At 39.4% G+C, this 203,821-nt stretch overlaps 20 protein-coding genes across 38 annotated transcripts; 9 read left to right on the top strand and 11 right to left on the bottom strand.

Annotated features, from left to right (window-relative positions):
* Positions 1-878: 878 nt before the first annotated feature.
* LOC101171359 (putative zinc finger protein 705E) lies at positions 879-2,497 on the top strand. The gene is made up of 2 exons (XM_004078209.4): positions 879-1,153; positions 1,244-2,497. The coding sequence occupies exons 1-2, from the start codon at positions 991-993 to the stop codon at positions 1,900-1,902; spliced, it is 822 nt and encodes a 273-aa protein (XP_004078257.1). The 5' UTR covers positions 879-990; the 3' UTR covers positions 1,903-2,497.
* Positions 2,498-7,966: 5,469 nt separating this feature from the next.
* atn1 (atrophin 1) lies at positions 7,967-19,398 on the bottom strand. 4 transcript variants are annotated; one of them, XR_002292082.2, is made up of 10 exons: positions 19,168-19,398; positions 17,531-17,664; positions 17,154-17,255; positions 16,675-16,794; positions 13,741-16,526; positions 13,427-13,643; positions 11,366-12,833; positions 10,388-10,568; positions 10,092-10,269; positions 7,967-8,713 (listed from the first exon to the last, which is right to left on the bottom strand). XR_002292082.2 is itself a non-coding variant. In XM_011485447.3 (10 exons), exons 2-10 carry the CDS (start codon positions 17,555-17,557, stop codon positions 8,680-8,682), a joined length of 5,100 nt encoding a protein of 1,699 aa, XP_011483749.1. In that variant the 5' UTR covers positions 17,558-17,664; positions 19,168-19,397; the 3' UTR covers positions 7,967-8,679. The 4 variants fall into 4 exon arrangements, 3 of the variants coding, with proteins under 3 accessions (XP_011483749.1, XP_011483750.1, XP_020566247.1); XM_011485447.3 differs by having other exon boundaries at positions 10,388-10,555; positions 19,168-19,397; XM_011485448.3 differs by having other exon boundaries at positions 10,412-10,555; positions 19,168-19,397.
* A 1,891-nt stretch (positions 19,399-21,289) lies between these two features.
* On the bottom strand, positions 21,290-26,546 carry eno2 (enolase 2). The gene is made up of 13 exons (XM_004077982.3): positions 26,410-26,546; positions 25,894-25,979; positions 25,698-25,793; positions 25,555-25,613; positions 25,409-25,478; positions 25,175-25,308; positions 24,877-25,099; positions 24,600-24,797; positions 24,364-24,440; positions 22,872-22,996; positions 22,680-22,788; positions 21,863-21,921; positions 21,290-21,716 (listed from the first exon to the last, which is right to left on the bottom strand). Exons 1-13 carry the CDS (start codon positions 26,529-26,531, stop codon positions 21,647-21,649), a joined length of 1,428 nt encoding a protein of 475 aa, XP_004078030.2. The 5' UTR covers positions 26,532-26,546; the 3' UTR covers positions 21,290-21,646.
* Positions 26,547-27,540: 994 nt separating this feature from the next.
* On the bottom strand, positions 27,541-36,710 carry mlf2 (myeloid leukemia factor 2). Of its 2 annotated transcripts, XM_020710627.1 has the most exons (9): positions 36,395-36,710; positions 35,297-35,405; positions 35,150-35,185; positions 34,750-34,803; positions 33,344-33,472; positions 32,949-33,108; positions 32,616-32,831; positions 32,281-32,295; positions 29,701-29,850 (listed from the first exon to the last, which is right to left on the bottom strand). In XM_020710627.1, the coding sequence occupies exons 1-7, from the start codon at positions 36,436-36,438 to the stop codon at positions 32,620-32,622; spliced, it is 744 nt and encodes a 247-aa protein (XP_020566286.1). In that variant the 5' UTR covers positions 36,439-36,710; the 3' UTR covers positions 29,701-29,850; positions 32,281-32,295; positions 32,616-32,619. The 2 variants fall into 2 exon arrangements, with proteins under 2 accessions (XP_004078029.1, XP_020566286.1); XM_004077981.3 differs by lacking the exons at positions 29,701-29,850; positions 32,281-32,295 and adding an exon at positions 27,541-27,964.
* A 1,240-nt stretch (positions 36,711-37,950) lies between these two features.
* On the top strand, positions 37,951-42,224 carry LOC101174454 (cell division control protein 42 homolog). Of its 2 annotated transcripts, none has more exons than XM_004077978.4 (6): positions 37,951-38,053; positions 39,459-39,563; positions 39,682-39,754; positions 39,834-39,943; positions 41,091-41,288; positions 41,424-42,224. In XM_004077978.4, the coding sequence occupies exons 2-6, from the start codon at positions 39,459-39,461 to the stop codon at positions 41,511-41,513; spliced, it is 576 nt and encodes a 191-aa protein (XP_004078026.1). In that variant the 5' UTR covers positions 37,951-38,053; the 3' UTR covers positions 41,514-42,224. The 2 variants fall into 2 exon arrangements, with proteins under 2 accessions (XP_004078026.1, XP_004078027.1); XM_004077979.4 differs by having other exon boundaries at positions 37,970-38,087.
* On the bottom strand, positions 41,734-48,278 carry wnt4b (wingless-type MMTV integration site family member 4b). 5 transcript variants are annotated; one of them, XM_020709860.2, is made up of 9 exons: positions 47,186-48,272; positions 46,697-46,948; positions 46,223-46,376; positions 46,046-46,130; positions 45,833-45,964; positions 45,024-45,166; positions 44,798-44,938; positions 44,545-44,707; positions 41,734-44,463 (listed from the first exon to the last, which is right to left on the bottom strand). In XM_020709860.2, the coding sequence occupies exons 2-9, from the start codon at positions 46,783-46,785 to the stop codon at positions 44,294-44,296; spliced, it is 1,077 nt and encodes a 358-aa protein (XP_020565519.1). In that variant the 5' UTR covers positions 46,786-46,948; positions 47,186-48,272; the 3' UTR covers positions 41,734-44,293.
* Positions 48,279-52,395: 4,117 nt separating this feature from the next.
* chd4 (chromodomain helicase DNA binding protein 4) lies at positions 52,396-72,757 on the top strand. Of its 6 annotated transcripts, none has more exons than XM_023964430.1 (40): positions 52,396-52,644; positions 52,902-53,103; positions 53,560-53,684; positions 55,508-55,753; positions 55,858-55,973; positions 56,069-56,168; positions 56,250-56,463; positions 56,581-56,702; positions 56,793-56,916; positions 57,070-57,242; positions 57,678-57,923; positions 58,137-58,340; positions 58,461-58,672; positions 58,858-58,989; positions 59,070-59,169; positions 59,259-59,450; positions 59,717-59,917; positions 60,044-60,181; positions 60,309-60,430; positions 60,525-60,698; positions 60,786-60,927; positions 61,013-61,262; positions 61,348-61,472; positions 62,187-62,279; positions 62,368-62,509; positions 62,696-62,865; positions 62,987-63,176; positions 64,189-64,275; positions 65,079-65,170; positions 65,296-65,429; positions 65,502-65,646; positions 65,750-65,906; positions 66,414-66,499; positions 66,607-66,835; positions 68,513-68,569; positions 68,701-68,865; positions 68,963-69,071; positions 69,455-69,587; positions 69,671-69,781; positions 71,628-72,757. In XM_023964430.1, the coding sequence occupies exons 2-40, from the start codon at positions 53,040-53,042 to the stop codon at positions 71,661-71,663; spliced, it is 5,658 nt and encodes a 1,885-aa protein (XP_023820198.1). In that variant the 5' UTR covers positions 52,396-52,644; positions 52,902-53,039; the 3' UTR covers positions 71,664-72,757. The 6 variants fall into 6 exon arrangements, with proteins under 6 accessions (XP_023820198.1, XP_023820197.1, XP_023820196.1 ...); XM_023964429.1 differs by having other exon boundaries at positions 52,398-52,644; positions 62,990-63,164; positions 69,671-69,866; XM_023964428.1 differs by having other exon boundaries at positions 52,398-52,644; positions 62,987-63,164; positions 69,671-69,866.
* A 4,361-nt stretch (positions 72,758-77,118) lies between these two features.
* On the top strand, positions 77,119-91,799 carry ptpn6 (protein tyrosine phosphatase, non-receptor type 6). The gene is made up of 16 exons (XM_023964450.1): positions 77,119-77,636; positions 77,949-78,020; positions 78,970-79,092; positions 80,059-80,253; positions 83,613-83,796; positions 84,535-84,651; positions 84,925-85,053; positions 85,157-85,253; positions 85,364-85,443; positions 85,539-85,685; positions 86,676-86,807; positions 86,895-87,049; positions 88,456-88,523; positions 88,624-88,775; positions 89,084-89,148; positions 91,395-91,799. Exons 2-16 carry the CDS (start codon positions 78,013-78,015, stop codon positions 91,489-91,491), a joined length of 1,749 nt encoding a protein of 582 aa, XP_023820218.1. The 5' UTR covers positions 77,119-77,636; positions 77,949-78,012; the 3' UTR covers positions 91,492-91,799.
* A 972-nt stretch (positions 91,800-92,771) lies between these two features.
* Positions 92,772-95,099, top strand: LOC101173969 (retinol-binding protein 1). The gene is made up of 4 exons (XM_004077976.4): positions 92,772-93,193; positions 93,514-93,698; positions 93,983-94,084; positions 94,726-95,099. The coding sequence occupies exons 1-4, from the start codon at positions 93,118-93,120 to the stop codon at positions 94,777-94,779; spliced, it is 417 nt and encodes a 138-aa protein (XP_004078024.1). The 5' UTR covers positions 92,772-93,117; the 3' UTR covers positions 94,780-95,099.
* Positions 95,100-95,956: 857 nt separating this feature from the next.
* Positions 95,957-105,926, bottom strand: LOC105355953 (tumor necrosis factor receptor superfamily member 5). 3 transcript variants are annotated; one of them, XM_011485444.3, is made up of 8 exons: positions 105,276-105,922; positions 105,033-105,158; positions 104,549-104,695; positions 104,372-104,465; positions 103,826-103,902; positions 102,127-102,234; positions 99,699-99,830; positions 95,957-97,062 (listed from the first exon to the last, which is right to left on the bottom strand). In XM_011485444.3, the coding sequence occupies exons 1-8, from the start codon at positions 105,337-105,339 to the stop codon at positions 96,908-96,910; spliced, it is 903 nt and encodes a 300-aa protein (XP_011483746.1). In that variant the 5' UTR covers positions 105,340-105,922; the 3' UTR covers positions 95,957-96,907. The 3 variants fall into 3 exon arrangements, with proteins under 3 accessions (XP_011483746.1, XP_020566283.1, XP_020566284.1); XM_020710624.2 differs by having other exon boundaries at positions 99,699-99,827; XM_020710625.2 differs by lacking the exon at positions 99,699-99,830 and having other exon boundaries at positions 105,276-105,926.
* Positions 105,927-106,054: 128 nt separating this feature from the next.
* LOC101173495 lies at positions 106,055-121,299 on the top strand. Its single transcript, XM_004077975.4, has 24 exons — positions 106,055-106,146; positions 107,314-107,512; positions 107,612-107,792; positions 108,830-108,955; positions 109,157-109,350; positions 109,953-110,103; positions 110,184-110,299; positions 110,381-110,462; positions 110,850-110,984; positions 111,073-111,147; positions 111,234-112,001; positions 114,479-114,539; positions 114,849-115,065; positions 115,447-115,630; positions 115,712-115,846; positions 115,956-116,161; positions 116,236-116,383; positions 116,455-116,573; positions 116,659-116,737; positions 116,845-116,979; positions 117,880-117,954; positions 118,548-118,753; positions 120,451-120,665; positions 120,762-121,299. Exons 1-24 carry the CDS (start codon positions 106,133-106,135, stop codon positions 121,126-121,128), a joined length of 4,188 nt encoding a protein of 1,395 aa, XP_004078023.2. The 5' UTR covers positions 106,055-106,132; the 3' UTR covers positions 121,129-121,299.
* A 1,525-nt stretch (positions 121,300-122,824) lies between these two features.
* On the top strand, positions 122,825-128,136 carry tapbpl (TAP binding protein like). Of its 2 annotated transcripts, none has more exons than XM_023964464.1 (8): positions 122,825-122,843; positions 123,857-124,069; positions 124,150-124,419; positions 124,510-124,713; positions 125,505-125,672; positions 125,758-125,855; positions 126,619-126,844; positions 127,122-128,136. In XM_023964464.1, the coding sequence occupies exons 2-8, from the start codon at positions 123,922-123,924 to the stop codon at positions 127,187-127,189; spliced, it is 1,182 nt and encodes a 393-aa protein (XP_023820232.1). In that variant the 5' UTR covers positions 122,825-122,843; positions 123,857-123,921; the 3' UTR covers positions 127,190-128,136. The 2 variants fall into 2 exon arrangements, with proteins under 2 accessions (XP_023820232.1, XP_023820231.1); XM_023964463.1 differs by lacking the exon at positions 122,825-122,843 and adding an exon at positions 122,850-123,119.
* A 2,077-nt stretch (positions 128,137-130,213) lies between these two features.
* Positions 130,214-134,574, bottom strand: LOC101173249 (vesicle-associated membrane protein 2). The gene is made up of 5 exons (XM_004077974.4): positions 133,859-134,574; positions 132,936-133,071; positions 132,660-132,818; positions 132,320-132,371; positions 130,214-131,997 (listed from the first exon to the last, which is right to left on the bottom strand). Coding segments are annotated over exons 1-5 (366 nt in total). The 5' UTR covers positions 133,861-134,574; the 3' UTR covers positions 130,214-131,980.
* A 2,126-nt stretch (positions 134,575-136,700) lies between these two features.
* mrpl51 (mitochondrial ribosomal protein L51) lies at positions 136,701-138,505 on the bottom strand. The gene is made up of 4 exons (XM_004077973.3): positions 138,344-138,505; positions 138,058-138,163; positions 137,538-137,645; positions 136,701-137,219 (listed from the first exon to the last, which is right to left on the bottom strand). Exons 2-4 carry the CDS (start codon positions 138,146-138,148, stop codon positions 137,023-137,025), a joined length of 396 nt encoding a protein of 131 aa, XP_004078021.1. The 5' UTR covers positions 138,149-138,163; positions 138,344-138,505; the 3' UTR covers positions 136,701-137,022.
* A 4,137-nt stretch (positions 138,506-142,642) lies between these two features.
* Positions 142,643-146,016, top strand: lag3 (lymphocyte activating 3). The gene is made up of 8 exons (XM_004078204.4): positions 142,643-143,618; positions 143,715-143,835; positions 143,927-144,147; positions 144,274-144,525; positions 144,607-144,897; positions 144,979-145,215; positions 145,331-145,452; positions 145,682-146,016. The coding sequence occupies exons 1-8, from the start codon at positions 143,570-143,572 to the stop codon at positions 145,805-145,807; spliced, it is 1,419 nt and encodes a 472-aa protein (XP_004078252.2). The 5' UTR covers positions 142,643-143,569; the 3' UTR covers positions 145,808-146,016.
* On the bottom strand, positions 145,795-164,549 carry plekhg6 (pleckstrin homology and RhoGEF domain containing G6). The gene is made up of 15 exons (XM_011485441.3): positions 162,525-164,549; positions 157,046-157,244; positions 155,941-156,066; positions 155,559-155,693; positions 155,130-155,225; positions 154,992-155,042; positions 154,605-154,754; positions 154,076-154,186; positions 152,456-152,605; positions 152,238-152,372; positions 151,801-151,920; positions 151,554-151,686; positions 151,355-151,470; positions 148,737-150,160; positions 145,795-146,605 (listed from the first exon to the last, which is right to left on the bottom strand). Exons 1-15 carry the CDS (start codon positions 162,542-162,544, stop codon positions 146,419-146,421), a joined length of 3,153 nt encoding a protein of 1,050 aa, XP_011483743.1. The 5' UTR covers positions 162,545-164,549; the 3' UTR covers positions 145,795-146,418.
* A 304-nt stretch (positions 164,550-164,853) lies between these two features.
* On the bottom strand, positions 164,854-173,340 carry tnfrsf1a (TNF receptor superfamily member 1A). The gene is made up of 10 exons (XM_011485440.3): positions 173,170-173,340; positions 171,683-171,784; positions 171,471-171,570; positions 170,715-170,840; positions 170,471-170,626; positions 170,297-170,375; positions 169,631-169,677; positions 166,377-166,540; positions 166,180-166,297; positions 164,854-166,092 (listed from the first exon to the last, which is right to left on the bottom strand). The coding sequence occupies exons 2-10, from the start codon at positions 171,749-171,751 to the stop codon at positions 165,794-165,796; spliced, it is 1,158 nt and encodes a 385-aa protein (XP_011483742.1). The 5' UTR covers positions 171,752-171,784; positions 173,170-173,340; the 3' UTR covers positions 164,854-165,793.
* Positions 173,341-179,166: 5,826 nt separating this feature from the next.
* Positions 179,167-186,168, top strand: ltbr (lymphotoxin beta receptor). The gene is made up of 8 exons (XM_011485579.2): positions 179,167-179,597; positions 179,947-180,088; positions 180,173-180,301; positions 182,309-182,455; positions 183,140-183,319; positions 184,748-184,801; positions 184,891-184,995; positions 185,428-186,168. The coding sequence occupies exons 2-8, from the start codon at positions 179,947-179,949 to the stop codon at positions 185,550-185,552; spliced, it is 882 nt and encodes a 293-aa protein (XP_011483881.1). The 5' UTR covers positions 179,167-179,597; the 3' UTR covers positions 185,553-186,168.
* On the bottom strand, positions 186,065-190,944 carry LOC101169637 (tumor necrosis factor receptor superfamily member 4). Of its 2 annotated transcripts, none has more exons than XM_020710621.1 (11): positions 190,826-190,944; positions 190,499-190,568; positions 190,373-190,418; positions 189,982-190,092; positions 189,732-189,860; positions 189,021-189,099; positions 188,820-188,872; positions 187,157-187,267; positions 186,924-186,946; positions 186,765-186,840; positions 186,065-186,598 (listed from the first exon to the last, which is right to left on the bottom strand). In XM_020710621.1, exons 1-11 carry the CDS (start codon positions 190,927-190,929, stop codon positions 186,318-186,320), a joined length of 1,083 nt encoding a protein of 360 aa, XP_020566280.1. In that variant the 5' UTR covers positions 190,930-190,944; the 3' UTR covers positions 186,065-186,317. The 2 variants fall into 2 exon arrangements, with proteins under 2 accessions (XP_020566280.1, XP_011483741.1); XM_011485439.2 differs by lacking the exon at positions 190,826-190,944 and adding an exon at positions 190,709-190,815.
* A 205-nt stretch (positions 190,945-191,149) lies between these two features.
* Positions 191,150-202,098, bottom strand: iffo1 (intermediate filament family orphan 1). The gene is made up of 9 exons (XM_011485438.2): positions 200,724-202,098; positions 198,860-198,920; positions 198,031-198,126; positions 197,750-197,905; positions 197,467-197,651; positions 197,235-197,361; positions 195,442-195,531; positions 194,973-195,103; positions 191,150-194,062 (listed from the first exon to the last, which is right to left on the bottom strand). The coding sequence occupies exons 1-9, from the start codon at positions 201,686-201,688 to the stop codon at positions 193,966-193,968; spliced, it is 1,908 nt and encodes a 635-aa protein (XP_011483740.1). The 5' UTR covers positions 201,689-202,098; the 3' UTR covers positions 191,150-193,965.
* Positions 202,099-203,821: the final 1,723 nt, after the last annotated feature.

Genomic DNA, 203,821 nt, shown 5'->3' with positions numbered 1-203,821 from the left:
CTAGCCATAGGGAGGAATTCTTGATATCAGCCACTTCAGTTATGGTCCGGTGGTACATCCCATGCAGGGGTTTGTCCTCCCATGAGGATCTGTCCTACAGCACTGTATCCTCTGCTCTCCATTGCCTGAGACATTCACTGAGCACACTGTCAGTTGGGGCCTTGAGCTTGATGTACTCATGCATCTTGGATGTTTCATCCTGGATAGTGGCTTCTACGCTCACAAGTCCTCGGCCTCCTTCCTTGCGGCTAGCATACAGTCTCAGGGTGCTGGATTTGGGATGGAACCCTCCATGCATGGTGAGGAGCTTTCGTGTCTTATCATCCGTGGTCTGTATCTCTTCCTTTGGCCATCTTATTATTCCTGCAGGGTATCTGATAACTGGCAGTGCGTAGCTGTTTATTGCCCGGGTCTTAATTTTGCCATTGAGCTGGCTTCTCAGGACTTGCCTTACTCGTTGGAGATATTTAGCTGTTGCAGCTTTCCTTGTTGCCTGCTCCAGGTTGCCATTTGCCTGCGGAATTCCAAGGTACTTGTAACTGTCCTCAATGTCTGCTATTGTTCCTTCTGGGAGTGAGACCCCTCCTGTGTGGACTACCTTGCCTCTATTTGTCACCATCCGGTTGCATTTCTCGAGCCCGAATGACATCCCAATGTTAGTACTGTAGATCCTGGTGGTGTGGATCAGGGAGTCAATGTCACGCTCGCTAAATTAGGGAAACATCGCTGATACAAGTCAAAGATTCATTCATTTAACTTATACTAAATTGTCTTAAGTATTCTATTTTATTTTTTATTGTACTGTGACTTCTGCATTTGATGTCTTGCATTTCCCCTCCGGTCCCCTAGAGGGCGGGAGTCGTATTCTCACCGTCTTGACTCGTCCCTTTCAGTCTTCTGTTTACAAGCCAAGCGTGACGTTTACGGACCCGCAAAATACGTCTTCAGCCGCCGCTAACACGTTCTGGAATCGTGGCTAAGCGTCCAAAAATGCAATCCCTGAGAGAATTTCTCAACGACAAACTGACTGCAGTCGCGGAGGAGATTTACGAAGCGGTTGAAAAAACTATAATCGAATACAAAGAGGAGATTTTCCGCTCGAAAGAACTAGAAATCACTCACCTCAGGATGCAACTGAAGCTTCTCACGTCAGGTTAGTATGATGGAGAGACTACCGGTGATTAAAGTAGCTTTATTTTCGAGGATTTTAATGGTATAAACGAGAATCTATTGTCTTATCCAGACCCAGGCTGTACCACCGACATGTGTCTCGAGGACCATCTACTGCAGCCCCCCAGACCAGACCACCCTCCTCCCCCTGCTGCTGAGGAATACCATCAATCATCCCCTGCAGAGGCTGCTCCCCAGCACCAGTATTGTGAGGAAGATGGAGACAGCAGCGTGGAGCAGGAGCATCCAGAATCCTCGCAAATCAAGGCAGAACCTCAGAAGACCCCTAAACATTTCTGGATCGATCAGGACGGGGAGCCTCTGGAGGCATTAGAGTCAGACATCAAGCTAATCTCCTCTCCCTCTGGTTTAAAGCCAAGTCTGCAGGAGCAAGCCCTGCACGTTCACCCGTTTCTCAACATCTCTGATGGTGAGGAGAGCAAAGGCAAACCCTACAGCTGCCCCGTTTGTAAAAAGCGCTTCAGCAACTGCTCCCACCTGTCAGCTCACATCAGGACCCACACAGGCGAGAGACCATACAGGTGTGAAATATGTAGGAAGAGGTTCATCACCACAAGCGCTCTGAACAGACACCAGACTATTCACACGGAGGGAAAACAGTTCATCTGTACATACTGCGGCAAGTCATTCAAATGGATGGAGTCTCTGGGCAGGCATATAAGGAGCGCACACAAGGGGGATAACACGGCTGTATTAAACACTGCAGACTAGAGTTCAAATACAATAGTAATTATATGATAATGGACGGTTACACTACACACCAAACAATGAGTCATGAAAATGATTGTAAAGCATGAATAGGCCCTCTGTAAGAGATCATCAATTGTTGTGGCAAAAAACATTAACCAATGAAATCTTATTTTAAATCAGCATTTACTCTTAAAGAATAAATCATTCAATTCATAAAACCCAAGAATTTATGATTATATTTTTAGGCTGTAAACGTCTCATTGTCATCCTGTAGGTGGCAGTAGCACATTTTCATGAAATGATTATCACTTTTTAGCAGTTTCAGAGTTGATTAAAAATAGTATCAAACTAACTTTTGGGACCTCCATACATTCCAAAAACACACACAGTGCAAAGGTGGAAAGCCCTATTGGGACTTTTTGAAAACAAATTCAAGCAAATTAATCATCAACAAACTGCATGTTTGAGCTCACATTAAACTTTAAAATAAAAATGTTGACCTACATTGATGTTTGTAATTTAAAATATCAAAGTTTCTGTCAATTGTGTAGATTGTGAAGAAACCACAAAAGATATTTGCAGAAAAATGAATTGTTATTAAAAATACTTTGCTAAATGTTCTTGTTTTTTGTCCTTACCTGACAACAAAATAAATTGAATTCCTAATATCTCTGAGTGAAAATGGCAAGTTTTTTGACAGACTGAAAAAATAAATATATTATAGTATAATGAAATTCATGTAATTTTTGGGGGGCTCACTCAAAAGCTTTTCAAAGAATTTCTTTTCACTTTCTGACTGCAAGCTGTTTTTCGTTTACTTCTTGTTGTTGCGGACTTGACCTGTGTTGTGTTTAAAACCGATTTGTAAATACATTTTAAGATGTATAACTTTGAAATCACACTTTTAAAATCATTCTTACATATGTGTCCCGTTGTCCGAAATTTCTTTTGGGATGTTTTGCAAAATTATGATTTGCTTTAAAATAATAAAATAAAAATTCTAATTTCGTTTTGATAGATGTATTCTGGTCAATTTCAGGGTTAAGAAAAAGTTTTTTAGGGTTCCCCATCTTTCCTCTCTGTTAAATAGAGTTTCTGCTCTTTAAACAGGATTCAGGCATGACCTATGCTGAGCCATTTTAAATGCATTTATATATATGTATATATATTTTTATTTCTACTTCGCATTATCTTCAGTGTTCTGCTACTGCTCATTTTTTTGTTGAAGCACTAGTATTTTCTAAAGCCAGCTCCTTCTGCAGAACCTGATGTTTTCATTGGAGATCCAAAGTACTCTGTGTGTCGTTGAAGTAGACTGTTCTTTAGAAAGCTTCTGCATTCAACCATCATGAAAAACACTTTTTCTCTTTTATATCATCCAACTACAGACGTTTAAAATCTCAGCCTTAGTCCCATCAGATGTCACACATTTGGAAGTGTGAAATTTATTCTCTCCGTTTGACCCATCCTCTGGAGGAGCAGTGAGCCGCAGCCACAGCTGCACACAGGAATCATCCAACCCCTTTATGGTGAGTGTGAAGCAGGTGGGCGCTGAGTTTAGAATTTTTTCATATGACCTGACTGTGGATTTGAACCCACAACCCCCCGATCATAGGGGAACATGCTTTGCCGCTTATGTGTGATCACTTGAAATTTATATTTATTGATGTTTATTTTTTAAAACCAAATCATTTTAATCACATTTTTTGTGACCATAGCATTGAATCAATATCAGAGAAGGTAGTTTGTACATATATGAAGGTGATCATAGACATGTGGCTTTTTTGGTAAAAAGCCTAGATTAGCTACTATGAGGGATTAATTAAAATCTTTGCAACAAAGAGGTGGGTGGGCAACATGCTGTTTGTCCTGGCTGATGATGCATCAGAGATGTCCAAAATTGCTATAAAATTGGCCAAATGTCTCTCTTTTCCAATCAGAACATTTAAGCAATTTTTGGAAAAATCGTTACATTTTTTTTAACTTTATTATGGCGTTTAGTGTATGTTTTGCTCAACTTTTATTGGCCACCAGTATTTTTTGTCAGAACTCACTTTAGGATCAGATGCAAAGGAAACTTAGAAAGGGAAGAACCTAAGAGGAAGAGGATGAAGCTCAGAATTTGATATCAAATGCTCACCCATGTTTGACCACTTCATTGTCTTGTGACCTTTGCATGTTGCTCTGTCTAACACTTGTCAGTAGGTTTTATTCTCAAGCATAATGCTGATTTTAAATTAATAGGTAAGTTATTTTAATTATCTCATTTGAAATAGCAAGATTTGGCAACAAATTAGTGGTTTATTTAACATATAGATGTGATGACAGGTAGAGGTTATGAAATATGTTCTACATTTAATAAAGTTGGCTGCAGCACCGTATCATGGCTGATGATGAATCCACATCCATCCATCCATCCATCCATCCATCCATCCATCCATCCATCCATCCATCCATCCATCCATCCATCCATCCATCCATCCATCCATCCATCCATCCATCCATCCATCCATCCATCCATCCATCCAACCATCCATATTCTCTCCTGTCACAGTTTAAACAAAAATGCCCAGCCTTACCTCTCTCCGACCACTTGCCTGTGGGACCCCCGGTGATTTCCAGGCCAGCTGAAAGACATAGTTTCTCCTGCATGTCCTGGGTCTTTTCCAGGGCCTCAACCCATGGGACATGCCCGGAACACCTCCCTAGGGAGGCGTCCAGGAGGCATCTGGACGCTACACCCGAGCCACCCCAACTGGCTCCTCTCGATGTGGAGGATGTAGAGAAGCTCTCTTCAGGTGGCCTCGCTCACCCCGTAAAATCTTGTCAACACAAAGCAACTGCAATCTGCAATACTGATGTAGCCCATGGTATTATCAGAGATCAACACCTCAGAGGTCAAAGTTTGTCCAAAAGTGAAATCAGGACTTTTCTACAAAGTCCATTTATTGGAAATCTCTCCCTCCAGATTCCACTCATATTTTTTTTACAGATACCTTCAGACTTATCATGTTTTTTGATGTATTTCTTTGGGGAATTTTAATACTTTTTTGATCGTGTGAGCAATAATTTGAACCATCTTGATTTGTTCCTAGTTGCACAACATTTGGAAAACAAAAGAACCAAAGAACATACATCTGTCTGGTCTAGGTGCTGCACGCTGGGGCTCTGCTTTTTCCGTTTTCTCTCCACTGCTTAGCACTGACTGCTCCTGTTGACTCGAGTTAATGTCTCAATCCATTTCTTCTCGCTGAAACGAAACACAAACACAGCGAGTCGGGCCTCTGTCGGCCACTAATCGGGGAAGATTCATAGACAAGGACATCAGTCTGGAGTTGTGATGGAACAGACTCTGAGAAAAGTGTGGTGTTTACATGAATTCTGCCAACATTCTTAACAATTTAAGCAACCATAAATATCCCTGAAAAAACAGTGAAAGCTTGCAGGGCTTTATGGTGCTTTGAAATCCACTGCGAACACCAACTTGTTAGCTTTAAGATGACTGGTATATTAAACCCACATGGCAAACTCCGGTTGTGACTGCAGACAGGCAGTGTTCTCTTTGATTGCATTTTCTGTAATAGAGTTCCTTACGAATGCTCTGCAATGCGTGCAGATGATCCACTGGGATGATCTTCTCCATGCTGCAGAGAGCAAGAGGTCAAAGCAGATTGATTGTCTGGGTGGAAAAAAGAAAAGCAGCAGACGCTTGTCTCAGACAGCAGTTGCTGTTCACTTTCAGTGTGTCTGTTGCCTCTGCAGGCTGTGACAGCGCTGCTGGAGATGAGTGAGATAAAGGGGGGATTTCCTGGAGTCCACAGTTTGCTGAACATTGGAAAAATCTGTTCTTTTTTAATGGTTTTGTCTTTTTTTGCAACTCTGCACTCTAACTTGTATATAAAATGCACAGACTGGACTTACAAATCATAACAGTTCACTTTTAATATTCCTCAGCTCTGAACCTTCTATTTAACCATTAGGAACAACAAAAACATTTGTTTTGTTTACTAAAAAGTTAACAGAAAAGCAACATCAAATAATAATTGATAAATATAGAAAAAATTCGTTTCAGAATTGAAATAAATGCATTTGTTCTTTTCTCAAGGATGTTCAAAAAGCAAACCATACAGTGGGATTTGAATAACAGGAAATATCATAACTTGTATTCTCTTTAAAGGCTTTGTTTTGCTTTGGCTTCATTACAACCTTAGTTTCTAGTAAGACTCTAATCATTATATAATCAAAGATGGATGTTCAGCTGTGGATTTGTTTGTTTAATCTTCCAAAATTAATATCACATGGCAGGTCGAAGCCATTTGGAAATGATTCTTGTGTTATTCTTTAAAGCCTGCTGAGGCCTTTGGGGCATTTAGTTAATAGCAAAAGCAATCAATTTGCCAAACCGCAGAGAGGCAGTCTAGTTTTGAAAAGCGCTGGGACACGGTTTCAAATGTAAATTAACAACAGGAAACAATTACTTTCAAATCACTATTACCCAATCAAACAAGAAGAAATAAAGAGGCAAAACAAATCTGGTCAGAAGGTTTAAGTTTAGAAATTTTTTATCATTCCTAGAGGGAAATTTCAAATCTCAAAACAGAAATAGCTTTAAATCACATTTTTCTTATTATAGTGATGTTAAAGTCTTTCAAAAAACATATGAAGTCCCACAAATAGAAATGTAAATCCATGTTAAAATGTTTGTAGTGATCCACAACAGCAAAAATAATTTATTTCACTTTTACTGTAATCTCCATGGACAGGAATCAGCTTTGCGGTGCAGTTAGATGCCTGTGACTGAAGCTCCTACACACATCAAACTGTAGCTTTTGCACAGGATGTAGAGCATTTTTATTAGCAGGATTGACAGAGCCTTTGTTATCAGCCTGTGCTTTTATTTGGATGTCTGGCTTGGACGGCAGTGAAAATTGCACTCAGCACCACTGTCTTGTAAATAATCCCTAAAACCTTTTCTTTTTTCCAATTTAATTCTTTCTTGGAGGGGAGCTTTGGGGGACGTCGGGTTACACGATGATGATGGCAACGGTGGGATAACCACCACGTGCTCCACTTCTCCTCTTTATTCAATAGGCTCCTCAGAGGTAGAATCTCAATCAATCGTGTCCCAGTTAGAAACAAAGGACTAGAACTGCAAAATCACCACAGCAAAGAAACTATAGGAATGACATCAGCAATGTTAAAATAGACAAAACTTTAAAAAAAAGGATTATTCTTTAAAAGAAAAGGGATGTTAGTTATTTCTGGTCTTCCTAAAATCTATAATTGTCTTTTTTTTATCTTGTCCACACTTGATAAACTTAATTACATATACACAATTCATTCTTCAGGTATATTTATTCAAAAAAAAAATCCTTCTTATTTTAGCAAGAGACTGTGAAGGAGGGGGATTTGTCTCTAGATTTCTTCATACATCCTGATGGGATGTCACCAGAGGGGAAAATGTGAAATGTGTCCTGTTGAAGGTTCTTTACGTAGTGCTGACACACTTTTTCAAGGTGACTTTTAACGACACAAAACCTCCAACTCATGCAGGAAGTCGTGTAGCGCAGTAGACAGACTTGTTGTTGCACCGGAGGGCTGCAGGTTTTTTAAAGCGCAAAAAGCAGCAGTAATGTGTCGTTTGTTCAGCCAGAGCTGTGGGCCACCAGTGAGGGAACACCAAGGCTGTGATCACTGATCCAAGTAAAGGAGATTCCTCCAGCCAGACATGATGAAAACTCACCCTCAGCTTTCACCAGCATCTGTAAAACACACTTTAAGCTCCTCCTCCTTTTCATTATTTGATTTCTCTCTATATTTTCTCATTTTTACGTTGCAGCAAATGTTGCTGTCCCTACGGCTGTACACTGGAACAACGCTGCTCCCCTGTTTCTCACTCATCCCATGTGTCTCCTATTAGCTACACTCAAAAAAAAAAAGAAAAAAAAGGGAGGGACATGCTGGTGGAGAAAAAGAGAAAGGAAGGAGGGAGAGGAATCTGATATGCTTCGTGCATGAGAAGACATGCAAAACAGGGCAAACGCTCTGAATGTACATGAGGGGTCTGCAAGTGAAAAACTCGAAATTACCAAAAAAGAGATTATAATTTATTTTCAGATTTTTTTTTTTTGCCCTCATTTGCATCTTGTTACACAAGGAAAATTGAAAATCAAACATAAAAACCAACTGCCATACCATGAAAATGTAAAAAAATAATACAAATAATATGTGTTGTATATATAATTATTCATTATCAACAAACAACAATAATCTTAATAACAATACTATTAATCATAAACATAACAAAACACTAAAATGCTGATCCCATGCATATAGAGCAGCCCTCAGATACAAATGAGGGGGAAATGACTAAAAACAGAACCAAAAGTTCCACCAGTTTAGAATAAGCGCGTAAAGCTACATGCAACGACATAAAAGACTCATGTACACAGTCTTCTGGCATCAAGTATTTTACACGTACTGTATGTCACCATCGTTGCCTCCAGCTAATATTCTGTACAGAGCAAAAAACAGAAAACAAAAAAGAGGACCGAAGAACAAAATGCAGGAAAAGCGCTGGAGGCTGGGGTCGTTAGGAGGGACTCTGTGCAACATTTTCACCCCCTCCTTCTTCCGCCAACAATCCTTCAAAATCCTCTTGTTTTCGTCAGTAAATTCCATGTCCAGCTCTTGTAAATAAGTCTTTGTTTCCTCATTGTTTTTCAGGGCTTTCATTGTAGTATTTATCCACTTTTCACTGTTTTTTCTTTCCATGCTGCTTTCTGCTGTGCCCCTCCCTCACAAGGTCTTGTCACTCTCCTTCTTCAGGTGACTGAAAGGTCAAAAGACAAATCACACCGGTCTGTGAGCAAAAGCTGAGGTTTGGTTTCATTTCAGGCAAGTGCATTTTGCTGTCAACATTAATATCCTGCATGCATGCTGCAACAGACTGATATTTGCCTCTCTGTAAATCAGAAAACTGTTTTTTTGGTTGCTTGGGGTATTAACTTGTAATGTCCCAAGAGCAAACCAGCTAACAAATGTAATACAAAGAGATTTCTACAACCCGATAAATTCAAAGGATCAGGTCAAGTTTAGGCCTTTTTTTGTTTCCTTTAATGAGCATCTGTGCTTTGTGAAGCTTTTTGACAAATCTAGTAACCCGGATTAGTCCAGCAAGTGGTTAAATTGAAAATTTAGCTTCAGGTCTAAAGTCAGCTTAAGATCTGAGATTTGACAGAAAGGTTAAAGGGGATCAGTGGGATTGTGGAAAATGAGAATCTTAGTAAAATTACAATAAAAAAATAATTTTGTTAAAATTATTCTCTGTTAAATAAATAATCTTCTCCAGAACAGTGCATTCTTTGTTAGCAAAATATTTTTTTCCTCCAAAGGAATAGGAAGCAGATGTCTGAGAATACCTTTTTATTTTTGTTTAAAGATCCACTCCAATGAAAAGCAGGTTTTTGATGTTTTTACCATTTTCTTGTGGCATTTTCTCATGATGGAGGACATATGTAAAGAAACTTTAGCTTAAAATTGCATTTTTGAGTATTTCTTTTTCAAATCGTTTGGAATCAGGAACAGATGAAATTTTGAAATTTGAAAAAGCTTGTAGCAGTGACGTAGAAGCTACTACGGTAAGCCACAAGTTCCCTGCTCTGCTCCATTCTCATACATCCTCTTGTAGAAAACTAGTTCCATGTCCGTCTTCATTTTCCTCATTCAAGCTGGTATCTGCCTCAAAAGTGTACAGCTGGAAAGCTTCAATACTGCTCATCATTTTTGTTGCACCAGTAATGTTAAGTTGGGGTTGTGAGCGGTTGTAAGCTAACGGGAAAATGCATAAACAGATGCACGATAGGAAGGGGGCAAGTTTTCTCCGTGCCAACAGTCCCGCCCACAACTCAGAGGCAAACTTCTAATGAACAACTGCCACTCTGCAGAAACTATGTCCTTGGAAACGATACAGGTTGTTTGATTTTGGATTAAAAAAAGCACAATGCATTTAAATTTACAATAGATCAAAAGATGATTGGGTTGGGACTTTAAATACCACTTAAAACATTATTTAAAATGTTACTCCACGAACCACATGATTATTTAATTTTTTTTAAGAATCACTGTTACCACACCAGTAAATATGTTTTGCAACCAGATACATGCAGCTGAGACACAAAAGAGGTTGATTAAAAATGTTGACTTTGTACCTGTAATACTCGTCCTGGGTGAGGGAGTGGTGGTGATGGTGGATCCACTGTTGTTCCAGGGCCAGTCTCTGGATCTGCAGCTCTGCGCTCTGGGCCTGCTGCATGGCCTGGAGCTGATGGGCTGCCGACATGGGACCGGTGAGGGAGGATGGCTGTGGCAGTTCACGGAAAGGAGCACCTAATAGGAAGCGGAGGGAAAGGAGGGACATTAAGGTCAGTCATCCCCGTCTAGAGTCAAAAATGTGTCTTGATATATTTTTAGCACTGTTGTTTAGAGAAGAAAACTGAACGAGTACATGGACGAGGAGCCTTCTCCTCACCGAACAGCTGTTGGCGGAGCACATCGCTGTCAGTGAGGGGGTGAGCCAGGATGGGGGTGCCGATTGTGGCTCCTGGGTAAGGGAGGCGTGCCAAAGGAGACCCTGACGCCAACGGGTCCATTAGGGGGTGAACCCCGCCCGCCGCTGGATGCCAATGATGTAATTGGAAATACAGGAGAAATTTAATAGGGGTCAAAGCAGAAAACGTACAACATTGAAAATATTATCTGACTTGTGCTATGAGTAAAAATATGCATTATGCACAGAAAATAGATTTTAGAAAAGATTTTTCTGATTTAGATCTTTAAAAAAGCAGTGTTTTCTCAGGTTAAATATGATCACAAAACTTACATGTGTAGAAAAGGTTTGTCAAATGCTAACTAAACATTTATAATGTTGTCTAAAAACAACCAAAAGAAATCTGCTTGTATGTAAAGTTTCTTTTGATAGCCATGCTCCTTTCCTGATGTATTCCATCCTATCCATGCACAAAAATATATTTGTGAAAAAAAAACAAAAATTGTCACAAAAATGTTGCTCGATAGCGAGCCTAAATGCAACATTTTCCAACAATTTTGCAGTCATTTTGATCAATATTTGATATTGAATTTAACAGCCCTGCATGCTTTGCAACATGGTGCATATAACTGAACTGCAAAAGTCTGCCAATGCCTGTGGGCCAACATTCAAATTGCTGTTTGGATATCTGCAGTCAGCGTTTTTCCAATTATTTAAACTATAAGAGTGGAAAACATAAAGTAGACTGGACACAAAACTATAAATCAAACCATCTTGGAGCTGTTTTAGCTGCAATTAAGACATCAAGAAGGTACCATTAGATAAGATTCAGCCAAAAATATCTACCTATTTAATTAAAACAATATTTTTATTGATTTTTAAGCAACACATGTTCAAAAACAATCTGATATCAGGATTCTTAGTAGAATTAAGTACCTGTGTCTTGCTGGTGCAGATGAAGATGTGAGTGGATGTGTGAATGCTGGTGATGATGGGGTGTCACGTTTAACATCTGAAGACGACCAAGATTCTCTCCTCCTCCTCCTCCTCCACCGCCTCCCCCACCTCCTCCACTCGCTCCCCCTCCTCCGCCCCCACTGCTTCCTCCCCTTTCACGCTCCCTCTCCCCAAAGGTCGGTAAAGCTGCTCGGTCTCGTTCCTTTTCCCTTTCTCTTTCTCCACTCCTGTCACGCTCAAAGGAAGCAGGGGAGCGGGTGGGAGTGGGGTAGTTCTCGGGAGGAGCAGGGGGTGCAGACGCTGGTGGCAGATGGGAGGAGGAAAAAGATGAATGGGGGACTGGGTGATGAAGTGAGGCAGCACTAGATGTTGGTGGAGCAGGCTGAGGTGGAGCGGATGGAGGAGCAGCAGTGGATGGTGGCACTTGAGGTGCAGCAGGCGGAGCAGATAAAGGGTGGGAGGTAAGAGATGGTGGAAGTAGAGATGCAGGAGGTGGATTTGGCTGAGGTGCAGGAGGGTTGGGAGGCCGAGTTACTGGTGCCAGGGTTGGGTTTTGGAGGTGTGGAGGTCCAGGGGGAGCTGGAGGGGGAGTACCATAGAGTGACACCTCATTGGCTCCTGCCGGACCACCGCCAATAAGCAAGGAGTGAGCTTGTGCATGGGCATTTGCATGAGCATGAGAATGTGAGTGAGCAAGAGCAATGGCTGCAGGATCAGGTATGGATCCAGGTGGGTAAACCCGCTCATCACTCTTAAATTCAAATCCAGGCTTCATGCGATCTCGATGAGAAGCCACTGAGTGGGGGAAACCAACTCCTCCTAATCCTGGACCTCCAATCCCACCAGGTACCGGACCTCCTGCCATTCCGGGATGGCCACCAATGCCTGGACCATTTTCTAGACTACCACCATACAAAAACCCCAAAATAGCTGCTGCTGTAGCTGCATCAGTAGGGAGGTGGTGTGGATGGGCAAAAGCATGGTTCTGAAACTGAGGGAGGAAAAATGAGGGGTGGACATGGGGGTGCCCATGATGAACCTGAGGGTGGTGTGCTTGGGCACGACTTGCAGCCCCAAGTGGAGACATAGCATGTGGACGAGCATATTCGCTTAGAGTTCTTAATGCTGGTGTGTCGGGACCCAAATAAGGACCTCCTAAACCTATTCCCAGGCCTCCCTGGGGACCTCCGACTACAGCTGATGCACCACCCATGGATGGTAAAAGCAGAGAATGGGGTATTGAGTGAGACAGAGATGGATGGAGATGGTGTGTCGGAGGAAGGTGAGCATGTGGATGTGAAGGATGATGCTGGGGATGAGGAGGGTGGGGGACAGGGTTGCTGGATGATGCAGAAGAAGAAGGGTCAAGAATGATAGAGGATGAGGAAGGGAAAAAAAGTGTGGAGCCCTGGCGAGCCCCTCCAGCAGCACTGATGTCCTTCTGGTGCTATAGTACAAACAGAAGAAAGACAATTTGCAATAACCCACTTAAAAACTGTCCTGTGATGCTACGTACACACTGGGCAAGTGTGTTCACAATGGCTTGTCGCTATCTGATACTAGCGCATGTACCTACAGTTGGAAGAGGCTTGGTGCAAAATGTGGAAGTGGTGCAATTCTCGCGAATCATTGTCTCGTGTTCTGAAAGACTTGGTGTCATATGATTTCAGCCAGGTGCAAATATTAATTTATTCTCCATAATCAATTTTCTAACAGTTATTACTTCTGGTATTAAAAAGGACACAAAAAATAAGTCACTACCAAATCAGAATCCCTGACCAGTCAAAGTTCAACTGATTTAACTTTTACAGCATGTTCAATTTTGAAAGTATAGCTTGAAAACTGACTTAAAAGCTTGAGTAGTGACGCATGAAGACAAGAGTTTGAAACATGCATATAAGTGTATTTACATTAAATTTGCATTGGTAGTGGTCGCTCAAACGTGCGTGGCCAAGCCTGGTGTGAACGTAGCATTATATTGGTCATCTGTCTCCACATTAAAACCACAAAATCTGACATGGTACATAAAAATGTGCACACCTGCAGATGACGATCCAGTTCCCTCTCACGTTCACGTTCTCTTTCTCGTTCTCTTTCTTTTTCTCTTAAATCTCTGGCTCGCTGCTCCACCTCTCTTCGGGCTCTTTCAATCATCTCATTCCGTTTCTTCCACAGTTTGGATCCATCTAGTGGAACAAAGACAACATCGCTGCGTGCACAGGAGTTCCCGCTGCCACGATCTAGGACCTTGTGAAACCTAGAGTCAGAAGATACAGAATTAACAACGATTGGAAGCCTTGGGTAAGGATTCACTGACAATCTTAGTGAGGATGCCAACCTCGTTTTGACATTACCGTGCTGACTGACTGGCGTGGATGGGAATGTCCACAGGTTTTGGTTCTGGTGAGGGGCTTCTCAACACTGGTGGTGGGCTTTCATTCTCTTCCCTTTCTTCTATTGGTTCTTCTTTAATGACAGGTGTTGGAGGTGGTCCTGAATCTGAATTCCCATCTCCACTTGGGAGGCCAGAGCTCGTAGCAGGTGCTGAAATGCTGTTATTGTTGGTAGAGTTACCTTGAGGTGGAGGGCCCTTTGAGATATTTTGAGGTGAGAGTGACTGAGAGTTGGTATTACTGCTACTGGGTGTGCTACTGTTGCTACCACTGTTTGCCATGTGACTAGCATTGTTCCCATTAGAGTGATATGTTCCACTGAACTGAGGACGGCTGTTTAAAGTGCCGTGGAAAGGGGAAGGACGGCAACCAGGTGAACAGCTGGTGGGTGCAGCCGGCCCCTGAAGTTGCGCGTTGGAAGCGGATGAGGGGCCAGAGGGAAAAGATGAAAAAGGTCCTATCTGATTAGTTGATGGACTTGGCAAGGGTGATAGGGGTTTCGGAGGGGTCTGGGTAGAGGATTGATAGTGTTGGGGGCGGACACCGGCAGCCATACCTACTGGGGAAGGCTGAGTATGTGAGTTTTGAGGTGAGGGTAGAGAAGCCAGAGATGGTTGATGGGGGTATGGCCCATGGTGAGTGCTGGAGGACGAAGGAGAGAGTGCAGAAGGCTGATTTGAGCCTCCACGGCTTTGGTACATAGTTGAATCTCGCAGGTTTGGGTCCCTCTCCCTGTCTTTTGGCCCAGACTGGTAATGAGGGTAAGGTGGGTGAGGATACTGGGCTCCTCCGGGCCCTGAATACTCTCGACCCACATTTGGAGTTAACCCTGGGGAGCTTAAGTACTCTCGGTTTGTGCCAGCAGGAGGAGGCACACCAGCAGGAAAGTCTTTTGCTCCAGAAGGAGGATACTCTCTGTGAAAGTGATCTCCACCAGAGGATGGAGTTTGTGCCTGGTCTAGAGGGGGAGGAAAGTCTCTATTTGATGAGTTTGAAGGATGAGAGTTATGGTGCGAGGGAAGGGATGTTTGGGAAGGGTGATTTAGATTGTTTTGAGGAGAGACAGGTGGGTCACGATTCAGCATGGGGGCTACTGGTAACCCAGCGGTTGAGCTTGGGGGATTTCCTTGTGATATGGAATTGCTAGGGTTGCTGTTGCTAACTTCTCTTGTTTGGCCTGGAAACTCACCCCATCTGCTGCCATCTTTATCTCTGGGATGCCCCCCTGCAGCTCCACCAGGGCCAAAATCTCTGTTTTGGTTTTGTGGATTAAATTCCTTTCCTGTTTCACGTTCTCTTTCTCTGTCACGATCCCTGTCTCGGAAAGCTTGACCAAAGTCTCTCCTTTCTGGACCAATGTTAGGTCCATCTCTCCCAGATCCTTGGTACTCACGACTCTGACTCAGGACCCCAAACTCCCTATTCTGGATGCTGTTGGGCCCACCCATTGCACCACAAGTACTATTAATATTACTGCTGCTATTGTTGTTGCTGTTTCCAGTGGGAGCAGGGTACTCCCTACTGATCTCTCTCCCACCACACTCCCCTCTCACTCCCCTCTCTCTCTCTCCTGCAGCCCCTCTATCTCTATCGCCTCCCCCTCCAGTGTACCTAGGAAGGTACTCCCTGTGGGGGTGGGGGTGAGAATGGGGGAGGTAAGAGGGGTGGGAGGAGGAATGGCGAGAGGATGGAGGGTTGTAAACGGAGGGAAGTTGTTGCTGTTGAACAGGAGGCTGGTGTGAGTGATGGTTGCCAGGGTAACGAGTGTAACCCCAGCTGACCTGGCAACCAGTTGCTGTGCCCCCCTGCCAGCTGGTGGAGCTGTAGTGGTGAGAATGGCTGGAGGGCTGTATCTGAGGCTGAGACTGAGGCTGGGGGGCAGTCTGTGGCAGCAGAGAAGGAGGCGTGGATTGAGTTTTCTCCAGGAGTTTGTCTGCCTTCTCTGTTTTGTCTCTCTCCGTCTTAACCTCAGCAGGCAAGTTTTGTCCTCCGAGCTCTAATGGTTTTAGGGCAGGTGGAGGAGGAAGTGGAGTTGGTAAAGAATTGGAAATGTTGGGGCTACTGTGGGAAAGCTCTCCTCCAGAGAGAGTTGTCTTGGTGACGCACTGTGAGCTGGCTTTGGGAGTCATTCGGTTACCACTTAAGGCTCCTTCAACACCCGTTAGGGTGCCATACTCAACTTTACACATCAGTTTGGAGTCCAGGGAGAAATATGACTTCCTCCCACTATTGCTGTCATTTGACGAATCTCCTGCTCCGCGGAGAGAAGGAGTCAAACCAGACGAAGAGCAGGGAGTGGAGGGGGGCTTCAAAGACGGGCAGTCCTCTGCGCCTTCCACGTCTCGCTTCTCTCCATCTCCACAGGATTCCTCCGCCTTCCCTTCACGGACAGTTCTCCTATCTTCTCCTGTGACTTTCCTTGCCCCCCCTTCTTTAGTCTTCTCTCGTTCTCCATGCTTTGGTGAGTCTGGGCCATCAGAATCAGAGTCTAGACTTCCCAGAGGGGAGGCTGAAAGGCTTGGAGATGAGGAACGATTGTCTTGGTCTATATCCCGCCCACTGCTCAGACTACTACTACTATTGGCAAGGCTCCCCACAACTGAACTTCTGCTGCCCTGGGACTGGCCGTCTTCGTTGTCACTCTCACGAGATTGGCTGACAACAGTGGTTGGAGGTGGAACCGTGGAAGGAGTCGAGCTTTCAGTTGAGTGTGTTGATGTTGGAGGGTTTGGGGTACAAGCTGAGTCCTAAAGGAAATTGAGGACAAAATGAAAACTGAGAATATTCACTTTCTGCTTGATTGTTAAGGAGAGACAACAGCTTGAGCCTCAAAGATCTAAAACACCATCTTATAGATGGTGTGCATATAATGTACTGATGGAGAGTTAGACAAACCTGAACTTTCTGTCTTTTTGGAGGAGATACAAGTTCCTCCCCCTCACTCTCTGATGAATCATGCCCTTGTGATCTGCGACTGAAGCGATTTCCAGCCAATTCCTCACCAGAGCCTCGTTGCTAAAACAACACAAGAGCTTTAATTCGGCAGTGATGGTTCTGCATCCTTAATAAGACTATATCTGTTTTTAGGACAGACCCACACTTGCACACGTACACAATATCGGTGTCAAACATGACACATCAAAGACTTGAATTAACAAAGATGTGCAATACAAAGTCGACCTGTTCCTACACTGTAAAGGTATGTCTGTGGAAATCATACAAATGAGTCATAAAGAAGCAGCTCACAACAGACATCACAGAGGTCAAACGCAGAGACAGTCCTTTGTTCTTCCTCGTTTTTGTCTGAATGCACAAATGTAAAATTAGTTCAAAACAAGAAGAGACACGGCACATAAAAGGAGGCATATTTTTACCGTCTGCCTGTCGTTGCGTTCAGGACGAGTGGGGCTGGGGTGCGGCCGTCTGCCCCTTCTCTCCTCACTTGCCCCCCTCCTTCTGCCACTACGCATGGGCATCTGCAAAGCAAAGTCCAGTTAAAGAGGAGCACAAGACAGGTGGTGGAAAGTTGGGAAGGTTTGGATGGAGAAAAGAGAAGTATGCAGATACATTTTTTAAATATGTTGTCTTTGTGAATAATCATAACATGAATGATTGGAGCATAAACAACAATATATTTTAAAAGGTATATGAGAGGAAGACACAGTATTAAACACAAATATTAAACATTTTATCTCGTATTAGAGCAAATAATATTTAGTATTTTGGTCAAAATGGCTATTGAGAAAAATACCGATTCTTTGTGCGTCCTTGTTTTCATTATGTCTTCTTTATAACGTCCATTTTAGAACACGAGCCCTTGCAAAGGTAGAACTGGTTCCATTTGTTATTGATTGGGCTGTGTTGCACCGTGAGACCTAGCAAAACCTGTGAAGAAGCACAAGCAAAAGAAGGCGTGATCCATGTTGTTTTTTTTTACATCGCACAAATAACTTGCAGGGAATGTGAAGAAGGATGCAGCAATGATCATCATTCTTACTCTTTTACAAGAGCCAAATTGTGGAATTTCTGACATTTTGAAAACATGTGAGTGCACAACCGCAAAAGCACAGCAAGAGCATTTAAATTCCCCGCATGCTCTGCACTCTATCTCCACAACTGCTCTTCACTCTGCTCAAAACAGTCCCCTCTCTGCCCTCTGCTTTCACCACAGCCGCTCAGACCCAGAAATGCGAGAGGTTAACCCACTCTTGTTGACAGAATGCACTAGTTGGAGGAGAATACTCATGAAGCTGATGCTTTTTCAATCTCAGGCTGCACAAGAGCGAGACCCCCAAACCCCCCACCCCCAGTAAACATCAAGACTATGTGGGGCCACACCCCCTCTGCTTTCAGCTCCTCTGCAACAGCCCTCAGCCACTTGTGGTTAACCCTCATGACCTGGTTATGACCAGAAGAACCACAAGCCTATTTATTCAAACATGCCATTAGGGATGCACACAATGTCAAGATCATGTCATTTGGTGCTTGGTGTGGAACAATTGTCATTCCACATCAATAGGATTTGCTTCTTATATTGTGAATGATGTCAAACAGATAACTATAAATATAGATATTTTCTTTTAAGAAATCAAGCTACATTTTATAGTAGCTTCCCAACACATGGGGATGAGCATTAATTAGTGCACACTGCAGTGAAAGATGCAGACATTTTTCTCAAAATCCAAACACACAATGCAAAAAATATATATACATGCAGTGCATTTACAAGCTATTGACGGCATTCTGCGTACTCTACACAATGAATCTCAGTTACAGGTGGCAGCAGTGGCCTGTCTGTGGTCCTCCTGCAGGTCTCTGTTCACGGTCAGTTTACAAAGACCAACAGAAAATCATTTCCTCTGCAAACTCGTGCAAGCATCCAGCACACGCATCGTCAACAAATCGGCCCTGCATGTGATGCAAAGCAGCAGCATGCAGTTGCTCTGCTTACATCACCAGTGAGCGCACACTGCAACGACTCTTTCTTCTTTCTCCCAGCGAATGTTATTGATACGCAAGCAGAGAGCGGCCGAATCTGCCCTCAGAAAACCTCCCAAAGCCCACCGTGTTGGAGCTGCACATACGTGTGGATGCCTGCGTCGAGCCGCTTCCGAGCGCCGCACATGTTAAAATAAAAGGACCATTCTTCGGAATGGCGAATCCCTTTGCATTTCGTACCGGCTCCCTGTCCCCTTTCCCCTCGCTGGAATGTGGGCGCGCGTCGTGCACTCTTCAGCGTTAATTCACCGGGACATAATTTAGCCGTAACGCAGCGTGACGATGAGCGCACAAAGGGGGTTCAGGAAAATGGAAGGAAGAGCGCAAACGTGGCCATCAGGAGCAGCTCCAAACGCAGGAGTTTAAAGCATCCATTTTCCTCCTCCTTACCTATGGTATCCAGCGATGCGTTCTTCTCCCATTCTCACTCACTCCGCTTTTTCTTCCCTCTCCCTGTTTTGTCGTTTTAGGTTGCACGCTGACGCGCACGCCTCACAGCCCGGGCGTCTGTCAGCGCAGGCTGGCTCATGTTGCAGAGCGCACCGATCATAACAATAAGAAAGAAAGCTCTGGTTATTCGTTGCAGGGGAAAACAGGGGTGCCAACTGAAGACTGTACAAATTGATACATACCCTCGCCTCTTCCCCCACCCCCTTTTACCCCCCCCCCCCACCCCTCTCCCTCTTTTTTTTTTTCTTATTTTGCCCCCCTTCTTACACCACTACCTACTCCCCCCCCCCTTCTTTCCTCCAAGACTGCTTGCACTTATTTATACCCCTCTTCGGTCTTACAGTCACAATATTTTTGCAGAGGGGTGAGACAGAGAGAGGGACGGGTGAGGAAAAGCGAGAGTGGTGAAGGCGTGATTTGCATAAGGAGAGAGGGGGTGGCTGGAGAAAGAGGAGGAGGAGGAGGAAGAGAGTGAGATCCAAAACTCTGAGGAAGGAGGGGACCAAAAGGGAGGGTCTCTCTTGACTACTCCCCCCGCCCCCCCTCACCCCCCAGAGTCACCTTTACTGTATGGAGAGACTAACACCTGTCTCCGCGTGAAGGGGGGCCAATCAGTGTCCTCCCTCTGAATCCATCATTTTTATAGGATTTATTTTATTGACACCATCATTGACAAGTGATGGTTCAGGATATTTAACCATCAAACGCTGATTCTGTGTCTCAGGTTTCTCCGCATCTGCCCATCAGCTCCCTGTCTGTCTGTGTGTCTGTCTGTCTGGGAGAAGCTTGCAGCGGTGTGTCCAGTCAAGCGGCTCCGCAGACCTCCTCCTCCTCTCCCTTCCTCCTCGCTCCTGTCGTTCCCTCCCTCTCTTTGCCCCCTTCACGCAGCCCCCTGTCCCGTCACCTATTGTGTGGTAACCATAACAACCCCGGCGAACACTGCGCAGTGCGCCTGCGTCACCCCGAGCCTCCTTTTATCATCATCAGCAGCAGCCGGCTTGAAGCTACAGAGGATGAGCCTGTCCTGCGAGCGCCCCCTGCTGTTCTCAGGTGTAATTTTTCTTCTTCTTCACGGAAGTAGTAGAAGTAGTGGTGCTTGGTTTAAAAAAAAAAACAATATTAATAAAGGTGCCCCCCCCCCAGTTTTTCCAGCGAGTTATCTATTTATTGCTTTTCAAACTTGGTTGAATATAAACCTATTTACAGAACATGACATGCATCCAAAAATGACCACTACAACATTTAAAGACAAAATAATTAAAGCACGGTGCATGTGCATAAGAAATTATAAGTTATAAGTTAACAAATGGTAAACAGGAAATATTAAGAAAAAAATTAGCCTACTCATCAAATAGGGAAGTTTACAGTTTAACTATTTGGTAGGCCTACGCTTTGGGAAGATGAATACTTTTGAGGGTGCCATAAAATTGATGAAAGTCAGCAATAAAAACTTCTTTGCATTTATGTCAATAAAATTTGGTGTGAAAAGGCTTAAAATTAACAGTATTTTCTATGCTAAGCAAGTTACCCATACCCAGTTACGCACAGCTCAATTTGTGCAAATTAAAGTTATATCAGAAAAAAATGCATTTGGGAATATAAAAATAATGTATTAAAATGAATATTTTCTGAAAATATATTTAGCTTTTCATTTGTATTCTTAGTCATGTTCTTTTTTTTGTTTTCCCTCTGTTAGTCAAACCAGGTTTAGGTTGCCAGTTATTCACTGCTGACTAATTAGAGTTAATTACTCTCAGTGTATTTTAGTGCTTTGTTACCTTTTAGCTTCTCCACGGGTTTTGTCATGTTCAAGTTTATTTATTAAATGTGTTTTAAAAAATGTGTTCCATCATCCATCCATCCATCCATCCATCCATCCATACATACATCACTCTTTTGGGGTTATGGGGTCGCTGGAGCCTATCCCATCTGTGGAGTACCCACCGTAAAAGTCACCAGTTCGTCATAGAGCTGGGGAATCTCATAATTGCTAAAGTTGCATGTAAAGCAGTCGATGATTCAGAGAAAAAACTGCTTGTATTTTAATAATCAATACAGCTCATAACAGCATATATTCCTTTTTATTGAGTTAACATCTGACAAAACACTCGAACATACATACACACACATTTTTGGATCAGGCTGCAGAGTAGCAGGAAGGCAAAACAACAGCAAAAACATTTCAAACACTTCCACAACAATCTGAAAACAGACTAAAGGCTCAGAGGAGGGAGAAGTGTGATTTCACTTGATCAATATAATATTGCTACGGTATCTGCACACTGTGTTTTTATTATTGTAGGTCACACTTAAGGTGTTTTTAGATTTTCCAAGACTGGTGAGTGATCACAAACCATGCTAAGTGAAAGCTTCATTGCATGTGCGCTCTCCTCTGCACCCCTGCATGGGACGCTGGCGCTCAAAGGGCACTAGGGTTGCGAAAGTTGTGTCCGGCATAACGGGCCTGGTCACCCAGCTCTTCCTCAATCCTAAGAGGAGGACGTGGTTAGAAGTCAAGTAAAAATTTTAAAAAAAGCAAAGTGATAACAAATCAGAAAAGTGTTAACATTTAAAAAGTGAGCTCAGATTGGTAGTTGTGTCAGAAAAAAAAACATAAGGAGCAAAAACAGCGTACCTCATAAGCTGATTGTATTTGGCAAGACGTTCAGATCGACATGGAGCTCCAGTCTTGATCTGAGAACATTATAATTCATTAATTCATTTAACTGCCCTTTTATCATGTTTACATTTATACAAAACAAAAAATGCTTTGTGTGAAAAATGACTTGTCAGTCTATAAATTCAAGTAGAGCAACAATCCTTTAAAACAAAACATGCTTTATGCAGACATTATCTTTTTGAGGCTGTATATATAGGTTCTTCTCCTTGTAATAAAAGGGTTTATGCATGAAAACATTAGGGATGCCACAATTCTCGGTTTGAAAACCGAACCGTTACACCATTGAACCCAATTGTGGGGAAAGCGTATTGTTGCATCCATACTGCATACCTGTTGGTTTATACTGAACGTGTCAAACACGTGTTGTGTTAAATTTAAGAAGGAGTTGTTATTTAAAGCTTTATAACATTACATCAGGCCATAGGCTGCCTAAAAGGTTTTTCTTCATTGTTACTTGCTTATCAGCAAATTAAAAAGCAATTTATAAATCAAACCGAAATAAAACCGTGACTCATATGTCGAGGTTCGATCCGAATGGTGAAGAAAGTGTACCGCAGCATCCCTACGTGATACTAATTGTCTTAATTTGCAGTAAACATAAAAATTAATGTTTGATTTGCTTTAGCTTTCTTTAAAAAATAAAAAACTGGATCACAATGTTTTATAAGGCTACTATGTCTCTCATATTTGTGTCTACTGAGCTCCCTTTTGTTGTGCGGAACATGCTATAACTAACTGCACACTGACGTATCGACTGGATGGTGTGCGTTACCTGTCCAGTGCAAAGGCCGACCACCAGGTCAGCTATAAAAGTGTCCTCTGTTTCTCCCGAGCGGTGGCTCACCATCACGCCCCAGCCGTTCTCTTGGGCCAGCTTACACCTGCCAAAGGCCCAACATGCATTTCTGAACAGCAGGGACCTCGTGTGAGACTAAGGCTGTTGTTTCAGCCTGAAATGACATACGCTTTGATGGCCTCAGTGACGGTTCCAATCTGGTTGACTTTGAGGAGCAGACAGTTGCAGGCCTTTTCCTCCACGGCGCGTTGTATTCTGCGAGGGTTAGTGACCGTCAAGTCATCTCCAACCACCTGCACAGCACAAAATCTCTGACAGCTTTAGGCTTTTGGGGATGCAGACACCTGAAAAGGAGGAACGTTTGAATTTTCTCTGTGATTTTTACAAAAACCTTTACAGAAAAAAGATAATGTTTGTGTTGTAAGGTGTTAGTTGTCTTTTATCTCTAGAAATAGCATTTGTGAATATGATGATCAACTATACATGCTACTGCATGTATACTGTGCACAATAAAATAATAATACCTCAGTGATTACAGGGGTTATCATGAATTTTATTCAGGAAGTGTGCAGTCTTCCTAAATTCAGCTCTAAAACACTGGACCCCCCCCCCCCCTAGTAATAAGGAAAACATTTTTAAAATGTACCAAAAAAATTAAATAAGCCAAAAATCTGCAAATGGGGTAATAAATTGGTCTTACCAAGAATTTTCATTTTAGGAAAATAATTTCAGTCGCTAAGACATTTTCTTACTGTGCGACGGAATAAAAATTAAAAACTTTCCTAATAAAATTACAGTTTTTTCATGCAAGACAGATGAGACAATTTTTTCTTGAAACACAGTCTTTTTTTAAACATTTTTAAGATTTTGTTTTTGCAATGATAAAAAGCAAAATTATGAGGGGAAAAGGGAAAACTGTATTCCAGAGTAACAATTTGGATTGAATTGCACTTCTTCAGGTGTATTTTACAGATAACTACAAAGCTTAAAAAGCAAAATAAATTGACCACAATTTATGCTCAATAAAACAGAGGTGGTATCAATGAAAGACTCACTCCGATGAAAATTGTGTTTTTGGTGTTTGTGGCATTTATCTCATGATGGAAGACATTTATTAGGAAAATTAAGCTTAAAATTGGATTTCTGAGTGTTTCTTTATCTAAATTGTTGTTAATTAGGAACAGACATAAAAATGCAGTTTGAAAAAAGCTGTAGCAGTGATGTGTCACTGTGCGCACGCCACAAGCTGTCTGCTCAACTCCATTCTGATCCATCCATCCATGTACGTCTTTGTTTTACTTTTCTGAGCTGGCATCAAAACTGTAAGGCTGGATAGCTCCATTATTGCTCGTCATTTTTGTTACGTTATGTTGGGGCTGTAAGCTAGCGGGAGAGTGTGTAAACAGATGGATGATGGGGGTAGGCTTACTCCGCGCCAATGGTCATGCCTACAACTAAAAGGTGAATTTCCAATTAACTACAGCAGCTCTGCAGAAACTATGTCCTAGACAAAGACAATTTTTTTCTTTTTTGGCTAAAAATGGCATAATCATAATTAAAAGACCACTGGAAACGATTTTATAATGGATCAAAAGGTGATTGGATTAGGACTTTAATGCCCCGGGTGCTGCAGAAAACTTACGTGACTGTTTAATCTCACCTGGATGCCCACTGAAGCTGTAAACTGTGACCAAGCAGGCCAGTCATCCTGGTCAAAGGGATCTTCAATAGACACCACTGAAAGAAAAAGACAGGTACAGTCATTTTGTTGAAAACTGCTGTAATTATCCCAAATCTGTCTGACATGGAGTGAAGAGAGTCTGTCTAGTTTCTGGAAGCAACTCAGAAATTTGCAGAAATCAAAAATCACAAATGCTGATAAATCACAGTGCACACCTGGGTAGTTGTTAATGAAGCCCTGGTAGATACCGGCCAGCTCGTCTGCGCTGATGTTGCGTGCAGCATTGGGTGGGGACTTGAAGTCCAGGTCATACTTGCCCTCACTAAAAAACTCTGAGGCGGCGACGTCCATCCCAATCACCACTTTGTCAGTGAAGCCTGCTTTCTCTATGGCAGTCTTTATCAGCTCCAGGGCTGACAGGAAAGAACAGGAGACATGACACAACATGGAGGAGATGAAGGGGAAACGTTTTCAAGCGATCGCAGTAGTTACCTTCACTGTTTTCCTGTATATTAGGTGCAAACCCTCCTTCATCCCCCACATTTGTAGCATCCTGACCGTACTTTTCCTTGATGACATTTCTTAGGGTCTGGTAGAGCTCTGCCCCCACACGCAGGGCATCCCGGAAGGACTCTGCACCCACCGGGAGCACCATGAACTCCTGCATTGCCAGTCTGTTACCAGCATGAGACCCTCCGTTGATCACATTAAAAGCCTGAAAAGGGTGGATAGAGGGATTTGAGTTTTGCGGCCTCTGATTAGCTCTTATAGAAGATCAACTAAATCTGACCGGAACTGGGAGGACCAGCTCTCCGTTTCCAGCCAGATCGGCGATGTGGCGATAAAGGGGCACCCCTTTCTCTGCTGCACCAGCTTTGCATATGGCAAGAGATACTCCCAGAATAGAGTTGGCTCCAAATTTGGCTGGAAGGCAAAGGAGAGAATGCTGATCAACACTGGGAAAGGCTTACAAGAGGTCAGAATTTAACACGTTTTGCAGTCCACAAATGAAACAGAGGCTTACATTTATTGTCAGTGCCATCCATTTCAATCATCAGGTTGTCTAGTTTTTCCTGCTCCAGCACACTGATTCCCTGAGAGAAGAAAAAAGTCACCCAAACAGGAAACAAGATTTTCTTTCAGAAGCCACATTTTGCTGTATCTACTTACAGACTGGGTGAGGGCAGGGCCAAGGCTGTCATTAATGTGAGAAACAGCCTTGGTCACACCTTTAGACACAGAAAACAAGTTAGTGTGGATTTTTTTGGACTAAAAAAGAAAACAGGTGTAGAGGCATTATGTAAAAAGCACACCTTTGCCTTTGTAGCGAGTTTTGTCTCCATCTCGGAGCTCCAGAGCCTCATAGATGCCGGTTGAGGCACCGCTGGGCACAGCTGCCCTGAACAGACCTAGATTAGAGATGGAATATTGTTTTTATGTATATATTTTTCATTACTGTATCAATTAGTGATGCATATTAAGTTCTACATTCATTTGAAAAAAAAACACCTTTTTCTGTGTGGAGATCTACTTCCACGGTCGGGTTTCCCCTGGAGTCAAGGATCTCTCGAGCAAAAATATTAACTATGGACATCCTGCAAAAAATGACAGATCATCAGCTCAACTTAGTGGTTGTACACAAAAATCAAAAATTGATTCAGTCTTTTTCTGATTTTGCAGCTAATGGTCACACCAAGAGGCCTGCGTGTCGCTTTAGTCGCACTATGATTACAGTGACGCAGCCTTCTGGGTGGAAAACTGCAAAAGAGGCTTCCTGTGAAGAAGCCCTGCATCACTCGATCACCCAACTCAAAGATATAGACGATCACATAGAAATCATTTCAAAAACCTCTACCGTCAACCTGTTACACGCTACAAGCCAATTTCTGGGCTGCTTCAGTCAAATAATGGTTCAGTGAAAAGATGGAGAATGTGAGGAGACACCTAGCATGCAACGACGAGAAAGGGTGAGGAGGCACGACTGGGGGAGGGATGAAGAAAGAGATCAATCTTTTTTAACGTTACCTGCAGTTTGTTTGAAGCCTAGTGGAAAGAAGGAGCGCACAGGGATGTATGAGGAAGAGACGGAAGAGAAGGAGGTGGGAGAAACGTATGACAAGAAGGGGGAGGGGGAGCGTGTGAGTCATTGGAAGGAGAGAGCTGGGGAGGGGAAAGGAGGACGGAGTAGCAGGAGAAACATGGATTTTTGTGTTGATGCAAGGAAAATAATTTGGTTTGGATTGACCTTTAAGATTGATTTTGTCATACCGATACAAGCCAATTTATCCATCAACCACACATGACATTCAGGAATGATGTAGAGAACGGGTCTTTGATACCAAACCGAGGTTTAATCCCCTCCAAATGTGATTTTAGTGGTGATGGCAGGAGGGGGGAAAAAAACACCACAGAGACGCAAACAGGGTACGGATATTTGCCAAGCCAGCACTAAATGAGTGGCCTTGTCTGTGAAGATCTACTGATGTGGATTAAAGGAAACAAGACAGGTGACATGAGCAGAAGCTGCTGGAAGGGAGGGCTGTTAAAAATAGTCATGGAAGGGATTAAAGCTACAGAGCATTTTACAAGATGCAGGAATAGAGCTCTGTTTAATAGACAAAAAATAGAAGAAAAAAAAGGAATTTGTCACCGTTTACAAATGCCCATTTTTTAGGGTAAGTGCATATGAAAAAACATTACTTGTGCATCAGTTCAGATAACTGCAGATTTGAGCATTAAGCCAAAAAATACAAATGTTTATAAAAGTATTTTTATTAACTTTAATCACTTAGATTAAAAACCTCTTAAAGAAGTCCCAGCCACAACCACTTAAAACTTACAGATAGACCCACTTAAAAAAAAAAAGGTGTTTTCAACATTTTGTGGCAGTTTTTTGATGACGGACATGTATGAAAAAAATGTAGCTGAAAAAAGAAAATCACATTTCTTTACTCAAATTGCTGTGAAAGTGTTTTTGTCACGCAGAAAATATGCTGGGCGGGTCTCATGCTCTCTGCAACGGGAGGGGAAGGGGGGCGGGGTTTCCTTGCACCAACCTACTTCTTCAATGTAAGAAAGTAAGACACTTTAAAATTAGGTAGTTGGGGAAAAAGAAAATATTAACATCATTGAACCCAAAAGAACACAAAGACACAATTTATAATTATCTAACAATGTTTAATGAACTTTTATTTAGATAGATCAATTAGTTTAACAGTATACAATTCAATTCACCGACACACTAGTGTCCTCACAGACATTAAACAGACTGTACAGTAGAAGGTACTGTATACTGCAACGTTGAAGTGCAGCAGGCAAAAAGAAAAAAAAAAACAAGTCAAATTTGAATGCATGTATATATAGTTCCCTCTTTGTGTAAAAACAGCAAAGAGGTTGAAATGTAGCTGTGAAGTGTGTGTTTGGTTGTGTGAGTGAGTGAATTATATTTTCGACAGTCCAGTCATATCAAACAATAGAAGGGGCAGATGGCAATTCCATCTTCAGAATGGTTCACAGCATTGGGGATGGGGGGATCCATTTTTGTGACTCCTCCATCTGCTCACCTTGTCCAGTTTGGCATCTGTAAAATGATCAGAACGGTGACACCAGATTACACGCAGGTTCGCTCTTAACCTGTACACAAAGCTGTTTTTGTAAACAAGTAAACATCCCGTTTGGTCAAAAATGGAGCATATCTGCTCATCTAAATTTCACAAAAAAAAGGTGAAAGTTCTTGAACATTAATGCAGATGACTAAAATCCCATTTAGGTTTGACATTTTATTCAAACAGTAAAGTAAAAACGATTGAAGCAACAAATAAGACAGTCTGATTTTATATAAAATACTTAGATGTTACTGTTTCACATCTTAATAAAGAAATAAAGAAAGCATAAAGAAAGCAAAACATGTGCCAGTTCAGGTCTGAGTCCACCATAACTGGATGTATGATAATGCAACTTCTGTAATATTTTTCCCTTGGTGCTGACTTTGTTTTTGATCAAATCCACAGTGACATTTTGACTGCGTTTTATCTTCAATAACAAAAACAAAAAAAAGGTCAATATTGGAAATCCTTATGGCCAATATGTGAACATTTTCTCATATTTTGGAAATGAGCAAAAATCCAATACCATGCATCCCTGATACAGAACCATGGTGACGGGTTTGGCTGCAGCGTGCAGACCGAGGGTTGGCTCAACGTGGGCGGGGTTAAACACGTTCCTCACCCTGTACCCCCCTTCTCCCACTGTATTTCTTCTTCGTCACCACAATAGCCATTTTTTCTTCGCATTTTATAAGTTTCCACGTGCAATATTGCCACCTACTGCACTCTTCCTATCCTGAGATGATTAAATTAAGGCTCGCCGTGTACATTATTTTATTTCAGTAAAAGACAAGCTATTCTAATCTTAAGATACAAACAGCCCTACTTATTTTTGGCTACAGGAAAGGCAGACTGAACAAAAATGTGATGCGACTCCCATCTCATACAGATATATTGCAAATTTTGCGCTAGACGACAAAATGCAATTTGCCTCTTTTTTTCGCCTCTGTAGTCAATGAGCAGGATGTCATTCATGTTATAAACAAACACTGGAGACGATCACAGCTGCAGGCAAACACAAGCAACATTAGGATGAACTAAATGGACGGTTGTTGATACGACGGGTATAATGACCGATCGATTGGCTCTTTAAACCAAACGGCTTCTTCCTGGGAACAGTTTTTTTTTTCTTCCTGCCCTTAATTCTGTCTTACTTGACAATTGGTCCATACGTTAACAGCACATGAATAAAATCGAGCGCCAGAAGACTAGAAAAGACAGCATCAACAGTAAAACGTACAGAAATGAGTGACACTGGAAGCAAAATCCGGTATCACTTCACTTTAATTGATAATGCTAAAAGAGAATTCAGCCTCTGCTAGAAAACAATTCCATCTAGAACTGGTTCCACACAGACTGAAGAAACCAGATCAGCTTCACAAAGATGAGACACTTAGTATAATTCAGTATGTCTCAAATAGTGGGGCGCGATGCGATGCCAGGGGGTGGGGGGCTCGCAGTAGTGGCCGTTTTAGGCACAGGTAATACGGGCAATTGTCCGGGGAGGCGGTGGTGACAGCGGTTCAGTGCTTGGAAAAAAATCTGCAACACTGCTGGTTTCCTATCATCTGTTCTATCAGTGTTCGTAACAGCCTGAAACCTGTGAGTTGCTGTCCCTGCAGCTGCGCGCTCCCGTCTCAAGGGGAGGGAGGGGTAAAACATTTTCTTTTTCCTAGGGGGGGCCTGGCAAAAAATAATTGAGAAGCACTGGTATAATTGAATGTGAACCTTTATTGCAACGAAAAATCACACAGTGGGGCCTCGGCCTGCACACTGCAACCAGGGGCTTCTCCGCCTTTTACCTCAAAGTTGTACTAAACTGTTTCCAGAGACACCCAGGAGTTTAATGATGCCGTTTACTATGGAGTCCTATGCTGTTCATAATTAAATAAATAAATATTAAATTCAATAAATAAATATGACCCCATGCAAATACACAATCAACCAATAAATCTCTCATAAATATATAAAAAGATCATGAAATTGTGAAAAACCAGCACACTGATTTTAAATTAGCAATTGTATTATTCAATATATTTCATTTTGCTTTAAAAACATGTTCATTATTTTAAAACAGCATTTTAAAATATTCATTTTTAATCATGTTGAATTTTACTATAATTCTGTCTTTTTTCAGAAGCTCATATTTCAAAATCGAATATTTTCCAAAGTAGCTTTGTTTTTATTTCATGTTGCTGTTTTGCACAATGGCTGATTTATTTCATGAAGAGCTTTTTCAGCAGAATGGATCTTTCTGTCAATCAGTGAAAGTGGGCGGGATCTAAACACTCATTGGCTGATCCATGGAAATCGACTCATATTCCTCGATACCCGCTCAGCGGTGTGCCAGTCAGAGATGACATATTTCAGCGATATCCGCGAGGCTTTGCTGACATTAGAGGATCAAATAGAGAAACTATCTGTCTGCTGCAGAAGATGCAAACATCCACAACTCTGTTTTTGTAGTTTGAGGGTTTGTGTGGACCAAACCACAAAGGAGCTCCGGTCGTCAACATCTTTCACACTCCTCATTCTTACGCCATTCACTCACAGCTCACATCGTGACATATGTCGGCTCGCAGGAGGATCGACAGAGTGAGACCAAGCAGCTGTGCAAAGCGGGACAAGCCTGCTCAGGCCTCCTGAACCTTATGATATTTTTCTATTTTCAATGAGACAATGATTATAATCAGGTCCTCTGGTTTTATTTTCCCTCTCAAGAAAAATGTTGAACCTTTCCTGCGATGACGTTTCTGACATCTTAACACTCTCCATGTACATTGTGCATCCATGCATTGTTACTGAGATAAGCACAAGCAACCGCTCCATGTGGCTATAAAGGCCCGTACACACCGGGACGAATATTCGCCAGGCGTTATTCGCCAGCGTTTTTCGCCACGTTTTTTGTGTTCACACCCAGGCGATTTTCGCTGACGATGAGTGGAGTGAACATGCAATTTCATTCCCTGACATTAGATGGCGCTTAATGTAAAACAGAAATACTCCTGTACACAAGGTGGCGCTGCGCAACTTTACGCTTCTTAAACTCGCTTTTCACTCAGAAGAAGAGAGCAAGTATTTACGCGCTTGTCAGAATCAAACAAAGAAAACATGAATATTTCAAGCACCAGTAGCTCCAACTGGTGCTTGGTTCAGGGATATTTTAGAATGTCCGTCATTATTGCTTCGCGGTTGTGTAGACGCTACTTGGCGTCTATCTTCTTTACTGGTATGTGTGAAGAACAAGACACGTGAGCAAAAGCGCCATTCTCATTGGTCGAGTAGATTTCGACGCGACGCGTCGAAAAAAAAAAACGAACCCGAGGCGTTTTTTTTTTTGACGCTTTAACGCCTGGCGTTTTTTGGCGTCGGTGTGCACACTCTCGTTGGTGCCCTTTGTTTAGTCACGAGGCGTTAAACGTCGGCGAAAATCGCCGGCGAAATTCGTCCCGGTGTGAACAGGCCTTAAGGCTCAAAATATTAGCTTGTTGCCCCTCCCACACACGGCACGTTGCGTTCATGGAAACTCCAGTTCATAGAAGCTTAGTGGAACTCCAACAACCACTCAGCCTAACTTAGACCACTACTATACGTTCATGAGAAGATGAAAATTGCCAAACCGACCACAAAACCAACTGAATTATGCACACTCGCCCAAAGCCACTTTTATCCGCAAATTTAGAACCAAAACTGCCCAATTTCTTGTAACACTGTGGATGTGTTGAGGTGCATACTCCCCCTAGTGTCGAGGAGTGTGCATTGCGCCGTCACGTTTGCTGAAGCATCTTCGATCGATGTAGACAGGGGAGTTAGGGTGCTGCTGCTCATGTCTGGGTAAAGGAATAGCCAATCACAAAATTGTCTCCGCCTTGTCTAGTTTGATTGACAGACAGACCCATTCTCCTGAAAAAGCTCTTCATGAAATAAATCAGCCATTGTGAAAAACAGCAACATTAAATAAAAATAAAAGCTACTTTGGAAAATATTGATTTTGAAATCCGAGGTTCTGAAAAAAGACGTAAAATTATAATATATTCCACATGATTAAAATGAATATTTTTAAAATGCTGTTTTAAAATAATGAACATGTTTTTAAAGCAAAATGAAATATATTGAATAATACAATGGCTAATTTAAAATCAGTGTGCAGGTTTTTCACAATTTCATGATCTTTTTATATATTTATGAGAGATTTATTGGTTGATTGTGTATTTGCATGACGTCATATTTATTTATTGAATTAAATATTTATTTATTTAATTATGAACAGTATAGGACTCCATAGTTTACTTGCTGTTTCCTACAACTGAAAAAAGGAAACATAAAATACTGAAAGGTAATAAAAGCCTGATTTATTTCCCTTGTTACTGTGGAGAATTTGAGATTTGTTATGAAAAAGGAAACTAATTATGAAGAAGAAACTTTGATTCTAATGTCACAATTTAATTACATTTAATTGTGTGGTTATTTAAAATGGCAAAAACCAAAAACGCACTTGAATCAAGAAAAAGATACTTTATGCATTAATCTAAAAAAATGTAAAAACTTAAAAAGGATTTTTAGTGTGTGTGTCTACAATAAAAACACTTCCCATAGAGACAACTCAAAGTGCTACGTTCAACTTACCATCTCACCAGTCATAGCGGGGTCGGGTTTGGGGCTGGCGGTGTCTGGGGGACTCATGTCGATGACCTGGGGGGGACGTTGAACTGGGAGGCGCAGTAAGAGCCAGCTGCTGTCCTCCTGCACGCCGATCTTGACCATAGTCAATTGCACGTGCACCTGGAGAGGCGTATCGTCCTGTCCCCCTCCTCCATTCCACATCAAAAGCTTCAGCCTCACCTAGCAAGATTGAAGCACAGATATTTTTGGTGATTAGATGACATCATGGGCATCTTAAATGCGAATTTTTTATATCCAAAAACATGATGAGACTGTGAGACTTGGAGATCAACTTACTCTCATCAAGGTTAATAAAGTCTTGCCGTTCCTCGCGGTCTCCAGTGCGGCGATTTCGCGAACGCTCTACTATGTGTGCACGTTCCCCAATGTGGTGACCGATGGCGAGGCGCTCGAGGCCGCTCTCACTGTCCCTCACTGACTGCATGGTTTCACGGATCTGAGGGTCAGATCAACGGACACGTTTAATGTTTTTACAGATAAACAATACTTCAGTATAAACCTCTAATAGTAAGATTATACGCAACATATTTACTGCTGTTACACCTATAAATATATTCATGTGCAAATAGAGAAGAAAAGCCAATCATGTTATTATTTACAACACTATCTGTGGCCAACTCCTCATTTCATCTAAAATGTTAACACTCCAACAGCTGTAAACGCATCATTACCCCTCCAGGGCCAGTTCTGGTTTCACTGGTTTGCTGATAAACTTTAGGAGCTCCTGCGTCTAAAGACGAATAAGAAATCACTGTCGAAGAGGAAAATGTCTGGCAGTTTGGTGAGCCAGACATCCTTTCCTGGAAGAAAACAAAATAAATAAATACAAGGTGAGACTGAATCCTATTTATTAGGGGTGTAGGAGAAAAAAAAGAATAGAAAAAATAAATCGATTGGGCAATACATTGCGATATTCATTTGACAATAGTTGTATGGATTTAAATGCTGTCAGGACGATATTTAATTTTTATGAGCAATCTTTGGCGTCTGGACTTTTGTTTTCTACTTAAACATCCGACCACTAGCTGGCAGCACCGCCAGCAGGATGAGCCTCTTTGAGCAGCTCTACACCGCACAAAACAACTACAAGATCTCAGCAAGATGCAGCTAGTTTTGTTGTTACGAGACATGCACTCCATAGTTTTTACTTGCTATAGGTACTGAACAGAAAATCTGTGCCATGTTGCTGCCAATATCATACAATATTGTGGATTGCGGTGCTTTGTAGCTCAGATAAGAACGAGTGAAGAAGTGCAGCTGCACAGCAGCTCATGCATGGAGCACCAGCCAAAATGCTATCGGCAAAGCGGGCCGAGGTTCTGCGGAACCTCACAGCAATAGATTTTAGTTCAGCGACCCGATGGATCAGAGTGATGTGTACCACGCTCTGATAAGCGGTGAAATACATGTTTACTTCTCATACTTCGTGTGAGAAAACAGAACTGCAGCTCCAGTGCAGACTGTAATGTAAATAAAGCATCTTAGCCACATTAAAGCAACTTTCCTTCAACCTGTCATGCTGCCTCATCACACTTAATGTTTCTGGAAAAAATTGGTGTTTGGTTTTTTTTCTCATTTAGTTTTGAAGCACCATTCAGGCTCCTGAACCGTTTAAAAGTTCTGGAGAAGCTACATTAAGAAATATTTTGAATAAACAGCAGTTTATTTCCTCAATCATACTTTTAGAACCCTGTTGGGTTAAGGCACAGTCTTTCTATTTTTTTTTCTTACACTGAAAAATATTTGTTGTAAAAAGCAGACAATGTTGACTGTTCCCTTTAAGAACAAATATATTTTAAGTTACCAAAATAAAAGCACTATGAATTTGCTTGGGTAAAAGCACCTTGTAAATGAGATACAATTGCAGTGCTTAACATTGTGATAATTAAATGAAGTCACACTTAAAAAAAAAAAAGGAAAGAAAATGTGTTCCGGTACAATACTGCGATATGTATCGTATTGTAGGGCGTGTATCTGGATATGTATCATATCGCCAGATTCTTACCGAACGCCCCTACTATTTATATACTATACTCTTTTTATTTATTTTATTGGACGTGGTTCAAAAACGACTTACCATGTTTCCCATCATTTCTCCCATCATGCCAAACATATCCATGAATCCTCCTCCCTGCAAACAGTAAGACATTGGCTGATGTTGAGATCTGCTTTAATCCAGCACTCCTACCTCTTCCTCTTATTAATACGAATATAACAGAACCTGAAAATACCAGGTGGAAATGGGATGTTTTATGTTGCTCTATTTAAAAACAATGACATCTTTTCTCAAAGGGAAAAATGTCTTCAAATGGCCCCATTATATCCAGAAAAACAAATAAACAAAAGAGAAATTTTGAAATCAACTTTAAACTATAGCAGAGAAGAAAAAGGCTCTAATGTTTTGACAAGAGTTGCCTTATCTGTTTTTAGACAAAAAAAATTGTCCACTGATGGATTTACTGAAGTTCAAAACTCACCATTCCCATCATGCCAAAGGGAGCCAGAGGGCCAGCCTAAAACAAAAACAATAAAACTAGCAGTTTAAGCAGATCATACTAATCAAAAGAATATAATAGGTAGACGTAAAAATATATTCTAAATTTATCCGCAAGGCGGTCTGTCACCTGTCTGCGTGCCACACGGTGTGGGTGCATCTGGGGAACCAGAGCAAACGGGTCCATGGCAAATGGGGTCATCATACTCAGCTGCTGCCTGTGAGCTGCAAAGGGATCCCTGCAAAATAAAAGGTGAATTATAAGTCTAAAATATATCATTTAAGTCTAAATAAGGGAAACACTTGTGTCATTGTTCTCAAATCAATTCACCAGTCTTTTTTTTATTTTATTTTTAATACAAGCATAAAGCTAAAATTTGTGTTGGTAAATGAAAACAACACCTGCAAAATTTTGTGACTACTTTTGAGTGAAGGGGGTAGTGTGAGAAGTATGACAAAAAAAAAAAAAGCCAAAAACAAAACACCTACACGTTTTATTAAGCAGTCCAACAGCTCCTTCAAAGAAGGATTGTTATATGCCAACCAAAAAGTTCCTCTAGATAATAATAATAATAAATTTGATAATGCTATAACTATCATTTGGATTATTTTCCATATAATTTCCACAGAAAATATTATTACAAAATAAATTAAAGGATCTCAGAGTAATTTGAAGTTCATACGATTTATTTTATAGTATTCAAATACATTTATTAACCTTTTTCATCCTGCATTTTATGTCAACCAAACATTACATTACCTAAGCTAATAAATTATGTTTATTTTTCAGAAACCCTTAAAAGCTTTTAATTTGTAAATGTTAGCGAAGTCTAACACGCGCGAGGGTTTTTGTTGGCAAATTCCATTAGCCTGCATTTTCCATTGAACGAAGGGGACCGTTCTAAATATGCGGAAACTGAAATGTCTGGAAAATTCGAGAAAAGTGTGAACAATATTAAATGAAATAAGCTTAACGGCAGAGATTTGTGTCGCTTCAGATAGATGAATACGTTACTATTCTTTCAAGAGATAAAAGTGACAGTTTTTTCTTTCTTGTTATTGTGTTTCCAATATGGTGGACCTCTGCAGGCCCCCTGCACAGCTGGCTAGAACGGCGAAAAGTCGCTACTTCAAGGCACGGGGACATTCATAATGAGCATTTTAAGACACAACTTCCAAAACAGACAAATAAAAAGGGTGACACAGCGTGATAAAAGTCGGTACTCACATCATGAAGAGCTCGTCATCCCCGTCATTTAAGAAGCGAAACATGCTAGGTGATTTAACTCAGCTGGCTGAACCAAGCCAGCGGCCAAGGTAAAAACTCGTTAATTTACAGAAACCGACTCACGCTCAAGTCACAACGGAAAACAGGATCTTCCACTAGATCTCTGGCAAAAACCAGACAGCTGAAACTACAGCAAATCACAAGAACTTATGGATGAGAGTCTCTGCACAGTACATTCCAGAAACCTGGAGCAAACATTAGAACGGAAGCCAGTCCGCTGACAAAGGGGAAGCAACGCTGCTGTCAAGGAAGCGTCAATCCTCACTTTCAACTTCCTGTCTTTCTGTTTTTCAAAATAAAGTATTTTGCAATGACAATATAAAATACTATGTAAAAATACTTGTACTTGTAACATTGTTAAAATATGTAGTGATTTAACTGAATTTGAAATATGATGTGTATTTTTTTTTAAAGTTTCCAAGAAGAGTTGCATTGACGGGTGATATTTGTTTAAGGACAAATGATTAATTGTTCAAAAACTGAATGCAAGTAAAAGTAGCTTTATCTCAAAAGTTTTACCGTTAACTAAACAAAAAAGACGTTTAACGTGATCTTTCAAATATTTACTAGACCAAATGTAAAATTCTGACTGTCAAAAAAAGTCAAATAAAAAAACAAAAAAGAACAACAGTACCGAGTAATAAACTGAGGACATGTTTAATCATCAAAAATCTATGGCATTGCGAAAATAAACAACATTTAAAAAAAATATGAAATCTGACATCTACACATCCTTAAAGAAATTTTGAAAATAAATTTAAAAAAGTGAAAATCACCCTTTTATGTTCTTTTTCATCCTTTAGAATTATGTTCAAAATATTGGGTTTCAACTGAAATGCCAATATTTTGAGTATGCATGGACCAATTCCATTTACAATTCAAACATTTATTTTTAATGGTTTAAAATATAAGTAATTTTTGGATTAAACAAAATCTTATTTACGTCTTCATGCATTATGCCTGCTGTTTTATAAGCATTGCAAGCAGCAGATGTGTGATCTGTAAAATGATATTTCAAAACCTTATCTTCATCCACTAAGCACTTTGAAGTTTGGTTTAGGCAATTTGGAGCATATAGTGAGCTTGCAGTAAACGCTAAATATAAATATCACTTCCTGGCAAAAATCTCTGTCCTGGATGATCCAGATAATGACCTTTTTATGCAATTATCTGCCAACACAGCCATTGTGCTGCTATTACTTCACGTAGTAGCACATTTAAAGAAAAATAACATGTTACAACAAAACTATTTCTAATACTTAAAAAAGCTACTTAACAAAAAAAGAAAAAGTAAATGTCCAAATCTTAATTGAAAAATATTTTCTTTTAAATGAAAGAGCTTTTTTTTAAATACAGAATTTTTTACTGCACCACATCTTTTACCGATGCTCAAGTAGATAACATAACAATAAACAGCTCTTAAACAGCTCAGACAAAACCTTATTGAGATTTTAGTTGTTACTCCAGTAGGAGGCAGTATATCAGCTGGCTCCAGTGGTTTCTCTTCCTCATGTGCTCATGTGATGTGCGCATGCGCCAGGAATATATTACCCTTCAAACCCGGATGTAACCAACGCCTAACCTGTCGGAAGAAAAACGGTGGGTTGATGAAGTAAAAACAATTCTTATCAAGGTATTTTTTACTTAATTTAACTGTTGTAACTCATAATTAGCAGTTTCATATGAAGATAATGTTTTCGTAATGACGAGACTCGTTTTTGTTAAAGAAATGCCTAAGGTGTTACGTTTCCTTTTCTGTGTTGGGCAGTTAGTTAATTTCAATTTAGTTAATTTTACCTGTGTTAAGTTCTTAAAATAGTGATAATTTCGAGTTTTGAACCAGCCTATACTTAACTATTTCGTTTTTGTTTTGTTTCATATGAGTTCCGTATAGTTTACTCTATTATAGGTTTAACTTTAAGTTAAGATGAAAATTACGATAATAACGTCACTAACTCTGTATTTCTATGAAATCACCTTCAACTCGAACTTTTCGTGGTAAAATAACCTTTACATTCTCTGTCTTTCGGTACTATTATGTAGCAGGCTTCAAAAAAGGATTATTCGATGAAGTACAGCTTAGTTTAGCGGAAGTGTTGGCAGCATCCGCTTTTAAATTTCATTTGGGTAAAGGGCCCTCTTTTAACTTCTTTCTAAAGCGTCTTCGGTATGTTTGCTATGCGGAAGCCTTTGGCTGACATTAGTAATATTTTCTCTGCGCATGTAACAACAAGTATTTTGCTGTCCTCGCTGGAGTTTTTTCTTTCTGTTTGTCTCCACAGTAGTGAAATCTTACAGATTTAACTTAAGGAAATCCAGTAAACACTTTTTATGTAGTAAAAATTCCCATATAAAAAGTAATTATAACGTTATTAGTAAATTTAAACGGTTAAATGTTTATTAGAACATGAGTATTAGGTAGCTAACCATTTATTTAAAGTATATTTATTTGGTTGTGATGGTGTTTTATGTTAAAAAAATCAACACTAAATGCATGTACTTAAATAGTATTCTGGCTATGAATATGTATTAAAAGTCCATTGAATATGCATTAAAAAAAAGTATAATATCTGATATTTATTTAACTTTCAGTTAGTTTTTGACTTGTGATTTATTAAGATTAGCAAATGATTAAAAATATAAGTTTATTCATGATTATTTATGCTTTACAAACAAATTGTGCAAATGTAAGATGTCAAGTGGATTAGGGTTAGTTGCAGTTTTTGATCATATATTTTCACCAAATAATTGCCAGAAATGAATGCACAGCAAGTGATGACTATCATCTGTCCCTCATAACTCATGTTTGGTTTCTTGCAAATGTTTTCCAGTTTTCTTATATGTTTTCATTTGCTGTTATGCTAAGTCAAGTTTGACATTTTTAAGCTAAGATTAGTCCCGGGTATTTTTGTGTTACTTTCCGTCCCACTTTCAGACTGGCTGTCTGTGCAATGCATTGTTTCCACTGACGTGTTCTCCTGTTTGTTTGTGTTTTTCTTAATAGATGCAGACTATAAAATGCGTAGTGGTAGGAGACGGTGCAGTAGGAAAGACATGCTTACTGATCTCCTACACCACCAACAAGTTCCCCTCAGAATATGTGCCAACAGTAAGAGGAATTCATTAAAACTGATTTGTTGTGTAAAATCATTTTTTCTATTTGGTATTGCGAAAATGCAGGACAATTCTTGAAAATTTGCCTTCTGAATTGCATTTTATTCTCTAAGGTTTTTGACAATTATGCAGTGACAGTGATGATTGGGGGAGAGCCATACACACTTGGCCTCTTTGACACAGCAGGTTTGTGGATTTGAAGGTCTTTTGTCCCAAGTATAGAGCTTTGTAACTAAATGTTAAACTTCCTGGTTGTGATTTTCAGGTCAGGAGGATTATGACAGGCTGCGTCCTCTCAGTTACCCCCAAACAGACGTCTTCCTTGTATGTTTCTCTGTCGTCTCCCCGTCATCATTTGAAAATGTCAAAGAGAAGGTCAGTTTTTAAAAGATCACTGAAACTTACAAGGGAATAACATCAGAGCTGCATTTACATGTGTAATAACCAATAAATTGATCTCCTACTAAAATCAATTTTAAACTTGCTAAATTTACATATTTTGTAAGTAATTTATATTTTGAAACTTCTGAAACTGTGTTGGTAAGCCATTGATAACAGATAAAAAGTTATGAACCGGATATTGATCTTTTTTGTCAATTATAGACCACCTGGCCTACTTAAACTTAGAATATTATTTGAAAGCTCTTATATTGGCACATAATTCTACGGGTTTGTGTGATTAAAGTCAAGCTTTTAAAATGTCCTCATCACATCCGAGCTGTGTGTAATGCAGATATGCAGAGTGACTTCAGAATACAGGCACTTTGGTGAGATTTTCATTACAGGTTGGGGTCCGGATTGCATCACTGCATTTAATAAAAGATAATATGTCTTTCTATCACACCCTCCTGAAATTCTAAATCCATGTAGAGAACAACTAACACCAAATGGCTCCGTTTTGACCGTTGCTTGTTTCCATTTATTTCCCTATTCAACTTTTTTTATTCGGATTGACAATAACTTGATAAGCACCTGTTTAATTTTCATTTTTAAATTCTTTAAGCTCCACTTTTTCAGTAAGCACTTGACCCCAACTAGATTCAGTTCAGTTTAAATCATTCTTTTACTTTGCACAAATTTGAAACTCTATGACTAAAAACACTGATACACTAAAAGAATGGTCTTTTATTCTTGTTTAAATTGTTTGGATTTCAGAAACAAATCTAGATGTGTAATTATGCAAAGAAGGCACGAAGTGATGCTGCTTGTAGAGGCTGATATGGCCTTCAGAGCGCAAACATGTAAATGTGTACCTAACTGTTCTTTTGTGTCATTACTTTTTATATTGCTTTATTTTGGAACTATTCTGGCTTTTAATTAACCTTTCTGACATTAGATTATAATAGAAGTTAGTTATTGTAAAATAAATGATTATTACCATTTCTAAAAAATAAAATTACTCTGGAGAATTGTTTTTAAGAGCTAATTAGTTTTTATTTTATTTAATATAGGATTTGTTGCATACAAATGATCTTAAAGGACAAACAAAACACAAAAAACATCAGTTGTCATTTATCCACAGTGGGTCCCTGAGATTTCACATCACTGCCCAAGCACACCTTTCCTTTTGGTGGGGACCCAAGTAGATCTTCGGGAAGACAGCAACACTATTGAGAAGCTGGCAAAAAACAAACAGCGGCCCCTCCACCCGGAGAGTGGTGATAAGTTGGCCCGTGAGCTCAGGGCTGTCAAATATGTGGAATGCTCTGCTCTCACACAGGTAAGGGGCAAATTTCAACCACACTTTGAGGACTTTCTTGATTTATTACAAAACAAAACAAAAACGTCATTTGCTTTTTAATCTGCCATGCTTCATTTTTTACTTCTTCTATTCCTTGCCCTTATTTTCCACCAGCGAGGACTTAAGAATGTCTTTGATGAGGCCATACTGGCAGCTCTGGAACCTCCTGAAACCAAAACGAAGAAGAAGTGTCGTCTTCTATAGAGAAAAGCCAACACTGGGAAATATTCTAATGGGTGGGATAGTTTGCCACAAAGGCCACATGGCTGTTTTCAGGGGAAGCAAGAAAGGACAAAACCAAACTAGGCTGGAGATGCCAATGATTCATTTTAGTAGTGTCTGTTTAAATTGTGCCTTCAAATAAAAAGGAAAGAAAATCCAAAGGTGCAAATATTCCACCATGCAGTAAGTGCCACAGATCTCCTTTTTTTTTTTTTGAAAGCTTTTAGAAATATATGTTCTTGAGTGGTACTCTATTTGCTTTTTTAGCCCTCTGTTTATTAAATAATGAATGCATAATAGATGTAATATCACTCCAAACAAATATGACTGTTTGCCATGGCTACTGTCCACCAACTCCCTTTGACGTTTACAAAGGCTTGGTGTGTTTCGCCAGTTTGACTTCCATCAGGTGATTTATTCATTTTTTGTTCTATTTTTTTATATGTATTATACAAATTAAGTAATGTGTTTTGGGGAAATTTTAGAATTTAAAATGTTTTTATTTTGAAACTTGAATTTTTACTTAATCGAGATCAATCTTTTTTGTTGTTTTTCAGAGAAAAGCAATAAATAAAATATAGATTTTTGGTATCTTTGATTTATTCTTAATCAGGATAAAGATTTTTACCTTTTCTAGGGAAATTCTGGGCGTTTGTAATCACAGGAATTTTTAATAAATTGGTTTTCCAAAAATAATGTAGTTTTGTTTTTTTAAGAACGTATCTAAGGAGGGGGAAAAATTGAGTACATTTTTCAGTCATGAAGTTTAACGCTTCTTACTGCTTCTTGTCTTGTTTCTCTCAACTTACTTATGAGCATCAACTTCAGTGTTGACTGTAACACGTATGAAAAAGGCTTTTCTAGTAATGATGCACAATCTCAGACAGAACAGACATCTAACTGAAAGAAACCCCATCACAGTTTATAATTTTGAGGTCTTTGCTTTAGGAGTAAGACTGAGTCTGAGATGTGTCTCTGCTGAAGGTGTTTTTACAGGAACATCTCAATTTTATAACAATGTGTGCAAGATTGGCCACTGAGCAGTTGTATGAGATAGATAGAATAGAAGAATTAGTTTGGAAAATAACATCCATCCAATCTCTAAACCTGCTTTATCCCTTTTGGAGTCACTGGGCTGCTGGAGCCTATCCCAGCTTGTGTTTGGGTGAAGGGAGGGACGCACCTTAAGCAGGATTCCAGTCTGTCGCTGGGCCGCTCAGTCGCATGCATACCGAGAATCATCAACTAACCTATGAAGCTTGTTTTTGGACTTTGAGGGGAAGCTGGAGAAGGCCCAGGCATGCATGAGAAGAACATGCAAACTCTAGACAGAAAGGTCCCAGCTGGGATTAGAACTAGTGCCTTCTTACTGTCGGGAAAGAGTGCCAACCACTACACCACCGTGTAGGCCCAAAGTAAACGTCTTACACTATTTTACCATTATGATACAGATCTTTTTGGTTTTTGAATATAAAAGGCAAGCTGCACATGGATATTGCTGAATTTTATTTTTAAGTGGAAAAATTAGGAAAATGTTTGTTTTTTAGCTTTGAGAAAGTTTCTGTTTAACAGTTCAGTTTATCAGGCTACAGTTCTCACCATGTAGACAACCACAAGTGTGACTTGGCTTTTGTATATGATGTGTTTACACAACAAGCTTCCTTGCAAGATTACATTGCACTTGTGCAACAAAAATGGAACAGGCTGTAGTCGTGTCAGGCTTGTTTTTGGCATCAAAGCATTCATCAGAAACAGGTTTCATGTCATTTTCAAAGCTCTGCACTTCATGTGCTACACAGATTTGGTCCAGTGACTGCACACAACAGCTCTTTTGTTGTTTCTTATCGTTTGTGCCACACATTTGTCGTGGTTTAGAGTGATTGTATGGGATGGAATCTGCTAGCTAGAGATACATGGCTGTAAATGCTTTCAGGGCTGTATTTCATGTTTGTACCCTGCACGTTGACTATGCTTAACTCATGAGGAGAATGGCAGCAACTTTTGTATCATGAAAATGGTTAATATTCAAGTTGCAAGGTGGGTTTTGCTAAGGAGGGCATAAACAATTTGCCTCCTTGAACTGCTCCCACAACTCCTTTAAGGTACTCAAACAATAAACTGAACAACAGGTGGGCATACTGTTGTGTCTAGCCGCTATGAGCATTTAAGTTCAGAAAAGAAATCAAACAAATGCTGGCATTATGTATAAACTACTAATTTATTAGATTTCTTGAACAGATCTAAAAGCACTGATTTCATTTAGGAGCAAATAGAAGAATTTGTAAAGCGAGCGAAGGTCAAAACACAACTGATGTAAGTCAACGTTTTCTTGATGCCGAAGGCTGAATTGAAGCAGACTCTGATATATGAATAAATAAACCAGAATCGAAAAGAAGACATAAATAGAAAAAGACCTGCTAGCCTAATACATACTCACAAAAGAGAGGGGTTTTCAAAATAAAGGCTAGCTGTTAGTTGTTGTTAGGTTCAGCTTTCAAAGCCTTGTCAGGTGATTGACTGTGCAGTGTGTTCATGCACTGAGCCTGTTGAAGCAGTCTGAAGTGAAACTTTATATTAGAAGCAGACAATTGGTAGTGCTGATTTTTGTTTTTTTATTTTTGGCCTGATTTTGGAGCTTTTATCAATACTCTAACCAAAGCATGGAAGTCAGTCACACTGACACCGCTTTCTTGTCTTTGTTAAGTTGATCCGTTCCGTGGTCAGTGATTTTCTGCCTTTTTCAGTCTGGGCTTTCAGTTATCCTACACCCTGCAGGTGTGGATGGTGACTGTATTCTTGCACTGCTGGCAACGAACTGAGCAGCACCAGGAGAACTTGCAGGAGCAGCGCTGCACCACCTCAGCTCGGCCCGCTTTGTACCCTGGCCCGCAGCAAACCAGCTCACAGCCGTCTGGAGCCAACCGAGAAGTCCCTGGAAATGTTAAAATAATGTGTCAAGTTTAAAATTCTTGAATACGTACTAAAAAGTCTTGTTAATTAATAGTTTACCGACCGTTACATCTCCGACCAGCAGTTCCAGGTATGCCATTGTCAGGGTCAAGATGGCAGAAATCTGGAGACGGTGAAAGATACACGAGATCTCTAGCAGCTGGGGGTTTGACATAGGGGTCACGAGGGAGCAGAGCCGGTCTGGATCCAATACGCGTTAAGCGAACCTAGATGGACAATGGTGTCAAAATAATCATCTCAAGGCTCCTCTGTGTTCCCAATGAAGCAAGATAAAAACGAACCGAAGGCTCTCATACCTCTGTAGCTCCATCAAAACGTTCCTTGAGCACTATTCCGACCCGTCTAAATGGAGGCATGACTTTCCAGCAGGTTCTCAGCTCACATGAGCCAGAAACACCATGACACTTACACTCCACCTGCATGTTGTGAAGGATGGCCTGAGGATGACATAGTTGCAAATAACACATAACGCAATTGTAACGGCTATTTGAAATGGTAAAAATGATGGTTTTTGTTGGCAACCTTTCGACCGGCCTCATTATTGTGAAGGTTCATGAGCGGGCGCCCTGCGGACAGCCCTTTGCCTCGCTCTGGTTCATCCACAAATGTTTGGGAGAAAGCCACACCATAGGACAGGTTGTCACTACACCCTGACCACTGAAAACCTGAAATGAGACAGAAATGACCTGCATCAGTGAGTCAAACAAATGTATGGTTTGTTTGAATTTGATGATAATTCTGATAATATGATTATAATTTTGTTAGCAGCAGCTACGTAAGCAGTTACACCTAAAAAACAGGGATACTTGTTTTTGGACTTTGAGCTGTCCACATCGACAATTCCAACGTTGAGTGCCCTAAAAATTTTACCAAAGTCTGCAAAAAAAAACAGTTTGCATTGATGCTCACTAGGTTGGCAAATATAGACTACAATGCATTGACTTTGAACAATTTATGTGAAAAAAATGCATTTTCACATTTATTTTTCATTTATTTGGAAGTTTTCATAATCAGAACATAGTGGATTTATGAATAGCCTTTGTAGGATGTTCATATTTATTAGGTTTTGTTATATTTTCTGTTAAAAAAAAAGCTATGAGAATGTGGCTGAATTAGTTTGAAAATCTACTTCATCGTTATTTAGCAGTTAGGGAGTAGGGAGGGAATTTGGACACAGCCATAGTTTGTGTGTCCTGTTCTTCACATCCTAAAAACCTTTTCTAGGACAAAATGTGTGTGTTTGTGATTTTACCACCACCAGTCAGCAGATGGCTCTGAAAAATGCAATACAATAACTTGATGACTTATTGTGGAGCAGAAACCAAGCTCACCTTCTGGACTGACGCCCCTGACCTTCCGGTCACAGCCACATCTCTCCAGCTCCCCACGGGTGCATGCTCGGGTCACCGCCACTGCAACGGCTGCGGAGGATAAAGCATGCACAAAGGCTGCCTCACGAGTGCCTGAAAAACAAGATGCAGGTCCTCTTATTTTCAGTGTTTCATCCCGTTTTTCTGTGACATCATGACTACTGTGAGTGGTACCTTGGTTCATGACTCTGCCAAAAACGTTGATCCCTCGTGGGGTGGTGGAACAATTCCATCTGCGATTTCTGAACTGGTGCTGACACTGAGTTGGATGTAAACGATAGAAGCATTGCAGTTTTCCAGTAAAGTTTTTTATCTCATAAACACCCAGGGGTTCCTGCTCAGTCATCATACCTCTTCTATAACCATCTCTGCTGCCTTGCGGACAGACTCCATGACCTCCCCCCGTGCTCTGCACACTCCCACCTGTCCTGGGGTAAGGCCCCTCAGCCGTCCACACGGGGCAGCACCCGACACAGGCCTGGAGCGAGGCAGCCTCCCTAGGGAGCTGGGACACAGAAAATGGTGAGTGTGGAAAAGAGAAAATGTAGAATTAAGGAGATGAGGAGGAGGAGGACACAAAAAAGTCGAGGAGATAACAACTGCAAGGAACCTAAGGCTGGATGGAAACAAGGAGACGACCGAGTAAAGACGACAGTGAGGGAACAGTGAAGGCAGTGAAAGAGAGACGACAAAAGGTCACCACGAGTGAGACAAAGAAAGAGAAGGGAACAACTGAAAGAGATTTAGAGACATGTCACCATCTTTTAAAAGTTATAGCATGACAAACAAACTCTCTTTCTCTTCTTCCACGAACACTAGACTTACAGCCAGTTGGTTGCCATGGTGGAGTGGGTTGCCCATAGCAACAGGAGGAGGAGTGGTGCCGTGAGATTGACAGGGGAGACAGTTGGCATCAGACTGTCGGTCTGTCTCTCCGTCTCCGTGCGTCAGGCTGGGTCGTTGGGCAGCACGCTGTGTGTCTCCACAGTCCAAGCAATTTGTCCTCCCCTCTGGCTTCTTCTCTTCACGTGTGGCTTTATGGTTGTGGTCCAGAATCAGGGGGTGATCCCCACATTTCTGTTGAAGCGTTGACACTTTGTCAAAGTTGCATTTGTTGTAATTTTTTTGGAAAAATAAAAAAGAAACGTTTCTCATATATGATCTCCTCTTAATACTACTGTAACTTTTTGCAGTGTACATCGCATGACAGAACTACCAAGAGGCAAAAAGCATATCAAACAGCTGGTAGGAAAAAAGTTAAATACATGTAATATTTCAATAGTTCATTGCTATACGAGAAATGTTGATCCTTACCACATCATACCTCTGTGATGGCCAGGTATTCCAAAATAAATCAAAATATCTGGCAGCAAAGTTGTACCAGTATCCTCAGCTCTGTTACTGACAGCAAAAGCATAATTACTGTAGTATGTTACAAATGGCAAGAAAAACCCATCCTTCAAACATGCAAATAAGTCCACACGTCCGATTGAATGGAAAAACACTCAAATGTATTCCTAAAAGCGGGAAAGTTCAAACCCAGAAGTGCTAACTAAAGTTGTCTTCTTTTCAAAAATGGGAAGCATTGTGTCATTTCTTTTCCATCTCCAACATGTGTTTATTCCAGGTGGAAACGGGAATGTGTGAAAGAAGTCGGATGAGAATGATGGGTTTTAAAGGAAGTAGAGAGTGAGGGTGGGAGAGGGAGGACAGGGATGATGCAGGGTGTGGAGTGATGTTGACGCAGGAGGGAGGAGGAGGAAGGGGAGGCTTCCCTGGTGAAGGATCAAAGCAGTGGGAATTAAAACCATGAGTATTTTCTTTATCGTATTTTGCTGACACGAGACCTGAAACCTAAGGGAAGTAAGTTTGTGCAACCGACCGCACAAAAGTGCACAACTTTCTCCTTAAATGCAAATGTAAAAGTTGTTGTGTATCTTTTTTCCAAACTTTGTAGATGAATTCGAAATATGACTGGTGGTCAGTCACCTATAGATAATCCCTGTACGTTTTGGTTCCACTTATATGCGTGAGAAAAGTGTTACACCTAATGTTTAATTTTCCCAAACTTTGTTGCACATTTTACGAGTTACCCCCTCCTCTTCCTCCATGTCCCACGCATTTGCCTCCTGGTTCTCCCTCTCTCCCACTCCCTATATTGTCTTAGAAGAAGGGGTGACATTTAGACAAGGGGAAGAAAAGACACAGCCGACAAATATTGGAACTGAGGCAAATAAATCACAAGGTAGAGAAGAGGGAGGGCCCAGGGAGAGTGCAGCGGGACTGTACACTAGTGGTCGGAAAAGTAGTAAAGAATAATTTGCTGCACATAAATTTCAAAATTCTGCAATGCTGTCCATGTTTCATGTTGGCATCTGGAATTCTGCAACACAGAAATGTTTACTTTGACTGCAAATATGTCATCTTTTTTTAAGAAAATGATTCTTAATCTAAAAGGATTTACTGTTTTGTGGAAAAAAGCAACTTTCTTTTTCAGGTGTTTTTTTTATTTTTTTGCACTTCTTGATTACATTTTAGGATGTATGCAGCATTAAGGTAAATTACTACTTCTTTTTTCTATTGATCACATTTCATTTAAATATAGGAAATTAAAAGTCATCTTCTTTTCTCTGTCAGATTCTTAACAAAACAGCAAGGGGGCATATTAAAGATATTCTCTTTTGCAGTTTTTTTTTGACACATTAGGTGGAAATAACTAAAGATTTATTGAAGCAGATATAATTGAATTATTGGCAACCCTGTGGAATAATACGCCTTTGTGTAGTTTAAATAGTAAATCCTGTAGATGTCCTTTAGCACAATGATCTTTTATCTTTATGTGTGTTTTAATTTGCATAATGTTAGTTTAATTAGAAAACCTATTAAAGGTGTAACAATTCATTTTTACCAACAATTTGATGTCATAATTTGCAGTTGACTATGCGATTCATAGCAGATATTGGTTCATTTTAAATGATCTGACTCAATTCGATTCACTGACCTAAAGTGGATCCATCAGCCAAAAATTCAACCAGTGGGACTCAGAGATAAATAACTGGGACTGAACAGAACAGGTGAAATTTTTCCAGATTCCTCGTATTTCTTGTAAGATTATCACGTGTAAATTAAATATGTGTACAAACAAACAAGTAAACAAGAATGAATGGCAAATCCATTCACATTTTAGTTTCACACTGTTGTTTTTCCACATTGCAAATATCCAAAGAGAACATTTTGGATTATTTGCAGAATTCAAAGTGTTTCCACACATTGGACTGTAATGAGGGTTTGATCCGTTTTTGTTGCCATCACATATGAGCTGTCCGTGTGATGCACTTGGTCATTTTTACGTTATAGGAACCTATAACCTAACCTACCATGACTGAATCCAAATGGTATTTTCCAGTATTGATGTAAACAATGTAGTTCATTTTGAAACGATTCAGTTATGGTAAAAGTCGATTTGATTTGATTAACAACTTGTCTCAGACAGATCGATTATTACACCCCTAAAACATATATAAAATTAATACATTGTAAACATGTTTCGAGTGTTTGCAGAATCCACAGATATACTTATTCTTCAAGTAAAAAGTTTAAAAATTTTAAACTACAAGTAAAGAAAATTTGTTTTTTTTGGAGGAATACATTTATCATTAATGAGAAATTTTATTTCAAGGGTCATTAAACTTCCGTCACACCTGGGGCAGCCCAATTACCACTCTTGAAGTCATTTGTAGAACCAGTCAGTGAGCAAATAAAAGTAAACTTTTGCAAACTCTGCCAAGTTCTTGTCCAGGATTCTGGGGCCACACTGCCTGAACCCTTTGACACCAGGCTCGTGGTCATACATCTGTCAACACTCCACTGTCTGAATCTACAAAGACATGTTTCTCTGGGCCTACTCCCTTTGTTTTTTTTTTTAGTTTTCCATGTGTCGTATTCCTCTTTTGTGTCCCCAGTTTTTCCAAGTGACGTCCCCCGCTGTCTCCCACAGCAACACCATGGTGATGTTCTGGCCAGTGTCGCATTCGGCGCCTCTGTTATGCTCGTAAATAACTTGCCTTCTTTTTTATATGTATATTTCTTTATCTTTTCTCTGTTCATAGCCATTTTTACAGTACTTCAGGGGTCCAGCACTGATTGGCTGCTTGTTAAAGGTGACATGAATTCCATGTGTTACATTGGGAAGGAACAGGTGAGGCAACTCCAGAATGGTCCTCCTTCATTCATTGATGCTTACAGTAGAATGGACAATTGCCCTCCCCCCCCCCGGAATGCTTAGAGGACAATGCTGGACTTCATGACTTCATAGTCAAACATGTGGGCCCACCCCTACCATTGCTCCTACTTCCTCCGCTTTGCTTCCTCTCTGCACCTGAAGGCTACCTGCCTCAGCAGTTTGACTGCAGATTTGATCATCACATCAAGCACGGACAAGATCGCCGCGCACGAGCACGCTCGCACTGCTCAGCCATCTCTGCCAACAAAAGGGGCTGTGTGCGAGTGTGTGCGGAGCATGTGCATGAATATTATGGGATGGCAGGCAGTGGTGTTGTCAGGCAGGGAAATGGGGGTGGCAGAGTGGGCGGCGATCTTGAGCGTACATGGGGGAGGGGGCAAAGGGAATGGATGACCCATGAATGTTATGGAAATATGGTGCTAGTTGAGGTGCTGCCTGCGGAAGGTGCAGAGAAAGCCATGCATGGAGGGAGCAGATAGTGCGAAAGAGGTGTTGGCAACACGTGACACCAGGATATGTGCACAAGCTTGCAAGCAAAGGGCATTAAAGCTGTAGCAACAGACTATAGTCAGACATTTGTTTTCAGCTTGTATGCTCATTTATTAGGACATTAGAGGCTTTTCAAATGTGGTAAAAGGTCTTGACCTCTGTGTTTCCAGCTTTCATATTTGTAAAAAAAACTAATAATATCTCATGACTAATTACCAAACCAGGGGAAACATGATTTTCTGACAGGTCGTAAAGCCCTGACCTTCAAAATAAGAGGTTGGTCCTTCCATAACTGCAGTTTTCAGCAATGGATTAAATGTGAACTAAGATCTTATGACATAAGAGATCTGATGATATTGATATAATAGAGGAAAACCCCAGTTCACATGCAACAGATGACTCTACAGAAGTCTTCTTTGTCTGTTGGTCGCATTGGTAACACATACAACAACAAAACATAACTGAAAGTGTGCCCAGTCAGCAGGAGCAGACTCATGATTTGACCATTTTTCCTATACGCAAGGGTTTGTCGAATGATCTTGCCAGATCCCAACAATATCGATGCAAAAGAAGCAGACAATATGCTATATATATATGTTCGTTTTGCGGTTGATAATCAATTAAATTCTTGTAAACATGTAAAAATTAAACACCAAAGCAGATAGCAAGTTGAATCATAAAGTAATCTTATTTCACGCCATGTGGCTGTTTTGTCATCCCTTCAAAAACAGGACATTTAGGAGCAGATCTGTGTATGAATGCATTTTAAATCTTTCACCCAACAGTAGACTGAAGTCCAGGGATACCTGTTATCATTCCTGCACCTACTGGGCAGAGAAAAGAGGTGACACGTTTGCAGATGTAAGACAGATATTTCAAACTAGCTGTTATAATAGAGACGTGAGGCCTTGGGGTACTTCAGGAATCCAAAATTGGGTGAAAAACTTTTCGCACTGGGCTTTAAAAAATGTTTTGGGGGTTCAACAGGTTCAGATGATTCAAATCAGATGTCAGACGACTAATTTGTGTTTGAATTTTTTGTGACTTTACTATTCCTAAACTGAAAAACTCAGACCAAATATTTGGATAACTCATGGTAATGTCATTTGTGATTTGTGTGAGCGTTTGGGATTGTTCTGATCCAAATGACACCGTTCTGCACTTTCTTCTTGCTCACCTGTTGGCCTTCAGTGTAACAGAAGGAGTCTTTGTAGTGAGCGAGGCAGACGGAGAGCAGTCCTCTGAGGCTGTGATAACACTGCTGTGACAGGAGGGCCGGCCTACTTTAGGGTCCTGTTACGCCGCCCTGCTCAGCAGGCCTCTTTGACCTCCACAGAGCAGTGCTGGCATGTCGTTTTACCTGTGTGAGGAGGAACACGCAGATTTCTGCCTGGATGGCATGGTGGTGCCCACACGCAGGTGGATGGGGGGTATGGCATGAACTGGACCCGGTCTCTCCCTTCTCTTTTTAGGTGTTGCATATTATGGGATGCATGCTGTCACTGGTATAGTATTATGGTCTGTCGGAGGGCAGGGAGGGGGGTGTCACCATGACAACAGCAGGGTTGCTAAGGGGAATGGGACTACTAGTGGAAAGGGGAAGGAGTGTGCATGCTATGAGTCTGCTGCATGCATGTCGAGCACTGGTAGTGTACGTGCGCGCGCGCGCGTGGTGGAGGGGGTGGGGGAAGGCTGAGTATTATGGTCTGTCCGTTGCGAGGTAACTATGCAGAGTCCTGTGTGAGTGTGGGAGGGGGGGCGGAATATTATGGGATGTCTGCCCCCTTTGTGTGTTTGTGAGGATGTTAGCTAAGATCTGGCTATAAGGCTTAGGGGAGAGAGGAGAGGGGGACCGAGCCGCGTGGTTTGGGTCATTTTTGTGTACCCCCCCCCCTCCAATAAATAATTAGAAATATCCGCCTATGGCTTCACTGACGAGCAGTCGGTGGCATCTCAAGCAGAGAACAGCCTGATTGTGATCAACTCCTGTGCGCAGAGAGAGCACACCTCGAACCGGGACTGCACTGTGACTGACTCTACAGTAAGTTTCCAACGCGAGAAGGTAGGGATTTGAACTTTTTCCTCTTACGCGCCGCTTTTGATCAAACACTGTGACTTTACTGTACATGTGTACAGTGTGTCGCACTTTGTTCACTCCCATGTAGGGATAGAAATGCAGGTATTAGAATTAAACTTGTTTGAATAGACAGGTGTACAGTTAGATGTTGCGCTGACAGCAATTAATTCAACATCTAAGCCGTTCTATTTATTTATTTATCTCTCTCCCCCCACCCCCAGCGCCCACTGCCCCCTCCCTTCCTGGACACCCCCGGTCCATTCTCCACGTCATTTTTCCCTCCTCCCTCGCCGACCGAGGAGCAAGGTTTACGAGGGATTAATTCGACCAGCAAGACACACATTTGAACGCCGGGAAAAATGTCGTGCAGCGAAGAGGACAGGGAAGACTTTGGACTCGATGATGAGAATTCACTTCTGCACGGTAGGCTTGAGAGGTTTTTTATTTATTTATTTCCCTCCCTCAAGAAGGTCCATCTCTCTGTAACTTGAGCTCGCCTCCAACCCAATGCTAACACTTAGCCGAGGCTAACCAGGAGTAGTCCGTCCACTCGCCATGACAGATTAGTTTGCTAACTTGGCGAGCAAGTGTCCATCCCCGCGCGTTTTATTTATTTATTTTGGTTTTAATCCATTCTCCCTCCATGGACCAGCCTCCTCGCAGGTGTGGGCGTGAACTGTCAAAGTTTTAAACGGCATAATAAGACGGGCAAGTTTTAACCTGTGCTGCTGTGTGCGCGCATGCGCGTGCACGGACATTTGCCAGCCGTGCCGGTGCGCGCGCGCGCGGTCCCCTGTTGTTTTTCCTCCCGCGCGGCCTGCAGCAGCAGCAGCAGCGGTGGCTGCCTGACCCTCACTAACGCATGTGTGGCTCCGGCAGATGAGGATGAGCCGGAAGATGCTGTGTCTGACGTAGAGGAGGTACCCAAGTCCAAGAAGAAGAAGAAAGCCAAGAAGAGCAGCCGAGAGAGTAGGAGCAGCAAGAGACAAAGACCCGTCCGAGAGGTCAGACTGGAATTTTCTTTTAAAATACTTTATCAGCTCCTGATGCATAGTTTCTAATTTCTAACATAGCCAGAAGGATTACATTTAAATGCAAAATGTCTGTTTTTTCTTCAAATTTGACTATTCAAATTGCATTTAACCCAAGATTTGTTTACATTCCTTCAGAATTTTTACTCATATGTTCTATTTTAACCATCTCCTTTTGCTTAGTAGTTGCTAAAATCCTTCTCTGTAGAGCCAGTTTCATGCTATTAATGCATCATTTACCACTCATGTCCCTTTATGAAGAGACAAGACCTAATTAATCTCTGAAATTCCCTTGTTCTAGAGAAATTTAAGTAATGCAGAAAAGGTGCATCAAACGTGCAAAAGACAATTTCAATTTTACACATTTGCAATATTTGGTTTGGTTTAGTTTATTTCAAACATTATAAAAACAACAACAGTTAAATCATCACACTTACTGAAATAGTCAGTCATTCAAGAGTCTCCGTAGAACTATGACAAGAAACCCACAATTTAAGTATATAGCATATATTATAATATTTGTTATTTTAACCACCTAAGGTAGTGCATTAATATAAGTTAAACTTATACATCATATACAGTCTGAACAGTGGGTGTCTGAGTTTGTAGATGCATACATCCTCTGCACAATGGATGTCATCTAAATCAACTTCCTGCTGTGAGTCCACTGGGCCTCCCAGGACAGACCTGGCCCTCCTCACTACTGATTTACTTAAAAATCACTAATTTACTCAAGTAAACGTATTTTACTTTCTCGTGAGAATGTTTTTTTTTTAAGTCGTTTAAACAAATTTAACAACACGTAACGTTTTATTTGCTAATTATGAAAATACAAAAGATTCCAGCTACAATCGCCAGAAAAAACCAAAGGAATTTACACAAGCGAGCGGCGGAAATTTTGAAAGTAAATGATTTTTCTTGTAAAAATTAAGAATTTCATTTAAAAAAACAACAACTCAGAATACATAACCATCGTCTGTGTAACCTGCACTGGAAGCGTGTGGTGCAAACCTGCGACATAGATTCATGGATTTAATGACCTCACTGCTCGTTTGCCATAAGGCTGCTTATAACCTGCAGCTGCAGCGCTGATGCTAACATGTCAATCACATGACAGCGACTTGATGCTTTCAGGCGTGTGGACAGCCTGCTGACCTTGAAGATGGTCGTTCGAGTCGAAATTAAGTGCAATTAAAGCAAAGTTCATATGGTTTTGATGTTGCTGGCTGATGAGTTGTTTAGAATGTAGCAGGACAAAAAACATGTGAGGAGGTAATAAAACCCTTTTGAAACTGGAGAATAAACATATTTTAATTCACAGTTTGTTTTCTAGACATGAAGACTCGCACACATGCTCATTATAATAAAGATGTATTTCAAATTAAATCTGAACGAGCAATATCACGCCACTGCATCAAATGCCTATATTGTGTAGTCAGATTATAAAGTCAAATTTGTTGTAAACATGACATTAAATGGATAACTTTTCAATAATTGCTCTTTATTTTGGATATTCTGTGTAAATTGTGTGTCCTTTATGCATGAAGCTGCTCTAATGGTCATGTCATGTAGATAATTTGCTTATTTATTTATTTTTTTTGTTGCTAAGATGTACTAAAACATGTTCTGTCATTGAGTGTCCTTTATATTTTGGGTTATAGTTTACAAAATTAACTATGAATGCCCTTTATGTGATGGTTGTACAGGGATTTTATAAACTGACTATCAAATAGAACGTGTAAAATCACCTTCATAGGAAACAATACGTCATCAGAAAATGGTTCTTTATCTTGTAGGAGTTGCCAGTCAGCTCCCCAGAGAACCTGATTGGAATTGATGTTGGAGAGGGGGATGCAGATGAGTTTGGTGTGCGGTCAGAGAGCGAAGGAAGTGATTATGCTCCTGGGAAGAAAAAAAAGAAACGCTCAAGCTCCGCCAAAGATAAGAAGAAAGGAGGCGGGCCCACGGAAAAAGGAGGTTCGAAAAGCAAACGCAAAAACCCGGAACCAGAAGACGACGACGACGATGAGGATGATTGCCAGGTGGGAGCTCATTAATGCAGATTAAATATTTTAGTTTTAGCAAGAAGCAAAAACGGACCCTTTTCCAGTTGCTATTTTTAAACTTCTCCCTCCTTGTGCTGCAGCCTAAAAGCTCCACGCAGCTGCTGGAAGCCTGGGGCATGAAAGACATTGACCATGTCTTTACTCAGGAAGACTACAACTCCCTCACCAACTACAAGGCCTTTAGCCAGTTTGTCAGGTGAAGAAAGACCTCTTGGATTTTTTCGAATTGCTTCGTCATCACAGATTTGCGCATGGATTCAATTATAACCTGCATCCTTTGTGTGCCACCAGGCCTTTAATTGCAGCAAAGAACCCAAAAATTGCTGTGTCCAAGATGATGACTTTAATGATGGCAAAGTGGCGAGAATTCAGCACAAATAACCCCCTGAAGGTATTAAAATGCTTAAATAACATTGTTCTTAACTCTAAATAATTGTAAAGGTTCTCAAATTGATGTTTTGTTCCTTTGTAGGGTTGTGCCACTGCTAATGTAGCTCTGGCAGCTGCCAACGTGGCTGCAACTGTGGAGAACATGGTGGTTTCAGGTACTGATGGGACAGAAAGCATTCCTGCGGCTCCTCCTGTTTCTACCTCTACTCCTACTGCTCCTGCTGCTCCGGCACCAGCTGCACCCGCAGCCGCACCCGCGCCTCCTCTTCGCAAAGCCAAGACTAAAGAGGGAAAAGGTACAAACGGCTGAATTTTTTAAGAGGAATGCCCAATTGTATTGTTACTTTAACTGTATGCATGCAAATTACAGTGTGCGGTTTTAAAATCTCGCTTGCATGGCTGTTACTCTGTAGGTCCAAATGCACGGAAGCGGTCCAAGCCTGCGCCCAAACCTCCTCCAAAACAGAAACCCAAAAAAGTGGCTCCTCTGAAAATCAAGCTAGGAGGCCTGAACAGCAAAAGGAAGCGCTCATCTGTAAGAAACAAGTCATGTTTATCTTTTTATTACATTTGATTTTAAAAAAGCGACTAAAGTCTATGTTTCCCTCTCTGTTTTCTCAATTAGAGCGATGAAGATGAGCCTGATAATGACAGCGACTTCGATGATGGGAATTATTCGGTGTCAGATGGCTCAAACCGCAGCAGTCGTCTGAAGAAGAAAGCAAAGAGTGCGAAGAAAAAGAAGAAAGGTACTGGGATGCTGGATGGTTGCAATACAATGAAACAAAGAACATTTCACGCCAGATTAAGAAACGGGCACCGCAATGAAGGCCAAAGTTGACAATCTAATGAATTCTTGCACTTCTGACAAATGCTGTCCTGTAAATCTCTCGTTTCTGCAGTGGAGACAGAAGATGGTGATGGATACGAGACTGACCACCAGGACTACTGCGAGGTGTGCCAGCAGGGAGGGGAGATCATTTTGTGTGACACCTGCCCTAGAGCGTATCACATGGTCTGTCTGGACCCGGACATGGAAAAGGCACCAGAGGGCAAGTGGAGCTGTCCACACTGTGTAAGTGCAGAAAAGTGCAGAAATCTTGCAGGGTTCTCTCCATTATTGTGGAATTGGGGAATGAGGAGTTTCAGACCAAACGAACTATGAAGATAATTTGAAGAAAAATACATTTTTGTTTCCGTTGAATTAAGTTCTTGTTTTTTTTCTTCCTTTGTTCTCTGTGAACACACATCTATGCACACACCCCTGTTGCTCCATTCATCCACTGTTATTCTTCACCACACGTCTGACCCCCCTCTATTGTCTACATCTTCTTGTCCCTCCACTCCTTCCTTCTGACATAAAAATACGCACACCCCACCCCCTCCCTTCACTCTTCAACCCCCCCCCCCTTTTTTTTTTTCTTCTTTCTGCATTCCTTCCCTGTCCATCTGCTCCCCCACCCACCCACCCCACATACACGCCTCCTCCCGTCTGTGATTCTGCCTCCAGGAGAAGGAGGGGATCCAGTGGGAAGCAAGGGACGATTTGTCTGATGCCGAAGGGGAGGATGATGATGACAGGAGGGATGAAGGGCTGGAGGAGGAAGACGATCACCACATCGAGTTTTGCCGTGTGTGTAAGGATGGGGGAGAGCTGCTCTGCTGTGACACCTGCCCCTCCTCCTACCACATCCACTGCCTCAATCCTCCTCTTCCTGAGATCCCCAACGGAGAATGGATCTGCCCCCGCTGCAAGGTGAGTCCCGTGCCCTGGCACATCCTCACGTGGGTGTGCACGTGGACTGCAGATTTCTTTTTATACCTGCGACATTTTTTGTCTTTATCTGTACAGTTTTAGATCAATCTTGACAGTTATGCTTGTTTTATTTTGAAAATATAACTTAACATTTTAGTGTCATGCTGCTTTTCAAAACAAAGGTCTCATGAAATTTGTGTTTATTTATAACAGTGTCCACCGATGAAAGGTAAAGTGCAGAGGGTTATAACCTGGCGCTGGGGTGACCCCCCGCCCCCCACACCTGTCCCACGGCCTCCTGACCTGCCTGCGGATGCCCCTGATCCTCATCCTCTAATGGGCCGCAGAGAGAGGGAGTTCTTTGTGAAGTGGTGTAATATGTCCTACTGGCACTGCTCCTGGGTGAAGGAGCTGCAGGTATGTTATTATTATTATTATTATTTTATTTTATTATATTATTTTTTACCCATCACCCTTTGCTTTGATATTTGTAACCAACCATCAAGTTACCTAACAGCCTCTTGCTGTTCTCTACAGTTGGAGTTGAACTGCCAGGTGATGTTCCGCAACTACCAGAGGAAGACCGACATGGATGAACCGCCCCCTGTGGACTTTGGAGGGGAGGGGGATGATGACAAAAGCACCAAAAGGAAGAACAAAGATCCTCTCTTTGTCCACATGGAGGAAGAGTTTGGTCGTTTTGGAGTTAAGTTGGAGTGGTTGATGATTCACCGTGTCCTTAACCACAGGTAAGGAACATTAGGGACTAAGCGTTTACAAAGTAAAAATAAATGGGAACTTGAGTGGGATCTTCCGATCAGATGTCGACTGCTCTACCTCAGCACCATAGCCGCCCCAATTATAGTTTGTTTCTAAAATGTTTTGCACTGAAATTGTACCAAAGAAAAATAAATAAGATATTTTTTTATGTTAGCGTTGATAAGAAGAACAACGTCCATTATCTCATCAAGTGGAGAGATCTGCCATATGACCAGTCAACCTGGGAAAGTGAAGACATGGACATTCCTGAGTATGATCCCTACAAACAGACATACTGGAATCATAGGTACGAAGAAGGTTTCATTTCACTTATCTTAAAGTATTCAAAACCTTCAAAGTAAACATTTTTCTTTCTTGTTTTGTTAGAGAGCTGATGATGGGCGAAGAGGGCAGACCTGTCAAAAAACTCAAAAAGCAAGTCAAGGTGAAAAAAGCAGAACGTCCTCCAGCAAATCCAATTGTGGATGTAAGTTTTGGAAGAAAATATTTCTTTAGTATTTAGTATTTTCATGCAGGAATATAGCATTTACAAGAGTCCGTTTTCCTCCCTACCAGCCGACCATCAAGTTTGACCGTCAGCCCGAGTATTTGGACAGTACCGGTGGAACGCTACACCCTTACCAGCTAGAAGGGTTGAATTGGCTGCGGTTTTCCTGGGCTCAGGCCACAGATACCATCCTGGCTGATGAGATGGGTTTAGGCAAAACTGTTCAGACGGCCGTTTTCCTCTACTCCTTGTATAAAGAGGTGTGCATTTGTTGTTGAGCTTTATGGGGGCCCTTAGTTAACCGTATTATTTTTTTATTCTGACGCTTTGTCCAGTCGGTCCTGCACTGTCATTCCGTACAAGTGTTGAAGGTTTGCGACATGTGACATAAACAAATTTTGTCCAACGAAGGGGAGGGGTTCAAAGAAAAGAGCCTTATCCTAAAGGCAGGACAAGACAAGTTATTTCTGTTCACTTGCGTGCTGTGCAACATATCTAACAGTGAATTGTCTTCCACCGGATGCAGGGTCATTCCAAAGGTCCCTTCCTGGTCAGCGCTCCTCTCTCCACCATCATTAACTGGGAAAGAGAGTTTGAAATGTGGGCACCTGACATGTATGTGGTTACCTATGTGGGTGACAAAGACAGCAGGGCTGTAATCAGAGAGAACGAGTTCTCCTTTGAAGGAAACGCCATCAGGGGAGGGAAAAAAGCTTCAAAGATGAAGGTAGGTCTAGCAGCTGTTTGGCAGATTGTTAAATGTGTAAATTCAGATCAGGGAACTTAAAACACAGGATCGTATGATTAAAAAATGTCTTGAAGCTGGTTTGACTGTGTTTCCAAACCTTTACAGAAAGATTCTCCAGTTAAGTTCCACGTTTTGCTGACATCCTACGAGTTGATCACTATTGACCAGGCTGTGTTGGGCTCCATTGAATGGGCTTGTCTAGTTGTGGATGAGGCTCACAGACTCAAGAACAACCAGTCGAAGGTAAATCTAAAATCACTTTTCATGATTGCAGTGCTTTGATGAAACATGCAGCAGTGAAAGTATAACATGAACTCCTTTGTGCTACTTAATGTTTTTTTTTTTTTTTTTCATTTTCTGACTGTTCTAGTTCTTCCGATTGTTAAATAACTACTCACTTCAGCACAAGCTGCTACTGACGGGAACTCCTCTTCAGAACAACCTGGAAGAGCTTTTCCACTTGCTGAACTTCTTGACCCCGGAAAGATTCAAGTCAGCGCCTCTTTATGTTTGTCACAGTGCAAAGAGTTGTTTTTCTTAAAAAGGCCACAGTGAAAATCTTACCACATTTCTTTTTGTTTTGCAGTAACTTAGAAGGTTTCTTGGAGGAATTTGCAGACATTGCTAAAGAAGACCAGATCAAGAAACTCCACGACATGCTTGGACCACATATGCTCAGGAGGCTAAAGGCCGATGTATTCAAACACATGCCTTCAAAGACGGAGTTGATTGTTCGAGTGGAGCTTAGCCCCATGCAGAAGTGAGTCCAAATGCACACCACCATAAATTTAATACGCTCTCTCTTTGTCCAATCATTATGATCCTCATCTGTCTTTTTGTTACCCAGAAAATACTACAAGTTTATTCTAACACGCAACTTTGAGGCCCTGAACACTCGAGGAGGTGGAAACCAAGTCTCTCTGCTTAACGTCGTCATGGACCTCAAAAAGTGCTGCAATCACCCCTACCTCTTTCCAGCAGCTGCCACAGTGGGCTTTTGTTTTATAGTCTTATCTTGGAGTTATTTCCATCTTGGCACTGCAGCTTCGTCATGCAGTCCCTCTCTGTTTTCAGGAAGCACCAAAACTCCCAAATGGCATGTATGAAGGCGCTGCTCTAACCAAGGCTTCAGGCAAGCTCATGCTGCTTCAGAAGATGATGAAGAAGCTGAAGGAAGGAGGCCACAGAGTCTTGGTTTTCTCCCAAATGACCAAAATGCTCGACTTGCTTGAAGACTTCCTGGAGAATGAGGGATACAAATACGAGAGGATAGATGGAGGAGTCACTGGAAACATGAGACAGGAGGCCATCGACCGCTTTAACGGTGAGCATTCATTCTCAATGTTTTTCTCATTGGACAAAAAGGCTGCTGGCTTTCCTGACGTGAAGTCTGCTTGTTCTCCCGACAGCTCCTGGTGCTCAGCAGTTTGCCTTCCTCCTGTCAACCAGAGCTGGTGGTTTAGGTATTAACCTTGCCTCTGCTGACACCGTCATCATCTATGACTCTGACTGGAACCCTCACAATGACATCCAAGTATGTCTGAGGTGGAACCTCATCGACTACGTTAGGGCTGGGCGATATGACCAAAAAAGAAAATCTCACATTTTTTTCCGCACCAAATTCTATTTCTGATTTTAATTAATTTTTTTTCCTCCCTCCTTTTCCTTTCTTTTAACAAAAAAATTACAAATGACAGAACATATTTAACAAAAACGGTTTCATTTTAACATGTCCTTTGAAAAATTGTTTCGAACAGATCGATTAAAAGTAAAAATGTTTGTAGAACAATGCAGCAGTTATGCGCTACCACTAGCTGGAGCCTCTCATGGAGAGGGACACCACACACACACGCCCTATTACCTCTGTTTCAGGTGTTGAAACAAGTTCCTCGTACTCCCACTTTTGGTAGCTGCAACCTTCAGTCACATTTTGCAGTGTGTGGTTTGATGCTCCAACTTTGAAGTCAAAACCCCCCTTTTCATACCGTGTGCGCTTGTGTGGCCCGCAGAATAAACTCCAATTTGTGGCTGTTTTTCATGTCTGCTCGTTGCAATAAACGGGCGGACTGACCTGAAAATGTACAACAGAAGCCTAATAAAGTAAATTGCTTTATTGATTTTCCCCCAAACAAATCTTCCAAAACGACAAATTCAAATTAATGGATAAAATCGGTTTATCGCCCAGCCCTAACTCCATCAGGATGTGTGTTTTTTGGGCCTGTGGTTGATCATGTTCCATGTTCTGTAGGCATTCAGCAGAGCTCACCGTATTGGACAGAACAGGAAAGTGATGATTTATCGTTTTGTTACCAAAGCTTCTGTTGAAGAAAGGATTACACAGGTCTGTCAAGGGGAACTCTCCCAACTACAATTATTACATGTTTTCAATTCTTGTAATCATCAGCTCATCTGTTTTTTCCTCATATTAGGTGGCAAAGAAGAAGATGATGCTCACTCATCTCGTAGTGAGACCCGGTCTTGGATCCAAGACAGGATCCATGTCAAAGCAGGAACTTGATGATATTCTGAAGTTTGGTACTGAAGAACTTTTCAAGGATGAGATTGGAGATGGTGAGAAAACCATAATTCTCCATGAGGCTCATCTCACAGAATTCCTTTATGATTCTGCTTTGAAGACAAATGTTCAGTCTCCACATTTATGTGAATTAAAAAAATATATAAATCCCACTGTGCTTTCAATGGAAGGTGTTTCCATTGAATCTACATTATGTTATTCTTTTCTTCTTTTGCCTTAAGGGGACAACAAAGAGGACGACAGCAGTGTGATCCACTACGATGACCAGGCAATTTCCCGTTTGCTGGACCGGAACCAGGATGCCACAGACGACACTGAGATCCAGAGCATGAACGAGTACCTCAGCTCCTTCAAGGTGGCTCAGTATGTGGTCAAAGATGAGGACGACGAGGTACATTTTCTATGCATGATGGTGTCTTACTCCTGAACAGCATTTAACCCTTTTGACAACTAATGGGCGTTTACAGAACCGTTCTTAAGAGCTATAAGTAAATTAAATGCTTTCCTTTGAGGAGGATGAGGTGGAAAGGGAAGTGATCAAGCAAGAGGAGAGTGTCGATCCGGACTACTGGGAGAAGCTGCTGCGGCATCACTATGAGCAGCAACAGGAAGACCTCGCCCGTAACCTGGGCAAAGGCAAACGAACTCGAAAACCGGTCAACTACAATGACGGTTCGCAGGAGGACCGAGGTATTAGACAGGGTACAGAACATAATGCAACCTCTTTTTGTGTGTGCGTGTGTGTTGTGTGCTGTTGGTGACTTGTGTTGATGTTGTTTTTGGTGTTAAATGTATTAGACATTGTAGCCTTGCTGTTTTAGAAGGTTAGTTTATTTTTATTTTTTAAGCTTTTATTTCTTTAAAAAATTAATTGCCAGGAAGTAATTAAGTAAGTAATTTATTTTGTAGTCATTTATAAATAAAGTGCTGATATCCAAAATTAGTTTGATATTTTGTCCATAAATAGCTGAAACAATAAGTAGTTTTTAGCTTAACCTGCTAGTGTCAATTTCATTTGTATTTATTGATTGGCAAAACTTTCCAGCTTTACAATTCAGATGTGAATTTTGACAAAACTTAGTATATATCATATATATTTATATATATACCATCAATGTTTTGGTGCTCCTACTCTTATTTCATGAAGCACACAAACAGAAGTTGAGGTAGGAAACAGCCAACATTTTACTCAAATGAATAATCACAAGCTGTTCTGCTTTTAAAGTAGGACCTTTATACAAAAGAATAAGCAGAATTTAACAAGTTTCAAGCTAATTTGTTTGTTTAATTCTCCTCCCTAATCTGCTGTACTAATCAATGGCAGGAAATAGAATATAAAACTTAAATAAATGTGCTGTTAAAAAAGCACACGGTTCCTCTATTTCGTCTGCAAATCAACAATGTGGTCCTGTTTACGTATTACTCCCCACTTTTATTATTTATTCTAAATGCAGAAATGTCAAATGCAGTCTGCAATTCCGTCTTCTGCATTTATTTCAATTAAAAAAACTAAGTTCTAAAAATGAAAAAAACAAAACAAAATATCTGTAAGGAAAGGAAATTTCAATTTAAGAAATTTTATCTGAGCTATTTTTTCAGGAAATACCTGCTAGCAAGTAGAAATTATTATTAACCAGATTGTGTAGTATGTCCATCCCAAACGGCTTTTTGTCATACTTTTAAAAAAATAAATATTATTTTTCTCTCTATTTAGACTGGCAAGAGGACCAGTCGGATAACCAGTCGGACTACTCTGTGGCCTCAGAGGAGGGTGACGAAGACTTTGATGAGCGCAGTGAAGGTGAAGCTCACTTAGCTGGCTGATTCTGCTGAATGATGTTGGTGTTGAAGTTCTTCAGGCTTCATTTAAAAAACGAATCAAAGCCTTTATGTTAAACAAAGGCTGTCCAGTTTAAGCTCATTAATAACCAGCCATCCAACCGCCCCTGCAGATGTTTGCTCAGATTCAGACGACAGCTACGATGTCCTCATCGACAACTTCAACAACAACTTACGAAACAGGACATGTCCTTGCATCGTGTGCTTAGACCGTAGAAAGGCGAGAAAAGAAAGAAAGACGAGGAAAAGAAGAAAAGGGAAAGCTCAAAGGGAAAAATGAAATCATCAGTTCCTTTCCAGCCAAAATGCTTTCAACTTGTCCTAATATAGACTGTTAAGTTTTTGTTTGTTTGTTCCAAAACAGTTGTTTATTTTTTTAAAGCGATTCTCAGTAATTAATTATTGAACCTGACATGTTAATAGTGTGCAGTAGGACATCTGTATAAATCCAGTCTTTGTATTTTTGTGACATTATGGCTCTGTTCAAATAAATATAACTCTGCAGTGCCTTGGCTTTGCACTGACTCTGAAAGCAGTACCCGTCCTAAGAAAAGGCTTAAGTAGAAGTGAGGAGAATTGTTAGAGGGACAGCTTCAGCAGGACCAGCGGTGAGCCGTAAGTGAAACATCTGCTGGACAAACACAAGCCCACGATCATTCACCATCATTCAGTTTTTAACTCTTCTCCTACAGCTCTGATGAGTTCCTGTCTCTTGGAATTGGTGGTTTGTTTTTCTGTGAGGTGACCGTGTTTTCTTCTGAACAGCCAACGCCCGCAGACCAAACCGCAAAGGGCTGAGGAACGACAGGGACAAACCTCTGCCTCCACTCCTGGCCAGGGTTGGTGGGAACATTGAGGTGAGCTTCTGCTAAAACTCCCAAACCTTTAGCCTCTGATCTCTTCTTCTCTTCCTTCACGGAGGGTTTTGGGTTTTGGTGTAAAATGTATAGAGAAATGTTTGAGATAGTTTTTCGTTGGTTAGGTTTTGGGCTTTAATGCACGGCAGAGGAAGGCGTTCCTGAACGCAGTAATGCGTTATGGGATGCCGCCCCAGGATGCGTTCACAAACCAGTGGCTGGTCAGGGACCTGCGTGGAAAATCAGAGAAAGAGTTTAAGTCAGTATCTCGAAGATTTCAGACTTTTTGAATTTAAAATAGTCTGTGACTATAAGAAAATCTTCCCTGCAGGGCCTACGTTTCTCTTTTTATGCGACACCTTTGCGAGCCAGGAGCAGACGGAGCGGAGACTTTTGCGGATGGCGTTCCTCGAGAGGGTTTGTCAAGGCAACACGTGCTTACTCGTATCGGTGTGATGTCACTCATAAGGAAAAAGGTACATTTTCCCCCTGTGGCTCCATAACTCTCCATAATGCTGTGTGTGGATGTTTTAAAATACTTCAGAAACATTGAGACGAGGACGGATGTGTTGTGAACAGGTGCAGGAGTTTGAACACGTGAACGGTCAGTGGTCCATGCCCTGGATGGCAGAGCTGGAGGAAAACAAAAGGGCTGCTGCTTTGGCTGCAGGTGAAGACCCGAAAACTCCTTCCAGTGGGACCCCTGCAGACACCCAGCCAAACACACCTATCCCAGGTAAACAGGCATTTTTCACACCTCTGATTTATCCCATACTTCACAATCTCATGCACATCTGAAGCAGAAGGAGTATTAAAAAAAGGGCTCTGGACTAATTTGTTTTAAGTTGACAATATTTATCCAATTGCGGAACCCTCTTGGATTTAGAGGGGAAACAACTTCAATTTAAAAAATATATAAAAATCTAAAGCCAGATGGATGAATCAATCCTGGATGATTGAATCAATCAGTTTTGACTTCTACACCACATTATTTTTATTAAAGGAACTTGAATTTAAGAATTAAATGTAAATTTTTGATATACTGTACTGATTTTATTCCAATGAAAGCGTTTTTGGTTAAACAAAATGACTTGACTTGCACCCTCTTGTGGATGCCTCAAGAATTCTTTTTTTTCTTCGGTAAATCCACTTGGTTTTTATTCAAAGTTGTTAAAAGGGGATGTTAGGAAAAACAACCATGCAGAGTTTAACCCCTTGTGCAACATTTGGCTTTTTTTCACAGAGGATTTGTCTAAATCGGAGGACAAAGACGACGTTAAGAGAGATGGAGAAGATTTCAAAGCTCCTAAGAAGGGAGAAGATCCAGATGTAAATGTGATTCTTTTACACATTCACATTCACAACTGTTGTTCTGAAAGCAGCCACTGCAGTAAATAGGGTCTTTACTCATTTGGCGTTGAATGCCTCTTGTGTAGATCATCGAGATCCCAGATGAGTCTGAGAAGTCTCCTGCCCTCGAAAAGAAGGAAGACTTTGCTACCAGCAAGGAAGAGAAGGAGGAAGAGGATGAAGGAAAGGAGATGGAAGCAGAAGACATGAGCTTAAAGAAAGAAGAGAGGTCCGCCACAGAAAAAGACCCTTCTGCTAAGGTTAAGATTGAAAGTTCAGAAGCAAAAATGGATTCAGAAGAGGACAAGTCTAAAGGTGAGTCAAATGAGAGCTCTACGCTTCCATTCATAAGCCTTTCAGGGTTGTTGAAGAGTATAACAACAGCATATTTTTTGCATGGATTTACTAAATTTCACAGGCAAGTAGAAAACACAAGAAATAAATTCATGTTCATTTCTTTAGTGATTATGCAGCTTTAAACATCAACCTTCAAAACAAAACAGTCTGTTTAAAAAAGATGTTTTTCTACGTTCTTACAATTAACTTTTTTTGCCATGCTATTCTTTAGCCTTTTATTGTAAACCATATCCATGTAAATGATAATAAATTACCTTTGGCAAACAAAGGAACAATTACAATTAAATATGAGTTATTTACACCAATATCCAACCCGGAAGTAAAACGCCTGGATCTCTGAGGCACCACCTTGGGCGCCACCCATTTCATGACGTAGACCTAAAGTCGGCTTCTGCAGTGTCTGCTTCTTCGCCCACAAAAACAAACAACATCCAAACTTGCGCAACAATGAATGTGCATATTGTGCGTTAAAAACGAAAGCGTTTTTGCCAAACACCACTAGCTCCGTGGAGAAAGTTGTTGTTTGTGTTAGGCTGGGGGCAGTGCTGCCAGCACAGACTCTTCCTGGAAGGGCCGGTTCCTCACTTGTCTGCGACACATATATTTTATATTTTGGATAAACGATCTGCATTTGCAATGTTGATTTCTAAAAGTTATTTTTTCCATAATAATTTAAGTAATTCATCTTTGTCATGTGCTTTATTGATACTTCAGGATTCTTAATTCTGTCTGATAAAAGCTAAAATCATGTAATAAAATGGTTACGGTATAACGGGGTGGGATTATATACGTTCGCTTCCTTCCACTCCCTTTCAAGCAATATTAGTTAATAAGTCTAAGTATCCTAAGTTTGATTCGTCATCGTATGAGTGGATAACTGATGATTGTATTGTTGTTGTGTATTATTCTTATTTGATTGCTTGAAATAAACTATTTCAAATCAAAATCAAATCAAACCATGTGAGAACCCACTCGTTTTCATGGGTTGGGAGGGGCTGGTGTTTAGAGAGCAGGTTTCCATTGGAACATTCAGAAATGCACAAACGGCTAAAAATGCAGCTTTGGGGTTTCTTTTCGTGAGGAATGAATATTATAAAACACTCAAAAGCTCAAAAAATGGATTTAGCAAAGTACAAGCCCTTTAAATATATATATTTTTAAACTTTTCCTACGCCTTTAGCTAAATATGTACCCTTGGAATTCACTTTTTATAATCTGTGTTAAGTCTGTTAACGTGTAAAGAAGCTTTTGGAAATGTAAAATATTTCCTTTTAAAGACTAAAAGTAAAGAGCATATATAAAAACACAAGTTTAGGCTTTTCTATGGAGTTATTATAAAAAATGCTGTTTTAGTTTAGGCCCTAAAGTGGATCTACTGCAGGAACGCCTCAAATCCTACTTTTAAATTTTACCTAAACTGTTTTCTTTGTAACCTTATCATGAAAACATATGACTCTATAGCAGTCAGCAGTTTGCTTGTTTTTTTTTTATGGATGTTAGGCAGAAAATTGTTCCAGATTGTCTTCTTTTATAAATATGAAATATAACATTTTGTTTCAGTAATTCTTTGTCAGGTAAAAAAAATAAGTCAGACTTGCATTAACTTCCTCACTTTTAACTCTGCTTCCCTTTTAGCCGATGAGGGTAAAGATGAGAAGATGGACACTTCTTCCACTGCAGAGGAGAAAAAAGGTTCATGCAGAGAAATGCATTAGAAAAAAACCCTTTACATATCTTATCAATACTATCAGTATTGATTAATATTGGTCACCTCTTGGGAATATTGTCATTGGTGTCTAATATTTCGTAACTTTTTCCTGCAGAACAACAAGAGGAGAAGGACGGGGGGAAAGTGGAGGAGCCTGGAAAACTGCAGAACGGAGAGAACACCAAAGACGGAGGAGCAGCTGCACTGAACATTAGTGAAGAGAAGAAAAAAGCCACAAAGCAGAGATTCATGTTCAACATAGCTGACGGGGGGTTCACAGGTGGACAAACGCTCTTCCTCTTTCACTTTCTTTTTGTCCTTTTTCATTTCCGCCTGGTTTGATCTTTTTTTTTCTTTCTGTTTTTTTTGTTCCACAGAGCTTCACTCCCTGTGGCAGAATGAAGAAAGGGCTGCAACTGTCACCAAGAAGACTTACGAAATTTGGCACCGTCGCCATGACTACTGGCTTTTGGCTGGAATCATACAGTATCCTTTGATAGAGTGCCTGAATCTAATTGGTAACTTCTTCCCCCTCAATATTTTATTAATCTTTAGCAAAGTATGACAAAACATTATTTTAACATTTGATAGACTTCAGGTCTCTCAACAGAAACCTGCAGTGATTGAAATATCAATAGACCACCTATCAAGAGGCTAAAACATCCTAACTGAATTCTAGCTGTATTGAAAAATTAAGAAGTTGAAAAACTTTCCTTTATTTTATGAATATACATGAAAATATGTCTGCAATGGATTGAATATTAATCCCTAAAACCAACTCTACAGTGTAGCTAATCTGTACAATAAATCACTTTAATGACATGCAGATTATAGAACAAGGGAGGGTTTCTTGACTTTGCATCTCACAGACATGGCTACGCTCGATGGCAGGATGTTCAGAATGATGTGCGGTTCGCCATCATTAACGAGCCCTTCAAAGGAGAGATGAGCAGAGGGAACTTCCTGGAGATCAAGAACAAGTTCCTGGCTCGGAGGTTCAAGGTAAAACTGGCACGTCCTAACGAATTTCTCGGCCGTTCTTTGTCACGACTTACTGGTCGTTTTTTTTTCTCCCCCTCCTGAAGTTATTGGAGCAGGCGCTAGTCATCGAGGAGCAGTTGCGCAGGGCGGCATACCTGAACATGACAGAGGACCCGGCCCATCCCTCCATGGCCCTCAACACTCGCTTCAGTGAGGTAGAGTGTCTCGCCGAGTCCCATCAGCACCTCAGCAAGGAGTCCATGTCTGGAAACAAGCCTGCCAATGCAGTGCTTCATAAAGGTAAAGGACAGATAAAGGCTAACATTAAAAAATCAAAAATGCATCAGTGGCGTACATGCAGACTGTGCAGGAGAGGAAATGCTCCTCAAGAAAGCTGGTGTTAGACCAAGCTGGAAAATATCTTAGGTGATGTCAGCTGCAACAAAGCAGTTGACTATTTTACTCCAAGCTCCACTTGTTGACGTTCTTTCGAGGTGTATGCAATCGATGTAATTCCAGTGGATTCAGAAGCGGGGAAAGGCAACCTTCCGCTGATATGCAACACTGTACAGCGGTGAAGGGCTTATGCACACCTGCACCGTTATGCATCACTTGATGTTAGTAATGTGTTGCATTATCGGGCAAAGCCGATGCATCAGCTGATTCACATTGATAGCGTGAACTGTCGAAGACTCATGGTTTGTCAAAAAGTGTGTGTTATTTAGATGTTGCCATTGACATCTCTAGTGTTAAAGGGTTAAAATAGTTTTTCTATGTTTAGGGATTTAAGGATTTTAGTTGTAGATCAACAATTCACACTGATTTCTCTTATAGATTTTGTAGGGATAATCGTGCTACATGAAATTTGGTGCAACCTGTGATATTTAACATTATTAAGTTGCTTCTATTTGAATTAAAAAATAAACCTTTTTATGGTTTCATTACTTAAGCATCACTTAAGATTCTGGAATGTCAACACAATCTGAAAATGTCAATAGACAGGGATCATTTCAATATATTTGAGTTACATTGCAAAATTGAGGTCTTTGCTGTAACACGGGTCTTTTGGGATGTATTGTGGGTAGAAACTAGCAACAATTTCACAAATTTTTCAATGAAGTAGATGCAAATCTGCTCCACCTATTGATAAAAGGGGAAGTTGAAAAGGGAATCTTTTACATTAAAAAAGTGGTGTCTGTGGCGACAAACCTTTTATAGAGCTTCACAAACGATGTCGTTTTTTCATGTTCTATCATTTTCATTTATTTGCTGGTACACTGCAAATTTAAGCATTTAAAATGAAAATAATAAATAATTACTTTATTTAGTTTATTAATTCATTGAAAAACAATGGAGGAATGCAGGTTCATGTGAAACGTCTTTCTGAAAAAAACTGAGTCCCACTCCAATTATCCTTTGATCTATTCTAAAAACGTTTTAGGCAAAATCTAAAAGCTGTGTTGTTTTCCATGACATAGTTTCTGCAAAGCGGCAATAGTTCATTAGTAATTCACCTCTGAGTTGTGGGCAGGACTGTTGGTGTGGAATGAGCCTGCCTTCATTTCGCTTCATCATGTTGTTTACAATCTCTACCGCTAGCTTTCAGACCCTCACAACCCCAAACTAACATTAGTGGTGTCATACGTGTCAAATGTGTCAAATAGAATAGAATGCCTTTATTGACACTGTCCACTTGGACAATGAAATTGGAGTGGTCTCAGTTTCAGTGCAAAAAGAAAATCTAACAAGGTAAAGGTAAAGATTTTCTTTGGAGTGGGTCTTTGAAGTCGTGGTGGGAAATGACAGGTGGAGGCTCCACGTAGACAGGAATTCAAACTTTTATGTACATACGGACATGACAGTGATGCACAAGTGCTGTGTATTTAGCTTTGAACTAGTTAAACAATTCTAACAGATGAAGTTAAAGGTTTTTTTTAAACTGCTGAAACAAACGTTTTACAGCAGGAAAAGTCAAGAAATGTAAATGTGTAAATATTGATTAGATTAAACTAGATTGGTATATAAAACACAATTTTGGTTTATGTGATGCTGTGTCTCCAGTTCTCAAACAGCTCGAGGAACTGCTCAGTGACATGAAGGCCGATGTCACTCGTCTCCCAGCAACCATCGCCAGGATACCTCCGGTGGCCGTGAGGCTGCAGATGTCTGAGAGGAACATCCTCAGCCGGCTGGCCAGCCGGGGTCCTGAGGTCACAGCTCAGAATCCGTCACAGACTTCCCAGCAGATGCAGGTCCCTCGTTGAAAAACCTCTCCTCTGAAAGTAGTTTCTCCCACCTCACCGTCATGTAGCAGATGTTCTCCCCTCAACCACCACCAACCACAAAGCTGGGTTAGTCTGTCTCACTCTGCGTCGTCGTCTCCCCCCCCCCCCCCCCCCCCACGCCTGGAAGAGCTTCAGCTGCTTGGCTGGACTTGACCTGTGTGTGATACTGGGAGTGAACGGAAGCATAACGTCATTCTGTGTTGCCTAGTCGAGCGCTTTTCCTTTATCTGGAAACGGATTCAAATGAGCTGCCGGCCAGACTGACAGCAGGGTCAAATGTGTGTCACATGTGAATACTTAGGCAGAGGATTGACTGGAACAGAAGCAGCACGCGGGGAGTTCACTGATGCTTTTTAGTAACTTTGGGGTCGTTTTAAGAGTACAGGGGTTTGTATCATGCTTTTTTTCCCCCGTAGGAGCTTGTGAAATGATCAGTTAGGAGTTCTTTAAGTCTATTGTTTCACGCCAGAATGCGTGTGTCGAGAGGAAGCGCTTGTTGATGTATTAAACATGACATATTGATGTGCATCTCTACTGCAGAACGGCCGCTCACAGAGACTGTTACTGTCCCTTTTGCATCAGCCCGTCTGTCTGATCTGTCATTTCTTCCTGTGTTTGTACTCCATCCATCCTGCTATCAGGTGGCTCCATCTGGGATCAGCGCATTGTGCACCCAAACTACACCTTGACATTCCTAATTTGTTTCCTGAAATCGAAACAGAATAGGTCCACAGCTTTTAGGTACATGGGACGAGTTTGAAGAATTATATCTTGAGTTTTTTTTTTTCTCATTGTCTGTTATGTTGTTTTACATTAATAATTATTATTATTATTGTTATCACTTTGTTGTTTTTATTGTTGCTGTTTGTTTTTAAGGACTGCAATAAAAGGTCAACAAGTTCTCAATCCCTTGTATTTTTATTTTAGACAGGACAGGATTTTTATGTACATGTGGGTTTCAAATAAAGAAAAAAAACTATTTTTATTTCTATTTTTGTACATTTGTAAATTCAAGCACAGCCCGGACATGTTCATCACAATTTTATAATGTTGTATGTGTAAAATATGTTCCTACATTTTACAAAATGTGGCATCCTGTGGCTGACATTTATCTAAACAAATGTTCCCTTATTTTGTTTACACAAGTCATTCAGTAAATGTTGGCAGCAGTTTAGTTAAACATGATCATAAATGGACATTACATATAGATGAAACGACAATGAGCCAATGCATGTTAATAGATAAAAGAAAAAAGATGTTAAATCTGGATTCATTTTCAGAAAACGCTGGGAAAGAAGGGGACAGGAACAGGCAGATTTTCCCCCTCAGATAGTGGGGTAATTAGGACAAAATTGAAGTAAATTACAGGGTGGGAGGATAAGCTAGGCACAAGCTTGATAACTTATCTTAAAGGAGAGGAGCTACATTCACTCCACTCTGTGAAGGAGTAAGAGCAGCAGCTGACCCATACAACAAAAATGTGTCATTTTTATTCATTTTGATTAAAGGTGAAACTTGCATGATTGATCAGAAGATTGATCCCTTTGGCTAATCTGTGTGGGTACAGGAGAGTTCACGCAATGCCTCACAAGTAAGCCTATTCTGCTCCTTTTTTTCTCCTTTACCTTATGTCAGTGACATTTATTTGTTTTAATCATTTACTTCTCAAGTATCTTAATTTTGTGTTTTCTTTGATGTTATTTCACCTTTATGAGAAGTAAAAAAAAAAGCATGAATTCACTGCTATAAGACCAGCAGGGTCCCATACCCTGCAACAGCAGCAGTAGTTCAGAAAAATGAACTTTAATGGTTTCTACCTTTTAATTTAAAACCATTTAGCACTTAGAATGGAAGAAATAAAATAAATCTGAAAATAAATGAACATTGCACAAAATGAGAAATCCGCCATCAACCGAAAAGTAAAAATGAACAAAGCAAAAATATTTTGTGCAGCCAAAAATATCTTCAGAAACAAGTTTTAGAATGGGTTAAATCTTATTTACTCCTTGTGTCAATGTTTAGATATATGAACACTACAAATAATCTGCAGAAGAAATTGTCAGGCAAAATGCATGGAAAATGTGTTTGCTATGGAGCTGTTTCTCTTTCTGTTTACAATATATAATTATGAATTCTTAATTACTTATTAGCAGTGAACTTGAATAAACTGATTCTATTTTTAGCAAACAAAATGTCTTATTTAGGTTTTTTTTCTGCAAGTTTAAGTAGTAATTAAAATTATATACATATATATACTGTTTTGTGTGAACAATGCTTCTATCTGCTTCTATGCTATCTGATAGATTAGCTTCTCATTTGTCTCGGTTAAACTGTACCATCTCATCTGTTTTTGTTTGCTGGTAATAGAAAATGTGTTTTTCTGCGTAAAACATCGTCCAATCTATAAATGGACTCCTCCCTAAATGCCACACAGCACTCTTCTTTTTTCAATTTCTTCTACTTGGTCCTCCGTTCTGTTCTTGTCCTCTTCATATAACGTCTGTACAAAATAGAATCAACGTGTCTGCTCCTCCATCCACCCCTATATGTCACTCTATTATCCTCTCTTTTTGAAAACCGTGAAGTGTTCTCTGCCTTTTCCATTCTTTTGGCAAAGTCCATTACCATCTATCCTCCTATATAACCATATCAAAGACCAAATTCCTCATCACTTACTCATCACCTCTTTCCCTCTCCAACATGTCACACGCTAGAACTAACAAAGCAGTCATTGGAAAATTTGCAACATCATAACTTGGTTTAAAAAAACCTGCAGACTTCTCCCATATGAGTTCATTTTATTATACTATTGTTTCATCAGTCAAATGTCAAAACACAAAAGAGTGTTACTACCTCGAATGACCATAGCAGTCAAATTGACTCCATGTTTTTTTTTTTTATTACGGGGGGTGCCATATTTCACTATTCACAACCTTTTTCTGATCTTTCTCCTGCTTTACTGTCTTTTGCTTTTTGTACTCTGTGAAGTTTATTTTATGAACTCATTTATTTTAGCTTTTACGTATTGTCTTGTTCTGTTTTACCTAGTTCCCCAAACACGCTTAGATGTTATAGTATAGTGTCAGTATAATCCAAATTCAATGCAAATAATGTCCAGCAGTCTAAATGACTGCCATGGTGATTCTAGTGGTGGAATTCCGGTAGACCAAGTGTAAAAGTCTGTTTCAATCGATACGCATTCCCCTCTACAGATCCACTGGATCACCTCATCCATCTCCCTCCTGAATTTCTCCTTCTCCTCCAGCTCAAATCCCACCTGAACTTGAACCTGCTCCTCATCTGTACGCTATGCTCACGTCACATCTGGGATCTTTCACACACAGGATATCTACCTTTCTTCTTTCCGTCATGTCAGCCAACTCTCTAGTTTTCCCTACATTCAAATTTCCTGCTCTACATCCTCGACTCCTGATTTTCCTTTTCTCTTTCTGCCCTCCTCCACTCTTTCTTCCACCGGCTGTGGTTCAATTTCCACCTGCGGCTTGAAGGTCAACATTATCGGTGGTAGTGGTTAACTCAGGCCATGACCAATCCGGTGTAAAAGTTCTGCTTGTAATTTGCATGACTGATTTGGCTTTGGCTTTATGTCAGTTACCCTCTTTGACACAACCGTCTGCATTTGCCCTGAGTTGGGACCGGCATACAAAAGCACTGGATCAGGCCACCTGGTGGTTGCTAAGCTAATAAAAACTAAAAACCAAGAGTCTGAGCGCTGTTGAAGGAGACGCCTGTGTGTGTCCTAAATAAGTTTAGAAACTCATTTAGAGTTATTTTGGTGTTAATTATGTTGAGAAACGCTTTCCCAGAACAGGAAGGAGAAAAACAAAGAAGACAATGCTTTCAATTGTTTTCCTAATAGCTGGTTCCGTCTGGCATTTCTTCAGTAAGCCTACATCCTCCTCTCCATAAAAAATGACCCTCGGCGTTTTAGAAAGTTTGGTGTCTATCTTCAGTCGTCAACTTTCCAGACTGCTTTGTATTATAGGGCCCATGTTTCCAAAGATAGCTGTTTGTTTTTAGCACAGCTGCTACTTAGCTTGCCAGGAACTGGCACAATTCAAATTCAGTTCTCCATCAAGCAGCTGTTTATAGCAGCATTTTAAATATGATATTCAGACTTTTAAACATCAAAAGCAACAATAACATTTAAAGTAACAACAACCATTAAACCGACTTCAAAGCTACAATCCATCCATCAGTTCTCTGAACCTGCTGAATCCCTTTCAGGGTCATAGGGTTGTTGGAGCCTATCCCTGTTACTGTTGGATAAACCCTGGAGAAGCAGCCAATTTGTTGCAGGGCTTAAAGTAACTAAATATCTAAAATCAAAATAAAGGAGTTGTTTTTCCCTGAAGAAAAAACATGCACTCAATCAATTCTATTCCTACTGATTGGTTCATTTAATAAGATCAACAAACTATAGATGTTTCTCTGTTCACCTTTTTTATGAGGCAGAAAATGCTCAAAGTATCAGTTTGCAGCGCAGTGCAAGCAAACCTGATAGCCCAAGTGAAAAGATCAAATCAGGAACCTTTTTTCCATCACTGTAGGTGTACAGCCATTCTATACGTGTGTGAAAAACGTCTGCCTTTGTCTGAGATTTGAAGCCTTAACATCTGAGAAACAAAGAGACCCCAAACCAAGTCTGACTGCAAAGCGCAAGTGAGGCAAATAATGCAAACAACAATAGCGGGCGTTAACCCCGACGACACCTGCAGGGCTGCATGTGTGTGTTTGTTGGTGCAGGGGCGGGGAGAGCTGCACCATGTACTAGAAACTACACACTTATTCACTTTTTCCTTTAATTTTTTGCTGCAAACACATAAAACCACCAAAGTCCGCTAGTCACTGAACGATTTTACACCTCATGTAGGAAACCATTATTTTCCACTTACATGCTATCTGGTTGTGAGGAATTCATGAAATAATTGCTACTGTATTTGCATTTTCATTTGTTGTGCATTTGCTTCTACGCAAATTTTTGTGTTGTTTTTAGGGATACAAAAAACTCCCCTAAAAGTCACAATATGTACTTTGTGTTTGTGGCTGCAGATAATTTACTCCGTATAAGGATAAAGCAGCAATTTTCAAGGTGCTGGATCGGCGTTCTTTAAATTAAAACAGTTGACAACAGCACATGATATATCAGCTTGCAGCAGCACACGCACACATGCAGCCTCACACATGCAGAGGGGGGAAGGTTCAAATGAGGAAGTGTTCTGTTCTGACCTTTGTGTTTCGCACACTCGTACACACCTGGAAGTAAAGAACAGAGGGCAGATTCAGCCGACAGGTGGAGGAAACTTTGCAAATACTTTCTGTTAGACAAAGAGCGGGCATATTTGTGCATTGATGAGGAGATGGAACTGCCTTTTTGGAGGGTGTTTTTCAACCATACGCCTGTTGGAATTGCCGTTGTCTCACAGCTCTGAACAGAGGAGTCATCTAAAGAAGCTCTGCAGCTGTTTTTCCAGAAGACGGAGGTGATGGAGTTGAAGCCTTCTCTGCTCTTAGATTGGCAACGTTTTTATTTTGGTCATCAATAAAAGAAAAAGAAAAAAAAAAGACACCATCTTTATCTGCTTGAGGAATTCCGGCCTGTCAGCTATTTTGGTTCCTGTCTTGCTTTCACTACTTTGTGAAAGGAGACGTAGAAAGGAAGGAAGGGGAGAGCGTATGAGCACGACGCAGAGGAGGGGAGACAGACACATACAGCGTCAACGTCTCGACCAGTGTCAGTTGTTTTCAGGAGCAGCTGAGGAGAGTAAGTGTTTACCTGCTTTTGCTGTTGAAGGGAAGACTGAGAACCGGGGTCAGCGGCGGTCCGCTGGTGGGTGGTGGCGGGGCAGGGGTGGGTATTAAGTTAATGTGTTACACCAGAGGGAGAGCAAAGGCAATTAGATTTAATTGATTCTTGATAAAAATATCTTAAGTTGAAGGTCAAGTTAGCGCTTGACATACCAAATGTGTTTGCGGTAAATGTACAATTCAAGTAGACCAAAAGTAAGGAAGCTGCAAAAACTACACAAACTTTCAACGCCAAAGTGTGTGATCTGAGTCTACACATGTGCCGCAGGAACAAGCGACTCTTCCCAAATCGCTCTTCTTCTCTTTAGTCCCAGAAAAAGTGAGGAGACGCCATGGTTCGGTGAGTCAAGCCTCTGCCGGACACATCAAACTCTGGTTTTGTTCTTTGTGTTTTGTGCAACAACTTCTCTGTTTCCATTCCTCCTTTTGTCTATTCCCTGCTGCTGGCCTGTCCTGCTCCTCTTCTGTCATGTCATTTGTGATCCCTCGTCAGCTAAACCCTGCAAGTTCAGTATAAGAGACTGGGACATAAATAAAGTGTTTAGGTTTCAGTTCTGTTGTTTCCTCAAAGCTCCACAGTGTCAGACAGATCATGTGTTCGAAAACAGTTATTAACCTTTTTTGTGCAATATGTCAGATTTTAAAAACCTGGTTATTCGTCTAGCTAATAAGGCTGTAAAGCAACATAATTTATTAAAGTACGTCAGCATTACTGACTATGCCCTAATGCACGCTTTGTTTTCCTGATGATCAACAAATTGCATGTAGGTAAAGTGAAAATAGTTTCTGAAGGTTTATGTTAAACCCTTATTGGATCAAGGATTTGGACTGTGGTTCATCACATGAAATTGTCTTTTATCTTTCTTAGGCCAGTGAAACCAAAGGCTTTAATAAAACCTTTAATTTATCACGTTAAAGTCACCCTCTGCCTTAGTATTATTTATGTTTGAGACTCTAAAACAAAAAATATAAAAATGAATATGTTGATTTTGAGGATTTTTACAAAGAATCTACTCAAGATTGTAATGAAACCTAATAATGTTTAAAAGATCATCACCTGAATTTCTTCCCTTCTTTTATTAAAAAGTACAGCTTTTCTCTCCATCTTTACACTTTCTTGCACCCCTGATCTTGTCGAGAAACTCCCATCTCTCTTTTGCGTATGCGTGCACCTGGATTTTCTTGGTCTATTTAAAGCTGTACATTTTAAATCTATGTGACACATGTATGCCTTCTACTAGGTCAATGTTGTTGTGCTTCATCTTTTCTATCTTTGTGCGTCGATCCAGGTGGTTCCACAGAGACATCACAGGCCTGCAGGCTGAGGAAATACTGAAGCTGCGAGGCATTGACGGAAGCTTTTTAGCTCGACCCAGCAAGAAAAACGTTGGAGATTTCTCCCTGTCTGTCAGGTAATGTCTGGTGTGAACAGATGCAGCACATGAGCTGCATCTGCAAAACTTCTTTCAAGTTTTGCAGCCTTTATTTGATGATAAGAAAATAAGCTGAGAGCTGCAGGCTCCCGCCAGGGCCTATATTTTGATGCGAATGATCTACGCACACATGCCAGTTTTGTTGGAGGCCTTTTCTTAAAGTGAGTAAAAGTAGCAGCAATGGAAGCGATTCTTATAATTTATAAAACTTTGCGGATTGAAAAAAAAGGTTGTTACAGAACTCCAAAAGACGTGGTTGCATCTTCTTTGAACAACAGCAGAAAATTAGTCAGATTTGCTCATTTTAGATGTCTTATCTGTAACTTCTTACAGCAAAAGATCCCTTTCCAAGCTCCACTTTGTGAAAACAGTTAGCACTTTCCAATTTTGTGTGAAAAAGTGCACAGCTCTAAATGATCTACTTACTCCCAAGGCCACTTTCTTAGAAAAAAATGCATTTTGGTTAATTCTTATCCTTTCATTTGGATTAAAAAACAATAATTCTAACAGAAAAAACATGTTTTTATGTAAAAAAAAAAAAAAAAAAAAAAAAAAAGAGTCTGAAAGCTTGATCGACAGTTTGATGAACCAAAAATGTTATTTTTGTTTGTAAAATTGTCTATTAAATCTGATTTTTTATTTATTCCGATGCTAAAGCCGCATTTTTCTAATATTTCTCCTCCTTTGGCCGCCCAAGTTGAGCTTAAAAATATGGAAAATAAATTTGTTGTTACACATGCTGCCAAAAATCTTTTAATAGGATCGATTGACTTCGATATTTGATAAGCTCGCAGCTGTAGCCAGGCTGAAAAGGACCATCACGTTTATGTCGGTTTACTGAGTATAAAAGTCCTCACCTGGTGCTTTTGTACCTGCTGCCATCACAAAGAAACCGTTAACAGTTTTCTTGGTGTGGCCTTGGTGTTTTTGTTTTTTCCTCTCCAGGGTGGGTGATCAAGTGACCCACATCCGCATCCAGAACACAGGTGACTACTATGACCTGTACGGAGGGGAGAAATTTGCCACCCTGTCTGAGCTGGTGGACTACTACACATCCGATAGTGGGACCCTGCAGGACAAGGACGGCACCCTTATCCAGCTTAAATATCCCCTAAACTGCTCGGACCCAACCACTGAGAGGTCTGTGCTTTCCTCAGTCCTTTTTTCTTTTTCATTCTTCACTTCCGCTGCAGGTTTGACGTGTCCTACTTTCATTCAACTCATTGTGAGGCCTGCGCTCACACGCACCTCAAGCTTGCGAGGTGTAAATGTGTTTGGTTAGGTGGTGAAGCCAAAAATAGTCAGCCGTGACCAGCTATGCTGCTTTTTTAAAATCCGATTGTGTCAACAAAAATCAGTTGGAGCCCAGCAGCCACTTTTTCTTTGTAATTGAGGTTTATCTGTCTCTTTTTCAGTTTGTCACATTATTCAATCTGTGGAGACTTTGTTGCCTCATTTAGAGGAGCTTTGAGGTTACAAGCAATGGCGACATTATCTGAAGTGGGAAATAGCAAAACCTTTACCCACATTCTTTATTGAAACACAACTGTTTCTTACTCCAATATTTCCATGCCCAAAAGATGCCCTCTTAATTATCTGGATGGAAGAGTTAACGTATGTCAAACGTGTAATGAAGTCCCGATGTGCAACTCATCAACACAGGCAAACTCTGGACCTGCGTCCTGCTAGAATAAACTGCCATGTTTCTTCTACAATCAGAAAAAATAAGGAGCCAAATTATTTGACATTGAGCAACATACACACATCAAGCAAAAGAGACCAATTAAGAGAGGTAAATAACTGTAAAAAAAACAAAAAAACATGCACCCTCCAAATAAATGAAAGTTAAGGATTTATAGTTAGACCAATTCAGTATAAAATTACAACTATAATATAATTTAGAATGAAACAACTGACATGTCAAAAAATACAACAAAGTCCTTTACTTCAATCAATTTCTGTGCATTTTGTCAATTTTAAATAGAACCATAAATATTACAAAAACAAGAAATCATTCTTAGTAACGAAGACTTGTTAGCATTAACGCCCTCTTAGCGTGACATTAGAAATGATTTTATAAAACTTTTTTTTTACTCTACAACCTTTTTAGTCTCATAAAATGTGACAGAAATTCTGCTTTGCTTTTTCAAGCAGAAGTTAAAAAAAAAAAACTCTTGCAGAGAAATGAAGCTAATTTTGATCCTTTATCAAATAACTTTTGGAGTGTCAGTAAGTTGACCTTCGGCCTTACTGTTGTAGTAACAGCTTATGACAGCACCTACAGCTCTTTATTTGGCTGCTTTATTATTCACTTACAGTTAAAGGCTTGCATAGTGAAATAGGTTTATGTAAGATAAGCAGTAACTCAGTCAGCCTCAGTCGGTTGTGTTTGTACTCCACAACATTACACTCTGAATACCGTATATGAAATGTGGCAAACATTGCTTTTGCATTCATGTCATACACACCCTGATTCAACGGTGATAATGGCGTACATTCATACAATTTGCAGTCTCCTTCCCTACTCAACCCAGTCTTGGAAAATCAAACTAAAAGTATTTTTTGCAATCTTTCCTCATGTTTTTTTGTAACAAACTTTGTCAAATTTTGGTATTAACGTTTAAAGACATAAAACTGCCAATTAAAACAAAATTATTACACTGGGGGCGGCCGTGGTGCAGAGCGATCAACCGCTGATCAGAAGATTGCCGGTTCACTTCATGTGTCAAAGTGCCCTTGGGCAAGACACCGCACCCCACGTTTCTCCTGGTAGTTATAGGTTAGCGCCAGTGTTCGGCAGCGGAACTGCCATCAGTGTGTGAATGTGGGTGAATGGGTCTGTGACAGCAAAGCGCTCTGGGCCTTTTAAGACGGTGGTGAAGTGTACGCCATTTACAATCCTAATCGTATTAGTAAAGCTAATAAACTGCTTTTTTCTCCAGTTCAAGATACCTCATCTTGGATGTATTATATCTAAGATGCTTTCCGTGAAAGCAGGATAAAATCCAAAACTTACAGTAAACATAAAACTAAACATTGAAAACTAAGAAACTATGCACATTTTTGTTAACTTATTCTTTGTTCTAACTCCTGATTTCCTTCTTTTGTGCTTCCATCAAAGGTTTGTTATTAAATTTAGTCGGCGGGTGTTACGCATAGGCCATGTCTTTGTGCACAACCAACAAAACTTCTGCAGGAACTGCAAATCAGATGAATGTCTTAAACTGGTTGCTGTTCATCTGAATTAGTGTGGGAACAAAATGAAACAAATATTGCAATACAGTCTTTGAGAGTTTCACGCTAATCCTCCGATGCTGACAGCCACTTTTCTCATGCATGAAGATGTCTGACTGATGGAGGTTTCCTCCTTCCTGAAGAAGGTTTCCAGTTGATTGATGTCCAACTGCAGTGATAGAATCGGTTGAAAATCTAAAGAACTTTACTTTCTGTGCCTTCGCTTAGACTGGCAGCCCATACTACCCCCCCCCCCCCATCCTTTTTCTCTCTTCTCTGCTTCTCTCTGTTTGTCAGTTGTCTAACTTCCCTTTTGTTGCTGCGGTTGGAAACTTTAAGTTTTGACACTCTTGAAAGCAATGGCCAGACCCTGCCTGTCTTCCTCTATTGCACACCCGATCATGATCTTGCTCACTTGCTATCTTCCTCATCTGACGCAAAACTCTCTGTCATCTCAGCAAAGTGTGATTAAAAGCAGCTCAGCAGGTCACTTTGTGGTGCAGTTGTTTTGATACCACTTCTCAGAGAGGACACGCTTGTTATTGCACCGCGTGCTAAAATTCGTTTTTTTTCCATAGGTGCAGGCAGGCGCAGGCTGCCCGGTTGCAGGTTCTCCTTGCTACTGTGCAGCCTTGATTAACAAATTTCTGTGAGATTTAAAAATAAAGTAAATCAAAGCTTGCAAACAACACTTGAGAGAGCAGACAGAAAAAGAAGGGAGGCTGAGGGACGGGCATCTGTGAGTGCTACTTATCGAAAAGGGGGGGCAGGCTATAAATACTTTGTCCTGTTCAGGCATGAAATCTGTCATCAGAAATTTTCCGACCGCAATGCAGGAAGTTTAGAAGAAGAAATAGAGAACTGTACCTAAAATTAAGTCACACTCAACTCAACTAAGAGTATTTCTGTTCACTCACAGACTTTTTGTAAAAAAAAAAAAAAGCAACAAAAAACTAATATATATAGGAGTATTGCATCCCTGTTCTGTGAATTTAACCAGTCTTTCTGTTTGCAGCTTTTACTCCAGTGTGAATGCAACATGCTGAAGACTTTTCTGTTTTTAACTCATCCTCAGGTCAGGTTTAGTCTTGAGGAGAAAGATATGTCAATTTACAAGTCAAAAATCGCCTGCACATAAAAACTGCCTTATTCTGATCCGTCATAGTGGAGGCCACAGCCGTCAACCTCGACAGCTCACAAAACCAGTTGAGCTCGGGCTGGGACTATGTGAAAAACTGTGGCTTAGCAGTGTGCTTGTGCCCTAGGTGGTACCACGGTCACCTGTCCGGCCCGAATGCAGAGAAGCTGCTCACTGTGCGAGATGAGCCCGGGACCTTCCTGGTCAGGGAGTCGCTGTCCAAGCCTGGAGATTTTGTGCTCTCCGCCTTGACAGATGAAATATCTAAAAGCGGGACAAAAAGGGTCTCCCACATCAAGATAATGTGTCAGGTGAGTGCTTGTCTTTACTGCTACTTGTTTTATATTTGTAAAACCACAACAAAAGGGAAAAAGTCAGAAAAGGTCTTTCCAGAATTGTGCAGTGCAACTTAAAATGAACTCTCATTTCCCCGCCTTATGCAACAACAGACTTTTCTTTTTGTTTCAACTTGCGGATATGTTCAACACTTTTTTCCCCCTGGCTACAAAGACTATATTATTTTCTTCTGACATATCTAAGTGTTTACATGCTTCCTAAGCGGTGTGAAAAAAAAACAGGGCCAGCTCGTTTCCATGATCTGCATCCTGACGTGGCAGGCGACCGTTAGGGCTTTTGCATTTTATTTTTAGCTGCGACCGACCTCACAGAAAACACCATTCAGTCTTTACTTAAAAGAGGGGCATTGTTTCTATGCACTGTTAGCATGTAAAAGCTTAATGGGGGATTAGGTGATGGGTCATAGAGGCCTTTTCATAAGCTCTCAACTGAGGTCAGGTGAAATCCTTGGCTGGTGTTTGCTGTAGCGCTAAAGGTTCAACCTCGTTAAAGGTATTAGATATACCACAGCTTCATTGTATGGCATGCATTCAAGCTTTTAACTTCTAATAATTTTTTTTTCTGTCACAATTATTTTTTGCTTGTGAGGAAATTAAAAGTTAGTATGCACTTTATGTATTTTTGGACCTAATGAAAATAATGTGCGTGTTAGAGAAAAATCAACCAACACAAGCTTTTTTTTGTGCATCCAGAATGACAGGTACACAGTGGGGGGCTCGGAAACGTTCGACACTCTGACAGATTTAGTGGACTACTACAAACGCAAAGGAATCGAGGAGGTTTCTGGAAACTGGGTTTATCTCAAGCAGGTGAACTGAACTCATTTTCCATTTAATAACAACGCTTTGTAATTTGTCACACAAAGCATAAATGACACATTCCACATCTCTACATCTAACGGTGAATTAAGAGTGTCCGTGGGCTGTGGAGGACAGAAACACGGCTCTTATGATATTTGTTAAAAGTTAAAATACGCAGCCCACAGATAGAAATTATTACTCACTTGTTTGCCTCGTTGATAATTTCGTAACTCTACTTTCATATCTGTTAAAAATATTTTCTGTTTGCCTTTTTTTCCCCAGCCGTATTACTCTACCAGGGTAAACGCAGCAGATATCGACAGCAGAGTAAGGCAGCTGGACCAGACCCCACAGGAGCAGCTGGAGGAAGAAGGCCAGAAGAGCAAGGCGGGCTTCTGGGAGGAATTTGACGTAAGAAGTGCAAAACAAGAACAAATACGTAGGGTCTGTATTTCCACCGCTACTGACCTGACTATCTGTCTAACCACGAGTTCTTCTCGGCCCTTCCTGACAGGCTCTTCAGAAGTTGGAAGCCAAAGTGAAAAAGAGCAGAGAGGAAGGCCAAAGACCAGAAAATAAGAGCAAAAACAGATACAAGAACATTCTTCCCTGTGAGCTCCTGTTTCATCCTCCTCTCTCAATAAAACTCCACATGTTTGGTGCTTATTGTGACCAATTGTTCCTACTCTCAACCCCCCCCCCCCCCCCTTTTTAACATAAGTTAACGACACGAGAGTCATCCTGCAGGACACTGATCCCAACGTTGTCGGCTCTGATTACATCAATGCCAACTATGTAAAAGTAAGTCTAAAAGTTGCTGTGGGCTCACAGAAACCCGACAGTCGACTGTTTGGTTTGTTTTAACTTGTCTTGCCCGACTCAACCCCTGTCTGCAGAACAAACTGCAGGAGTTAGGAGATCAGAAGGTTTACATCGCCACCCAGGGATGCCTAGCCACAACTGTCAATGATTTTTGGCAGATGGTATGGCAGGAGAACACGCGCGTGATCGTCATGACGACCAGAGAGGTGGAGAAAGGACGGGTCAGTAGCAGAACAATTTAAAGCCATCGTTTCATTTATGTGTTTGATGAAAATAAAAACACTTAATGTAAAAGTAGCTGGTTGTCATTCAACATCTCAAATTAAATAAATATATTTTATTTTACCAACATTTCTAATTTAACAACCCTAAACTTTATTTCTATGATGCCAGACGTAATTGTGAGTTGGCTTTGCTGCTGGAAATTCATGTATTAAATGAAAATTGCAAAAGGCTCAACTGTGTAAAGTTTGTAGAGCTGCCAACTTCTTTACTTTTCATTCTTGAAAATCCTTGAGAAAACATGTGCTGCCCTTTCACACTCACAAACTAGACAAACTAGAACATGTTTCATTTATTTATTTGTTCCTTTCATGAAAATTGATGTTCAAATGTTTACATGTTTCTCTTGCATATTGAACATTTTCATGATTGGAAGGGAGCAGAATTGAAGAACACAATTCTTATAATTATCTACTCCCTTTGTCAGATAGACTTAGCTATAGGCTTTAGGAAAAAATAAAAAACAGTGGTCCAGAAGTTTGCTTGCAAGTGAATTTTGTTACTGAAAAAAATCTACCTTAGAACATAAATTACTTACTTTAAAAAAAAGGCAAACAAAAATAGAAAGTGAGAAAATATATGCAGAAATGATTTCGTAAAAGGATGAAGGCACCAACCAGAGCTAGTTTTCTTTTAGTTTTTTTTTAGCAGAACCTTCTCCAAAACATCAGCCGCTGTATCTGTGTGAAGTTTTCCGGTGTTTGATGGGCTCAAACTGAACCATATGAAGGTGTTATTATTTTTCCCCACTTGGACCGAGTGTTTGGACTTGTCCAGGTGTGAAAGAGCCCTTAAATCCACGGTGTGAATATGATTCATTTTGTAAATTGGTTTGGATTGAAGTGCCCTGTAAAAAAGCAAAGCTGTACAGCTGATTATAATGATAATTGTAGGGTGGTTTTTTTTTAGACTTTTTTTTCCCCCCACAGAATAAATGTGTGCCGTATTGGCCGGAGCTGCATAGTTCAAAGGAGGTGGGCCCTTACATAGTGACCTGTGACACGGAGAGAGAAGCTGTTGACTACAAAGTCAGGGTTTTGGAGATTTCACCTATGGCAAAGGTGACACCCAAACGGACCGCACTCATGCTCACGTCTATTCAGGAAGCTGATTTTCCATACATACTCAGTGTATCTTCTCATTTCCAGCCACAACTGTCACGTACTATCTGGCACTATCAGTACCTCAGTTGGCCTGATCACGGAGTCCCTCAGGAGCCCGGTGGAGTCCTTAGCTTTCTGATTCAAGTCAACGGCAAGCAGGCTGAATACCCTGAAGCTGGGCCCATAATTGTTCATTGCAGGTACTTTAAAAGTTCCCCAACTAAAGGGACATCCTTTTTTTTTTTTATGCAAAATATATATCTTCTTTTTGACAAAGCATTGCTCTCATAATCCTACATGAAAAGATAATTCTAACAGGATTGAGAGTTGATCTAACGTTTTCTGGTTTAAGCTCAGCCTCGTTCTAATTAAACAAAAGGGTTTGAGTTGATGTAACGTTGATCCTGTTGGAATTTCCCTAGTGGACTTTAGGGATGCTAAAGCTGCGGTGTTGTAACGATTACATAATCCTCAGAATTCAGGAATCCCAAAGCCTAAATCTTTCCCTCACATGCACTGATTCCCACTGTGTCTGAATAAAACTGTACCGTTTTGCACATTACCAAAGTCCCTTCCGTTTCTGTAATCTTTAAAAGAGGATTAACAATAGATTGAAAATGTTTTTGTGAATCCAAAAAAAGTGCAGACAATAGAAATCCATAGGAATAAAAGGAAGCAGGTTTAAACATGGATTAAACTACAAACAAAAAAACAGCCAGGATAATTGACTACAAGAACGTTAATTGAGGAGGAAGTTTGTTCATGTAAACCCCCATCAAATCTTATATCATAATAAAAGACAGAAAAGATAATAAAGGACTAAAGGAATTGCTTTATATTCGGATTTTCGAAGCAGACAGATTCATGCAGGCGTGAAAAATAACTATAAAAACTTCCCTAAGTAACCCTTTTAATATTAATTAAGTGAATGTGCTTTTATTCCTGAAACTGCTATAATCTGGGCATAATCATTTACAACATTACAGCTGTAAACTCACAGCCGTAAACATGACGGGTTGCCTGTTATAAAAGCTCAATAGAAACAGGTTAAAGGCTCTTAATAAACTTTTGATAAAGTTCCATAACAGTTTCTTGTACACATTTAACTTCCTTGAAACTGAAATCTTTATGTCCTCTTCAACGCACGATCAAATTTCTGATCAGTTTTCCGTTTAAAACGAGCACCCCAGAAATATGCGTGCGTGCACGGTTGGTGCGACCTCACCACGATCGAGGATGGGTTTCGGTTTATTTCTGCACTTCCTGACATCTATAATTAGCCCCACGGCTTTGGCTGATCTTAGATCAAAGGGGGCTGTAATCTAGTGTGGAACTTTTTTACATTTATTAAAAAGTCATTTCAGGACAAACATAAATCTGGTACTCAAAGAAAAAAACAAACATGCAAAAAAAATTTTAAAAAACCACAGCATGGAAATCCTTAAACTAAAAGGATTAAGTTTTTCCACACGATAACTTAAAAAACTATATGCACACTGATTAAAATTGACTACGACAGAAACGGGTAGATGAACTTTGCAGCGTTTCCGATTGGATTGCAGTTTTATGGTTTCAGTGAAATGACCTCTTTTTGGAATTTGTGCAGTGCTGGAATCGGCCGGACGGGAACAATCCTGGTTATTGACATGATTATTGACACCATTGACACCCTAGGTAAACATTTTTTTATAAACAAACTGCTCAAATGTAATAAAAGTTTTTTTTTAATTTATTTTAGTGAAGCAACATTTCTATTATCACATTTTTCTTTCAGGTCTGGATTGTGATATTGACATCCCAAAGTACATACAGATGGTTCGAGAGCAGCGCTCTGGTATGGTGCAAACCGAGGCCCAGTACAAATTCATCTACCTGGCCGTATCTGAATACATACAGACCACCAAAACCAAGGACTGTGCCTACATGGTGAGGAAACAGGACTGCAAGTCCTGGACAATGACCAGGATTATGGCTTTTACTCTCAAAATTCAGTTGCATTGAAATAGGAACAAAAAACAGACCTTTGCAGGTGTTTTTCTGAACATCGAAGTTGACTAGTTTGATACTAGCAGAGTGATAAGCTATTACTGTGGTTTATGCAAGATGAACATTGACCCAGAGAGAGTGAGAGCCCAGAATTAACTACCAGGAAGACATAAGGAACAACATTTATGTGTGGAAAAAAAAAGAAAAGGTGTCACAAATATTTATGAATTTCTTTCTTTCCTCCACAGGAGACTGACACAGAGTACGGAAATTTGCAGCTCAAACACCAGCCAGCGAGCAGAAAGGTGTCAAAGTAAGTTAGCAAGCATGCCAACGAATGGGGTGTCTTTTACACGTTCACATCACCCCTCGAAATTTAACACTGCTGCCCTATTTCTGTTTAAAAAAATCATGACTTAGCTTCTTTTTTTGCCTTATGAGAGCAGTTTTTGTCATAGAGCTGAACTGCAGATGGTGTCAGGAGCAGAAAGATTGTGTTTGGACTTTGATATAATTGTTTTTTCCCTGGGTTACAGTCCAAAGAACCTATTTAACCTCAAAAAACCGATTTGGGAAAAAACGATAGAGGAGCGAAAACAGCTTTTAATAGAAACAAAGATTTTTAAGGGCTTAGATGACAGACCAATATGACAAAAGGAGGTGATAACCTGCTCTAAATATCTCAAAAGGTGAACATTAACACCTAGAATCTTGGGTTACTACAACTTTTCCTGGATCCAGAGGCAAAACTTCTGTCTCCCTTTTGTTTCTGTATTGCCAGCTTTGCAGCTATTTGAAATTTATAGAGCTAATATTATGACACCTTTGCAGCATAAAGGCGATGCTGTGTGACACATCTGTTCTGAGACTGCTCAAAATTTCACGACTGTTCCACGATTAGTAAGAGACAGTGCTGAAGGGAACTACTAAACTAGTTACTAAACTATTACTAAAATAGTGAACAACGGCATAGTACTTCTTGCTGTAGCAAACTAAGCCATTAATAACTAGTTTTGAAAAATGCTTTACTCGCTACATTTTCAGTAAGGAAATTTGATTAAAAAACGTAACAGTAGGAACACCATGAGGGATCCAAAGGTTAAAAAACGCCACAAACAGTAAATCTTTTGTTCTTTTTTGTTTGTAGTCAGTCATGTCTTTTTAATTTATTTTTTGCCTAAATTATAGGGCCAAACTTCCCTTTAGGCTTCATAGTCCCAAACACTTATCCATTTTGATGCTCAGTTGGTGTGTGTAGTCTTTTTTTCTTTTCTTTCACAGAGCCAACATCTGACTGTCCTGTTCTTGTAGGCTGACAAGTTTACTAATAATAAGCTACATTTTTTTTACTGTTTAGTCTTTTAGTCTTTATTGACTTGTATTTATTTTAACCATGATCAGCTCTCATCTAAATTTGTCACTTCAGGATTACTTTTAAAAATAACAAGTAATCTGAATTATAGTTTGCAAACATGTTGCACAACACACAGTTCACAATGCTAGCAAATGCTTTAAAGCAAAATCTGGTTAAGACTCAAAGATTTTAGATTGCAGCATCCAACAAAACACAGTGGATTTAAGCTAGTAAAGGTCAAGGATGAGTAAGTAATAAATAGCCAAAAAAAGGAGAAAAGCCTTTCTTCATTTCTGCCTTTTTAATGTTTTTGTTTCTCGACGTTTGTGAACGCTCTAAAGATCTATACGTGCTCAACAAAAACAGAGAAACTGTTTTTTTTGGGAGCAAAGTTCACCCTGGGCAGAATATTTCATGCTTCATGGGAAAATCCTTTGAAAAGACACTGAGGCTTTAGGTCAGAGGGTTATTTCTGGTCACTGTGAAAGAGGCTGTGTTGATAAACGATCAGTAGAATCTGGTTGCTAATAAAGAAATAATGCAGATTTTCAGGAATTAGGTCACATAATTAGCTTTGCAAAAGGTGGAGTTTAATCTGGCACACTCTAACTCCCCCTTCTGGCAGCGAGAACATACCAAAAAACTGCTGATGCATGCACATCCTGCACATCCTGCACACCTTTATGAAGGATAACTTTAGTTTTAGCTGTAAACACTAAGGTCATATTCGACCTACAGTTTCAAATGCTTTCATTCTGGTATTGATGTCACGGTTTTTCTCCACACGTTGATAAAAAGTGCTTTCATCCCTGGTTGTGATGCTGAACTACATGTTTTCACACCTCACTATCATATTAATCAGTCCTTGAGGAAAGCTGTGTTCAAGTGAGCCACTTCATTTGTGTGTTTTCCTTTTGGAAACATGTTAGCTGTTAAAGACAAACAACATTCCTATCATCTAATTACAAGAATGAAAGAGCAAACAGATCCTGATCAGTTCAGCCTGTTAAACACTGGAAACTGTGACCCATTTGGAGTTCAGAGTAGTTGACCGACAGTTTTGAGTACATGACTCTTGCATAGTTGGTCTATATTGTTATCACCTCATTAGCCTCCAACTAGTCTTTTAGATCTGTGTCTTAGGCCGGTAAAGACATAAATCTGAAAAAACAAATCAGTAATCAAAGTTTTCTATTTTTTTGCAGAAACAAGGAGGATGTTTATGAAAACCTGTCAAAAGCAAAGAAAGAAGGGAAAAAGGCAAAGCCTGACAAGAAAAGTGGATCGGTGAAGAAAAGATAGAAAAAAATTGGAGAGCCTTCATTGTTATATTTATGCTGTTTTTTTAAAGTACGTTTTTCAGTAAAAAATGCAAATCAACGAAATTTTAAAGATGGGAAAAAACGTTTTGACATTTTAAAATGTATTAATGTGATTGTCAAAATATAAAAAAGTGTGTGTAAACAACTTTTTACTTCTTGTGACTAACTGCGACAATCTCTTCAAATCCAATCTTAAACTTTTTCAAGCAGTTGTTTTATTTTCAATTCTTAATGTAATTTTTTTGTACTCGATAAGACTATTTAACTCCCAATAAAGCTTAAATAATACCTCTGTCATTATAGATTTATTTATTTATGTGCGACCAAGCACAAAAATCGATGGAATTCATATTGACCACATGTAACATGCGCAGCCAAAAAGCACATTGCTGCATTGCCTGGACGTATTTTAACCGTAACCATAACCCCACCTAATTACATTATAGTCACTTCCTTTTGACACATCAGTGGCCTTTGAAATCATTTGGTGTACAGAATTATTGCACAAATAAATCAATATATGCATGCTCTTAGCAAAAAGATAAAAAATAAGAGTTGATCAAACAAATTAAACTTCTAATGTACTTTACTCTATACTCTACTTACTTATAGACTATATTCAAATATACTTCTACTATACTTGAGAATAAGTTTTATAGCAAGTATGCTATAGACTACTAGAGCATGTATGTGTAGTGTTGAAAGTATACTAACTGCATACTTCATAATAAATTGGAACATTTTGAGTTTACAATATACTGTGATAAACTTCAAGTACACCTATTATTTTGTAGTACAATTAGGCAACTTTTTTGTTAATCATTAAAGCAAAGACTACCAACTGTTTTGCTTTTTATTCTCAACTCCCTTCAAAAACTAATCACAAACAGATTGTGGTTATTATTCTAGTTATTTATTGTTATTTTCCCCCAAAATGTGTTCCTTTCATCCTGTAGTAGTGTTCTGTGCAACTAAACAAACCTCGCGAGAGTTTATTTGGCTAATAACTTCAAAATAAATTTTCACAATAAACTGATTCCAGTTTGATCCTTAAAAAAAAGCATTATTCCTGTACGGTAAACTTTATCTATATTAAAAAAAGGTATTTTAAAATTTTTGTTTTAATAGAAGTTAGAGCTCCACTGCAGCTTTATCAGCTGTTAATAATGGTCATAAACTCAATAAGTCAACAGCCATTCCCCACCTACCACATGTTTTAGGGTTTCGTAGCACCGCCTCCAGCTGAAACGGATCCCCTGGGTGGAAGGATGGCTTCAGTGAAAAGGGGACTGAGCCTCCCTCTATGCTCCTGCACACATCTGCCTAAACTGTTGCAGCCTTCAGAGGAGCTCCGAGCGCGGAACCTCCTGCTGCACGACCGGCTCTCCATCGGTGGGAAATAAGACTAAGAGGCTCGCTGTACGCGCGGAGCTGTTCAGTCCAGACTTGGTCAGGAAAAAAAAAGGAAAGTTACGCAAGAGAAAGTGATATCAATCTGGGCGGAAGCTGAAACTGTGCGATTCTGGGCCTGACTGGAGGAGAGACAAAGGCAAAGAACAAGAAGTGATTCCTCCCTTTTGAAGGCTTTTGTCAAAGGAAAAAAAAAATGTCCAAGCCAAACTACTCCGGCACATTTCACATGGTGGAGCAGCAAAATATGGACGCCTACCTCGAAGCTCTAGGTAATAATATTTTATTGGTGACTTAAAAGAAAAAAAAAAGACCCCCCCCCCCCCCCCCCCCCCCCAGCAAAACTGATCTGCTCCATGACGCACAGAGCTGCTGCTTTTGACCGGATTTCACTGTTTGCCTCCATATAATAATCAATATGTTAATCTACAAAGTCTGATATGATGATGTGGGCCATCCTTATTTGCAGCAGCACATTAGAATGATGAAATCCCCAACTTGTCCTCTCTGTGACCCTGGGCGCTCAGTGGGAGTTCACTCCCAATGCAACAAGACAAAACACTGAAGAGTTTTCTCTTTTCTTTTCTGTCAGATGTTAATTTTGCTTTAAGGAAGATTGTGTGTCTGCTGAAGCCCACCAAAGAAATCACCCACGACCCGGAGACGGGAGCCATGAAGATCCGCACGCTCACCACCTTCAAGAACTTCAACATGGATTTCACCATCGGGAAAGAGTTCACTGAAGATCTGGGGCCGGTGGACGGACGCACCTGTCAGGCACGTATCTGGATTTCTTCTAAACGTTCGTGACCCCATGGATCTCCATAGATGTGAAACATAAATGCGTTTATTTGACTTTTAAATGCCCTCGACCCATTTCCTGCTGTGCTTTTTGTTTAGTAATCACAGCCAGATGGGTAAATTCCACCCATTCATGTGAGGAGTCTTCCAGTGAGAATGCAGAGCATGACTAGAATATGAAACACAATCAGTCTGTCCGACCCAGAAGGAGAGTTGTGGGGTTGAGCCCACACTGATGCAGTCTGTGTGTGCTCCTGCAGACCACAGTGAGCTGGGAAGGAGACAAGCTGGTGTGTGTGCAGCGAGGAGAGAAGGAGGGACGTGGCTGGACTCACTGGCTGGAGGGCGACAAGCTGCATTTGGTGAGGATGGGTACCTTTAGGGGAAAAAAGAACGGATCGGGGGGAAGGCGGAACAAGGAAAATAAACTTAAATAGGGAGTGCATGCAAATCCGCCTGGGTTCCAGAGTTATTCATTTCCTGTTCTGTGCACGGAGATCCTATTTATGTAAAAGTGGTTCAAGTTTAAGACCTTAAATAAAATTAAAAAAAGTCCTCACTTGGAGGTGCACCTGCCTTCCACAGTTCAACTTTTAAAGCTTCCAAACAATTGCTTGTTGTTCCCCTAATACCTTTGCAACTGGAAGGACAAAACGGCGCTTTGTTGATGCTAAACTCTGGAGAAAATTGGGAAAGAAATGCCAGCGAGGATTTGAGAAGTTACACAAAGCTGGAGGGAATGGTATGAGACTGATGAAGAAGGAGTGAGGGGGAGCTGGCCGGGGCTGAAAAGGGGGATGGGCTTTAAAAGATAAGTGGAAGTTTTTGGAAAGGAAGAGGGATTACAAGGTTAAAGGATGAAGGGGGGGGGGGTCTGTTTTGGATACAGTCACACATTCGTGCGAACTCTTACTTATTTAACTCTCATTTGATGTGCTAAACTGTCCCGTCGTCGTCCTCGTTGACACCCTTCCCCCTGCTTTTTCTCTCCTTTTCTCTGCAGGAGATGAGAGTTCAAGGCATCGTTGCCAAGCAAGTTTTCAAAAAGGCCAACTGAAGTTACTAAACAAATGCGCTGACGTGAATTATCTTTTTTGAAAGGTAGACAAAATAAAAACGGAATCTAATGCTTAGTTTTTATTCTTTGTTTTAATCAGTGCCTTGTAATTCATAGTGTTAAAAAAAGGCCAGTAGGATTTGAAAAGGTTTGTCTGTGTTGAGTGTGATAAGAGAGCAGGAGAGCAACCATGACCTTTTTGAAATGCCAAACTTGTTTATGTGCTATAAAGAAATCAAACATCTGTCAGCTCCTTCATCTGTGTCTTCAATTAGTCACATTTTACATGTAATAAAGTTTTAATAACATGTCATTACAGACCCACTCTGATGAAATTTGTGTTTTTGGTGTTTTTAACATGTTCTTGTAGAATTTTTCTGGTGATGGAGGCCATATATTAAGAAAATCAACATCGAAACTGTATTTCTGAATATATCTTTGTTTAAATTGTTTTGAATCAGGAGCAGGCAAAAAAGATCGTATTTGGTGCGTAGAAAATAGACGGGCCACAAGCTCCCTGCTTTGCTCCACTATGATCCACTTTTAGACGACTTGATCCATGTTCGTCTTTGTATTCGTCGTCCGAGCTGGCATCGTGCTCCAAACTCCAAATCTTAGGGGCGAATTTCAAATCAAGTACTGCCACTCTGCAGAAACGATGTCTTAGAAAACGTGATTTATGATTTAGGCTAAAACAGCATGATAATAATTATAAAAAGACCACAGAGAAAACTTTTAGATAGCTCAAAAGAAGATCGGACTAATACTTTCATCGGTGTCTGCAAAAATTTTAAAGTGTTATTTGGACTAAATAACATCATCGTGAAGTTGAAACATGACATCTGGACTCAAAATCTGCTTCCTTGAAACATTTCACCCCTCATCCAAGTGGGTTTATAAGTCTAAACTCTCAAAGGCCAACTGGATAAATGACAACCTTCAATGATTAAATAGCCTAGTGTTTACAACAGCAGCAATTGCTAATAAAGCAAAAATAACGGAAAAATTTTGGGATCTGTTTAGGTTATTTGTCAAAAGTGTAACTGATTTAAGAACTAAAAGGCTTGCATGTGGTGTGGAACAGGGCTTTAAATTGTGCTCAGTAAATAGATTTTGTAGTTGCATCTACATTTTAACAGTACTGAAATGAGAAGAAAAACAAACAAGAAAAATTATAGACATTTTAAAAAATTACAAACTTTATTGAATCCAAAAGGATGTGAAGTCAATTAAAACATCAAAGAAGCATCTCCTGTAGTTTCATGACTCAAAATAAAACTTTTTCCTAAACAGAGTATCTGTACTTTGTGTTTGGCATTAAGAGAAAATCTAGCATTTTAGGAACACATAGATCAAACATCAGCATTTAGGCCGGTTTGGGTATTTTGCTTAGAACATCTTAAGCCGGCAAATAAAGTCTTCCCACAATGCAATGTACAAATATAACAGTTTGCATTTATTTTCAAGATTGCCACTGGTAACAGTTCTCAGGAATCCAATTTCCAAACTACAGAAAAATGACCACATTGGCTTTGGAAATCTGTCATGTCAAATCAACAAAAACAAACAACACAGGAAAGAAATAAAACTAAACCCTCTTTGCAATGGTTGCTATTAAAAATCTATTAAAAGGTTTACGTTTGCCTGTTTTTTAAATAGTAAAACCCAGACAATTCAATGCAACTGGCAATGTTCTGTTTACAAATAAGACAAAAAATAAAAACACATTATTAAGGCCTTTTTGTAACTAACAAGTGACTTGAGATGATTGGGAGATGCAATGTTAAGGTCAATTTCCCCACTATCATCTTCATTGTTGTTTCAGCACCCAAACACCAAGTTGCTGGACAGCTCTGTCACTTGGAATGCTCTTTTCCTTTTAAACCAAACTTATTTCCTCACAGAAGCAATTCTTCACAGTTGCAGTATTTGCCAGAGACCCGCAGGTGGCAGTACACTAACATCCACTTTATACAAACTTGGTTTATTATCTCATTTATGGTGATTTCTGGTTTAAAGGATGACTTAGACCTTTAAGGGAGACACTGCTAAAAAAATAAAATCTTATCTTCAGTATAAATATCTGTTCTAGTCATAAAAAATAACAATGAACTCTTAGATTTATAGTTTATGTCCCGCACCACTCGTCCTCTTGTGGCTCAGAGTGCAACCTGACAAAACTGCTGGGGCAGTAAACTGTACTGTGACTGCAATCACATTGGAGAGATGTGATGGGGAGACTGCTGTCTTCGTCCTCCCCCTTGGAGATGGTAGGAGGGTCATCTGTGGAGAAGAAAAAAATCATCGTTCTGGGGAACATGGTCAACAATTTCTTTTATATAATCTGAGTAAAGCAGACATGGTAATAGATTTAAATTAACAACCCAACATCAACTGGAATTATAGATGATCTATCAGGAGAATCAGGACCCAACTTGCACTTCACGTAAATGTTTTTTCCTTTGTTTTCAACAAACGTCAAATAATTTAAATCTCCAGTTGCAGAAAGATCCTACAAATTCATCCACATCCAAATTTCCACTCTCTTCATCTTCAACTCTGCATTGGAGCACATCTGTGCATGCACAGCATGTCAGTAACTCTGCTTTTTTTATTCTTCTTTTTTAAATTAGTATCTGTTTTGATTCCTTTAAACAAAAGTTAATGTCAGAACCAACTGTATGTACAGATTAATTTGTTTTATTAGTCTCCTATGGTTTTACTGCAGCAAAATGAGAGTAATAAAGTAATTAAGGTTTCTGTATTTTAGTAATTGTAATTTAATTACCAAAATTGGACTGTAACTCATTATGCTACTCCGTTACTGACAAAAGTAATCAAACTACAGTAATTCATTGCTTTGTAATCCATTACCCTCAACACTACTTAAAGGTGAATAGTGATTACAGATTTCAATAGAGTCCCTAAAAGCAGCTGCTAAACAGCTTCAAGTACACGGTACTTAAAGTGGTGAAAGGTTATATTTGCCCTATTTGACCATTCATATCATATTTGATAAAGGCATTTCTGAGACCCTTATCTCATTAACACGATTCAAACATTCCTTAAAATCCCATTGCATATAACTTGGTCCATGTTTTCCACCCTGTAGTTCATCATCATTCCTTTAGAGGTAGTGGAAGGGCTTTTCCTGCTCATTGCAAAATGGGTGCTTCCATGAAATATCAAAACACTTTTGGTGGGAAAAGTTTTCTTATTTTTAAAAGCTTTATGGTGAGAATAACTCATCTATTGTTTTCATGTTTATAAATAACTACTTGCTGTATTGAAAGAATGCTAAATTAGTTGATAATTAATTTGTTTAAAACAATTATACCATGTTAAAAAGCTTAATCTAGTGTGGGTCCTTAGGCAAAATCCTTCACGCTACAGCCTAACTATGTAGCCACAAGGGGACCCAAGTCTGGGTCTCTTGTGCCGGTCCCCAGCCCGGATAAAATACAGGGTTGTGTATTTTTTTTAATTTCTCTACCAAACCACCTATGCAACTTGGTGACAGCTGATTCCCTGTGGTGACCCCTGAAGTGATATCCATCAACATTTCTGAACACGATGTCAAACTATTGAACTAACATTGTTGTGACCAAAAACATCCAATGTTTTATAATTGATACTGTCAAAATAATATGGTTTGTGGATTTCATCAACTGTTTTGAAAAACATCTTGATTCCACCCTGCGATAGGCTGGCGACCTGTCCAGGGTGTCCTCTGCCTTCGCCCATGAATGGCTGGGATAGGCTCCGGTAGCCCCGTGACCACGATAGGGATAAAAACAGGTTTAGAAGATGAAGGAATGAATGAATAATTCTCAACTCCCCCAATTTCCTGTCAATTATTTGATGTAGTGGGCTTTACAGTGTTAACCCTTGTGCTATCCTTTGACCCCACCCTTACATTGACGTGTTATTCCTACCATGCCAAAGGGGGATAAAGGTGGAGAGGATTTCATGTAATCCACGGAAACCAGTGAAGATCACAAATCATTGAAGAAAAAAGGTTCAGCGCACTGTCTAGTGGGTCTAGATGACCCAACTCCCAATGTTAAAGTGCCTAGGATAGCACAAGGGTTAAGATGTAATTATTGCACTCAAAAATGTCTGTTCCTGCTCATGGTCCACAGCCTGAACTTGATTATTTTATAAGATCAATGATCAATTTTTGCATGGTATTGACTTCGAATCAAACACAAACTACAGGTAAGAAAAGATCTAAAAAGATATTATCTTGCAGTCAAAAACATTTAGTAGTCTAAGGCCGAATCCGAGTTCTTCCGCTTTCCCAATAGCTTCTCCCTATCCCTCCAATCATAAGGGTGTTTGGAGTGGGAAAAGTGATGTTGTTATGCATTTACCCGAGCACTGGCAGCTACTAGTTCATGTGGAAGACCGGCGACAATTGATGATGTCCAGCGGGAGTGACATCCGAATTAAAATACACTATTTTTTCTATGTCTATGCCTGAATTCCTTCACTGCTTACTACATGGTGCACTATATAGTGTGTTTTCTATTTTGTAGTGCTGTCCGGATCTGCAATCCAGTAACGTAGAAATTTCACAGAAATCTCTGCGAAAAACCATTGTGCATCAATGCTCTCCAGATTTGCAAATATAGACCACAATGCTTTGCGTTTGAACAATTCCTTTCCAAATAAAAAAAGTAAATGTTTTTTTAAAATAAACCACCAACATTTTCATCATAAGAACACAGTGGATTCATAAATAGTAGTATAACACTCATATCGATTAGATTTTCCCTTAGGATGGGGATTCGGACATAGCCTATAACTCTCCGTTTGGAGAACTAAATGTAGGGGGTAGGGAGAAGCAGGGGAGGAATAGGGATTCGGCCTAAATGAGTGGAGAAAGCTGGAAAACTGGTGTGTTTGGAAATTCTTACCCGGATTTAAAATTTTTATTTTGCAGTCAATAACCGGGCAGGTTTCTTGGCAATGAGAAGGCAACTCTGGTGGAATGACAGGCGGTGGGGGATCACTCTTCAGTTTTTTAACAGGAACACTGCATCTAACTGCTGAACACAAGATTTGTTGTATTAGTAAAACACATTTGTACCTCAGCTCCAACAGCAGCCTGGAAAGAAGCATCAACGTATGGTACCAAAAGTTCTTCAGAAAGTAAGTGCTCTTTTAATGCATTGAAAAAATGGGCATATAGATTAGGATGTGACTGAACTGCATCGCAATTCCACAGCTCCTGTGGTTTTAGCCTTGTCAGAATATAAACAGAAATTGAGTCTTACTTTATAAAAAAAATACATATTTTTTATGCCTTTCAGCGGCCCGCTGTAGGGGTAGCTCATTCGCTTCCATTCAACCTCGTCCTATACATCCTCTCTGCAACCAACTTCCCTCATGTCCTCCTTCCTTGCATCCTCTGATGTCTTCATTCCTGATCCCGTTCCTCCTCATCACTCGCAAAGACAACCTCAACATCTTCAGCAAACAAATGAACGCTGTATTTTGATAGCTTTGTGTCAAGGCTGAAAGTGTAAGGGAGTTCATGCCATTATTCTGATGCAAACCCAACAATCAAACACTGAGATTCACACTTAGAGTCGGATTTTTTCCCCCCAAACAAAAAAAAGAAAGATTTATTTTTAACCTCTTCTTCGGTAAATGTTTCTGTCATCTCCTTGTACCCCTTTTTGTTGAAGCGTTTACGGGATATACCGCCCCGCTTTTCTGTTTTTGAGTTAGTGCACAATGGTGGTCTACATCCTGTGGTGCATCGTCTGGGGTGACTCATGATGCGTGCTATTTTTTCTCAATAAGAAACATGTCTACCAACATCCTGTTGAGGCTTTTCTGTGTCATGCTACTTTTCAATTCCCTCTGCAAAATGCATGTAGATTAATGTTTTATTTATCACTGACAGACATTTACATAGCACTTACGTATTATATTTATTTATTTGTGCAAAAAAACGGCGTCACTCAGAATTTTTTATTGAAAATAATGGAGTGCAAGTAAAAATAAATTTTTTTTCAGAATGTTCTGCATTAAGAAGGACAAAGTTGCACAAATTTTAGCAGTTATATTGTAAAAAATACAACTTGCAAAGATGTGTTTTAGATTCATTTTATGGCCAAATAATATTATTTTATAAACTTTAGCTACATTTGAAAAATGGAAGTTTTTGTTGAAAACAAACGAAATAGTAGACATTTGTCATTCTTCTTTTCCCGACCAATTTTTGGAACATTTAACCTTTATTCTTTTGTTTTTGTACTTGGATCAAACTTTCACCAGAATTACTATATCTGAAATCCTTATAATTCCTTTTCAGTGAGTACAAAATATTAAAAAAATTGTTAAACAGAAAAAAAGGACTCTAAATGAGAAATTCTTCAAATCCACCCTAAAAAAGTAAGGGTAACATTTCTAGCAAAGGAGCCACAAAAACAGGATTTGGCACCAAAACAGTATTAATTCATTTTTGTTATTTTCTTTACACAGTTCTTTGAGGATATTCACACACGGCACCAAACCTTGTTAGTAAGTTTCAATTTTACCACTAAGAACCGAAACACGTGATTTTCGTGACATGAAACAAATCACTTATTGATTAGATTCATCCATTTTCTAAGTCAGTTTAATCTCTTTCAGGGTTGCTGGAGCCTATCCAAGCCATTGTTGGGCGAAGAAAGGAAACACCCTGGATAGTTTGCCAGTCCATCGCAGGACTGATTAGATCTATTGTCATCAATTTTGTTTTCAAAACAAGCAAATGTTAAGGAAAATGTTGTGTTAGCTGATAAGAATATGACAGCAGTGTTCTGTGTACGTAGGCTTAGTTTCAGAGGTTAAGTTTTTGTAAAGTGCGTCATGTCCTACTGAATAACTGTGTCAAGCTGAAACTGCGCAGGATGTGTGGTTTCTCCCGGGTCTGTTTGTTGCCAGTGTTGATACTTCAGCATCACACATCTGCCTCAAATTTTGATTCAACTGCTTATATTTATGCAAAAACTACAATACCAGTTACATTATGTATTTATGTTGATAATCAGACTAACGTTGCTGAAGACATAGATGTCACCTTTTTACTTTTGTTCCAAGCTCACTGTAGGGAAGCAGTGGGAGTTTCTGTGTGTGTGAAACAAGCTTCACAAAGTGTCATGACCTTCAGCTGTATGGCTTAAAAGAGAAGAAGACCCACAGCTATGTCTCCTCATTAAGTCTATACCGCAAATTCCCATTTGCATGCTCGCTTCTACAGGGAGGTTTTTTTTAAATGATTGTTCAAAATTACATCAGAACCATTAGAAGAAAGAAGAAAACATGCCCACACAAGTGACACATCAACCAGACCTGCTCTGAATGATCTGCGTCTAGCTTTCCAGAAGATGAAAGCTGCCACGATGAGCAACGTCAGCACCAATCCCGACCACAGGCCTGCAGGCAGCATCCAAGAACAATCTGGTACACAAAGACATGAGGACCTACTGTAAATACAACAAAATTTACGCACCTTTATCAGGCAGTTCAGATAACCATCACCTATATAGAAATAATTGGAGTGACTTACCCAGAAATGTTTGTTTTTTTAGTCATCTATTCAGCTTTTTATTAGATCTCCTATGGAGGATCTAAAATTCTTACTGTTATATTTTATGATATTTCACTACATTTTTATTTGTTTAATGTGTGTTTTTTTTATTATTATTATTTATCTATTTATTTATTTCTTTTTTTTTTTTAACATCTTAACTTATTCTTTTTATATTACAGGTGTTTTAGGCTTTTAATGCATGAACTTATTTGAATTTTTTATATTTTAGCTGTTTTTATATTTTAAATTTTCTATTTATCACTTTTACATTTTAGAGGATCTACGAGTGTTTTCTCACCCTTGGTTGGGGTGTTTGTGTCTATGCTGACACCCAGGCCAACAGGAGGACAGAGCAGACGGCACCTTCTTGGTTTATCTCTTCTTAAGGTTTTTTCTTCTTGAGTCATTTCTCTTTTACTTGTGCTTGTCTTTGTGTATTTTATTATGAGGGGCTTATTTATTGATTTTTTGCATTGGTGTTTTTGCATCCTTGTTTGTTTTTATGTACAGCACCTTGAGCTGTTTTCTTAACATTAAAGGTGCTATATAAATAAATTAATTTGAATTTGAAACTGTACAGGTAAACTGTAGTGGTTCCTTTACAAACTTAGACTTTTAGACAGGACCCTCAGATTCTGAAAGGAGATTTTATTTCTGCATTATGTCTTTTGTTACCTGTATACATTCAGTTTTTTTAACTGTGCGTAGTTTGCAGCTGTTATCTCCGGTTTATCTTCAGTTATTGAGGGTCTGCTTTGAATTTAGCTTTTATTAGGACCAGGTTTACTATTCTATGTAAAAAACTTCTCTTCTACATTTGAGGCAAACCCAGAGGTCCCAAATCTGCAGTTCTGCAAAACACCACTGGAGGCTGGTTTCAGAGGAGAGCAATTGGCTGTTGACTTCCATGTCAAAATATCCACGAGGTTCAAATGAGGAAGAGCTCAAATTCTGGATTGTAGGGTGCAAATTTTCCTATAAATTGCTGCATGACACTGCATTTGTTAATTTAACTCATAAATATGTGAAATCAGACCATTTCAGTGTGATACTATCCACAGATTAGCTTAGAAAAAGAACTTTTTAAAATGTAATAATTGCAAGTATAATCATACTTGCAAGAAAACTAAGAGCTATGTTTAAAAACAACAGCCTGAAACTTAGTTTTGTACTTTATAGGAGTTTTTTTTTTTTTTTTTTACAAAAAGCACACATTGATTTGAGCCTTTTTAGCAGCGTTCTGTAGACTGAAGCTTTTCATCTTTACATCCTTACGACTTCCTCTGCCTTCCTCAGTACGAGGACCTCAGTAAGTCTACTTCATCTCAATTCTAAGAAACACCCGGGAGAAGTTGGGACTCAAGGCCCCGCAGTGACAAAAGTAGCCAAGAGTGTGGACTATTCTTTTTAAAGAACTGTATCTCAAGTGGTGGCTTGGAGTTAAAATGAAGAACCTACGAGTTCTGAGGTCTCCACAGACAGCATCCCGTTCTTTAGTTCCAGGAGTTAGAAGCTGTCTTCCAATGTCTTCACATCTGGAAGCATAAAGTTTAAAAATCAACACCCATATGAAACAGTTTTAAGTCAACACAAAACTGGTTCATGTCATTATCTTTTGATGGTTTTGGATAAGCAGTCAACAAAATATACTTTTTTTTTTAACTCAAACGCTGTGAAAAGGTGCAGGAAGCACGATTTTTAATTGATAGGAAATTACAGCCTTTAGAAGTAGAAAGTCCCCCCTCAGAGGTGATAAACAATGCAAGACATGGGAATTCCAAAAACATTCGCCCTGTGAGCCTCAGGAAACCTTTACTATATGGTGGCTACAGTTTCGATGACCTACAGTTAGAGCAGAGGGGATGATTTGATTTTACAGAGGAAGGAAAGCAAACGAAACTTGGAGCCCTTTCTGCACCTCAGCTGATGACTAATTATGTCACTCTTCACATGTAAACCTTCTTTTTCATCATAAACAAAAGTGATATCAAAACCCAGTCCTACCTGGTGTGAGCTTTGCAAGGGGAGTAGAAATCCGTCACATTGCTGTAGGTTCCCTTTTCACACATTTGGCATATTGTGTCGTTTATGCGAGTTGCTGAAAAAGTTGGAACACCATGTTCAGCTTATGCAAAAACTCCTGGATCCATGGTGTTTATTGACAACTTAGATGAAAGCTACCTAAGACTTTGACTCCTGTACCCTGACTGCATGAGGTCACTGACCGGCAGTGGTCACAATCAGGATTGCTGCAGTAGTAACCTCTCACACACACACAAACAGTGTCCCTCTCAGCTGTGCAGGCACTCTCTTCCTTCAGGTGGCTCTCTAAAAAATAAAAGACATTTTCTTTGAAGGCATATCTGAGAAGGAGCATCTGAAAGTGAATGTGGTGTTTTTGGTTACAATTAAATCAGATACCTTCTTAGCTCCGTTTGGCAATAACGAATGATTTTAATCCTTTATATTCACAGACACATTTAGAAGAAGGTAAAGTATGACGGTAAACTAACCCGGGTTATTTTCACTACTGGCTAAAAAGGGAACAAGAGGAAGTGTGTATTAAAACAAAGAAAAAATAGGACATTATCACCAATAACCGCACAGAAATGGATGGGCAGAGACTCTACTACGGTGATAAAATGACACAGTACTTATTACTTACTAGAACTGCACTTTTTGCAGGTGATACATTTAGAGACGTGATTTCTGGTGGCTGTGTAGGTTCCGTGTTTACAGACATCACACTTGGTTTTCTGCTGTTTGTCACATTCAGTTTGTACATAAGTTCCTAAAAGCACAAATAAAGATGTATTGGACTTCAGATCTTACAGATAAGCTCAAATTAAAATCAAAATTGAACATAAAAAACAGATAAAGGAAATAGATATTCATAATGTTGACTGACCTGCAAGACAGCGGTCACAGCAAATCCCGTTATTGTAGTACAAATCTTCAGTAGGACAAGACATACTTTCTCATTTGTTGCCGATTCAATTGCAGTCCATCACTTGCGTTTGAAATCTTCTTTCTAACTCTTCTGCTTATTGTTGTCCTTGCACCAAAGCTGTCGCTGTGCCTTAGAAGGAACTATTTTCTGGTGTTTGCTCACTGGTTGCTCATAAACTTAAGTCGTCACACTCCTCCTGATGTCTGATCTGGTTGTGATTCAACAATTAGTCTCCCTCCTCACTCTGTCCTACCTATTTCTTGTCTTTTTTTAAACTCTAAACGGTGGAAAGCCCCAATGACCTCCTTCAAGTGTTCTCTTTTCTTAGTCTTTGTCTCTCTCTGCGTTTCTCCTCGTTTCCTTCCTGTCTCAGCTCTTGTACCACAGAAACACAGTGCAAGTGTTTCCGAAGTTCCACGTTCAAAACCAAGATTTTTGGCACATTCATCAAGCGCTGTAGAGAAAGACTTCCTTTTCTGCCGCACCTATCCCTCTAACTTTACATCCATTGTTTCCACGAACCTCTGTTCTAGCAAAGCAACTGAATTCATAGTGAAAAGCCATTTGGCATACTTTCAAAAGTGTTTTCGCTTCGCTCCTCTTCCTGTAACCCCATTCACCCACAGGAACTCGCTCATTTCTGTAAGCACAAGACTGCAAATAAATAAAAAAAATGCTTATGGGTGCAATTTTTTTTTTGGAAAGGCAGGAAGCAGGAGCAGAAGGAGGGGGAGAATGGAAGTAAAATTTATTATAAAAAAAGAGGAAAGAGAGATGATGAGAGTTTATTTGAGGAAAGATTTGATCGGATAACAATGTTGAGATCAAGGTGGGATTCAATCTTTACATTTTAAAACACGCAAAATGCTGCACAATATTTGCATTCATTTGAGTTTTGGAGATGTAGTTCTTGAGCGTCACATTGTTGTTACATTTTTAATTGAATTGAATGTTTAAGAAATGTGTTTTTATTTAGTCCTTCAACTTAAAATGTTCATATGTATTTATGAGTTTGTGTTGCACAATCTTTTTCTATTTTTAAAGAAGAATCAATTTCCTCTGAATATTTAAAGAATCACTACCATGTGGTGTTTTTTAGATATTGAAGGATTTCTAAGTTTTTCTGACCAATCACAGCTCAATTTCTTTCCTCCTCTCAATGAGATTGTTTTCCCAAACAGAAAGTGATTAATCAGGGGAATTGCTGTGACTGATTGCTCCAATGCACATTTCTTTCGATTGTTACGAGTTTTTTGTTGAAGGATTTTTATAACTGTCCTGCATAAATACTGAGTAAATTTTGCTTAATAGTTTAGGAAGACGTTGGTCTCATTTTTCACACCCTCCAACAGCTGTAGTTCTCAACTTTTTCACATTATTTCTTGCATTTCTATTGCATTTAAAAACGTTTTTTTGCATTAGTTGACAGATTTGCACCACGGGCAGCCATGGTGCAGGCCGGCCGTGGTGCAGCAGTAGGGCGGTCAACTCATGACCGTAAGATTGCAGGTTCGATTCCCGCCTTGCACACCCATGAGTCAAAGTGTCCTTGGGCAAAACACTGAACCCCACCTTGCCTCTGGAGGGAGGTTGGCACCAGTGTTCAGCAGCGGAGCCGCCACCAGTGTGTGAATGTGTGTGTGACTGGGTGAATGGGTCTGTGACTGTAAAGCACTTTGGGCCTTGAAGAAGGTAGAAAAGCACTATATAAGCATACACCATTTGGCATTTACCATTTGCAACCTCGTTGAATTTATCGTTGTCAAAAATAAAAAAAAGTCACAGATTTTGTCATAAACCTAATGATGATGAAATCACTAAAAACACACCTATTTTAGAAATGTTAATACCATTGTCATGGGATTTTAACATGGGATCAAATGGTTACAGAAATAAAAGGGTTTTAAGTACGACTTTTTACCCTTTTCTGTTAAATGCTTTTAAAATATCTGAATTTTTGCTGCATTTGGTAATATTTCTCCATTTCTCCTCCTAGTTTTCTTCTTTTATTCCTTTGTTACTCTGCCTCCGCAATGCTGCTGGGATGGGTGGAGTCTCCAGGCTATCCCAACGGATACCCTCCTCATGAAGGTTTAAACTGGAGTAGATGTGCTCCCAAAGGTCACATTCTGTCTTTGAAGTTGATCCACCTGGATCTGGAGGACAGCCAACACTGTGAGAACGATGCCTTGAAGGTCAGATCTCTTGATTAGCGCCAATGAAGAGACTTTCCTTTTTCTTTGTTACAAGTTTGTGTGATTTCTGTTTAAAATCCTGTTCCTTGTTTGCATCAGGTTTACTCAGATGAAGACCAAATATCCATTCTCTGTGGAACCATGACATTTGAGGAACTTGAGTCCACAGTGAACCCCTTTCTCATCTCCCCCCCTGGTGGCTGCCTGAAGGTTTTGTTTCAGGCGGACTATTCAAACCCAAAGAGGCATCACGGCTTCAGAGGTTTCTACACCATCCACGGTAAGCTCAAGGAGAAATAAATGCAAATAAAATACTTAATGTACCTAAAAAGTGACAATATTTATATTTTATCACAAAACAATAAAAACTAACTGTAAAAACAAAATAACAATCAGCAGGCCATAAGCTCCCTTCTCTGCTCCTTCTGATGCATCCATTGGTAGACAAATTGATCTAATAATGTCTTTATTTTCCTTGTCTGGGCTGACATCTGCTAAAAAACTGTACAGCTGGATAGCTTTGATATTGCTTGCCGTTGTTGTTGCACCGCTAATGTTAAGTTGAGGGTGTGAGAGGCTGTGAGCTATAGAGGGAGAGGGTGCAAACAAAGGGATGATGGAAAGGGGTCAGGCTTACTCCACAAAAACGGTCCTGCCCACAACAATTTCTTTCTGATGAACTACAACTGCTCTGCAGAAACGATGTCCTGGAAAACTACACAGATATTTGGATTTTGGCTAAAACCAGCATAATCATCATTCATCATTTCAGATAGATCAAAAGATGATAGGAGTGGAACTTTAATTTACCAATGAGTCAATGGCTACCTTTCATTCTGAAAAGTCTTTTTTTTTCTTTTTTGCTAAATGAACACTGAATTTGTAATTGCTTCAAATGTACTCCTTCATACTTTAGCATGGGAGCTTAGATGTCGCATGCTTGCCAGTCACATTTTTTTAAGGAAGGTCATATTTTTAGACAGCTGTTAAAGTTGTAATAATTAGTCACATTGAATGAAAGATCAAATAAGGTAAACAAAAAAGATCTACCAGAAAACTATGTGATAATTTAGGGCTCATGACAAAGATGAAAAAAATTCCTCTTTTACAACTTAAATGGTCTGTAGTTAGCTGGAGTAAAGTACAAGATTTTTAAAATAAACAAGTTTTAGAAGCTAAATAAATACAAGCAAATGACAAGTTTGATAAACTGTCTGTATATTAATGGTGTCACGTGTGCCATAAAAACTGTCTCAATAGGTTTTTGCAGGCTAGCCGCTGTCATTGTCTTCATCTAACAGCGCTTTTTTCTTTTAGACTTTGATGAGTGTGATGATGACCTAATCAACAAATGCACCCAGTTTTGTCACAACTTTGTTGGAGGGTACCGCTGCTCCTGTCACCATGGTTACCAACTGGCTGAGGACAAACACACTTGCAATGGTAAAAACAAATCCTGCAACCACCTGACCACCTTGCGTGAGACAAATGAGGACAAACCAAGAAAGAAGAAATAGTACTAAAACAAGAAGTGAAAAACTGGAGTTTGGAGGAAGCAGAAGTAGTCAAATGGATGCAGAAAGGTTGATGTTGTAATGCTGTGTTGTTGATTTTGATGTCGGTGCACTTCTGTCTGAAACACAGTGAGCTGTTCCAAGGATCTGTCTGGGAGGAACAGAGGTGAAATATCCACTCCCTCATGGCCCGACTCATATGCGGAGAATGCCAACTGTCAGTACACCCTGTCTGTGCAGCCACACCATCAACTGGTGCTGCGCTTCTCTCATGCTTTTGATGTGGAACAAGGTCCTGACGGTCAGTGCAAAGATGCACTGAGGGTAAGATATGAATCATAATACGCACAGGCAAACCTCCTGAAAACTTTTTTCCCCCTTAACGACTCATACTTCAACTAAAAAAAGCTGAGGTTTAGATGAAGTTGTGTTGAAACTTTTGATTTAGTAAAAAAGGAACAACCCTATTTAGTACATTTTGGGTTCCTGGTCATTCTGTGCCACTCATTTTTCTTATTCATCTTAGTTTATTTTCTGATATCATAAAGTTCTAAAACACTACTTTATTGTTGTGTACAAAAAATTATTCCATAAGAAACATGTGTACATACAATTTATATAAATGACAAATTTAGGGGAGTCTTTTCAGATAGGTAATATCCTTCAGTTTGTGCACGAATTATTAATTTGTGCAAAACTTTGTTTTCATGAATATGTTTCCTAATGACAGTAATATTACCCTATACAATTTTTCTGTATTTGAGGAAATATGGCAAAAGCAACACTATCCATTCTATTTTTTTCTTTACATTTGTATTTGTAATTCTTGTTTGTTTCTTTTTATTTCAAGTTGCAAACACATAGTTATTTTTATCTTTAACTTGATTTGTAAAAAACAACAACTTTCTGTGTAATTCGTTTGACAGATTGTGACTCAAACTGAGACTTTGGGACCATTCTGTGGCAACAAACCACCTCCATCACTCATTTCCACTCACTCAAATCATGTCCAGATCTACTTCACCTCTGATGGCTCTGGAAACAACAAAGGCTTCAAGCTTCACTTTGGGACAATGGGTACCTCAGACTCACAGGAAAAAAAAAAATTATTTCTAAAGGTATTTGTCTTAAGTGATCACCTTTGTTCTGGTATGCAGAAAAAGTGTGCCACCCTGGAGTAATCGCCTACTCCAAAATGACTCCCCATAAACAAGAATACAAAAGTGGTGACACAGTGACAGTGATATGTGACACTGGCTATGTCGTGAATTCTGTGAGTACACCTTAACTTTACCATAACATTTTATAAAAACGTCATTTTTCTGTTTATTCAAATTACCTTCTGGCTAAATAGCATGGAGCCTTGGCCCTTTCAGCACAATTTGAAACCACCTGCCAAAGCGTAGGCGAATGGTATCCCAGCTACACCTGTGAACGTGAGTCTGCTTACAATATACTGTGTCATATATACTGCATATATATATATATATATATGCAGTATATATGTATATCTATCTATCTATCTATCTATCTATCTATCTATCTATCTATCTATCTATCTATCTATCTATCTATCTATCTATCTATCTATCTATCTATCTATCTATCTATCTATCTATCTATCTATCTATCTATCTATCTATCTATCTATCTATCTATCTATCTATCTATCTATCTATCTATCTATCTATCTATCTATCTATCTATCTATCTATCTATCTATCTATCTATCTATCTATCTATCTATCTATCTATCTATCTATATATATATATACCAGTATATATGTAAGTTTCTCTTCTCCCTTGCATTTTCTCATGGACAGTTGCAGACTGTGGTTTGCCGCAAATAGAAAGCAACAGCATCCTTGAGTTAATGGATTTACCTGCACAGAAAACTCAATACAATGCAGAGGTCCAGTTCAAATGCAGTTCAGATTACTACAATCTGCAAGGGCATGGTGATTATAAGTATCCTCCATTCATTCCTTTTCCATTTCAAAGTAAGTTGCAGTACATTTCATCAACTTGCTCTCCTCTGTCATTCAGATAAATACACTTGCAATGCCACTGGTCATTGGGTAACACCAGATGGCAAAGCAGACATGCCAAAATGCACTGAAGGTAAGAGACTTGTGTTTTTGCCTCTTTTCATTTTTTTGTTGTGTTTTGAGGCTTTACTGTACTAACAACTTTATGTTTTCATTTAGTGTGCGGTGTGAATTCAAATCCCATTATAGCCAGAATCTTGGGAGGTGAAAGTGCAGTTCTAGGAAACATACCATGGCAACTTCTCATCAAATATCCAAATAGAGGAGGAGCATCGCTGATAAACGATCAGTGGGCTGTCACGGCAGCCCATGTTGTGGATGGATGTGATGAAACTATGATCCAAATCTTTGGTGGACTTGTTGATGGTAAAAAGTCCGATAATACAAACATCCTAACTTGTGAGAGGATCATAATTCACCCTGGCTATGAAAAAGGGATATCCCATGACACACGAACAAACTTTGACAATGACATTGCTCTCATCAAGTTCAAATCCAGGGTGAACTTAGATCCAAACCTTCGTCCCATTTGTCTGCCAGATGCAAACAGCGTTGTGCAGGAAAACGAAGTAGGCACAGTGTCAGGTTGGGGAACTACAGAGAAAAGTCGTAAATCCCGCTCCTTAATGTATGCTCATATTTCAGCGTATCCTCTAAGCAATTGTAGAAACACACCTGACCTACCAGGAGTTGGAACCATTACTTTCACTGAAAATATGTTTTGTGCTGGAGCAGTGGGGAAGGACAGCTGTAGCGGGGACAGTGGAGGTCCTTTTATTCTGCCTATGCTGTCTTCTTCTAGAGGGCCTTATCACCTTGCTGGCATTGTGTCCTGGGGAGCCCCATGTAGAGACGGGGGAAACAAGGGCTACTACACCAAGGTGCAGAAGTACATAGATTGGATTAAAAATACCATAGAGGAGACTTAGAGAGGTGCAATGTTCCAGTGCTACTGACCACATTTACAAGGTTCAGGTCATGACTGATATATATCAAAATCCTTAATGTGAAATCAGAACAGCATGGTTCATTTCTGCATTTAACAATGGTCAATCATCTGAAGATTAAATATTACAATGATTTATTTTTCGACTGCATCATAAGCTTTGATATCATGATTCATGATGAATCAAAATATTGAAAATGACAGCATTTTGACAAGATGGGAGAAATTCAGCCTTAATGCACTTCTTTAACCAATCAAACGATATAAAACACAATCAAAGAACTGAATGTAAAATCTCCATTAAAATTGTGGAAATATGTTTGTGTTTTTTTCATGTTTTACACATCATTTTAGTCAAAAAAATATTGACTTTAAAGATGAGGTTCTCTTTGGGAGTGACAAGGATGGATAAGATCAGGAATGAATCCGTCAGAGGAACAGCTCATGTTTTGGAGACAAATGCAGGTAAGCAGATTAGCCACATTCAGAAGAGGAACGGGCATTCTGTCGACATTGAAAACAAGCAAGCAAACAAACAAACAAACAAACAAAAAAAACATTAAAAAAAAACACCACACACACACAATATTACAATAAAACCCAACCCACCCTTCACCCATCCTACTCCCCACCGTTAACACATATGACCCATGACCCCACACACAAAAAGAATGTAAGGCTTGGCTCTGCTGTGAGGAAACAGTATTTGGGAATTTCTTTATACCAGGAGCCAGCTCGACTGTAGGAACATCGCCACAGTGACTACCAGGACCGGGACAGCAACGGGGTCCACTTCACAGTCGGGAGGCTGCAATGTTAAACTGCAGCCGCCCCAGCAGGAGCGACAACCGGGCAACAACCACTGACCAAACCAGCAAGCCCTGGCAGAAAAGATCCCTACAAGAACACTGGGATTAAAATCATGAAAAGATGCTATAAATAAAGACATAAGATGTATATAAAAACATAAAATTGAGAATAAGATGAGATGCATAATAGTATAGAAAAAAATAGTATATATACATAGTATATATACATACATGTGCATATACCATTAAAACATTTAGACACCATTAAATGAATCTTAAAATCAATTCTGAAATGAGCAGGGAGCCAATCCAGCAGTAATAATGCAGCTCTGACAGATTCTGACCAGTATCTAAACCCCTACTTGATTGCACTAATGTGAATAAATGTAATCAATGATCACATGTCATTTTTAGAAACCCAACAAGTGAAGCAGTAGTTGCTCTGAACCATGGTGAGGTATAAAAAAATATCAACTGCTTCCTCTAGTGGTGAAATCATGCCAGTGGCTGAGTAGATAAGGTAAGATATACATTGTCCCTGTCCACTTGGACAGTGAAATTGAAGCAGTCACCATTTACAGTGCAAAAACAAAATCTAACAAAGTATATGTAGTGGTTGTATGTCGTAGTGTGCAAATATGCAAATTATGAAATGTCCAAATATAAAAATGTTCGTAATTATTTGCAGAGTGACGTGCAGATAAAGAGTAAGACCTCTGACTGGACTGACTGAGCGTGACGTCACCAATAGAAAATGGCTCCAATCATAGTTAATTCAGTCACCATTTTTTCATGATGTAGACGTCGCCATGTTGGAGGGCCAGCGGGCACCACAAGCTTTTATTGAGGTATCTGATCTGATCGGTCCGTTTATAACGCGAATAACTTTGACTACTGACAAAATATCATTAAAAAAAATAGGATTAACCAAAAAGTGTTAAAAAAGTAGCAGAGCAAGACTGGTTATTCTGACAAATATTATGACTTAGTAATAGTTGTTTATTTCTCAATAGAAGTCTATGGGATTTTGGCTTTTTGGAGTCAGTGGGTATTTCCTATTTGGAATACCAAGGACAGGGGTCACTCAGTCCAATTTTTTATACAGACAATGAGTGAGACACAAAAAACATGGCAAAACACACACAAGTACACTAAATCATTGCATTCATTTATATAGTTTTTGTACAAACTACCCTAACCCTGTCCTCATTCTGAACTCTTATTTTATCCCAATCTTAACACTATTGTCAAACCCTTTACCAGGTTTTTACATTTTTGCCCTTAAAAGTCCTCACATTTCTTCATAGAGTCCGTGAATATTCCAGAAGTGGAATAAATAATGACGAATGTAAAAAAAATGAAAACACACACATGGGAGCACACACATATACTCATAAAAAGTAAAGTTTGGGAACTTTTTTATTTAAAAGCAAGAAATGTGGGGATTTTTACCTGTCAGTTATATGGTTGAAAAGTAATTTTCAGCTGTTTGCTACTCTGAATTTCAAAAACAAGCAGCAACTTGACTTTGCCAAGACAAACAAAACATATTCCTGGCATTCACGCTGTGGGTTTCCAAACAGCACACAAGACAGACTTTGATACATCAATGTTTCCCCAGTATTTGAGAGAATTGCTGCTAGACTAAGCGATCACTTCCCTCTTGAAGATGTCTGTTTTCAGGACTGCGCGTACATCTTTCATCCTCTGGTATGCTTGATTGAAAATGTCCGCTGTAATTGTGCAGGGAAAACAACTTCCAGTTAAAAATTGAAGTTTAAATCAAAATTTAAATTGTTGTCACATAAGAAATCAATCACTGTCCTCCGGCAACGATAATGCGTAAAATATTCAAACTTAACTTATGTGATCTGATTTGTCTGTCTCTCCTATGACATGTTTTTGCAGAGCTTTGTGGCCTCCACAGTTGTGCTCATCTTGTTTGTTCTCCGCTGTTTGCTTTGAGCTGAGGCTCAAGGGGCCGCAGACATACTGATCAAACTTCTTGTTTTCATGCAGGTTCCTATTGTATGTGTTGGTGTGTGAGTGTCTCCCGCTGTCTGACTCAGACACTGTGATGCATGGGGAGCTCCATTCCCCCCAGTATCCTGAGCCATATCCCCCAAATGCGCTGGAGCAGTGGGACCTGACTGTGCCGGAGGGCTTCCAGATTCGGCTCACCTTCACACACTTGGACATTGAAGCTTCAGACGGCTGCTATTACGACTCACTTACAGTCAGAAAGCCATTTTTCTACAGCAACTTTAAACTGAATTTCCTCAAAAAAAGCATATCACTTATGATTTAATAACATTTTACAATAAAATGTTAGATTTTCTTGTAAAATCTCGTGATTTTTAGATAAACTTCATTTGCAAATTACCAATGAAGTTAAATCATCTGATGCTAAAGTTACACTTCATTTTCCATTTCAATAAATGGATATAGATATATAGATATGTTATTAAAACTCAACTATACTTTCGTTTTCCTCTAAAACAATATGTTCTAAAAGTTTCATATTAATTTAAAACATCCTTAAATTTGACCCATAAAGGATCAAAAAATCATTTTGCTGCACAGATTTTCCCAACAGATTTTTTTGTATGCTTTTCAGGTTCTTCATAATGGAAAATTGCTCTGGAAGTTTTGTGGCAATGAGAACTCAGGTGATGGGAATCATCCAGGCCATCAGCCCATCTTGTCTCCAGGCAACAGTCTAACCCTCATATTCCAGTCAGACGACAGCAACCCAGAGCGCCACCAAAACGTGGGCTTCTTTGCTCACTTCCAAGCCATAGGTGACTTTTTTTCTTTTGTGTCAACATTTCTGCCACCCCCGTCTCCACTTCTCTCTGACTTTGTGACCTTCCCATCATTAGACGTAGATGAATGTTCTGCACCAGAAACAGGAAATGGCCCACTCTGTTCTCAGATCTGCCTCAATACACTCGGCTCGTATCTCTGTGCTTGTCACCATGGTTATGAGCTTCGCTCAGACAAGAGCACCTGCGTTTGTGAGTCACATGCAAAAACACTGTACTGTCAATCAAAATATGGAATCGAGTTGCCATAGAACAAATCCTAATTTAACTTTTGATCTATTTTCCTTTACCCCTTTCTCAGTAACCTGCGGCGATGGAATTTTCGATGAGCCAGAGGGACACCTGTCCAGTCCGGGCTATCCAAACCTTTCACCATACTCACTGTCCTGTCAGTATGTTATTTCTGTGAAAAATGGCTTCACCGTCTCTCTGAACTTCTCTGACATTTTCCACATTGAGAGTGTTGACTCAGAGAATGGCCCACACTGTCTCCATCACTGGCTTCAGGTGATAGGAAGCCTCTCTGTTTATTTTGACAATAACCTCTATGGCAAAAATCATGCAGCGTTTTTTTCCTAAAGGTGACGCTGCCAAACAAAGAGCCTGTGAAGCTTTGTGGAAAAAAGAGCCCAGGACTGATTGACACAAACTCCAGTTCTGTCACTTTGGAGTACCACACTGATAACGAAGGGATGAGCAAGGGCTGGAGCTTAGACTACAGCACAGGAAGTGAGGGAGTACACATAAAAAATAAAACAAATGAACAGAAAATGAAGTTTGTGACACGTGTTTGCTTGCAGGGATGAAGTGCCCGATGCCCGGTAGTGTAACCAGAGGAAGGGTTACTCCGTCTATGACTGAATATTTCTACAGAGACCACATATATGTGCGCTGTGACCAAGGCTACAAGCTAATGATGGTTAGACCAAACTTTGTTCTTAGTAATGATTCTCAGTGTGTGGAATATGATGCTGGTCTGACATTTGAACACCAACTTCCGTCAGAACACTCAGGAGATCAAGACTTTCTCTACAGTTTGTCAAAGCAATGGACAGTGGCACCTCCCTCTGCCAGAATGTCACAGTATGTTCAACTTTAAGCTAAAACTGAGCTTCAGAAGCATTCTCTCAAAATCTTTCAATATCTTTGAAATAAAAAAAAAATTTTAATCCTTTTTTTCTTCCTTTTAGTAATAGATTGTGGAGACCCAGAGCCTTTGCTGAATGGAGGAGTGACTTTCCTGTCCGGCTCTCAGAATCAGTATCTGTCTCTTGTTCAGTATCACTGCAATGAACCCTTTTACTCTCTTGAGGGTGATCAAAATGGTAAGAAATTAACATTGAATTTTCCATGAACGTTCATTAACACCGATTGATTTACACTTCTGAGCATTTGAAAGAATTTAACTTTTCATTTCAAAAAGAGACCGTAGCAAAGTATTTACTGAAGTTCAGTAAGCATGGGCAACAACTTTTATACTTTATTGGAACACAAGGTTCAGTAAATAACACAACTAATTAACCCTGTGAAGTTGATAGAAAATGAATCTGTAAAATAACTTAAGATACCCTTTGATAAGATGCACAAAGGTTTTGGTAATATCAATTTTTGTGAGATGGGTTGTAGATCATTTTTGATACGTTGTGTGATTTGGTAATTTTTTTCTCACAACAATGTTAGTTTAAGATGCAAAAATATTGAGAAAAGTGTTCAGGAAAAAAGCACCTTATTTACCCAATATCCCAAATTTAATACAGACATTTGTATCATGGTGTAACTGTATTATAAAGAATCAATTATCAACAAATTTTGGATTCTTTCAATACAGCACGTAATTATTTATAAAGATGAGTTATTCTCACCATAAAGCTTTAGCAAAACTTTTACAGCCAAAAATGTTTTTGAGTTTTCATGGAAGCACCCTTTTTGAAATGAGCAGGAAAAATGCTTTTACTGTCTCTACTGGAATAATAATGCACTACAGGGTAGGTTTTAAACAATGATCAGAGTCATCTAATCTACTATTCTAAAAGAATCTGACCAGGAGATAAAAATATTTCCCATTCTAAAATAAACAAAACTGCTTCATGAAAGTCATTTTGGAACCTTCTCTTCATGTCTTGTCAGCGCGATGCACACAGTTGTTATTTTGCTACAAATGTACACATTTAAATCCACAGGAAAAGTCTCATGATGTTTTTTTCTCTGTTTGCTTTCTGCCTAAGTAACTTTTACGTGTGAAGCTGACAGACAGTGGAGGTCAAACGACCTGGCCGTCACCAAGCCGACATGTCTCCCAGGTTTGACCCGCAAATTTGTTCTACAGAGCTTTGTGTGCAGCAATGATTTAGAGTAGAAAAACATTGAGTATGAATAACATAGAATAATGTTTCTAATGGCAACCAAATGTCAGCAAGTCTACAGTTTGCAAAGTCTTGATAAATCCAAACAACAAATAGATTTCGAGGGTGGAGGGATCACACTTTGGCATGAAAGCACAGGTCCAGATGTCAAACTAAGTCAATCAAATCATCTATTACTTGCTAGGTTTGAACATCAGTGCTGGTTGTCGTGAACAGAAATGTGTTGATCTAACAATTCTGTCATGTGTTCCAAGTTTGATATGTTTAGGTGCCAGTCGCCAGGCTCTGCTGCAGTGACAAGGCTTAGACTCTTACACTTTTCATATCATTAATGAATGAGGCCCTAAACATTTACCTTATTAACAGAATTAAGTGAAGCACTCTTTGCAGCTCCCTTGCACAAGTTTTTGCAAGGGAGTTTTGAAATATTAAAAGATGGTTTTGTATTGGAAAAAGAATGATTATTAATATGGAATATTATATATGGTGTCTTCCTGTGTGTAATAAAATGACACTAATAATTTTTCCAGTGTGTGGTCAGCCAACACAAGAGATAAGGGACTTTTTGAGGATCTTTGGAGGAAAAGACGCTCCACAAAACACCATTCCCTGGCAGGTGCTGCTGACTGTAGGTTCAGGAAGAGGAGGAGGTATCATTATAGCAGACAAGTGGATCATGACAGCAGCTCATGTGTTGGCGCATAAAGGACAACAAGTTTCAAAAGATTTGGTGAAAGTAAGTAATGCCACATGTTACAGACATGAACATGATGTTGTTTTCCCTCTGTTAACAGGAGAAAATCCACCATGGTGGTCAAAACCCATGAGAGTTTGGATTGACAGAACATGCTTTGAAGTTGTACCAGCTTAGTGGCCTTGTGGTAGAGTGTCTGCTTTGGGACTGGGTTCCCATCACCAGTCATGTCATGCCATGTCATGCCAAAGACTCTTCAAAAATGGGACCCAATGCCTCTCTGCTTGATAGATCACTGTGACAACAGCCTGCCACTCCCTCAGGAGATTCCATATAGAGAACAGAATTCACATGGCCAAATGGTGGGATTTTAACGTTAAATGACCTGTACATAGGACATAGTAGTCTGAAATAAAGCAGGATGGTGGATCTTGAAGACCACCTTTCAGCCACTGGGTTTTCTCTAATTCAGAGTGACTTTTCAACTTTTTTTTTTTTTACTGCTTTTGTGTGAAAAAATTGTGTTGACACAACAGTAGAGTGTGTTATCATTACTCCCCACACTGTGGGTATTCAATGACTGAGGTGCATTTTGGGAGTGTTGTTGGATTAAGTGTTTTGATTGTCCATTAAGACTTCTTTTCTGGATTTGGTTGCTCCTTGCAAGGTAGACCAATTTGGAATTCTTGTGGTTATTTTAGATTACATATGTGGACAGTGTCTTTCCTGATTAGCAAAGATTAATTTGATAAGAAATTTTGCTAAAAATCTTGATAGCATTGGTTAGATGTACATGTGCTGCCTGGGTAGTGTCATTTACAGAAAATATTTGACTGCAGAGATTGGCAATAATCCATGACTGTCCAGGCCTGTGGACAGTCATGTGACTTAATCAGTAAATTTGTAGTAATTATTTTAGTCAGTTTTATATAATTTTCATTGCAGGTTTTTTCTAATCTAATTCTTATTAAAGACCCATTCCAATCATCTTTTGAGCCATTTTAAAAATGCTTCTAGTGTTTTTTTTTGTTTTTAATTATGATTATATCGTTTTAGGCAAAATCAAAACACCTGTCATTATCAAGTACATAGTTCCTGCAAAGTAGCAGTTCATTAGAAATTTGCCTCTGAGATGTGGAAGGCACCGTTGGTACAGAACAACCTTCTTCCCCTTCCAGCTACTGAGAGATGTCTGTTTACATGCTCTATTGCTAGCTTACAGCCCCATCACACCCCCAACCTAACATTATGGGAGCAATAAAATAGCAAGCAGAGTTAGAGCTATCCAGCTGTACAGTTTAAAGCCAGCTCAGACGAGGAAAACGAAGACGTACACGGATCTATTTGTCTGCAAGTGTATGCATCAGAATGGAGCAGAACAGGAGGCTTGTGGCGTGCCAATTGTAACTTTTATGTCACTACAAACTTTTTCAAACAGCGTTTCTTTCCCCGTCAGCTCCTTATTCACAATGTTTCAATTAAAGAAATACTTAGAAATGCAATTTTTGTCTTAATATTTCTTAATATACGTCCTCCAACATGAGAAAAAAGCCACAAGAACATGCTAAAAACACCAAAAACACATTTTTCATCAGAGTTGGTCTTTATAAAAAAAGGCACCATTTGTATTTTCCCTGTCTGCATCTGCATCTCTGCTCCCTCTTAAATCTTCCAGTTGTACATCACTACCTATTTGTAAAGTTGAAAGAATAGTTCTAATGTTTTGTTTTTTTCTTTAGATGTATGTAGGAGGCACTGAAGTGGGGGCCATGATAAACTCTCCTCTGTACGCAGAGTCCGTTCATGTCCATCCGGGTTATGACTCAGTTGATGATTTATCCTACAATAACGACATTGCTCTGATCAAACTGGGGAATCCACTCACGTTCAGAGCAGCTGTAATGCCAGTGTGTCTGCCAGCAAAGGACAGCTCATATACGACTGGAAAGATAGGGTGAGCAAACACTGACTGACAAAGTTTTAAGAACAGTGGTAAATGTGTGCTGTTTTGTTTTTATATTCATTCACCACGATTCTTCCCATTTTTCAGACTGGTATCTGGCTTTGGCCTTGTAAATGACAACGGTTCCCGGATTCTAACAAATAGGATGAAATATGTGCAGCTCCCACTGGTGGATCGTAAGAAATGCAACGATTCATTCAATTTGCTAAAGGAAAGAAAGCACAAGGTGCCACACTTGACAAACAACATGTTTTGTGCTGGAACCCCTGAGGGAGGAAAGGATGCATGCCAAGGAGATAGTGGAAGTCCCTTCACCCTGACTGAAAACAAACAGTTCTGGGTAGCTGGAATAGTCAGCTGGGGTGTGGATTGTGGGTTGGCGGGGGCATATGGAGTTTACACCAAAGTGGTTGAGTATCTGGACTGGATCAACAGGACCATGCAGGAAAACTGAAAGTTACAGTTTTGAAACAGCTCAAGTCAAAAGGAAAACAACAGAAATTGATTTAGCCTATTTACAAAAATAAAAAAACTAACTAAACACTTTGCGACTAAATGTTCAGTTGAATGTTTGCCATCGTACTACAACACCTGATCAACTTTAAATAAACTGCTTAAAAATAGAGCCTCTGTTATTTTATGTATCCAAACATTTTTACTTAAATACTAGAAGAACCAGTTTGACAATTTTTGAAATGTTAAATCTCTAAAGTAGACTAACAATTCAAATGTACATTTTTTATTTAGTACTTAACTTATCGTTTGAATGAACATACTTCCTTAAGAAACACAAATATGCACACATATACACACCACACACACACACACACACACACATGCACGTGTATTTTTATTTAAGATTAGCAGCAAGCTCTTGTACTAACTATACAGAGAAGCCAGTTAAAGTATTTATTTGACCAGTAGTCTTATATAGTGTGCTCCTGTTGCAGCTGCGCGAGGCCTTCCCAGGTTTGGATGGTTAAGGATAAGAAAAAACAGATGTGCAAATGGGAAAAAGGAAAAATCACACAAGTCTGCATGAATTTTCAAACCTTTTGTTAAAGGGAGAGCCAGCGGCATCTGCAGAAAGAAGCGCTTCGCCTCTGCTCTGATCTGCTCTGGTCTGAGTCCCCCCCCCTCACAGCTAGCAGGTTTTATAACCCGACATGTGGAAATCAAGGGATGGCATCCAATGGCTCTGTGCTCATCCTTAAAAGCAAGAAAGTTAAGAGACAAGCCGTTCCTGGTACAAATGACAGTTATTACTGCATCCTTTCGGCACAGACAAAAAACTGACGCAGGTTTCAGCGCTTACTTCACAGAATGTTCATGTCTGTAAAGAACCCAGTGAATGCATAATCCTAAAGTATAAAAATTATAATAAAATGCATTATAAGTATAAAGTATAATTAAATGTGTGATAATACAATATGTAGTCGTACTACAATGCTACACTCCCTATTTTATAGTGTGTTTGTCTCTGCAGAAAAAGTGTAATCTCACTTTTGGAAATGCTTAAGCACACAGACCCAAACTGCTGTGATGCGTATGAATGAGCATATGAGGGATTAAAGGTAAAATAATTAAAATGATTTGTCAAAACTTTTTATGGTAGGCCTATAATATGTTAGTTATAATGTAATAATAAGGTTTGAACAGAAAGGCAGTAAGAAGAAAAGAAACAAAAAGAGTTCACTGTGTGACTAAAAGTTAAACAAACTCACAGTTTACCATGACATGAACCAGAATCACAAAACACAAAAAGTTGTTTAAAATATTTTATTTCAAATAGAGTTGTGAAGATTGTGCACTCTTGCTTGGATTTTTAGTGACATTGTCTCAGGTCTTGTCATGTTTTATTTTCTGGTTTTCAGTTCCTCGTTTTTAGGTCATCTGTTTTATCACTCTTTTGCTACTTTTTAGTTTCTGCCATGTTTAAGTTTATTTAATAAATGTTAGAGTTTCTGAGACCAAGCCTCTCTTTTGTTTTACCAATAAACGTCTTTTATTCCCCAAGAAAAAAACAAAACCAAAACGTGTATTTTTGTTTTTGACCCAGCTACCAGTGACGCTTCCCTTCCTGCTCTCTCATTGGACAGTTCCCTCCGGTTGCTTTTTTGCTCGTCCCTTCTCTGAAGCTTGACGGCGCATGCGCGTGAGATGCTAAAAGTCTGTTTTTTCTAAGCATTATAACTTATAGTAACTCGTCCGATTATTAGGTTTTGTCTGTGATGAGCGCGAGAATCGTTTTTTTTAATGAATAGTTTATGAAAAAAGAAAATTAGAGAAACCAATGATGCGTCGTGAGACCTTTTCAAATCAAAAGTGAAAGTGCTGTAGTGTAGTTATTCAGTTATCGTTAATAAATGGGCAAATGACAGGTTAACTTCACTCTGATAATGATTGAAATCATTTTCTTCGGATTGTTCATTACCTGCGTGAATGGTAAGATAGTCTATGTTGGCTTTTTGTTGTAGCATCATCTCGTCACAGTGGATTTAACATAGTTAGAGTCTCCTATTTTCCTTGGGCTTGTTTTTAAAGACCCACTCCAAAAGAAAATTGTGCTTTTCACATATTATTTTTTTAGCTTTTGTTATGTACATCTTTCTGACTCAAAACTGTACTGTTGGATAAACTACTATTTCTAGCCATTTCTGTTTCACCGGTAATATTATGTTGGGTGGTGAGGGTGTGTAAGCAAGCAGGAGAGAGCACACACAAGGGGATGATGGGCAAAGAAGACAAGCTCACTCTGCACCAAGAGTCTCGCCCACATCTTAGAGTTCTAAACAACTACTGCCACTCTGCTGAAACTGTCCCAGAAAACAACATAGGTTCTTTGATTTTGCCTAAAAACGGTATAATCACAATTAAAGATGGTCGTAGTGGGCCTTTAAACCCGAAAAAGTGCTTGATGTGCACCCATTTTCTGAACCCAGCTATTGCATACCTCAATGTAAGCTCAATACAATAAATGCATGAATTGAGAAATAAAACAATATAATTTAGAGAATCAGAAGACTTTTAAGTTACATACTTGTCTCCCTTTCACTTCAAATCTTCAGATTTGATCAACTTTTCACATGAAGCCAGTTTATTAGTGGAGCTTAAATTGACCTTGACTTGTTAAAAGTGGCTGCAGGGTAAAAACAAGTGGACGTGTTCTTGCTGTATTTCAGCTGACGGAGCTGCAGATGTAGTGCTATCCTGTGCCCTGGTGGAGGAGGGGTCTGGACTCAGTGGAATGGAAGGTGGTGCCCTCTTCTCTCGGACGCCAGCCACCCTTGTCCTTCGAGATGTTGCCGTGGGCCCTGAGGAGCCTTTGGAAATGCTCTCTCCATTCGTCCCTCCTTCAGTCCCCGATCCGGAGCTCTTTCTGTTCGAGGCTTCAGGTCTGTCCTATTTTCTTCGTGCATCAACCTAAGTCTTATGCTGGACCTTGTGATGAATGTGTCTCATCCCGCTGTGACAGTGACCTCACCCGACATTCCCAACACAGACCGGTTGCTCCACGCTGATTGCAACGAGCTGGAGGTGTTGTGTGAAATAAGTCGTTACTCTTCTAAGGGGCTGCAGGACAGCTCAGATCAAACTTTTTTCATGGTGTCCATCACAGTGGAGGAGCTGGACTTCAGCATTTCACTCATCCTGGAGACTTTACCAGTGGAAAAGCATCAGTCAACGCTTATGCATAACAAACTGGGTCTACCTCTGAGTCAGTCAGGAACTCTGCTAACCAAAGGTGATATTCAGAATTTTCTGCTATCTTTCCTTTTTTTTTTTAAAGAAGCTGTAATTTTTTCCCTTTTGTCTTTGTCCATTGGTGTTCTAGCTATATTCGTGGTGTTTTCCAACACCAAGTCTTTGTCTGCCCCTCTGAGGGGAAATGTTGTCCTCGACTGTGGCTTCAAGCAGCAAGAAGTACCGTTAGCTCACCAGGTAGATGTGGAATGGCGGCTGCAGCACCGGGGAAAAGGCTGGAAAGTACTCGACTTGAAAACTACGCTGGATGATCCAGAAGGCGTCCATGCAGATGGTGGGCATTGTGAAGACTGAATGAGTTTCCTTCAGCATTTTGAGGAGCAAGCAGGAAAACCCTCGCTGGATTTTAGAGACATGGTGCTGATTTTTAGAAACCGTTTTGCTGCTTTTCATCCAGAGGAACCCTGAAAGTTTATGCTTTATTGTTACTTTTTCATATTTTCAAAAACAAGCTCTCATGTCAGAAATCAAACTGTAGAAATTTTGATGTTTACAATCCTCTTGATAAACATATTTTGGAACTTTGCGTTAAATTTTCCAACAAATATAAAATAACGCTAGAATTAAGCATGTTAAATCTACGGTCTGTTTTTGACAACATTTCCTTACATTTAAATTATATTATCATAAAATACATGTAGATCATCCAAAAAAGTTTATTTATATGTATACAATACGGTAAAAAAAAGTCTGCAAGAGTTTTAAGATTAAAGAAGATTTTATTTATTTTTGTGGTTCCCCTAAAATGAACACATGCTTGAATGCTACTTTAATTGAAAAGTTTTATTATTTATTTAATATTATTTATTAATTTATTTTGCTTTTATTTAAAATAAAATAAAAATCTTGAAGGGGTTAGAAGACAAAAAATATTATTACTTTTATGTTTTTAATCATGTTTGCTGCAACCTACAAGGATGCTCCAAAGTGCAGCGTGAGATCAATTGAATTAATTGTCTGTAGCGGCATCTAGTGGTGGAGTTGCACATTGCAACCAGCTAAAAATCGTATACAGTATTTATATCTAGAATGGACATCATCTAACTCTGGGATTTGTGTCCTCAGTGAATGTGGAGAGGAAAGATTCAAGCATGAATGCTGGGCTGGTTGTCAGAGAGGGGAACGTGTCTCTGACTCTGCCAGCTCTGAAGGTTTCTGATGAGGGGACCTACATCTGCACCGTCAGCATCGGTCACTTCCACGCACAGCAGGTCATTCAGCTCCACATCATTCGTAAGTTTCTTTTTAACACGAGTTCCTATTTCTTATGCATCCAGTTTTAATATCTTTTGTTTGTTTGTTTTTCTTTTTTTTTCAGAACCGCCACATATTTCCCTCTCAGAGGAAAAGTTGATGTTGAAAACACCCCAGACATTAAAGTGCTTCAGCAGAAATTACTATCCACTGGACGCTCAAGTCAGTACTCATTTAGTATTAAAGATTATGGAATATTTACATTTGTTTTAGAATTCTTTAATTCTTTAAGTTCAATTATAGATCTAAAAATTGACTTTAAAGGATTTTATACCTCCATGTTATTATTTGTAGAGCTGAAATTCTTTTAATGAATCGTACTAAAATCTGAGAATAGGCGTGTTCAAAAGGTCTGCCTTATCGCACGAAGCTTTCACTCAAAGCTTAATCAGACACATTTGTACATGACTTTAAGATTTAATACAGTTGTGTTAAATACATATGTACTGAGCTGACAAAGTGATGCAAAAAAAACAAGGATTTACTTTTGTTTTTGCTGTGTTAATGCAAATTTCTCCCCAGCTATGACCTGCCTTCACCCTACAGCAGCTGTGTTAGACTCCATCAACCCTCCACAAAGAAAGATCTCAAGATGGATGGAATTAAACAGATAAATAAATAAAAAGTGTTGCCTAAAAGACTTTTTTTAAATCTTAAAAATGTGTTGTGAGCATCAAAACTTAAAATGGAAACTGAAAATAGTTAACAAATGATTTGCTGCTTTCAAATATTGTTCTTGCTCAGAGAAAATTCCTGCAGTTAAATCACCACAGATGTTTAAACCCTTTAAATTTAACCTTAAAACCTTTCTGTTTGTCCAAGAATATGATCATAATTGTTTGTCTGTCCTTGAAAGAACTCCAACTTTGTCAGAGTGGCGCTTGCCATAGCGATAACAGACAGCTTCTGGTGGTCTCTCTTTCAGATGGAGTGGCTTTTTGTTTCTCCAACTGCCACAGAGCCAGAACTCTTCAAAGACCAGGGCTCCCTAACCAGCCATCGGCAGCATAGTGACGGGACTTTTTCCCTGTCGTCTCACCTCGTTGTGCCTCCCGCCGTCCCCCCAGGAACCAAGATCATCTGCAGGGTGTCTCACGTAGGACTGGATGCTCCTCTCGATGTCAGTGTGTTGGTTGAAACTCCTAAGATAGGTATGTATTTACCACAAATATGACTTTGTAGAGGCTAAAGATATGTTTTGAAATGTTTAAATCAGGTTTTTGAAGTATTTAATTTACTAAATTAGACTGTTAATCAAAGGCCACATGTTCTTATTGGTGAGAAACTTTTCATTTCTTCTGCCTTATGATTCAAAAATAAAGGACAGATTTAAGTTGAATACTTTTCGTTATGGAAAAGTGATTAACATTCACGGCACCTGTGAGTTGATGTCTGCAAATGAATAAATATACTGTATTTCTTCTACAGATTCTTACTGGTGGTTCCTGGGTTTCCTGATCGTCACCATACTTTTTTTCTACCAGGTTATGAAATAAATCATAGCACTTCTGAAATAAAACAGAGGCAAAAATTTGGTTTTACTGTGTCAGTCTTTAAGCAATTCATAGCTTTAAAAAAAATTGAGTTAAAGGTAAACAATAAATGTGTTTTATTGTATTTAATTAATTGTAATTGTTTAATATTGTTTCGTATGCTCAGTTGTACAATTTTATTGTGAATTGTTATCTTGGTAGGGTTAATCCCACCGCTGCAGTTATCGTTCTTTTAATCTCAGGGAACCTAATATTTGGAGTAAAAAAAAAGATCTTAATTTCCTGATTCATCATGAAAGTGCAACATTTTACAAACTACTTACTCACAGAGGAGAAGAGGCATTTCCAACATTCTATCAAATTACTTGACCCTCATCCTTGCATGTTTGACTTTACAAAAACTCAACAAAAAAAAAAAAAACGTTGATATTTGTAGAGAAGGTGCTTGTCATCCTTACATCCTTAAACACTTCCCTGTTAAGTCTAAAGCTATTTCTTTTTATATATATAATGATAAATTCAAGAGATTATAAACTAAACATGGCTCTGCATCCCTACATTCATGTTTTTCTGAGAGCCAACACCGTTTTCTGGTCTGTCCTCGTCTTTTTGTAGTATTAATAGGATTTCTTTATTTTGCCAATGACACTCTAAAGTGTTATTCGGGTTTTTGTTAGTTTACAGTGCAATGCTGAATGGTGAATCAGGAAATCCAATCAAGAGAGACAGGTCCGTCTTTTATTTATTGAAGAACGTTTGTGTTTATTGCTGGGATTTGATGCTTTTCTTCCTGTCAAACATTTATCTGGGCACAGTTCGTCACAAAAATGGGACAGCAGGGTAAAAGTACGTTTTGTGTGCCCAAATAAAATGCATTACATTGTGTGACACTATGACCTTGTGTGTAAACCGACACTGGATTATTAACAAATTAAAGTTTGAAGCTGTGATTATTCTTTTTATTTCAAAAAATTGTACCTGTTCATGTAAAAACCAAGCAGTAAAAATATATTTTTTTTAAAAGCAAAGATTTCAAATCATTTTTTAGGAGACAGCTTCCAGTGGCACATGTTTATTCCTGTCTCCAACCACAGACTTCTTCTTTTTTTTCATGTCTTTTATACATTTAATGTCAGATGTATCATGATTATGGCAAATCCTCTCTAGTAAGACAGGATTTGCCAGAGGTGTAAAATTACATTTTTCTAATTCTTTACCTGTCAAGCAAAGCTAAATTATCTAATTATTTTTTTTAAATTTACCCACCAGGCACAAGATCTCTATTAGATAGCTAATAGACAGCTATAGCTATTGTAGATGTCTGCTGAACATCTCAGACAACTCTATTTTGTTCTATCTACTCTATTTTTAGTCTTTGGTATGACTCGGCTTAGGAATGGAACTCACAACCTTCCAATCTCAGGGTGGACACTCTCCACAATACCACTGAACTGTTTAAGTATTTTTTTTAAACATTTACTAGATATAAAATAAACAATGCAATTTCACAGCCAGTATTATACATGATTTTGTTAACAGATGGCTGAATAGAAATCTCAAAATTTAACATTCCACAAAGAAGCAAACATCTACACTGAACTCTACCTAGGGTCTTGGAAATTTGCATCAAAACAAAAAGAACACATATAAATGCAACTTCATGTATGAACAGCCTATTCCTGCAGAAGAGCACATCTTAAATTTCAATAATCTTATGAATCAAAACCCAACTTGGGACATATACACACAAAAAACTCTTAATAACAATGCAATACTTGAGCAAGTATAGTTTGAAAAGTCACTTGTAACAAAGTGATCCCAGTTTTCGACATCATCAGATTGTTGTTTAGCATTGTGGATCTAATTCTATGCCTCTTTACAAATACTGTCTTCTATTGCATTGACAAAAAGTTGGAAATATGGCCTCTAAAGCACACAAAACAACCATTTACTGGCCTTTTAAATTATTCTTTCTTATTAAATGACCCCAACTTAACTCAAACAATTCTTGAGAAAAATGGCAGCTTGTTTATTAGGCATATGGTAGGATATAACCTCAATGCCATTGGCCGTGGGAAAGTTGTCTGCTGGAGATCAAAACAGTGATGTGCAATAGACCTCCGAGAACTGATGGATGCATAATGCATATCTATAGCTGTAAATGTCAATAAATACCTGATTTAGATATCTAGTTGGATGTGTCTGTGACCTGCGGGTAATTAGGTTACTGGCAAATGAAAAATTTAAGGGGTTAAACGTTTATACATTTTGCCATGAATTCGATTTTTAGCTGGTCTGTGATGAGTAAAATACTCAAATTTCATCAATTCTTCGTGTGAAAACAACTCATGAGTTAATGGAAATAATCTGTTGGCTCCTTTTGAGGTCACTTGCAAAAGCAAGAATTTTTTAACCACCTACAAATATTTTAAAAGAAAATAAAAGTCAGTATTTTATTTTTTTGGTTTTGAATTTAACCTTTTGCCTTTTAAGCATTTATTTGGTAATCTAATTACATTAAGGTTTAATAGTCTCTAATCTCTCAAACTCCACAAAAACAATTTGCTGTGTTTCCTTAAGAAATGTTATATCAGGTCAGTGGTAATTGTTCATGATAAAAATAACCTTTGGATGAAAAGGAAATTTCACATATTTATATACGTAATAGAAATATATTTTTGACTGATTGATACAGGCTTAGTGGGTAACACTTTCACCTTACTGTGAGTAGGCCCTGGTTCAAATCCCGGCTCTTTGATCTTTTCATGGATGTGTGGGTTTTCTCCGGGCTCGTCAACTTCCTCCAACAGTACAAAAACATACTTTTAAAGGTAAACTGGTGACCTTTAGGTTTAAGCGTGAGTGTGTCTGTCTGTCTTTGGCTCTGCAATGCACTGGTGCACGATCCAGGGCGCCCTACGCCTTTGCCCAACAGTCACTCAGTAGACTCTGGAAACCCATTGACACTGAAAAGGACTAAGCAGGTATAGAAAACGGATGATTGGATGGATAAAAATCCACTATGAATGCGGTGCACTTCATGATTTCTTTATTGACATCAGCAAAAGTGATAGACATGCATTTCTATTTTGCAAATCCAGTTGCATTTCATCGTGAATGTTCAGGTCACCAAACCCATTTATTTTTCTTAAATCAGGTTCAATTACCCAACAATATTGATACACAATATATTTCGATACTTCTGGCTTAGCTCTTCAGTTGTGCAGAAATGCACATTGACTTGATATTTTTTCTGTTTCATTAACTTTCAGAATCAGTCCAAAGAAAGAAACCAATCCTAAATTATACAGCAGCCTCCACTTCTAGACCTGAAGGAATTAGTATAAACATTTTCAGCATAAGCTGACTGATGGGTACGATGGTTCCACAAATACAATACTACATGTTATTGACAGTTCATAATAATAGTGTTTGCTTACGGTGTCTGAATATTATTTTTCTCTTACTAAAGCAAGTGGTTCTAACAAAACTTGGCAAACCTGTGAGCATGGTTGCATTATACGTTGCATATGCAGATCTGTTCGATCAGAAAGACGTTGGGATCCCACTAACTGAAGAAAAATGTACAATCGGCAGTAAGAATCAGAAATGGCAGACACAGAGATTACACAAAAGGCAAAACTACAGACACCGTTTGCCATGCAGGTTAGAAACACACACCTCCTTCAGGCCATTGTGGTTCTTCAGGCGACAGATGAGTCCGTTTTTTATTTTTTTTTGTCAGCAGGGGATGGCGAGGCCTGGCTCAGACTTTCCTAATCCTGTTCTTTTTCCCAGCAATCCTGCTGTTTCATAACCATATGGAGACGCACCAAAAAACAAACAAAAAAAAACTGTCCAAACAAGTTAGTTTGATAGGCGATGCTGCATCAGCTTATGGCTGTGACTCTGTCCACACCAGTGATGAGACTTTCCTCTCAGTCCTCTTCATGTGTTTGTGTGGAGATTGTCTGCTTTGTGTTTTTTCATCTTGTATTTTAGATCTAGCATAATGCCACCCAAAACCCCAGGCTAACATTGAGTTTATCTACAAGACTACTTCACTGATAGCTATCGATTCTAAATTAGGTTTCTTATTTATGCAGGACACTCCTACTCAATACTCCTACCACCTCTCCCTGAATCACCTCCTCCTTTCCCAGGTCCCTTTTTTGCATTTCTCCTTTCTTGTAATCTTTTTGCACAAGTTTCTCATGTGACAGGAAGTTGGACAGGAAATGGAAAAAGTTACTGGTAAAAGCTTAAGTTGATTTTGGACAATTTCTCACAAGCAAACAACATAAAGTTTAATAACTTTATCTAACATCGGTTAGTAAGCAGCAATGATTGCAGCAGTCTTGATGAAAGAGAGTCTGTTAGTTAGCAAACAAGAATAACAAAAAAATGAATGAGACAAAGCTTTGGCTTGACTGGACTGGAGACTACAAACTCTTGTTAAATCTCCCATTTTTGTATTTTCCCGTTTGTTCCCCTAAACATCCCTCTATCTCCGTCCTTCTCTTTCACTCTGCCGGATGCAGCCTTCAATAATACATGAGGAGCAGAGACAGGGGAGCACGAAAGAGACCTCATGGAGAACAGGGGAGCAAAGCAACATGAGGAAGAGAGCATCTTTGAAAACTACTGTCATGTTTGATGGAAGGCTGAGAAGATAAGGAAGAAATGGCTGAAAAAAGGGGAGGAGTGGCGCTTGGGTTAGTTCTGGTTTTTCTCCTCATCCCCCCCCCCTACATCCTCCTGAAGTTCATATCCATCTGTGGCGATGGGAGGAGCTCAGTAGAAGAAGTACACTGCAGATGGAGAAAAGAGTGGTCATTAGTGCAATGCAAAGCACATGTCATCTGTTCAGATCCAGACTTGGGTTCTTTCTTTTGGTCAAAATCTAGTGATAAGGTGTAGAACACTGAGGGTTCTGCAAAAAGCTGACAGCGCAAGAAAATGAGGCCTAATTTATTTTTGTTTTATGGAACATTCAGTGTTTAGCAGCACCAATGAAGTGACTCATTTGTGTCATGAGATTTATCACATCGTGTGAACGCGCTACCATAACTGTGGGAGGAGAGCCAGTGAACGTGTTCAGCCACTTTCAAACCAAAGGCACCTTCTACTCACAGAATATTATTCCAACCACAATGACTCCAATGATTCCCATCATGATCATCATCTGAAAAATGAAAACCACAAAAGACGGGTCACCATCTCCAAAAGATCAGAGCAAGTCTGTACAAAATAATATATTTCAGAGTTTCAGGTGAAAACTGGACTAATTGATGGGTTTTCTCTTTCTGCCCTGAAGCATCAGAGCTGCTTCCACAGCAGCTCATTACCACTTTATGTAGTTTTACATGCATTCCTCTGACTTTAAACTGGCATATGCTCAACAGAGATTACAATATAAGTGTCTCTTTGTCAGGAGTCTGTGTAATGGTCCATCACGGACTAATGTGCCCACCTTGCAGTTCTTCCACCAGTATTTATTTTTTAGCTTGGCTGCGCAGCTTTCAAACTGAGAGGCTCCGGCCTGCAGAGCGTCTGCTCTGTCATCCAGCTCTGAAAGCTTCTGGTCTCTTTCCAGAACCTTGTCCACGTTCACGCGCATGATATCCACTACCTGCAAAGGGCAATGCATTTAGTCTGATAAATAAAGGAGACAAGAATACATTGCATTTCCCATTTAACATTTTAGATGATATCTCTTTGACAAAACAGATATTTCAGTCTTGCTTACCTCCTCAACTTGGGCCTGTGTCTGTTGTAGCCTGCGGTTGCTGGACGTGTTGGGTGGGCCGGCTGGAGCTCCATCTGGGCCCGGTGCTCCTGGAGCACCTGGAGCTGCAGCTGGCGGGGCAGCATCTGGAGCAGACCTGAAAAATGGAATTGAAAATATTCTTCACAGTTCTTTTTTAATTATATTTTGCACATATATAACATATATGCTTTCCCTAGATCTTACTAAATTATGTACATGTGCATATTTTTAATGGGTCTGTTTAAAAAAACAATGTAAAATACAACAACAAAAAAAGTTAGATCTGGGTTTCTGCAATGGCTTAAAACTGTTATTATTTTTGGTAAGTAAATTTAAAAACCTCGAAAAAATGTTTGCAAAAAAGCTTCTTGAAAAGCAAAAATTTAGGAAAAAAAGAGGGGTTAAGAGATGCAATGGAGAACAAAAATGGTGTAAAAATAAATAAAAAAACTGAATAAATGAAGAACATATGATGAAGTGGAGAATAATAAAAATATACATTGATGACCACAAAAACAATGGTTGGACGGTGATAGAGATGATGTATAAAGCAAGAAGCACAGAGAACTTCTCATCCAAAAAGCATTCATCTGTTTAAGACAAAAATTTGGATTGAAAAAAAGTCCCAGGTTGGTTTAAGTGGTGACAGCAGTTACCCTCAGAATAAAGAATGAATAATTCACCAGAGCTCAGACAGAAATTTTCACTTGCGTCAGCAGAAACCATCAAGGGAATAAAAGAAATAAAAAGGAAGGGTCTAACAGTTTCACTTTGAGGAAAAAGAAATACATTCAAATAATCTAGATTAATCATGACCTGGCTGTGCTTATTAGTTAATGTATGTGTGTGTGTGTGTGGGGGGGGGGGGGGGGGGGCAGCAGGAAAGCCGCATTAATACTCACATCTTCTATGCAGCTGTTAGAACGGACTCACAGCGGCGGAGGAGGGGCGGCTGGAGAGGGGAGGGTCTGAAGTGGATGGAGGGGTAAAAAAAAAAGAAAAGACCCCAAAGATTTTTTTAAAAGATGCAAATTTGCAGGCAATTGCAGTCCAAACAAAAGGCAGAACTTTTAATCAGCAAAGAGGCTGGAGGAAGTGAGGGCGGAGGGTCTTCTTGGCGCAGTGGAGCAGATCTTTTCCAGCGAGTCTTTGAGTCATCAAAGTACCGCAGTACAGTAAACAGGTCGGGTGATAACCCACCAAAGGAAGCTAGGAGAGATGGAGGGGAAGGGGATCACTTGTAAATCCTAATCCGCTCCGGAGAAACGCGGATGCGGAGTCCCGCGCGCTGCATCCAGCTCCTCCAAGAGATGCTGAGTGTGCTGAGCTGCTCCTGGATGCTGACTGAGACGCGACGCTGATTGGCTCGCGGTGCAGTCGCCTCTTCTCAGATCTCTCCAAAAGGGAAATTAAAGAGAAAAGAAAATCCCGCAGTTTCAAATCCGAGCAGGAAAAGTACAGAGGTGACAAATGTGCAGTCTGACTTTCATCCCTCCTCTTCCTCTTTGAGTGGTTTTGCCCGCGCTAAGTGTTACGGCGCTGTGGACAACTGCAATGATGCGTCTCTCCTGCTCCCTTCTTCACTTGGACTTGTAACGACGGTGCAGTCCCCCCTCCCCTCTCCTCCTCTGCCTCCCCTCACACTTTGCAGTGCTGCAGCTCTCCGTGTCGGATGGGGCGGCGGGACGACACTGCGGTACAGTGGAAAATCTACTGTGTTGACTCCACGGTTTTCATCTCTGGACGGGATTGCCCCACTTTTTGCCCTCCTCCCGCATCACATTCCTCCCTTAACACGACTGATTCCTGTATCCTTCTCATACGCCATGATGTTTCCATTTTTATAAATGGGAGAAGTGAGGGAACTAAGCCTTGAAAATACATAAAATGCCCATAAGTGTTTAGATTGAGTAAACTGCATTTAAGCCTTATAGATCAAATTGTTTGTTTGGGCTTTAAATTAAACTGAAGCAAGTCTTTTATATTTCGTTTTTTGTGTATTTTCCTGCAACTATATAATCTAATTGTTATTATCACTTCCTGAATGAATGCAAACCATCAAGGATCTTTATAGCTATAAAAAAAATGGAGAAGTTGTCGTATATTTTTGTTTGGGAAATGTTGTGATGAAAGGGGGGCTGGTAAGCTTGGTAAGATCATTTTTTTCTTCATTGTAAGATTTTTTTTGTCAATTTAAAGAAAATCTGCCACTTATTTAAATGGTAAATGGCGTATACTTATATAGCGCTTTCTACCTTCTTATGAGGGTCCAAAGCGCTTTACAGTCACAGTATAGGGGCATTGTTTTGCATTGTACCAAATACTTTTGATTTTCATTCCTAAGTTCAAGTTTTAACTAGATATAATTAGATATTGATTTGTATTTGTTTGACAGTTTCATACAAAAGCTCATTGTTTTGGGACAGAAAAGGTTTTTATTCAATTCAATTCAATTTTATTTGTATGGCCCAATTGCACAACAACAGTCGTCTCAATGGGCTTCGTATTGTTGAACTAACTAAAGTTAGGTGGAACTCTCATTAATAGAAGCAATAATTTTTACATTTTAAAGTGGTACAAAATCTTTTTTTTTTGCCTGAAATACTTTGTTCTATGAGATTCATAAAAATTGATTCGTTTTTTTAATCCCACTCCCAATACATCAGTAAGACCCTGCAAGAGGAAATATAGGGAAACTGTATTTTGGATATATAAGAGAATATAAGTTTAATATTTGCTGGCTCCGAGACACATTGCAGATATTATATAGGTAATTAAGATTGTTTTTTTGTGAGCCAAGAACTAGACACATTTAGAAAGGCGCAATAAATTATTTATGAATTTCATTTAACTTCCATCTTGATTTTCTCTTCTCTGCTGAACCAGTCCTTCCTGCAATAAAGCAGCCAATAGCATTGTGCCATCGCCATGGTTAAAATTTAGATGATGTTCTTAAGTCCAGCCCTTCCATGCCAAACAGTAATATTCTTTGGAAGAAATTGAATATTAATTTTATTTTATTCCAGAACATAGAAGATCTTCACAAATAGTATTTTTACTACTGCATGTTTCAAACCTTTCAAATAAAAAAATGTATTTCAGTTATGAATCCTGTTCCTCTGCTCTCATGTCCTATTCAATCATCTGTCTTTTGACTGAAGAAATTGAAGTTTTTGTTTTTTTCCAGTCTTCCTCTATCCCTCTTTTGAAAGTACATGAACAGAAATACACAATTCTATCCAAATATCCCACCTTCATCCTCTTTTTGACAATTGCCATACTTTTGTTCTTAAAACATTTTACTCTGGAAAATCTATGCAAACATGTTTTTTTTGTTTAAATATTTTATTTTTTAAATTTGGATTATGAAAAGCTTCCTCTGTGCATCTTTTTCAAGAAACTATTTTATTCTTCTGCTTTTTTTTTCACAGCAGCTATTTGATTGAGATCCATTTCCACAATTTGCCAAGAACTCTCAATGTGCATTTTCAAGCTTTTCTGGTATCTGACTGCTGATGTTACATTAACATTTTTAATTATTGCTTCTATTTTGACTTCACTTAAAAAGAGCTCATGCAAACATTTAAACCTGCTGAAGCTTATCTAAAAGGCAGGATGAGAAATTAATGCTGATGTGGGACTTTTGTCCCTGGATGGAGAAATTTTAACTTTTTGGTTTTTATTCCGTTTTCCTTTTATATGAATCTTTATCCCATATGACATAAAAACACCCAAAACTCCAAATGTCTTAACATAGACCACAGTAGGCCTTTAATGTTCTAACAGAGTAAGCACCCTATTTAAATGCAAAAACACATAAACACAATAAAACATTTTGAAAGTTAAAAAAAAAAATTCCATTCCATATTTGTGATTTTCTTTCAAGATTTAATATATAGGTTTTTTTTAAAGAGGGTGAAAGGCATTTTTTAGGTTATTTTAAAACAATTAGCATGTACATAAAGACAAACATAAATCTTGCCTGAATAATGATAAATGGTACAGTACACAGAATATGAAGTCACACCCCTAAAAGCCTGCATTTGCTAAGATGTTGCGGTTCGCATCAGCGGTGTTTCCCCACGCGGTTAAATCGTTTGTAAAGAAAGCGGATCCTTTTCTCCAAGTTGTGCTTCTCCAGAGTCATCATTCTGTCTCCCACCATCTTCTTTTTTCTAATCAATCGCTGCAGTTCATTTCCTCTAAAGCCTTTGAGCCAGCAGGGGGCAGCAATGAGGTCTCTGGGATGAGCTTTAAAGTCTCCTGAAGACACATGTGCATAAACAAAAGGAAAAAAAAGTGCATTTTGACATTTAGAAAGACAAATTTAAGAAAAGATTACAGTCATAGATTGCATTAGTAGATAGTGGATCCACAATGAACAATAAGTTTAAGTGTAATACCTGAAAATGTTTTTTTTTAAATTACAGGTAACACACACAAAAAATAGATATATTAACAAAACTAAATAATAAGATAAACCAATATCCAATTAAATTTGATAAATTTCCTAATGCAAAGAAAAGGAGTTTGCAGTGTTTTTTAAATTACATGGAATTCGCTTCCATAAAGAACAATTACCCAGGATGCCAATGTTGTCATAAACTCCATACATGGTCCTCTTCTCAGTCCATCTGTCAACCTCTTTTGGTTGAGGAATAGAATGCATCCTTATCTGGCAAAATGTACCTAAAAATAAAGAAAGTTACCTCAATCAAAAACAAGTGTTTGAATATAAAGTAACATCCTCACAAGACAATTCCCACAAATTTAGACTACTGTTACAAGGTCAACTTATTAGGCAGCCACATGGGAACAATAACAGTTGATCTGGTTGAATTTAGTGAATAAAAATTAGACGTAAAAAACAGATTTAGTAATACAAGAGTCTTTTTCACATAAGCAAAGTTAACAAAAACAAATAACTTCAAACTGTAACGATGATCATGAATACTTACAAAGAAAACTACTTGGGTTGTTTATTGTCTGATTAAAAACTATGTCCTAAATTAATCTGAGATAAAGTTGTAGATAACTTTAGTTGTTACAAATAATTAGATTGACACAAACTGTAGCAGGAACCCTGAGGCGTCTGACTGACCTGTCGAGATGGTCCTGGCTGTGTGCAGCAGAGTCCCTGCAGACTGACACAAGGACCCTCCGGCTCTCAGCAAACCTCTCAAAGCCGACATGTCCGCAGCTTTCCTCTGTAAGTCAATAACCGATCATTAAGACCACAATAACGAGAACATTTGGCGTTTTATGCACTGGCTTTTCCCCAAGTCGTCTCAGCGTTAGCATCGCTAGCTGCCTTTAGCATAGCTTTACCTTAGCTTTGGCTTCACCAGACATTGAGACAAATTACGTTGTCTTCTTTAAGTCATTACCTTTTTCCACGCGTGTTAACAGTTGAGTGCGAAGTGAACCCTTTTCTAATTTTATATATATATATAAAATAATATTTGTATTGGCATGAAACTTGTGATAAAGTTTTATTGACGTTTCAACATGCCCCCTATGGCTGTCTCCATTTTTGCTATGAATCCCATAATGCAACGCGTGCAGTCCTTAGTGCGCAAGCGCAAAAAATGACTTTTTTTTCACTAAAAGCAGAAAATAGCATTCAACTGACAGAAGAAAACAATCATTCTTACCTTTTCTTTTCATGATAGCTTTATTTTTGTTATTTACAGATTAGAGGGGGAAATGACCAGATCACAACTGACTTGCTAATAAAAAGTTTATGAGAGAAAAGTGTTTAAATCTTAGGTTTAAATGAGAAGAGCCTATTAGAAAATGTTAGCAAAACTGAAAAAATACACAAGTAACGTACACTGAATTAATAACAAAACCAAAAACATTAGATGATGCATTTAAAGATTAAAAGTATTGACTTGTCTAGATGGAAGCTCCATTTTATCAAGATAATGCGACCAGCTCAGGTATCTGGGAGAATCCTTTTTGTTCTCCTATTTTCAAGGACACATGTTTGATGGTTTGAAAACTGTTTCGATTACTTTAAGTGAACTAGTTTTGGAAAATTCCTTTTTGCTTTTCATGGCAATTTCCTGCTGGGAGACCAAATTCCAGGCCCTCAGGTAGGACTTTGCTTTTTATTTTAAAGAAAGAACTCTTTAAATTGCATCTGATTTAAATTAGATTAATTTAGAAGTCACACAATGCTGAAATTATTTTTGTAGATGCTGATAATAAAGATTTGCAGGATTAATAACAAAATACAGATAAACAAAATAAAATAAACACAACAAACTGAACAATTATGTGTGGAGAAGTCGGTGTTTGAATTGTATGTGCCCACTGTGTGGGCCAAAGTGTGAACCTTTGGTTTGTTTTGACAAATTAAAATCTCCCCGTTAAAATGCTGGTTAGGCTGAAACAAAAATATTGACATTGAAATGTCTTTTTAGATGTGTTAACTGTTACAGTAAGCTATTTTGTTTGTCAAATAAACAACAATTCTGGCAAGCAAACAAGAAAAGAGCAGTAGAAATTTATTTGTTAGCATTCTTTGCTTTGATGTAGCACAAGAACAGTTGCAATGGATCATAAAGACAACCTTTAACCGTCTTTTTTTTTTTTCTATTAGTGTGCAATGCATGTAAAGGCCAGATGGCTTTTGCAGGATCATTTTTTCTGATGCCAGAGCCACCCTTAGAACTAGATTGTTCCTCAAATTTGAATATCCTACATTTTACAGGTTGCAAAACGAGCCTGAAGGATTATTTTGTATGTGTCCTCCAGCTTTTCATGCCTATTCCATTAAAGCCTACATTTTTTCGTTCTCTTTAAATGCTTTATTGCAGATTAAAAAAAAAATGTAGTGACACAAAAGCATTTTTCTTGAAAAGCAGGCAAGGTTCCTAATATGTTCATGGAAATGTCAAAAGTTTATATTTACTAGCAATACAACAATCTGCAAAAAAGAATTCCAGATATTAAACTGTTGAAGTCACAGCATTTGGGCTTTTTTTCCCTTTAAAATCTCCATAGGAACGCACAGAGACGCAAAGACATTTGCTGACAGATGCTGATACTTTCAGTCTTACTGTTGCAGAAGACATGAATGGAATATTTAATGATTTCCAAAGAAACACAAAAGCTGATCTTAGCCAATATTTCAACCTTGCTAACACATCTGCAAGTGTGTGGAAACATAGCCCAAACAAACAATATTAAACAACATGTTCCATTTGTGCTCTGCAGCAGGATATAGAAAAGGCTTGCTGTTTTACTGTAAGTGCACAGGAAGTGTGCCTATTTTACGGATTCTTTTCTTTTTAAATGCATAGACTCAGAGTGCAGATAAAAGTGGAACATTGAACTAAATGCTAAGAAAAAAAAAGTTTAGACGAGCCTTCCAGTGAGGTGACTGAATATCGCAGAAGAAGCCATTATCATCAAAAAGCAAATCCATTTCCCACAGATGCACACACTCACGTAGCTTTATTGTCAGCTGAAAGAAATGCTGACAAGGCAGATTTGAGACGTTTTTTTTTTTCTTCCATACTAGATCACCGATTCATATCCATTCCCTCTGCCAGTAAAGCTTTTGAGCCACATGCGTCATTGTTATTGTGTTCAATAGTAACATCTATTTAGCACCTCAGAGTCACAGATCAGTGCAAGAGCAGAGCAGAATGTGTCAGAAAAACAGAGGGGAAACAACTGCTCACTTTCTAAAGAAAAATTACCGATTTGACTATTTTCCAAGCTATTTTCATATTTATTAATAGAAAAACCTGCTTTAAGTCAAACTGTGTTCAACTTTTTCCATTAGAGGGGCTTTTCTCTCAGAGCAGCGTCACCTCATATTCAGATTTAACCGGGGAGGGGGGGGGGCTGTCAGCTGTAGAAAAGACCCCCATACAGTGAGTGACACATATTTACCCACTACAGAGGGTTCCTGTTTATACAGATCTCACTGACTCTTACGTGCGCATACTTTAATGTGAGGAGGAAGTTTAAGGTAGATCAAATGAAAGAAAGACAGTGTCATCACCCATGAATGTCACATGGCTGCTACCAAGAAAAAGAAAACAGGCTGTGCCCACACACTCCCACATATATTCATTTGTTTGACTTTCTGACGTCTTTCTATCCATTTATCCTTCTATCTGCATATCTTGAGCCTCTTACAGCAAGAAATCAAATTTTACCAACTCTATTTATCAAATTCACAGTTAAATAGACTTATTTTACGTGTTATAAAACAATGAATTAATACAGGGGGGTCAAACTCATTTTCACTGAGGGCCACATCAGCATAGTGGCTGTCCTCAAAAGGCCAGATAAAATGTATAAATGGGACTAAATGTAATAAAAAATAAACGTAACTACTCCTTAATGTTAAATAACTCATTATTTATTCGTTATAACTTTTTAAAGTGACAATTACAGTTTAATTTAAAACATATGTTTGCTTGTTACTTTAGCATAAATCCTTTTACATTTGATTCTGTCAGGTTAGGTTATATGGACAGTGTTTCAGTCCTAATGTATAGTTGCCCAATCTGATATTTCAAGTCTGATTCCCCCTTAGACTTACTAAGTTACATTTCACTGAGATATAATATATAGCCATAGACAATCCAAAACTGACTAAATATTAGAAAAAAACCAACAAACCCAAAATAATAATAAACAAAAAGACAAAAAATGTACATAAACAAACCTGAATGTTTTTATTAAAAGTAAAAATATAAGGATGGCCAAACACACAGACAGATGGACAAATAGATAGACATAAAAGAAAAAAACAAAAGATGAATGCAGCCTCAGCAGGGCACAAACCAGTGTCTTGATTGTGCTTGTCCCAAGCCCGGTAAATGCAGATGATGGTGTCAGGAAGACATAAAAAGTATAAGTCATATCAAATAGATAAAAAAAAGATAGATATATAGATAGATGAACTGATATGAGCATGTTTTTTTTTTAGAGGCTTAAGGGGACATGACACCCAGCACACCCAGACTTGCCCCCTGATATTCTACCTGCACCCCATAGTGGGGCTGGTTAAATCCGGGCTCTCTCTCTCTCTGATGTGAATCAATTAATGGGTATAACTAAAATTGCTTTTTTTTTCTCCAAAAAATATCAGATCAAGCAAATTAAAGCATGATTATTTACACTACTTGTACCAATGATTTATTCCCACAACACTAAAAACGTTCAGAAAAAGCAAAAGGTTAAAATGGGCACAAACACCTTTGTTGGATTTAAAATTTGAAAACACCTGCAGAGGAAGGTAGTAATTCTTGAAATCGCAGCCCATTACACAGAAAAATAAGGTGTAACTATGAACTTGATTGAATCGGAGTGAATTGTACTGAATGTCATGAAGGCCATTTCTGCCGTCATCATACATCCTTCGCTCTAAAGATCTGCATTCTTTCAAAACTGATTCATATTTCCACAGTACAAACATTTTGCAATGTTTGTATTTCACATTTGCAAACATTGCTAATTTTAAAGGAAATTTTCAAAACACAACGTCAGAAAAGGCCACATTTTTGATTATTTAGATCTAAAGAAGGCATACATTCATTTAGGTATTTTTGAAAAATGGGAAGAAAAATCTGAATAACACACAAAAAAATCTATTATTAAAGAAAAAGAAATGCATAAAAATATTTTTAAACGCTTTTTAATTTTTCACCCACACACCAAAAAATAGCGTAATAATAGCAAAAAAGCAATTAGGTTTCTAAAGAGTAGTTTAGTCTTTTTCTTTTACTAGGGATGTTTAAAATAAATCCTCTTCCATGAAATTAGATGCAACCCAAATGTTAGCCTGACTGTGTAGGCCTACTTGTCACTGTTGTCGCAGTTGAATATGAATTAACAAAAAGGAAAGAAGCGAAATGAGAATGGAGCAGATGATTCACTCTCATGAATAAACATCAGCAGCACAAGTTGCACCAGTGAGGTCAATGCTGCTTATCTCAATTGGCAACATGAACCAATGATTAGAAGAGCAGGTGCCTGGCAGTGACGCAGGCGTGACGAGGAGGTTTGGAGAAGCAGCTTTGGCATCTCAGTTTCAAAACAACAACGGAGGGTTTCCCTGAATGATGCTGAACTTGTTTGTCTACAATAAACACAGTGTGGTTTGTGGAGAGAAAGAATGTACCCTTTAGTGCTTTGTTTTACAATGAAACAAATCTGTGCTAAAAGAAAAAAAATGCTTTACTTTGAATAAATTCTTTTGTGTACTTGGGTTTGCAAAGTTGAGATTCAACCAAACTGTGGAGACATTTCAGCGACTTTGTCACACACTCAGTTTGCTTGACTTAAACGAAAAAAGGAGGAAAAGTTTGAGAGAATCCGTGGGAGGAAGTGGGACTCCCTGTTTACATCTTTGTCTTACAGTTTCCAGGCTGACAAAGTTCGACCGCATCAAAGTGTGGTTTATAGCTGAAGTCACATGACCTTCAGAGGAACAACCCGAACGGTGCGCCCACAGATTCACATAAATATAATTCACCTCCCCGACACGTGAAACGCACACGGGAGAGCAGCAGCGGCAGAGAAACGTTCGCCTCTGGTTAACGCTTTTTTATTTTGACTCCAACAAACTCAAAGAAACAAAGGAAATGTTTATGAAAGGATTCATTTTCGGGATGATGTCCTTTCTTGTGACAGGTAATTGCTTGAAAACCTATGGCAAAACTTCACTGTAAAATGTAACATTTGGTTTGAAAGTTTATCTTTAGCATCTATGATGTGTTTCTCCTGTAGGAGCTCAGTGTGAGGTAACTGAAGTTCTGACTGAAGTGGGCTCTCAGGCTGTTCTGCCGTGTAAGTGCAGCCCGTTACAGTGCAGTACATCTCTCATCATCTGGAGTAAAGACAAGGGAGGGTAAGAGCAACCATCCTTTTTTTTCCACTCCTTCCACCTTCTCTTTGCCCATCTGTAACACTCAGTTGTTGTTGTTGTTGTTGTGAAACAGTACGATCTGGAGAAAGGAAAGGAGCGGTTTGCAGTACTGGGGCTCCAGCTTTGTAGGAAAAGCGGGTGCACGTGTGCAGTGCCCGCACGCTCAGTTTGACAAAGGGAATTGCAACCTGCACATCAACACAGTGACAGAGTCCGACGGAGGTCTTTACACTTGCAAGGTGCTTTATGGAAACAAGTTTGAAGAAAACCAAGTCTGGCTCAGAGTTGTTCAAGGTAAAAACACAGACTGCTGCCTCCCTTACAATTATTCATATAAATTGTAGATAGTATTTGTTACATGACTTAATTTAGGTGTAAGTCAGTATCACTTTCCTCATCCTTGCCTGTGTTCCTTTGCAGTGTCCATATCTCCATCCGCTCCTGTGTGGGGAGACGATGTGTCCATCACTTGTCGTGTCAACCCCTGGCCTACAGAAGCTTCTGTGAGCTGGATGTTGAACAACCGTCAGTATAAGGCAAGAAACAGAATCTTCTCCAACGGGAAGCAAAGTTTTGTGAAGGAAATAGTGACAGAGAAGGTACTCGGCAACTGGACTTGTGTCATAGACATCAAGAAAGAATGGCAATTCACCACAGCTCTGTTCGTGAGAGGTGAGCAGGAAAAAACCCCACATTGATCTTCACGGGTGAAGCAAACGGATGTAGTTTTGTTACCTTTTTTCTCGTCCACAGGAATCATTAAGCCGCCCAAAGACAACACCATGGTGTACGCGGCTGTGGGGTCAGCGGTCACTCTACCCTGCGTCTTCTCCGCCGGGTTAAGTCCCAAGACGACATCCTGGGAGAAAGTGGGGGTTGGAAAACCTATTGATCTGAACATCAGCAATCGTCCATCTTTCTCCCCCTGGGATCAGTCCCTCATAATAAATGAAGTTGAGCTCAAAGATCAAGGCAAATACAGATGTGCTGGGACCATAAATGAAAAAAGACTGACTCGCACTATGCAGCTTGTCGTCGCTAAAAGTAAGTTTACCCAACTTCAGGTTAAAGAAAAAGTCCCTGAATAATTATTCATGCCACTAATAGCTTTATTTTCTTTCTCAGTTGTCCAGGCAACGAGAAAAGGCTTTGTGATGCTGACCTGCCAACTCACCGACATCAGCCAGGATATAGAATATGAGTGGGTTCCTGCAAAGTACAACCTCAACGGCCCCCTGTCAGTGGGACAGATTCAAAAGGGACAGACTTTTGTGATGGAAGAAAAGTGGGATGAAGTGACGTGCCGTTACTATGGGAACCAAGGACTTTTGGGGAATGTCACATTTCACAATCAAGTAATGAGTAAGTTTTCTTCCACACTTGTATGTACAATTCATTTATTACCAGCAGATATGTAGTAAAATGAATCTAAAATTCTGTCAAAATGTAAAAAACATAAAATAATTTATTGTTGCAGGCGCTCAGAGTAAAGAACAGTCAAAAGAGCGATCGCACAACACCGGAACCATCGTCGGGCTCAGCTTTCTGCTCCTCATCCTTCTGCTGGTTTTAGCTCAGATGTTCAAAAACTACCAAAGGGTAAATTTTTCATTTATTTAGTAATTTACTTAAAGTAAAACTTTAATAAAATCGGATATCTTCCTCATTATTTTGCCCAATTTTGAAAAAAGCTTAAAGATCATCGAAACCAAAACATACAATGAGTTTAACTGCAGGAAGAAACCCAACAACAAAAACAAAGAAATTACAGACGAGTGTGTGAAAGTTCGTTGCCTTTAATAAACATATACATCTATTTTTTTCACAGAGGAAAAGAATATTTCAGTACCCAGCGCTGGAGACAATCGTTCACACCATCTCCAACGAGCGAGAGGAGAAAGAAAGGAGGACCCAGACAAAAAAAGTCACAACACCCCAAGAGGAATTTTACTGATTTTAGTGAAATTTTGCCAAAAAATACAGTTGGGAGACAATTTTATTTTGCACAAGTTTTGTAAATATTTTAAGGGCAAATATTGCTGCAACAATTGTTTGAAGATAATAATAATTCCATTCTGCTCAGATTATGCTACTGTAAATATTCTTAATATTTGTCACTAAAGATTTGTTTAAATGTTTCATAAATAAAGTGCAATTAAAAGAGTTTTGCCTATTTCTTTTACAAACACACACACATATATATATATATATATATATATATATACAAAAGTTTATCATTTTGCTGTGTAAATATGCAGTTTAAATAAAATACTAATGTAGGAAATTGTGTACCAAAAAAACACAAGCCACACACATGTATTCATCTAGGTATATTACAACAATTTTACATATAGTACAGATGCATTGTTGCATTTTAATGTCAAACATTTCAACTCTACACCCTGAACTATTTATAAAATAAGAATGATCTAGAAATAAAGCTAATCTTTTTACCGGTTAGCTTTTTTCTTGAATATTTTCTTTTTGTTACCTTAACTTCTACATTGACATGCTAAGCTTTAAGTGGCAGCAGCGACAGCATGGCTCAGACGTGTAGACGCAGAGCTACACCTGACTACACTCTCCGTCATCTGGCTCCGAAAATTCATTGAGGGCCCATTCGGCCATGGATCTGTTGATTCCCTCCAATCTGTCGCTGCTGCGGTTTCCAGGACTCAAGTACTTCATGACCTCGTCATCGTCTACGCACCAGCCTGTCCAGTCCACATTTACACCGTCCAAAAAGACAGTACTGGAGGAAGAAGAAGTTAGAACAACAGATTAGAAACTGTATGCCAAGTCTTCTGTTATACCATCAGAATAAATTAAAATGAATGGCTTTAGGGCCAAAGCTTGAATCCTTTGGTGAGCAAACACTTGAACGAGATTAAAATTCAGCGTTTATTCAAATAAGTGGTGTCTGAGTGTTCTAGTATGCTGTTCCGATGGCAAATATGACTGTGCAACAACTAAATGAATTATTCAGAAACATATAGGGTCAAATGTAAGCAGAAAGTTAACAACACGTCAAAATAGCTTGATATTTTGTGAACTTTTAGACTCAAAATAACGGCACAAATATTTAACCAATGTAGCCAGTGACAGTCTTTAACCTTTGTGCCATCCTAGGCACTTTAACAGTTGGGTCATCTAGACCTACTAGACAGTGCGCTGAACCTTTTTTCTTCAATGATTTGTGATCTTCAGAAACACACAAAAAAACACTTTCAGTGGTAACATTAACAAAAATAGCATCTTCCAGGATAACACCTGTCCCTGGATTACATGAAATCTTTCCACCTTTATCCACCTTTGTCATGGTAGGGAGAACACGTCAATGGAAGGGTGGGGTCATCTAAGATAGCACAAGGGTTGAATTGTTTTTTATCAGTTAAAAACGTCCTTCCATGTTTTTACTTATACAACTCCAATTACAATGCACAAATTTGTGACCATTTTTAGGAAAATCCCCAAACTGTTGTTCAACCACAAATGTTACTTCTTTTAATTAAAAATTAACATAGCTCACCTACGATTTAAAGACTTTTGTACTGAAAGAGCCTGTTTCATTGTATGAAAAAAACACTCATAGTTACAGAGAATTGTGGTTAAAAATGTGAACATGAAGTTTCCATTCAAACAGGATAGTCTGTCAGATAGACTGCTCCCCTCTGGAAATTCATGTCAACACCCGCTGATAAAAACAACTTCATCACATGATTTTAACAGAATTTTAAAATTCTGATAAGAGTTTAAGTTTAAGAGCTTTCACAGAACTTGACCTACATTTTTTTGCAAACTGTGCACGCAAGGAACTACTGGGTGCTGGAACAAGTTCAGATAGCATCATGAAATCATTTAAACATTAACGAGGGCAAAACTATTAAAAACACCTCATGTTTTGTCTGAAATAAGGTTACAGAAACGGCAGATCTGTGTACCTTTGACCTTATTTAACACCATTACTTCTCAAATATTTTGAAGCCTCAAAGATTACCAACAACAAAGCAGAAAAACAACAAGTCTACTTTAGCGAACATGACAGGAAGAGAGAAGAAAAAAGTTTTCAGTTTAGACTTATTTTATCAAATTAGTGTCTGATATAGGGCTTCCTGAGAACAAAGCAGCTTAAATGACAGCAGACACTATAACTTTTCAAAAAACCAAAAATAAACCTTTGAAGCCTGAAGTATTTTTAAGCTTTTCTTGAAGATTATAGTGAATCAACTCACTGCTGGTTTGAATTTTGAAGTTTATGCTCAATAAATAAATGCATTTTTGATCCTTTTTTTGTGATTTGATCTGCTCATACCCAGACAGCCGAACAAATCTTTATGACAGCAAACATAAAGTATAGATAGACCCCTTGCAGTGATGTCACGCACACTGTTGTCCGCCATTTTGGGAGTCAAGCACACATTATTTTGATGCATCCAACAGCTAAAATCAGTGACTTTGGTGTAGAAAATTGGCATCAAACCTCATTGTGGTACACATGTGTTGCCGTTAGTTGTCACAACAGAAAAACTCCAAATTCAAACGTGTCATTTCACAGGTTTCTGCAAGATGAAGACAAAAAACTGATGGATTGCTGCAGTCAAACGGGAAGGGGAGCAACCTACAGATGCCAGCAGACTGTAATGAACATTTTGTGTCAGCTAGTGTTTTTGTGTTTTTGTTCGAGCTCAGAGTCTAGAGATTTTTGAGATTAATGAGGTCTTAGTTTTGTTTTTGAGTGATCTGTTTGGGTGTGTCTGCTTTCTCTGGTGACTTCTGTGCAGAAGTCAGAGCACTTGAGGCAAAATAAAAGCCAACTAGTAGAGAGTTGGAACATTGTGGTAGGTAATGAAGGGATCTGACAAATTGTTATTCATGGTACTTACTTGTCTTTGCAATCTTCATCCCCATCTACCAACTGCTCCCTCCATCCTTGACTCACTGCCATGGCTCTGTGTCTCCTCAGCTCCACCTCCTTGCAGTCTGGTTCTTTGTCTTTTTTGGTTCGCACGAGGGGAGGCCTGGGGCTTATGGGGCTTATGGGGCTCATTTGGTAGGAAGGAGGGTACCTCGCACTCATAAAAACTGGTTTTAAATTTCGGTCTCTTTTTATTCCACTTCTGTCTCTCTCCTTAGCTCTTTCCAAAAGGTCCTCAAGACCTGGGGGGTCTACATTGGTTCTTAAAGGAGGAGCACGATCCGCTGAGGGTGATGCACAGACATTATCGGAGCGCCCACGAATATATTCTTGAATGGGAATGTTGGGATTAGAAGAACGTCTCTGAGGTTTGGGTTTGGGATTGGGCTTTTTATTTTGGAGACCCTCAGATTCTAAAGGTGTTTGGAGATCTGGACGGGCTTTGAGGTCTGTGTTTAAAAACGGGTCTTGATTTGACTTTAAGGAGCTCACCTTGAGCACTCTGTGCGAGTCTGAACGGTCTGAACCAAAGCTGGCAGGAAGGGAATTTCTCTTGAAATTGGTGCCGGACTCAGAGTCTGAAGAGCTGTTTGAAACAGTTGGATTCTGTCCTGAAACTTGCAGGGATGTTTGGTTAGGCAGAGGTGGAATTGAGTTGGCCGGCCTCCTCTTGCGAGGCTCAGGAGACTTCAGTTGTTTGGAGAACCGACCAGGATCTAAAAACGATCCTTCAGGCTGACTTGAGTTTCTGTTGGCATCCTGAGCTGCAAGCTGCGACTTAGAATCTCTCCTTTCTAGGATTTTTCGTTCTAAATCTGACCTCAAAGACCCCCATTTTTGGAACTGCTGCTGGTAATTGAGTTGTGAAGTGCTTTCTTCATCTGTAGGGTAGTCGACGTCTGGTAGTTCATCAATCACTCTGGTGTATCGTCTCAGGGAGCTGTTTCTTATGGAATGTACAGATTTACGGAGGAGGAAATGATCCAAGTTTGGGGAAGACTCTTCTCTTTGGTTCAACATGCCAGTTGTTGTTTTTTCAGGCTCCGTCATTTTTTTTTCCTCTTTCTGCAGATTTCCCAATGAAACCTTTGCTTTCGCTTCAGTCGATTCCTGCTCCTTGAGGTTTTGCGGTCCTCCTCCAACACTCTTACTTCCCGATTTACGGATTTGGTGAAACTGCAGGGAGTTCTGAAGTAGTTGTCCAAAGGAGTTAGTCCACGCCTCTTCAGAGGGTTGATCTTGTCCTGCTTTGTGAGATCCATTTATTGCATTAGGTTTAGGAGGTTCTTCTGTCTCCATGTCCTCCCCTTTAACCTTTTTGCCCTCCATCTGTTGTGCTCTTAAACCCTCCTGTCTCTTGGTCTCAAGCTCTCTCAGGTTTTTCAGCATTTCCTGGAAATAATAAATAACAATTTAAGACAACAAATTTTCCATTACTTACAGCAGCATCTAATGCTAAGGTCACAAATACAACTGCACTGTGTGATGGGGAGGCATCAGAAGAATCTGCAAGATTAGCTGCCGACGCCTGATTTTTTTGAGGTGATCATAAAAGTAGACCCCGGCAGCGAGGTGGCAGTTAGTCAGGCGGGGATGGTGCTTTTACAAAATCGGGGGACAGGTGGCCGACAGCTGGGCGGCCACAGGCCGGTGGCATTTACGTCCAGCAACAGCTATGACTGGATGATGTTTAAATGTCTCAGGACGGTGGCAGTCCTTTTTCTTCTTCTATTTTTTCTTATTTTTACAGTCACTTTATTTTTCTCTTTTTATATTCACTTTATTTTCTCTTTCATAGTCACCTTATTTTTTCGTCTTATTGTATTTTATTTTGTAAAATTTGAAGTTAGATTCCCTGTTTAGACTGGAGCTTGAGAGAAACGGAATTTCAATTCCTAAATATGTGAAAACATTATAGATATTAACAATAAAGTTTACTTTGACTTTAATATTAAGAGTCAGTGGCTGCCAGTCGCCTGGTAGCCAGGGGTAAATAAAAAGTGGTCCATTCTGCACCACTGGTCATTCGCAACCCAGATTCTGAGCGCAATCTTGTCAATTTAAATTTTACAAATTTTTAGACAACAAGCCTCACAAGAAAACAAAACACAGAGAGCAGAAGTTATTCGGGGGGTTTTTATGTAAAGAGGAAATTGATCTTATTGTGGTTTAAAACATTATGAAAGAATTCATCAAAACAGAAACAACCCTGAATTCAAAGGACAAAAACACCAGCATGCAGAACTTTTTTCCACAAAAATTATCCTACTTTATAGGGAAATCATGCATAAAGAAAGGCTTATCTTACGCCTAGAGCCAAGACGACTTCAGTCGCAAAATATTATTTTCTTATAATATTTATTGGCATGCAGGTTTTTAGAAGGAATCTTAAACTTCAGTATGAGAACATGGCTACATATTTTTCTTTTAAGATTCAATTTATTCTATGTATGATTTTTTTTTATAATTACATGGAATTAAGCCTTATAAATATTAAAAATGTAATGATCCATCTTTTCTTCATACCATGAATGGTGAACTTGAAAAATGTCTTAATGGTTCAAAAGTTTCAGTAGTTAAATTCACCTTTGCCTGATTGATGGTGGAGACCCACTTGGAGCAGCTTAGTGAGGTGCCGGCGACAAAAATGAGGACATTCATCACACTCTGCAGCTCGCCCACTTCCACCAGAAGAAATGAACCTGCGGGAGGCGAATTGACAAATCTGAGATGAGATGACATTTACTTTTAGTCCACTTTCGAGGAGGGAGGGATTGAAACTCACTGCCGTCCTTCAGGGCAATGCACTCGATCCTGTCCAGGGCCAGAGGAGGTCGGACCACCTTCAGACCCTCCCCTCTTTTCTGGATTTTAGTCAGAAGAATTACATCTGAGAAAAGTAGAGCCACCACCTCCAGCTGCACGGCACCGAAAGAGAGACAATGGAAAAATAAACCTACTTAAACAGATGTGTTCAGAACCGATAATCAATACTTGACAATGTTGAAACTGAGTGCTCAGGAAATTCTCACCTTTTGATCCTTTCTGACCCGAACCTTCAGGTTCTCCTCCAGCAGAAGTTTACGTACCACTTCAGGATTCACACCCCTGATGGGGCATTCAAGATTGAACTTGCAGATCTCTTGGACATACTGACAACCATAAATAAATAAAAATGCATTACACCTGATTGTTCTCTAAAACAAGCAAAGAGCCATTAAAAAAGACATGCAAAATATAGAATTCAGCAAAACACTGAAATTAACAATAAATGAACACAACACCGAAAAAATTACCACAAAAACCTTCAAATCAATATCAAAAGATTAAAAAAACATGAATATCTACAGAAACGTAATTTTAATCCTTCAATCCTAAAAAATATCTAAAAAGCAAAAGTTAGTCCTGCAATGACACAAACACAAAAAGGTGAAATTTTTGGGCAAAATAACAAAAAAAGACCCATTACCTTGTCAATTTCTTCAGTTATTCCCTCCACCTCGTAACCCTCCACCCTCCTGGCAGAAATGTACAGGGCTTGCTCGTCATCTTTCTTCTGCATGTAATCATTGATGCTCTCCAAGAAAATGTTCACGCTGGATAACTGCAGAGGAGCATGGACGGGTGTGAGGTGTGCGGCCCATGCGGGTCGCATGGAGGAATGGGAGAGCAGAATCAGAAACTCACCATGCCTATGAGGGCCAGCTGCACGGGAGGCTCCACTGTGTGTTTGAGCACCGCCTTGAGCAGCAGTGGGTACTTCGTGATCCTCTGATGAGGCTTGGCCTGCATGTCCCCCAGTCGCATCCGTTCACCTTGAGGGTGACTCTCCACCCACTGGACCAAGATAAACAAAATATTTCAGCTTCTTCCTTTGAAAATGTGTACTTATAACATCTGTTTTAGTACCAAATATGAGTATTTACAAAATGTTTGCCAGTGGAGTTTTTGTATGTTTTTTCTGAGCTCTTGCTTAGAAAACTTTTTCTAAATCAAAGTTATCCTCCACCTTCATGCAATTTGGGATGCTAAATAAAAGTAAAATGTGATTCCAAACATTTTTTATAAAACTAACTTTTACAAGAACACATGCAAAATCGAATCTAACAATTCAAGGCAGCAACCAGTTTTTGTTTTCTCCTCATTAAATTTCAAATCATTGTTTAAAGTTTGGTAGTAAAGGCGGTTCAGTCTCTTCCACTGTATTCATTAGTGGAACTATTTTCTATTTTAGTGTTAGATTTTTTGGTCTTTTAGAAATCTTCAAGGCTTTTAAGTATTTTAAAACAGCAACTACATCAACTAATGTGGCCTCAGTACCAAACAAAGAGGATGACTCTTTTCTTCATCATTCGCCCATACAGATTTTAACATAGCAGGAGAATATATTACAGATCTTGTCCAGTGACTTGATAATTGATTCATAGACATAAAATAAAACCAACCTCTTTATTTGGAGGCTAAGATTTTGATTAATAGAATTCATTCTGGACTCATAGTCCAATTAGAACACAGAACCACCAAAACAGTATTTCGAGTACAGTGCCAAGAGTGGCACCACAAAAAAACAACAACAAAAAAAACTACAACATGATACCTTAGAAAGAGGAAGTACAAGTCTTCTCTTTTGTTTTTGACAACTGTGGAGAATGATTTGCTGATAAAAACCTGATTAACCAGTCAAACGTCTTGGTGGTGATTCATTTTTGAATGGAAAATTTTTCCACGCAGTTGGTAAACTCTGTTTTACACCAGAAACGATCATCTTCAGATATTCAAGAAGCTTTGCAAAACTAAGCATTTCTTTGCAATCTGTTTAGAAAATTATATATTTTTTTAAGTATTAATAAAAGCTGAGCAGCTTAGAAGAGATACTTTTCCATTTTTTGATTCCTATGTAACCTTTTCCACTTTTCAAATATATGTAGTGCTAAAAAAAACTGCCTCCATGTTAAAAATGGTTTAAAATATATTGAGCTGAGAGTTCAAAGTGGGCAAAAGAAAACAAAACACGGTTTTGGCTTGATCTGGTGTTGGAGCAGCATCTTCACATTTCCCATAAATGTCCTGAATTCAGATTTATGATGGCGGAACCTGAATCATTGGTGATGACGGTGCAAGAAGTGGTTTGTTTGTGAGGAAATAACTGGGACAGCTCACCCACAAGGTTGTGAGAGATTTCTCTAACTTGCACAGTGTCATTGGTCTACCAGTTGTATGGCATTCAGCGAATGGTTGTGGTGTGGGGAAGTTTTACTCAGATAATATCCCAGGTTGCTCATGGATGGGGCGGATGTGTCCCTCTACCTGAATGAAAGTCTGAAAGTGTGGGTTGCTCTCCATCTGCTTGCGTGTGAAATCAAGACTATTTTCCTCCTCCCAGCAATATTCACGGTAGACCAGGAAACGGTTGTGGAACTGAAACCAAAAATAAAACAAGAGGCAATAGATTAAATTCCCCCTCAACATTTTTGAAATGCTGATTTCACAACAGATTTGGAGGCTGATTCAACGACTTACAATGTTTTTAATGCAGTTTAATGGCCACGTTTAAGCAAACCCTTGTCGCTCAAAATGTGCATTTCTGCATCTCTGTTATACAACATTTAACAATTATCTTGAAGACACAAACTTTGTATTTATTTAAATCTTCAACGTAGAGTTCAAGGACGTTTTTGTATTTAAATTTTGACTTTTGTGACTTCCGAGCTGGGAATTTGGAGCACAAACTAAAGTCCAATCCTGGCAGCTCAGTGTGAATGGTCAACTGTGTACTGGTGGAAAAACTTCAGAGAGTGCATGTGTTGACTGTAACTTGCAGACTGTTGGTTCATACCTGCAGGCAGCCTTCCTCCAGCCCCATGGGGTCAAAGGGTTTTCCTGTTTGCCGTACTTCCTGCACCATCGGGTAAACCACCTCCTGCCAGAACAGCTGGTGTGCTTGTAGGATGGAGGGGAGGTTGTAAAAAAGCTGGTCAGGGCTCACCTGTAACAGGCCACAGTCAAAAACAAAACCTATTCAGTATGATGCTTTAACTCCCCTGCTTCTTAGACTATTTTCCGACATCTGAGTGGAAATATGCTGCACAGCATGTTCCATTCTAATCGTGAGTTTTATTATGTCTCAGCTTGAGAGGATGTCGGTGGAAAATGAATCTACATGGTGAGAGTTTTGCTGCAGATTAGTTTCCAGTCAGAGTGAGGCTGTGATGAGCAGACTGACCTCCTGCAGAAATCCACGCTGATGCAGGTTAAGAAGAGCTGCAATCACCAGCTATGAGAGGCAGACAAACTTTAGTTAAAAAACAAACCAAAAAAAAAAAAATGTTGAAAACCCTTTTTCTACATGGTGACGCCTTACATCTTTGATGATCTTTAGCTTGTTGATGTAGATGAGTTCAGTGCTGATAAGCTCCCAGAGCGCCTCCTGTTGGTGCCTCTGCATCTTTGTCATGGTCTGACAATCCCAGAAGGGGTAGAAAATTTTATTTTTTAATGAATTCATTATTATAGATGTTTAAAAGTATGTAAAATTAGTCAGCTTTGAGTTTTTACAATGAGCAGATTTTACATAAACATCACAGAAGTCTTTTGTCTAGTTTTTTCTATTTCTGTTTGTTGCACAAACCCTTGTAATTACATTTTTCTATTATTCTTCAAATTAATTAATTAAAAAAAGCTAATAATAAGGAATGGAGGACTACTTTATGTAGTAACTTTCAGTTTTGGTGTTTTTTTCCCTTATTGCGTTAGAAATAATGAAGTCAGACACACAACAAGGAGCTCTTACTAAATGATTTTGCACTAAATCTGTCCAGCTTTTCTCCAGTGTGGCTCCGTCACTTTCTTCTTTCCACATCCATCTCAGGGTGACTGGCACAGTGTAGGCCTCCAGCTCCTGCCTCAGCGCATCCAGTTGGCTCTGCTAAAGAAGCAAAAGACGAGTACGATGAAACCGAGGAGAAAAAAACTGGAAAATCTGATTAAGATGATGACGTTGCTCCACAAAATGGGTTTGCAGGTTGTGAGCAGTTGCAGTCTCATGGAAAGCATGCCACTGAAGTACAACAAGGGATTTAAGTGCTTGAGTAGGCGGATGGGGTTGGAGAGAGTCCATATCTGCTTCAGAGATGATGAAAATGCAGTTTGATGAGCCAGAAACAACACAATACCTCAAAGGATTTGTCAGGTCCTCCTTGGCTGAACAGACCCTGCAGTGGAGTTCTGGGTTTGGTTCCAGATGAAGTTCCCCTGCCCACCGTTCCAAAGTCAGACAAAGCTTTCTGCTTGGTTCTCCTCTGAGAATCACACACAATAGTTGATCAGCTTTGTATTTCAAGACAGAAACAACAACATGTTTAAAATATGGGGTAAAAAAACACTTTGAAAAAAAACTCCCATTTGTCAGTGATTTTAATTGAATTTTCTACTAAATCTAATTTTATTACCTTGAAGGTAGAGATTAGAGGATACCATCAATTAAAATGTCTTAACTCACCACTGAATGATTTTTAAAGTTCACTCTTATAAATTAAGGATTTTACATAAAGTGAATTAACAACAGTCAAGAAAATGTCCAAAATTGGAAGGCTTTTTGTCCCCAAAACAAAATGACTCATTTTTTTGAAAAAAAGTCTAAAATTGTTTGCAGAAAGGAATTCTTATTATGTTCTAATAATAATGGATCAAACTTTGTCAGGTAGAACACTTTTTTGCAAAGCGTTGTCTGACTTGCAAGAGAGAAATATAGGAAATATAAGACTGTTTATAAGGCTGTTTTGCTTAGTGGAAAGTAAAGCAACTTCAGCTCAAAGGCATTAAGCAAACTTTCTTTGAGGAATCCTTTGAAAATGAAGCAGAACTGGGTGTTATTATTCAATGTCTTGTCACCATGTCTACAGTACAATGCATGAAACGATGGGACTGTCATGCCTCATTGAAGCTTTGAATCTTTCCTTGTTGATGAGACAGTAAAAACACAAAACAGACATGTCAAACCCAGACAAAGTGAAACGAAAATGAAACAAAACAAAAACAAAAACAACAAAAAAGAAACACGACAATATAAAAAAAACCTGTAATTTTTGTTGCTCCAAATATTCAAATAAATAGTCGTAGAGTGAAAGATAACCTTATATGTACAAAAGAACATGAAATGCGACAGCAGAGCAGGCTAATTCAGACATAGATTTAAAAGAAAGACAGTTTTACATATACTTTCAGTGAACCATCATATATTTTTATCACACACAGAAGTAATATGAGGATAATGAAGACCTGAGTTTTGATCGTATTGGACTTGTTTTTCTCTGCTGACCCCTTGTGGTAGAGGATGGTATCTGCAGCTGTTTTGCCATCCACTGCTTCTGCATCCGCCTGCATCTCTCCATTCACAGAATGTAAACTCTGCACCATTTCGTCCGTGGGGGAATCAGTTCCACCTCCACTGTTTGCATACAGGGATTTTGAGGAATAGCTGAGGAAAAGCACACAATTTTAATTTGTGAATGAGACAGGAAAAAGAGGAAAAAGAGTTTCCATCTGACATTAGCTAAATGAGCGTGTTGTGACTGGGAATGCCAGACTGGAATTCAGTACATATATGTGCTGTCCTAGACTTTTATCTCAGCTCTATCTAAGGTCTATGTAGTAAAAACAAAAAGAAAGAAATTCAACACATTAAAGACCTACTCTAAAAAAATTGTGTTTTTGGTGTTTTTAACATGCTCTTGTGGCATTTTTCTAATCATAGAGGACATATCTGAAGAATATTAAGCTTAAAATTGCATTACTGAATATTCATTCATTGTGAATCAAGAGCAGAGAAAAAAAATGCCATTTGAAAAAGAACGTATTTGCAACATAAAAAATAAAACCACACAAGCTCACTGCTCATCTCCATTCTGATGCATCCACTAACAGACATATAGATCCATGAACATCTTTGTTTTCCTCATCCGAGCTGGAATCGGGTTCAAAACTGTGCTGCTGGATAGCTCTGATACTGCGTGCCATTTTTGTTGCACCAGTAATGTTAGGTTGGGGGTGTGAGGGGCTGTAAGCTAGCAGGAGAGCGCACAAACAGATAGCTCATTGATAATTGATGGAAAGGGAAGGTGGGGTTGCTCTGCACCAACACTCCCACCCAGGGTTTTGGCTAAAAATAATCACAATTGAAAGACCTCTGGAAAGGCTTTTAAAATATGTCAAAATATTTAAAAAAAGATAGAGGAGTTTGCAATACTCATTACATGTGTGCAATACTCATTACATGTGTGCAATACTAATTTGATGTGTGCAATACTAATGTCATGTGTGCAATACTCATTTCATGTGTGCCATACTCATTTCATGTGTGCAATACTCATTACATGTGTGCAATACTCATTACATGTGTGCAATACCCATTACATGTGTGCAATACTCATTACATGCGTGCAATATTCATTTGATGTGTGCAATACTCATTTCATGTGTGCAATACTCATTACATGTGTGCAATACTCATTAAATGTGTGCAATACCCATTACATGTGTGCAATACTCATTACATGTGTGCAATATTAATTTCATGTGTGCAGTATTCTTTTTTTTACTGAACAGTTTTTGGTATCATCTATTTTTTTAATATTTAATGGAAAAGAGCTGCTGGAAACAATTTCATTGGGCACTGCATAATGACAATAAAAGATTCTGATTCTGATTCTGAGGAGTTAAATCAGTAAAGTCCAACTCAGTGTGTTTTTGCTTCAGCTTTTAGCCACAATTAGTTTTCAGCATGAGACAAGTTGATTTAAATGTCATACAGGATGAGCAAAAACCTGATTGGTAAAGTAAAACAATATATATAAAGAGGTGGAAAACAACTGGTAGATATAAATGAATAAAACAAAACATAAATACACTGACCAAAAATATAAACGCAACACTTTTGTTATTGCTCCCATTTTTTATGGTATGAACTCAAAGATGTGAAACGTTTTCCACATACACAAAATAACCAGTTCTCTGAAATATTGTTCACAAATCCGTCTAAATCTGTGATAGTGAGCCTTTTCTCCTTTGCCAAAACAATCCATCCCACCTCACAGGTGTGCCATATCAAGATGCTGATTAGACAGCATGATTATTGCACAGGTGTGCCTTAGACTGGCCACAAGAAAAGGCCACTCTGAAATCTTCAGTTGTATCACACAGCACAATGCCACAGATGTCGCAAGTTTTGAGGGAGCGTGCAATTGGCATGCTGATAGCAGGAATGTCCACCAGAGCTGTTGCTAGGGAATTGAATGTCCATTTCTCCACCAAAAGCCGTCTCCAAAGACGTTTCCGAGAATTTGGCAGCACATCCAACCGGCCTCACAACCGCACACCACATTTAACCACACCAGCCCAAGACCTCCACATCCAGCATGTCCACCTCCAAGATCGTCTGAGACCATCCAATCAGACAGCTGCTGAAACAATCGGTTTGCATAACCACAGAATTTCTGCACAAACTGTCAGAAACCGTCTCAGGGAAGCTCATCTGCATGCTCGTCGTCCTCATCGAGGTCTCGACCTCACTCCAGTTCATCGTCGTAACCGACTTGAGTGGGCAAATGCAATGGCGTCTGGCACGTTGGAGAGGTGTTCTCTTCACGGATGAATCCCGGTTTACACTGTTCAGGGCAGATGGCAGACGTGTGGGTGAGCGGTTTTCTGATGTCAATGTTGTGGATCGAGTAGCCCATGGTGGACGTTGGGTTATGGTATGGGCAGGCATATGTTATGGGCGAAGAACACAGGTGCATTTCATTGATGGCATTTTGAATGCACAGAGATACCGTGACGAGATCCAGGGGCCCATTGTTGTGCCGTACATCCAACAACATCACCTCATGTTGCAGCATGATAATGCACGGCCCCATGTTGCAAGGATCTGTACACAATTCGTGGAAGCTGAAAACATCCCAGTTCTTGCATGGCCAGCATACTCACCGGACATGTCACCCATTGAGCATGTTTGGGATGCTCTGGATCGGCGTATACTACAGCGTGTTCCAGTTCCTGCCAATATCCAGCAACTTCGCACAGCCATTGAAGAAGAGTGGACCAACATTCCACAGGCCACAATAGACAACCTGATCAACTCTTTGCTAAGGAGATGTGTCGCACTTCATGAGGCAAATGGTGGTCACACCAGATACTGACTGGTTGTCTGAGTCCCCTGACCCCCTCAATAAAACAAAACTGAAGATTTCAGAGTGGCCTTTTCTTGTGGCCAGTCTTAGGCACACCTGTTCAATAATCATGCTGTCTAATCAGCATCTTTAGATGGCACACCTGTGAGGTGGGATGGATTGTTTTGGCAAAGGAGAAAGGGCTCACTATCACAGATTTAGACAGATTTGTGAACAATATTTCAGAGAACTGGTTATTTTGTGTATGTGGAAAATGTTTCACATCTTTGAGTATACAGTATACCATAAAAAATGGGAGCAATAACAAAAGTGTTGCGTTTATATTTTTGGTCAGTGTAAGTTATTAAGAGAAATAAAATATCCTTTAAGTCTGTGTTCTGCAACCTGTTAACCGTGTATAAATAAAATGAGATTACAAATTAATATTATCAAGATTGGCCATGTGACAGGATGGTGACCTGTCCAGGGTGTACCCAACCTGCACCCACAGGCACTGGAATAGGCTCCAGCAAACCTGTGACTCCAAAAGGGATATGACAGATTTAGAATACAGATGAATAGATAGATGGATGGATGGATGGATGGGTGGATATTATCAGGATTTCTATGTGCAAAGAGCATCTTTTCAAAGTTTTCTGCATTCATGTGGAATGCATGTGGCAGTCAAGAACTGAAGCAATGGGTTGTTGGTTGTACCTACTACTGTAACATGCTGGCAAAGCCACCTCAGCGACTTTCAGACTTTTATTGTTTACCGGCACACAAAAAACAAGAGAATTTGCTCATCGTCATTTGGGATTTTCTTGATTATTTTGATCTTGTGTCAAAAGGTCAGCGAGAAAAGAAACACGAATCTCTGACTAATGAGACCAGATCACTCAAAAAAAAATCTACAGACGCAACAACTAACAGTTATTAATCAGCTTCAACAACAATTGTTCATATGATGCATTGTTTGCTTGGTTCTAAGAAATGTTCATTTTGCCTTGCATGCAAATACAAAGTGTATACTTCATGGTTTAATGGGGATGTTGAAGTGTTTGCAAAATATTTATATGTGTTCAATTATTCAGCATCCACATCCTGATTTCCACCCAGAATCTCATCTCAGGTGGAGTTTTCAGCACTGAGAAATCAAAACCCTTCAACTTTTTTGTGTTTTTATAACAACAAATTCTCCCAGGCACAGACACACTTCATGTATCCCTTAACAAAAGAAGAATGCTCCACCCATGAGCATGATGTTTTTTTATATCTAAACTGGCAAATCTAGCTTTCTTTTACAGTTTTTGTTTTGCAATGTTCCACCAGTAAGATTAATCATAGGCTGCAGTCTCAAAAAAATACTAGACAACAAGACAAATGTCTGTAAATCAAGAATTGTAGGGTGTATCTCCACACAGCCCACAGAAGCTGGATGCAGGTGCAGGGAGCTGCAGGTATGCCCTTTCTCTGCCTCTTGGATGTAAATGAGTCACAGACATGTCGCTACCTGACCCTCCCAACATAACACCATTTTGCTGAAATGCTTCTGTTGTGTCTGCTCGATGACACCTCAGCTCTTTTAGTCTCAAACTAATGTGATATGACAATGCGTGAAGCATCTGCACGATCTTCAGAGTTCGCATTCAGTCACAAAAACCTATGAATGTCATGACTATTTCTACTGCAGAAGCATGGATATAATTTAGCTTCTGCTTTCTACAAAACCCCACAGAAGTTGTGAAGTGCTCCCAAAACAAGACAAAAACAAAGCAGAAGTCTGATTGGAACAATTGAGGCAAAGTGTCAGACATTTATGGGGAAGTACATTAGACTTGTATATATTTGACTCATGAGTCAGTGTTTTTTGCCCTTTTGCAGGCCGTACTGAAACACGAGCACAGCTCAACAGGTAACTGAGCTGGTGTGTTGCACAAACACCCCTCGCTTTCACACAGATGTGCAGGCTGTATTGTCACTCCAGGAATCAGCTTGCAGAACATCATACTGAAGCTTTTCCCCTTTTGAGAGGTGATCCAGACTTCCTGGAAGCTGCTGCGTGTCAGCCAATCGCCTCCCCCAATTTCTGCTCTGAGCATCCGAGTTTGACCCAAACCATGATTTCTCTCTAACATGGTTGCAACTCTCACGACTAGTGCTTTTCAGTACACAATTTAAGAGTTTGTGTTGGCAGCAACGACAGATGCAGATCTACCACAGATTAGAAAAAAATACTTTACTTATGTTCTCATAGTTTACAACCAGGAATCAAGGGACTGACACCAGGTCATACCTGTTTACAGACACATTCCAAATCCAACCACACTACCGAAATATGACAAAAGACAGTCAAAATAAAGTTAGAACAGCTCAATCTGTGTAAAAAAAACTATTACCCTTCATAAAAAACTTCCTGACCAAATCTCAGCCATTGTACACACAAAATCAAAGCCACACAGAAGTAAAAAATGAACAAGGTCTGACGAAAATGTGAATAAAAACTCACACAACACCGTTATCCATCACCTGTCCACCCCAGCATATTCTCAAACCAGCACCTGGGATTTAGCCGACAAAACCAGACAGTTTACCTGTGTTTGGTTGGGTCCATTTTGATTCACGCACTCATCTTTGGTTTCTCTCTGCTTTCTCCTCCTCTCCTCTCTTTGCTGTGATAGGTCCCTCCCCGTCTTCTTTCACCTGCACCCTGTTTTCTGCAACTGGCTGGACTGGAACAACTGGATTCTGCAGCCAGCAAATGCCTGTCGCTGGCTGGTTAATGTGTTGCAGCGCAAAACCCCTAATGGAGCAGCGGCTGTGACTCACCTCTTTGATTTTCTGCACCTTCTTGTCATTCGGGTTTAATGATAACTCGGGCCGAAAGGAGGAAATTGTTGCTAGAAGAGGATGTTCTCATGAAACTGCTTCTGCTTCTTTTTCAATTCAATTCAATTTTCTTTCAAACACAAATGAAAATAAACACAAGAGTTTAAAATAGACAGATAAAACAAGATAGTGTGCTTGAAAAGGAGTGGGTTGAAGAGAAATCTTGTATGATCCCACCCCCTTTTTTACATCACCTGATGATCTGCGTATTCTTATTTACAGTCTTGTACATGTTATATATGCACATTACATTCTGCATAGCACCTAAGCAGAAGTGATATTTTTGTATTTATTGATCATTTCTTGCCTTGTACAGTTCCATCAGTGACATCTTGTAGGTCTTCTCACACATAACAGCATCCAACAGAAAAATCACCAGAAAAGTCAGGTGTTTGATGGCAAAGTCAAGTGAACAACCAAGAGGCCAGAAGGGCGAGGAAAGAGGAGCGAGAAAGCAAAAGATCCCAGCAAGCTGAAGGGAAAATCTGCGGCCATGTCAGTAGGAAGTGGGAGAGCATTTCAAACGTTCACGGTTGGAATGTAGACTGGCAGCAGGCCCAGTTCAACTCACCATTCAGTCCTCAAATCTGCTTCTTTGGAACCCACCTCCACACACAGTTAAAACAGCACACACACAACCTTTTTTCTCCAAATTTTATTGATTAAAGTTTATAAAACAAAGTGCATTGAAATTACACATTTTTGGCCTCAAGTGTTTCCGTTTAACACCTGAACTTGCAGATTAGACTGGCACAGCAAGAGCTGCCAGGTGAAAAACCAACCCAAACAAGGTGTGTGCTGGTTATTGTTGTTTTTCACAGCAGGCGGGAATAAATGCTGAAATGATGGGGCTCACAAGAATGTTAATGGGCCTGTGGAAAAGCCTGCGAGGCACAACAAGGGTCTTTTCTCAGTACTTTCACTAACACTCAATAACAACATTACTATTTATAATAAAGTCACATTTCTCCATTAAAAAGGGAGAGAAAAAAAGCTCTGCTGCTTTTCAAACATGAACAAATCGATTTATGACACTGGTCAAAAAGTCACCATTTAAAGATATTGATTCAGTAAAGAAAGAAAAAAACCTTGTACACTTAAGGAGAAATTAAAAATAGCTCACTAATAGGTGAGGCACAAGTTGTTTTGTTCTTTTTTAATGTACTTTGCACAAAGATATTGCACAACTGCCAACCGAAATGCAATGTTTGCTTTAAAGAAATATTGCAAATCATACTTTTCTGTGCTTTTTTCCCAGAAGCTCTGCAGCCCTACCAGTCATGTAAAAGCCTCAACTCTGCCTCCCAAATGAATGTTTGGTTTTAAAGCTTAAAGCTGCCATTTTTTTTTGCTGCAAAACACTTTTCCCCAGTGTATGAAAGGTTGACATAAATACATTTGCCTTGCCTGACCCTGATCATTGTTGGAACTGACAGTAAAAGGCAGCAGAGCGCATCTGCAGCACCGCCTCATGCTCAGCTGTTTTCCCCTTCAGTCCACTCCTGCAGGGAGGCATACGCTAAACATACATCACCGTTTTATAAAAAGGCACCTGCCGACAAAAGGTTTGATTGATGATATGTACGAATATTTCCTCTGGATTTATAAAATCTACACTTTTAATTTGCCAAGAAAAATGTAAATCATTTAAAAACAGTTTCCTGGTTAAATACAAATTCTCAGAAAAATGACATTTATGTGTTGAAATACAGTGATCCCCAACCTTTTTCAGGCCACAGGCCGGTGTAACCCTTGTGCTATCTTAGATGACCCCACCCTTACATTGTTGTGTTCTCCCTACTGTGACAAAGGTGGATAAAGGTGGAAAGATTTCATGTAATCCATGGACACCAGTGAAGATCACAAATCATTGAAGAAAAAAGGTTCAGAGCACTGTCTAGTGGGTCCAGATGACCCAACTCCCAATGTTAAAGTGCCTAGGATAGCATAAGTGTTAATGTCAGACTGTTTTTTTACAGGCTGCCCAGTACAAGGCTGAAGTGGGCGTCTGATTTATTCATTTTTTATTCTTTAGCCATCAGTTTCCCCTTAACTATTGAGGGTAATGTTTATCTGCATCCTTTGTAAAATATCTGCTGCTGCTTTATGCTATATTTGTAAACTAGATTTCATGCATGAATCAAAAAGAATGTGATATAGATTTTCACTAAACCCATAAGTGTCAAAGTGGAAGCTAAGAAAATCAGGCGTCAAATTCAGCCTCATCTGACTTTTAAGATGAGGCAGATAAATAAAATAAAAAAATTGTATTAAGAAACGTTAGTAGCAGCATCCTCGTAACATTAGACAGCCGGTCGCTGAATATTCTGCTTTATTACTGTGTTCCATATTTGGAGTAAAGACTCCTGGTTTTCGTCTGTTAAATGCCGATTTGTTTTCCTTTTAGGTTGAAAGCTCTTCTTCTGTTTCCTCACTGGCTCTACTGTTAAAAGAAGTACCAGTCCATGGCCCTGGGGTTGGGGACCACTGTTCTAATATAGACCTTTTTTTATAAACCAAAAAAAAATAAAGTAAATAAAAGTAAATCTTATTGACAACCTAAAGACAATAAAAAACATGTTTATAGTTTGCTGTAAAGCTACAACCAGCTCTTATTTTGAAATCCTTTTTAAAATAAATGTCTGATTAAAAGATGCTGGTGAACTTATTCTTAAAGGAGCAGTTAGAAATCAGTGTGCAGGAGTGTTTCCTCTCAGTCTTAATGCTTTATATATTAAAAGAAGCTACAGATTGGAAGAAAAGTTTTCACCAAATCTGTGATTTTTCTGTGAGTCTTTCTCACTGAAAAGTTTTCATCAGCAGTTCCCAGTGACAGGATGGGAAAATCCTCAGTCTGGCTTGTTTGCTGTTGTACAGTCTTGGTTGTAGCACCCTCACACTCTATCAAGCCATCCATGAAGAGGAAAACAGTACTTGGTTTCAGCGCTTTCTATGCTTGGCAAGCACCACAGAATCAGTGAATGCCGTACTTTGTCTCCAGCTCCTCAGCCGTTCCACCCAGGTGCATCTGTCTCAGTTTGTCTAGGAGCTCCTTCACTAGCGAAAGGTGCAGCATGTCCCCTCGACCCCCTCCAGCTGCGTGGGAGCCGCTTTCGGCCCACACCCGCAGCATCTGGTACTGAGCCTCCCGGCACTGTCGGTGATCCATCTCTGCTTGTTCGATCACCGTATCCCTCACGCCAAGCGAGCGCACCAGCTCCTTTACGCGCACAACAGGAACAAGGTCCAGCACCGTGTAGATCAGGTCAGGGACTGCAGGGGGGGAGGGAGATTGGTGTCTAGGATCAACGATTTTGGACAATTTGCTGCAAATGAAACCCAGCAAAGCACCTAACTTACTCCTTATCTCTAACGGGACACAGTCAGGCAGGTTGGGCTGGCCCTGCTCCTCCACGGGGCTTTGAGGAACACTTTCTACTTGGCTCTCTGAAGACTCTTCATGGACAAACAAACGTTCCTGTAAAAGAGAAATGACATGACTGTCATTTGGCTTTCACTCTGTCACCAACAATAAATAATCAAACAATGTTGCTTACACTGATGGAAATGTCGGTTGGTTGAGAGGTAAGACTTGGCATTTTCTTCTTTATAAATCTTTTTGTGAATACGTGGGTGACGAGAACCCCCAAAGCCACCATAACGACACCCACAGCTGAAATGGCAACTATAGCAACCATCAAATCATCCCGAGGCTCAGGACCTTCAAAAGGAACCAAAGAGATAAAATTGCTGTTAAAACCAGTTATCATTGTCACATGCGAACTTAAACCTTTTCAAAATGTTTAGATGATGTTATGATGATATGTTTAGATGATAAAATCATTAAAACAATATGGAGTCACAACAGGAAAGACTGCATCTGTAAGTACATATCAGGGTAACTATGTTTTAGCATTACACGGTCCCTCCAGGAGCTCATGATGTTCATTATTCCAACAATTCCAGCAACTTTATCTCTACAATAAACTTCATCCAATCACAGCAACTTTGTCCAAGCGCCCTGAACAAGTTCCACCTTTAAACTGCTTCATCATAAATGTCATCAGTCTGACCAATCAGACGTGCCGCTATGTTACAATTTTTTACTATCTCCACTTCCTGATGATGCTGTTAAAGATAAACGTTTGAGAATAGAGACTGCCAGTCGGTGTTGTTTGTTTCCCCCCTTGTGTCAAGCTTTAAACTCATGCAAGACACAGCATCACCATCAGAAAGGGGGGTCAAGGGCGGGGCTACTCATGGCCACGCCCATGTAGAGGAGATTTTGGAAATAGAGGTTTCAGATAAACATGAAAAATGGCTTTTTAAGACATTTAAGATGTGGGATTTTGGTTAAAAACTTCAGAATCATAATTAAAATATCACTGGGAACATTTTTATACAAATACCGACAAACACCGACTGACAGTCTCTTTTCTCAGATGTTTATCTTTAGTGATAAAGAAGTAGTGAAAAGTGACTTATTGTTCTTCCAAATTTACCTTTTTTGAACAATGTGTGAAATGACAAAATGAATGTGTACCAGACCCTGCTGTTTAATAAATAACACATGAGAAAGAACTTTCATAAGAATATGAAAAATGCTTTGAATGACATTATAATTTAGGCAACATTGCAGCAGCAAGCAGCACTGGCTGTGGCTTAGAACTGGTTTGATGCTAGCATGCAAATTGTTGAATTCATTTATACAGCAAGTAAAATGAAATGCTAGAAAGAAAGTGACTATAATATTCGCATGTAATTTTCCAAATACAGTGCTGAACTTTTGTCTTGGCCACCGGACCCGGAGGAAGGGTTAAATTTAGGATTACGGTTAAGCTGTGTTCTCACCGAACGCGATTCACGCTACAGAGGCGGCCAGTTTCAATGCTACGTCAATGGTAGAGACGCGATCTGATGTCCAGTGGTGCGATTTGGGTGGTGGGTTCAACGCAAAGATCTTGCAGCAGCGTGATTTACCCATCTGAATTACTGAACCAAATCCACCCTGGACAGTCTGTCACAGGGCCCATGGAGTTGGAGCGATCCCGATCACTATGCCGGCTCCGGAGAGGTGAGCTGTCGGCCAGAGAGAGACCCACTGCGGGATGGGGAGCCAGCCTGCTCGGGCCTCCTGAGCTTTATGATAATAAAGGTTTTACCCTCTCTGGTTAATGCGGGACAGCAAGACTTCAAACTCGGTTAGGACGAGAACACAAATGTTATAAAGGTTCTCCTGTAAATATGTGCGGCCAATAACAAAATCCAGGCTTGGACAAACTTTTTTTTTTTAACTTGTCCTGTCCAACAGCTGGGCAAACAGATGAGAGTCGAAGGCCTCTTGTGTTGGACATATTTTACTTTAACGACAAGGGTTCTGAATTTTAAAAAAACCCCAGAGGTATGTCTGAATAAACCCCTTTTGTAATCGAGGCCAAACTTCATTCATTTTAATCGTATTTGAAGATTTTTTGTGTTGGACCGGACGGCCTTCAAACTCGGAATGTGGAACATATTTGGGACTTTAAGTCCCAAATACGTTCTCTTGTAAATACGTGCGGCCAATAACAAAATCCAGGCTTGGACAAACTTAATATACATGCAGGGAACGAAGAAATGTGCCATCTTTTCTTCTCACGCACCTGAGCTTGTGCTCGCTGGACAGGGCAGATCAGGGAGCTTGCGCAATGCGCATGCGCTCCTGGGCCGTTGTGACATCACAACGCCTCATTAATTCAAACCGAAGGTCTTTGTGACAGTTGGATTGACAGAGATTTAATAGGAGACATACTCAGAAATACAAAAATGAAATGATTTGTTATTATATTTGTTCTCTTTCATAAGAAAAATGCCACATCTACATGTCAAAAACTCAAAAAACATGACTGTCATGAGAGGGGGACTTTAACTAAAAATAGACTAATCTAAACTAGAATGTTTTTTTAAAGAAATAAAACTTTTTTTTACGTTACGTATTTAACGTAAACATAGGAAGAACTACCATTATAAAACCTTAGTGTGTACGCTTTTTTCCTCTAGTTAAAAATGAAACTTTTTCTTGTTTATTTAAGAATAAACAAACAAACAATATTTTAAAATAAATCACTGTTTTGTGAGGATTTTGATTACTGCTGTGTATGTCTTGTGGGGTTACTTAAAAATGTACGGTATTTCAAAAAAACGAAAGAAAAAAACTGTTGCTTTACAATGTTTACATCCTTCTATAGCTTTTACTTTTTGAAAGTTATTATTGTGAGGTACTGCAACTTTTTTAGAAAAACAATTGAAGCTTCAAGCTTTCTGTGAAGCAACAATCCTAAAAAAAATGTCCTCAAGGTCCTAGAGAGACAAGACAAGCACTACCCCAAACTCATTTCAAATACAGTCACTGAAGGCTGCAGAGGTGGAGAATTTTTAAGAAAATGTTTTTTTCTTCTTCCATTTGTCTAGGACACTATTATTACACAAAACCCAAACAACAAACAAACAAGAACAACAAAATTCCTTTCCTCTGGCTCATTAGAACAGAAAGCATTGTTCTGTACTAGACCGTTGAAGCCCACATCTAAACCCTGTAAAAACAAACTACAGGAGCTCTTATTTTGAAACTCTGTGGAGAAGTCATTATTCTGGTGTGTAAATGAACATCATTCCACATGTGTGCAAATGACATATGTTCAGTCTAACTGCATTAGAAAAGTGGAACTGGAAGAAGTAGAACAAAAAACAATAATAAAGCTGCTAAAGAAAACAATGTGTGGACGATAAACAGTGGAAATCTTTAATGTCAGAGGCAGTGGGACTGACTCACGTTTTGTCGTAACAGCCTCACAGAGATGGGAACACTCTACTGAGCAACTGCAGAGAAAAGAAGTGGATGTTTGACACAGGGAGGGGGAAGGAGCGCCTTATGAGAGGAAGTGCTCAAACCAAAGTGCTGACATGAGTTTTCAACATTTCTAGTGAAAAAGTACTTCTGCTTTAATTACACCAAAATCTGTGACAGAGGCTACAAACAACAACGAACATTTATGGACAGGAGGTTCGAGGCTTTAAAGGCAGGGAGTTGGGTTTCCATTTTTCTGTGGTGAATATAAGCACAGAAAAGGTTGTAAAAAGTCTCCTTTTTGTCTTGAATCCAACTGTGGGAAAAATACATCTCTGAACATCTGTTTATTCTATCACATCTGGGTATCAGAAAAGATTAACTGTTTGTAAACCAAGTCAACAGGAAATATTTTAATAACCCTACATTAAAACCTGATAGCAAAGGAAATGCCACTGAGCAACTATCACGTGATAAAGCAGTACTGTTTCACAACTTCTCTCCAGTATTGCTAGCAAGAGGAAAGACTGAACAAAAATTGAGCTGCAAGTTTCAGTTCTGAAAAGCAACTTCCCCAAAGTAGACATGTCCTAACACAACGATGGCAACAGCGCACAAACTAGGGGCTAACACACACATAAGGATGCTTACCCTTCACAAGGTTTGCAGGTATTCTTTTCTCTGTAGTGGCCGTCTTTACAGACACACACAGTGTTTGTGTCTCGTGTACCTGCATAGGAAAGAAGATGTGTTCCTTTAGACTGGAAAAAAAAAAAAAACGGATTCGTTTGAGTTTTTCTGAAACTCACTGATCTTAAGACTTACACTGCTGCTTTACTTTCTCATCTGGTCTACACTTTGAACATTTGAGACACTCAAATGCGGTGGGGTCGATTTCAGACTTGTAGTAGCCAGCTTCACAGACACAAACGGTATTTTTGTCTCTTTTGCAGGATGACTCCTCAACTTCGTGTTTTCTTCCTGCAGAGATGTCAAGAAAAGCACAAAATAAGTCCACTGAAGTTTCAGCTCAGGCCTTTTAAGTCACAAAACGGTAAAGCTGCTGTACTTTTGCAGACTTTGCATCGGAAGCAGTTGGGATTATAATTAATCTGGTCCATGTATTGGTCCTCAGGACAAGACGTGCAGTTACTCCTGTGGCCTGCAACAAGGCACTCTTTCACCAGCTTATAGCCTGAAAAGAAGACATTACACATTAAAAACCATAACAAGACAAAAAGGATTTTAAAACTTATTGAATGATATTGTTGATGAGCATCATCTTTTCTAATTACCGTATATTTATTCTGTTTTTTTTTACATAGTCTAGCAGGGGGTGCGACTTATATGTGATTTTTTCCCCCCTGATAAATAGGCACATGGGTTCGTCATTTTCCCACCAACAACTGCTAGAGGGCACTGTAGGTGTGTGCAGACGTATTTGCTACTGACAGCAGAAGAAGAAGAGTCACTCACACCAGTGTTGTTCAAAAGCAACACAGAGGATGAAGATTTCAATGGATTTAGTGATTTAAAGTGTTATAAAGACTTTGTTGACTAGTTTGCATGTTCTTTATGCTACGGTTATCTGAATAATTGTTCATGTGTTGCGCTAATTTAAGACACTTATTCAATTCCCCCTATGTTTCATGAAGCTAACTAAGCATCAGTCTATTATTGTTATTTATTCCGTAATTATGATTTGTCTTTCAAGATGAAATGTGCATTCTTATATATGCTTTCTCTTCTTTATTATACTTTTTTTTGGCTGCTCCGACCTACACCCCAGAGTGACTTATAAGGCAGAAAATACTGTAAACGGTACCTGGGTTGCATTTATTGCAACATATGTTATTCTTTGACAGATAGTCCCCCGTTGGACACTTCATCTGATTTGGTTCTTGGGCAGCGTAAAGAACTGTGCACTAAAACAAAACATGTACTATTATAGCACTTTATATTCCAGATAAAATGACCTCTTCATACATCGCATCTAAACATTTTTATACTTGTTGTCCTTTTTATTTTTTTACTTACCATGAGAAGCAGAAAGATTCCCACACAGGCTTTTTTATTCCCTGTTCTTTGGAGCCCACAGCCCTCCATGTCGAGACGTTTCCTCAGTCCATTTGATGCCACCTAGACAGTAATATAATAATAAGAAGTGAAGCTGCTTTTCATTTCAACACATTCTTCCATCTGTAAATGCGGTGGAGTTTTATTATAATGTAATGCAGGATAAGGGAAAATGGCCACAAGAACATGGCCGCTTGTTTGTGAAACCAGGTGTAAGGTAGTAATCAGAGGGAGCCCTTTAGTTCATTATAACAGTTCAGTATAGAACAATCACCTTTATTACATTTCACACCCTTTAAAGTCCCACCCCAATCATTATTTGATCTATTGCAATATGGTTCCCAGTGGTCTTAAATTATGATTATGCCCTTTTAGCCAAAAACATTTTTTTATATAACTGTCGTTTTGTAGGACATAGTTTCTGCAGAGCGGCAGAAGGTCTTTAGAAATTCATCTCTGAGTTGTGGATGAGTGAGCCTTACTTCATTTCCCATCATCCCTATGTTTACACTCTTTCACGCTAGCTTACAGCCCCTCACAACCCCAACCTAACATCACTGGAGCAACAAAACTGGCGAGCAAGATCACTTCTGAGCCAGATGCTATCTCTGATTTGAATAATGAAAAACTCAGAAAAACAATGTTAATTTTCTTTATATGTGTCCTCCATCATGAGAAAATGCCACGAGAACATGTTAAAAACACGGTTTTCATTGGAGTGGGTCTATAAATAAACTATAATCCAGGAGGAAATAAAAAGGCCACATAGACTAAACTTGACTGCTTGTTTGTGAAACCTGGTGTAAAGGTAGGAACGGGTGGGAGAAGGAAAAATTTTAAAGTATTTTAACAGTACATTATAGAGCACTCACTTTTATTACATTTTACATCCTTTAAAATGTCAATAAATAATACTGGCATTAGTACAGATCACCCCTTACTATTTGACAGGATGTAGCCTCATTCATGTACTAGTTGTGGTTTTTCTCAGCAGTTTTCGACTGCAGGTAAACTGAAACTCGGTTATTATAAAGTTTTTTTTTTCCTAAATCATGGCTGGACGACAAAAAGTAAGAAATAGAATTTAAACTTTTAATTTCACATGAATAAAATGTTAAAAACAAGAGATTGAGGAGAGTAATGAGTCCCTGTAGAAACGCAGTCAGATTCTATCTTCTTCTTCTTGCGCGGCAGTTTTACAACCTCAAAAACGGCCCAAAATTCACACACGAACGTCTTTTAATCTTTTCTGGGTATTTAATCTCACGGCACTGAAGGGTCACATTCATACTTTGAAATGACTTTCATCTGTGCACAGACGTCGACGTGCTCTAAATACCCGATCACCATCATCTACTTTTTTGTGTGTTTCGCTTTGAGATTTACCACGTAAACGCCCACGAGCCCATATGAATCTCTTCCTACAGACGTAAGTTACTCTCACTCACCTAGACGACCGCTGACTCTGTCAGAGAAGGTCTTATTCAAGGTTGCGCGTCGAAAACCCTTATTTTAATTTAATTAAGTTAAAATAACCGCCTTGTTCCTTAAGTCGAACGGTGGCAGGGCAGCGACGAAGAGTGAGGACTGTGGGGGGCGGACTCTAACGGGAAGTTGCTGCGTCACGAACGCATTTCAAGGAATATGTTGCTGTTGGAGAGAAGTGCCATTGCAGGCTGCCGTACAATCTGAATGGGCGCGTGGGAGCGGAGAGTCTGCATGCGTGTCCTGACATGCCAGCTCATTAACAATACATACTGGTGACCAACTTTACAGGTGAAGGGCCGGCTGTGATGAGTCACACGACGACCGAAAAGGGGAAAACAGTTCTTCTAGAATCTAGAGGCAGCACCTCATGTACTAGAGCTTCCCAAAAACACCAATAAAAGAAAAAAGTGAAGTTGTGTGGCCCCAGTTTAATCAGCAAATTCATCCCATGGTTTCAGCCAAACTGGATTCGGATATATGCAACTATGCAGAAGATGATTTGTTAGTACTTGTTCATAACAGACATGTAACTGCAGGAAATGTTTGTGAGGTGATAAGATAAAGAGGTTGAGGGGAAAAGAGCAGGAACAAGCCTTAGTGTACAATAAAGTAAAAAATCAGGAAAGACCCACTCCAATGAAAATTGTTTTTAACATGTTGTTGAAGCATTTTCCTTCTCATGATGCACATATATATATATATATATATATATATATATATATATATATATATATATATATATATATATATATATATATATATATATATATATATATATATATATATATATATATATATATATATATATATATATATATAAATGTATATATACACAAGCTCCCTGCTCCCTGCTCCATTGTGATATGCATCCACTTATACGACTGGATCCTCGTACTTGTTCCTTGTTCCTCATCTAAGCTGCATCTGACTCAAAACTGTCTGTGGTGAAGTCAGCGCCGGGGTTTGTTTTGGAGCTGCTATGAGTGGGTGCAGACTTCTATCAACAAATAAAGGATGACAAAAACGATGATAATACAAGTAAAAGAAAACAAAAACAAAAAATTAATGTTTCTACAAACTATGATTTGGCATGATAATAGGATTTATACCTATAAAAGTAAAGGCTTCGAATAAGTGGAAAAACAAATCTTAGTATTCCCAGTTTTTTTATCATAGCAACAAAAACAAAACATTTCAACACATCAACCCAATACAACTACACTTAAAAGTACAGCTCAGTATAGCTATTATATTAGCTCTTTTTTAAAATGTTGATTAATTGGCCAGTGGTGGTGCAGACGGTAGCGGCGAGTGGACCTGCTGATACACAAATTGGATGTAGAACAGACAATCCAGACATTATTGATCAAATAAAATGAGTTTAACCTTCAGTTTAATCAACTATTTACAAAAAACTGTGAATTTTTTTATATTAATGGTAAAACCCAAGAAATGAATTGAACAAAACTGTAAGGGCCGACGAAGTCAAAGGCCATTATCCCGCCTATACCATGGTCTCTTACAAAAGAAATAAATATTCAATCAGAATTTAGTACTTTATTCTTGTTAATTGTTCGGTTTAGATTGCTTTTTTCACAAAAACCGGACTACTTGATATGTTGTGCGGCATGTTGTCACGGTAGCAAAGCCGACCGGCACCGACCTCGAGTGCAGCAGCAAAGGAAAGCGTGTTTGTGGTCATGATGGGTTAAATAAAGCATCAGTTCAGAGAGAAAGTTTACCTCTTACGGCATGTTTTGTCTAGATGATGAAGCAAAAGATTGTTTAAAGAAACCAGCACAGTGACATAGAACTGAACCATCCAAAGGAGGTGCTAAAACAGCTCAATGGCACATGAAATTTATCCTCGTCTTGTTCTGACAGCGCCTTGTGTCTTAAGTAGAAAACACAAGCTTAAACATTGTTCCGTGCAGATTTTTTGCACGTTTATGCAGAAAACAACTTTTTCACTGCACTGATTACTAAATATTCATGGCAAGGCCCATGTGACACATGAAAAGCTCAAAAGTACAAGAACGGGGGGGAACAGCTGAAGTTGCTCACCAAAGTTTAGGTTCCATCAAGAAAGTGGTTGAAGCAGAATCGTTTAACATTGTTTTTTTCAACAATGAAATTGGCGTCTGTCTGACACTTGATGCACATACAGACAGGATTTAAAGAAATGAATAAACAAGTAAATGAATAAAAATACAATACTATGAAACAAATAATTATTTAGTGAAACAAAATTGATTAGTATAACAATATCCAAATCATATCTTAATAACGTGTTTAAAAGGTCCAAAGGTTTTTTATAGCGTCACATTGAACATTGTCTTCTGAATGGTAGATCACTGCCTCACATCAGAAACCAAATATGATCCAAACGCTTATTAACCTCACGTTTAACTTATTAGGAAAGTCTAAAAAGCATATTGCCTCATATCAGACACGATTACCCAGAGCATCGGGACCTACTATTCTTTTTCTGACCTCCCTGACCTGTGAGCTTATTCTTATATTTTTTTTTCTGTTGCACATCTTATCCTGTTTTTCTCTTCGCTGTTATATCATGTTTTTTTTTCAACTAAATGAGCTGTGTTTTGTCACGATAACTTCAAAGGCTTCCTCCTTAATGTGGCAGCTCAGCTTTTTTAGTGCGTGATACGATTTCAATTACTCAGTGGGTGGAAGGAAACTTTTTCCTTTTTTTAGTGGCTTGACGTTATGTTTACAATCTTTAAACTGCTATTCTATTACGTCAGAGTGTCCGCCCTGTGACTGGAAGGTTGTCAGTTCAAAACCAGGCCAAGTCATACCAAAGACTATAAATGGGACCCAATGCCGTCCTGCTTGACACTCACCATTAAGGGGTTGGATTGGGGGGTTAATCCACCAAATGGTTCCCGAACGCGGCTTTGTCTGCAGCTCACCGCTCCCCCAGGGGATGGGTCAAATGCGGAGAACAAATTTCACACACCTAGGTGTGTGACAGCTAATGGTACTTTAACTTTAACTTTATTAAAGATACAAACCTTGAACTCCTTATTTTTTTCCTCACCAAGCTGATTTATTAATGAGCCACTCTGCACATGAGCAACTAAAACAGCTTGCAGCTCAAAGAAAATGCAAACTCTGGTATTTTTGTGCTTTGGGATAAGTTGAGGGCATAAAATTTTCTTTTTTTGTGTGCAAAATAAAGCCTGAAATAACTTATTGCCATTAAAGGGTGCCACTGGTCCAAACAGTAGCTCATTTGCATTGGTCATAAACAGGCACTCAAGACCCTTTACGTCACTGCCTAACCATGTAGCCACAAGGGGACCCGGGTCCGGGTCTCCCTGTGCCAGTCCACAGCCTGGATAAAAAACAGGGTTGTGTCATGAAAGGGCATCGGGTGTCTGCCAAACCAAACATGCGGATCAGTGAAAGCTGATTTGCTGTGACCACCCCTGAAGGGATGTGACAAAAGGTGAATAACAATTCTTGACATAATTTTTCTCTTTAAACATGAAAACAGGCATTTTGTCTAGAAAAAAATAGGTACATTTAAGGACTTTTATAAAGTGTTTCTTGCTTGTATTTTGTTGATACAGATAGTTGACTGGTGCTTTGCTCTGCTATAGTGTTGCCTCACATGACTGAATGAGAGAAGTAGACCTTCTCAGAAAAACCATTAAGGGGAAAAAAAAACTCTTAATCTTTCTGTCTCAGTCTTTCTATCACTAAGCCACACATACTGTACAGAAGTCCTCAGGCTTTCAACATGTTTCACCTCAGCACGTGAAGAACCACTGCTGAGTCTTTTTAGGACAGCTAGGGCACAATAAACGCCTCATTACTGACTTGGCATGTTGAGGTTCACAAAAAGTCTCTGTTTGCTGAGCTAATCACAGAAATGCAAACGTATTTCGGGCAAGGGTTCCTCTGAAGTTTTTTTTTTTCAAACATGTCTTTGTTACGGTCAAGCATCAATAATACTGAAACTAAAAAAAAGGCTGACCAAGTTTACTCTAAATGAGTTGGGAGGAGTTTTGCTCACATCTGGTCCAGTCATCACTGTACTCTGTTTGACTTGCACTGGTTATACACAGAAGCTCTAACCTAAACCCCCCATCTACGGCTGAAAGAAGGTCATGTGTAGCAGTGTGGTTTCTAAAGAGCTAAAATGTGAATCATTAAAGCAGTCCCCTTTTTTGTTTTAGCAAACTAATGGCAACACTGAGAATATTAAGATCAAATTATAGCTCCAACAGTCACAGGGAGCAGTTTGGGGAAATGTGTAAACAAATGCAAATTTGTTGGTTATTACTTGAAAAACTCCCACACCTACTCTGCTAGTATTTCTGTCATCGAAAGAGATGGAAGCTTGTAATGGTGTCCAGAAGTGCCTCTCTTCTAGGAAAAAAAAGAAGTAAAATTAAAAATGAAAACTTTTCCTGATCTTTACATAGTTCTGAAAAAAAAACACCAGAGCTTTTCTCTCAAGTTTGTCTGAACCAATTACCGGAAATCTTTTTTTGTTTAACACATCAAACAAAATTCAAGATGGAAGAGATCAGTGTCATTTTTCCCCTTTTGCTAAATATAAATGTACTAATTTTTATAATCTTGGTATATTTATATATATAAGTATATAAGCTACTGATGTAGCCACAGCTGAAAGATGCGGCTGCCAGTTCATGTGTATGACCGCTCTGACCATCACTGGGACATTCATGCACATTCACACACCAGTGGAGCCACACTGAAGGCAAGAAGGGTGAAGTGTCTTGCCCAAGGACACAATGACAGTTGACTGGGGGGAGCAGCGATCAAACCGCAGACCCTTTGAACATTGGACGACCTGCTCAACCGCCTGAGCCTCTGCCACCCAAGAAGTCCATTTCCGATGAACTACTACCGCTCTGCAGAAACTATGTTCCATAAAATGACACAGGTTTGTTTTTTTTGGCTAGAAATGGCATAATCATAAGTAAAAGACCACGCTTTTAAAACAGGTCAAAATGTGACTGGCGTAGGACTTTACGGCAGTGTTTAAGGGGAAAACGCTCATTTATCTAATAATTTACTACTTATTCAAAAGTAAAGAGGCAAAACATTTTCATGTTAATTATTCATTTGTGAAAGTACGAAGAGTAGAATAGAATAGAATAGAATAGAATAGAATAGAATAGAATAGAATAGAATAGAATAGAATAGAATAGAATAGAATAGAATAGATCTTTGTCATTGCCACAGGTACATGAAACTAAAAGTGCTTCCTGGTCTAGGCAACATTCATACCTTAAACAACCTATAGTAAAAATACACGACTAAAAATAATAAATACATAAAAAGTACATTATGCATTGACTAACAACAAGAAATCAAAATTAAGTTGTTGCTTAAGAAAAGTGAATATATTGTTTAAAAAACAGGATACCCAATTAATATGTGTTAAAATCAGAAAAAATAATAATAAATATGAAGAAAACATCCACCGTTGGTCAATTAAAGGAGTCTAACAGAAGGGATCCAGGTTTAATAGACATTAAAATGTTTTCTGCAGTTGAATAAATACCCCGGCATACCTGTATTGTCGAGTCTAGAAAGTGTATGTGATGGTATTCTTTCTGACAAAAATGAAAACTTTTGTTTAAACATTTTTACTAAGAAACAAAGGAGGCGAGTTTAAAATGGTTATTGTATTGAAGATATGACTAAATCCGGTCGTTCCTGATAAATACTTTGAACTTGTTCACCTCAAACGTTCGTCCTTCACCCTATTTTAATAGGCAGTTTTCAACTCGTCATTGCCTTTTCTACTTTTTGTTATGTGTTAGTATGAGTCATTGATTAAAAGAAAACTGGTTTCGTGAGTCAGACTGTGGTATATATCAGATTTGCGTGAGGAACAGTTTTTTCAACATTATAATGACACTTTTCATTTGTCATTTTTAACTGCAGCGTGTCATGTTAATCTTTGTGTAAATTACATGTTGGCGGTATATGTTTGGTCATCTCTTCAGAGAATCGCTTTGACTGCCAATAGTGTCAGCGACATGCCTGACTTAAATTAGTAAGATGTGATCACTTAAGTGAAATGACATGAAGCAAATAAGTCCCTTAGAATAACATGTAAAAAGATACCAGGAGCAAAAAGTTTACTTTTTGAATGAAATGTGAGTAAAGATGAAAAGAAGAAGACGCTGGCTGCTGACATGCTTTTGAGCTTATCACCAAGGGGGGTTAGAGCAAAGACCAAGACAGAGTAAGAGTGCAAATATGCCGGTTTCATAATGAGTCATGACTTAAATGACATTTTCAGAATAATCCCCTGCATGCTGGTGTCAGTCAGACAGTCAGAGGGTCCCAGGCAACATACTGCATTATCTTCTCCTCCACAGTGAGTAAAGACAATAGTATTTCATCTACACATTTTTAGATAAAACTTTTACAGAAATTTCTTGTTTCATTTTAAAGCATTGTAGAATTCATATTATTTTCTTATTTTTGTGATATTAATCAGTAAAAATAGAAAACAATCACCAGTTCTTGATGTATCCCACCTGCTTATTTGTTATAGTTTCTCTATGAAAGATCTAAATATTACATAACAGCAACTCTGTAGATGTCCATGTTTGCTCTTTCCTTGCCGGTTAGAACATATATATAAGCTGCATGTCACACATTTGCTAATCTTTTCTCTCCTTTCTCTCTTCCTCCTCCTCTTCCTCTTGTTTGATGCTTCACAGATGCAGTTACTCCATTATTTCATCTTTTTCTTACTCTGTGGGTTCAGTGTACTTTCGTATACAGCGTCCCTTCAGTGTAATGAGGAACAATATGCTTGGCCTTTGGATAAGCCCAAACATTGCTGTGACAAGTGTCCGCCAGGTACGACCTCTCTGTTCTCGCCAAACTGGGTTAGTTTTTGATGCCGTCAAGAGTACAACCACCAAATCCTTTTGTGTGCTTTAGGTCACAAAATGAAGCGATCTCGGAACCAACGCACTTGCGGGATTGAGTGCATCCAATGTGAGGGCGAACGTTTCTCTGATAACTACAATGTGGATCTTAGCTGCAAAGTCTGTGAAGTCTGCAATAAACGTGAGTACATTTACACCTTTAAGAGAACTCAGGATGTGTCAGCAACAAGTGTGAAGATGTATGATTTGAAAAACTGCACACCTAAATGATATTTTTCTCTTTTATACAATTGTCAAGAACATATTTTAAAAAAGGAAAACTGAACTGTGAGGGGGAACTATTCATCAGTTTACCTTAAGAAAAAGTCTAGAATCAGGAATCTGTGACATGGCATTTTTCCTACGATGAAGCAGCTATCAACAATTTCATTTAGCTGCATGTTGGATATCTTGCTGAGTAATTGTTGTGCTCCTCCTACAGATACATTTTTTTTCTATTTTTTACATTTATTCTGTGCATACAAATTATGGAGTAATAATATGCACCAGATCAGAGATTTAGATTTCATTTGTTTCACTGTTGGGCTAATATGAGCCTAATGAAGGAGTATGACAGTGGATGAAAACCTTTGTACAGATTTTTGTACAAAGATAAAGATGACTGTGAATACCTACCCCATTTTTTTATCTGTTAGGTTTACAAAATCCCACTATAGCTTTCTGGAATCAGGCATCGGTTGTCATAGCTGTACTAGCTTACTCATTTTCCTGTTAACGTGTCACCTCATTGACAGCTTGGTTTCATAGAAGGAAGCAGATGTGTCCCTGGTAGTACTGTAGAAGCTGCCACATCATATCAGTTTTGTTGTACTGGGTCTGGGTTCAAAAGGTAACACAAATATTTCAAGTTAGCAGGTAGCATTTGCATTTTTGCACATAAATATGGTTTGGACTTGAACAGATGCTATTAATACCCTTTTCCTTTTTTTTTTTTTTTTTTTTGCTCTCATGCACACAATGAATAGTTACCATTTGATTGTTATGTTGAAGACTGAGAACTTTAGAAGAGTTTTAAAATCCGACTCTGTCAGTCTATGTGTTTTAAAAAAAGAAAATCATATCACATTTATTTTTCCTGAGAATGGCCTCTCAGACATTCAAGATGAGTCAAATAAATGTCTTTCAATGTCTTTCAAGTGTATGACGTCATAATTCGACCAAAATCTGATTAGTTCTTATAATCAACTCTTTATATTGGTCATGCAACTGAATGATCACAATCGGGTCAAAGACATGAAGAGGTTTTAAATTTAGCGATTTAAAGGATTAAAAATGGATTTAAAAAAAGAAAAACTACCAGCTGATTTATATTTTGCTTCATCCTGAGTCTGTGTTTATTCTGCTTGCGTGAACTATGACTCTGAATTTGAGTCTGGTGTGTGAGTGACTCATCTGTGCCCATTAGATTTGACCAGTTTCACATGAAAACCTTAAAAAACGCAAAGACAGTCACTTGTTACTCAACTTAGTCTGTAGACTGAGTTCAGAGAACTTTGCAGAGGAACACGTTTGTGAGGGGATTTCCCATATGAGCATCAACAATCAGAAAAGTATGAATGTGATGAGCTGAGAGGGGTCTACGAAACCATCTCTGCAAAAGCTCAAGTGGGTGATAATTTGGGATCCTGCAGTAGAGACTCTATTAAAAACCGTCAGTTAACAGCCCACCAAGAAAGAGGGAGGTTGAAAGAGACGACCATCTTCCTGTCAGTGGAAACGAAGACAAAAACACTAAAATGTCATAAACACCGGAAAGAGATGCAAATGTCATCTCCTGTATTTTCTGTCTGGTCTCTGTACAGTTATAGGTGAGCAGAAAACTGTTTGCTCTGCTTATTTCGAAATGTCAGCGGAAAAAAGAAAATATTTGGCACAGAATTGAGTGCAGATTTGCAATTCTCTGTGATGTTTTTGGGTGCAAAACTGAATTGGCAAAATTTGAATTTTGGTTTTCTCTACATTTCAGTCATTTAACATTTGCATCCAACCATAAAAATGTTGTTTTTTCCTGCTATTGCTAAAAGTATATATATATATGTGTGTGTGATTTGATTCACGTATATATGAAACAAATCACACATATGTGAATCAAATCAAATTTAGAATCTCTTATTCTTTTTCCTTTCAGCCAACATGGACTACAAATCTAAGTGCAATTCCACTCATAACACCGTGTGCAAATGCAATCCAGGCTACAGATGCAAAGACCAGGCCTGCACACAGTGTGTGCTGGTAACCCCCACCACAAAATCGACTTCTCCTCCGTCCACTACAGGTGAGATGCACCCACTCTGCACCTTTAGCCGAATATGACCCACTAATATTACTGTGGTAGGAGAATCTCAAAAAAAGAGAATCTTAGAGACAAAAGTAGGTGTTTAAAGATCAGAAACAAGGCTTTTACAGGCTTTATGCCAATTAACATGCATGGAAACTAATGAGGGAAAGGATGAGCCCACGCAAAAATGTCATACCTTGATCTTACCAGGCATCTGTTTTTATCTGAACTTCATACATTTTCAGATAGACGAAACTTTCGCCAAAAGAAATAGGAATTTTTCTCAGATGTTAAAAGTTTTATCATCTTGAGCCAGTTTGACCAGTTTCAGACAATTAACAAGATATTGTTGGTCAAAAATGGATACTTTTCCTTTTTAGATTTTCTTTTTTTTGTGAAGTTTTAAACGCTGCCTGTTTGCTTATGTGTCACATCAGATTATTTTATTGATAAGTAAATAAGTTGATTTATCAATTTGAAAGAAGTCATATACCTGACTAATAAACCGAACTGCCTAATGTCAAGGAAGAACTATAAATATAACTGTTTTGACTCAAATTTAAAAAGTCTGAGTCATTTAACTTTTTCAGGTTCATGTCAGGTCTCACAGGACTTTTCCACGTATGAGACGTGTTTGAAACATTTCTGTCGTTTAAAATGATCTCTTCTTTTTCCTTCCAGCCAACACGGTGAAGAACATGGGAAAAAGTCCTGTGGGGAATAACGTCTCAACAAGGGGCAACAACTTTAAATGCAATTCCACTCACAGCAATCCAGGCTACAGATGCAAAGACCAGGCCTGCACCCAGTGTGTGCTGGTAACCCCGACCACAAAACCGATTTCTCTTCCGTTCACTACAGGTGAGACGCACCCACTCTGCACCTTTAGCCAAATATGACCCACTAACATTACTGTAGTAGAAGAATAATTGGGTATCAAAAGAGTAGAGAACACTCAGCCCATTAGAACTCTAGATATAATGTGAAACCTAAAGCTCTTCACTTAACCTTTATACAGTAAATATTCCAATAGTTTGCTCTTTTAGGAGGTAACAGACTTTTTTATGTCTATTAATGTTAAAACTAAGTTGATTTATGGAAGAAAACATTTATATTTTGGTAATATCCTCCACAAAAATGGAGCATTTTGCTGGAAATGAAATATTTCAAAATAAAGTACAACACTTTATGAAAACTACTTTAATGAAAGGATAAGGTCGTTAATAATGAGCTAATTATATATAATCACACTATTAGTTTGCATGGATGTGCCAAAACAGGAAATTACACCATGGGTTAGAACTCACTAGCCTCGCCTTAGCATGGTGGATAACATTGTTATATTACACTAATGCAAACATTTGAGAAGTATGTATTTTAGAGAGTCTCTGTGACATAACTGGGTGGAATAACACACTGAGCACTGGCCCCTGGAACACTAGTATAACTGCATTGTCTGATTTCTTTATGAAACCTAAATCGTAAAGTTTTTTTTAATTTAACTCTGAGGTTGCAGTGAATTTAAAAACTACATTCACATTTAACCATAGCCACAATATTTCCTAGCTTAAACTCGAGATTTTTTTGTTTCTAACCACAGATGAAAGTGTGGATAGAAGTCCTACAGTAGACAGTTGTGCACTTTCATGATTTACTGTTTACCACAAAAATCTTGCAGCTTGTCTTCTGCACATCAGAAATGTGATCATCATTGTGCTCTTACATGAAGCTGAATGTTTTTTTTAATTTTCTGGACTTTATCTTTTAAATGGTTGTCATTGCTTTTATAGAAAGCAGGAGTAATTACTACTCTACAGTTGTGGATTTATTTACTTCATGACAATTTAGTACCAGAAAGGAGACTTTCGACAGATTAACCCCTTGTGCTATCTTAGATGACCCCACCCTTACATTGACGTTTTCTCCCTACCATGACAAAGGTGGATAAAGGTGGAAAGATTTCATGTAATCCATGGACACCAGTGAAGATCACAAATCATTGAAGAAAAAAGGTTCATCGCACTCTCTAGTGGGTCTAGATGACCCAACTCCCAATGGTAAAGTGCCTAGGATAGCACAAGGGTTAAAGGGCCAGTTTCACAGGAAGTGCGTCAGCTGTAACTACAGAAACAGGTCTCTCAAATACTGATGGAGTTAATAAAAAATCATGTTCTTGGTGTTGAAAATGCAACTGATCTTTTAAAAACCTCCCTTTTGACCAATCTAAACCATGATGTGTCACACTTCTTCTGATCTGACAATGTTTTTTCAAAAACCTTTTTCCTCCAGCCTCCAAAGCTGTGGACCCAGCCACACCTGAGGAGGCCCCTCATCAAGTCAGAGGTAAAGTCAGTCTGGATTATATGCCACTGGACTCATTTCACTCTTCCTTTGCGCAGCAATAATCCTCCCGCTTATACATATTGTTGCAGATACAGTCCTTCTCCTGGTGATAATTAGCCTTCTGTGTCTTGGAATTGCACTCTTGGCTGTAGCAAAAATGAAGCCATTTCTGCAGTGGATGAGGACCCACACAGGTAAGAAAAGTCTGTCATGCAGAGACTAATCTCATTGCAATACATAGTAAACAAAAAAACTCCAGATTAAAATTTTTTACATTATTACACATTGTGGCACAGCAGTCATGTCACATATATAGAAGGTTGGTGCATCCATGGTATAACTCTTCCCCCTTTATGCACGCCGTATAATTATAAGAGCCTACACATCACGGAAACCTATAATTAAAAAAAAGATTATGTTGCCAAACATATAAGACTTGCTAAAGGTAAAAAAGAAAATACATTTTACTGGATGAAAAACACTTTTGCTGTTTTTGTCAGGAACTGTAAGTAGACAGTAAAGGAGTAAGTTTGGGTAGTGTTTTTACTGTTTAAGAAAAATATACTGTATTGTAACCCTGTGCTTCAAACTAATTCTTAAAAACTCTTTGTTCTCTTCATTGTCAGTTTATATTGTGACTGACAAACATGCTGAAAAACCTCTACGAGCAGAAGACGAAGACATGCCCAAGCCTGTGCAGGAAGCGTGTGGCAAATGTGAGCAGTGCATTGACATATGTGTTAGAGACTAGAGCGCGGAGTGGAGCGTGCTGTGTTCGGAGGGACTTTATAGCCACACACAATACCTGCAAAACATCAGAATACTGCTGTAGAAAAATGGAAGCAGGTGGCATTTCAGGCCATCTTGCTGAAGATTTCAAATGGTCGGAGACGAATGTGTTTCCTTAAAAGAAATGTATTACAATGGGTTGATGAAACTGTAACTACAAATCTGGGAGACGAGGAAAACTGAGGACACTGCGACAGATGCAGTCTGACGTTAAAAATGAGTATGTACTGAGGTACACAATTTTAATGATATTTAAGTGTTTTTTAAATGTATCTGTATATATTATACAGAATATATATCTGTACATGTGTATGAGAGTGGCCCCATGAATGGTTTGGAAACTTTTTTAGAATGAAAATGAGTTTAAATAAACTGTTGACATGTATGTAAGCACATAAATGCTGCACTTTTTCACTTCAACAATGGTTTATTTAATTATAAAGTACATGTTTTTCTTCCTCACCGTTTTTTTTCTTCAATATCACAATTTTAATCTCTAACATTCAAGTATAATAAAAAAAATATTTACAAGTAATGTATTTTTAAATATAACTTAAAATAAAAATGAGAGTTTCTTATGTGCAGTTTTTTTCTCCCAGAACTTGCAGGTTGTTTTCAGTTGTGATCCTCGAAACTTTCATTTTCCCATCTGTGGCTGTTGTTTCTGCTCTTTTAGAAGTCCCTCCTTCAAGTGATTTTTTTTAATGGTCAGTCTAAGTGTAGCAAGTCATGGCTTCCCAACAAATGCTTCCTCTTTGGAGACGTGGCAGTCCTTTCCGTGCTCCTGGGAGGGGAAGAATACGTTGTCCACCTCTCCACTCCTCTCCTCCTCCGAGAAGTGAATGCTGGGTGAAGATGCGGGATGAAACACGGGGCAGTTTCTCTCCTCCTCTTCCTCATTGCTTGTTCTCTCAGCTCTCTTCCCACCGATGGTCGGCCCAACTTGCCCCGTGAACTGATTGAGCAAGCTGAAGATGACCGTACCCGGGTTGTGAACGTGGACTGGACCTACATGGAAGACGACAAGGAATCTGTTCTTATACGTGATTTTGTAAAAAAAAAAAAAAAAAAAAAAAAGCAGGACAACTCATAATGCAACCACAGATGTGACTTTTAGCTGGTTTTTTTTATGACCAGTTATTTGAGTCAAAGTTTTTGTTTCACTCATCAGTACCCAGATTGGCTGCTGAGGGGGGCTGCTGCCTTGCAGTATAAGAGTCCCTGGGGGTCTGAGATATATCTTTCCGTTTCTGCAGAGGTAAATGACTGTAAGTTTTTTGCAGCAGGCAAATGACACATTTTGCAAAACGTAAATGGTTCCTAAGATACATACCTCATTGCATAACTTAGTAATGGCTGGAAAAAAAAGGATTTGAATCATGAGTAAAATAAAAATGATCTTTTTTACACAAAGATGATACAGGTTGCATATTAAACATGAAGCAGAAATAGTCAGACATCCTGGAAGGTATTCATCTACAACCACACATATCTACTCATTTCGTATAACAACGGTAATAACTCCGTCACTATCTTGAGGTGAAATCAACCTGAAATTCCACTTACTCTGCCTCAAGCATTTCCCATTTGTAGGGCGATAAATGCAGAGCATGATGACGAAGGCCACAAATCCCAGGAAAACAGATGAAGACAAGATGACTGCAAGCTGAGAGTTTCCTTTGGAAAACAGAAAAAAAAGAGAAAGGGTAAAAGACTGCAACGGAAATCTCTGCAACAATAATATGAAAACTCTGACACCCACAGAAACACGGGAGTGCTTGTTTTCTGTTTATTATCCATTTTTGAAGGTTGTAGTTTTTAAGATTGAAATACAAATGAAAAAAAAACCCTGCTTATTTCTATTTAATGAGTGAGCTTTGTAAAAGAAAACAAAGATACTCTGCACTTCTTGATGTCCAGCTAAAAGTGAAGAACATGATCTCGTAACACACCCTGACAGACAGACCCTAAATGACCCACTACATAGTTAGGCTGTAGCGTGAAGGGTCTGTCTCAAGGACCCACAGTGAAATAAGCTCAGCGCGCCCCCTGGGAAATGAACCCGCATTTTCCATGCGCCTGTCCTACATGCATCCAACTGAGCCATCCAGCCACTACCATCTAATCTGTAAGTGTTTTACATTAATTTGAAATTTTATAGGTTTCTGCAAAAGCCTTTTACTCCGCATTTCCTCTGTCTTCATTTACACATTTTTAAACAATGTAGTTTGTAAAACACGAGGATTGCAATATATATATATATATATACAAAAACGCCCCTCTCACCCTCAGCGGGTAGTTTGTCACCCAAGCTCGGGTCCTCTACCGCAGCCCTGGGAGCTTGAGGGTCCTGCAGTATCTTAGCTGTTGCTAGCACTGTGCTTTTCTGGACTGAGAGGTCTGAGGTTTTTCAGGTATCTGCTGTATCTTCCAGCTTGGAGGAGTGGCTTAGCACAGCCACTACTGTCACCTTCACTTTCCAGGCTTTCTCCAGTTCTTCTCTGAGTCCATGGTATTTCTCCAGTTTCTCATTTTCCTTCTTCCTGATGTTCCCAACGCTTGGCACTGCCACATCCACCACAACGGCTTTCCTCTGTTCTTTATCCACCACTACAATGTCTGGTTGGTTCGCCATTACCATCCTATCAGTCTGGATCTGGAAGTCCCACAGGATCTTTGCCCTCTCATTCTCTACCACTGTATATTATTCCAGCCACTTGATTGTGGCGCTCCATGTTTGCTTTACCTGCAAGCATCTTACACCCTGCAGTTATGTTCTGGATATATTTTAATGATTAACATGACTGTAGACATTAGGTTTAAAAAATTTTTTCAAAGAATATGAAAAAATGGCAGCCATTCTCTGACACATTAATACCAAACCATCCTGAGTATTTTCTCGATTCTGATGGAATATGTCCATACCTTTCAAAAAGTAGTCTATTTAAGTGCACTACAAGTATATGTCGTTAAACAGAATATTGGAATTTTACTTTTTATACACTATTTGTTATAAACTTAAAATGTAATGTACAATTCCTATACTACTCGAACAAGGTCTATAGTGTACTTTCTAAACTCAGATATATTTGATAAAATAAATCTCAAGTGTACGACTTTCTGCTAAGGGTAGAAGCAACAGTGTGGTTTGTTTATGTATGTAAATGTTATTTTTCTAGCTTTAAAACATAGAATATTGTATTTTCTTATCGCACTTCTTCTCTCTCACCTGATGAGGTGGTTATTTTGGTACGCGCTGTTGTGATTGCTTGAAGGCCACAGCTGTGTGAGACAGGAATGGAAAATGTCAAAGACAGGCAAAAGTTTCCAATTACTTCATTTAAATTATTTCACTGCTACATGACTTCATCCTTTTTCTGTACTGATATGGTGTTTTCTCTTGAATGTTTCAGAAGAATTCACGACTCACTTGGGTGACTGGCAGGGTTTGGTCTGACTGGAGAAACCAGGGAAAGGCACCTGCTTCAGTTTGCCTGGAGTCGTCGCGACTGCAGAGCAAAAACATCTCAAGTTTGGTTTCAGATTTCAGAGAAGCAAACCTCAAAGAAACTCCCACTGGTCCTTTTTTACTCTAAACATTTAAATGAGATCATTTTAAAGGTCAATTAACTGCCTGGGCTGCCCAGAAGGTTCATGTTTCAACACACTGGTCATAGCTGTGGGGGTCATGCCTTTGTTTCTGGCCTGGAGCCTCTTTTCATTTCACATTGTTATTCCTGTCAATTTCCACTCATTGTCTAAACCCTCAGCAGTAACTCTCCTACACAACCCATTCTGACAGCTCTTTACTGATGGAGCAGTTGCCGGTTCCAACCACTGGAGGGCACTGGAAAGACGTTTTAGAGTTGCAGTTCTTTGAATACTCCATTTGTAGACTAAGATTAAAAAGAAACTCTTGTGTTATGTAACAGATGTAAAAGCAATGGCATATTTTTACTTAGGCCTTTTAATTCAAGGCTATAGTTGCTTCCTGGCTTGTTATTTTAGGAGAAGATAACACAAATGTAACAGTTAATCCAAAGTTGAATTTCTTAATCACAGAACACACGTTTGTCTCCTCTGACGGCAAAACAACCAACCAAAGGAAAACAGAAAAGTACTGAATGGAATCTGCATTTACCAATTATTATTTGACATTGTCTGCAGTTTTCAGAGTGCGGCACCTTCTCAATGCACCTGTAACCAGGCTCACATTCACACTTCAGATCGGAAGTCCTTGTGCAGTTCTCAACCACTTTCAGGTGGTATCCTGAGCAAAAGAAAATCAGGTTGACTTTAGGAAGTTTGACTAAATCAGACATTTGGGTTTGTGTGCACCATGGCTGCCATGACAAAGACACATAAAGCTGAGATGTGAAGGAAGGATTTACTTGGTGAGCAATCTCTGAAGCAGGGATGACAACTGTCTTCATGGTTCCGATTTGAAGTGTAGCTGCCGGGAGGACAAGGCTTACACTCTGCACAAGACTTCTGAAACGTCCCTGCCACAACAGAGAAAAGTAAATGTGAACAACCGGATGGCAGTGGGAAAAAAAGTACGCTTGCAGGCCCAGAGCGCATAATAATGAAGGATGTGGTCATACTGCTGCACACCAGCTACCAGTACAGCGAACTGCACCTTACCATCAGGATGTGGAAGGAGAAAAAACAGACTAGATATAGCGACAACGAGGCAGGATGGATACCTACAAATACCTACCTATACACACACAAAAAAACTAAAATGAATAAATCTTCATGAGAAGCATTTTTTTTTTTTACCTGGAGAGCACATCATGCACCCCTGATTGTCCACCCCACTTGTGTCCTGAAATGTAACATAGGTCAGGCTCATATAAACATACAATTTGCTCACTAATTTTTACTTTCTGCAAATAAGACTCTTACCATGGGAAAGGTGAGAACCAACTCTGCACCCAGCAACCAAAGAGCCACAAAGTATTGCACAAACCCCATTCTGTGGGAGGAAAACAAGTTAGGCGCTCTTATAAATGTGCGCATTAAAGGGGTCGTCTGAATAATGGCGCTTCCCAGAAAGTAACACTGATATACTCTTGAGTTTCTCATGTTACAAGAATGAAAAATACAAGCCTTTACCTTGACGTTCCCTCTGCTTTTCTTCTATTATTTTGATAGTTTCCACAAGGTGTGCCTGTCTCTCATTCTTCTTCCTCTCACTCACTCTACCCATCATCTGTGTCACTATTTCCTTACCTGGTTATATCTTCCTGTTTTCCAGTCTGCTCCGCCCACCATGTCAGGTTTGCAGCTGTGTGCACGTTCAGTGTGCACAGACCAAACTGATCTCTGACTGGCATCAAAGCCTCAAGTCTTTCCGTTTAAGAGCCCTGTCTATCAAGCGCAGATGAGAAATAATCGGAGTATGTAATAAGTCGCTGAAGCAATGTCTTAAACATAGATTTTTGAAACCATCATGAATATACTAATACTTATAATTAGATGTGCAAATGTTTGTTGCATTGCATCACCCCAAAAAGTCTTCCAGAGGATTCTATCCAAAAATAGTCACACACGTGGTTTTTGCACAGTTGCATCTTTTATTTTCTCAGTCTCTCTTTATAGGTTACATTCTGCAGCTCTGGGATGAAGCCTTCAAGCAAAAAACTACTGTCGTAATGCAAAGTCACACATTTTGGAGTTCCTAATACTCTGTTGTTTCGTGACAGAATGTGTTTAAAATGGTTTTGAGGTAACTGTCGAGCTCAGAATAATCACATTACCGTGTCTCAGTTTTTTGTTTTTCAGCTGCTCGGCTTTGGACAGTCTCCTTGTGCTGCTTTTAAACACATTGATATACTCAAAGCTATATTTCCGTTAACGTTTCAAAGCCATTGTAGAGCCGTCTTGCTAAAGCAGAAGCATTTCACTGCTAAGATTTCCTAAACTTGAGTTATTTTTTTAAAATCGACTTTACCCTGTAACGATGCACACTCATAAAGAAAGTGGAAAAAGGGCCTAATTGGGCTTTCTACATCATTTTAATGGTTAACCAAAAATCTGAGGCAGCTCAGTCTAACACGTCATCTGGAAAATGAAGAAAAGAAGGTCCAATTGTTCTGATTCATGCTTCTCTATGTTGTGCATGTGTTCCGGTAAAAGTCTTATTTAAAAACAGTCACAGGCAGACTCGCCGGCACATGCATACATAGTGACTCGCTCAGTGCAGGAAAGGAAAATGGGGTTTCTGTCTCCCACAACAGCTCTCTGAACTCTTTCTTCTGTATTCAAACACAGGAAGGAATCCTCAGATCAGCTGATTCTAACACCCTCGCATGCATGAGAGGAAAAATGTCCTCCTGTACTTGTGACTGAAACAAACCACAGAGATGAGAGTTAAGAAGAAGCCTAGAACACATTTTTACATAGTATTTCGTTACCATAGCAATGACGGTTCTCCATCAGTGACGACAACCAGCAGTTCACAAATAGTTCTAAAGATGTGGCTCAATGTGCTCAAAAAACAACTATAAATCTAAAACTAAAAATGAAGAATGGGCTATATTCCCCAAATGGAAATACAGGGTTTCATTTCCACAGTCGCAACCTTTTGTGGATATTTACAAATGATCAGTCTGTATGCTTCACACAGTTTTTTTTCTATATGGAAAGGCTCAAAAACAGCTTTATCTATTTACATCAAAGCACCTCAGTGAAGCAGCATCCACACCTACAATATGTCTTATTTCTATCATGAATTATTGATTTTACTATTAAGTCACAACCCTGACTTTTATTTTGGCACTCAGTGGCTAGCTTGCGATATTTTTCGATTCTTTCTTTTTCAGCATAGAGCTCATAGACCCACTCGTGCAGATCTTGTTTTCCTTTTGGGTTTTGCCTTCAGCAAATCAGCGTCCTCCATCTATAACCCTGTCTTCTGCATCTTCTACTCTAACACCAACTATCTTCATGTCTTCGTTCAATGCATCCATAAACCTCAGACTTAAAAAGACAAATCTCCGGCTTATATCCTCCTGAATATCTGTGAACTTTGCCATATAGAGTCTGTGTTCTTTCACTTTTGACAACGTGAGCTATAGACAAGATTAGGTAGGGCAGAGGGTAATGTCACTGCACCAGACATAGGCGTGATGACTCAAATATTCAGTGTTGAATATTATAGAAACACAACCGTGAGGCTTTGTTGTGTTGTAAATGTTCATACCTGATATTTATGTCTTTTAAGAAAATAGCATATCTGGAAATTCTTGCACTATTTACGTCTATTTTGCCTCTACGTCATCTTTTAATGATGATTTGTTTTGAATGGAAGCAGCTATGTGACTATACATCCTCACAAGCAGAATTTCAACACTCATCCTTTTGAAAAATCAACTTCAAGCAAATGTTTGCTTCACTTTTCATGCCAGACGGTACTTGTTTTTCAATGGAAAGCTGCTTATGGATTTATTTTGTGCCCATAACTATTATTTTATTGCATCTAATGAACTGGATGTTATTGATGTTTCCGGATCTTTCCAAAAATTGTGATTTGACAGTTTGACTTGGCACCTGAAAGTTGGAGAAAGCGTGCAGCTCGTGACAGTTTCTTATTAAGCCAGACACAAAGATTTTAGCTGTTTTTCTATTACTCATAAATTTATCAATGTCAAGATAAGTGTAGAAATAATAAAATGGGACAAAGGGTTGCAGCTTTTTCTACTGTCTCGACAAACATACTTTTCTATGTTTATAATACTGCTCATTATAAACACAAATCGTATTTTTTCCATTTTTATGATTGATCAGGAAAGTACACACGTTCTCATCTACTTTATAGCCGTGAAGTGTTTTATTTAGATGTACGTCTTTGTCTGATGAGTTAAAGTAAACTGGGAAAGGAGTTGCAAGGCAATAAGGTGCTGTCTTTCATAGACTTTACATGTGATTAGTATTTACAGATTTAAGTCCAAACTACCCAGTCGTGCAACACAGAGTACTTAAGTCCCAAAAGTTCTCTATCATTCTGGCTTTTCTGACCCCTGCTTGTTTGTTTACAGAAAAGTGGACCTTGCAGTGACCGTACTGCAGATTATAAATTACCTTGAGATGCTCATTTTTTACTTCCTGAAATGTCTGATTCTGTGTAATATAAACGAGTCTAGCCGCCTCGTTATGAATAGAGAGCCTACTGTTTATGTTGGTGTTATCACTTCATTCACTTTGGGATTTCTTAGACTAGTTTCCAAATTGAAATGTCTGGTTCAGAAAGAGAAAATAGTTCTAATGTAAACACGGCGCTTGCTCTGTTTGTGTTGCCCTGGTGTGGGACTGTATATTGTTGCAGCAGAGAGTCATAGAGGGATGGTAGCTTCTGTATGAGTGAGAGGATGTCAAGAAGTCCCAGAACTTGAGAGGGCAGATTGAGGAGACGAAGACTTGTTGTTTCCTCTCTGATCGTTCTCTTCTGCCACTGTGGGCGCAGCAGGACTACACAAAAGAGAAACACACACAGGAAGTCAGACGGGTCTCTTATTTTTCATGTACTTAAGCCAAAGTGATGCAATAATTCAGAAGTTTGTTGATACAGCTGTTACGTTTTTGAGAATAAAAACATTTTAGTTATTGCATGGGTGTCCAAACTTTTTGCAAAGACAGCCCTCATGAGCCCTCTTAAGAACATTGAATGCAAATGAACTATTTCATGAACAATTTCTTGCCGTTAAATGCCTTTCATTTTTTCACATAGAATAGAAATACATCAAAAGTAGCGTGAATTTTCTGTTTGAAGACCAGAAATAAAATGAAGAAAAAGTCTGGCAAAAAGATAAACCTTGTTCATCTTATTCAGAAGTACAAACCACAGCCACAGTTGTTTTGTATTTCACTAAAAACCAAACTCCAATTTCCAATATCACGGGGTTTTTTTTCATGAGATGAAGAAAAAACTATTCTTTTGTTTTTTTAGTCTGAGTTCACAAAACAAATACAGGGTTATTATGCTGAAAATCTTAGTCTGGAATTTCACAGCAAGACTTGAAACTTCCAGACTGGAAAACATGACTCCAACCAATAAGTCATTTAAAAGATCATTTTAGGAGTTTCCCAGTTATTAGTCTGACATAATGACACACAAGCTGTGACTGCTGAGGATACCGTTGACGTATCAACAAGATTGGAAACTCTGAAAACTCAACAAATAAAATTATCAGAAAACCAAGAAAAACAACAAAATGGTAAAAAAAAAAATACCAAAATACAACAAAATGGTAAAAAAAAAAAAAACTGCAAGAAGTGTTTAAATGCTCAGAAACAATATTTTTTGGCCAATGAAATGTTTCATAAAATTCACAAGGACACAACAAATGACATTTTAAAACTACAGGTAAAGAGGGCATACCTGTCTCCAGTCTGTGTGATGAGCCTCCTGCAGGTCTCCATCTGGACGTCCAGACCTCTCTTCATGGAGCACATCTCCATGTACTCGTGCAGATGACGATTCATGTCACTCTTGGCCGTGGCCAGCTCCAGCTGCCGTCAGAATACAAACACTCTGGGTTTAAATGCAATGCAATGACATGCAGTGAATGAGAGAAAAGAAAACATCCACTTGTGTGGGGCTTAACATCCATATTCTGTTAAGAGAAAATAGAACTATTAAACATGCACAATGTGTCATAATTAAAAGAGGAGAGCAATAAAATCATAAAGGTATTGGATCTTGATAAATATGTGTCATAATTTCTGCATGTTTGTACATTAAAAGGCAAGTATTGCTTAAAAAGACTAAAAAACTATAACATCCAAGCAAGAATCAGAAAAAAGTCCAGCTATATGAGGAAATGAGAAAACTCAGAGATGTGTTCAACCTCAATTTGGTCGATGGTCTCCTGGTATTCCTTCTCCCTGGATTTGAACAGGCACTCTGTATCATTAATCACTTTTTCCAGACAGTCCTCCTGGCAGAGAAACAGACAGAAGAAAAACACTGTGAGTTTGAATGAAGGCCTACTAACTTCTCAGCCCTGCAGACACCAAATCAACCCCGCTGTTTAAAATACTCGTCTACTCCAATTTCACCGACCAACACCGGCTGTCCCTTCAAATGATATCAGACTGTTCAAATTCTGCACAACAAATGCCTACATGCAATACTTGGAGACAAACACCAGGTACAAAAAAAAAACCTGTGTGTTTGTGTTTGTGTGTACAATCCTGTTGTGATTTATCAACTTTGATGCAAACCTGCTGCTCCGCAAAAACCCTACAGACATGACACAGACGGTTTAAAAAGCTACTATTCTGAATTCTAAAAAATATGTGCCAATGTATGCAATACTTGTTTTTATTGATTGTCTTTCTCAGCTCAGCTGGCTTTGAGTTAAACAACTAACGCAAACCCAGGGGAACAGAGCTGCCTTTTTATTGCACAAATCACCTGTTCTCAAATCATGACTCAAATCTAACCTAAAGACTTGGATTGAGATGCAGACACTTTTTACCTGGCTATAATTATTGGGATTTTCCCAACTCTGAAATTTCATAGATTTTAGCTTGTGCTTTTATTGCTGTTTTATCTTGGTAAAAATAAAATTACAGTACGGCTCACAGGAGGAAGGAGACCTTCTTGAACAAAAGCTACTCAGGAAGCAGACATATTGATCCTCAGCGTGCTCAGGTGTCCTGAAGTGTCCTTGGCTATACGATCCTTAACCCTCCTTTAGACTCCAAAGGCTAACTGACTAAAAGAAGAAAACTGTTTTGCTCTTTTGGGTTCAACATTTTATGACACAATAAAAAAAAAGAGAGTTGTTTGAAATCCTAATCTTTTTGAAAATCCGAAACCTTACACTGTCATCACAGACTTTGCATATTAGAGCTAGTTAGGGTTTGAGCGGAGAAATATAAAGAAATTCACGTTTAAATACAACAACCTGAGCGAAACAAAGTTGGTGCATAAGCAAACAATTTTCAAAACAATGTCTAAAAGTAATCTTTTTACAGCAATTATAAATATTAGCCATTCTCTCAAAAAAGAGATTGTAGAAGTACTGAGAAAATAATTCTATAGAAGTCTGCTGATTGATAGTTGATAGTCAGAGACATTAAAATGCTGTCAAAGCTTAAGAGAAAACAATTTTTTTACACTTATTTCGGATTAATTTGGCTTATTTACATCTCCTAATGAGTAAAAGAAATCCAACTGTCATCTATAGTTTATTTTTTGCAGATTTGTACCCCTAAAACACAGATTATGGGTGTGGCTAAACTTAAATACTAGACCACAGATTAAACAATTGACAAAAAAATCCTGAATATCACAAGAAGTCTGATTAAGAACTGAAACATGTAACATAGATGCTCAGATTTGTGGAGTATGTGTAAATTGACCAAATGTTGCGTATTCCTTGGTTATCAGATTTTGTGGTCATCTAGAGAGGTTGTTTTTGTCAAAACCATTGCGGTTGGATCTATTTTCAGTGAGTCTTGTTCACGCTTCCTGCTCCTTTTCTCTTTTGTTTAACAAAGTAACATGCAGACAGCAAAAAGCAACATTTAAGGATTTTTTTTATTATCTAGAGTTTGTTATGAAGGTATACCTCAAATTTAGCATACAAATGACCGTAATAAGCTGGGGGTGGTTTGTGTGGCCGCCGCTTACCTCTACTGGTGGGTGAGTGGGGTCTGGAGGCAGAGTGCATCCTGGGAAGTCCTCCCACAGAAGCAGCGTCTCTTCCGTCTCCTCCCAAGCCAGGCTGTCGCAGTCGTCCTCGAACTCGCACTCCCGCCTGAATTAAGAACACAAAAGCACATGTGTAGTGGACACTCACACAAGCGGGAACAAAAAAACAACAACGTTTTTTTATTTTATTTTGTAAGGCCTCATCATTTACAGCTGGTTCAGCATCCTCTGCATCTCCTCGTTGATCTGATTGGCCGATGACCCAAAGTGCTCCTCTTCTTTAACCCCGCCTCCATCGCTCTCAGAGGTGCTGACGGGTTCGTCACACTCGCTCCCGATAAAAGACAGCGGGGTTTGCTTACGCCGGCAGTTCAGGGCTGACTGGGGGTTGGGAACCTTAGGAGACATTTTCAAGATTAGGTGTAAAAGATTAAAGCAACACAATCAATATTCATTACTGGAAACAGCGTAAAAAGGCAAATGTCTCCATCCACCTTCAGCTCAGGAACCTGGTACATCTGGATGACGTCTTCACAGTTCCTCTGCTGAGCGACATCACACAGGCGAGCCGTGATGTCGATCCTGCGGCAGATGTCCATGTCTACTTTCATGGCTTTCTCCTGGATCTTACTGTCCAAATCAGACAAATTCTGGAAAAAGAGAAACCCAAACCACACTATGAAGGATCTGTAGAATTAGATCCCCTTTTTCTGTAATTATTCAGCTTATTTGGCTTTTTCGCTACAGCAGATGTTATGTGACGGTGTGGGCTCACATTGCTCATGAGGCCTTTGAAAAGAACCAGCTCTGTCTTCAGCTGTTGCACTCTGTGAGCCAGCTCGTCCTGACAGCCTTCACTCTCCTGCAGGTCCTGCTCCGATCAAAGAGGCCATAAAGAACACACGTGAAACGGGAATCTTCATTGCAAACATGCTCTGAGAGGACGTATAGTATGCAAGTAGCAGGCTTCAGAGGAAGAAAGCTTTTAGCAGCAGAGCAGAAAGAAATCATTCTAAACAGTAACATGGGGCCCTGATGACATACATGCCCTGCAGGGGGAAGAGCTCTCATTTCCTTGCTGGACTGATCATCAATCCACGAAAGCTGGTCAAGAACTCCTAAGTTTCAAATGTTTTGCTACTTGTGGTCTGCAGTTGGGTGCAAGCTCCTAAATTAGGTTACTTGAAGATTCCTAGCAATGCAGCACTTCAACATACAGGAAACCTAGAAAACCACAGAACTCAGACAGCAGACTCGATGTCAGGAAACACAAGAATGTCCATCTTAGGTTGTGAGATGAGTGTCTCACACGAGGCAGAACCATAACCCGCTTGTCTTATCTTAGATTTCTTTCTGTATCGATGCTCATTTGGCAGAGAAAAGTGGGCTCAGCGTTTCTGATCAGCACAAAGCACTGCAGGATTATCTGTAGGAAAATTAAAGCTAGCTGAAAAAAAAAAAAAAACACTGTTGCAGAATGCTGAACACTGCTGACAAGCAACAGCTCAGCTCCAGTCACACTGAGGAAATAGTTTTGATTGAAACAGAAATTCTGGGTCGTTTGAGTTCATGGAGACTGAAAGCAACATCCGTGTCTCTCTTACCTCTTCAAGGTCTGCGATCTTCTGCTGAAAGTCCATCCTCATCGTGTATTCTTCCTCCCACCTGAAAAAACAAATCAGACTTTTACATGATTTTTTGAAATAGTTTAACGTCAAATACCTTTAAAGAACCTCCTTTATAAATATAAATGTAAGTTTTGAGGACGTGTTTTGTTAGAAAAAGACGTGATGGGAGTTGCTGCAGGAGACAGATACCTTTTCTTGTATTAAATATCCTCCAGAAAACATACATTGTGGATGTTCTGCCATGATCCATATCAAAAAGCTCTTCTGGACATTCTTTTACAGAATAAAAGCAGCAGCTGAATCACAAGGCAGCTCATCAAAAGGCTGATTGTAGCCCATCTGACACTTAGTTGGCAGTTGAAAATTAAATACAAATTAAAAGTGTCATATTGGCTAGTTTCAAAATGTTGCTAATTACAACAATTTAAAAAAACACTTTTAAAAGTTAGAGCATTGTTCTGTACCTGTCAATATATATTGTTTTTAAACAAAGGAACCAATAAAACAAAAAAACTACAAACTAAATGCACATTTCATTTAAAAAGAGGTAGGTCTATATGACCAGACCATGTGAGCGCACGTTTCTGACTTATAATTTGCATGCTGCAAACTTTAATCCATTTAAGAGCTGAGCGTGCTTTGGGGAGGAACCGTGCACCAGTCAGCAGTCTCACATAGAAATGCTGTTAGAAATGCAGAATTCTGCGGCACGCAGAGGCCCTCTGGGAGTCCTAAATCTGAAAGAATCTGACTCATGACACAGGGGCCGTTGTTGTCGGCGGACATGTTCGTTGGATCCGTGAGGAGAAAAACAAAAACACACACGTGCACCTTTTCTGCAAGCTGACGTCCAGACGTCAGTGCATTCAAGTGCATGGTGCATTGCAGAGGCAGAGTGGAGGGGAGAGAAGCTGTGCAGCAGAAGAAAACGTCAGAGGAAGCGGAAGTGCTGCACTGAGACACAGGGAGGGAAAGGGCAGCAACGATGAGTGGAAACTTGGTAAAAAAAAAAAAAACGTGTCTGGATTGAAAAAAATATAACTGTTTAATGTACAGGTCTATGTAGCTACCATAATTCTGGTCCACAGAATCCTCATATCTGAGCTCTGCCTCATCAACAAAGGACCTTCTATACTGTAATCTCCTCTATGAAGAATGCATGACCGCTCATTAGTGCATAATATGGGAGAATGCAGGAATGAATATGCTGAGGCTTCCCAAGGTCATCCAGGAAAACTAAAATCTTTCAGTTTCTCAATGTGAGCTCCTTATTTTCTAATAAAAAGATATAATTTCCTTTAGAAAACCCTTATAACCTGGAGATCAAAGCATTAAAATGTGAAGAATCACTGCAGAAATGCCACATTCCATCCTACCAAACACAAAGGTGGTTTTTAAATCATAACAACACTGAATTATACAAGTGAACCTTTCATTATTATCATGATGGCTCATTTTTACCACTTAATTCACATCAAATTTCACTCTAGAAAATGTAATTTGAGATTAATTACTGAACCTAACAATACCATTTTTAAAATGCTCTTGTGCAACCATCAGTTTTTCCTAGCTTTAACCTTCATTGTGCTTATTTATAGTTGGTGAAGTGTCTTTTGGGTGTATTTGTGGCAGCAGCACCTGCCTCTGTGGTCAGACATGGAGTGAATGCCAACCGAGCTGAAGGTGCAGGGCAGACAGGCTTTGTGCTGACTTGGCAGCTGCAGGAGACAGCTGATGTAAAGCTGCTCTGCAGAGATGCCGGCTCCTCTGAAGAAGGCCACAAATCACAGAAACTAGGAAGCAATTCCTGAATGTCATAAACAGCTTTAAATCCATTTACCTGCGTTTATACTCATCTCGTTCCCGCTTCACTTTAGCCAGGACGTTGTACAGGGCTCTGATCTCAGGGGTGATGGTGTCAATCTGGACTCCTACTCCATCCGGGTGCACCCAGGACACTCCAGGGCTGGTCAGCCGCTCTGAACCAGAGCCTGACTTTCGGCTGTGGTTGTAGGACCATATGGTCCCTGGAAGGAACCGTGGGGGAGGGTTGGTGCCTGTGCTACTACTTTGAGCTGTTTTGGTGGGGCCAAATCCTGGAGAGTCCACACACGGAGAGGACTGGCTGATGGTGATGACTGGATTAGTTTGGGTGAAGCCCAAACTGTCTGTGCCTGCTGGTGGATGGCTGGAGGTGAGTGGAGGTGTGAACAATGTTGTTGGCCTCCGAGCGGAGTTGTTGGTGTTGTGGAAAGGGAGGGAGCCGGGCCTGAGAGGGATGGTCCCCACAAATCCAGTCTGCACAGCAGCCTCCTGGGTGTGCGCCTTGCTCTCGCAGCATCCACCTTGACAGCCCTTGTTGGCATCCAGAGCTTGCTGCAGCTGCTTCTCCAAGATCTTGTTTCTGCGCTCCAGCTCGTGCACCTTCGCCAAAAAGCACCTGAACCTCAGGTTGAGGGTTTTGAGGACGCTGATGTTGGATCCCAGGTCGTTCCTGAGGGCCATGGCTGCGGGGGGGTGCGGCACTGCGCGGTGCTGGTAGGTGCTGCCCGTGTGGAGGAAGGCTAGGGTCTGGGAGGGGGCGGTGAAGTCGGGCCCCAGCTGATCAGGCCCCGGGTCGGAGTGTTCACCGAGCAGCAGAGACGCCGGGTCCGGTCCTCCCAAAACCACGTCGGGAAGGAGGCCTGAGGGGGAATCCGGGTGTCCGGGCGACGGGCTCTGCTGGTGCTGTTGGAGATGAGCGCTGCCCCCCAACAAAGGATTCATGCTATGGTATTTAAAACTGAAACGCTGCAGATCTGGCATGAACACGGGCGGGGAATGCTCTTCCTAAAGCAGAATCAATGGAAACGTGGAGGCCTGGTAAACTAGGAAAACATCAGCGCAAAGCGCACTCCGTCCCGATGACGTAACCCTGTTTATTTATAAGAATCTTAACCTTAAAGCCTTAAGGTCTTAACGCCGACTGATGATCTGACGCTCGGCAAGAACAGACTAATAATAACACATCCCAGGAAGCCGGTAGAGGGAGGAGAAAGCTGTAAAACGCCAATGGAGATCTTTTCCACCAAAAAAAGGTTAAAAGCGAGGAAAAAGACGCAGAGCGTGAATGAATAACAATGAAATCCAGCGGCACCGCGTCACTGAGGTCCAGGCAACAAGAGCAGCAGAGCGAAGCAGCAGGAGAGCTGCGGGAATGGGAAAGAGTTACCGTAACTGTGACAGTGGAGGCGCAATAACAACAACAATGGGCTGCAGCTGATTATCCCAAACCTGCTTTATCATTATACTTTGTTATATACTATACTATACATACATACATACATACATACATACATACATACATACATACATACATACATACATACATACATACATACATACATACATACATACATACATACATACAGTACATACATGTACATACATGTACATACAGTACATATAGATAGATAGATAGATAGATAGATAGATAGATAGATAGATAGATAGATAGATAGATAGATAGATAGATAGATAGATAGATAGATAGATAGATAGATAGATAGATAGATAGATAGATAGATCGATAGATAGATCAATATATATATATATATATATATATATATATATATATATATATATATATATATATATATATATATATATATATATATATATATATGTATGTATGTATATTAAGACAAATAATCGTTACACCCTTACTGTTTAACATGTAAACAGTATCCATGTTCAGCAAACAAAATTTCCTATCTCCAAATGTTAGATTTTGAGTTTTTACATGAAATGGTGAGAACAAGAATAACTCCGCCTTTTAAGTGAAAATGCAAGAAAATCCTGCCCGTTTTTATTACAAGGTCACAAGACAAAAACCTCCTATCAGCGTTGACAGGAATATTAGAAAAAAATATATATATTTCCTGAAAAAAGGGATTTTTTTCAGACAGGAGGCTTGATGTTATGGCCATGGATGGCATTGTCTGAAATATCCGTATGACTGCCTTCTTTAAAGAGCATAGGGAAAAAAAGTCATTTTTTTAAAAACCATAGACAACAATAAAAAGCATTTAATTGAATCCACGGGTTGCAACTCACTGAAGCCTTAAATTTTTCAGCGAGTTTTCGAAAGAGGCATTTATAAACTTTTACTTTTTATAACAAAAAAAATATTTTTATTCTTAGATTCGTGAAACAGGCCCCTCAGAAATAAGTAAAAATTCTTATCCCATTGATAAATTTCAACAAATAAGAAAATCATCCGAAATCAAATGTTAAGAAAAATGGTCTTAACAAGAATTCTTATTTTAAGAAAAAAATTGTAGTTAATAAAACGTGTTTTCTAATTTTGCATTGGAAAAACTTTATCGAGATTATTTTTTTCTTCGAAAACAGAAAATAAGACATTTTTTCTTCAAAAAAAAGGCATTTTTACTTTTTTCAAAATTCAGTTTTTGCAGTAAAGCTGGAAAACAAAATATGGAAATCTTATGAGAGATGATGAAAATGAAAGTTATATTTTCCAAATGCACCCATTTTCTCTGCCTTGCATGAAAACGTCTTCATGCAGTCTGTGGTAAAAACATAACGAGGTCAAAATGGTTGATCTGCTTTTTTTTCTCATCAATAAAAAGCAAAGTCCAAAGCAGATCAGAATAAGCCACGACAAAGCAATTTGTGGAGACAAATGACACTGGCTGATTCATTTCAGTGGCTAAACAGAAAATGTTAAGAGCACTTATTAAAATTTTAGGAGACTATTTAAGCAGCACATGCATGAAGATTAAAATATGAACTCTTGGGAAATTAGGATAACACATCCAGATTCAAGTTTTTGGGAGGAAAAAAGCCAAAGAGGTGGATTCAGCACAGAGAAAGCGTTCAAACTTGTCAAATTTAAAGTAGGCTGTGACATTTATTTAGGGTGAGTCCTACTGACTT

Source organism: Oryzias latipes, chromosome 16 (genome assembly GCF_002234675.1).
Source record: "Oryzias latipes chromosome 16, ASM223467v1".
Lineage (NCBI taxonomy): Eukaryota > Metazoa > Chordata > Actinopteri > Beloniformes > Adrianichthyidae > Oryzias > Oryzias latipes.
Note: the sequence above shows the minus strand (reverse complement) of the source record. Positions and strands in the feature narration are given on the sequence as shown.

What these genes read in the sequence shown, in the direction of transcription:
- LOC101171359 (XM_004078209.4), top strand. Translation starts at nt 991, where the DNA reads ATGCAATCCCTGAGAGAATTTCTCAACGACAAACTGACTGCAGTCGCG. An exon ending in ACTGAAGCTTCTCACGTCAG is followed by an intron (nt 1,154 to 1,243) that starts GTTAGTATGATG and finishes TGTCTTATCCAG; the next exon opens with ACCCAGGCTGTACCACCGAC.
- atn1 (XM_011485447.3), bottom strand. Translation starts at nt 17,557, where the DNA reads ATGAAAACAAGGACGCACAAAGAATCG. An exon ending in GGAGAAGGCTCCTCGTCCAT is followed by an intron (nt 10,270 to 10,387) that starts GTACTCGTTCAG and finishes GCTTCCTATTAG; the next exon opens with GTGCTCCTTTCCGTGAACTG. An exon ending in ACCCAGGACGAGTATTACAG is followed by an intron (nt 8,714 to 10,091) that starts GTACAAAGTCAA and finishes TTGACCTTTCAG; the next exon opens with TCACCTGAAGAAGGAGAGTG.
- eno2 (XM_004077982.3), bottom strand. Translation starts at nt 26,531, where the DNA reads ATGACTCACACGCTCCCCCTCCCCCTTCTTGTCATACGTTTCTCCCAC. An exon ending in AACTCGCTACAAAGGCAAAG is followed by an intron (nt 25,614 to 25,697) that starts GTGTGCTTTTTA and finishes CTGTGTCTAAAG; the next exon opens with GTGTGACCAAGGCTGTTTCT. An exon ending in AAATACAATCAGCTTATGAG is followed by an intron (nt 21,717 to 21,862) that starts GTACGCTGTTTT and finishes TCCTCCTCTTAG; the next exon opens with GATTGAGGAAGAGCTGGGTG.
- mlf2 (XM_004077981.3), bottom strand. Translation starts at nt 36,438, where the DNA reads ATGTTTCGCTTCTTAAATGACGGGGATGACGAGCTCTTCATGAT. An exon ending in GAGAAATGATGGGAAACATG is followed by an intron (nt 33,473 to 34,749) that starts GTAAGTCGTTTT and finishes GTTTTCTTCCAG; the next exon opens with GAAAGGATGTCTGGCTCACC. An exon ending in CTTTATTAACCTTGATGAGA is followed by an intron (nt 32,832 to 32,948) that starts GTAAGTTGATCT and finishes CAATCTTGCTAG; the next exon opens with GTGAGGCTGAAGCTTTTGAT.
- LOC101174454 (XM_004077978.4), top strand. Translation starts at nt 39,459, where the DNA reads ATGCAGACTATAAAATGCGTAGTGGTAGGAGACGGTGCAGTAGGAAAG. An exon ending in TGGCCTCTTTGACACAGCAG is followed by an intron (nt 39,755 to 39,833) that starts GTTTGTGGATTT and finishes TGTGATTTTCAG; the next exon opens with GTCAGGAGGATTATGACAGG. An exon ending in TTGAAAATGTCAAAGAGAAG is followed by an intron (nt 39,944 to 41,090) that starts GTCAGTTTTTAA and finishes ATTTATCCACAG; the next exon opens with TGGGTCCCTGAGATTTCACA.
- wnt4b (XM_020709859.2), bottom strand. Translation starts at nt 46,785, where the DNA reads ATGCCAACTGTCTCCCCTGTCAATCTCACGGCACCACTCCTCCTCCTG. An exon ending in ACCATGGCAACCAACTGGCT is followed by an intron (nt 46,377 to 46,696) that starts GTAAGTCTAGTG and finishes TCTGTGTCCCAG; the next exon opens with CTCCCTAGGGAGGCTGCCTC. An exon ending in TGCTGGTCGGAGATGTAACG is followed by an intron (nt 44,464 to 44,544) that starts GTCGGTAAACTA and finishes TAACATTTCCAG; the next exon opens with GGACTTCTCGGTTGGCTCCA.
- chd4 (XM_023964425.1), top strand. Translation starts at nt 53,040, where the DNA reads ATGTCGTGCAGCGAAGAGGACAGGGAAGACTTTGGACTCGATGATGAG. An exon ending in ACGATGAGGATGATTGCCAG is followed by an intron (nt 55,754 to 55,857) that starts GTGGGAGCTCAT and finishes CTTGTGCTGCAG; the next exon opens with CCTAAAAGCTCCACGCAGCT. An exon ending in TGCGAAGAAAAAGAAGAAAG is followed by an intron (nt 56,917 to 57,069) that starts GTACTGGGATGC and finishes TCGTTTCTGCAG; the next exon opens with TGGAGACAGAAGATGGTGAT.
- ptpn6 (XM_023964450.1), top strand. An exon ending in GAGAGGTGGAGAAAGGACGG is followed by an intron (nt 85,686 to 86,675) that starts GTCAGTAGCAGA and finishes TTCCCCCCACAG; the next exon opens with AATAAATGTGTGCCGTATTG. An exon ending in GCGAGCAGAAAGGTGTCAAA is followed by an intron (nt 89,149 to 91,394) that starts GTAAGTTAGCAA and finishes ATTTTTTTGCAG; the next exon opens with AAACAAGGAGGATGTTTATG.
- LOC101173969 (XM_004077976.4), top strand. Translation starts at nt 93,118, where the DNA reads ATGTCCAAGCCAAACTACTCCGGCACATTTCACATGGTGGAGCAGCAA. An exon ending in CGCCTACCTCGAAGCTCTAG is followed by an intron (nt 93,194 to 93,513) that starts GTAATAATATTT and finishes CTTTTCTGTCAG; the next exon opens with ATGTTAATTTTGCTTTAAGG. An exon ending in TGGACGGACGCACCTGTCAG is followed by an intron (nt 93,699 to 93,982) that starts GCACGTATCTGG and finishes GTGCTCCTGCAG; the next exon opens with ACCACAGTGAGCTGGGAAGG.
- LOC105355953 (XM_011485444.3), bottom strand. Translation starts at nt 105,339, where the DNA reads ATGTCTTGTCCTACTGAAGATTTGTACTACAATAACGGGATTTGCTGT. An exon ending in CTGTGGAGACCTCAGAACTC is followed by an intron (nt 102,235 to 103,825) that starts GTAGGTTCTTCA and finishes TTTGTGTACCAG; the next exon opens with ATTGTTCTTGGATGCTGCCT. An exon ending in ACGCAGATCATTCAGAGCAG is followed by an intron (nt 99,831 to 102,126) that starts GTCTGGTTGATG and finishes TCTTGTGTTCAG; the next exon opens with CAGTTAGATGCAGTGTTCCT.
- LOC101173495 (XM_004077975.4), top strand. An exon ending in TCCCAGCTACACCTGTGAAC is followed by an intron (nt 110,463 to 110,849) that starts GTGAGTCTGCTT and finishes TCTCATGGACAG; the next exon opens with TTGCAGACTGTGGTTTGCCG. An exon ending in TGCTCACTTCCAAGCCATAG is followed by an intron (nt 115,631 to 115,711) that starts GTGACTTTTTTT and finishes TCCCATCATTAG; the next exon opens with ACGTAGATGAATGTTCTGCA.
- tapbpl (XM_023964463.1), top strand. Translation starts at nt 123,074, where the DNA reads ATGATTGAAATCATTTTCTTCGGATTGTTCATTACCTGCGTGAATG. An exon ending in CTTTCTGTTCGAGGCTTCAG is followed by an intron (nt 124,070 to 124,149) that starts GTCTGTCCTATT and finishes CCGCTGTGACAG; the next exon opens with TGACCTCACCCGACATTCCC. An exon ending in GGTTGAAACTCCTAAGATAG is followed by an intron (nt 126,845 to 127,121) that starts GTATGTATTTAC and finishes TTTCTTCTACAG; the next exon opens with ATTCTTACTGGTGGTTCCTG.
- LOC101173249 (XM_004077974.4), bottom strand. An exon ending in CACAGGCCCAAGTTGAGGAG is followed by an intron (nt 132,819 to 132,935) that starts GTAAGCAAGACT and finishes TGCCCTTTGCAG; the next exon opens with GTAGTGGATATCATGCGCGT. An exon ending in ACTGGTGGAAGAACTGCAAG is followed by an intron (nt 132,372 to 132,659) that starts GTGGGCACATTA and finishes TTCATTTTTCAG; the next exon opens with ATGATGATCATGATGGGAAT.
- mrpl51 (XM_004077973.3), bottom strand. Translation starts at nt 138,148, where the DNA reads ATGTCGGCTTTGAGAGGTTTGCTGAGAGCCGGAGGGTCCTTGTGTCAG. An exon ending in AGCCAGGACCATCTCGACAG is followed by an intron (nt 137,646 to 138,057) that starts GTCAGTCAGACG and finishes CTTTATTTTTAG; the next exon opens with GTACATTTTGCCAGATAAGG. An exon ending in TGACAACATTGGCATCCTGG is followed by an intron (nt 137,220 to 137,537) that starts GTAATTGTTCTT and finishes ATGTGTCTTCAG; the next exon opens with GAGACTTTAAAGCTCATCCC.
- lag3 (XM_004078204.4), top strand. Translation starts at nt 143,570, where the DNA reads ATGTTTATGAAAGGATTCATTTTCGGGATGATGTCCTTTCTTGTGACA. An exon ending in CTGGCTCAGAGTTGTTCAAG is followed by an intron (nt 144,148 to 144,273) that starts GTAAAAACACAG and finishes GTTCCTTTGCAG; the next exon opens with TGTCCATATCTCCATCCGCT. An exon ending in TGTTCAAAAACTACCAAAGG is followed by an intron (nt 145,453 to 145,681) that starts GTAAATTTTTCA and finishes TTTTTTTCACAG; the next exon opens with AGGAAAAGAATATTTCAGTA.
- plekhg6 (XM_011485441.3), bottom strand. Translation starts at nt 162,544, where the DNA reads ATGGACCCAACCAAACACAG. An exon ending in CCAATACGATCAAAACTCAG is followed by an intron (nt 156,067 to 157,045) that starts GTCTTCATTATC and finishes TGTGATTCTCAG; the next exon opens with AGGAGAACCAAGCAGAAAGC. An exon ending in ACTTTCAGACTTTCATTCAG is followed by an intron (nt 152,606 to 154,075) that starts GTAGAGGGACAC and finishes ATCTTGGTCCAG; the next exon opens with TGGGTGGAGAGTCACCCTCA.
- tnfrsf1a (XM_011485440.3), bottom strand. Translation starts at nt 171,751, where the DNA reads ATGGAGGGCTGTGGGCTCCAAAGAACAGGGAATAAAAAAGCCTGTGTG. An exon ending in ACCTGCAAACCTTGTGAAGG is followed by an intron (nt 169,678 to 170,296) that starts GTAAGCATCCTT and finishes TTTTCTCTGCAG; the next exon opens with TTGCTCAGTAGAGTGTTCCC. An exon ending in TGAGGCTGTTACGACAAAAC is followed by an intron (nt 166,541 to 169,630) that starts GTGAGTCAGTCC and finishes TTCCTTTTGAAG; the next exon opens with GTCCTGAGCCTCGGGATGAT.
- ltbr (XM_011485579.2), top strand. Translation starts at nt 179,947, where the DNA reads ATGCAGTTACTCCATTATTTCATCTTTTTCTTACTCTGTGGGTTCAGT. An exon ending in TTCTCTTCCGTTCACTACAG is followed by an intron (nt 183,320 to 184,747) that starts GTGAGACGCACC and finishes TTTTTCCTCCAG; the next exon opens with CCTCCAAAGCTGTGGACCCA. An exon ending in GTGGATGAGGACCCACACAG is followed by an intron (nt 184,996 to 185,427) that starts GTAAGAAAAGTC and finishes CTTCATTGTCAG; the next exon opens with TTTATATTGTGACTGACAAA.
- LOC101169637 (XM_020710621.1), bottom strand. Translation starts at nt 190,929, where the DNA reads ATGCCAGTCAGAGATCAGTTTGGTCTGTGCACACTGAACGTGCACACA. An exon ending in ACAATGTCAAATAATAATTG is followed by an intron (nt 189,100 to 189,731) that starts GTAAATGCAGAT and finishes TTTGCTCTGCAG; the next exon opens with TCGCGACGACTCCAGGCAAA. An exon ending in CCCCTCAGCAGCCAATCTGG is followed by an intron (nt 186,599 to 186,764) that starts GTACTGATGAGT and finishes TCTTCCATGTAG; the next exon opens with GTCCAGTCCACGTTCACAAC.
- iffo1 (XM_011485438.2), bottom strand. Translation starts at nt 201,688, where the DNA reads ATGCCAGATCTGCAGCGTTTCAGTTTTAAATACCATAGCATGAATCCT. An exon ending in TCAAAGGCCTCATGAGCAAT is followed by an intron (nt 197,906 to 198,030) that starts GTGAGCCCACAC and finishes CTCTTTTTCCAG; the next exon opens with AATTTGTCTGATTTGGACAG. An exon ending in ACCAGGTTCCTGAGCTGAAG is followed by an intron (nt 197,652 to 197,749) that starts GTGGATGGAGAC and finishes ATGTCTCCTAAG; the next exon opens with GTTCCCAACCCCCAGTCAGC.